Source organism: Podarcis filfolensis (assembly GCF_964270895.1).
Source record: "Podarcis filfolensis genome assembly, chromosome: 3".
In the NCBI taxonomy this organism is placed as follows: Eukaryota; Metazoa; Chordata; class Lepidosauria; order Squamata; family Lacertidae; genus Podarcis; species Podarcis filfolensis.
This window is the reverse complement of record NC_139606.1, coordinates 2704868-2949344: the sequence shown is the minus strand read 5'-3', so window position 1 is coordinate 2949344 and position 244477 is coordinate 2704868. Positions and strand designations below refer to the sequence as shown.

The following is a 244477-nucleotide window of genomic DNA, read 5'->3' as shown; positions in this document are numbered from 1 at the left end:
GCGAACCGATCGCTTTTTCCATGGAGGGAAGCTGCACAGCCATCGCTGGAGAGCGCTGACTTTTTCCTGATGACATTTGGACTCTAAATCAAGTACCCGTGAGTAAAAATGGAGAATTGGATCAAGAAATTTGCAAAATTTATGAATAAGGCACAAGTGGGAAGGTTTAAACAGGAAGTCCGCCTTCCGCTTTTTGTATATAGACTGAAGCAAAGACCTTGCAACCTAATAGCCTGGAAAACTGCTTTAAAGTTGGAAATTTCCTGCATCCACAACCAATAAAACCCCCTTGGAAGCAGGAGAAAAGGGGGGGGGGAATTTGACTGTTTAATCCTGCAGGAGGAGAGTAAAGGAATTTAAGTTTCCATCGTCCCAAACCTGGGGACGGGGTGTCGGGACAGAAATTCTTTGAGACGTCCATTGATTGAAAGTGGAGTACTTTGACAGATAGTTAAAAAAAAAGAAGAGAAACAAATTAACTTCAACGCTACCTTCTGCATTTCTGTATTTTAAAGAAACAAAGTATCTGAAAATTGAAAGGATTTGAAGTCGAAAGTAATCTTCTTTGTTGGATACATTTTAAAAATGGATACAAATAGAAATTGTGTCCCCTAGAGGGAGCCTGTCAGTTTGTTGTTGCAGCTTACTTGGACTCTACAGCTGCGAGATTTGGATCGTGGGACCAGCCGTTTGACCTTGAACAGAAATGTGTTGGAAGGAAGGTTTGGTATCTGCCCTTGGCATGACAAATGCCTTGCTGGAGCAGCTGCATGAGAAAATGAACTTGATGCATGAAAAATTGGACTTGATGAGTGCTGTGGCCAGTGAATATGATTTAACAGGGAATAAGGATAAAGAAGTTATACAGCGACCAATTCAGGAATCTGGTTTGACAAGGCAAGTCCAAGGGCAGATGAAGAAGGAAGAGGCAGTGATTACTCCTCAAACAACACAAATGGAGAGACCCAAAGTCCTGCAGGAACAAAAGCCACTGCGTTGGAAGATTGAACTTGGAGAGTGCTGGGAAGTGTTTGAAGTCAAGGAAGCTCTTAACTCTAGTGGGACTATGAAGCAGGTGAACAACTATCTTTTGGATAAATGCTTTTTGGATTACAAAGATGAAGACGGGGAGTGGGACTGGGGGGAAGGGGCCAGTCTGACGAAGGAAAATGGAAATTATTACCGGATGGAACCCTCCGGAGACCCACTCCCCAAGAAACCAACAATAGACAAAGAAGTGCGCAAGCACAAACAAGGACATGAAAATGTGCAGAAGGGGCCTAGAAGAGACTTAAGGGCCTCGGACATAAGAACACCAGATTGATGGACTGGATGTAATGGACAGAAAGGCCTGACATGACCCGAAACCAGGAAGAAGGGATGTTGGATAAAAATTAGAGATATCAAGAGAAATTCTTTTGTTAATTTTGGAATTAGTGCAACATTAATGAAATATCAGGGAATATGCTGGAAATGAACTAAATTGGCTTTAGCAGAAATGATTTAAGGAGATATGAATGAATATGATGTAAACTTTGAAATTTTAAGATTTTTAAGATAAGATAAGGTTAAAGAGATTAAGGTAAATTGAATAACAGATTATATTAAAAGATGGAAAGGTTATGTTGAATTAATAAATAAGATAGATTGTGAAGATTAATCATTTAAATTAAAATTGAGAAACATGGGAAGAATTTGCTGGAATAACGAATTAAACTAGAATACAAAAAGGGAGGTGTGAGGAGGTTCAAGAAATAAGCAAATGAAAAGTTGTAACCTGAGATTTGTATTTTTCTTCTTTCCTTTTTGGTTTTTTTTGTGTTTTTTTTTTGCTGTATTTTTTGTTTTTCTTGTTTTTGTTTATGTATTGATGAAATTTTGAATAAATATCATTAAAAAAAAATAAAAATAAAAAAAAATTCATGTTATTTCTCTTGAGTCCAGCAGTGACCAGGATGCCGAGTCAAAGGTGTTGCCAGCCCATGAGTCAGGTCGAATTTCTGGCTCTGAGCAGATGATGGTGATCGGGGGACCACTGAATGCAAAGCTAGCAGGCAGGAGCCCCTGAACCAGATCCTGCAGCATGAGGGCACAAAGAACCAGAGCAAGGACCCTCACAGGTGCCTTTCCTGGGCTCAGGGAACCAAGTGCCTCTCAACCTACCTCACCAGTACAGCAAGCAGGGAGTGTACCAGGCTATAGGTCATGCAGGAGTCCTCAGGCTAGAGGGTTGGCTCCTCAAGAGATTAGTTCTCCCAAAGGAGGCAGAGGCTCAAAACACCTCCATTCATTTCCATCCTTTGTTGGAACAAGTTGCTCACTGGAAGTGCTTTCTGTTCTGATAGCTGACCTGCACTGTGCTCCTCCACAGGACCAGAACATGGTGATTATTGGCCACCATAAGAGCCATGGGGCTGTCTCAGTTAATATCTCACCTCTTGACTTAAGTGGGGTTTTTTTGTCCTGGGCAGGTTGAGGGAGATCTGCAGTTGAGGAGATTTGGTGTAATTCCTTTGTCCTGGAAAGATGATAACCTATATTGGTTTAGACTTACAGGGACTCCTTAGTGCTGCAGAGGATTGACTATGTCAACCCACCACTGAACACTGAACGATCCAAAAGGTTTCCAGACACTTCTTGGGGGTGTTCCCCACTGATATTGTTGGTAGTTCTGATGATGGTCCTGTTGGTGGTCCTGTTGGTCTCTAGAATTCCAGTGAAGGAAGATGTGTGACAAATCCAATTAAATGCAAACTTAAACTTCTGATATGTTTACACAGTCCAGGAATGCTCAGTATGTGAAGTTCATAAGTGGAGGGGTCAGTGCATGTGGTGCTATACATTCTGTTGAATAGCTAAATAGTGCTTTGGTGACACTTGGAAACTGTACCCTTTAGGAAAGCAGGCTCAGTGGTCAAGGATAGGACTTTGCCTTGTATCTCCTGCATTTATAAGCAACCTAGTCTGTTTGAGATCCGTTATGTGTTATTCTGATCTGATTATTTATTCAGGTCAAAATCTAATCTGTTACATCAAAAGCTGCCCCCCCATTGTCTATAACAGGGAATAAAAAAGGATATAAGTTCCCTGCTTTTCATGTAAGTAGATGAAAATGACAAGCAAAGGGGCCCCTCCTGAGAGGATTAAGCCCATGACATTTCAGCCAGATCCATCCAGGGGACCCTCTTAAGGGTTTTTAAAATTTTTATTTAAAAAATTAAATAAAAGTCTCTAACTTTTTAATTTTTTGCCATGGGGGGCGGAGTCTGCCAAATTTCAGAATGATATATTAATAACACTAATAATACTAGCTGGAGCTGCCCACTTCAACGGAAGATCCCACCTCTCCACCCCACTTCTCCATACCCCTCCACCTCTAAAGCTCTACATGTTTTCCTCAATCTGCTTGGTTTAGTTTTTCAGAGAAGAAAGGGGAGTGGAGATGGTCTTGTGTTTAGCTTGATGCGACAACTGAGGTAGAGGATACTCAGAAGGTTGGACGCTCCCAGCTCACCTCACCATGCCTTGTTAATGGCACAATCCAGCTCTTTGCTTCTTTATTTGGGGTATACACAGAACCAACCTCTATTAAATAAGGCACTAAACGCAGCGCTTTTTCTGGGGGTACTCAAGGGGTACACAGTACTGGCACCTCCCCCCCAGTGACTATAAACAAATGTATGCCAAGATGCTTTGTTTGCTTCATGCTGCAGTTTGATCAGTCCATCTTTTCATGAAACAGAATTGGATTTATCCTGGTACAGAATTTCAGCATGCAGCATGCTGTCATGTTATTAGCACAACATTTTCTAAGCAACTTTCCCTTGGTTTTCAATGTCACTCAGCCAATATCAGAATGCACTTTCTGTTTCTCAAACTAGTATTCTTTCCTTATTGCATCTTCTGATGAAGTAAATAACAAATTGTGTCTTAAGATGCTCAGTGGTATATTGTAGAAAAGGTTGAACATATTGAATGAAAAATAATTTTAAAAGTGCAGTTGTCATCTACGTGCTTATAAGAAGTATTTAACAGGCATTTGTGGAGACTTCAACGCCAGGATTAAGATAATGGTGTACAGTAATTTGTATAATCAAAGGGTGTTTTTTCGTATAATATTCCAATTCTGTTCTGTGAGTTAAGAATTATTTTGATTCTGTTTGTTTTATCACCTGAATGGTACAGTAATCACCAACTGAGCTAACACAGTAGCAATACATTTAAAATTCACAGTAGCTTGGAATCTATTTTGATTTTGCCAACAAATACCCAGTTTAACTTGCTGGAAATGATCTGCAGTGTAAAAGATCCTTTCCTTTCATGCCTTGTATCTAGCACTGCCCCCCCCCCACACCCAGGAAAGAAACACATTTGCAGAACTGCAGTATAACTAAAAAATATGCCCATTTCCAGCTAAATCCCTATTCAGTACTTTGAAAGGAAGGAACTCCAAGAAATCTATAAAGGGATTTTATTAAAAACTGAGATATTTTGGAAACGGCATTCCTGATCTTCTGTACATTTCTAGCATCACTTCCTGTGTATTTTAAAACCAAAATCCTCTTAGCATGCAAAGTAAATAGATTATGATATACTGAAGGATTAAAGATCACTGTCTGGTGTCAGATTAATCCCTCATATAGACCTTCACTTGTACTGACAGAAATATGGCTGCAATTCAGCAAAATAACTCTATGGCTAAGTAACGCATTTCAGGATCCTTAGGCTGAACAAGCAAAAGGCTCCCTTGATCCGTTGTGGGACTGCGTAGACCTTTGCAGAAAGTGCCTTTGTATAAATATACCTTATGGGGCACATGCTCTCCTCATGTCACTGAAAGAAAACACACAGTAACAATTTTATTTTTATATGCAGTGATATATGGTGGACTACTGTCTCATAGGTCTTGTATTTCTCGGCCACTGGACCAGTGAGTGTTGAAAATATTACGCATTTTACTACTTTTTGTCTGCTGAGGACATAAGCATTTCAGCATGGATTTAATGTGTTCATCAGACTATTACTGATAAGTCTCTATGCTTTATTCCCCCAGTCTTGCTACTAAACCCATCATCCACAAGGTTAGATGCAGATTTGACAAGGACTCTTTGCAAAGTATAAAAATAATTTTATCTCTCTTTATTTGGCAATATTACAAATGAAGTCTACAACTAAACTCAACAAAACTTTAGTTTTAAATTGTGTGACCACAGTTAAGATCATTTTATATTATACATGTCTCCAGACAACACCAGAAAAAATGCATTGAACAATGTCAGGAGGAAACTACTCTTAAAATGAGAGTACAAATGTAGTTATGACAAAATGCAGCATAGGATTCCCCCCAGTCCATTTTCTGTTAATGCCTGAAAAAGCTGAATAATTCTATAGAAGGTTAGATTATTAGAGTCACCATGCCTTTTTAAGGGGAAAATAATGGTTATTCAACTAAACTGATATGGATGTACTGGAAAATGGAGAGCATTTTTCTTCAAAGAATTGTACTGGCTGTTAAAGGATGATTTTTTGCAGAGGTATCCTGAGTGAAGATGCTATCTGTTAGAATGTTATGGAATATCTATTGCAAAGCCTTAAGTGGAAATTCAAAGCTGTAGTCGTAAAGGAGGGAGGAGTAAATTCTGAGATTTCTTTTAACTGCTCCTCCTGCCACTACGGATTATGCTTATGCTTATGTGAGGGAAGGAGGCAGAGATAGGGAAAGGGGGTCTGTCCGTATTCTCGAATTACCTTCTCCTTCATAACATTTTAATGCTGCATGAAGTTCCTTTCAGGGCTCCACCACCTTGACTGACCTTCCAGCCCTGTGGCCCAGAAGCTGGGGGAAAAGTGGGCTTGGTCCATCTCCATGTGGCTTTGAAGATGAGAAGCTGAAGCCCACTTTCCCGTTCCGAATGAATCTTTTTACCCACGCCCTCATGAAGGTTTATTTATGCTGTCAGTTTATGGAACTGGGAAGAAAAGTTTCACGGGTCTCAAACAGGTCCCCAATTTATGCATGTGTTCATGGTCTTCATTACTGTACATGTGACAACTATACAGTGCTGTTGGCCTTGATGTATACAGGGTTTATTTTGCAATTTGTGGCATTATAAAATTTAGGGATTTGCACAGATGGGCAAAGAAGAACAAGTATTTGCAAACTTCAAGCGAATGGGCTGCCTTAAAAGATATTCAGGCTGTAATTGTATACCTGCTTATCTTGGAGCAAGCCCCATTTAGCTAGGTAGAATTTACTTCTGAGGAGACATGTCTAGGCCTTTGTGAACCTGGAACAAAGGTGCTATCAGATGGTAGAAAAGCCACCCACTTTAGGGCAGCAGTCCTGGATTCATTTCCAAATCTACCTCATATAACTGTCCCTCTATTATATCCAGTATTTGTACTGTGTAATTATTTGCAGCATTTTCTGGACTTCCTTGTAATAAAGTTGCAAAGCTGTTTTCTCTCTCTCTCTCTCTCTGTGTGTGTGTGTATGTGTAAGAGAGAGAGAGACAGACAGACAGAGGGTTTCTTTCTGACTGAATGTCTACATTCAGACATTATGTCTTCAGACATTATGTCTACTTGTGGAACTTTCTCCCATAGAAATAAATGGGACTAAAAGTGCTGAGCGTTTACTGCTACCATATTTACTTGAATCTAATACTTATCCGTTCTGACCAAATTACGTTGCGAAAATTAAGATTACTTAGATTCAATGGTACATTTACATTCACCGGCAAATACTTTTTTTTGGTTTCAAGGTTCTGAAAATTGAGGTGCGCATTAGATTTGATGGCGCATTAGACTCAAGTAAATACAGTATTTGAACTCTATTACAGAATTGATTGAAATAAGGAGGTTGAAAATTCTCAACAATTGGTGTGTAGGGTCCTCCTGACTTTCTTTCAAGATCTTAACTATTAAGATTTTGGCTTATACCAGGCCAAAATGCACCACTTCGATGGAGCCACTTCTGATTTCCTGTAAAAAAGAAAAGAAAAAAAGAACAATGACACTTGTCACAGTACAGGGTGGATATTAAGACTTGTATTTTTCTCTTTATAACCACATTTTCAATGAAACAAACAACTTTTCAATTTAAAAAGTCTTAATTATGTTAACTTAACTATTTATTGAATAGTTGAATAACACCATGTTTTTGGTCATGTATCAAGTGGTCCCGTATCTTTGCACTCTCAAGCAAAATTCTGAAAAGCTAAGCATTTGAAAAAAATGACAATTTCTGAAAATGTACACATTCAAATCTTGGGTATATTTTGGATAGCATGGATGCATGCCTATGCTTTTGGTGCAATAGAAGATACAATATGAATTTCCCTCTCCCACCCCAAACAAGGGACTTCTCCCTTTTCAAATTACAATACATACAAATGCTTCAGCCTTCATGATGTAAAGAGAACTAGGCGTGGAACTTGAAACGAAAGGAAACTTGCCTCACTGTAATATTCAACATATGCTCTAGTCATTTAAGTAAAAAAGTGTAAAAGTTGGCAGCAAAAGTGTGCAAGTTAAGGCTGCTTCAGGCTCACTGTGTGCTGGCAAGTTCAAGTGGAATTCATGAGGATCTTTGTTTTTTAAAAAACTTTCACGTCAGATTAGATCAGTCTTGAACAACATGCATTTACCAGACCAGCAGCTCCATCTCATGGTATATCTGTTCTAACAGTGAGCTGGAAACAACCCAGCAGAATACTGCATAAAACCTGCATTTCAACAGTGAATATCTTTGTAATTGTACTATATTTCCAGCACTGTTGCCTGCCCTTTCTCTATACAGTATTTAAACTGCTAGTAAGAGTAGTATGGACTTTGAAATGAGTTAGCATTTGGCAGCATATTCTAAACAGTTGCTTTACTTTGCACAACACAAAGTGTTTCATACAACTAAGCTCCTTCGTATTCTGAACCCCTACATAATTATAGATCAGAAACCAAGTAACACACCCTGGCACATTTCATGCACCAAAACACTCCTATGCTACTCTGGAAATAAAACCTGTTAGCCAGTATGATCTGTATTTTGTGAACAGTTGCCACTCCAACATTCCTGTTCAAAAACTACCGCAGCTATAGGTGTCAGATGCCTCTCAGTTTTTGTCTGGAGATGGACAAATAATAATCTTTAAATCTGGACTGGAAGGTTGGGAACTATATAAGGTAGGCAAGTGGGACCTGTTTTGTGTGTGTCTCGGGCCACATTCCCTCAGGAGCAGTCTGTCAGGAATCAAAGACAGTAGTGGGTGGGTGGCCGCCTCACCCGTTTCCCCCCACTCTGCTCCTGCTGCCAGGAGAGAGACAGACAGATCACTTTTGCTAGAGGGCTAAACTGATCATTTGCAGAGGCTCCCTCACCCCACTTGTTCTTCCAGCATCCCCCCCATTCCCCCCTTCTGCTCTCGTTAAATTAAGAAGCATGCTGCTTGCACTTGGGCCAAGGATTGTGTGTGACCCTGAGGCCACATTTCCCTTCCCTCTGCTATATGGCATGTCTACTTTTCTTTTGCTGCCCCCGTCCCCAGTTAATTACATCTTTATCTTTTATAAATGACCATCTCTTTCTAGCAAGGTAGCTCTGAAGCTAGTGACTTTTTAGTGTATGATCACATGATCTTATTTATTAGTATATTTTGTCATGTAGAAACTTGTATAGCATTATTAACAGGAGAGCTTTTTGGCTCCATGGACCAGATCCTTGTCAGCAAATTTTATATGAAGGCCATAATTCTCATCCTTCTTGGTTAGGGCTACTGTGTTAAAACCTGTCAAAAAGAAAAGGTGGTGGTGTGCCTGGAGAGGTGTTTGCCATTCACACCTTACTTGTTCGTTGTGGGAAACAGTTACGAAATTCTAGTTCACCTGCCATGTAATGCACACGGAGCCACTTTTAGATGCAGACGTTTGTGAAAGTGCACAGAAGTGATGTCTTAATTTAAGGACTAGGTCCTCAGGAGCGGCTTTCTGATAGAGGGGGAAGGATCACTTACAAGTTCTGCACTGGCTCATTACTTTTAAAAAGGTGTCAGCTGAGAATATGGAAGCCAGCAGAATGTTAATTTTTATTTTATGCTACGTTCATGTCAATCAAGTAGGCTGCTTACAAAGTATTCTGAATGGCTTTTGGCAGGACCCATACGCTGTGTGCCGTATGGGGGGAGAAATGCAAATTAATTCTTGGGTTGAACATAAGAAGGATAAAATTTAAACTAGTTGAAGACACAAACAGCTGGAATAAGCACTTTTTCTTAAATTAATGCATAGTTTATCACATGGCTATAGCCAGTGTGTAACTTAGCATGGAGCAAAACTCTTGGGCTAAGACTCATTGCATGAATGGCTTTGAATATTCAGTGGAGAAGGAACATGTCTGTTCTGACCTCATATATTCTTGGAATGTAAACTAGGTTACAGGACTGAGACTGTTTGCTGTAGACTTTAATTACAATTGCACAAGCCGAGCCTCAACCCACCAGATGTTTTGGACAACAATTCCCATCATTCCTGGCTATTGGCCATTGCTGGGGGTGATGGGATTTGAAATCCAACAACTGAGGGGCAACTCCTGTCCTCTCTAAAATCCTGTTTTCTACTCCAACTAAGGCAAAACCCAAACCTTCCCCTCTACCCAGCTAGTGGGGGTTTACAGAGTGGTGGGGCCACAGCACTGCCACCCAGGCTGGCAAGGTGAAAGATGGGGGGTAGGAAGGCAGCTCATTATGCTACCAGGCTCAAATTGGACCACATACTGTTGTGTGACAGCAGTGCAACTGGCTGGGGAGTCAACAAATGCCAAGCTGACTCAGCTCCGCCGCTTCCCCACCCCCAGAATGTCTCATTTCAAGCCTTGTGATGGATACTGTTTAGTGAGCAGAAGGGGGAACATTGCACTGAACAGTGATGCTTGTGTCACTCTGTCATCAGCCAGCAGCACTCCAGTGCAGCAATATGTGTTGGGCAGAGGAAAACTTTCACCTTAACAACAACAACAACAACAACAACAACAATTTGAATACTGCCCTATACCTGTAGATCTCAGAGTGGTTCACAACATAAAATCACAATATAAAAAACAGCAAAACATAATAAAAACAGCCCAATAATCTCCCCTTCCAACACATTTTAAAAGGGCATTGGATGTCAATTAGCCAAAGGCCTGGTTAAAAAGGAACGTTTTCGCCTGGTGCCTAAATATGTATAATGAATGTGCCAGCCGAACCTCCCTGGCAGAGCATTCCACAAAAGGGGAGCCACTGCAGAGAAGGCCCCGTTCTCGTGTTGCCACCCTCTGGACCTCTTGTGGAGGAGGCACACCAAGAAGGGCCTCACAAGATGATCTCAGGTTCATATGGAGAGAGAACGTAGGTTCATATGGAGAGAGGCAGTCCCTTGAGGTATTGCTGTGCTGGTGGACTACTCTGTAAGCAAACTAAGCATGTGAAACTAAATTAATTGTATACTATTTTCCTGCTTCCCCACCCACTGTTGAATTTTAAACTTTTAAGCTCCTTGGATCAAATACCTGTACTCTTTAAAAACCATGCACACTGATGACACTATGTAAACAAATAAAATGTGAAAATGTGACAGAAATGTGAAAATGTGACAGAAGGAGTTGCAAACATGTATTTTCTGTTGAGCAACATGGAAAACTATTTACCTGTCCATCACGTGTTTCCTCGGGAGTTTCTAAAAAACAAGGTAAGTAATTTGAGTGAGCTAGGTAGCAAAACAATCAAGACAGAAATACTATTTCAATTCAATCCAGTTTCTTTTTAAGATGCACATAGTAAATGATACACACACACAGATACATACAGGCCAACTTCACACTTTTTCTTATGGCAGACCTGCCATGTGGATAGTGCTTTCTTATTCATGTAAACGTGGGCTATTCATGTGCTCCAATATAGTGGGTCTGTTTCTCATTTATCCCTATGTTTAGTGATATTCTTGAGTTTTCTGGTGTAAGCTAAAAAAAAAGAAATCCCCATCTCCTAGTGTAGTGTACAAAAGTAAATGTAGGTGCCAGTAGAACAGACCTGCAACATGCCTTGGGCACAGCATAGGGAAGACTAAGATGCTGGTCAAGAATATGGCTATGCAGTCAAAAAAGCACTTGGAGGAGCTGAGCGGCATGAAAATTGAGAAAAAGATTAAGTATTTAGGTGTCTGACTGACAGTAAAGAATCCCAACATATTCGAGACAATTATGTTAAGGTATGGAAAGATGTTAAAAAAGATTTGGAAACATGGGGGAGAATGAAACATTCATTTTTAGGAAGGATTCCAGCCATAAAGATGAATATTTTACCTAAGATGTTATTCTTATTGCAAATGATACCAATAATAAATAACACAAGCTACTAGTATAGCGTATTCCAGTTTCCTGTTTATTCTTACTGTCTCACTTCTTTTCTATGCTCATTTCTTGCCATAAAGTGTCTTCTCCGGGGTCACACCTTCACTGTCTTAGCCAGACTCACTGTTGTCAGTCTGTTACTAACCAAAACATGTGCACACATGATCTGTGGCACGCAATATAGATTGATTTAGATTTGTTGCTACCCTAATACTTTCCCTAAATGAACTCCCTTTAACTACATGTATTTTTGATTGGGAACCTTTATGAGACTAATCTGTCTAGCCTTTGACTTCAACATTGTGATTGTTTGCAGGTGTAAAAGAATTGCTAGAATTGAAACACCAGAATTTTAATATATCGTCATACACAATACGTTCCAATGGGTTTTGTACAAAGATTCAAGCGTTGAGCAATTAAGTGATGACAGAACAAGTGAGATACATGATTATGTGGACCACCTCTTTGTTTTATGTTTCTGATTGAACTATCTAATTTGGGCCCTCAATCCCTTTAAATGGAGCAGCCTATGTTCACCCAATCATAGCCATTCTATTTTTACCTAACCTTGCTAGAGTATAACAAAAACGTTCTTTGAATGAGACAATATGGGAATATGGGGGAATAAAAGAGCTCATTACATAGGAAGATAATCAAGCAGTGCATGGTAAAAACTCTGCAACTGTACTATGACTGTGAAATGTCTTTCATTTGCTTTAAATATTTACCATAATGCTAGAGAGACACCAGTTCATTCATGGGACTGAGGAATTAAGGCACAAAAGATGATTGGTTCCTCCAATTGCTTAGGCCAAGGGTTGTCAACCTGGTCCCTACCGCCCACTAGTGGGCGTTTCAGGATTCTAGGTGGGCGGGAGGGGGTTCTACGGCACAAGCTGAATCCTCCTTCCATTGAGCACTGGGGAGCAGTAAGGAAATGTTACCATCAAGTAAGATGCATTAGTGGGCGGTAGGTATAAAAAGGTTGACTACCCCTGGCTTAGACCATGCTGTCTCACTGCTACAGATGAGCATTCTGCAGGTCAACTAGGAAACCTCACAAGTGATGGTTCCCCCCACTATAAAATTCTTCCAGACCTGTCAGCTGATCAGTTTCCAAAACCACTCCCTGTTATACACATTTGACATTATCCTTACCAGTCCGACACCAAGATGCAGGTTTGTCCACCTGTGGAGCCGTGCAATTGCCTGTTACAAATTCACAGTCCCTTTTGTCTGTCTCCTCAGAAAAAGTAGATCTTAAAAGAAACAGGCAAAGTATAATTGTAAAAATGCTTTGTAGACCTCACACTGCAAGCCTCTGCATGTCTTCTCAAACGTAGGTCTCACTGATTAAACTGGGCTTACTCCTAACATACAGGCTTCCAGCCTTACTGTTTTGAGCTCCCTGAGGCTCAAAAATCTCAATTACAAAAACTTTATGTGCACAGAATGGATTGGATCCAGATTTAGTCCTGCTGGGAATAGATTCACATCAGTTTGTTCATGATGTGCTAAAGTAGAAGTGGGTGTGGCCACAGCACACTCACACACACACATGCTCATATCTATTTATTTATTTCATGAAATTTATATATATACAATCAAGGATTGTAAAAAAAGAAAAGAAAACCTCAGTGTGAACAACCCACCTCCATTGCTGATGCGTGCAGACAGGGGCGTAGGAAGGGGTGGGGGCGGTCCACCCCAGGTGGCATACCTGGGGGGAAGCAAAATCCCCCCTGGGCAGATCGCTGCCGTGCCAATCAGCCCCCTGGGTTGATCGCCCCCCCCTGGGTGCACGGCATGTGCCCTGCTCCGGGTGCCAAGCGGCTCGCTCCGTGGCTGCGTGCAGATCAGCTGGGTTGGGGGTGGGGTCAGTATTTGCATGCTCATCAGGCCGCAGGGCTAGTTGGAAAGATTTAAGCCCAGTATTGTGTCTACTTTTTTGTCCTGTAGATCAGATGTATTGAATTAATCTATATATAGAGTTACCATTAACAACATTTCTTACCACAGTGAAATCTCAGGGCATGTTACAACAATGTAGAAATACTAATATTGTATTAAAACAATTTACAGTCTCAGGCATGAGCATATCCAGCGGGGTGCAGCTGCCCCCCCATCAAGTAAATAAATAAAAGTACTTAACTAACTGACCAAATGTTTTGCAGATAACTTGGTTCTGCCCCCTCCAACATAAAGCCTGCCCTCCAAAATAAATCCTGGCTATGCCCATGGTTTCAGGATCACTAATAGTAAGGAACTAAGAGACCATTTTATTTAATCTCTCTGTGTGCATGTGTGTTTGGAAATTCAAGTGAGGATGCATCAAAAACCAATAAAATGTTGAAGAGGACATGCAGAGCCCAACAAAATGAAGATGATGATCTAAAACTAGGCACCCTGGAATGTTTAGCTAACCATGTTTGCATAAATTTCTGAAGGGCACTGAGAGACCTCAGCAGAATGTCCATTGCTTTATTCCTTTTTCAGGTAAATGGATATTAAAATAAACTTGTGTGCTCTTCTTTAGACTAATGAGCCTTCCGTTTGAATACTAGCTGCATATCCTTGGCAACAATAATAAAGGAAATGGCCTATTACTGAGAATTGTGTATAGCTTCTACGTATATAAACGCTTTGTGGATGCCCAGGAATGTATTTGCTGAATAAGTCACTAATTTTTCAACATTTCTGAGGATTTTAATATAATCATAAAAAGTACGTTGGTTTATACAGTAAAGTTTAATTGTTGGTCATCTTAATTTTTTTATGTAGGCAGTTTCCTTATTAGGGAAACAAAATCAGCATTTTGCTTTGCAACTTGTTAGTTAAAAATCTAGGTGAGTATTGCCGTCACTGAATAGAAAATCAGTTTTGATTTGTGAATCTTTTTGTGTACTTATTTGCATTGTAATGATTGTGAGCAGAAGAAGGGGTGGAGGAAGCAACATTCTTTCACAGCAACTTTGGTTTCTTCATCAATAGGGAAATATCAATTAATTTGCAGAACTGTTACACCATGTGTCATTGTCATAGTCTAACTTAATGATCAAATGCCTCTTTTTTCAGTTGCAGCATGTAAATTGTTATCCTGAGAATGTGAATGCTCTGATGTAATTGCACATTAACTTGCTTGATGGTGTAGTTAGTATTAAGTAGAATTAGCCTTTGATGATACACATGATTCAGTCTGAATGTAAAATCCCTTTTTTCTGCTGAGAAGATAAGCTTTGGATATGTAGTAGCGTTTTGGTCGCAAAACAGTGAAGACTGTTATAGTGGCTGACTGGTTTTTTATTTTTTTAATTGGTTAATAGTCTATTGTCATGTGATGATATGGCCAAAGGCTGAAACAACAAAAAACTGCACTGAATGGAGGTTCTGCAAGCAGCTATGAATGTATAGTAACATTTCAGCTTTCTCTGAGCCATGCTAAAGCCACAATAATGCAACCACCTCTCCCACTAAGCTTTATTGGCTCAAGAAAAGAAACTAAGGAACTTCATTGGAGACCAGATTAGGTGAGTTTCAAAATGGAAAGATCCTTTTGGCTTCCAGCTCCATTATCTTTTCTGTAGTCTCTTGATCAGCTTTCCTACACATAGCTGCGGATTCCATGGTGACCTGTAAATTGCTTTTTTGGCTGCCAAATTGCTGTAACCCTTCTATTTTTATGTTTTTAAGAGAGCTTAAAACTGTCCATCCTCTTTAGACATTTATTTCTTTAAAATTGACCAGTGCTTGGGAGGATTTCAACTATATCCAAAAGGCTTAGAAGAAGATGTTGCTTCTAGTTTTCATTAAAGTCAACAAACATGAAAAGCCCAGAAGGGGATAAAAGCAACTTAGTGACTTTTACCTAATACATATAAATCTACCTAAGAGCTGTATGCAATAGAAGTACCCAAAGTACTACATTTATTTCTATCTAAGATGCAGAAATAGGCTTGGTGTCACATGATCCTTCACAATGCCAAGTTTAATAAGGCTCAAAAGACTGTGAGATGAGTAAAATAAGGTCAGTCTGGGTTGGGCCAGTTTGGCTTAATGTGAAAATAATTGTGATGTTTTTCTATCATGGTGACAGTTTGCTTTGGCGCAGGACACTTGGAATACCATACTAGAAAATGTTTTAGTAGAGCATTTGCCAGATGCTTTGTTTACCCTTTCTTAAAAATGAATGCTGAAAACTCCCCCATGTTACACACATGGTTTGTGACAAAGACCACTAGTTCAAGTGGAAGGGGAGGAGAAAGATAATAAAATACAAACTTTATTTTAATATACAGGGTGATGTGAAAATAAATATTCAAATTAAAGTCTAATAATAAGTTCAACCCATTTAAGTCCATGGCCTTAAATCACATTTAATTGTGAATGTGATTCTGACACTCAGTTTAGCAGTTCTTCTTGAAACAATTTGGGACATCATATGTCAAAATTGCACAATACAGTTGCATGCTCGCAGTTATACCATATAAGGACTGTGCTTGGTATCTTGTTGATAAAAGTCCTCCTTTCCCCCTTGGAGGGCCTATCTAGGAAAGTCACATATGGTAGCAACAAGAGACACTGTTCAAGACAGATGTTATGTGATCCTGAGATGATATTTCTTGCCTTTTTGACATTGCATCTTTGATGCATTCCTGTTTTGAATCTTTTGAAAAGTGCTGCTATCTTTCACTTCCAAACTAAAGAGAGACTCATTTTTTAAAATTATATAAGGACGTACTCTAACACCAGCAATTTAATACTATGCAGGTAAACAGGTTTGTTCAACCTTCTGTGAATCAAAGGCAGGTTGATTAGAATGTTTTTACATTTATTATTTTTACAGTACACCCTTTCTGACACACGTTTAATATTATGTGCATGCTGGCATTGCTTCCTGGCTCATCAGTTTTAAGAAAAAAAGAGATAACTGGCAGTTCAGGGCAAGGGGAATGGAAACAAACAATGCATTATTCATGTTATATGTACCAAAGTTGTTGTTCTATTAATATAGCACAGAAAAGGATGCCTAAATACTTTTACATGTTCAAAAACATGTAGAACCTTGCTCTTACAAGTAGAACACATCCATATGACAATAACTAATGGAAGGTTTGTAACTGTATACTTAAAACTTACAATGAATGGTCCAAAATGGCACTAATGATGCTGAAGGAAATGTGTTTGGCAAAGGAAATATAAACATAGTAGAGATTTGATAGGCTTGAAAAATGGAATGAAGTACAACACTAAAAATGGAATCTATCCAGTTTTTGCAGCAGCAAAGCAAATTATAATTGCCTATTTGTAAAATGTGATATTGTAATGTCAGCAAAGATAATGTATAAGTTTTGCTATTCTTATGTCTAGGAAGGCAAAACCAAAGTCCAACTGGAAAATGATACAGGGAGACTGGATATTAAAATTCTGATTCAAATCACAACAAAATAGTGAAAAATGAATTGGTTATCTGTAGTCGTGTAAATGCTAATGGTATTCGCAATAATGCTAATGGTGGAAAAATATGACTGTAAGAGTTGTAACTACAGAGATGATGAATTATTTACAAAGTTTTTAGCTTTTTTCTTTTTTCAAGGAAAACTTATTGAATAAAGTGTAGAAAGGCTTATTTTAGCTCTTCAGCATACTATGTGCCCAGCATAGCAGGGAGGGAGGGCTGTCACCCCAGGCACAGTGTTTTGGGTGGAGCATCAAAGCACAATGAGCTGTTGTGTCCTTGAGGCAGCAGGTGTGTGTCCTGGCCCCTGTGAGCCCAGCGCTGCTTTTGTGAGCTGCGCTGCTTGCAGGGAGGACGCCCTGTGATCCTGGGAGCTGCGCCATAGCTCCCTGGGCTCTCAGGGGCCAGGGCACAAGCCTGTTGCCTCCTTCTCAGCCACCCTCCAACTGGAGGGCGCCATGAGAAGGACGCAACAGCTCAAGGCTGTGAGCCAAGTGCCACTCACAAAGGCAGCGCTGGGCTCGCACTCCAGATGGGTGGCTGAGAAGGATGCAACGGCTCCCAAAGCTGTGATCGTCCACAGCTCTGGGCAGCCCTCTCCTACACTACGATCGGCTGCAGCTTGCTCCAGGGGCAGAAATGCGAGTGATCGTAGCATCACAGAGGGGCACCACGCCTCTCCGAAGCTTCTGCCCCGAGGGGGCGCTGCCACTGCTTCTCCAACACTTCCACTCTGGAGCCGGCCGCAGTATTTAGCCCCACTGTACATGTGGATAAAAATACAGTGGTACCTCAGGTTACATACGCTTCAGGTTACAGACTCCGCTAACCCAGAAATAGTACCTCGGGTTAAGAACTTTGCTTCAGGGTGAGAACAGAAATTGGGCTCCAGCGGCAGCAGCGGGAGGCCCCATTAGCTAAAGTGGTGCTTCAGGTTGAGAACAGTTTCAGGTTAAGAACGGACCTCCGGAATGAATTAAGTACTTAACCTGAGGTACCACTGTGTAGTATCAATAGAATATAATTCAAATGTTGGCTTTTCTGACTATATTTTTTGCAGTATATTTTCTCATCAGATCCTCTGTAGGACAAGAAATGAAGATGTATTAATGCAGTCTTGTCAACCTAGCGTGAGGTAGGAACTTGGCAATGTGCAAATATATGCAAGTTGCTCCATAAAAAATTGCACATTATGTTCAGCTGCAGTGTTTTATAACAGTGAGGAGAAAGTTTATCAGGTTTCTGGTCTCTAGCAGAAGTCAATTATTTCTGTGCCAATCTGAATTTATTACAGGGAGTTCCTTTCATCTCACATTAGAGTTCATGTGACTTCTAAGGTTCCAAACAATTACTAGTAAGGGATGAAGACTTGCTTTTGTATTTGGGAGCTCAAGAGGAGGGAAAATGCAGGAATAGTGGATCTGCCTTATTTTAGGCTTGGCAGAATTCACTTGGATTTTAGTGGCCTGAAGAAGCTGTTAGTGAGGGTTGAAGCTCTCTTTATGTTCTTCAGCTCAGCAAGAAGTAATCTCAGCCTTTGGGAGGGGAAAGCACTTTATGAAGCTTCAATGAGTGCAAATAAGTTTAGCTGAGAGGATCAACAACCAGTGATGACCCTTCTTAGTTGATCCATTTTAGAATTCAAAACAGCAAGGCAAGAAGTAAAACTAAAGTTGAAAAACCAAAATAATTGTTAGCATTCCAGTGCTCAGCTTACTAAGGGGAACAATATACTTTGCAAGAATAGGAAGTAAATATTCTAAAATAAGTCTGCTGGAGTTTGGATTATTGTGTAAATCCTTTGCATGGAATATTATTAAATTCTTCCCAAAGCTCAAGGGAACTGGAACCTATGTCCTTGGAATTAATTCCCACTACATTCAAAGGAACTTGCTTCCCAAGATGGACATTGAGACAGCAGGCTTAAGCTGATGTTTCAACCTATGTAGGGTTTGTTAAAAAAAAGTTTAGGTAGCAGTTCAGCTAGCACATTCCTGGAAATATAAGCACATTTACCTGGAAATACCTTTGACTGAAACCAACAAGGTTTGATATAACTATTATGGTCCAATAAGCTGCGGTTTTGTGGCCTGGGAATGAGCCATGTGTTGTGTGTTTTGCACGTTCAGCTTACTTTCTTAAACCAAAAGTCTTATATCATCTAAATCATGTAACGGGGGTTTAAGGGATCCATCTAAACCAGGATATGAAACCAGAATTGTGGACCACTTGAAGATTCTTGAGTGCCTTGGTGGAGCACTTACTGAGCAATCCTATGCATGTTTATTCAGAAGTTAATTCTACTGTGCTCTTGAACAACAAATCCCTAATTTCCTGACAGTTGGCCATGCTGGCTGGGGCTTATGGGAGTTTTAGACCATCAACGTTTGGAGGGCAATGTCTTGGCAACCTGCCCTAGTGTGTTTAGGACTGCAGCCTTCATAAATTGTTATTGTTCTACAAATTTATTTTAATAGCATTTTCTTTCTACCTGCCGCTTCAGAATCAGCACCAGCATCAAAATCAGTGCCATATTACGAAAAGCACAGGCCCCTGACAAGGCTGTTTAGAAGAGCACCATTAACTGCTAAATGTTTAAGAAGATATGAGAAGACTGCACCACTATTAAGAAAATCACAAGTCCTAAGATAGAGCTTTGTTATTCCAGCCCTGGTCAAAACAGCCTTGATCTCTATTTTCAGGGGAAAAACAAGTAAGTTGCAGGGCCATGGACAGATCTTTTTCAATTGTTTTGCAACCTTTTCCCAGGCCACCTGATTGCACCTCATGCCAGGGTTGCCATGTATCTGGGAATTCCCAGACATGTCGTCTTTTGGGGATCCTACATGCCCATCGAGGGGGAATCAATTTTTAAAAAATGGTGCACAGGCAGCTCTGGTTCAGGTTCTGGCTTGGTGGTGGCCTAAAAAAGCTCAACAACTTTTTGTGTCCGGATTTTCACCTCTTGAAATATGGCAACCCTACCTCATGCACCAAAGTTTGAGACCCTGAATGAATGAATGAATGAACATAAGAAAAACATATGAATAAAAGAGGAATTAGAATTTAAAACAGGTAATTGTTAAAGCAAATAGGAACAAAAAAACAAGCATAGGATAAAACATGTGAATAGAATACGAGTTTAAACACAGATAATGGATGGATAAGAACTGATAATAAAAAACAGATAAGAACTAAGAGACATGCAGTTAAAACAACTATAAGAGACCCTCTGACCTACAAAATTGAAGGAGTTTGTTTTCAAGGAACTACATATGTGTTATAGTATACATTTTGAAGCCAATGTATGCTTAATTGCCAAGTTAAAATATCTGCTTTAGAGTAAATTATGCTAGATGACAGTAACTAATAACATGTTACATTCTTCTCCAAATGCAACACCCCTGCATGCACTGAGTATCTTTACCTTGTAGAGCTGTTGTATGTCACATGTGTGAAACATCGAGCGCTGGCACTGGAGGTTGGGAGACTGTCCTGAACTTTCTGGTCCTCCTGTGGCTGTACAGCCAGGTTTACAAAAGCGTCACTCAAAGCATCTTCTCTGTCCATATGGCCTGGAATCTCTAGGTGTTTTTAAAATTAAAAACAGAAATTAAGAATAAAGTTTACTATTGCTACATGTTTTACTGGATACAGTGGTACCTCGGGTTAAGAACTCGGGTTAAGGTCTGTTCTTAACCTGAAACTGTTCTTAACCTGAAGCACCACTTTAGCTAATGGGGCCTCCCGCTGCCGCCGCCACACAATTTCTGTTCTTATCCTGAAGCAAAGTTCTTAACCCGAGGTAATATTTCTGGGTTAGCGGAGTCTGTAACCTGAAGCATCTGTAACCCGAGGTACCACTGTATAGGAATTGGCTTTTCAAAGCAATTACTACAGAAGACTAGCTATGAAGTATTTATACAATCTCAATGGTGATAGTAACTGACTTTCACCATAATTATTACTAGCTGGGACTAGAACCTGTCAAAGTGGTTTTCTATTAAAAGAAGTCTCCTATTATATATTTATTCACACCCTGCCTTTGCCCCTGATGGAACCAAAGGCAACTTCTTATTCATATATTGGTGACCTGAGCTACCTGCATGTTGATCAAAACGGGAACATATTTATTAAGGTATTTGTATCTCACATTTGTAGGCAATTGGCCTTTGAATAGTGGCTTACAATGCAATAATGAAAACATTATTCTATTTAATTTAAATAGAATTTCATAAACAGTGAAAATAGAGCAATAAGTTTAAAACTTTAGAACAACATCATCAATGAAAAACAGATTGGGATAAAGACTTCCTTAAAGCCTACTTAAAAGCAGCTAAAAGAAGATCCTAAATGTACATTCATTGGGTTCAAACCCAACATAGCAGGCTCTGGAGGAAGACCAGGAAGAATAGGAGGGCCAAGCTGGAACAGAGAGACCCTTCTCTCCCTCCAAATACACCTGGCTCCAATGCTCAGACAGGAGTCCCAGCTCCCTCCCTTCTTGCGGGGGACAGGGTGCTGCTGGACCTGTGGAGGGATCCACGCCACTTCCTGGGGTGGCAGAGCAGACTTCAGAGGGGCAAATGTGCCTGATGCTCTCATTTTGTATAGATTTTGAGACAAATATGACAATGAAAACTCAAAACTGGCTACTTTTTTTGACATGACATGAACTGGCAAAAGCCAGCTGACACCACTTTGCCTGTTGCTCAGGATCATCTCTGGTGAGCATCCAGCATCCAACAGTAATCAGCCAACAGGGAAGTGGACCACTTTTCACTTTTCATTATTGTAATTTCCTGATAAAACATTCACTGTGCTCATCACTAATGATACTGCAGTTGTCAGGGAAGAAATCCAAGTGGGAATGGAGAAAATGGATCTTTAAGGACATATTGCAGCCACGTTTGTGATACAGAGACATGTTCTCAATCAGTTCCTTGTAGTTTTCTACCCTGATATTTCCGAGAAAGTTAGTTGACACCATATGAAATGCACCCCAAGCTTTTTTCTCATCACCCTGAAGCAGGTTGTCTAACATTTTGTCTTTGATGAGCTCGCAGATCTGAAGACCCACAAAAACTCCCTCTTTAATTCTTACTTCGCTGAATCGAGGAAATTTTTCAGACAGGCACTTGAAAGCTGATCTATGGCTTTTACAAAGTTTTTCATCAGACCGAGTTTGATGTGTAGGGGCAGTAGTGAGATTTTGTTTATTTCTGCCAGTGCTGGGAGTTGCACAGTCTTCTCTCTGACATTCAGAGATCTCCTCTGATGCCAGTCTCTCTTCACAAAGTGCAAAGTCTTTGCTCGGCTGTCCCATTCACATAAAAAACAGCAGTACTTTGTATATCCCAACTGCAGACCCATCAACACAGACCCTACCTTCAAGTCACAAGAGAGATGCTAGCCATACTTGCTGCGTTGAAGACAGTCTGTTTTAGGTTGTTGTAGGTTTCTTTCATGTAGACAGCATGTCTGACTGGAACAGATGGAATTCTATTTCCATTATGCAGCAACACCATCTTGAGACTCAATTTTGAGGAGCCTATGAATAGTCACTATTCTTGCCTGGTCCTGTGTGATTCTGAGGACATCCATTACATCATCTACATTGTAGCAGAACACAAGGTCATCTTCCTTTCTGAGGAACACAGGGTCATCTTCCTTTCTGAAGTAAGGTGCAACCTGCTGCTGATGACTGTGAAATGAAATCATTAGGACATTTTCCTTGATACAATTCCATTGTTAAAGTCCTGATCCCAGTAACTCCACTTTGGCCTTGGGTGGCTCCAGATCACGAACAAAATCATTCAGTTCTTCTTGTGCAAGATGGTATGGTGCAGATGGCGGACCATGGCAAACATCTGGATCATCATTAGACACTGAAGGCTGAGGAGAACCCAACATCACTTCACCTCCCTTCTCACTGTCTCAATCGATGGAAAATTATCTTGAAGGTTCAGGAATGGGAAGTTTTGCCATGTGGAACTGGTCAGAAAGAAGACGGCATGTTTGGGTATGCTACTGTCCACTTCTTTTTCCTTGTGAATGATGGAGATGAACTGAGGATTAAATCTGTAAATTAAAATTTAAACCCTTTGTCCCACATGTGTGGGAGAATTATGAGAGTAAACAGGTTGTGAAGCCCTTTTAGCAGAGTGAAAACACTTATTAACTGTTGCAGCTTACTGGAAGCTATGAATTAGGAAATTACACCTTTTTATCCCTGGTTATTTGTCTGACCTTCCCTTCTCTGTCCCTGTAGCTAAGAATTTTAAGACAAAAAAAATGTTTACTTACATTTCAATGCAGGTAGCAAATACATCAAAGTAGTATGCAGGTAAAAATACTTCTTAGTTACAAAATACAAATGAGTTCCAATATGGAGCCTGGGCTCTCAGCAGAGCCCAGGCATGTATATCTGCTCATATTGCTGGCTTGAAAGAAGAGAGACTGAGGCAAGGAGGAAAGAGAAAATATTAAGATCCTTTGTCCTATTTCCCACCACTGGAAGTAGGGGATATGACATCACACAGACCCCTCTTCTCAAGGAATACAGGAACTCTGTGAGCCTTAACCCCTTCATATGCTTATTTAGCAAATGAAACTGTCATTTTGACTGAAGATGTTCCCACAGGGATGCCTTCAGAAACAGGTGGTACCATTCAGAAGTAGCAGTCATTTGCTTGATTGCTTGGTTCCCTCCAAACCATAGGAACAGCAAATGGCTGTTTGCCCTTTTTCCATGTATTTTTTTTTTTTTTGCACACGTATTGAATCATATGTGTGGGGCCCAGGCCTTGTCCTGGTCCTCAATCTTACATCCAAAATTGAGCTGATACGCCTTTTTACTATCAGACTGCTGACACTTTTCTGGCTTGCAAATGTCACTTCCCCACAAATGTAACAAAAGTTTTATCTGCACTATTAACACATTTACAAGGCATCACTACTGTTGGATTTACACTGCAGGGACCACTTTTGTAGTACTTATGACACAGGGGTAAATGGGAGAGTAGCGCACAAATGACTTGCTCACCCTGCAAGACTTTGTTTTATACTAACGATTGCATCAATTTATGTCAGCAATTGACTCAACTACATTACTCAACAGCATGTCATTGGTCCTGGGAGTGGTGTGTATGATGAGTTGATGCAATATGATGCCATATGTCTCAATCAGGAGTTTGAAATAGAGCGTTGCCAAATGAAATTGTGTAGTCAACATGGACTGGGTTGTTTATGCATGGCTATCTTTGGATCTCCTAAACAGGAGCCAATCAACAATTTCAATTGTCATTTTCAGATTAGTAAAGATTGGCTATTTTAATTTCAGAGGCATTTTGTGTGTTGTGCAGTGCAGCTTATATTCCACACTAAACTGCTTCGTATTCTAAGCGTGTTTTTAACTGGGGTCTCTCTTCTGCTGGGGTTTTTAACTGGGGTCTCTCTTCTGCAAAGCCCCATGTCTAGGGACCCAGTTGATTCTTTTGTCAGTTACACACACGTGGGGCAGATCTATTTTCCACCTCCAAATAAATTGTATAGATGAAAGGACCATGACTGGAGCCAGGATGTGCTTCATGCTGTAGCTGATAGCCCTGGTAGATATGTGTGAGTCTGACACCTTCCGCTTCATGTCATGTGGTACCACAAGACATTCCACATCATGAATCATTCTACGTTAAAATATAGTTGAATAAATTGTGAGATAGCAGATGACATCTAAGAGCTTACAGTCCCCACAAGACTGCAAGGCACACAGACCATGGCAGAGTGCTCCCCACCAGTGCCTGGGGTGGGTGCATGTGTGCCAGGGCCCACAAAGGATGCCATGGGGACAGAGCACACCGATGGAGCGAGCCCCTGCCCTCTGGCAGGAGGGGTACATTCATGGTGCTGCACAAGCCCAGCGACACTTTGTGAGACTTGCAAAAATGGTGCTGGGCTCACAGGGTGCCATGAGCTGTTGCATCCTATTCTGGAGGGCAGCTGAGAAGGAGGCAACAGCTCAAGTGCCCTGCAAGCCCAGCTCTGTGTTGCTTTTGCAAGTAACACTTGGCTCACAGGGCACCTGAGCTGCTGTGCCCTTCTCAGGTGCCCTCTAGCTGGAGGGTGGCTGAGAAGGACGCAGCAGCTCATGATGCCCTGTGCCCCCCCCAAACTGCGTCCAGGGTGACGGACCCTGTCAGAACAAAGGAAAAACATGACTGCTTGCATCCGTGTCGGGGAAAAAGCCAGAACAAAAGCTATATACAAAACAGAAGCTCCTAGTGAGCAGGAAGTAAACAGGCATGTGACACACAACAGCCTGTTCCCTTTTTTAAGGTGGAATGGAAATATCCTAACACTTTTTCATTCCACTAATTTTTAATAAACGAGTAAAGTATTGGTCTCAGGGCTTATCTGGACTTACCTTTTGCCCTGCTCTTTTCCAGACACAGGCTTAAAAGATCTGTATCCGAGCACCCCCACCCCCATGAATTTTGTAATCTGTGTTTTCCACAGATGGCCGTTTGCTCCAATTGAGCTTTAAAGAGCAAGTTTAAGGGCACTTGGACACAAGAGCTTTAAAACCTGGACTGTGCCTGTAAAGAGCGGCAGAAAGTGTGGATAAGCCCTAAATCTCTCTTAATTAAATCAATGGGAGCAAAAAACATTTAAATCTGAGTGAATTATTCCCAGTGTGCATTTTGCTGCCTCACTTCAACTAAACTTTAGATTTGCATTAATGTTAATTTCCCTCTTTTTGCTGTTTGTGCTTTAGAATAGTGACAGTGAAGAGATCAAGAAAATAATGGAGTAGCATATTTATAACAAGCTTTTGTAATCCCCCCAAAATATAATTTAAAGTGAATGTTTAAAGCAAAAAACCCCAAAACATTGTATATAGTACTGCTAGAAATAATTAAATCCCAGGCTTGCAGACTATGGATTAAGAAATAAAAATCCTGTTACAGATAGAGACTTTAAAAGGCCCCCCCCAAAAAAAATCATAAGAACATTTCCCTTCCCACCCCGCTTTAAATCCTGTTTTATACCTTCCTTGTTCTCTAGGCTCTCTGTACCCTGGATAACCTAATCTGCACACAGCTCAGGTTAATGTCATGGGCTGCGGAAAGAATGTAAGCTAAGGATGCTATGTGCCATGTCTGTTAATTTATTTGAGCCAGAGCTCCAGAAATGTTTACCAGCTTACGAGGGCAAAGATGCTTCTAAGTACCTATGATTCCTTGCTGTGTAAAGGCTTGGTTTTGGCTTGGGAAACAAACATTACTGATTACTGAAATGATGTATTTTCATTCCATATAAAAAAAGAGCTACTTTACTAAAGTAGTTTCATCAAGTAAAACCTGTATAGTGCAAGGCTATATGTTTCTCCCCAAAAATAATCCTATTGAGTTTGATGGGACTAACTCTCAGATTGATGAGTATAGGTTTGCAGCCTAAATCTTTCTGCTACTGTTTTCAGAGATCTACGGATTTGGAACCACTGAGGCACATAACTTTTCAAGTAGACTCCACGAGCCTTAACCCATGTGCATGCCAACTCATAGCCTCACCGTTGATCCTATTCTAAGCTTTTGAGTGTCTGCAAGCATGTAAACTAGATTTTCAAAAAGCAGTTTTGAAATCCATATATCTTTTTATCTGTACATTTTTATCTGTTGGTAGCAAGGGAAAACAAAGAGATACTTGAATGAAAGCAGAATAATTTATGTTTACACCTTGATTTGTATTTTCCACAAGATGATGCCTTTGCCCTAGGCTTCCAGTTTTCCAAAACATCTTCTTCTTCTTTGGCTTGTAGCTGAGTCTTCCATAAACACAGTCTTAACAGTGAGTCTGTAAGTGACTTTGAAGGCCAATTCTGGATCCACACGTCCTTCCACAGTGGAGACATAGGTTTCTGGGCAGGAGTTGATCACTGTGAGGATTTGCCAAATGTGCCTTCCTCTTAGTACGTTTCTCGTTTTCATCCTGAGTTTGTGCTTCTTCAAGGTTTGGCTGTTCTCCAATTGGAGCTCTTGCAAGCCAGTGTTTCCCAGTTGTTGGTGTTTATGATACATTTTAAAAGATTTGCCTTGAGAGAGTCTTTAAACCTCTTTTGTTGACCACCAGCATTACGCTTTCCATTCTTAAGTTTGGAATAGTTGCTTTGGAAGACGATAAGCCGGCATCTAAACAACATGACCAGTCCAATGAAGTTGATGTTGAAGAATCATTGCTTCGACCCTGGTGATATTTGCTTCTTCCAGTATACTGGCATTAGTTTGCCTGTCTTCCCAAGTGATGTGTAAAATTTTTCAGAGACACCATTGAGGGAATCTTTCAAGGAGTTGGAGATGGCATTTATAAGTGGTCCGTGTTTCACAAGCATACAGTAAGGTTGGTAGTACAATAGCTTTGTAAACAAGCATTTTGGTTTCCCTGCAGATGTCCCAGTCCTCAAACACTCTGCACTTCAATCGGGAGAAAGCTGCCCTCACAGAGCTCAGGCGATGCTGGATTTCGGCATCAGTGTCGGCCCTTGTGGAAAGATAACTGCCCAGGTAGGAGAAGTGATCAACACTTTTGAATGTTACACCATTGAGTTGGATTTGTGGTGCTCCAGAGGGGTTGTTTTGTGTTTGTTGGTGCAGCACTTTGGTTTTTTGGATGTTGAGCAATAGGCCAAGCTTTCTGTAAGCTTCTGAGATATTTATGATGGTTTGGAGGTCATCCTCTGAGTGTGCACACACTACGTTGTCATCAGCTCTATGACGGAAGTTATGGCAACCTTACTCTTTGCTTTCAGCCTACTCAGATTAAAGAGCTTTCCATCTGTTCGATATATGATTTCTACTCCAGTGGGGAGTTTCTCTTCGACAATGTGTAGGTTCATGGAGATGAAAATAATGAATTGAATTGGGGCAATAACACAACCCTGTTTAACACCTGATCCCACTGTGAATGGTTCATTTTGAGAATCACTGTTATCTGCGATTGTTGCTGTCATATTATCATGGAGGAGCCGAATGATGTTCACAAATTTATCTGGGGAGCCAATTTTCAGAAGGACAGTCCACAGGGCATTACGATTTACAGTGTCGAAGTCCTTAGTCAGGTCAGTAAACGCTATATACAGGGGTTGGTTTTGCTCTCAGCATTTTCCTTCAAGCTGTTGAGCGGTGAAAATCATGTCCACTTTCCTTTGTAACATTTCACTTATTATCTTCCACCTGTTCTGCCATTGAGGACTTCTTGGATCACTCTTTGTCTAGCTCCTCCCCTTTGACCTTACCATCTTGGATGACCCTGCTGGCCTATCGATACCCCAGACAGCTTCGCTCAGAAGGGTCATAGGAATATGCAAGCCCACTCACCATGATCGGGTGATGATCCAGCAAGTGAGTCAAAAACACTACTACTACTACTACTACTACGACTGTTGTTGTTATTGTTAAAATTTGAATACCATCCTATACCTGCAGATCTCAGGGTCCAGCCTGGCTGGAAGAACCAGCCACCTATTTCCAGAAGAAGCTCTTTACAAATGGTCATGTGATTTTACCTGCAGGCCCTTCTGAGAAGACAAGAGACTTCCCTTCCCTGTTCGGTTTAGTATGTAGTGATGCAAGTACACCTTCTTTGTGCTGGCACCATGCCCACAAACCAGGAACACTTTCGGTACTCAAATCTTCATAGCATTTTCTAGGATGAAATGCAATTCAAAGACATGCAGTGGCATGGAAGAATGAAGGAGCACTGACAGCTCTACTTAACAGGAGCCATTAAAATATTTACAAAGTAGCAGCTGCTCTTGCATTTAAACAGTTTCTTTGGCATGAAAAATAAACTTGTTGATAATTGGCAGATAAGCCATGTTACTATGTTTTACGTGTGTTTGCACTCTGCGTGGTATGCACAGCCAGTTTTGCACAATCTGATGTTTACAAAGTAATTGTAACGTATGACCTCCTTAGGCAACAGGGACAGAAGCTGCCTTTAAAATGCTGAGCAAGCATTTAATCACAACTCTTCCTGCTGATCTTTGAAAAATTCAATACATTCAACAAATGTAACTCCTCCTAAAGATAAACTATAAGATGAGAAGTGAGGGTTTCTTGGTGTGTACTTTAGGAATCACAGATGTATCCCAATGCACTACTAGTAAGCCAGACAGATGCAATTCTCTGTTTGTTAAAAAAAATACAGCAAAATGTACCTGACAACTAGGGTAAGCAGAGAAACACTGCCAGACTGTAAGAGGTACAAACCACAGCTGTGAGGTTTTCCTGAATCAGAAATTTGTGTGTGTGTTTTTTGGACAGAACTCTAATAATGCTGTCTATTGCAGGGAGTAAGGGAACTGGAGAACTGAGGGAGATGGCCAGGATGTAAATATACATTAGGGTTAATTTATTCTGGGCAATGACTTTAGGATAAACTACCTACTATGACAGATGCCTTTTTGTAGGGGTACTTTCAGAAGGTTCAATCAAAACTTTTAAGAGACAGTAATAAGTTCTTGAAGTAAACTTTCAGTTAATACATGTTTATCAAGGCTAAAATACGCAAAGGGATATTTTTTGAATGGGCAAATGCCTGGATTATAAAGTGCTGCCTTTTTCCACCTTCCACAGAGGAGCTCCTAGGGATCTGTACTTTGAAACTATAGTGACGATAGGAGGCAAAAGGGGAAATTGCAACCCTAGGGATGTAGCCTTCTACTGCAAAACTACATGGTGCAGTTAGGCAATGGGATTATGCATTGCCACATCTTGCATGGTAGCTATCTTTAAATATCTAAAGAGCTGCCTTATGGAAGATGGAACAAGCTTATTTTCTTCTGCTCCAGAGGGTGGAACTCAAACCAATGGCTTCAAGTTACAAGAAAGGAGATTCCATCTAAACATCAGGAAGAACTTTTGAAAACAATTGTGAATATTTTGATAGTCAGCTGCTAAAGTTGTAAAAAAACACACAGTGTTCCCCATAAAATAAAAGTAGGCCAGAATAAAAAGACTTCAGTAAGCAGTGAAATCAGTGAGGGAGGGAACAAATTATAGCTCCTGGGACAAGGCCCTGTCTTTTGTCCCACCCAGCTGTGCTTCTACCTTAGGCGGAAACAAAGAACAGTTTCTCCTTCTGAATTTAGGGAGTAGTTTGGATGCTATTGGAAGAGGTAATCACTAAAGTATCCTAGACCTTCACAGGTAATCACCAACACTTTGAATTGCGCCTGGAAGCAAACTGGCACCCCTGGATATAGCTAACATCTGCAAAATGCTGAACCCAAGAGAACCCCAAGAATGCACATCTGACTCTTCAGGAGGAATACTGCCCCATCCAGAACAGTCTGATTCCCTATTTCCAAGTCCTTCCTGACCAAAAGCACCTCTGCCTTGTCTGGACCAAGTTCAAATTTTAGTTTTCAGTCAGCCCATTTCTGTCTTCAAGCACTAGTCTAAACATCAATAGCTTCTTTGTACTATATGAAAAGGAAAAGTACAGTTGTGTACCATCTGCATATTAGTTCATTTAATTTAATTAAAGCTTTTTTGATACAAACAAGATAAAAAAGGAAACAAGGAAGTGAAAAAATATAGAAAGAGAAAGAAAGAGAAAAGAAAAAGGACTTCCGATTCTGTTTGTCAGTTACATAAAAAGAATTATTCAAATCATTCGCTCCACAACAACATCCAACTATTCCGCTTTTCTTAAACCAGTATTTTTCCAATCTTCAAACCCAAATATTGCATGCTTATCTTCCTTTTCAAACAAAAACTCCAAAAGGGGTTTCCAGTGAATAATACTGAAATTTTTCTCTAATTGTTGGAGTCTAATTGCTGAAATTGTTGGAGTCAAAGTTGATATGTTTAACTTTGACTCCAACAATTTCAGCAACAATGTATCCATATTAAATAATGAAAAATCTTTCCCTCTCTGTGCGTATAAGAGTCTCTCTGCTGTGAACATACATTGAGACAATATTCCATAGCCATTAGTCCGCACTGAGTGCTATACCTCCAATTTCCACTTCCTGTTGTATTTACCATGCTTTTTCCTATCTCTTTAAGTTTCCATTTATGTTTCTTCCATTCTTTTTCCAAAAAGAATGTCATGGATTTAATAGATTGGGATCACTCCAACTCTTTCTCTCAATTCCATCAATGTCAGTTTATTCAGGTATCTCTCCATTTATAACTTCATTTTTGTTTCCCAAAATCTCAGCTTTATCATTTAGTTGCTTCATTTCTCCATATACTTGTATAGTGAGTTCTTCAGTTTCATCACATGTTCCTTCTAGTTCTGCCATAGTATCATCTTTCAGTCCTGCCAATTCTGTCATCTAGATCCTCTGTGTCATTTCTGATCCCATTTTCCATTTCAGTCCTCTCTGGTTTAGTTTCATTCTTAATTTCATTTACTGTTCCTTCTAATTTTGTCAATTTTTTAATCTATTTTTTCCTCTAAAGCCTCTGTTTTCCCATTAAAAGACTGTTTTGTCTGTCATCATCTGCTTAAGAATATCCACAGTAAGCAATGACTCTGAAGATCTTCTTTCTTCCCTCTTTTTCTTTATGCCTGTGTTTTTCTTTTTCCTTGTAAGCAGCATTCTGAGGTTTTTCCTGCTTCACTTTTTATATTATTAGAAGTTTTGACTCTTAACAGCTTCCGTCACTTCAGCTATTTCACAGCTTGCAGCTGTCTCGTCTTGAAAACAGCACGAGATAAGCAAGGTCTATTCCCAGGAATACAGTGTCAGCTGGCAAAGTGGCTTGCAATTTCTTAAACACACTTTTGTCAAAGGAAGAATAAAAAAAAAGTATTCCACTTGAAGCTTCACAGAGATTCCCCTTGCCCATCTAAAACTTTCTCATTTCAAACCATAAATCCAGTTTTGTGTCGCTTTTACTTGACACCATAAACAGTAGCTTTTTCCTTCTCCTTTATTACTGAAAGTAGGTGCCAGTTTTCTCTGACAGATGCAAAAACTCTTTTAAGTTGTTGATTGCTTAAAGTTGCTTTTTCCATCAGTGAAGAGCCAATGAGAGACCTTTAGTCCACCATGATACCTCCCCCGGAAGTCCCATGTATAACCTGCACATTGATGATGATGTAAAAAAAAAAAAGAAATAAATTTCAAAGATGCCAAAAAAGGGGCTCTTTATTTATACTATGATCCCCCACAAATGGTTTAACTTTTGTTTCTTACAGACCAATCTCAAAAGTTTCTGTTGTCAAAAGACTCTATATGCGTCTTTGGCCAAAACACGTTGAGCAACACACACACCCTTTGATGTCTGTGATTTTTATTTTTTATTGCACAGCACCCTTAGATGCTTCCTGGATTTTTTTAAAGTTTATTTTACTGCATATTGATGTACTTGAAACAATGTACCTGAAATATCTGGACAATCTCTCCTATATAGATGTTAAATAACACGGAGAACAAGACTGACTGCTATTCCACATCAAAATGTCCCCTTGAACTGTGCTTCTTGCTTCCCTGGATGTAGAATGGAGATTTGTGTATACCCAGATCTTGATAGCAGCAGGATATGAGAGAGCCAGAAGTCAAGTGCTTCAACGCATTAGGGACATAGAGCTGCAATGTCATATGGGCAAAATGGATAAACATGCCACAATTAGAGACTTTGGGAGAGGGTTCTCACCCGCAAATTATCTGGCTGATTTACAAATACCTAAGTACAGACACTCCTTTACCCTGGCCAGATTTAACGTTCTGCCCTCTGCCCTGCTGCTAGGCAGATACGAGGGCAAACCATATGAGTCACGTGTTTGCCCATGTGGCTCATCGGAAGTGGAAACAAGTCTGCATGTATTGCTGCACTGTAGTTACTACAAGGATCTACGCCTGACCTTTATTGCCCCAGTTCTACAAAAGCTTAAAAATGAATCAGAACTCCAACGTATGAGAGCCTTGGTAGAAGATAAGGTTCCTGAAATTACGATCAATGTTGCCAAATTCTGTGTAGCCGCTATTAGGCGCAGGAAACAAGAGCTTTCCAATGCCAATATGCAGGCGAAGGTAAATACTTAATTTTATTTATGCTGTCTAATTTTAAATTGCTGTTATGGCCTAATCTGTATTGAAATTGTCCTTTGTTTTTTCCGGTGTTATGCTTTGCTGACTAGCTGTACGAGTTAATCTGGTCTGTGACCGTTTAATAAAATTTGATTTGATTTGATTTGATTTGTATACCCAAAAACCTCAAACTTTTGCATGGCTGGAATGTAGGCTACTGTACAAAAGTAAGAGTCACATCTCCACTCACTTTTGTCTCTAGCCCTGCCACCACTGACATGCAGTCCTCAAAATGGAAAAGGTCCCCCACCTCTACTTTAATGTGTTGAACCGGAGTCCCTAAACACTATCTTCTGCAACTGACCCCCAAGAAAACGAACTAACTTAAGAAAGCTTCTCAAAAGCAAATCCCTGCTGGACAATCTGGAAGGAAACCAAAGACAATGGTATCAAACACTGCTGAGAGATCCAGCAGAACTAACAGGGACATAACCGCCCTGCCCCCCGGTCCAGTTCCTAGTGTATATTGTCTACCAAGGTGACTAAAGTTGTCTCAACCTCAAACCCAGGCTTGAAACTGGATTGAACTGGATCTGGATAATCCATTTCATCTAGGAACTCCTAAAGATGAGATGCTTTGGCCAAAAACCTTGCCCCAAAATTTGAATTTTGAGAATGGTTGAAAATCACTCAACATTGTGTGATTTGGAGAGGGCTTCTCAGTGATGGTCTCACAACAGCTATTTTAAGGCTGGATGAAACTACAACTTCTAAAAAGGAATTCACTACTCTCTTACCCACTGACCAAACCTTTTCTGGCTCTTTTAATCAGCCAGGATGGGCAAACATCAAGCTTTCATGTGGTTGCCTTCATGCCATCAAGGATCTTGGCCATATTCTCAAGCTCCACAAACTGAAACATATCCTTCACAACCAGATAAGCAGGTGCCAAAGGTACATTTCTAGAATTGGCAATAACCATAGCATCTACATCAGAGAGGACAGCAAAATGATCACAGTCCCAGTGTTGACACAGAGGCCAAAAAGTCTGAGACGCTTCCAACTGGGTTGTTTTTGTGTGAATGTTGAAGGCCCCTAGCATCACCAATGTAGAAGAGTCCCGTGCCACACCTGAGATCACCCCAGCTAGCTCAAGTAGGACTGTGGGGCTAGCATAATCCTTTTTCTAAAACATAAAGACTTAGAAGACTGCTGAACAGAGTACCTGGTCTGGAGGATGTAACTTACGATTGCATTTTACATCTATTATATAAAATAAAAAAGTTGACATGCATTTTATATTCATTTATGTATTTATACATAGGGCTTGATCCTGTTGCCCTTTCATGAATGGATGGAAAAGCTCCCATTTATTGTATAAAATATGTTGACTGCCCAATCAGCAAAGTCCTCTGGACAGTTCACAGAAAGTTTAAATTCAGAAAACTAAAATATTACACATTATAGCAGGGTTCTTCTAACAAATACCTGGGAGCAGCAGCAGGAGCAGCAGCTGACCTCTTTCAAGAAGTGCTTATTGGTGCTTTTGAAATTCTGCAGCCAGGTTGCTGAAGTATGACAACAGCAGCTCTTCACAATTATTTGCCCAGAAGTGAGCATCTGCAGCGTGCAGGTTTATCCAGTCCTGTCTTTCCCATGCATCGCCTCTCACACTGTTCTGGAAAGTTGCTTAACCCTCTGGAGCAGCTTTTTAAGGAGCAAATGAGGTGGCAGGAGGAATAAGGGAAAATTAACTCCCACCCCCCCTGCCCCGCACATGGGATTGCCTTGTGAGCATGGGAAAACATGGGAAATCTGGATTCAACTGATAGCTTTTCTATTCCACCTTATGCCAGATAGCCTCAAGGCAGCTTAATATGTAAAATAATACATTAAGCATTGTGCGGCAACAATAATAAGTTGCTGCTTACATCTTGTGAAAACTTCTTTTTGCCCAGGCTTTCCTTAACCCTATTTGTGAGTCCTCCGAATTTCTGTTTTATTTACTGTTATAAGTTTTTATACATCTGCTTTATTGATTTTAGATTTGGTTTGGTTTTAATAATATATTTTTGTTTGTTTTAGACTACACCACTTAAGAGATTTTGAAATGTTGAGTGGTTTATACACACTTTCAGATAAAACATAAAATACAAGAAAAACCAACAGTGAAAAACCACAATAAAAAATAACAGATAAAACAGCCAGCAATTAAAAACCAGTCTAAAAAGGCAATTGAAAGGGTCTCCAATGCCTTTAAAAAGGTAAAGGTAAAGGTACCCCTGCCCGTACGGGCCAGTCGTGTCCGACTCTAGGGTTGTGCGCTCATCTCACTCTAGAGGCTGGGAGCCAGCGCTGTCCGCAGACACTTCCGGGTCATGTGGCCAGCGTGACGAAGCTACTCTGGCGAACCGGCACCAGCGCAGCACACGGAAACGGTGTTTACCTTCCCGCTATAAAGCGGTACCTATTTATCTACTTGCACTTAAGGGTGCTTTCGAACTGCTAGATGGGCAGGAGCTGGGACCGAAAGACGGGAGCTCACCCCGCCGCGGGGATTCGAACCGCCGACCATGCGATCGGCAAGCCCTAGGCGCTGAGGTTTTACCCACAGTGCCACCCGTGTCCAATGCCTTTAGAAATCATCAAAAGAGAAAGAGAATGGGAAAGACTTTGCCTGACACCTGAAGAATAGCAAGAAAGTCTGGGGAGGGAGTTCTGTAATTTGGTCAAGAAGACTGTTTCTGTGCCTAATGCTGAAGAAGTCCTTCATTGTTGGAATGATTTATGTGAGAGCCAAATTCCCTACATTAACACTAGGTATAAAGTAGTGCTGAGGTTATTCATATCTATCCCTTTTCAAAGTGCTTCTTCACTAGCAGTGGGATTTTCTGGAAATCTTTATGTCAACCTTATCCACATGGATATTTTTTTCCCCTGATCCCCATCTCTCTTTTTGATCTTACGGAAAAGTGAATTTTTAAAAACCAATTCCATGAAACAAATATTTTATACTATGTGCATTATTATACACTACACACACACTCTCTATTTCTCTCTCTAGGTTTTCTATAATAACCAGGGGGATAATGTTTAAGTTTACTAAAGTAACCAGATACATGATAAACCAATGCACATAACTGTAAAATAATACTTTATATACCATTAACAAAATTATTCTGCAGAGTGCAAAAGGGGGACACACAATGCAAGAGGCAGTCGGATTGTGGCTAAAGTTCAATTGGACTGGAACTATCAAATTCCATATGTAAACCTGTTTAAAATGGATGCCTCCTGCATCCCTGCTCACCTAATTTTCTTGCATCAGCCTCGCAAAAATCCTAAGATTTCTATTATTTGCATTTTATGTTGGGACAACTGAGGCTGAGGCATGTCTAGGAATTAAGTAAGTCCATCGCTCTTGGACAAGATTTCCAAGCTTAGCTCCCCACTGTATACTATAGAATTAGTGGGCATCTTAAAAAGTTGCGTTGGAAGAACAAATACTGTTACTGGAAAGGGATTTTCCTTCAACTGTACTAAGGTTTTTTTTCCAAAGGAGGGGAAAAAACACCCCAAAGGAATGTTAACACCTTCAGAGCTTATAATTATATATGTCTAATTTAAGCAAGGTGAAACAAAGATAAAATTTAAGACTGACATACTGTTCCTTTTAAATCTGCATTCCACAGCCAAGCAGGTAAGTTATTCTCTTGTTTTAAAGTTTGTTACTTCTGTAATTTGAACTTTTTGAATGAAAACAGGCAGTAGATACAACTGGCAGCTGAGACACTTTCTTGTGTTAACCTCAAAAATATAATATAAAGTTCATAATTTTCCTTAATGAAGTGGCTTTCAACTTAAATATTTTCAAGTTATGGCTGTTTTCTAAGAGCAAAATGAAAGACTGAACTGTCAAGATATGCCTGGCCAAATTTTTAATGGCCCAGTGCACACATTTCACTGACAAGTAACTGAAATCTGACCCAGATGCTCACCCTTTCTTGTTACTTAAAAAATGAATTGGGCTTTAACATCTAACTCCTACAGGTGTTCACATTCTCCAGCTTGTCAGTGACACAGGCCTCATTAGAGATGGTCTTAGAATGTGGTCAGGCTGAAAGATACCTAAAGACCCCACAGGTGACTTCAGTGGAACCAATTTGCCCACCTGTGCCCCTCCAGGCTTTTTGTTGGATCTGTCCTTCACAAACTCAGATTTGGAGGAGCAGTTAGTAAAATACCAGATTGTTAAAGCAATTATGGTGAATGCACTGCAGCTAGGAAGTTAAGCAATGCACAGGAAATTAATTTGATAATTCATGGTCATAAGACTGAAACTTAACATTTTAGTATAACAGTATAACCACTGCATAGAAAGCATGGTTTCTCTCAATAATATATTGTCTTTTTATTACACAGCACATTCTGAGATGTATACAGATAAAAAAGCCTGCAGAAAATGCCTTTGCCTGGTCGTTATGGAACTCCCTTCCTTTTCAGCCCCCATGATACTGGTATTCAACAGGGGTCCTCCAATCCCCCAAATAGGCAGGGTGCAAAAGGGGCAGGAAAGTCAGCTTGCACCAGTCCCTTTCTTTGGCACCAACACAACAATTTGGTCAAATGTGGCACTGGAATAAGCAGCCTAAACTGAACCTTTAAATGTATCTCTTTTGCACAGTACCGCCTTGCCAAGAAGTGTACCAAGAGGTACCATTATATACAATTTGTGACAGAATGCAAACACTTCTGCCCCCACTAAGGCCATAAAAACAATTTTTAAAGTGAGAGAAAGTGATGGTGGTGAAAGGTGTGCAAGTGTAGATTGCCTAAAAGCACCCAAAAAAGGTAAAATGTGTTTATGTGCATTCTGGAGGAAAAGAAAGTGAAATTAGGGACCAAGCTCCACACTAACAGACTTAATGCAGTAAAAGCATTATTAAAGTGCAATAGCAGGATTTTCATATCAGGAGAAGATTCCAGGCAAACTTTTAAAATATAAGCAGAATGTGAAAAGCAGGCTCTGGCTCTGTGTAAGAAACATAGGATGAAAATATGATCTTGAATGCCTGGAACAATAAACAACTTGAGTTGTTTTGTTTTTGCTGCTCCCTCCAGCAACTGAGCATTATTTCTCAACTAAACTAAGAGGTGGGGCCAGCTCAGAACCATTAGCACACAACCAGTCTGCCAGCCAGCCCAGGGTGAAACTGAAAGACACTGTCTATTTGAGGCCTGATGAATGGCGTGTTATGGCATCTAACTCTCCAACTACTTCATTTGCTTTTTTGATTTCCAGCCTATCCATTCTCTTTGTCTATTTATCTCTTATATCATTTATCTCTTATATCATTGACTTTGCTTCCTCTCCATTTTCATATCAGATCCTGCCTCATTTTCTTCTCTGCTTTGCTTCTTGGTGATTTCAACATTCATATTGATAATCCCTCTGACCCAGCTGGTTCCCATCTCTTCTCTTTAACCTTCTCAATCTATCTTCACTTTCGGACTGACTCCTTCACGCACAGGTTTGAGCACTCTCTTGATCTTGTCTGCTCTGTGACCTCTGCTATGGAATTTCCTCTGACCATCACCTAATTTCTTTTAACATTGCACAGTCCACTTTCTCTACTTCTAACTCCTCCTGTAATTTGCAGCCGGTTGATTAAATGGCTTTCTTGGAAGTACTGTCCCCTCTCCAACTTAAAATCATCACTGTCTTCACAATAATTCATCTGTCCCAATCTTCCAACAAAATATCCACTCATCTAATTCCCAGTCCCAGTATATTTCTGCAATTAAATTTTATTTTTTTAAAACCAATACAAAAACACTTAAACACTTATCCAACATTCAACCATATTACTTAATACAACCCCTCCACTGAGAATATTGAGCAGTTGGTACAATATATTGATTTTGGTCATTAATAGTTAAAGAAAGGGGTCCACATTGCTTGGAAGGTGTCTCTATTTGTTATGCCTTTAATTGCCCTCCTAAGTCTGGTGAGACACTCAGACATTGCTGTATTTCCCCATATGTTCAGGGGTATTTCAGCCTGGTTCTTCCATTGCTGAGCTCTTGCTAATCATCCGTAAGAAGCCTGCTAGTTTGCTGTGGTGCAGGGTGTCCAAAGATAGTCGGACTAAGGCAGGAGGTGGAGAAAGGAGTTGGCCTGTAATTGTGGATATAATGGAGAATACTCTCTTCCAAAAGTTTTGAACATAAGTGTATTCCCACCAATCATGAATAAATGAACCAAGCTTTCTGCAGCCCTTCCAACGTAAAGGGGAAAGGGAGGGATTACTTTTTGCCAGCCTGACTGGCATCCGGTGCCATCGGAGGATGACCTTCAGTGAGGCCTCTTGTGGGTGAGCAGAGATGGTTTTGAGCAGGGGAGTGGTCCAGATACCCTCCCATTTGTGATCTTCAATTGGGTGGCGTAAATCTGATTTCCATATAATTTGAAAGCCTCTAGCACTCCCCGCTTCTTGATCTAATAAATTGCTGTATATTTGGGAAGCAGACCTTTCAATCATATGCTGGTCTACTGCATAAGGATCTAAAGGTAAGTGTTTGTAGGCCCTCTCCCCTGTGCTCCAAATGACGTGCAAAAGAATGAGCCTGAGGTAGTATGAGTGCCTTTTAATTTACCTTGCAGTTTCTCTGGGAAGCAGGTCACGGATTGTGTAAATGCCTACATCCTCCCACTCCTTGAACGGTCGATATTTATCTGTGTGTTTGAAAGCTGGATGATCCAGGAATGGGACAAGTGGTGAAGGGCGTTTTGCTCCATGTTCTCCACACCATCAGTAATGACCTAGTAAATGGAATGTCTAGAGCTTCCGGAGGCGGCGCCAACGGCAATGGCGGTCTCCTTCTAATCTGGAGGGAGAAGCTCCGTGGAAAGTGGGTCTGTCCGCTACGGCAAAGCGGAGACCCTTTTGAAAATCACAGGCAGGAGAAGCCTGTGAACGTGTGACTCGGCGGGCACCCTTAGCGCCCCCCGAATTAGCGAAGGAACCCTGCAAGGGGCTCCGGAGCGTAACGGGAGCTTGGCGCGGTGCTGAGAGTCAATTGCTCCTTCCGTGGGGTGAAGCCACACAGCTGTTGCCGGAGAGCGCTGACCTTTTTCCTGTGACAATTCGGCTGCTAAACAACTACCCGTGAGTAGGTGAAGCTTAAGAAATTGGGACTAAAGGAAGAAAAAAGGGATTAATTTGGCACTGAAGCGGGAAGGCATAAACAGGAAGTCCGCCTTCCGTTTCTGTACACAGATCAAAGCAAAGACGCTTCTAAGCTAAGACCTGGAGAGCGGTGCTTTTAAAGCTCTAAATCCGAACGTCAAAGTGAAAGAACTCCCCCCCCCAGGTTAGTGGAGGGGGGGGAGAGGGAAAAGTGACTTTATTTCTTCTGGGAAAAATAGAGACAATTATTTAACTCCTGGGAACGGACTGCCAGGTTCACTAGAACTGTTGCATTGAGAGTCGCACTATTTATAGACATTGTAACTTTTTAATGGTTAACTCTGCAAAGGAGATACTTGTTGAAGGTCTTCTCTGGACTTGAAACTGTTGCTTGTTTTTTTTTTTTTTTTTGAGGGGACTTAGGAAAGTTGGAAAAGATTCTTTATTGTAACTTTAATGACTGCTACAGTGTCCCCCTAGAGGAACATTGAAGCTGTACACCCAGCTGGGGGATTTTTCCACTCTGGACTTTGGGGATTTTCCACGGCAAGACTTGACCGTGGGACCGACCTTGATTCATAGACAAAAGTGTGATGACTGATAGGACAACAAGATTGGGCAAGGCCAGAGTGCAGCAGCCCAGTATAGTTTCCCAGCAACGTAGATCATCTGTTCCCGGCCCTCCTGTGACACAGGGGGAAGATTTTGCACAAGCTGAGTCAAAAGGAATGGCTTCAGAAGGGGATTTTACTTCTGTGTTAAATAAAATTTATGAAAAATTGGGAGGCCTAAGCAAACAAGTTACGGAACAATCAACTAAAATAGACAGGAATACTGCCAGCATTAATAATCTGGGACAGAAGGTGAACTCCAATACAGAATCTATTGAAAAATTGCTGGAAGAATCTGCGTCTAATCGAAAAATAGCTGAGGAAGCAAAAGAAAAAGCAGTGGCTGTAGAGGAAGAAATAAAACCTATGCGCAAACAGATTGGGGATCATCAGTCACTTCTGTCTATGATTGAACTGAGGGAGAAACAGACCAATCTGAGGATCAGGGCAGTACCGGAACTTGAAAAAGATAACCTAAGTGACTACCTTACGCAGGAATTTGGAAAATTTTGGAATTTGGAGCTGGAGAAAGACTTTAAGATAGTAAGTGCGTTCAGACTTGGAAGAGGAGGGAGAAAAAACAGGGTGAGAGACTGTTTGGTTACCCTCCGAACGAAAGAAGAGAGAGAGAAAATACTGAGTGCGCACTTCCAGAAGACTTTGGAGATCAACGACTCGAGAGTGGAGATTTTTAAGCATATACTGAAACATCTATTGGATCTTAGAACCAACTACGGAGATCTGGTGGCCCTACTGAGAAGAAACAAAATTGTTTTTAGGTGGGAATTCCCCCAGGGACTATCTTTTACCTTTAAAGGGAAAAAGTTCAAAATAAGATCAGTGGAAGATAAGGAAAATTTTTTGAGAGACCACGAAGAAGACCTGCAAAAAGAAGTATTAGAAGAGCTAAGAGCTTTAAGATCAGGCGTACTATACATAGCACCACCACCTTTGGGACTGGACAAACAAAAAAAAAGTGATACCACCGTCAGAACAAGAAGAACTTTTGGGAGCAGTTGGAGGAAAATAGAATAACCACACCATGTCATTGCAATTATTAAGTTGGAATATTCATGGATTTAATTCCCCGGAGAAGAGGAAGAAAGTCTTTCATTTATTGAAAAAGGAACAATTGGACTTAATTTGTTTACAGGAAACTCATGTGATAAGGCTTCACAGGAAAGTACTGATTAATAAAAGATTGGGTCAAGAGTTTATTTCACCGGACAAGGTTAAAAAGAGAGGAGTTGTTATTTATGCCAAAGAGAGCCTATCACCGAAATTTGTTTTTAAAGATGAACAAGGAAGATTTGTGGCAATTGAGATTCAATTACAAGGAGAAAAATTTCTGATTGTAGGAGTTTATGCACCAAATGAGGGGAAATCTGAATTCTTCAGGAAATTGCATGAGACATTGCTTGACTACATGGACTACAACATTATTATGATGGGAGATATGAATGGAGTGGTATCTACAAATATGGATAAGTCGCAGAGACAGGTTGTAACTAAAGATGGCAGACTACCAAAAACATTTTTTGAACTGACTGACAACATGGACTTGATTGACATTTGGAGAACCAAGAACCCCCTTGGAAGAGAGGGAACATACTTCTCTGAAGCCAAAATGACATGGACAAGAATTGACCAAATATGGATAACTAGAGGACTGGCACCTAAGACTCGAAAAGTGGAAATTTGCCCAAAAACTTGCTCCAACCATAATGCGGTGAAGATGGAGATGAAACTAACACCAATCGGTTCCTTCAGATGGAGGATGAATGACACCTTATTTAGAGATCAAGAGGTTACCAAGAAGGCCCAAAAAATCTTGAGAGATTATTTTGAGATAAATTTGAATACCACGGTTGAAAAAAGAGTAATCTGGGACGCAAGCAAAGCGGTCATGAGAGGGTTTCTGATTCAACAGAACGCAATAAAGAAGAGAATCCAAAATGAGAAAAAAGATAAAATCTTGGAAAAAATAAAAGAAGGAGAGAAGAAATTAAGAGCGAAACCAAAGTCGCAAGAGATTCTGAGAGAAATAAAGCTATATCAAGTACAATACATGAAAATGATAAATCAGGAAGTAGAATGGAAAATTAAGCAGATGAGACAAAAGACACTTGAATCAGCTAATAAATGCGGGAAACTGCTAGCCTGGCACATGAAAAAAAGACAAAAATTAAATACCATCACAAATTTGGATGTGGAAGGAAAGAACATACAGAATCCATTGGACATTAGAAAGTGCTTCCAGAGATATTTTAAACAACTATACACACAAGGGCCACAGAAAGAGACTGATTTAGACCAATTTTTAAGAACAAATGGATTACAAAAAATCTCTCAAGAAAATAAGATAATGTTGAATCACAAAATTACAGAACAGGAGGTTGAAGGTGCCATCCAGAACATGCAGTTGGGTAAATCTCCAGGGCCGGATGGTCTAACCTCCAAATACTATAGATCTCTGAAAGACTGGTTAATTCAGCCACTAAAGGAGGTCTGCAATGAAATTTTGGAGGGGAAAAAGGCGCCAGAGTCGTGGAAGGAAGCTTACATTACACTTATACCGAAAACTGAGTCTGAAAAGACACAACTTAAGAACTACCGCCCCATATCCCTGCTTAATGTGGATTACAAAATTTTTGCTGATATCTTGGCTAATAGATTAAAAAAGGTATTAGTTGAAGAGATACATAAAGATCAAGCCGGCTTTCTCCCAGGTAGACATTTGTCTGACAATACGAGGAATATAATTAACATTTTGGAGAAGCTGCAAGTGAACATCAATACCAAAGCAGTTTTAATTTTTATAGATGCGGAAAAAGCTTTTGATAATATTTCTTGGAATTTTATGAAGAAAAATCTTCAGGGAATGGGGGTGGGCCAAGGGTTTGAAAATGGTATAAGTGCAATTTACTCAGAACAAAAGGCTAAGTTAATAGTTAATAATGTGATGACAGAGGAATTTAAGATAGAGAAAGGGACACGACAAGGCTGCCCAATTTCCCCATTGCTTTTTATTTCGGTTCTGGAGGTTTTGCTGAATATGATTAGAAGGGACCGTCTGATTAAAGGTATTCAGGTCGGAGCCAAACAATATAAATTGAAAGCTTTTGCAGATGACCTAGTTTTGACGTTACAGGAGCCAGAATCTAGTACGAAAAGAGTATTAGAATTGATTCAAGAATTTGGTCATGTGGCAGGATTTAAGATGAACAAGTCAAAAACTAAAGTGCTTGAGAAAAACTTAACACCGATTGAGAAAGAGAGGTTTCAGAAGGAGAATGGTTTAACATTAGTTAAGAAAGTAAAATATTTGGGGGTTAATATGACTGCTAAGAACTTAAACTTATTTAAAGATAACTATGAGAAATGTTGGATAGAAGTGAAAAAAGACTTGGAAATATGGTCAAATTTGAAGCTTTCCTTGTTGGGTCGAATTGCAGCTATAAAGATGAATGTATTGCCAAAAATGTTATTTCTGTTTCAATCATTGCAAATATTGGACAAGATGGACTGTTTCAAGAAGTGGCAGAGAGACATTTCCAGATTTGTCTGGCAGGGCAAGAAGCCTAGAATAAAATTTAAAATATTAACTGACGCAAAGGAAAGAGGTGGATTTGCCCTGCCAGACCTTAAACTTTACTATGAATCAGCAGCATTCTGCTGGTTGAAAGACTGGCTGCTTCTTGAAAACACAGACATTTTGGACCTAGAAGGATTTAACAACGTTTTTGGTTGGCATGCATATTTGTGGTACTGTCAGAGCTACCCTAGGTCCCAGCTCACAAAGGACCAACGCTGCTTCGTTGTTAAGTATAAAAGTCTTTATTGAGGTTCAGTTTCACTTCCAGAGCCGCAGCGCGCAGCCCCACGTCTAAAGTCTCAGACCACTGATGCTCCGTCTGAGTCTCCTCCCCCTTGACACCAATTTAAGATTCTAGCCTTGCTCCACCTTCTCTGCTGCTCCTTCCTCCTCTGGGTCCGCCTGCCCGCCGGGGTTCCGCCCTTTCTAGCCTCTTCTCCCGCTGATTCCCCTGAGCCTTCTCCCTCCCTCCGGCGGGCTTTAGGAGCTGGTTCCCCATCCGGGTCTCCTGCTGTTCCGCGCGCCTGCACATTTGAACTTGGCGCGCGCGCCCAGCCAGCAGCTTTCCTCCTGACCGTTCCACTGCTGCTGTCACTGCTTCCCCCATCGGGGGGGCTAGCTGCAACTGACCTCCCCTCCGTTGGAGGCGTGGTCAGCCCTGACTCCCTCTCTGGAGGAGACACTGCCCCTGACACATGCGACTCCTCCCCCCCACTACGCTCTGGTGGGGAAACTGGTCCCGATCCTCCACTCCTGCTTTGGGGTTCCCCTCTGGCTCCTTGTTTCTGGTGCGTCCCCCCTGGGACCCCCCTTGCCCTGACCATCGGCGCCCCCTTCTGGGAATCTTCTGATTCGCTGGAGAAGCTCATGGAATCTCTCGGGCCACTGTCATACTCCCCTACGCTGCCCTCGGATTCTTCCCCTTCGCTCTCCCAATTCTCTCTCCCCAGTGCTCCTGCTCCTGATTCCCTGACATCCATCCCCCCCTCGAAGCCCCCCCTTCCCCCCTCCCCCTCTTCGGGTGTGGGTTCCAGGTGCTCCAGTCCAGTGGGTGTGAGTGCGGGATACCATTCTTCCCCCCTGGTGTGTAGCCGGTCCACTGGATCCGGCCCAACCGCAACGGGCTCGTCGACGACGATTTCCTCTGCTTCCATCTCTCTGCTGATGTGCTCGAATCCAGGATCCTCCCCCAACACGTCCATGTCCTCCCCTCCCCCGGGTACCTCTGGTGAGACTGCTTGCAAAGGTCCCCGCAGCAACTCCCTGCGCCACCCCACCTCCGGTTGAGTGTCCCACCAATAGGAGCGGTCTGTGGCAAACCCCGAGAGAGACCCCTCCGAGGAGCTAGTTTCCGGCGTCGTCTCGTCAGCTGATGAAAAACCCTGGAACGTACTGGCTGACAGAGTGGGTGTGAAGAGCCAGTCGTCGAAATACTCTGCCGGCATAGGTCTGTGTGGGAAGAGTGCATGGAACTCGTCTTTAAGATAGTGCTCCTCCACGGCATAGCACGGTACCCACCTGTTAGCGCTGGCTGGGGTACCTTCCCTGGCGAGGAGGTATTCCACCCCCTCTTCCCCCCACCTCGAGTCCAAAATCTCCGTGACCTCGTTGAGTGGCCTCGCCCTCCGTGACCCCTCCCTCTTCGGAGATTCGTTAAGTGGGTCTGGCGCGTTCCCTGTCGCCTGAAACCTGTGGGGTTCCCTGTAGGGTGTGAGCACTGACCTATGAAAGACTGGGTGCATTCTGGAGCCCTCCGGGAGTGTCAACCGGAAGGCCACTGGATTGATTTGGGTAAGGTCCCAGCTGCTTGTGCTTGAGCTTCCTCTTAGCTAGCGTCCTGGCCGGCACTGCCTGGGCTGCTAACCAGACCCAGTCCCCCACCCGGATGTCCTCCCCGACCCTCCTGTGCTTGTCTGCCTGCATTTTGTAGGCGTGTTTCGCCAGTTCCAATTGCCTGCGGAGTTGCTCGTGGACCTCCTGTAACTCTGCTGCTAAGTGCTCTGCTCCCCTTGGCTCCCCCTCCCCCTTCGTCTCTAACCCCGGGAAAGTTCTGGGATGCCGCCCATTATTGGCGAAGAACGGTGTCACTCCTGTAGACCCGTGCTTCGTGTTGTTGTAGGCAAACTCGGCCAGCGGTAGGTAGTCCACCCAGGTCGAGGGTTGTTGATTGGCGTAGCATCGCAGGTACTGCTGCATGATGGCGTTGACCCTCTCCGCTAGTCCGTTGGTCTGCGGGTGTCGTGCCGACGCTAAGTTGATCTTGACGTTCAGGATGCCCAGCAGCTTCTGCCAGAAGCTCGAGATGAATTGGCGACCCCGGTCGGACAGGATGGACCGCGGCAGGCCGTGAGCTTTGAACACGTGGTCTATGAACAGCTTGGCGGTCTGTTCCGCTGTGGCCACCTTCGCGCACGGAATAAAGTGCGCCATCTTGGTGAACATGTCTACGACCACGAGCACCGCTGTTTTGCCTCGCGAGCTGGGCAGATCTGTGACAAAGTCCAGGGCCACTTTCTCCCACGGTTCGAGCGGCGTCTGTAGGGGTTCTAGTAGACCCGCCGGCTTCCTGTGTACTGGCTTGGCCCTTTGGCAGGTGTCACACCTGGAGACGTAATCCGTGACTTCTCCCCTCACCTTGGGCCACCAAAAGTCTCTGGTTACTAATTCCGCCGTCTTGTCCTTGCCGAAGTGCCCAGCGCTGGGCGCGTCGTGTAGCTGCTGCAAGACTTTCGCGCGGAGGTCGTCTCCGGGCACGTAGAGAGCCCCTCTGCGGATGAGCAGTCCGTCTCGTATCTGGAACTCGTCGTCCTTCGCTGTGCCTTTTCGCACCTCCTCCATCTTGGATTGTGCGAACGAATCCGTCTGCAGCGCTCGACGCACCGTGTCCAGGTCCACAGCAGCTGAAGCGCACGCCCACGCTTTCGGTGCGAAAATGTGCTTGGCCGCCACCGGCGCCGCTTCCTCGAGATACTGCGGCTTCCTGGATAGTGCATCCGCCATGACGTTGTTGTCTCCCGGGATGTATTCTATCCGGAAATCGAAATCCGCAAAGAACTCCGCCCAGCGAATGTGTCTCTGGTTCAGGAACCGCGCCGTGCGCCAGTACTCCAGGTTCTTATGGTCCGTGCAGACTTGCACTGTGTGTCTGGCTCCGACGAGGAAGTGCCGCCACGCCTTGAAAGCTGCATGAATGGCCAGCAACTCCCTGTCCCAGATGGTGTAGTTCTGTTCCGCCTTGCTGAGTTTCCTGGAGTAGAATGCGCACGGCCTCCATTCCCCTTGCGGATCTTGCTGCAACAGGACGGCCCCCACCGCTCTGTCCGAGGCGTCCGTCTCAACCCTCATTGGTCTGCTGGGGTTTACATGTAGCAGCTGTTCTTCGGACGCGAAGAGACGCTTGAGTCTCCGAAAGGACTGCTCCGCCTGGTCCGTCCAGGTGAACTTCTTCTTCTTGGAGCTGAGGGTGTCCGTGATGGCCGCCGTCTCCTTCGCGAACCCTTTGATGAACTTGCGATAAAAGTTGGCAAAGCCGACGAACTTCTGGACCTCCTTCCGATTGCGCGGGCTCTTCCAGTCCAACACCGCGCGGACCTTGGTGCTGTCCATGGCGAGTCCCTTGTCGGACAGCTTGTAGCCCAGGAAATCCACCTCCGTCATGTCGAACTGGCACTTCTCTAATTTGGCGTAAAGTCTGTGCTCCCGTAGCCTCTGCAGGACCTCCTTGACGTCCCTCTCGTGAGCCTCCTGCGATTCCGAGAAGACCAGGATGTCGTCCAGGAAGCAAACGCACTTCTTGTAGAGGAGTCCCGCTAACACGTGATGCATGAAAGCTTGGAAGGTATGGGAGCCATTTTGCAGACCAAAAGGCATTACGCGATATTCATAGGTGCCTAAAGGTGTAAACATGGCTGTCTTCCACTCATCGCCCTCCCGCATGCGTATAAGGTTGTACGCCCCTCGTAGATCCAACTTGGTGAAGATCCGTCCCTTCCTCACCGTCGCGAGCAGGTCGTCGATCTTGGGCATGGGGAATGCTGCGGGCTTTGTTTTGGAATTTATGAGCCTATAATCAACTATGAGCCTGCGTTGGGGCGTGTCCTTCTTCTTCACGAAAAACACGGGACTGCCCCCCACTGCTTTAGATTCTTGGATGAACCCCCGCTTCAAGTTGTGATCTATGAACTCCCTGAGTTCTTGCAGTTCGTCTTCAGACATGGAATACAGTTTCCCAGTCGGCAGCGTCGCTCCCGGCAGGAGGTCAATCTTGCAGTCGTAAGGCCTGTGGGGAGGCAGGTTATCCGCTTCCCTCTCGCAGAAGACCTCCAAAAACTCCTTGTACTTGTTGGGTACCGCTTGCACCATGCCTAGGTGTAACTGCGGTTCATCCTCTTGCCCCTCCTCCTCCTGGCGGGTCTGGATGCAGTGTTCTGCGCAGTAGGAGGAGCAGAAGGTCAATTGCCGCTGGTACCATGCTAATGCCGGGCTGTGCCTATCCAGCCAACTCATACCCAACACTATGGGCGTGTCTGACAGGTGGGTGACGTTGAAGCTGATGACTTCGCGGTGGTTTCCAATATGCATCACCATCGGTGGTGTTTGCTGTACCACCTCTCCTCCAAGTAGCTTCCTGCCATCGACCGTGACAACGTTTAGGGGCATCGTGGCTGGCATGAGTGCTATGCGATGTTGCTTGATAAAGTCCACTCCTATAAAGTCTGCGTTGCTCCCAGAGTCAATGGTTATTGGTACTTGCATGGTGTGCCCAGTGGGCAACTGGAGCGATGCGGTGAGTTGCACCACTGGTTTGGGTGGGAGGGGGTCTGTGGGCTGTAAAATCTCTGGGGACTGCTTCACTGACTTGCCTGGTTGGGCCCCAGTGGCTCTGTGTCCAACCAGGCGTCTTCTTCCCCCTGCGGCTGCTTCGGCTGCTGACTTGTTCCCTTTACTGTTGCTGAGGCTGCAGTGTGCTTCTGCAGCCTCTGGGGACACTCTTTGGCCATGTGCTGAGCACTGTCGCAGATGTAGCACTTCCTGGTCCCTCTAGGAGCCTTCGCCTTGACTGCTCCCGGTGTTTGGGCTCTGCTGGCAGTCTGAGCCCTGGCACCACCAATCTCCATCGGCTCTTCTCCCCTTCCCAAAGGAGGCATGGACAGCGCCCGCCCCGCCTCTCTGGGAAAGAAAGGGGTTGTCCTGGCTGGGCTGCTTGCCTTACGTCCTTCCTCCCTGCTCCAAGGGCGTCCTTCCAGGCGCACACCAATCGCCAACACTCTTTGGGCAACTTCTTGGGTACTTTGCGGTCGTTCCCCTCTTGCCAGCTCATCTTTCACCTCTCCACTTAGCCCCTCCCAGAACAGGTCTCTGACAGCAATAGAGTCCTTCTCCCAGCCCAGCACGTTCAATAAGGCAAAAAAGCGTGAGTGATACTGCCTCACCGTCGCTTTCCCTTGCTGTAGTCCATGCATTTCCCTCCGAGCAACATCTACATCTACCGTAGATTTAAAGCAAGCGTCCATAGCTTTGATAAATGCATCGGAATCTTTGAGGGCGGGGTCATTTTCGCGCCACAAATTCCGCAGCCACGCTTTTGCTTCCCCATGCAAATGAGTGATTATGAAGCCCACTTTCTCTTCCTCATCTCTAAAGTCCTTCCGAAGCAAATTGAGCGCGTAAACCACGTCAGCTCTGAAGTTAGGGTATTGCTGCAGGTTCCCATCGAAGTGGGCTACTAGGCTGCCCCCCCTCTTCCCGAGGCCAACTCCCTCCGGTTTGGGTCCTGGCAGCCCCTCTTTCCCCCAACGGTCCCACCTTGCCTGCAGATCCCGGCAGAGCGCTACTGCTTCTTCTTCTCTTTTCCTGGATGCTGCTACTTCTGCGTAAAGCGTCGTCACTGCTTCTTGCAGTTCTTTCACCTGGCTCTCTGTAGCCATCTTTGTCTATCTTCGTGAGCTTGCAAAACACCAAGTCTTGCCCCTCGCTGCACCAACTCACGCTGCGAGGTTTTTATAGGGGACGGAGCATACTGTCAGAGCTACCCTAGGTCCCAGCTCACAAAGGACCAACGCTGCTTCGTTGTTAAGTATAAAAGTCTTTATTGAAGTTCAGTTTCACTTCCAGAGCCGCAGCGCGCAGCCCCACGTCTAAAGTCTCAGACCACTGATGCTCCGTCTGAGTCTCCTCCCCCTTGACACCAATTTAAGATTCTAGCCTTGCTCCACCTTCTCTGCTGCTCCTTCCTCCTCTGGGTCCGCCTGCCCGCCGGGGTTCCGCCCTTTCTAGCCTCTTCTCCCGCTGATTCCCCTGAGCCTTCTCCCTCCCTCCGGCGGGCTTTAGGAGCTGGTTCCCCATCCGGGTCTCCTGCTGTTCCGCGCGCCTGCACATTTGAACTTGGCGCGCGCGCCCAGCCAGCAGCTTTCCTCCTGACCGTTCCACTGCTGCTGTCACTGCTTCCCCCATCGGGGGGGCTAGCTGCAACTGACCTCCCCTCCGTTGGAGGCGTGGTCAGCCCTGACTCCCTCTCTGGAGGAGACACTGCCCCTGACACATGCGACTCCTCCCCCCCACTACGCTCTGGTGGGGAAACTGGTCCCGATCCTCCACTCCTGCTTTGGGGTTCCCCTCTGGCTCCTTGTTTCTGGTGCGTCCCCCCTGGGACCCCCCTTGCCCTGACCATCGGCGCCCCCTTCTGGGAATCTTCTGATTCGCTGGAGAAGCTCATGGAATCTCTCGGGCCACTGTCATACTCCCCTACGCTGCCCTCGGATTCTTCCCCTTCGCTCTCCCAATTCTCTCTCCCCAGTGCTCCTGCTCCTGATTCCCTGACAGGTACGACAAGGTTAAAGCACATAAAGCATTTAAAAACAATATTGTCAGGAAAGCATTGTTCAATGTCTGGATAAGATACAAAGATCTACTGGAAAATAAAACCCCAAGGTGGTTGTCACCAATGGAAGCGAAGGCTCAGAAAAAGCTCAATATGGAGGTCAAATGGCCGAAATATTGGGAAATATTGGAACAAGAAGGAGACAAACTGAAATTACAGAGTTTTGAGAAATTAAAAGATAAAGTGCGAGACTGGCTTCATTATTATCAAATAAGAGAGGCCTATAATTTGGATAAAAAAATTGGCTTCCAGGTGGAAAAATCAAAATTGGAAACAGAACTGTTAGATCCCAAAACTAAGATACTTTCAAGAATGTATAGCTTGCTGTTAAAATGGAATACGCAGGATGAAACGGTTAAATCTGCTATGATCAAATGGGCACAAGATATTGGTCATAACATTATGTTTGCTGACTGGGAACAGTTGTGGTCCACAGGTATGAAATTTACAGCATGTAATGCCTTAAGAGAGAATATTATGAAAATGATGTACAGGTGGTACATGGCACCAGTCAAGCTTGCAAAAATTCATCATTTGCCCGATAATAAATGTTGGAAATGCAAAGAAAATGAAGGTACATTCTTTCACCTTTGGTGGACGTGCCCAAAGATTAAGGCTTTCTGGGAGATGATCTATAATGAAATGAAAAAGGTATTTAAAAATACCTTTCTGAAGAAACCAGAGGCCTTTCTCTTGGGCATAGTCGGCCAATTGGTGCCAAAGAAGGATAGAACTTTCTTTATGTATGCAACAACAGCAGCAAAAATACTTATTGCAAAGTATTGGAAGACACAAGAGTTACCCACCCTGGAAGAGTGGCAGATGAAGGTGACGGATTATATGGAATTGGCGGAAATGACTGGCAGAATCCGAGACCTGGGAGAAGAGTTGGTGGAAGAAGACTGGAAGAAATTTAAAGACTATCTTCAGAAATACTGTAAAATTAATGAATGTTAAAATGATGTTGGATTGAAAATAAGTGGCATTAGCAACAAAGTTAATAAGAATATGCAAAAATGAATTGATAATGGATGAAAATATAGAGTTATAATATGTTAAGATACAGAGTTAAGATAAACGAAAGAGGGTAAGGATTTGTTGATTTGATTATTTAAATGGGAATACAAAAAGGGGAGGTGTGAGGAGGCCAAGGAAATAAGCTAATGAGTTCAAAGTTACAAAAAACGGATTTGTTTTTAATTCTTTTTTAGCTATTTGTCTTTTGTATTTTGTATTTTTATTCTTCTTTTTTCTTTTTCATGTATTTTTCTATGTTCTCTTTTTTGTATCTTTTTCTTTTTATATGACCTTTTTTATTTTGTAAACTTATGTTTTTGTAAAACTTCAATAAATATCTCAAAAAAAAAAGTAAATGGAATGTCTATGTCCCTTACCTCTTTCAAGGGCAAAGGTAAGAAAGGGTGGCCTTTTGAGGGACTGTCTTGAGTTGGACCCAAGAATCCTCTGTTCTTCCCCTGAGCAATGGGATCAAATATTTGATTTGAAAAGCATAGTATAACATTAAGTTAGGCATTCCCATCCCTCCTTTTGTTCTATTTCCATAGAGAGTTTTGTTGCATATCCTAGATTTTTTTGCTCCCTGACACAAATACACACTGATTTTGTTCTGCCATCTCTTTATCTGAAGAGGAGGGATGGGAATAGGCAACACCTGAAAAAACAGAAGAACCATGGTTATTCGCCCGAGCCAGCTAAAACTGATATGTTTCCATTTCCTAAGTTCTTTTTGAATGTCTTTATTTAGTCCTCTATAGCTTCTACGTCCCAGTTGCAGTGATGTTAATACCTAAGTACAGTGGTACCTCGGATTAAGTACTTAATTCGTTCCGGAGGTCTGTTCTTAACCTGAAACTGTTCTTAACCTGAAGCACCACTTTAGCTAATGGAGCCTCCTGCTGCTGCCGCGCCACCGGAGCATGATTTCTGTTCTCATCCTGAAGCAAAGTTCTTAACCCGAGGTAATATTTCTGGGTTAGCGGAGTCCATGCACTATAGCAAATGGAGAGTTAACTAGTAACCAGTCCCTTGTAGTGTCGTCTAAATAATGAGCATGGATTTAGAAGAGTTGATTTGCACTCCTGCTACCCTGTGGTACCTTTCTAACTGCTGCTTAAGTGGCTCGAGGGCTGTTACTGAATTTCCCCAAAATAAGAGGGTGTCATCTGCAAACATATTCACTTTGTGTATCTCATCCCGCATGTTAACCCCTCTATAGAAGTGTCGTTGCGCAGTTGGATGGCTAATAGCTCTATGACCAATGCAAACAAGAAGGGCAACAGAGGGCAGCCCTGTCGGGTGCCCCTTGACACACCCATAGCCTGAGCATCAAAGCTATTGACTGAAACAATTGCCTTTGATTTGGAGTATAGTTGCTTAATGAGGTGCAAGAACTTAGATCCAAATTTCAATTTGTTTAGCAGGCGTGTCATAAACAAGGAATCAATTCTATCAAAAGAATTTTGGCATCAAGAGAGAGTAATGTGCTATTTCCGCCATTTGATTTTCTGTATATACTCTCACGTAGCTCTGGAGGCAAGAGACCAAAGAGTTGGGTGATTTTATCCATTATAAAGTCACTCTTTCCACTTTACCTTCTGCCATCTACCTCGCTAAGTAAATCCCATTTCCACTGATCTATTCCAAGAATGTCTATCGCATCATTCCTGCCTTTGATGCCCTCCAAGGTCTGCCCCACTACTTCTGTTCTCACTGTACACTCATGACTTTCCCTTTTGCTTCAGTGATAAAACAGAATCCATACTTTCTGATTTCTTGAAATCCCTCCCCTACTTCTCCCTCCAGCTTCTCCAGCCTCCTCTGCCAATGCTTTCCTCTTTCCCTCATTTCACTTGATAGTGAGTTATCCCAAACCCTATGCCTCTTGATCCTGTCCCCTCCCAGCTCCTGGTTGCCATTTCCTGCATTCTTCCTTTTAGTCACACAATCACTCTGCTCTGGCTCCTTTCCCCCATTCTAAAAACATAAAAATAAAAAAAATTTTGACTGATCCTCTGTCCCCAATTATTGCTCAATTTCCCATCTACTTGTTTCTTCCAAATTCCTATAACATGTCAATTTTTCCACTCTCAACAGTCTCTCCTACAACTTCTTTCTTAATCCCTGTACTCTGGTCCTCTGCACACCACTGAACCTCACTAACGTAATTGAGAATCTCATTGCTGAATCCAAGACCTCTGCTTCCTCATCCTTGATGTCTCCGCCATCTGTGATATTTAGCCTTCTAAAGTAATTTTAGCATGCAAACAAAGATGGCAATTGTACATTTCCCAATTCCTCTGTCACCCTATTAAAACACTGGTATGTGCCTGACCATGGGACACGGGTGGCACTGTGGTCTAAACCACAGAGCCTACAGTTTGCTGATCAGAAGGCTGGCAGTTCGAATCCCCGTGACGGGGTGAGCTCCCATTGCTTGTTCCCAGCTCCTGCCAACCTAGCAGTTCAAAAGCACATCAAGTGCAAGTAGATAAATAGTTACTGCTCCAGCGGGAAAGTAAACGGCGTTTCCATGTGCTGCTCTGGTTCGCCAGAAGCGGCTTAGTCATGCTGGCCACATGACTCGGAAGTTGTCTACGGATAAACGCCGGCTCCCTCGGCCTATAGAGCGAGATGAGCGCGCAATCCCAAAGTTGTTCGCAACTGGACTTAACGGTCCAGTTTGCAACTGGACCTAACGGTCCTATGTGCCTGACCATGTCAACTATGGATGGTGGGCCAGTTTTTAGTAAGTACAGAGAAAAAGGTGTTGAAAGGAGAGGACACAGGTGTAATAACATGATTCCTGAAAATCTTGGTTTTCAAATCAGGAGACAATCTCAGAGATGCAGGCTCCTTCCCTAGAAAATGTTTGCCTTGCCTGTCCACATTGGCATTAACTGTGATTCAGAGTTGCATATTTATTGATGCTGGTTATGGTTAATGATTCCATGATTCCTTTGGAAAGCAGACAACATGGTCTGAAGTGATAACAAGGGAAGATGATTAGCATCAGTACCTAGATTACTCTTAAGGCACGAATACCTACCAACAAGGGAGGCGCTATGTTTTCTGATCCTGGCTCCTGACTTACAATCCATGGTTTTAAGGAAGCCAGCTTTATGCGTGCACCCAATGTATAAAATGGTAAATTTTAAGAAGTGGATAATGTGATTTTAAATAAGTATTCATACACATTTTGCCCACCCCCATGGTGTCTACTGTTTTTACTGGATAATGTACACATTAAACAAGACAGGACTTGCACTTCAGTGTTACCCAGAAAAATGCTACATTAGGGAAGACAAGACAGATGCCCTTTCAAAATATACCTTTAAGGCATTGGACATAAAAGAGTTTGGAGTATGAGAACGTGACTTGCTTTAAACACCTCTCAATAACCGTGACTGACAGTTTATAATTTACAAGGAGGGTGTGGCTATTAAACACACTGAAACAGGTTTTCTGATATGCACTTACGGCCCATCTCTTGTCTAAATGCTTTGTTGCACTGACAAGTCAATACCTAACATCACTTTCTATAGGCCTAGTGCCAAAGGCCTTTAAAATGAATATGGAAATGTTTACACTTTTACTGAGCTTTACTGCTTCCTGATGACAATTTTTTTAAAAAAATACAAATTTAATCAGAGAATGAATTTTTAATAAAGCAATCAGGTTTCATTATCAAAAAGGAGGATCAGTTAGACATAAAACATAAAATTAAATCCTAATTTCTTGTTGTTATCATCATATAATGTGAAAATAGTTTCAGATGCACAAGCAGAATAATTTCCAAAGCATATTTTCAGTGCAATCCTATGCATCTCTAAAGATTGTCCCAGTGAATTAAATAGCAACTTACTCCCAGAAAATTTAAGATTAGAAATTTAGGCATTAAGGGAGGTAACAAATCAGTATCACTCAACTCAGTGCTTAAATCTACAATTTAAGTTTCTAAATATATCCATATAAGAAAAATATTTGAGGAACTTAAGACAACAGCTATAAATATAAAAACAGTATAGCAGAGAAAATATATGGAGAAAAATTGAAATAAAACATTAAACCAAAGCAAACGCTGAAGTGGGAAATAGGTACAAGTATTTGAAGAAATGACAAAAAAGGGAGATTATTTTCTTCCTATGTAGTGAAATAACAAAAAGAAGAAGAAGAATACAGAAAAATGGGAAAAAATGAGGTGAGCAACAAGAGCTAAGATGAACAGGCTTTCTCATAAGTATGTTGCAATGTATTCTTTGGGGCTTATCCACAGGCAAGTGTTCACAGAATACAGGCCTTATAGCCCAGCCCTCTACTCAGGAGTAAGTCCCTTTGAGTTCAGTGGTGCTTGGTCCATGTAAGGGGGCATAGAACAGTGGCCTTAGAGTATCTTTCACTACATAGGAAAAGTGAACAAATCTTTGCTACTACATGAAGAGTGTGTGACTGAACACATTTCTGCTAACTTGATATTCACTGGCAGTTCCTCAAATACACTCGTTGTATCTCCTCTAGTCAGAGAATTTCACTGAATGTATTTCCCCAAATTAAGCAGACTAGTGCATTTCCTACAATCTACAGCAGTGCTTGAATTATGAGGGGAAAGGTAGGGGGAGCCTTAATGAAACATACTAGCTTCTCTTCTGAATTGTCTTCCCCCATTTTTGCCTACAGCAGCTAAGCCAAGGCATGGCACAAAGTATAAGGAGATCATGCTTCCTCCAGACTGCTTGTAATTTGAGCACTTTGCTCCACAAGAGCCAGAAACAGGCATTTAAGAGACAACATGTATGCACTGGCAATTTTCAGTGCAGCGTTTTCAAATGAATATTATAAAAAACCAAAACACTCCAAGTACAGGCAGCTGCCCATTTATGTGTGTTCAATATGTACGTGACCATGTATACATGCATCACACTGAACCCAGAAGGGACATGGAAACGTTATAAAGATGTCACTGAAACGTCACTAAAACGGCAGAACGGGATGTTTGCAAGCTTTTTCAATGTGTTTCTAATATATGTGGTGTCTCGGAATGTAACCCCGATGTGAATGTGGTGTGTGTGCCTGTATTTAAAAAATGGTCTGATGGTCCAGGACTGGAAGATATTACAGGTATAAAGGAGACATATCTAAAAAGGTGGTATGCACACATGATTCTGATGCACATGCAATTAGGATGGACAAAAGATCCATCAGTATATATTGAAAGATTGGAAAATGCTTCCATACAGTGACTGCAGTCCTATCCCATGTATGGTATTTTTAAAACTAGTGCATTGTTTTTATTTGTACTGCAAACTTAATTAATATTTGGTCACAGAAATCATTACTGAAATGAAAAATATACAAGCCATGAAGAGGTTGAATTATGGAGAAATACATATCACAATTGGTGCATTTGTTTGCACTGGAAAAAAGATACATTTATAAAGCATTGAAGTGTTGCATTTTAATGGCTGGGTTGCTTCAGTTGCTTCTAGAATGCTTTTTCTGCAAACTGTCATATCTCTTTGTGAGCGAAATTTACACTATGTATTGCTTGACTCTACTATCAGTATGAAGAAATGTGACCTTGGGTAATGTGAGCACGGACAGAGGAGACAGAGAACTGTGATAAATCAACTAATCAGGGAAAGAACTTTGATTTGAACATGTGAGAAGTTTCAAGTAGGGAAAACAACCCCAAAATCTGGAAATAAGAACTTATTGAAAGATCACACATGCTGTAATTAAATATATACACTGAGGTTTATTTCATCTATTTGCTGTTTGCAGGGTTGTAAAGGGGCAGTTTATGGAAAATATTATTGGAATGATGGAGTGATGTCAACTAGAGATTCATTGAGATCTATTTGGTAACAATTTGTAATAATTAGAAAAATCAATAAAAATAATTGACAAAAGAAGAAAAATATACAAACTTCAAGCTGATAACAATCATATTGAAAGTTTAGGCAAACAATAAGACACTAACTTCAAAAGTGTAAAGGGTCTGTTTTCATACTTTTAAATGCTGTGTCTCTCTTGTTGAACATTTATTTAGACAGTGGTGAAAGATACGCTAGAATTGTGTTGAGTGACATTTGTACCATGCAGTTACAATGTCCACAGAACAATTGATAGAACCAATGTCGAAGACATTTAACCTTTATTATGACTGGAGAACTAGACAGATACCCATGCATCACAGAACAACTTAAATTTATCTTCCTGACACTCTGGTGTATCCATTCTTTTAAGTTCTTCATATAAGAGAGAATGTGAGAGCCCAAACCTTCCTTTGTTTCCTGATGTGTACTTTCTCAGTGATGAGGGAAATAAAACCCTTTATTTGCTCAGAAGCATGCTCCTCTTACTACTACAGTGGTGCCTCGAAAGACGAAATTAATCCATTCCGCGAGTCTCTTCGTCTTGCGGTTTTTTCGTCTTGCGAAGCACGGCTATTAGCGGCTTAGCGGCTATTAGCGGCTATTAATGGCTTAGCGGCTTTAAGAAAAAGGAAACAAACTCGCAAGAACTCGCAAGACGTTTCGTCTTGCGAAGCAAGTCCATAGGGAAAATCGTCTTGCGAAGCGACGCAAAAACCGAAAAACCCTTTCGTCTTGCGCGTTTTTCGTTTTGCGAGGCATTCGTCTTGCGGGGCACCACTGTATGGCTATCACAGTAAATTGATTAATCAGTTAATTTATTGAAAGCATTTTGATCAATTAAAATTGTTACCTATTAATGGGACTGAAGACACACACACACACACACACATTACATGACAAGTGCTTTGAAAACCGTGGGTGACACACAACCTTCTTAAAAAAGGCATGTCCCCTTCTCTGTCACACAGCACAGAATGACTTCATAAAATGTATGCTGCTGAGGCTGCAATCCTGTTATACCAGATGTGGGAAACATGTGGCCCTTCTGATGTTGCTGAACTATAACTCCCATCACATCTGTCCACTGGCCATGCTGGCTGGGGCTGATGGGAGTTGTAGTTCAACATCAGAAGAGTGAGAGGTTCCCTACATCTGCTAAAAACATTTACCTGGAGTAGGTCCCATTAAGCTTAATATGACTTACGGTACTTCTGAGTAGCTATTTATAGGAGTTTGCTGTGAGAACCATTTAATTAAACAGAGAGCAATAGATAAGTCAGGATACAATTATTTTCATAAAATTGAAGACTAAGGAAAATTAGGCAGCATACAAATAAAAATGTTGTAATCACATTTTCTTTTCTAAATTGAATGGTCCATTAGCTTGTTTCATGAGCATAGCCAATCACAGCTCATGACAGCATGGCTGTAAAGATAATCTGCTGGATACAGGAATGAGGTTGCCAAGGTTGCAAAAGGCAGCCATCAGTAGCTTTTGTCTTATGGTTAGAAATGGACACAGAACCTTAACAGCATTGATCTAGAAGATAACAGCCCAATTCAACCCGAGAAAATGTATACAGCTTGTTTTCAGCTTAGTTAATCAAGGAAGAGAACTTGGCCACCACCTGCTGTCAGTACCACTTTCTTCAAGGCCAAGATAAGGGGAAGCACCTTAACCTTTTTGGGTCCCACCCTTGCCAAAAATGCCATGAGATTCTTTAGGTTCTGAAACTTTTCCATGATAGAGTGTGTTCAAAGTTGGGCCAATACTTTGCCAAGGAAAAGGCCTGACTTTGCTTTCTTATTTTTCCAAAATTACTTATGGATCTTGGAAGCTCTTGTTTGTGAAGGGATGAAGCAAAAAAGCAAGGGAGATAGTCCACCAAGTGGTGGAAGCAAGACATGCAGAGTCTCCAAACCCAGCATGCCACAGTCATTTGCATGTTGGAGAGAGTGGCACTCTACGTTTTATTATATAACTATTGGAATAAATTAACAAGCATAAGGGTGCCTGGGACACTTGTGCTTCGTTGTCAGCTAAGCTCCTTGTCATTCAGCAAGAGTGCTGGTTTGCCCTGACCATTAGTGGTCTCTGGAGAGCAGCAGTCACAGAACAGTTAAGGAAATGGGTGGCTCTTTGTGGAGGAAAGAAGATGGAAGAGCTGAACTGATTCCTGTAGAATGTTTCAATTAGGAGATTGCTAAACTTCATGGGCAGAGACACTAGTGGCTGAAATCCACCTAGGAGAGGAAGCTAAGAGCTACTGACTTGTTTTAGTAATTCCTATTGGCTTGAAGCTTTAGAGCCGCAGATACCATCCTCTACTGCCATCTCTTGCAACATGCTCCCATTGCTGGTTGGAGTTCCTTATTGTGCCATTCTCAATTTCTGGATCTAGAAGAACCATTGCATTCTCAAACTGACTGTGTGGCCTAAGGGCACAGACTTCATTTGGCATAGCTGGACCTTGGGAGAAGGTGGAACATCTTAGACTAAAGTTTATTCGCATACTGCTCCTTATATTGTTATTCTCTTCTTGATCCACTGTTGTTAGTTGAATAAATATAATTGCTTGCACATACCTTAGGAGTGCATGCGTATTATAAGAAGGCTGCTACTTAAACATCTAAATTGGAGTCCCAAGTTCCCTGGGTGTGGGGCTTGAGCTTCAATTTAATATAAGAATCTCCCCTAGAGTGCTTACCCAAGAGTTACATTTTGAGTCCTTGCACTTCTCTAGCATCTGTGTACAGAATATTAAGAGAATTTTCTCTTTCCTCTTCTTTCTTTTCTGTCTGTGTTCATACAAAGGGTCTGAAACACTCTTGTTTCTGCCTAGTTCCTACAAGTCTAACATTCTTCAAATTCACCTGTCCTCTGGGGTTAGTTCTTGATCTGCTGCTGGAATCTGAAAGGTGATCCCCCCCCCATGAGTTCAGTAGAATCAGAGAAGTAGTGCCAACTACTGGAGGTGCTCTGGGTGCACTTCTTCCATCTGACCTCCCTGGGAGAAGTTGAACTCCAGGTTACTACCCTCATCAAAGTATAGGGACAAGAACTTAGGCCTGCGAACCCCTGTGCACAAGTAGATTGACAGCCCAGCATCTTCACTAGAGGCCATTTCTACAAATGCTTAACCCCCCCCCCCATTTTCTTAGGCTGCAATCCTGTACACACTTACCTGGAAGTAAATCCTATTGAACTCAACAGAACTTAATAGAAGTTCATATTTTTATTGATATTGCAAGAGGTTAGGGGTTCCCAAGCTTGGTTGGTTGTGTTCAATTGATTGTGGCGTGGCTTATTTGTGTGAGGGACGTGGGCTAGTTTGTTGGGTCAGGTTAGCCATAGGCATACAACAAAAGAACAATACCCCCATCTCTCTTCTACCCTCCCCTTTCCCCCAACTGTAAGATGTCAATGGCAAAAGTGTCTCTCACCAAACGTAAATGAACTGTGAAGAAGACTATGAATTGAAAGTGGAGACAATAGGTGTACTGTTCCCTATTTATCTGTTTGCTTTGTAACACAAAAATACCCAATAAAAACTAATTAAAAAACAGATGTCCATAGAAGTCTATGGACAGTTAACCTGTTTGCTATGGAAAGTTAACCTGTTTGCACAGTTAACCTGTTTGCTAAGCTGTTGTTGTTAAGTCTAGATATCAACCTCAGGACATTTATAATGTTTATAAGCAGTTGATGAATATTATGCCTGAAACATTTGGTGGGGATATAACAATTAATATTCTGGAAGAGCATTCTGTTTAAGACTTCACCTATTCTCAAACCTAGAAAAACAGCTCCTTTTGAAATTCCTCAGCTGACACACCACGTCTCTGATGTGTTACACCCTGTCACATCGCATTACATCTCACAGAGTAAACAGAAGAAAGGTTATAAACTTAATGTGCATACCAGCTGCTAACAAGTACATGTTTTTGCCAAATTCTATCTAAATGAATGCACTCAAGAGTGACAATACAGAGGATCAGATAACCTATGGCTGAAATTTTCCACACGCTTGTGAGCAAGCCCCATTTCTCTCACAAGTGAAACATAATAGTAATAAATATTTACATACTATCCTTAATGTAAGAGACTTTAAAAATCATGTTGTTCTTGCTGTAAAATGTACACTAAGGAAACATTATGTTGCCAATAATGACAAAACATTTTTTGTTTTTGTCCTGACTCTGGCTTTATCACAAATAGCCAAAAAATCACTCTGTGGGCAACGCTTTAAAAGGATACAGCAGAAGGCGAAGGACTGTTTGAGGAAGCATTTTGTTATTGGCTTGAGCCAGCACTGGTAATGACACATCTACCTGCGGAGATGATTCATGTTCCTAGTGGGATTATGCTGTTGCAGGTGTCTGTTGCTAATCAGAACATTGTTTTACAGGTTTTTTTCTATTGGTAGTATTTATGCCTTATTGGGGTCTGCACTGATCAGTACCTGGATGTTTATTTTGGCAGATATATAGCCAAGAGAATACAAATTAAGACACAGTGGTTGTGGACACCCAAACATTAAAATATGGATGTGTGTGGCTGCCACCACAATGTCTCCTGTTATATGACCCATCTCTTGCTCCCTGAATATTGCAAGTGTAGTCAGCCTGATGGGTGTGTGCCTGCTTCCAGACCGAGGATTCTTAGGACTGGACATTTGTCATTCTCCTGCTGTAAGCTACATAACTTTAATACCGCCCTTCATCCGAAGATATCAGGGTAGTTCACAAGATAAAAATACAAGATAAAAGCACAAAATAAACAGTGAAAACACATTTAAAAGGTCATAGAATATTAATCAGCCAAAGGCCTTGTGGAAGAGTCACATTTTTGCCTGTCACCTGAAGATGTATAATGAAGGCACCAGTCGAGTGTTCGACAAATGGGGTGCCACTGCAGAAAGGCCCTTTCTTGTGTTGCCCCTCTCTGGGCCTCTTGTGGAAAAGGCACACAAAGAAGGGCCTCAGATGATGATTGCAGTCTAGATTGGTTTATATGGGAGAGGCGGTCCTTGAGGTATTGCTGTCTTGCGCCATTTAAGGTTTCATAGGTCAAAACTGGGACTTTGAATTGGGCCTGGAAGCTGATTGGTAGACAGTGCAGTCAGGCCAGGATTGGTGTAATGTGCCAAATATTCTATTCACAGAAGCTAGAGAAGCGCAAGGACTCAAATGTAACCCTTGGAGAAAAAGTAAAAGGGTGACACACACATATACAAAATAACTTTACAAGAAAGAATGTCTGGAAGTCATACGTATGGTTTAAACAAGCTCTATAAAGGACCTACAATCTCAGAAACATCAAATAACAGAAAAATAAAAACCATTCTGATTAGTTAAAACTGCCTCTGCATCTTTTGTGAGACTGAAGTGAAATTTTTACCATAAGACTGTGCTGTGACATGACAAATATTTTTATTGTTGCAATATTTTTTCTAATACCTCTGAAAAATTAGTCAAAGCGCACTGAGATATTTAACCACAAACAAAATTTCTATCTCCTAGAACATGTGGCGAATGTCCATGTGTTTATTTGCCATGCAGGGTACTTATGAATGAGTGAAGGAAGCATATGTAATTTGCCTTACTTTAAACCCAAACCAGATGACTTAGTACTAACTTTACAAGAGCCAGACACTAGTACAAAAAGAGTTTTAGAGCTAATACAAGTATTTGGTCAAGTAGCAGGTTTTAAGCTGAATAAACAGAAAATGAAAGTATTGGAGAAAAATCTAACAGTTGCTGAAAGAGAGAGGTTTCACAGTGAAACCGGATTAATGGTAGCAAAGAAAGTGAAATACCTGGGGATTAATTTAACATCTAAGAACGTGAACTTATTTAAAGACAATTATGAGAAATGTTGGACAGAAGTTAAGAAAGATCTAGAAATATGGTCAAATTTGAGACTTTCCTTGTTAGGCCGAATTGCTGTTATTAAGATGAATGTTTTGCCGAGAATGTTGTTTTTGTTTCAAACACTGCAGATTGTGGACAAGATGGACTGTTTCAAGAGGTGGCAGAAAGACATATCTAGATTTGGCTGGCAGGGCAAAAAGCCCAGAATAAAATTTAAGATATTAACTGATGCAAAAGAAAGAGGGGGGTTTGCCCTGCCAGACTTAAAACTGTATTATGAATCAGCGGCTTTTTGCTGGCTGAAAAACTGGCTACTTCTTGAGAACACAGACATTTTGGATCTGGAAGGGTTTAACAATAGGTTTGGTTGGCATGCATATATATGGTATGACAAGGTAAAAATTCACAAAGGTTGCAAAAACCATATTGTTAGGAAAGCACTATATAATGTTTGGATTCGGTATAAAGATCTGTTGGAAAACAAAACCCCTAGGTGGCTGTCACCAATGGAAGCTAAGGAAGTGAAAAAACTTAATATGGAATCTAAATGGCCAAAATACTGGGAAATTATAGAACAAGAGGAGGGAAAAGTGAAATTACAGAGTTATGAGAAATTGAAGTCTAAAGTAAGAGACTGGCTTCATTATTACCAGATAAATGAAGTATTCAAACAGGACAGGAAAATTGGCTTTCAGGTGGAGAGATCAAAATTAGAAACAGAATTGTTGGAACCCAATACTAAGAATTTGTCAAGAATGTACAACTTGCTGTTGAAATGGAATACACAGGATGAGACGGTTAAATCAGCTATGATTAAATGGGCACAAGACATTGGTCATGACATTATGTTTGCTGACTGGGAACAGTTATGGACCACCGGTATAAAGTTTACGGCATGTAATGCCTTAAGAGAGAATATTATGAAAATGATTTATAGGTGGTACATGACCCCAGTCAAGCTTGCAAAAATCTATCATTTGCCCAATAATAAATGCTGGAAATGTAATGAAACTGAAGGTACTTTCTACCACCTTTGGTGGACGTGCCCAAGGATCAAGGTCTTCTGGGAAATGATCTATAATGAAATTAAGAAGGTACTTAAGTGTACCTTTCATAAGAAACCAGAGGCCTTTCTCCTGGGCATGGTAGGCCAATTGGTGTCAAGGAAAGACAGGACGTTCTTTATGTATGCTACAACAGCAGCAAGAGTTCTTTTAGCAAAGTATTGGAAGACACAAGAACTACCCACGCTGGAAGAGTGGCAGACGAAGGTGATAGACTATATGGGACTGGCCGAGATGACTGGCAGAATCCGTGACCAAGGAAAAGAGACGGTGGAAGAAGATTGGAAGAAATTTAAAGTTTATCTTAAGAACTGTTGTAAAATTAATGAGTGCTAAAATGTCATGGGTAATGTAAAACAGAATTGCAGTGACAAATAATTGGGTAAGAGAAAAAGGATTAAAGAAAGTGAACTATAAGTAATTGAAATTAGGGGTTGCTGGAAAAGTTTAAAACAGGGATGCAGAAAAGGGAGGTATGGGGAAGTCGTTGAAATAAGGTTTAAGAAAAAGAGGTTATGAAATTATACGTGTTTATATGTTTGTTTGTTTATGTATTGTCAGTTGTATTGTGTTTTAATATATGTTGGAAAATTAATAAAAAAATTATTTAAAAAATAATAATACTTTAAACCCAAACCACTTTAGGGACCAGCCCAGAAAGAAATTATACCCATGTGTCATTATTTATCCTGGCCCTAGTACATTTGAGGCTTGAATGAAGGTGGTAATCGGTACCGGTACAAGTCACAGAGAAAATGGATGAAATCACACCCATAATGAACCATAAATTATGGAGGGAAGTTCAGACTTTATCTCAAGTCTGAACTTCCCTCCATAACTAAGTCAGTGGAGTTAGTTGAGAACAATTTAATAAGCTGTCTTCATGTATGTAAGAAGACACTACTGGCAAACTTATGTGGTAGTCTCACAGAAGTCTAGAGACTATTTTCTCAATATTCTGGAATTTTGTGCCCTGTTCATCAAGTTTCTGTGAGAAACCAACTCATAGTTTTGTTTTAAAAGCCTTTATGCTTGGACAGTCAAAAATAGATTTAATGAACTTTGGCTATATGTCAATAAGTGACACATGAAATAGTTTTAAGATTTCAAGCTTTACTCATATACTTGGTGGTTCCATATGCTTAACTATAATTTACAACGCACGCCCCCCCACTAGGAAAATTAGCTTAAATATTGTTCATGTTAACTAATGGGCCATTGAGCAAACCAGCCATGTAGGGTTTTTCTGAACTATAAAATTGCCGTGTCACTTAAAAAAAAGCTCAAAACCACCAAAATTTATACGTAAATTTCTTTTTAAAGGGATGGGGCTTCATAGTTTCCCTTTGAACCATATAGCATTTATCGGGCTGTCTTGTCACAACATGAATCCCTTGGGGGTGAAAGCAATTGTTTTGAAGGTTAAAATAAATTCATCTTGCTGTGACCTAATGCAATTTGTTGAAAGCTGGCCCTGGGAAACTTTCTGACATTTATTAGATAGGTTTTTCACTGGGTCTTCATAATGCAGTAATGTCTTAATGGGTGAGTTGCTCACTGCCACAAACCTTTATTAATTAAGGCAATTCTTATGGCTAGTTTCCATTTGCAGCAGTTCCTTTGGTAGCTTGATTTATTATCTTGAAGTGGAAATAGCTACATGTTCTACTATTTGTGCTGCAGTGTGGTTGTGTGATAGGAATAGGACATGTAGCATCCTAGTTCAGGATGTTTCCTGAATAAGTCCCAGTCATGGGAAAAAGATTTGCTGGAGCAGACAACGTTTCCTCTTTGCTGCCATTTGAGATTTGGTCTGCGTAGCACAGCTCTAGTAATCTGCTTTTATTTTTTGCTTTGAATTTCTATAAATAACAATTCTGTTGTTAAGTTTTTCTTTTAAATAGTACCCCTCCTTTGATATATAGAGGAGGAAGAGAAGCCACAATTGAATAATTTGTGAAGCAGCAGCAGCACCTGCTCATGTCAGTGCAACCTTTATCTTTCCAAGAGCATCTGCTGCCAGACTGAGGAACAGACTGCTGCTTCTATACAGCTGCTCCAAGGATGACTTGATGTGTGATATCCTCTCTGGAATTAGGAGAAAGCAGAGAATAAACTGGTGCCTCTCCATTCTCCTTCAATCTCCATGATCTGGCGGATGGTGGGAGGGAATCTGCTCCTTTGGGAATCTAATCATGTATGTAAAAGGAGGATTTAAATAGATGCATTTCTTCACCAGCAGAGTGAAGAACTTACTCAGACTACAGTGCATACCTAACTGACAGTAAGTTCCTTGAAAGTCAGTGGGAAATCCTTCTGAATCAACATGCATAGAATTGGGTTGTAAGAGGTGATGTGGAAGACTGCCTTTGGCAATCAGCTTTTCCTTTGATTGTGGGAAAGTGATGTTCCAGTGCATTTGGTAAAAACAGAGATTTGCAGTTTTACACACCATCAAGACTGAGATGATTTTGGGTAGTACACGAAACTGAAGCCTCTGCTCATGTCCTTGTTAATTCTCCTCAACTTCTTAACAGTTTTTGATACCATCAACCATGGTATCTTTCTGGAGCACCTGTGAGTTAGGGTTGGGTGGCACCACTTTGCAGTGGTTCCAGTCCTAATTGGATGGTCATTTTCCATTGTTTTGCCTCAGTAATGGACTGGATGAGAGCCAACAAACTGTAGCTCAATCCATAGAAGATGGAGGCACTGTTAGTGGGTGGTTCCCTAGACCAAATGGATGGGAGACTGCCTGCTCTTGATGGGGTTACACTCCCTCTGAAGGAGGAGGTACACACTTTGTGGGTACCTCTGGATCCACTGCTGTTGCTTGAGGCTCAAATGACCCCATGGCACTGAGTGCCTTCTATCACCTTTGACTGGTGGCCCAGCTGCGCCCCTATCTGGACAGGGATAGCTTAACTTCTGTTGTCTAAGCTCTGCTAACCTCTAGGTGAGATTACTGCAATGTATTCATTTGGGAGATATGGTACTGAATTCTTTCACAACCAAATAATAAAAACAGAGCATTAATTCTCCATATATGAAACTGAAGTAACATTTTGTGGCACAGGATTGTTGTGAGGATGGAGGGTTATCAGCTGCAATGCACACAAAATGCCATGAAAAACTTTTTACTTATGGTAATACTCAATGACCATCTGTCTTCAATTTGTTCAGGAACTGGCATGGATGAGGAACAGGACATTATACTTTCCCAGCATTAAAAGTGTTATTTTGATTTCATAATGCCACAAGATGCACTCGCATGGGATTTCAAATATAGAAAGCCCTTAGAGACCATAGCCTCTTAAAAAGCTTTTATCGAATTAATCTCAACAATATTGGTTTGTATTGAGACACTAGCAGGAAAATCAGATGAACCTTTCTCTCTCTTTCTAAGCTCACAGGTAAAAGTAACATTGCACTCATTTCCTGAAATTAAGAGAAACTACAGGACTCCCAAATAATTTCACTTCTATTTTTTACTGGGAATAAAATAATTAATTTATTTATTCAGATACATGGGAAATTATATTTTTATAAGTAGCTTAAACTAGAAATCTTGAGTTAATAAATATTTTTAACTGCAACCTTATCACTGAAATTTGTTCATCCTCTGCTAACTATTAATAGGTTGCAGTAATAACAGAATAACAGGGAGCTTTCTGTGTAGGCGCTGGGAGAGAGGTGAGTCAGTTGGACTCTGGTTGCCAGCGAACCAGGTACAAGAGAAATGTTTTGAGTGAGGTAGCATTTATCAGTTCACTTTATGAGGCAGATGATGAAAGAGACAAATTAAGGTTATCATGTAATTTTCAGTATATTGAGCATTAGCATGCACACAAAGAGCTAAACAATGACACATTGCCTTGACAACACATATATGCTAAATTAGCATTAAATAAATATGGCAATATAGCCATAATGTGCCATCGAGTTTAATGTGCCATCCAATCTAATGCGCACCTCAATTTTCAGAACCTTGAAACCAAAAAAAGGATTTGCTGGCAAATGTGAATGTGCAATCGAATCTAATGCACACCTTAATTTTTGCAATGTAATTTGGCCAAAAACGGTGAGCATTAGATTCAGGTAAATACAGTATTAAAATTGGTATGTGCTTCATTTACCATTTCCCCCCTAAATTGTCACAATCAAAATAATTCTGACTCATCCAGATATACACTTTTGTTTTAACCTCACATACACCCTTCTTCTTCTGTCCTATAAAAGGATAAAAGCAATGTTCATCTAACTTTTTGAGGAAATTCCTTACATTTACTGCAGAAAAAAAAAGAATAAATTTAAAGCCAAGCTATTATTTTCCTCTGTTCTTCGGTTGGCTAAGCTCTGTCTGGAATCTTTTACGATTTCCCTCCAACCTAGCCTTCTGTTCTATTTAACCAACATAGCATTCACAGTATCACACAGCAGACAGCAAAGACCAGGGGTGTCAAACTCAAATTCATCGGGGGGCCGCATCAGCAGTTTGGTCACCCTCAAAGGGCCGGTTGTTCAGGCAGCCGTTGGATCTGTCACATCACAGGATGGCATGCGCTCAATATAAAAACAAGTGGAGGTTTCCTGAATGCATGTAAAGTGGAGGTTTCCTGTGTAGAACGGCCGGCGCCGCTAGAGGGCAGACGTTCTCTGGCTTGTAGGCTGCTGCGCATGCGCTGAAGAGGCGGCTTTCTTGTGTAAAAAAAAAAAGCGAGAATAAAAGGTGAAAGCTGGCGGCCGGCGGCTACACGGGCCACATGACGAGGTCTGGCGGGCCGGATTCGGCCCGCGGGCCTTGTGTTTGACACCCGTGGCAAAGACGGAAGATAAAAATAACTGTTACCGAGAATACAAAATATATACTAGCTTGCATATGTCTCTAAAATAAGTACTCAGAGGTGTGTTTTAGGCAAAATACAGAACAAAAATAGAAAGTTGGGCTTGAGTCGCAGTACAATATAGGTCCAATCTTGTGTGCCTGGGCTATATGCTATATTCTGCTTATAGGTGGATGTCCCATTGACCAACACAAGGGCTTTAGAACCAGATAATTTGCAAATTAGATCTCAGTTAATCTAATTGGTTCAATGAAGTGCACTTTCTGTGTCCAGATCTTAAATAAATATGAATTTCACAATCTAGCACTTTGTGTAACCTTTTTGCAATATGCAAATAGTGCCTTCTTGCTTTGTACAGAGCTCTAACTTATTTTGGCGCTTCTACAATGTCATCATTCTTACTTTTATATCTAAAAGCTGTTTCTGAATGATTACCTTTCTCTGTTCAGTGAAGATGCCATCATTGTTCTCTCACCCCAAAAACAATTCCAATTAACCAATAACCCTGCTACAAGCATAACATGACAGTGATACAAGAACAAGTATTGATTAAAACAAAAAAGCCATTTTTAAAAACAGCATTAATTCTTACCAACTCCAGTGGTTATTGATTCTGTGTCAATGTCGTTAGCTTTCTTCTTTGCCACTTCTGCTAGTGCCAATTCACCCTTATCTAGTGCAAAGTAATGGATGTCCTTTAGAAATAAAGCAAAATAAAAGATTAATCTAAAATGAATCTTGGACAAGTAACAAAGGAGAATTTGAAAGGAAAAAAAGGCTTCTTTATTGCTTAGATCAGAAATGCAGATGGAAGTGATGAGACTATATTTATAATTTTCTCTGTGTTACTCTTTTGAAATGCAGGTTTATTATCCTATTCATGCTCTATCTTCACAGTTAATAATGAATAAGGTGTTAACCATTAACCAGAAAGAATAGAGCTCTCAACCCTGCAGTATAAGCAAACCTGTCTTCCACTGCCTCCTGCAGTTGCGTCAAACTCATGTTGGTAGCTTCGAGAACACTATCCAACCTTTCTTCATAAAGCACTAGAACTGATCACTCTGGCATCTTTACCATCCTTCTTTGGTATTCCTGCACCCAACAACTCCCAGAAGCCCTCTGCTGGGACTGTGGTTCAGAGCAAATGATCTTTTCCCTAGTAGCTTCAGTACAAGGGGCTAGCAGGAGTAGTTCTGGAACCTGCCCTGTTTAGGGGAACACAGTTTGTTCATCATTGCACAACTTCACTGCCCTGTTCCTTTTGCTAATCTGTCCTTGTTTAAGGCAGGGGTAGCCAGTGTGATGCCCCATGAAGGCTGGGGCTGATGTGTGTTGCAATCCACAACATCTGGAGGGTGCCACATTAGCTATTCCTCAAATATGGCAACTGCTAATTCCCTTCTTGGTCTGGGAATAAAGTAAAGAGAAACAGCAGGTATTTACTTCTCAATGAAAAGCACACATTGCTGAAGGGAGTGTGGTGCTTGGAGCCTGTTTAAAGAACCTTTTAACAGATGCAAATATACCCAAATTCTAAATGATGTTAAGAACATACTGCATGGAAATATGTGTTTTTTCCTAGTGGTCTTTGACCTGAAAGAGGAGTCCTTATGCTTTTGAATACCTAGTGCCTTGCTCCTTGGCTTCCCATTATTTTATGTGTGATAGGCAAACAAATGAAGCCAGTGGGGGGGGGGGGGAGACACACAGAGAGAAAAATCCTGTCAGAATATATTACTAAGTCAAGTTATCTGAATTATATTTTATGTCATGGCTGTGTGTATTGTTAAAAAAAGAGAGGAAATATTCCTTTGCTTCCAATGTGTTATCTGCGAAGCCTCAATCAGTGGATTTGTTCCAGGTGGCAGGTAGTCTGGTTAATCCAGACTGTCTTCACTTGGCTGCTGATGCAAGTCCCTCCTGCTGTGAGAAAATTTCTGGTTTCTTTGCAGATAAAATCTATGAGATTTTGATTAAAATGTGTGTCTAGGCAAGGAAAGCAATGTCTAAAGGGAGAAATATTAGGGACTCATCTCTCAGATTGCCAGTCAGTATCCATTAAGTTGTGTTGCAGTGTGTGCTTTTGGACCTCCGTCTTGCCTTGCTTGAAATTATTTTGGGAGCAACATAGGCTTTTTTTATCTATAAACTTTTCTGTTGCAGAAAGAGAAGGGTTCTTCTTTCTTTAGAAGGAAGCATGTGCTTCATTATAGTGCAAAGAGTCAGGTCCTTTTCGTTGGAAATGTAAAGAAACTGAAGGTACATTTTTTCATCTTTGGTGGACTTGCCCGAAGATTAAGGCATTCTGGGAAATGATCTATAATGAACTTAAAAAGGTATTTAAATATACTTTCCCCAAGAAACCAGAGGCCTTTCTCTTGGGTATTGTCGGCCAAGGGGTGTTAAAGACGGATATAACTTTCTTTATGTATGCTACAACAGCAGCTAGAATACTCATTGCGAAGTACTGGAAGACGCAAGAACTACCCACACTGGAAGAATGGCAGATGAAGGTGATAGACTATATGGGCTTGGCAGAAATGACGAGCAGAATCCGAAACCAGGGAAGAGAAGCAGCGCAAGAAGAATGGAAAAAATTCAAGGACTACTTAAAGAAATATTACAAAGTTAATGAAAGTTAGAATGATGTTGGACTGGAAAGTAAATGGTTACTATTAGTAATGGTTAAGACAAGGAGAATAAGGAAGAATAATCTAAATCTAAATTAAAATAAGGGAAGATTTGCTGAATAATCAATAAGAATTTGGAATACAGAAAGGGGAAGCATGAGGAAGTCGGGGAAGATGGGATATGAAATTAGGATATGAAATGATACATGTTTTTTGTTTTGTTTTGTGTTTTTTTTTTGTATGTTTATGTTCGTTGTATTGTGTTTAAATGGAAAATAAAAATATTATATATATAAAAAAAAAAAAGAGTCAGGTCCTTTTCTTGATGCTTAACAGTGCAATCATAACCATGTCTACTCAAAAGGAAGTTCTGTTGAAGTCAGTGGTGCTTACTCCTAGGTAAATGGGGGTTAGGATTGCAGCCTAAGTTTAGCAAACTACAGCTTAATAAATAATTGACAATTTGAAAAAGCTAACCAATTATACATGTTATTATATAATTTGCATTGAGACAATACAATTCTCTATGTGCCTCTACAACATTGTTTTTTCCATAATTCGTAAAAACTATTTTCAAATTAATGCCCCTAGTCTTGGTTTTATGTTTACTTGCAAAAAAACCCCACAAAAAAACCCACAGTCAAAAAGGAATAGAAACGTATTCTCTCTCTGCAAAGAACCCAACTATTCAAGAGAGAGACCTGCTACAGTCTATATAATACTATATCATGATTTCAACTAAATGGGAAGGAGTATTACCTAAGTCTTGCATATTTATTCTTTAAATGGCAAGAGTAAGAATGATATTTGGAATGGAAGCACTGGAACAAGAGATGCTCACCTGAAAAATGGGAAAGCAAAGCAAAAGGAGGATAGATCCAAATCATTCTCTGGGTGCAGCTGTAAATCTGCAGCACAGTATACACAGAGTATAGTTCTGATCTTCTTCATGCTTTCTGTATCCTCTAGTCTGAAAAGACTGCATGGTGACTGCATGCTTACTGACACTGGGATTAGGGAAGAATGGTGTATTAGGAGGGTGTTCCAAAGCAAGATTCAGTTGGAATTCTACTTTGGAAAGTAGATCAAATCAGTTTGAGGCACTTCAAGAACACCTGTTTTAGGCACAGGTCTGAATCAGAACCTCTTTTTGGAAAGTCTGAAACTTCCAACTTTTACAATTGACTATAGTCAATTGTAAACCTATAGCCAAAGGTTGCAGGCAGCTTTACCTGCAGCAATTGCATGTTGATTGCCCTCTTAGAAGACAAAGTCCAGAGGCTTGACAACCATATGTCAGGAGTGCTCTGATGGTGTTTCCTGCTTGGCAGGGGGTTGGACTCGATGGCCCTTGTGGTCTCTTCCAACTCTATGATTCTATGATTCTATGATTCTAACTGGAGGAACGTGTAGCTACGCTCCAAAGAATTAAAGAGCTGGAGCATTTCTTGGAAGCAACAGAGCACACCGTCTCCACCAAGGAGGAGACAGGGGACTCCCCTGAGAAGGAGGCTAGTTCACCATCACAGGAGCCAGATATATGGAGAAACGTGACTTAAAGAAGTAGGAGGCCCAGGGTTCGCTCTGATTGTTTAGAAATACACAATCGCTTTGAGGTCCTCTCCCCTAGCATGGAAGACGAAGAGCAGACTCCATTTGAGGATCTCTCCCTCATTACAGTCTATCAGGTATATGAAGAAGAGCAGCAAAGTCAGTCCTCAGGGAATGTGCAGGCGACCTTGGAATGTACAGCTCACGGAAGAACCCCGACCAAACCTAAGAGGAGGCGTGTAGTGGTGATAAGGGATTCCCTACTGAGGGGAACAGAAGCAGTGATCTGTGGGCCTGACAAGATGTCTCGGGAAGTGTGCTGTCTCCCCGGGGCTAAGATCCAAGATGTAACTGAACGACTGCAAGGAATCATAAAACCCACTGACAAATACCCCTTCCTCTTGGTTCATGTGGGAACCAATGACACTGCAAGCAATAGCCTCCAGAAGATCAAAAGAGACTACGAGGCTCTGGGCAGGAAATTGAAGCAATTAAATGCACAAATTGTCATCTCATCTGTCCTCCCAGTTGAACGACGTGGCCCAGGGAGAGAGGGAAAAATAGTGGAAGTGAACAGCTGGCTTCGCAAATGGTGTAAACAGGAACGGTTTGGATTCTTAGATCACGGACTGTAGTTTCTTGAAGATGGACTTCTGGCAAGCGATGGGCTGCACCTCACAACGGTTGGGAGGAATGTTTTTGCCAAAAATCTCAGAAACCTCATCAGGAGGGCTTTAAACTGACTAATGTGGGGGAGGGAGACAGTCTATCAATTGATGAAGATGATCATCCAAATGTCATAGACCAAATGGAGGAAACAGCACGCAGACCTAGTGGTGGGAGAAAAAAATCCTTAAATAAGAGACACGGGGAAATGATTAATGGACTTCAATGTCTGTACACTAATGCACAAAGCATGGGAAATAAGACGAGCTTGAGCTCTTGGTACACCAAACTAAATATGACATAATAGGCATCACTGAAACCTGGTGGGACAAGTCGCACGATTGGAATGTAATAATGGAGGGATACAATCTATTTCAGAGAAACAGACCAGACAAGAAAGGAGGAGGAGTGGCGTTATATGTCAGGGATGTGTATACCTGTGAAGAGATCCAAGATTTAGAACCTCAAAGCCAAAGTGAGAGCATTTGGGTCAAAATTAAGGGAGAGAAGAATAACAGGGACCTCATTGTGGGAGTTTACTATAGATCCCCAAGCCAAACCGAGGGCATAGATGATGCCTTCCTGGAACAGATGGCCAAGCATGCAAAAGGAAGGGAGCTAGTAGTAATGGGGGACTTCAATTACCCGAATATTTGCTGGATGTCAAACTCAGCCAAGAGCATAAGGTCAAACAGATTCCTCACTGGCCTTGCAGACAACTTCATTGTCCAGAAAGTAGGAGAAGCAACAAGAGGAACAGCCATTTTAGATCTGGTCCTAACCAATGTTGATGACCTGGTTAGTGGGGTAGAAGTGGAAGGATCATTAGGCGCGAGTGATCATGCTCTTCTGAAGTTTACTATACAGCGGAAAGGAGCAGCCAGGCATACTAGGACTCAATTTCTTGACTTTAAGAAAGCCGACTTCATAAAACTTAGGGAAGTGCTGGGTGAGATCCCATGGACAGTAATACTAAAAGGAAAGGGAGTTCATGACGGCTGGGAGTTTGTTAAGAGGGAGATAGTAAAAGCACAACTTCAGGCAATACCAATGAGACGGAAACATGGAAGGTGCCTAAAGAAGCCAGGGTGGCTATCTAAAGAACTTTTAACTGAGTTAAGATTAAAAAAGGATGTGTACAAAAAATGGAAAAGGGGGGAAACCACCAAAGAGGAATTCAAAGACATAGCCAGCACATGTAGACACAAAGTCAGAAAAGCTAAAGCACAGAATGAACTCAGGCTTGCTAGAGAGGTTAAAAGCAACAAAAAAGGCTTTTATGGGTATGTTCGTAGCAAAAGGAAGAACAAAGAAACAGTGGGGTCACTCAGAGGAGAAGATGGTGAAATGCAAACAGGGGACACAGAAAGGGCTGAACTTCTCAATGCCTTCTTTGCCTCAGTCTTCTCCGATAAGGAAAACAATGCCCGACCTGAAGAATTTGGAGCAAATTATTCAGCAGAGGAAACACAGCCCAGAATAACTAAGGAGATAGTACAAGAATACTTGGCTAGTCTGGATGTATTCAAGTCTCCAGGGCCAGATGAACTGCATCCAAGAGTATTAAAAGAACTGGCAGATGTGATCTCAGAACCACTGGCAGTCATCTTTGAGAATTCCTGGAGAACAGGCGAAGTCCCGGCAGACTGGAGGAGAGCAAATGTTGTCCCTATTTTCAAAAAGGGGAAAAGAGAGGACCCAAATAATTACCGCCCAGTCAGTCTGACATCAATACCAGGGAAGATTCTGGAGCAGATCATTAAGCAAACAGTCTGTGAGCACCTAGAAAGGAATGCTGTGATACCAATAGTCAGCATGGATTTCTGAAAAATAAGTCATGTCAGACTAACCTGATCTCGTTTTTTGACAGAATTACAAGCCTGGTAGATGAAGGGAACGCAGTGGATGTAGCCTACCTTGATTTCAGCAAGGCATTTGACAAGGTGCCCCATGATATTCTTGTAAAGAAGCTGGTAAAATGCGGTCTTGACTATGCTACCACTCAGTGGATTTGTAACTGGCTGACTGACCGAACCCAAAGGGTGTTCATCAATGGTTCCTCTTCATCCTGGAGAAGAGTGACTAGTGGGGTGCCACAGGGTTCTGCCTTGGGCCCGGTCTTATTCAACATCTTTATCAACGACTTGGATGATGGACTCAAGGCCATCCTGATCAAATTTGCAGATGACACCAAACTGGGAGGGGTGGCTAACACCCCAGAGGACAGGATCACACTTCAAAACGACCTTGACAGATTAGAGAACTGGGCCAAAACAAACAAGATGAATTTTAACAGGGAGAAATGTAAAGTATTGCACTTGGGCAAAAAAAATGAGAGGCACAAATACAAGATGGGTGACACCTGGCTTGAGAGCAGTACATGTGAAAAGGATCTAGGAGTCTTGGTTGACCACAAACTTGACATGAGCCAACAGTGTGACGCGGCAGCTAAAAAAGCCAATGCAATTCTGGGCTGCATCAATAGGAGTATAGCATCTAGGTCAAGGGAAGTCATAGTGCCACTGTATTCTGCTCTGGTCAGACCTCACCTGGAGTACTGTGTCCAGTTCTGGGCACCACAGTTCAAGAAGGACACTGACCAACTGGAACGTGTCCGGAGGAGGGCAACCAAAATGGTCAAAGGCCTGGAAAAGATGCCTTATGAGGAACGGCTAAGGGAGCTGGGCATGTTTAGCCTGGAGAAGAGGAGGTTAGGGGGTGATATGATAGCCATGTTCAAATATATAAAAGGATGTCACATAGAGGAGGGAGAAGCGGACACGGAGCAATGGATCCAAACTACAAGAAAGAAGATTCCACCTAAACATTAGGAAGAACTTCCTGACAGTAAGAGCTGTTCGACAGTGGAATTTGCTGCCAAGGAGTGTGGTGGAGTCTCCTTCTTTGGAGGTCTTTAAGCAGAGGCTTGACAACCATATGTCAGGAGTGCTCTGATGGTGTTTCCTGCTTGGCAGGGGGTTGGACTCGATGGCCCTTGTGGTCTCTTCCAACTCTATGATTCTATGATTCTATGATAGTGGGGAAATCAACAAACATGTAACTTTTTAATCTTTTGATATAATTGAATGAAACATGCAGGAATATCAAACCTTGCTGAATGGATGCAGCCTACAAAATTTCAGCATATGGGTTTTGTTCAAGTTGTCTTTAAATTTTGAGGGGTGGGGAATTTTGGGCAGAAATGAACTTTCTAGAATGTTTTTTGTTTGGGGGCAGAACTGGATGACCTTATTAGTTGCCTCTTGTTAGGGAATGAAGACTACTGTATTTCAGATAGGTAGATAGATGTGTGGGTGGAGTTGTTGGGAGTCTAATGTTTGGGAAATAGGATTGCTTGTCCCACCCACCCTCCCCTCTTATTTTTTTTGGGGGGGGGACTTGTTAGAAAATTGCACTTATCACAGATTAAAAAATGCACAAACTGAACATTATAAAGCAGCTTTCTTTTCAAGTTTTCCTCCATTTGAGTTACTAGCAAGTTGTAACTGAAGCAGTCTGAACAATTTTTAATAATTTCAACAAGCAAGACTTTACAGTGCACAGGAAATGTTCATAAAAATTTATAGGTATCTGTGTAGTATTTTTGCTGCTAATTATAGCAGCTAATCTCTACTCAAGCATACACAGTCATAATTGGAATAAACTTGTAAAACTTGTTTTTATCCACCTAGGAAGTTACAAATCTGTAACAACGGAAAAATAAAGGGATAGTGCCCTCCCTGAGTAATTGCTATGTGAATGTTACCTATGCATAGGAAGAAATGCAAACACATACAGGATTAGGGCATACAAAAATACTTAAGGGCTAAGGAACGTGGGCTGAACATGTAGGCATGCAACTTCACAGCACTTTAGTAGTCTGAATATGCATAGTTCTCCTGAAATGAAAAGCAGGTGTGGTTTTAGAAGAATGTATGTCTTGGGGCAAAGAAATAAAGAGTTTGCTATGAATATTGTAGTTCCTCTGTCCATAGACCCAATATGATTGTCAGCAAGGAGCCCTGAGCAAGTTCTTAAAAGGGTAAAGGTTTATACTGTCAATTTAGTTAACACAATAGCTGTGAACTAGCCAATCTCGGTTGTCATTTGTTTTTTCACTGTATAATAGGCAACTTTGTACACTGACATTTTATGGCACTGTTTTAAGGATTTACAGGTTAAACACAATATACTAATTTTTCAGAGTTGGAGGTGCATGGTAAAATATTATACTGCACTGCAACTTAAAACTTACATTATAATCACACTGACCCTGTTGGCATGTCACTTTAGCCCACAGGTTAAATTAAATATTAAATTAAATTAAAATATGCTTTTATGTGAACAAGCGGTTTGCAGACCACACTTAGTTCCTCCTGCACTCCTTCCTTCAGTGCGCAGTGGTGGGGCAGGGTGGGTTAGCAAGGACAAACCAGTGACTGACTTGCCCTTATATGCAAGCCAATCATTGCAGTTGTTTGATCCTAATAAACTACAATGGTAAGCCAATTTATTTTTAATTATGGTTCACTTGCAAGCCAGGCTTTCTTCAGCAATGCATCAGATGAGTGGCAATGATAAAACTTTCCACTCTGTGGCAGCTGCATCACAAAGAATTAGATTATCGTGAAAGCTGGAACTACTGGTCAACTATACCCTTTTCCCAGGTATCACACCACATACTGATTCTAAAATAAATCAGGGCATGATAGGAAACTTGGTCCTCCTCATCCACTAATTGATAAATGACTTTCATACAGATGACGCTTGGTGTCCCTTGGTGTAGAGTTCTATGATTCTATTATGTAAGCTATGATATAAAACACGCAATAAACAAGAAAATTGGCTAAGAATATGTTGTAACTAAAAACAACTTGAGTTAAGCATTGGCAGTGATCACTCATTAATTTCAATACATCTTGTATGCCTTCCTTTATAGGATATTTCTGGGCAAAATTCCAAGTACTGTTCAGAATTTTCTTGTTCTTTACCAATCAGGCCATGACTAAAAATGTGACACTTTTATTAAAGTGTCTATTCCTTGAGTCTATCCTACCTGTAACACTACAGTGGATGTCCTTTTGAATTGTCAGCAGCTGAAAGCTGGAACACAGCACAAAAGGATTTAAAACTAACAACTTTAATATTGCTTGATCCTTGCTGTCACATGTAGGATTAGCCTTTACCCAATAAAAGTAGGTGGTATCCATCATGTAATGCCCTTTTCTATTGTATTTGAACTTTGTAGAAATTGATAGCCATTGTTTCATTTATATTTGATGTGGTGCTTTTCAGTGAAATAAATGATTTTATTATTAGAGCATTATGTCGGAGGACACCAGGGTTGAGCCAAAGAAGCTTTTAAAGAAGGTTGCACAACACTTCCTACACTAATAAATATATGACAGGAGAAAGTGAATTGCACAGCTAATATGCATAACAACAAGCCACAGGGCAGATTCACCACGTCTCACGGAAAATATGCACATAATCAGTCCCAAGATGAAATTGTGTGTATTTCCTGGTCAAAATAATACTTCCCAATGCATTATAGTCCCAACTCTATTTATTATTTTCATCACCATGAACCTACACATTGTCGAAGGAAAACTCCTCACTGGAGTAGAAATCATATATTGAACAGATGGTAAGCTCTTCAATTTGAGTAGGCTGAAAGCAAAGAATAAGGTTACCATAACCTTTGTCATAGAGCTTCAATATGCTGATGACAACATAGTATGTGCACACTCAGAAGATGACCTCCAAATCATCCTAACTATCTTTGCAGAACCTTATGGAAAGCTTGGTCTATCACTCAATATCCAAAATAACAAAACCAACCCCTCTGCAGCACTACAAATTCAACTTAATGGTGTAACACTGAAAAACGTCAATCATTTTTCCTACATAGGCAGTTATCTTTCCACAAAGGTCGACACTGATGCCGAAATCCAGCATTGCCTGAATTCAGTGAGTGCAGCTTTCTCCCGACTGAAGTGCAGAGTGTTTGAGGACTAGGACATTTGAAGGGAAACCAAAATGCTTGTTTACAAAGCTATTGTACTAACAACTTTACCATACAATTGTGAAACATGGACCACTTATAAATGCCATCTCCACCTCCTCGAAAGATTCCATCAACAGTGTCTCCGAAAATTTTTATGTATCACTTGGGAAGACAGGTGAACTAATGCCAGTGTATTGGAAGAAGCAAAGATCACCAGGGTCGAAGCAATGATTCTTCAACATCAACTTTGTTGGACTGGTCATGTTGTTCAGATGCCTGATTATCATCTTCCAAAGCAACTACTCTATTCCCAACTGAATAATGGAAAGCATAATGCTGGTGGACAACAAAAGAGGTTTATAAATGCTCTAAAGGCAAATCTTTAAAAATGTAGTATAAACACCAACAACTGGGAAACACTGGCCTGTGAGTGCTCCAGTTGGACAACAGCCAAAGGTGCCATGGGCTTTGAAGACACTCGAACTCAGGACGCAAGGAGCTAAGAGGAAGGCATGTTTGGCAAATCCACACCGTGATCAACTCCCGCCCGGAAACCTATGTCTCCACTGTGGAAGGACATGTGGATCCAGAATTGGCCTCCACAGCCACTTACAGACACACTGTTAAGACCATATTCATGGAAGACAATCTTACTCAGCTATGAATGATCGCCAAAGAAGAAATAAATACTCCCTACTGTCCTTGGGGAATGCACCCACCATCCAAGACGTGCTGTCAAGTGGAGCTTATGTCTGACCTAGTAAAATTTCATCTATCTATGATCAATGAGAACTTCAGCTTCATAATCATTTAGATTAATGTCTAGAAAAAAAACAACAAAATAGTGAATGAAATGTCTCCTTGCTTCAAAAGGAAGCACAAGTTACATTGTGGTATATGCAAAAAGCAATGGCATATTTTGTGGAAGAGTATAGAAGGCAAAGTAACGGCTTAGAAGAAGGAGGATGCTAAAGCTCTAAGTTTATCATCAAAAGTAGAAGAGAAGCAAATAAGCAATGGACTTATTTATTTATGAGATTTATCTACCGCCCTTCATCATAATTTTAGGGCAGTTCCCAGAGGATTGACTTCCAGTGCACATTTTCTACCTATTAGCTAAAGTCAAAACCTGTTCTGCCATGGGCGTAGCTACGATTTATGTTGGGGGGGACAGGGTTCATGTTAGGGGGGGGCAGAACCTCAGTTAGTTAAGTATTTTTTATTGATTTATTTGATCGGGGCGGGGGGAGCAGATGCCCCCTGACACGCCCCATGGCTATGCCCATGATATAGGATTGCAGTCTAAGCTGCTTCTAGTGGAAGTTGCTGGGTGTTGAGAACTTTTAGAAAACATGGATGTAAGAATACATGTCAGATATATGTGGTATATCAACTTTGAGCAACTGGCACAGCTCTTGGAATGCCTCATCCTATGTTTTTGTGCTAGGGCAACAACTCTTAAGATTTGACCACACACTTTGTGTCTATTACTGTTCTAACTTATTAAAACTGACAGCCTATTGGGAGTTTTATAGAACCCCAGAAATGATGTACCTAAATAGAAGACTTGTAATTTACATCAGATGGATAAAATGGGTCTAAAAGGAGAGGCATATAGATGTTTATAGCACAGCAGCAGCTAGGCCATATTGTAATACACACTAGAGGATGAGATGCCACAGAATGAATAAAAAGATGGGGATGTGGTGGTGGAGAACCTGATGAGATAACGAAGGTGGATCTGCTACTTCAGGGTAAAGAAAGGGGCCTTGAGGAGGAACTTAAAGCTGGAGAACTAACTGACTCATTGAACAAATAGGGAAAGACTTCAGGTATAGACAGCAGCATGACAAGAGGTTTAGAGAAGGGGGCCTAAAGGGGACAGGTTGTGAAAGTTAGAAGTTAGAACTTGAAAATGAGGGGCGGGGAGTCAGCAGCAAGAGTAAGGTGAGTTAACTTTTTGTGGAGGATGGGGAGATGCTGCAAAAATAAAGGACAGAGAGAGGATATAACTGTAGTCAACACAACAGGTGGAAAGAACACAGTTCTCAAAGCTGAAATGTCTGTATTTTCATAGTGGAGGGGTCACCAACCCAGTGCCTGTGAGTGCCCCATGGTGCCCCCAAAAAACTTTCATTGAGGAATCCTGTGCTTTCATTAAAAAAGAAAGAAAGTAAGTAAGTTAGAGGGCAGGTGCCTTCTAAGCAATTAGAAGTGAGTGGCCACTTTTGTACATTTTTCCTGGTACTGCTCCCTGTTGCTATAAGACAGTAACTGTGTGTGTGTGTGTGTGTGTGTGTGTAGAATCAATATTGTGTTTTCACCACAATCAGGATCAGCAGGTATAGCTGACTTCCCATGGCAAGCATAAGGTTGTCTGACTGTCTCTGTAATTTTGTGAAATGTTATGCATTCTGAAAATTCAAAATAAGCCCAGTAGCCTAAAAAGGTTGGCAACCACTGCCTTAGTGAAGAGACTTACATGGCAACAGTGAAGGGGGGGAATGAAATTTAAGAAGTATAAAGAGGAAAGCAAGGGAATTTAAATATAAATAAATACAACATATATAATTACTTTGTCAGAAGTACGTTTTGAATATATTCTTTTGAAGCATGCTTAGTTAGGAAAGTTTATCACAGTACACACATCTTTCTAATTAGATGGAATAAGCTAGATGATTAGAGCTGTACATTAGAAAGCATTAAAAGGTTCATGCAATTTCTTTTCGTATAATTAGAAAGGAATTTTCATAACCCATAAAAGAAGAATGTAATTGTACAATTTAACATAGAATTTAAATATTAAGATCAAACTAGCAGGGCAAGTAGCTTAATAGGATAAATGATATTAACAGCTAGTGTCAAAGCTTAATTTAAACAGAATGTCTTCATTATTCAAAGAGTTGAGCAAATGCAACTCTCAAAAGGTTTTCCCCCTATTGTTTTTCTTCAAAAACAAAGAAATATGCTGGAGCATGCTGGGAGACTGAGAAAGCACGGCTGCCTTTGTCCATTGGACCTCACTGTCATACTGTGGTGCAAGATCTTACAAGAAAAGAGTTTCCCACAGAACTTGCACACAGATCCTTTTAAGAACTGGTTAATTTTGCTCTTGCTGGAAGGATAAGAGTGCTGAAATATAACTCTCATTTTCAGCTTTGACTTCTCAAATTTCAAGAGAAGCAAGCATTCGAAGCCACTTTCTACAGAGACCTAAAATGTGAACATAAAAGCAGAAGAAGAGCCCTCTCATCCCTCTCATCCAGGGGGACTGGCTGGACTTTTGGCACTGCTGAACTGGTGGATACCTTGCAACTTTGCTGGAAGATAGTTGTGTTGCAGAAGGGGTGTGTGTGTGTGTGTGTGTGTGTGTGTGTTCAAAAGAACAACAGACAGAGCTCAAAGATCAAATCAACCATAAGTGAAGGTGCTGGTGGTTGTCTGGCAATTAGGGGAGTTGCAAGTTTAGACAGCAAGAGCCCATTCACACCATCATCGCACAATGTGATAGTGTGATGTTGTGAAAGGCTCCTTATTGCTGGAGCCTAGAACCTATCAATAGCATGTGATAACCTTGATACTTACCCAGCTCCGAGCCAATTCACAGAATTAGCTAAGATAGTTAATTACTTGGGAGCCTTTATATTGTGCACCTAAACTGGCATAAATCATCCCATGACCAAAGAATAATAGTTCATAATAATACTTCAGGAATCTCACCATAAATAAGTCCCGGGCACCAATATCAACAGCAAGCAGAAAGGCCTTTTCAAATCTTTGGTGCCTACAGCACAAGGAGAAAACAAAAAGGACAAATTGAAGTTCATGGCTAACATGCCTACACAAATGTAAAGCAACCTGGCAGCTCATCTTAATTCTTCAAGCACCATTTCTCTGTGTAACCTCTTTAAGAATAGGCCTGATATGATAAGCATATTTGTTATACATTAAAATTTACGTTTTAATAAATAAATAGTGAGGTCAAGATGTTGGTGTTTAGCCCATTGAGCTCTTTGTGGCCCAGCCATTATTTCCTTCATACTCTATAAGTAGTCAGCATCCATATCTACATGTTTGTTGGACTATGTTGTTAAACCCAATATTTGTTTTTCCTAGGTGGTTGTGATAGTGAAACAAGCCTGAATGCCCCTCTATAATTTACAAATACAATTCAAAGTACCTCAAACAATCATGAACCCATATGTCTCTTCGAAAAGAGAGATAAGGAAATCTGCCTGCAAACCAAGAAGTTCTGATACTTCTTTTGGTAAAAGTGAAAGCCAACAGATATATGACCTTCAAGATTAGAGCTCTCGTCTGTCTGAAAGTGCACTGAGTAATAACACTGAAGAAAGTATCACTTTCTGTCTGTATATTTTGTAGCATATGGCTGTCAACATGACAATTTATAGGTAGAGAAATTTTAAATTTGAAGTAAACAGGACTCAATTCAAGAAATACTTATTTATGAACGCCATTGAAATCAATAAAGTTGCATGCATATACATGGTCTCATAAGATATGTAGTGGGCAGAAGCAGAGCTTGTTCCAAGTTTTGGTGCTCCCCTGAACAATAAATTTTAGCCACCCCAGGCAAGAAACCTACCTGTTCCGTACTGTGAGTGTTTTGCTTGTTCACTTCTACAATCTTTAATCTAACCTCTCTGTCAATTTTTCAAATGCTGGGAGATCTAGAGATGGGTGGTTTGAAATCATGCCTAAACATGAATCATATGAGTGGCACACTCGCACTGAACTATAGCACGTGTGGGAAAATTCTGTCTCTCCAGATGTTGCTGAACTAGTATTCCCATTATCCCTAATGCATTCTGGGGCTGATGGGAGTTGCATTTCAGCAACATCTGGAGCACCAAAGGCATTATGTCCAACTATCAGGCAGAGAGAGACCCACCAGTGAATGATGAGAATGAGACTGGTGCTCAGTTCAGAGGGCTCCTCATAGATCTATGGGTGCCATAGATGCTAGAGCCAGCCATGATGCACAGGGACACGCAAGATATTAGGAATAAATATGGGGAAATGTGCATGCACAAAACTGCATACATGTGTTGGAGGACAAAATGTGCTTGAATCCTGCCATTGTGGACATTCACTGGTCATCAAGGAGAACATGCAGAAATAAACAGCACAAACGGGCTTATACAGTATCCAGGTGATACTGGAAGGCTTACAATGCCAATGAAGGAGCATGTACAATCACTTGTTTATACTGTAAATTTGTGCATATTCTCCAACCTGGCCTCTAAATGTGTACAATGGTCAGTGATTGTGCATATTCTGTATTCAACACACACTAACATTGCCATCAACAAAACAAAAAATTTTTTTTCCTTCCAGTAGAAAAAAAAAATAAAAAATTTTGTTTTGACTATGGCAGACCAACACGGCTACCTATCTGTAACATTGCCATCAACAGTGGACTTTATTGACCATGCCATAACCTGGTGCTGCACAGCATTTAAGCATTTGAGTCAGGAAACCCCACCCCCACCCCACCCCAGGACAAATCTAACCTTTACCATGAACTCACTACATGGCCTTAAAGTAGCCATTCTCCCCGCAACCACTCTTCCCAATCTGCAATTTGGAGCTAAATACAGGTTGTAACTATCTGTTTTGTTCTTTCATTTGTTTGTTTTATAATTCAATAAAATGCTACTAAATTAATAACTCAGGTTGTAATGATTACTGAGTGCATGCAGGGGTGGACTTTGGTAATATGGTACCCTGAACAAAGACAATGTTTGGTGCCCCCCCCCCCAAATATTTCTTATTTTCATGCCCTCCTACCTCTTGTCTGCTGTTCTGCATATGGTCTCAAGTGGGCAACATCACAGCTGCAGCAAATCAATTGCCAGTCTGACCAGGGCCTAACTCTGAGTATGTACCAGTATAAATAATAGGTTTTATTATTATGTTTATTTTGTGGCCCCTCGTCTTGACAGCCTGTGCAGGGAACCACCCACACTGCCCTAAATCTGGTGCTGGTGTATGTAAAGTTCATTGAAGATTCAGTAGATTCTGATAGTCATCAAAATCAGCAAAGAACGATCTATGAGCAAAAGCTATAGTTTAACACTGCCCACAAATCTGAATTTATCATACTGATGTTGGCACACCAAGGAAGGAACAAAGGGTCCACCTTAACAGTATATTTAGATCTAAAAGTATTCGCATCCATGTTCTCTTATACATATGCATATTCAGATAAACTAAATAGAGATTAAAATTGCTTGAAAAAAGATTGATAATCTTGTGAAATCTCCTGTTATTGAGGTTATATTCCTCGTTAATAAATATTGTGGCATGGTTCTAAAGAGGACGTGAAATGCTACAGAACACTCCAAGCTCTGAGGCCTGGGAAGGCTAAGGTAGGAAAAGAGACCAAAAAGCCTCTGCAGCTGCTGCTGGTGGCGGTAGTTGTAAGTAATAGTAGGGGTAGTAGTAAGATTTCTAACTCGCCCTTCATCTAAGGTCCCAGGGCAGGTGATGATTTAAAAATACAATATACTGAATACAGTTTAAACATGCTGAACATTTCAGAACCATGTCCTATGAAGAAGCAAAGATGCACAGAACAAAGACACTCTAATACTTATTGGCTGGCCCTGGTGGTGGGTCTCACTACCCGTCTTATATGTACTTCTTTTTTTGTGGGGAGGGAGAATATGCTGGCAATAGAAAATATTTTTAGTTATTTATAACCAACAAGCAGTCTTAGACATGCTCATTGACCATGTAAGCGTATTCCTGGTGCTGAACTGATAAAAGGAATACTGCTACATCCCCCCTCCTTTTCAGTAAGAATGCACAATGTTTAGAAAATCATCTGTGCCTCAATTTTAATTTATAAACCTTTCCTTGTAAATGAAGAAGTCTTAGAACCTGCCTCACCAAGAAGTCCAGTGAAGGATGATGTGTGATATGTAAATGAGCATTTAAAATCCTTCCAAAGGAAGACAATGAGAGTAATGAATATTGGAAACAATTTGCATGTAATTGAATCCAACAGAAATTAAGTTTTAATTTGTTCAAATTCAGAAATGCATATGCAAATTTTTAAGTATTTGGAATATCGTTGGAGCATTTACTTAACATCAAGCAATTGTATTTAAGCATAAGAATGGTTGATGAAAATAGGTTAAATCAACTACAGTTACCAAACATTTGCTTTAGGGCTTACATGATCACTTTTAATTCAGTTATTTCATTTAATATTTCAATTTAATAGTTTACTCTTTCATTCATTTTCTAGGCAACCTGCCCATTTCTTAAGGACTAATTATTCATAAGAAACAATTTCCTCATAAATTCTCCTATCAGCAATTTTTGGAACAGAAACAATAGTCTGGTTTTACAAAATGAAAAACAATGCTACTCACACTGTGTAATATTTACTTTTAAACTCAAGATAACTAAAAAGGGAGAATGGTTCAGTAACAGAGAATATATTATGATGGAATATCAATTCCATTTAGAAGAAATGCAAGAGATCAAAAAGTATTTGAAAACAGACTGCTTAATCTGATAAAAGGAATGACAAAAAAGACAACAAATTTGAAAAAGTATTCCAAGAGATTTAGAGCCCTATTTTTTTAAAAAATAGTGGTGCGTTTTGTAGTTACTTACAGTACATTCCTATACAAATAGAGCAAAATCAGCTCCAAGTAGAATGTCACTGCATATTTCACTGATTGAGCAATAGCAGAACACAATTCAATTCTATTGAATTCTATTGAATTCTATTGAACACAATTCTATTGAACACAATTCAATTCACTTTGCAGGGTTTAATATTTACCATAGACCAAGCCATGGTACTGTCATCAGATAGTATGCAAAGATATACACCCTAAATTTCAATTAAATTAACATTAAATTAACATTTGAATATTTCTGAAGTGTGCATCATCAGCTATTAGCACTTAAGGTACAGTCCACCCCCTCCTGTACAACCACAATATTACCAACAGTGAGCTTCATTGGCACTGTTCAATTGACACAGGCTACTTGTGCCCAGAGGATGAGTGGTCTAGATCATAGCTGGCAACCTTCCCTTTTTTGCTGTAAATTCCCTTATTCCAGCACCGTTTCCCGCTGCTTCCCGCTGCTATCCTGGATTGTTAGATATCCCGTAGACTGTCCCTGGGACAGGTGAGGCTGCTGATCCCTTATTTTCAAATCTGAAAGTTGACAGCTATGGTCTAGATATGTGAAATGCGCCTGTGAAGTCTTCTTTCTGATCAGAAATTATTTCTCATACAAGCTTTGTTTTGGAATGATTATTTATGTGGTGTGGAAACTAAATGTCAGCCCTTACACAAATAAACATACACTTCAAGGTTAGAAGGATGAGCACCCACCATCTACTACTCAGTGCTCTGAAAATCTCACTGCCCTTTATGTGGTCAGGTGTATAGTTTATAATCCTCAATCTCATAGAATCACAGAATTGTAGTCGAACTCGGTGCATTGCAGGAAATCTCAACTAACACATCCATAACAAATGGACACCCAACTTCTCCTTAAAAACCTCCCAAGGCAGTCCGATCCACTGTCAAACAGCTCAAACAGTCACTGTCAGAAATATCTTCTTGATGTTTAGTCAGAACTCCTTTCTTGTACCTTGGTGTAATTGGTTTGGGTCCTGCCCTCCACAACAGGAGGAAACAAGCTTCCTCCATCTTCCCTGTGACAGGCCTTGAGATACATGAAGATGGCTATCGTATCTCCTCTCATTCTCCTCTATACCTATCTGGACATAAGGACTGCCCAATACTAACTGAAGTCAGCATCTGTGGAATTTGTTGTTATTGCTGTTAATGCCAGATAATGAAATATATTTCTTTTCTATGTTATATTTGCAAAGATTGAAGAAGTGTGTACTGGATTACCGTCACACTGCTTTCTGAGATTCTAAAGGCGCAAAATAAGGCTTTCACTCTTGGTCTGAATTAGTGGAGTGTGTACACACCCTTTAGGGTGGAAAGCAACCACTACAATACAATGTATGTGTATATCCTGCCTTTAGAACACTGGTAAACAGTGTGACAATGGCATAGTGCAAATAAATAAATGAACTGACGGGAATGTATCTCAGAAAGCACACTGAAAAGAAATCTAAGAGTATCAGTACAATAGAAGTACTGTACAATTAAAAGCAAGTGAGAAATGGTTATTTGAATGAAGTAGAAAAAGTGCAAAATGTGGAAGGCTTTGCCAATCATCCCAAGGTCCCTTGTGGTTTTTTGGCCAGAAAACTGCAAGCAGCAGCAGTTTTAATTCTTGCTAAGCAATTGAGTAGAATACTGCCTGCTTGTCATCTTTGCGTATGTAAGACCGGCATTCATTTTTCCTTTAACAGAAGCGAGACACTCGTAGGGTGGGGGGACATGCAATGTTTCAAAAGTGGGAAGGGAAGAAGGCGTCCTCTGCAGAGCCCCCTTCTTCTAGGATATTAGGCTTTGAAAGGAATTAAAGCTGGTTTATTGTTGAAAAGATTTATTGTTGTTGCAACGTCCAAATTCTGTTTCTGCATTTCTCACATGAACAGACTGAGGAGCACAACATGGTTTTGAACTAGTTCCTGTGACAGTAGTCCGTATGGAATGAGCTGTTAAAATGGTGTTCCTATGGATTAAGGAATTTTCTGTATGGCACCATGCACTTTACTATATATATTGCAATGGTATAGAGAAAAACGTATAAAAATCCCCCCATCAGTGTGACTGGAAATTAATAGATTACAATGTGACAATAGTTGATGCTGGGAACAATTTAAAGGCAACTTCATAGGATGTCCATTTCACATGCACTAAATCACATATAATTGAGTAGCCTCAGTTTCCTTTTATGTTGTTGTAAGAATGAACGCATTTCCTTTTCACAGTTTGGCTCTTTTAATTTTGGCAAAGTTCTGAGACGTTTAATGAAAGAGACTGAAGAGGTACATAGAATTATTCAATTAAAATTATAATTCAAACAGTAAAGCTGTAGCTGCTTTCAAAATGTATCTCATACGTTCTTTTTATTAGAATCTCCTTTCCCTTTGAATTTCCCACACTCCTTATCATTTTTATTTTCCTCTAAGAGAAAATATTTTGTTGCCATAGCAATCTCTTGTAGGGATGTTGCTAAAATGGCTTTCCTTCAGGCTTGTAAATGCTGCAACTAACATCCCCACTGCACACAACTCCTCCCTATCTCTTAGGGTCCTCAACCTCTTACTGTTTAGGAACTCCTCAATAGTCTACCTTTATCTTAAAATACAGGCACACTCCAGCATTCTCTTCCAAAGTACTCTGGGCTGAAAACAGATGTTAATTAAAAATGCTGATAAGAACCGATGACACCTGTTGTTTCACACTTATTTTGCTCAACCCTGTCTGTTAAATCCCAGCTTTTATTACATTAATTCTCTTCAGCTTTTCTTCTGTTCCAGCTTTAGCCCTCTCACTCTGGTGATCATGTAAACTTAACAGTGTGTCTTGAAAGCTACATTTATTGAGCAAACATATCAGCATGTCTACACACCAAAGGCAGCACTAAAGCAGAGGGAACTAAGGTTAGGGATGAGTAGCTGCTTCTACTAAAAATCCCTATTGTGTTAAGTGTGATATCTCATCAGTTTTTAAAATGTAGATCAACATTTGGTAGTAAAAATTAAGAACTCAATGCACTTTTTCATGGTTGTAGCACCAGCTTTTCCTGAGACCTGTGGACAATAGTGGCTACAGATGCTTTCAAACTATTGAGCACATTACATCAAAAGTTTCACTCGTTTACAGTGAACCTATACAGACAGCATCAGGGCCTGCTCCAGACAGACCCCTCCTGTGTGCCTTGACCAAAAGGTGCTATATAAAGGCAACAAATGAAAATAATAAAAATACAGTGAAATAAAGTCCGTGTCTTTTTTTCTCATACTTTTGCTAACTTATGTTATGTAATCCTTCTCCACACTTGTGTTGATGTCATGAAATCTCCCTAGCTTTGATCATTTTTTTACATGGGTAGCTTATGGGTAACCTGAACCGGGAGGATGTTTCAAAAGACGTGGAAGATAATAGGAGAAGCTGCCACCATTGCCAGGTTGAGGACATTCTAAGAAATGCTGTCTACATGACACAAGGCCATCATTTCTTTGGTATACGCATTATCCCCAAACTCAACCTCTGACTTTCCAGAATATCACTTGCTAAACTGCAAGAGCATACCCTTGGACGCCTGCCACGAAGGGGGCAGCAGCTATTGCCTTCAGCTGCGTGCCAGTTTTTACCTTCTGGGAAGCTAGCAAAAGTCTGGATCATCAGTTTACTACCAAGTTAGCACTACTTAAAGTATTTGTTATATCCATTTTGATTCCAGTGAGCCACCAAGACAAGATCATAGCCTTTGCTTTACTTTAATAATGGAGCTTGATCATAAAAATGGATGCTTTGTGCCCCAGATGACAGCAATCTTTTAAACTCTTGCCCCCTTTTTGTTGCCAAAGAGGTACTGAATGGTCATGATCTCAAGTTATACAGACAAACAAGGAGAGGTACTTTAAGCCTGCCTTACGAAGTCCATTAACTACCTGCACCCCTTTCTTCCCTCACTGGTCTCCCAATTTCTCCAAGGAACCCCCCTGCCCACTCCCTCCTTTTAGTGCTGCAGACAATCTCCCCCCCCCTTTCCTCTTCCTTGCTCATTCCCACTTCTCTCTGTTCACTCTTATTCATTCAATCCCCTTTCTTTCTATGTTCTCTACAACTTTTTAGAAGACATTTCCCTTTGCCTGTCTTCCCACTGGTTCTTTCCTCCACCTTTTCTGCTTTTTACCATTCTATTTTGTGCCAAAGATTCACCTTAAGGACCACTACTCATATCCACCTGATACCACCCATTTGCAAGATCCCTGCCCCAGAATATTCCTAATTGGATTTGAATCTTTTCCATCTATCTGTTGCCACCTCTCCGTTCCCTTTCGTAAAATAAGCCTCAACCCTCCCACCCCTTCTCCTCTACAAACTTCCTAGACAACCTATCAGTGCCCCCAAACTCGCAATCTCCCTCCTTGGAAAATGGCTTCTAAGCGCCTCCATACCACACAGAAACACTACCAAGACATTCTCCTGGTGTTTGCAACCTCTGGCGAGTTACTGAATCCACCCTGTGGAGGAAGGGGTGTGTGATGGATGCGGTCCGCCCTGGGTGTCATCCCTGAGGGGGGTTTGACATTGCCGCCCCGCCCCCCGGGACGCTTGCCGTGGGCAGCACCCTCCTGGGACGCTTGCCATTCACCACGGGTGGCACGCCCCCTGGGCTGCTTGTTGCTCGTGGCACCCCCCCCCCGGACACTCGCCGCTCACTGTGCCCCGTGGGCACAGCATGTGCGCCGCTCCAGGTGCCAGAGCAGCTAGCTCCGCCTTTACTCTGTGTTCATCACTCTTCAGTTCAGCCTTCTCTTTCGGTCAGAATTCTTTCCCCACTATCCCTCCCTTCCACACCTTCCCTATATGTTCCTATGTACTCTTTAGACCAGTTAACTTGAATGACTGGCTTAAACTCTATAAATGCCTGTTGCTAGGGTTGCTTAAAAAAAACTGTTCCAATTAACATCTCTTCAAGATTAATATATTAAAAGGGAAAATTAGAATATTTAAGTTTCTTAAATTATTTCTCTCTGTTGTTCCTTCCCTCTGTTAACCCTTTATGGGAATGCTCTGTGGTCTCTATTAAAAGATCTTAAAGACATGTCAAGGTTGAATACACATTTTGCACCTGCTTGCGTCTAAATGGTACATTTGGTACATTAACCATAAAATTAAGAAAGTGGCCTAATATAAGGGGTCAGTTTTGAAAACTGATTTTAATGTTGGGGTTGAGACCTGAAATGTAGATAATATAATCATTAAATTTAAAGAGTGAGGAATAAAATTGACCAATTTTAGAAGTTCAGTGTGAAAAATTGTATTAGGCCACACAACGCTAATTTACATTTTTAGTATCCATTAAACTCAGCTCCTGCTAACAGTTATATCTTTTAGTCTAAATACAGAGCATATCCACAGAATCACTCACTTCTCTATAAAATTGAGGAAAGATTCACTTTTAAAATGTGATTATAGCAAAACAAATGAAAACAGCGCCTTATCTACAATCAGTGCTTTTTTCTGTGGGTACTCTGGGACACTTTTTTCTAGAATAAAAGCACTGTCTACAATGCATATCTTGATAAGAAGGAAAGTCTAGCTAAACAAACAAAACTGATAATAAATGCTTTTTTTCCCAGGGCAATCTTTTAAGAAAATGTGCTAACCACATTAAAAGGACAAGGTTACTGAAATGGGTAATTAATTTGAAGTTAATAAAAAATTAAAGCTGTCATTCACCTGAGCAGATGGTGGAAGAATCTTCTTGCATATCTGCTGATCTGGTCCCTGTATTCCAACACAGTTGTCTCAGAGAGAGGCCTTGTTGGTGCATAGAAGGTTCCGAGGCTTGCCTCCAGCTGAGCTGTGGAGTTCAAACACAGCAGCAGTGAAACAGTGAAACCCCTTCACCTGTAAGAAACTGCTCTGGTTTGTAGTCAGTCAGGTTTTTCAAAGACAGACACAATGAATATTGCCAGGAAGGTGAAGTAAAAAATGTGACAGGTGGTACAAAAGTAAACCTATGTACAACAACTGAGGCAGGATCGATGATGATCTGGAACAACAACAAAGCAGCTGTCAAAAGAACAGAGGCTGTTCTCTAATTATTTCTATGTGGCAATAATGACTCATCAGCATGATAAAATATGAACCAAGTTCTTCCTTGTAAATATCAAGTTCCAGTTTACTTATTTGTCCTTCATAGCAACATAGCTCTGGCTTTTCTTAAGCTTCTCGATTGTGCCACAGGTCAACAGGTGAAGAACTTTTTCTGTGATGGCCCCTGGGGAATGGAATTTACCTCAACGCACATTTCACCACCTCTGCAAGGAGCATTGACAACAGCAGGACTGCTTTTCTGCCTTCAGAATTATTCAGGGTGACTTAACATAGCTACCAGAAGAAGGCTATCTTAATGAGAGTATATAATTGCTACATTCCAAAGTACTTCCTTCCCAAATCAGCAGCAATTTCTCCTTTGTAGCATTTTTTAAAAAGTATTGAATGTTTCTCTTGTCCATAAATATTTCAAGTTTTTACACCACAACCGTTCTCTTTTAGTTTGCACACAGCTGCCGGCCATGGAAGAAATAACTGCTTTGCGGGAGGCACCCATAGTAAGGTGCTTACAAAGACTTAAAAACGCATTCGTTTGCTCAGGCTCACTGGTCCATTTTAGATATTGTGTATAATCACTGACAATGCTCATTGATGGTACCTGGTTTAATTTTATGTATATATTAATACTTATTTGATAGGTTTGAAAGTTTTTAACATTTAAGGATTGAAATTTTAGTCTGTAAAATACTTCAGGATGCTTGGATGGGAAGTGGTCTATAACTCATTTCAATAAATAAAACCTATTATGCTGGTCATTGACAGTAACAATGAATAGCTTATTTGAATAAATAAAACTGAGAGAACACTATTTATTTATTGACCATCTTTTTGGGTATAACACAAAAAAGAAAGCTTATAGTACACTAATAAAATATGTTAAGAAATTAAGCAATCAGTAAAAATAATAAAATAATAAAATAAAATGTGGCATGAAAACTGCAACATTAATAAAAGCAGGGGCTTTCACCCCATCTGGAGGAAGGTGGAAGTTCCTACAGTACACTTAGGGCTATCCTGCAAGTAGTTTAAATAACTAGGCAAAAATATATTTAGGTTACATAAGGAAGTGTTGGGATTAATGACAGGCCATAAACCAGGCATAGGCAAACTCCGGTCCTCCAGATGTTTGGGACTACAATTCCCATCATCCCTAGTTAATAGGACCAATGGTCAGGGATGATGGGAATTGTAGTTCTAAACATCTGGAGGGCCAGAGTTTGCCTATGCCTGCCGTAAACCCTTGATTATAAACACTTGCATGCATAATGCCATTTGGGGACCCTTCCTTCTACACTAGACTTTCCTTCAGTAACAACACTATTTGCTCATTCACTTGCCTGAGATTATTATTTCCAAAATACAGCATTCTTACAATTTCCTCATTGTCACATTTCATGGGGTTGGTGGGGCAGTGATATTTAGAGCTTCTGTCGCTGGGAATAACAGCATAAAGCTTTCAGAAGTGAACTGATAAATAGGGCTATTGTCTCACCAGGTACGAAGTGGTGGTTGGTTAGGCATGTAGCCCTGCCTTTCTACCTGCCTGCCCATCACTCATTTGTTTTACTGCCCTTCCCTTGCCCTGCAGTGAAACTGTCAATTGGTGTTGGCAAAGTCCTGTCAGTTTCACCAATGTCAGTTTGTTTGCTTTTTAAATTAACACATTGCTAAGTGCACCAGTGCTAGTGTGCTCAGATATCCTTTTCATGGAAAAAAGGAACATCTTAAGAAGACACACCCAAATCATCTCCACCCCTTCAAAGAACAGGACGAATGGTGGGTGCAGGGGGAACAGGGTAGACAGATGGTGCAAAGGTTCAGTGCATCTGGCAGTTAACCAGAAGGTTGGTGGTTTGAGCCCACCCAGGGACAGCTGTGGGCAGCCTGGGGCAGCACACGTGCCCTGCACCCAGGGGCGGGGCCAGCTGGCCACAGGGGCACCACGGGCGCTCTGAGGAGTCTGCCTGCCTCCTCCCACTCAGCCGCCCTACAGCTGAGGGGGAGGCAACGGGTGGACTGTTTGGGGCAGGGCAGAGCCTGCGGGCACTCACGCCATCGCGTCACTCCCAGGAGAGATGCGTGGCTCGGGCGTGCTGCAGACCCCACACTGAGTGCCACCCGCCATTTTATCACACCCCCCTCAGTGGGGACAGCCGGGGCAGACTGCACCTACCGCAGCCCCCTTGCTATGCCCCTGGCTGTGAGCAGGATTCCTGCATTGCAGAGGGCTGGACTAGATGACTCTCGGGGTTCTTTCCAACTCTACAATTCTATGATTCTATGAAGTTTCCCTAGCTTCCATTGCAAGAGAAAGCTTTAGGATTTGCTTCCCCCTTAAGGGGCATTGGAACAGCTTGGGGATTCCCCCCTCCCCAGTTTTGTCCTAGCTGTCAAACATTTACCCTTCTTGGGCTTTGATTGCCTCCCCTGCAACTAGAATCATAGAGTTGGAAGAGACCACAAGGGCCATCGAGTCCAACCCCCGGACAAGCAGGAAACACCATCAGAGCACTCCTGACATATGGTTGTCAAGCCTCTGCTTAAAGACCTCCAAAGAAGGAGACTCCACCACACTCCTTGGCAGCAAATCCCACTGTTGAACAGCTCTTACTGTCAGGAAGCTCTTCCTAATGTTTAGGTGGAATCTTCTTTCTTGTAGTTTGGATCCATTGCTCCGTGTCCGCTTCTCTGGAGCAGCAGAAAACAACCTTTCTCCCTCCTCTATGTGACATCCTTTTATATATTTGAACATGGCTATCATATCACCCCTTAACCTCCTCTTCTCCAGGCTAAACATGCCCAGCTCCCTTAGCCGTTCCTCATAAGGCATCGTTTCCAGGCCTTTGACCATTTTGGTTGCACTCCTCTGGACATGTACCAGTTTGTCAGTGTCCTTCTTGAACTGTGGTGCCCAGAACTGGTCACAGTACTCCAGGTGAGGTCTGACCAGAGCAGAATACAGTGGCACTATTACTTCCCTTGATCTAGATGCTATACTCCTATTGATGCAGCCCAGAATTGCATTGGCTTTTTTAGCTGCCGCGTCACACTGTTGGCTCATGTCAAGTTTGTGGTCAACCAAGACTCCTAGATCCTTTTCACATGTACTGCTCTCAAGCCAGGTGTCACCCATCTTGTATTTGTGCCTCTCATTTTTTTTGAGTGGTTTCATGTAGATCGGAGCTTTCCAAACTTTTCATATTGGTGGCACACTTTTTAGACTTGCATCATTTCACAACACAGTAATTCCGTTTTACTAGCAAACCAGAGGTTAAACTAACCCCTTTCCAGCCCTGGGAGGAGAGCAGGGAGCATTTGCACGACACACCTACACACTGCAGCTTACACGCTAACACGTCAGGACACACAGTTTGGAAAGCTCTGATGTAGATGTTAAACAACATAGATGACTACTGGGTGAGCGCAAAAAAGGAATAAAATTCTGTTGTCATCTAGAAGCAAAGTATAATTGATAGAAATCCCTCTCTTCCTTTAGCTGCAGATACAATTTGATTTGAGATACAGAGGGTCCTTTCAAGGCAGATGGGCAAACTGAATTTTAGTTAATCAAAGTTTTCAAGTGCTTTAAAGGTGTTTGACCTGTAGGGAAATTTCTCTCTCTGATATGCTGCCATAAATGTCTGTTTGAACTAACCAATTCGGTATTCAGTGATAATTATCGTTTAGTTCTAAGCATAGGTACATTTTATTTTATAAGATTTGATAGCACTGAAGGCTCTAATAGTCCAGTGTTATGAGCATTGGCAACCTGTTAGGAAATGAGGTTTTGCAGTATCTTGAATCTAGACAGTGAGATAAGCTGAACTTTGAAGGTGTTTCCCTTCAAAAGCATCAATCAATTTTGATTAAAATTTAATACAGTAGGTTATTGGGGGGGGGGGGGAGGCATGCTCTCTTGCTGTTGCTGTTTTCCTTACAGCATGTTTTGCACTTCTGAAATGCTACAGCCCACATGGAATACGAGTAAGTATTAGCACAGTTACAGATTCATTAGATAGCACAGCTTGATGTTGACGGCAGAAATGAAGATCTCAAAGATAACCGTCAAATCATTACAAATGAAAGGGCTGTCTGGGTTCCTCTAATAAAAAGAAAACAAATTACCATGACAGGTTTTGTTAGGCTTGTATAGGATAAATCCTGGATGGCATAAAACTCTACTGTAAAGCAGAATTAGCAGGGTTGCATTTAGGGAAGAACTCAACAAGACAGCTATATATAATACAAATATTTTAAAACAAAATTTCATGAAAAGCCTCTCCCTCCCACCCATCCCCGCCATCTTCCACTTTCCCACTGTGTACTTTCAGAAGTTTTCCAAGAGGAGATTTTGACCTTGTCTGCTGGAATATTAAACATAGGTAATCAGTCCTGCATCTCACACTGCAGTGTAGGGATTGCCTGCCTCAGCCTGATGGCCTGGGGGCAGGTTTGGGCAGCAAGCAAATTTTCTAATATCTGCTGCTCCCCATATCCTACACCCCCTTCTTACCACAAAGGCAAGCCTGGTGCCCAGCTGCACCTCCATGCTGAGTCATGGCATGAAGTTTTCCTGCTTAATTTTCCTCCTATCTAAATCCTGGGAATAGCACAGTTCTAACACACACACAGCTATTCATTGGAGAACCATCCCACCAGGATCAAGCAGAGATGAGCCTGAGCCTTGAATTGATCTGTCAATGTAGGGAGGTTTCAGACATCACTGTAGGCAACAGGGGAGATACAGCAAGAGGAGGAAAGAAGTATGAGGGTATACAACAGGTAACATGTAAAGCTGATTGATGTATTTCTTTAACCAATCAGCACTGAATAAATTCAAATTATTAACAGTTATCTTAAGAAAAAGTCTCCCCAAATGAGGTTTTTGATTCACGAAGAGGAAAGTAATGTCCATGCATACACACCACTGATAACAGTACGAAACAGAATGGAACATTTCAACTACTATTTCAGTTGAAATGATAAGTTTGGTGCCCGTCTTTCTTAAACAAGAGTAAATTGATATATGATACTGAACATCTTCTGTTTGCACACAACTTGATTTTAACACAAGTACAAATATAACTCTGACCATAACAAGTTAAGACTAAAGTCATCTGTTCAATGTCTGCTATTATTTTCATGATTCAGCTACTCATATTTATGATATGCAGAAAAATGTACCTTCTCTTGTAAGATTCAGCTTTTGTCTGAGAAGATAGTTTAGTATGGCACTTAGGCTTATATAGCATTGATGGCCCATTATGTTCCAGTTCATGCTGCTCAGGATATTAATTGCCTCATGTATCTCATTCTGATGAATATACTCCTGGATGATTTCTACAAGGCCAAGCTGGCCTCTTGGGATGACACCTGTCAGAGGAAACAAGACAATTGTGGACAAAGTTAGTGCTTTCCAACAGTGGCAGACATTAAGGATTGTATCTGTTGGTGGCTTTGTGCTAGAATCAAGCACTTCTGCTCAGCTAATGCAGGACTCTTGATGTTCACCTATCCCTCTGTGACAAAGAGGCATTTTCTCCCATTCTACTTCACAGTTAGGCTACAGCAGAAGAAACTACACCAGAAGACATTTCATAGCTATGAAAATGCCTGATAATAGGGACAGAGTCTCTATTAGGGAACCTGCAATGCTTCAAGGCCTATAAGGTTACGTACCTTAACAGAAAAGCACTTGTGACACCAGCTCCTGGGGAAACCATCAAGGCCTGAGAAAACAGTTAAGGCAGCTTCACTCCCAGCTTCCCAGGGGCCTACTTGAAGACCTCGATGCCCCAAGGGAAGGCATCCAGGTCAGGGAGAGTATTGTCATCAGTTCCCGGATAGACTTTTGCTATTCCATTTTTAACTTTCTTTTTTTAAAGTATTCTAAAATTGTAAACTGCCTTGGGTACAAGAGACAGTATATAAATGCATCTCCCTCAGCTCCGTTTCATTGGCCTCAGCTCCATTGAAAACCATGGGGCTGTCCAGGCTCCATGCAATCGGAGAGGGCGCTTCGGAGCCAGACAGTCAATAGCCCTGTTTAACTCTGCATTCCAGTGGGCCACCAGGGAATCAGCTGAAAGGCCATCAACATGGGATAAAACATCCCTTACCACTCTCTGGAAACCATTTGGATCCATTAAGTGGCGGGGGCGGACCATCCAAATCGTCCCACCTCCCTGCAGAGGGGAAGGGTCGCGGAGAAGTCCAGTTGCACCAGGAAGTGATCTGTTCATGGGTCATCTGTTTTGTTTCACTTTTACTTAGTGTCAGATCACCCACATCCGTAGATGTGAACACCAGGTCTAAGGCATGTCCATGACCATGAGTTGGGCTAAACTTATTCAGGGACAGCCCCACGGAGGCCATGCTTTCCCGAGCGGTCCCTTGTAAGGTCGTGTTGGCATGGATGTCAAAATCCCTTAGGACAACCAAACTAGGTGTCTCCAGGAGAGCATCTGCCATGACCTGAAGCAACTTGGGCAGGGAATCCTTGGTGCAGCGGGGAGGTCAGTACACCAAAAGGAATCGTGTACTGGCCTTATTATCTAACTTCCAGAACATGCACTCAGAAAACTGGGTCTTCCCAACAGGACGCCTGGTGCACGCTAATGACTTCCTAAAAATCACTACAACCCCCTCTCCCTGCCCATATTACCTGGGTTGCTGTGCATAAGAGAAACCTGGTGGACAAGCAGTGGCAAGAACAGGCCCATCTGTTTCATCCAACCAAGTCTCTGTTACACATGCTTCTTAAATTAAATAAGCATTATATTTAATTAGATCTAGAGTTATATTAGTTTTAGCTACCAAAGCTATTAAACTATGCATAAAAAGGTCAAGAGAAAAAACATCCAAATGCTATCCTAGATATATTTTGGAGGATATTTTAATATTGTATTTTATCTAATGAACAAGATGAGTCGGGGCAACAATATCTCAAGCACAGTATTGATTTGATGGAAACCCACACAACAAATTTTAATGTGTGATAACTTTTAACCATGGAGGTAAGCATCTTCCCATTTGGGTTCTTGACTTCTCTTGGGTGGTACATTTCCAAGTGACCTACTTTGGTAAAAAAAAGGTGACAGCCAACTCACTGCCTAATTGATTTAGGAACAGTACCCAGGGAGACAGTCCAATTAAGTTTACAAGCTGGCAATTAGCAGAAAGGCCTCTAAATCCCTGTGCTGAGAGCCTGTTTGTCTCAGAAAAAACACAAATGTGCGAGAGATAGGAAAAGGAAAGCTGTGCTTTCTGGAAAGCTGTTGTGCGTCGGAGCCACAGGGGAGAACTGTGGAGAACAAGGTACATGTAGGCAGAGTGCCTTCTGTTTTGACAGGTAACTGGGTAATTTAGAGGCATTTAAAAATAGACAACATGTATGAATACATCAAATAATTGTTTTAATTATATAATTCCATGTAGATGTCTGCAACTATTAAACACACTACTGGACAAAATGTCTCAGGATATCTAGAAGGGTTCCCCCCCCCATTTAATAGATTTATTGGGTAACAAGGACAATTTACAAATAATATATATATGACTAAATCTGCACCTATGTTTGATTGTAAACTGTCGATAGTTAATTTGAAATTGGAATGTGTCTATGCGTCTAATTGCAGTGGCAATGTGAACAGACTTCAATTATTTCCTATGCTGATGTGCATGACTGTTTCCTCTAATATCTCACTCTTTCATCTTTTGAAAAGCATAAATGTTAGATTTAGTTTTAAAAAATGGATTTGGACAAATAATATAACAGAAAATGGGTATGGTCTAGAGGCACATTAGACCACCTATTTGCAGAAACTAAGCAGGTTTGGGTCTGGTTAGTGAACAGTCTGGGTCGGATGGTAACAATGGTAGCAGTTCAATGGGGGACGGAAACTCGATGAGGCTGGAATGCAGAAACAGAAACTGGTAAAGGAGAAGAAACTGGAGCAAGGCCAGAATCACTGAAGCTGGATCAGGAACCGAAGCAGGATCAGAAGCAAAAGCAGGAACTGGCAACAGCAGGGTATAAACCATGTTGCTGTGGCCAAGAACCAGGGGGAAATGCTGGCCTTATATACTCCTCTTGGGTTTGCCTCCAGGTGCTGCACATCTCCTGACCTGGCCACACCAGCCAGGCCACCCTCGACTCCAAGACAAACACAGCAAGGGCCTGGTTCTGCAACTCCTCACTGCACTCAGGGTCTGGCCCCTGCAAATACTCATGGTACTCCTTACACACGGATGGGTGCTACATGCACACTGTCTTGGGTTTTATGACGGAATGAATAGAGTATATAAATATAATAAAATAACAAAATATCATTATTTACACTATTTGCAATTTGAACTGCTTGAAAAATGTAGAAATCCCTTTCCTGTGGATTCACTATGAAACAGCACCAGTTAATTATAGAACATAATCCCTTCTGCCACAAACAGTGCATCAACTTACCAACTTTAAAATGCAGCACTCCAATAGGTCCTTTGTCAAACTTAAGTAAGAGAAGATCATGGATATCTACATCATCCATACTTGGACATGAAACTTTAGGAGCAGCCCACTGGATCTGGATGAGGCTGCTGGATACATCAAAATGTTCACTGAACTGCAAAGTTGATTTGGTTGAGAAGTCTTCAGCTAAAACCTGCATTTTAATTGGAGACAGTGCCATGTCAAACAGCTGAAGCTCCCCTTGTGAACTACCAACCAGGACTATGGCTTCACTGGGGTGGCAACACATTAAGACAGGCAATAGTTCTGCCTGTGCTGATAAAGTTACTTGACGGTAGGCTTCATATAGGACTATTGAAGAATCTTCACACCCCAGAACAAGTTTGTCTTCTGCAATGTTCCGGCAGCAGCTGATGGCCTTTGATAGCAGTGGTATTTTGGTGACTGCCACACACTGAACTTTATTCTTAACGTACTCATAGACGCAGCTGTCAGCCATGGGCTCGTGGTCTGCATTGAAAGCGTGTTCTACAGTATGAATCTGATAAGGATTACATGAGCTAAAGCCGGCATCAAGTGGATCCCCATCGGTACGTATGTAACTCAGAATCTGTAAAACAACACACACACCCAATTTCAAAACAATTTAGTTTAGCTCTGAATGGATTTAAACAATCTAATGCTAATAAATTCTAAAAATGGAAATCTATTATTTGCTTTACCATAGGACCCATTCACATGGCAGATGATAAAATTATTGTAAGTAATAAAATCTATTGTTGCCTTTCAGTCCTTTCCAGTATTTGTTCATTATTAGTCTTGTGGAACATTGTTGTCACAGAAGCTTTGATCTAATGAAAATATGGACAACTCAGACTGTATTTGCTACCAAATCAAAAATATCCATCAGTTATGTAACCTAATCCTTGAATTCTCAGGCCATATCATATCTATTCTTGATTTTGGAGAGAATCGTGCAGCCAACTATAAAATTATGTAGATGGACTTTAATATTCTTAGAAAATGGTATTTTATTTGGTTTTGACATTCTGACCTTTGTGTAAGCATATAAAAGACTGAAGTTATTGAGTGATATCTGACTAAGTCATTGTCAGAGTCTGCTCACTTAAATTAATGAGGTTAGGTTACTTGATTTCAATGGGTCTATTCTGAGATTGATTAAGATTAGGTATCACCCACGATTATTATTATCATTCATAAAATACCTAAAATTTAGGAAGCAGAAGCACTGTGTTCACCAATGGTCACCAACCTATTTAGGTCTAAGGGTACATTTGGAATTTTGAGAAGGTGCCAAGGCACCAATCAGGGAATGGCTGCTGCCCGGGGTGTGGCCTAACACAAAATGGCTGCCACCTCCAAAAGAACAGAATAAGAAAAGGGACTGGAACATAAAATGGTTCAAATATGAAAACATCAATTCATTTTTGTTATTGTTCGATAACAAGAATGTTTGAAAAACTTTATTCTCCCCCAGACAATGCTAAGTCTTGGTTATCTGCCACTGCTATGCTGCTGTGGATTAGAGCTAGAAAACAGAAGAAAGCTGAATCCAAGAATAATTTTGAATTACTACAGACAGCCATATACATGCATAGTCACAAATATAAAAACATACTTAATGCTGGATGGCAAGTATTTTTTTTAAAAAAACTATCTTTGTGGAATATGAAATAATAGAAATACAAGGAAAATATAAATCAAATACATTAAAAACTCACCAGAGTACTAGTTGAACAATACAAGTCCCAACTGGTGTAATGTTTGAGTCTGAATGTCATCTACAAGCGTCTCAAAATTAGGGGTGTATGAGGAAATGATCATAATAATGATTGCCTTTGCACTGTGCTCCCCCCCTGACAAAAAAACTTGGGAACAATCCCTGCTGTGAGCCAGAAAGGAAAAGGTGATGGCAATAATGATGACTCTGCAATGCCTCTCTCCACCAAAAATCAACTTGGGACCCATCAGGAAAAAGAAACAACTTGGAAACAAGCAGGAAAAGGTTATCTTTGTTATGAAGATCATCTTCATGTTTCTGCATTGGGCTCTGCCCCCAAAACAGCTTTGGAACAGTCCCTGCTGTAGGATATGCAGGAGAAACAAAAAAGGCTTGCCATGGGCTCATTCACAGTTCTACTTTTCCCATGCTTTCTAGACATGGGTCTGCAGAAAACCAGATTGATGTTTGTTCTCCTTTAGAAGTAAACAGCTGGTTTCCGCAGGAGAAAGTGGTGGGAGAAGCAGAAGTGAGGACAAGCCCCATATCTTCTCTCCTTCTCTCTGTCACACACATAGATTTAGCTGTCAGGCAGCTGTAAGCAACTCCCACAGCCGGTTGCCAGGATCGTACAAAGACAAAAAAAAATCTTACCATTTGCTTTTGATTCAATATTTACAGAAAGAGGCTTGGAACACAGCCTCTTGGATAATGGTGAATCTTCACCCCCCTCCCGCTTCCTCATTCGTCATCATCATCTCTACGGGGGCCGCTTAGTGCCCTCTGTCTTCGAGCTCTTTGCTCTCCTACTTTTAAGGCTTGCCGGGTTCTGGGAGATGGTGGGTCTGGTGAGGCAGTCTCCATCATTCCTCCTCTGCCCAGTTCTGACATGAACTGTGGGGTCTCCCGAGCAGCTGGCTGTTCCATGTGCCAGCATGCAGCAAAATAACACACAGCTGTAAAGGGAGGATTTCTGCGTTTCTTACCATAACCCCACATTTTCAAAAAGTTTCTCAAGCAGCAGTTTGTGGCTTTTACATATGGCTGGCAGGCAGCAAATTTGTGACAGCTGATTCCCATGCTTCTTCCCCTACCCAACACACAGATTTCTTTATTTTTATTATTAACTGTATGTCTGCCAGCTGCTCCATGCTGTTGGCAGCAGCAAAATAAAATAAACAGAGAAGCAAACTGGTGGATCTAAGGGCTAGAAAGTAAGACAGAAGCAGGAAAAGTGCACTAAAGGGGAAAACAGCCACTCCTTAGGACCCCAGAGATTCCTATTGCCTGGTATCCAAACAGTTCTTATCAACCACAGCTCTGACTTCACTCAAGGGCTAAAAACACTGACAGGCAGGAGCCACCAGGCTGCTTCATTTCAAAGAAGTTGCTTAGAAGTGTACCTGCACATTTTGCTTTCTAACTTTTTTCTAGATGGGCTAAAGAAAGGTCAGAGCCTGGGTCCTCTGTTTCTGGGTGCCAATGAAGGACGTTGTGGATGCCATGGTGCCCACAGGTGCCAGGCTGGCAAACCCCAGTGTACACGGATTAAAGACAAGATAATCCCTGCCCACATCATTATAATCTAAAATACATGACACAAAAGGAAAAAGAGATGTGTAGAGCAGGCAAGAGAAAAACAAACAAACAGCTACCAATTCTTAATTCTTCTAATGACCAGGTTGAATGGAAAATTCAGTTGGGGTGGCACTCCAAGGCAGCAGTTTCTCAATCAAGTAGATAAAGTTGAAATGAAGCAAATGAGCCTTTTATAGCAGCTCTTAACTCAGCTCTGACCTATGTTATAAAAAGTGACTATGTAAACAACAGTATCCTATTGGTTAATAAGAATGAATTCTGTAAAAATTAAGAGCACAACATTCTGAAACTGGGCCCCTGTTTGTCCATTCTGATTTTCTTTTTATTATTTTGATTTACTGTATTACCAGTTTTATTTCATGTTTTCGTATACCACACTGGTATCTGTATAGTAGGCTAAAAATTAGTAGGCCAAAAAATTTAATGAACAACAAAAACACTGGGATTTCCAACTCATGTCAGTAGATTCAGAACAAACAACTACAGAATAATAGATGAAGAAATGTAGGTTCAGTGACCCATAAGGCTAACAAAGTTAGACTGAAACAACCATGGGAAAGTTATAATAACTGAATTGTGCAAAAGATATCAAAAAGTATAGTTTGGGAAAGGGAAAACAATCATGTTACTGAAAGCAGTCATGCTTTCTGACTATTTGTCAAAGAACACTACTGCAAATTAGTCCCGGGGGGGGGGGGGAGAGGCTCTGGAGACACACTGGTAGTAGACAAATAGGTAACAGAGCAGTTAGAGCTTTCTTCAAAAAGAAGACTAAAAATAAATAAAATCAATCATAAAAAGTGGGCATACAGCTGTTCATATTTGTGTATGGAGAGAAAGACTTTGAGAAAAACATTTTCCCGCAGTTATACTTGATGAGTTTGAGACAGTGTAATAATGGAAGGAGAATGGCGACATCCATTCTTTGAAAACTGCAATAAGGGCACAACACACCTTTTCCGCAGAATATTGCAAGATGATGGTAATGAGAGAAAAAAGTTAAACTTCATCTGCTTTTCTACACAGCATCATTTTTCATAAAAAGGTCACCAGATCAACATTTCAAGAATAAGAAATACCTCAAAACTATTTATTTATTAAAAAATATTTGCACCCTAGCGTTTTCCTCAAAAATAGCATCCAGGGCTGATAACAAACTTAAAGAGCAAAACATAAACAATTAAAATATGCTTTAAGAAGCTGGATGTTCTGAAGTAAGAGCTGGAACAAGTGGCACAACTGCATATAAGAAAGCAGTATTTTCTGATCTGGATTAGTGTTTCCATTCCAAATGGTGATGCCTCTTCTAGATTTGTTGAGTGAGTGGAATAGTTCTCTTTGCCTGTTCTCTTCTGCTCCCTATAACTAAGAGTATAAGAGATGGGGAGGCTTGAGGAATTTGATTTCTATGAATGGCAGTGCACTTCCCAGAAAAAATGTGCAGAAGAGAATGTCCTTATTCTTCAGATTTGACAGTTCTCTAAAATTTGTGATAATAGTTGTCCTCTCAAAAAGTACCAAAGCACAGTACAAAATATGTATTTCAGGATAAAACTTAGAATTATGAATACTGGGATAATATATGTATCTGAATATGTATCTTATGATAAAATACATTACTGTATTTAAAAACAAATTCTCATGCAGATTAAAAAATATTAAGAAAACTCAACAGACTAATGAATGAACACATGCAAAACTGATACTGATTGAAAATAGATTGACCTGCCCATTTCTAGTAGGAGATTGCCTGAATTGTCTGAGTTGGGAGACATTCATTGTCTGCTCCCCAAATCCATATTCTTATTTAGTTTGTACACAGCAGTAAATGGACATCACAGAAAGGTACCTTGCAGACAGAACTCTAACTTTTAAGAAATGTGAGCAGGGACTTCTCTGCCTTACCCATCATGTAGTGTATAAGCTGCACTAAGCAGACATGATGCAATTTTTTTTTAGTGTATTAACAGTAATGGTAGCAGAAAGTAATATTAAAATATAATTCAATATAATTAGATTGGTTTTCTACTTTAAAAATTGCTACGTACAATTGTTGCACATTTCCATTTTAGCAGCCTGATCTAGCTAATCAAGAAAAGAGCACTATCTATATAACCTTAGTCCAGACAAAAAGAAAAGATGAACCATTAAAAGCTTAACTAATCTTTGCAATTAGAGCATTTGCTATCTTATGTATAGTCCTTGTAACCTTATGTTTGGGATGCAAAATAATAATCCTGATTCTTATTTCAATAGGTACTTGCTCTTTTCTGCACACTTTGAAGCACATAAATAATTGCATCATTTTGCATAGAAGTAGAGAAGAAGGGATAAAGCCCCCATACTGAAGGAAATAATAGTTTTAAACATTAGATTTTAAGCAGAAAATTGGCTTACCAGGAAGATAAAAAGGAAAATAAAGGAAACATAAAAATTAGCCCTCTGTGACTGAATTGTCTGTCTTTAAGATGAGAAAACTGTTTGATTTACTTTACAGATGTTAGCAAACTGCTAGTTTAATTTCACACTATGAAACTGTGTAAAAAAAACTAATTAGAAATGCTGAGTGAAAATTTCAATACATGGAGACTCCTACATACACTCCTGAAGAAATGTGTATTTGTTTTTTTCTTCAATTGCTTAAACATTTAAGGCTCTACCTACAAATTTATTGCTTATGCACTGTATTCCCATCTCTGTGAACAGTCTAATTTGTTGATATTGTGGGTGCTATTCATTTTACTTTATTTGAAATCTGTTGTTTTTATTCATTTAAATCTGGCATCATTTTACAGGGTTTGGATACCAACTATCTTGAGTGAAACTTAGTAGGGAACCAGAAGCAACTAAGCTGGTTCCTGTCATCTTTCATTCCTAAGGACTTGTGATCTTCTCAGAATCATTATCTCAGTAGAAATATGGCTGACAGTTGCACTGTTCCCAACATAAATCTTAAAAGGTTTTGGTGTGCTGTATGCAGCTGATAGGCCCAAAGACTCTGCCTGCTCTCCCCCCTGCCAAAATTTCTTGAGACTCTGCCCTCCATCCTGAATTGGGTAGAAGACATGTTGGGACATTTTTGCTGACAATCCATATGAAGAACAAGAGGAAGAACAAACAAGAACAAGCTACTTTGTTTTCACCTGAAAACAGTGTCCAACCTGGAGATAACAGAATAAACAATGTAAGGAGGGAGCTGTAGCCCAAGATAGGAAACAAGGTGCTAAGGGAACATCTAGCTACTTTAAATAAATTTGAATCTCTAGGGCCTGAGGTACCCAAGGATACTAAAGGGGCTTGTGGATGTAATCTCAGAGCCTCTGTCTATAAAGTTTGAGAGTTCTTAGAGAACAGTGGAGGTCCCTGCAGACTGGAGGCATGCAAATGTTGTCCCCATCTTCAGAAGGGGGGGGGAGACCCACTACTGATCTGTGAGCTTGACGTCAATATCAGGAAAGGTTCTAGAACAGATAATTCAACAGTCAGTCTGTGAGCACTTAGAAAAGAATACTGTGATTACTAAGACCCAGAATGAGTTTATCAAAAATAAGTCATGCCAGAAGAATCTCATTTCTTTTTTTGATGGAGTTACAAACTTGGAATGCTGTGGACATAGTGTATCTTGATTTCAGTAAGGCTTTTGACAAAGTCCCCCATTCTTGTGAGGAAGCTCGTAAAATGTGGGTTGAACGAGGGAACTGTTAGGTGGATTTGTAGCTGGTTGACTGACCGAACCCAAAGAGTACTCATTACTGGCTCCCCATCATCCTGGGGAAAAGTGACAAGTGGGGTGCCGCAGAGTTCTGTCATGGGCCTGTTGTTGTTCAACATCTTCATAAATGACTTGGATGAAGGAATTGAGGGGATGTTCATCAAATTTGCAGGTGACACCAAACTGGGAGGGGTAGCTAATGCCGCAAAAGACAGAATCAAAATTAAAAATGACCGTAACAGATTGGAGAACTGGGTGCAAGGTAACAAAATGAATTTAAACGGGGACAAATGTCAGGTTCTGCACTTAGGCAGGAAGAACCAGATGCACAAATATAGGGTGGGGGACACCTGGCTTACTAGCAATACATGTGAAAAGGATCTAGGGATCCTGGTGGACCACAAGCTTAACATGAGTCAATAATATGATGATGATGATGATGATGATGCAGCAGCAGCAGCAAAAAAGCGAATGCTATACTAGGCTGCATCAACAGAAGTATAGCATCCAGATCAAGGGAATTAATAGTACCACTCTATTCTGCCTTGGTTAGACCACACCTGGAATACTGTGTCCAATTCTGGGCACCACAATTTAGGAAGGATGTTGAGAAGTTGAAATGTGGGCAGAGAAGGGCAACCAAGATGATTAAGGGTCTGGAAACCAAGCTCCATGAGGAACGACTGAAGGAGCTGAGTATGTTTAGCATGCATAAGGGGATTGCCGCAGAGTATTTTTTTGGGGGGGCACAGACCCCTTATTGAAAATATTGGGGCTGGCTGCCCCCTCACCAGATGGCACCCCTTTCCAGACAAAAATTATTGGACCTGAATACTTCAGCCTAACATCAATTCAAACTGGTCATTTAAGACTTTTTCAACTTTTTCCATTTCATTTCTTCTGCTGTTTTAAAGAATGACACTGTTGTTGTAAATTGATTGTTGTGTTTATTTAAAATGACCACACACACACACACACACACACACACACACACACAACACCTGAGTTTGCTTGTGTTTTTCCACCCTTCTCATCCTTTTTCCTTTATGCATTGTTTTTTAGACTGTAAGCCTGAGGTGGCTGCCTCATGTGTTACTGATCTTCTGTAGGCCACTCTGGAAGTGCTTTGGGATGAAATGTTGGGTAAAACCATTTTCAAATAAATAAATAAGTAAATAACCAACACACAGTAACAGTGTTAAACATGAAGATTACCAGGATTTAATTTAAATGTCTACCTGCAAGCTGCCATGCTCATAGGTCAAGAGCAGCAAGTTGGCTCTCTCCCTTTCACTGGAACCAGGAGACCAAGGCCACACTTCATCCTTTGCCGTCAACCACCAGCATATAACTCTATCTTCTTTGCTATTTATTGCCAGATGATGCTTTGTTCTTCTATTGCCTAGCTCGGGTGTATCAATATAAGATATCTGAGGGGGAAAAATGCAGGACACATCTGAAATTAGAAAAGCAACACTTTTGTTACTTAGGCTGTCTACACCTAGGTTCTCACAAAATCATTCTGCATGTAAAACTATGATTTGTCCAATGAAGACACTACTTCCTTTTCCAGTTGAATCCCATCTATTCTTTGATTTCACTTGCAGCGATAGCCCAGAATAGTAGTGAAGAAACTCTCCAGAATTAATGTAACACAGCAGACAATATGGTCTTGTCTTGAATTGAACTTGAACCTGGAGAAGATTGGTGAAAGTCATCACTAGATTTCAGTCTCAGTTCCCTATCTATGAAATAGAAACAGCACTGCTGGTTTCTCAGTGCTATTGTGAGGATGGATCAGAGAAAGAAATACCACTGTCTACCTCAAGCTATGGGGATTAGGAGCGTTACAGAACAGAAACCAATCCATTGGCTTTAGAGGAAAGAAGCAATATATGGATGAATACTGAACTGGTAATAATAACCTGTGTAACAGGAACAAATATATACTTACCACTATAACAATATATTTTGAGTTCACAGCAAAATTCATTTGCATGCATGATTATTTCTATAAATCACATGTGAATTATGGAAGCATTGATTGCAATTCTTTATTGATGGGCATCAGAATTTTTTAAAAAGTTTGTGTCTCCAAGTTTATCTGGTTTACTGCAGAGCAAGCTGCCTGACAAACTTTTAAAAGTTGCTCTGTTTTTAAAATTAATTGTTGGAAACATATCTTTAAGAGGTTTTGCTTGTATGAGACTATGCCTTAGGTAATTTTATGGAAACAATGCAAATCAATTCATATAATTATGAACATCAATCCAGTTTCAGGTAGTTATGAAACAGAGATAGCTTTGATCACCTTGGTGGATGATCTGTGTGGGGCACACAGTGCCTATGGAGGCTATCCCTGGTGCCCACAGAGTGCCTTCCTCACTCCTACCCCAACCCAAATCAGGCTTGAAAGAAGTTTCTGTTGTAATAATGTAATAGCTTGTGCTGTGGACTTAGTGTCCATGTGTTTCTCTGGTTTGAAAAGGTGCCCAAGGGTCAGAAAAACATGGAAGCTCCAGATCTAGCCAACCGTAGGCGTTTAAGTTCAACTGACGGCAGTGGGAGAAATAATTGAAAACAATCATGAATTTGACATAAACACCCATTCTTCTCCCATGCCTCCATTTTCTCTTTGACTATTTTAGATGGAAAGCTTCACTGGGTAGCAACCTATCATACCCGGACTTTATAAAGCGCATTGTTCACAGATGGTGCTATGTAAGTACACAACAACAATATATTTAAACTTGTGCTTAACTCTCCTGTTGAAAATCTAAAACCTAAAAGAAGTAGCTGGGTTTTGTCCATAAATGTATTCTATTTGAGGAGCATGAATCTTAATTAAGTTTGCAGATGCTTTGCACAACATGTAGTGCTGAACTTAAAATTAAGGGCAAAACTAGACATGTTATAGGATGTCAGTGAGTGGAACTTCTGTTTTTTTTACACTTAAGCAGTTACAAGGCCCACCCGTCAATTACATTTGGATTGTGACACTGAGGTTGTATACACCACTTGAATGTAAAAAAATCTTAAAAGCAGTTTAAAAGAAGAATAAAACAAATTATCAACAAAGCAGTTAAAACAATTATTTAAAACATTAAAAATATGTAAAATTAATGATAAGCTAAAAACCAGATTAAAACACATGTCAACATTCTATGTATCTGGACAGGCTAGCCTAAGGAGAAATGTTATTTTTAATGTTATTTATTAATATATATATATGGTTTTAGCACCCTTAACTGGTGCGGGGCACCAGGTGTCATTCACTGGGCTATGTAGTGATTCTGTAGCTCTTTTTGGACTACACGTATTTGGAATATGCAGAAGAATTGACATTAACATCTTCAAGCTGTGGTAGTTTTTAAAAAAATTGCTTTATCGTGTAGCTGTTTCTTTACTTTTAATTTATTTAACTTTCACTCTTAGATTCTGTGGTCAGTGCTTAATCTTAGTAGCTATTTCTATCTGCTTTTTAGGAAAGGAATCACAGTGAGGGTGACTGCAATTTTTTTCAGAACTCTTATATCTGCTGTCTTACTGTACCAAAATAAAAATTGTGAACAACAATCTCTTCTCCAAATGAGCCAGTAAACAATGTGTTTCAAAATATTTTTTGTGAGATGAGAAAAATGGATCAAAAAGGGTATTAAGCTGTATCCTGTACGTATACTGATATATGGAAAAGCACACTGCTCATTTTTAATAATTACTATGCGTTACTACTGCACATAGTAAAAATGGTATGTGCATTACATATAGTGATGGGATGGGTCAAATTTGAGAGTTTTTCAGTTCTTTTTTTCAATGTTACATTTTAAGGATTTTGCTTAATTTTTCCATAGAAATCAATGGGATTAACAGTGCTTGATTATATATAGATTACATCTAAATTTGTATTTAAATGTAACCCTAATACTGAAAACATCTAGGAACTAGCTTCACTATTACGACATGTACTCATGTATGAGTTCCATCCCGTCATTTGTACATGTAAACAAAAGAATCCTGTAAGCAGAGATACTTATGTCCCTAGTTTTATAGGTGGATAAGGAAGCACATGAGTTAAGGAGGAATTTACTGCTGTGACTCCAATCAATACCAAAACACACAGTCATGGTTGCTTGACAGCATCGACCTGCATGTAAGGATTTAATGCTACTCATATTAAGTTCTGCAATACTGACCAAAAGGCTAAGGCTACTTTTTTCAGACACAGCTTCAAACATTAAAAGGTCATTTACAATGTTTGGATGTACCATTTATTTTTCTCCTGGATTAAGAATGCCAAGTGCTGTAAGGGAAGATGTACTTTTCACCAAGTAATATGGATGAGCCATAGCATCTTGCGTAAAGTTTATGTGGCTCTTGAGAATTGTGTGCCTCTATTCCTCCAAAAGGATTTGTGGCATTTATTATTCAAACTATGTTATTTTGGAGCATGGTTATTTGAAAACATGAGCAGTACACCATCTGGGTGACACATGCCAAGGAAATATAGATTGCACCACATTTCTGCTTAAGGAATTAATGGAAGGTTGATAGCTAGGGGGGTGGAAAAAACCTATCTTGCTATTGCTGGTCAGCAATAATCGAACCACTTTCTGGGGATTAAGCGCATGGCTAAGCCTACTGGACCAGACACTAGCAAAGGGCAGGGGGTCTTCTTATCAGAGAAATGCTTCTGGAGCCAGTCTCACTACATGACAGATTGCTTTCATATTCCTGTCTGCAAGGCAACAAAGGATGGCAGTAATGCGATAATGCCAGAGTGCAATGGGTGTTAAGAACCCGTTGCATTTATGTATTGTATTTAGTAAATAATCAGGCTCATCCAAATTGTGATCTCACCACTCAACCAAGGCCATTAAAAATCAAGGTTAATGCTTTAATAATCCTTTGCTATTTTTTATGGCCAAAAGAACTTCTTTCTATTTGCATGGTCATAATATTATTGACCTCTTCATCCCCTGAATACACATCAAAAGGAACTGAAATCAAAGTAATTACCACTGTTGTTCTCTCACAGTAAACATTAACTCCTTGTACTCTCCCTTCTGACTCCTCAGTAAATTGAAATGGATTAAAAAGCTATAGGAATGAAAAACTTGTAAAAGGTCAATGGTTTAACTTTCCAAGATGCTGGGAATTTAGAAGATTAAAGGGGAAATGGAATGGTAGTATTTTTAAGATGTGTGCTGACAGAGCTCACAATCAAATAAATTATTAGATATTAAAGTTAGTAATTTTCATTTTTTCCCCTCTAAGGCTAATTGCTTTATCTGTAATTGCCCCTCCAAAACTAACTTATTGTGTACTAATCTAGTTTCAATACAATGTTTTTAAGCTAATTATATTCTATGTCTTTGCTGATATTTTTATGTAAACTATCCTGGAATTATTTTATATGAATTTTTTTCTATAATTTTGGGGGGGGATTTAATGTATAAATTTCCTAAATGAATAATAATGTGTGAATGACTGAGGGGGAAAGGTCAGAGAAGAAGGCCTTCCAAACGTACTCCCACTGCTCCCCACCTCCTTTACTCTATTTTGCCATCAAGTTGATGGTGCCTAGCAGTAGACACCTTTCCCATGGACCAATTCAGTAACTCAGACTCACACAATTACTAGTGGTGAAAGTTGTCTGAACAAGACGGCATCGGTCAGATCCCATCAGTTAAGAGCAAGATGAACAATGGAGAATAAATAGAGTTATAATATTCCACCCTTCCTGTGCTTGCTGGTTTCCCTCCTCTACATGTAAGCAGTGTACTGTGCCCCACCCCCCAAATGCAGAGGTGCTGGATTGAGTAATTAAGAAAAAATGAAATTAAGGGGGGAAATTAGTTCGTCTTTTTCAACTCTTGAGTTTTTTGACTGTTTAATTTATGATACATTTAAAAAAAAGAAAATTACAATTCAATAACACTAAAGTGATATATAACATAATGCCACTTCCTATGCTGTATTCAGTTTTATAGGTAGTAGTTGTAAAAACATAATCCCTTTGAACGTTTAATACATGCATGCATCAGTCGAAGGAAAGTAAAGATTAGAACTTCCAAACTCTTGCCAAGTCTATCAGAACTAAACCACTACAATACCCACAAAATAAAAATAGATATATAATAGGAGTCAAGTAGATATATAGATATTTCTAGATATTTCTAACACTTTATTCTACAGTTTGTTACAGAAGCAGCAGGTTTTTCATTGAAAATACCTATAAAGAAGAAAATGTAAATTCAAGGGTTAACTTTGCTTCTGGAGAAGATGACCTGGAAGGAGATCTTAAAAAAAAGATTGACTCTATGAAATAAAAGAAAAAAGAAAGAATGGCAACCCAACATGGGATGCTGTCACTCCAAAGGGAAGGGGGCATGGTCAGTGTCCGGACTCAGTGGCCTGGTTCACAAAACATGCTAAACCAGAGCTTTCCAAACTTTTCATGTTGGTGACACACTTTTTAGACATGCATCATTTCGCGACACAGTAATTAAGCTTTACTACCAAATCGGAGGCTAAAGTAACCCCTTTCCAGTCCTGGGAGGAGCACGGAGAGTGTCTGTGTGACACACTGCAGCCGACACTCTAATGTGTTGTGACACAGTTTGGAAAGCTCTGTGCTAAACCAAACCTTGGCTAAATGAGCCCCTGCAAATCTGTAGGCTCGCAGAAAAGAGCATGCAGTCACTCCGCTCCTCTCCAGTCTTTTTTTTACTGCCACACTAAACTAAGGCAAACTAAGCCAGGCTTCTGGTTAAATTTCCTCCTCACTAATTATGAGTTGTAGCCAACTTTTGTTCTTGAATCAAGACCCTTTTGTGAGGAATTTTATCAAAAGCTTTCTTAAAGTCTATTAATTACAATGCCTACTAGATCACCCCTATCTAGACGCATATTGACACTCAAAGAACTCTAAAGGGTCAGTGAGACAAGACTTACATTTCAGTGCTGCCGCAAAGAAGAGGAGGTGGAGGCAGCAGCGTTCTCTGGGCAGTACTGTGTTCTTTGGCATGGGGATGTGGCAAGGCAGTAGTAGTAAGATGGGAGGAGCACTGGGGCAACAGCCCCACAAAAGTACATGTACGAACCTGGAGCTCCCCAGACCTCATTGCTGCTACCTTACCCTGCCCAGACAAGCACATTGCTGCCACCAGAACAGCACCATTGTCTGCACCTCATACACAAGCTGCTCTTGCTGCCTATGTAGAAGCTATGTTGATTTTTATTCAACAAGTGTTGCTCTATCAGACATTGTTGAACGCAGGCAAGCCAGCATAACCAATGGTCAAGGATGATGGGAGTGACAAAGGTTCCACTTCTTTATACCACTTTGGTCTAGGAAGACTGTTCAGTGGCACATGGGTGCAGGAGTTGAACTGAGCAATGGTCTCCAGCCATCTGGCCCCAGTTTGCCATTCTCTTGGGTAATGGATACTACATACTATTAATTGGGGAACCTTACAAATTTAATGGTGTAAGCCTAGGAGGTGGGTACAGGTGTCACTGGAGCAGCAGTGCCTTGCGCCTTCTTTAGTCTCATCTGTATCAATCTGGCAATATTACCTGTATCAATCTGGATGAGTTCGCTGATTTTGTTGGGAACATGGTCTATGAATTCTCAGTTTTCCGTAAGTTTTCTGATACGGCTGAAAACTGGAGCCTACTAAAAATATCAAAAAATAATCACCATATCTCATCTTTTGCCGCCCTGCAGCTAGGGCAATTAATGTGGCAAACACCTGGCTGCTACCATCCTCCTGCCCAGCTCAATTCCTGGGGAAACATAACAGACTGAAGACATTGTGAGCTTGGGCATCTCATAAGTAAGTTGCCACAAAGATGGGCTCAATGTGCTGCATAAATTTTCCAAAACGAAGTTCAGAGTGTATGAGTGGGAACAGCTTACAGAGTGACACATGTAATGGGAGAAAGACAGCAGCATGGAAGCCACACAGCCCTCCTCCCCTCCTGTTTATAAGGTAAGTCTGGTTCTTTTGATACTTTTGTAGAAAAATTGAGAATAAATAACATGGTGAACTAACTGTGAAAAGTGAGGGCTTGTCCTTCCAAAGTGCTTCTCTGAATTTTATTTTTCTGCCAGGCTTGGAGGTGTACTGGGCCAGGGGGAGGGAGTCCTTTAAGAAACCTCCTTTAAGTGCCAGATGCAGATATAACTATCTATTCATAATTTCAAAATAAGAGTGCCATTACTTATTTTTCTATAAATACCTTGGTACAGCCTGTGACCATATGTACAGGTCACAGTCTAACCTAATAAATCTGCAAAGAGTCTCCTGCATTATCATTTTAAAACTGTTAACATATTCCAGACTGAATTTCCACTGTGCCCTCAACTAGCAACTTTGTTTTTTAAACATCAAATCTGAGGAAGAGTTCTGTTAAACTCAAAAGGCAGCTTACTGATTTGTGATTTTAGATGGTCCTAATAAGTATTGTGTTATTGATACTGCTTTGACCTCCCCCACCCCCGCAATGGATCAAAGCTGCCTGTGGTTTTTCCTTCTTTTCTTAAATAGATATAATGTTTCTGGCATAATATGTACTGGGCTATGCATATGGGTCCAGAAACAAGGTTAGTGGTAAACATGGTTAGAAAATAAATTATCAAAGCAGATGCCCTCCCAATATAGCTTTGCAGTTAGGCTAAATGTCCACAGATCATGATCATGGGTACTAAAAGCCCACGCTTAACAAATACTCAGCCAGGCACAAGTGTGCATCATTTTGAAGTAAACAACATATCAGCTCAGTTCCTTGTGAACAGTGAACTGTCTCAAATCCATGTTACAGAGGTTGGATCAATCTTGCAAACACAAGTCAGTGCTGAAAGGAGGCCTTGAACTGAAACAGCCTGGAAAATGTATTTGATGTCCATTCTAGCAGAGAGCATTCCCAACAAACAAGTTATAATTTAATGTGGTAAAAAGTGTAACATAATCCAAGAAAAGCCAGCCTTACTGCTATAAACCCGATTAAGCAAAAATAAAATAAAAGAAGAAAAAAGTGGCAGGATTAAAAAATATTGGGGAGCAAAACATTTTCCTGCATTCTGCATTCTAGCACCACTTAGGGGTGAGGGGAGGAGGGATTCTTTCGATGCACTAGAGACCAGCCTCTTTACTAATCTCCACTCTGTATTTTGAAAAGAGACAATATGAAATAAAAAAGTTTACTTATTTGCTTTGAAGAATCTCCAGCCTCATATTTTGTGCATTTTCCAGTTACGTTAAGAAGGGAAAAATTCATTCCAAAACCCCTGTATCAAAGCTAAATAGTACATATCATCTAAGTTGCCTCACATTCTGGATCTCTGTCGCATACAGTAATCTCCTCTACAGCATTCATGCAGAAAGGTGGGTGGGCAGCCATATCCAGCCAGATTTGCAGAAGACGTGGCCCCTTCACACTTGCCTTAGACCCTCCCAATTATTATCATTTGTAAAGATCATCATCATTTGTACCATTATTTTATTTTAAATTACTATACTGTTGTGAATATCTGTGGCTCTCCAGTTCCATGGTGAGCAAATTATCTCTGTTTTAGAAACAAATATAGGAGATCCTAGATTACTAACTCAAGACAGAAACCCATTTTATTTAGAATCCTATACTATAGATGCTTAGCATAATAAATATGATACAATATGTCCAATACAGAACAACAAAATTGAAAAAATCTACATCAGATATTCAAAAACCAACAAGCCTGCTATCCCAGCTATCCTAACCTGGTTAGCCCCTAAGAACTCTGATACCCCATAATTACGGTAAATACAATATACTCCCATAGAGACTCCTTAAAAGGTAAAGGGACCCCGACCATTAGGTCCAGTCGTGACTGACTCTGGGGTTGCGCTCTCATCTCGCTCTATAGACCAAGGGAGCCGGCGTTTGTCCGCAAACAGCTTCCGGGTCATGTGGCCAGCATGATTAAGCCGCTTCTGGTGAACCAGAGCAGTGCACGGAAATGCTGTTTACCTTCCCGCCAGAGCCGTTCCTATTTATCTACTTGCACTGTGATGTGCTTGCAAACTGCTAGGTTGGCAGGAGCAGGGACCGAGCAACGGGAGCTCACCCCGTCACGGGGATTTGAACCGCTGACCTTCTGATCAGCAAGTCCTAGGCTCTGTGGTTTAACCCACAGTGCCACCCGCGTCCCTTCCAGAGACTCCTTACACTGCGTTTAAAACGAAAATCGCATTTGGATAGAAACTGTTTCTCAGGTGGCTAGTCCTAGTCTTTATAACCCTGTACCTTCTTTCCAGAAGGCAAAAGCTGAAAGAGATCATTTCCGGGGTGCGCACTATCCTGCGCTATCTCTGCAGCTTTCTTATGGCACCCGGAAGCATAGATTTGATCCAAGGTGGGAAGAGTGCACCCAATTATTCTCTCTGCAGTCTTTACAACTGGACAGCATTGGTTTTTTCCCTAACTGTGACACCCAAACCACACACAGAGACCATAAGTTAATACACTCTCAACAGTACAATGGTAAAATGCCATCCAGTTAATCCAGGAGTAGTCTGCCTAAAGTTACTTTATCTTTGGGAGTCATTTAAAAGAGTTATCTATAATACTTGGCTGTTTCAAGCTTCAGTTTTTTTAAAAAAACTAAAACCTTTCAAATTGCTACAATTTCAAAATTAGTTTTGGATATTTTAGTAAGTGACACTTATTACCTATCCACTCTTAGTATACGTTTGCCCATAATTATAATGATCAAACTTGCAAACATCACAGGTGGTTGTACCTTAAAATCCAAGGAGGAGAGTTTCTCAAGCTTTATGTTTGCATCAGGAGAATTTGCCTTCTTTGTGAACTGAATAAAGCAGAGTTTGCTTTGCTCCCAAAATGACAAGATCATGAAACTGTCTGTAAGAACAGCTGAAAAACAAAGAAAAACTGTCAACACTGTAATACCTGACTGTCACCACCAATAAAACAAATTACTGAAGTCTCCACTGAGACACTGGGGAAAGAAAAGCAAATTTTCAATGCTACACCTTAAAATATTACATTCAGCCTTCTGTGATCTCCTAAAGGACATCAGTGTTTCATCTTCTCAGGATCTTGCTGGAAATGAGAAATAAAGCTTAGGGGGTACTCAGATTAAGTACAGCTAAATAAATTATCATATTCCAAATCCCTTCTGTAATATAATAATGCTTTCTCATCCTATATTCATTTCTTCTTCAGTTATTTTAGAATTTGAAATCTAACTCTCTTTTATGATAGCTTTCACTGATTGAGTGAAAATACTGTTAGTCAGCTGCAATCAAGCATACATGGGGGGGAAAGTACCAGAGAGGTGGCAGATTCGACTACAGCAGTTGAGTTTCTTGCAGCTGTTGAGTCAAAGGACAGACAAATCTGGGAAGTTTTCACATACAACATACCAGAAGCGAACTGTCCCAACTGTCTGCCTTCTAAAGTTTAGAAAACTGCCAATATGCAGAAAGTACTACTACAGATAAAGCGTGAAAGTATTCAGCATTTGTTGTCAAGAACTGACCTCCTTGCTAACCATCGCATCAGGCCTATGCTACTCATTTTAATTTCTACACAGATGCTACAATGAATTTAGAATATCTCTGCCTAAAACTTTCTGTATGTTATCATATAAATCTATTGGAAGTAGCCTCAGGATGAATGGAGGATGTAGGAAATCTCTTTTAAGAATGAAATTATCCCTATGGGGTAGAATTTCAGTAATCAAAATTAATGTACTACCCAAGATGTTGTTTCTTTTTCAGTCAATCTCGATTTTACATGGTGTGCGTGATTTTAAAGAGGGGCAAAAAGTAATTACAAGATTTATCTGGCAAGGGAAGAAACCAAGAATAAAATTTAAATTACTTACAGATGTTAAAGAAAGACGAGGTTTCTCTCTACCAGATCTGAAATTGTATTATGAAGCTTCTTGCCTTTGTTGGTTAAGAGATTGGATATTGTTAAAAAACACAGATCTATTATATGTGGAAGGATTTGATAACAGATTTGGGTGGCACACATTTATGGTATGAGAAGGTAAAAGTTCACAAAGGTTTTTTGAACCACATAATTTGAAAATCAATATACGAGGTGTGGAATAGATATAAGAGTTTATTAGAGTGTAAAACGCCGTGATAGTTGTCGCTGTTGGAGGCAACAACTATAAAAAAAATTGGACCACCTGTGGAGATTTGGTGATGGAAATAGATAATCAGTGGAAATTAAAACCTTATGAGGAAATTAAAAATCTGGTATATGATTGGTTGCATTATTGTCAAATAAATGAAGTGTTTAAAGATAAAAAGAAAAATGGATTTGAATATAAAAGATCCAGGTTTGAATTGGATTTATTAAGCAATAAAGTAAAAGTATTGTCAAAAATGTATAAGTTACTCTTGGAATGGCATACAAAAGATGAAGAAGTTAAATCTGCAATGATACATTGGGCAAAAGATATTGGTCATAATATACAGTTAGAAGATTGGGAAAGGATGTGGAAAGATGGAATAAATTTTACTGCATGCAGTTTGCTTGAAGAAAATATAATGAAAATGATGTATAGATGGTACTTAACACCAGTGAAATTAGCAAAAATGTATAGAACAAATAATCAATGTTGGAAATGTAAAGAAAAAGAAGGTACCTTTTATCATATGTGGTGGGTTTGTAAGGAGGTGAAGGCTTTTTGGGAAATGATATACATTTATAAAAAAACCCCAGAAGCCTTCTTGATAGGTATTGTAAGTAGAGAAATACACGAGCAAGATAAAACATTGTTTTTATATGCAACAACTGCAGCAAGAATATTATTAGCCCAAAGATGCAAACAAGAAGAGATACCAATGAAAGAAGAGTGGCAGATGAAACTATTGGACTATGCAGAATGGGCGAAATTGACGGGGAAAATTCGGACCCAGCAGGACCAGACTTTTCTGAAAGACTGGAATAAATTTATGTTATATCTGAAAGACAATTGTAAACGACTGACATCGTGTGATGGCTTCTGAACGCTCTCCGTAAGAAATGCCTCTGCTCACTCAGAGATACATATATACAGTCTTTATTTTACATATGTACAAGCAGCACGTTACAATCATGCATCCGAATCCTCCTGCTCAGATTCTGGGAGTGCCTTATGCCCGCCCCTTCTCCAACAGAAAAGACGTGGAATTTTCATGTGATGTCTCTGTCCCCTCCTCTTTAACACTCTCCTTTCCTGGGCAGACGGAAGAGGCATTGCTTCTTTGTCTGTGCCAGAACTTCCTGTGCAGTGTTGAGGCTCTGTTCCAACATCTGTGAGCTGTCCCTCCTCCTGGCTTTCCCTTCTTTCCTCCACCGCCACTTCCTGCCCCCTTCCTCTGCCTGTCTCTCCTCCTCCCCTTCATTCTCCGTCAATACCATGACACATTGCTAGTAGGGTTACAAGAAGTTTTGTAAGGTTAAATGATTATTAATTATTATTAAGTATAATATATAAATGATTGATAAAGACTAAGGTTTAATAATAAAAAAAAACTTACGAAAATGCAATATTAGAGAGTAGGTGGGAAAACCAACAGTCAGGGATGAGGGAAGTCTTAGGCTTATATAGCCAAATATAGTTTTGATGATTATACATAGAGTTTAGATCGTTTTTAGTTGCCACTGCCCTTATGGTTTGTTTAAAAATATTTTTCTGTGAATATAAGGGGAGTTCTTTAATCTCAGTCACTGAGAAGTTAAATTTGCCCATCAGTTGGGCAGCATGATGTACCCAGTTTTTAAGGGGTAATCCATTTGAGAGCTCAATCAGGCATTTTTTTGATAGCCTAGTGTTGTCCATCTGTTGAACTCTAAACCAGTAACAGAGAATTCTTTTATCTATTTGGCTCTCTATGCTCAACATGCGAGTTTCCAACCTGACCATGGCAGATTGCGTGTCTTTGGGTAAACCTAAAAGAACTCTTAAAAAATAATTTTGTGGGGGTTCCAAACCAGAGACCTTTGAGGAACCCCAAACCTCTGCACCATATAAAATCTGGGCCATTGTTTTTGCTTTATACACAGATAGAGCTGGGTTGACCAGATTTCCACCTTTACAGGCAGCAAATTTCAGAATGGCTTTTGCTGATTTAAAGGCTTGCAATTTAATATTGGATAGCTGTGTATTCCAAGATGCCGTTTCTGAATAAATCAATCCCAGATATTTAAACATATTACTTGGTTTATGATGTGTTCATCCAGGTGCCAAACATGCTTTTTAGAATGCTTCCCAAATACAATGACCTACGTCTTATCGTAGTTTATAGATAAAGCATTCCTCGTGCAATATGAACTTAATTTTGCAAGCAGCCGTCTCAGGCTGGGTGCTCTCCTGACTTGTTATTCCTCCCTCTCTGAGCGGCACAGGATCAACTTGCCCCATTGCTGGGTCCAGTTCCACGTTCTCACCTTGAATACTCTCCCCACACTCACAATCATCTTCAAGAGGAGAAAACCATTTTTTTTGTTGGAACTATAAAAGTAGATTTGTTTAAAAAGTCCTCTATTTTAGATTGTTTGGGAACCGGTGAGAGAGCTACATCCTCTGGGTCCCTGTAGTGTTTACTAGCAGGCATAGCGTAGCCGTGGGGAGTAAACAAGGAGAGGAAAAAATATCACTTCTTCCAGTGTCTTTCAAATACAGGGGGAAAAAACATATTTCCCATTTTGCAATTCATCATATGTTTTCTGGACAACTGTACATACTATTTGATTGCTGTAACAGTTAATGCATACTAGTTTACAACAAAGTATAGCTTTGTTTCAGCTAGAAGCATAATCTGGAACCTTCTATCCAGCAGTCCTTTTATAAGACAGAATTAGATCTACTTAGAAGGGCAATTGTGAAATTAATGTATTTCTGTACAGTGCTTTCCACATACATGCAAAAACGTGATGTAAGATTATTTAAAGACTAGGGCTGCAATTTTTATCCATCATGTCCCTCAGACAGTATTTAGTTTTCAAAGTCTTTTTTTTTTAAAGGAATTGTTTCCCACAGATAAGGATGCTCACAAGAAAAGCCTTGAAGCAAGAGCTCAACAAGTGCTATTTGATGGTACATTGCACTTGGCACATGAAGGTTCCATTAGTTATCCTGACTAATAACAATTGATAGATATCCTCTAAGATTTTGCCTAATACCATTTTAAAAGCCACATGCTTTGTGTTCATTTTTTTCAATGGGTAAGGAATAGGAACCTATGCTCTTGAAGTTCCCCTAACATATTTAGGATCTCAAGTGAGGACGACTGGAAGAAGCCCTCTTTCTGAGATCTTGGGACACTGCTTTCAGTCACAGCTGACAGTACTGGGAAGAACATATTAAAAATGACCAAGTCAATTTATACTGTAACCTAACATTATTACTGAACTTTTAGATACAGGCCACACAGAAAGCTTTACTGTTGTATTACTGTTTATTTCAAGTCATTGTACTAATATAGAACAAAGCTCTCAGATGGGAGGAAATTACATGTGCTAAACTTGAATACCTTTGGGGAAAATTATACAAGGAACTGAGATTTAGAAACAAATGTAACAGTTGATAAGAATAGAAACTTTGATGTTAAATATTTTTCCTAAAGTGGTTTTGGTCCTGAGGGTGGCAACTGTGGCATTAAATGCAATTACTTGTTGTGTTGCCAAGTCCCCAGTGGTAATAACTGCTCTATTGACATACTATAATTGACATACTATTCCTCCTGTTCCACTGCAAATGTAGGGAACTGAATTGCACATGGGTATAATTACCATCGCTGATAGTGTCGGAGATGAGCTTCCCCATCAGGGTTCTGTCAATCACCACTCGCTCCAGCTGTGGCCCTGAAAGGCCTAGGGATACCAGTACACCTGAATGAAAGAGGAGCTGAACCAAATAGTGGGGGGGGGGGGGAGATGCAACTTGTCAGTAGAGAATGATACGTTCCACAATACCTTTTATCATCTATATTTTTATAGATTTCATATACTACAGCTTGGCTGGCAAAACAGATTAGGTGCACCACAAGAAATGAATAGAGAGAGAGAGAGAGAGAGAGAGAGAGAAGGGGAAAAGCAAAAACATACCGAGCTTTGACTACATCTGTTCCAACTATGCATGAAATGCTTCACTATAGGATATAATTCCCCATAATTTGCATGGAAAATAGTAACTGCAGATGCTGCTATTCATGGCTGTAATCCTTCCACAAGCTATAGCCCAGTAAAAATTTGGATAAGCAAAGAAGACACCATAGATTTGAACCTGTGAGGTGGAGTTACTTGATAACTCATATTCATGTGCTCTGCACAATCAGTTAGCCACTCATAGGGCCAATGAAAACAATAATCCAAAGGTATATTAAAAACCCAGAAAATAGGAACAGAGAAGTGAGGAGAGAAAGAGAACAGGTGCACAAAATAGGACATCCATGCTTAATTTGTACACTTTGCATACAAAAAATGTTGTTGCTTTTGTTAACATAGCACTACTGCAATCAAGGAGCATTTTAAAGATGACTTCTGTGGCTCTGCAATGTGGGCATAGGCAGTAGGGGTTTTTCTTTAAAAAGGGATTGGTGCACATTACAAATATGTTGTTTTTGTGTTCTACAAAAACAACATATTTGTAATGTCGATGAATCAAATCCAGCCTGGCATGGATCCCAATTTTGCTTGCGAGACCATTTTCCCCAGCCACATCCATGTGCCCCACCGCTGATGTTAGATGTGACATCAGAACTGGACAGGTAGAGACGCATCTGGATTGGTGGGGAGCTCACTTGCACAGCTGATCTCTGCAGAGAACCACGTGGGATTCAGCCTGTCATAATACCGAGTGATTGACAAGTGGGGCTGGGGGAAGAAAGGTTCCCCACTCCTGTTGAGCAAGGAGTGTCATTTTACTCCACACTATATAGCAGGGGCGGGGAATTATTGCCCCTGCTCCTTGCAGGCCATGACTGACAAATGGTTAGAGCCACCCACCTGTCAATCACCTGATGAGTCTGAGAGAGAGAGTGAGCGCGTGCACATTTTACAAGAGACCTGGCAAGACACAATGATCAACTTGGAGAGCCTCTTTTAAAGCACTCGTTGTGTGTGGAACACCTTGGAGGGGCCTGCAGATGTTCAGCTAACCCAGGTTTCTACCTGTCCCATGTTGGCAATCCAGATGTTGGACTACAACTCCCATCATCCCTGAGCATTGGCCATAAGCACATAAGAATAGTCCTGCTATCCTATTACAGTCCTGCTATCCTATTATGAACAGATTGCTATGCAGACAATTAACACAGAGGCCTCATTTATCTCAACCAATTTAAGTGTGTGCTCAGAACAAGCTTCTTGTGGAGGAACCTTGGCAGGGGGTTGGACTCGATGGCCCTTGTGGTCTCTTCCAACTCTATGATTCTATGAAATTCTATGAAATTCTAACCTTTAACAGCTGAAGTCAAAACCCCCAATGCAAGGTGAAGATCTTCATGTACTTCTCTGGATCAGGATTAACTATGTTAGATAATCAATTGGTATCAAAAGATAACAGAATGAACTTTATGAGAAAAACAACTAATGTGAGCATTTGAGTGGTATGTAGGAAAGAAAGGTGCAACCACCTCAGCCATGGACATACATAAACACTCTTCATCCTCAGTTTTCAGTCTATAAAGTGAACTGACAGTAATATGCTTCGTTGGACTTTTGTGAGGATGAATAAGATAAAACTTATAAAGCTGTTTCAGCTATATAAATCAAATGTATTCCAGTATTTATTTGTTTAGTCCCATCAAAGTACATGCATTTAACACAATATAAAAAGTTTGTACAAAGGATTGCTTCTGAACTGGTTCACAAGTTCAAACAAAAACATAATCCTGCTATTCAGATCTTTCTAAACGCATATCCAGATCAAGCAGTTCTGATTTAGTTTGTGGTTTTAGAAACAGAACAACCTCTTTTTCTGTTAATCTAGTGAGTATCTTTTTGTATAATCATCAGCTTCCCCAGTTATGGCAGATGTCCTTTAAGGTTTTGTCCTAGTAAAAATGTTAGACACAGTCACACTTTACCAGCACTTATGGCAACCTTTCAAAACTTCAATTTATCCTTATGTTGCAGTTGGATTAGATAAAATCACAATTTATTCTCAAGTTGATAATGTGATCTTACAGCTCAGGGGTGTTCGGCTAGTTCTTATAATTGCCCCCAAAATATAAATGATAAAGTTTCTGAAGAACAACAAAACTCTCTAGAAGTTGAGTAGGCTAGTTTGTAGGCCAGGTGGAAAAATGATTGACCTCTGTACTCCATACTGAGGCATGCTCAAGAAAGCAACGTATCATTAATCCAGAAAAATAGATTCCACTATGCCAAAGAACCCTGGGAAGTACCACATACCACCAAGTCTTCTTGACAAGTTTCACATATTAGTATGTGAGAGAATAAATATACCACCTGATTGCAGCAACAAGAGATTGCCACAAAATCTATCTTGGGTGTGTGGAGGAGGAACAGAAAAGCCAAGGCCCAAATGCTAAGGACCCAAAAATTTCTACAAAAAAGTATTTCAAACACAATAGAATATTTTTCCAATGTGACGTAACTTCCTTATGCCAACAACCACTATGCGCAGCAGTGCCAGGGCCAGATCTGCATAGTGTAGTCATAATTCTAAGCGTTCCCAGGTGCAATGTAGAAAGCAAAGCAATACTAGCAGAAACATGACATAATATAGTAATACTGACAAGCTACAGTGTATTGGGCAATTCTGTTATCATTCATTCCAACGTGAAGCATCAATACCCCATATTATCCATGCTTGGTAGGTAACAAACATGCAGTGACAGCAGATATGCCATGATGATGTCATGGAACCCTGTCCATAATTCCTATAACAAATAAATCATGAGGGTAATTTCATGATAACGTCAACCTACAGACTCATTTTTCATTTCTTCTTTGAGGTTCTTAGCAAGCATTAAGAAACCGTGATTACATATTAACTGAAAAGTTTTTCACACGCAATATTTATTGTGACCAACATAACACCACAATGATGCAACATAAATGTACTGTCAAGTCTGTCATTTAAACCTCTTTTTAGGGCTGTCATATTTTCTTCCCTGAGAATTTTATAATTATTTGAGGAGTAATCCTATGCACAAGAAACTTGAGTAAGCAAGTTAAGCTAGAGTAAAGTTATAACAGATCCAAACTCCATTCATCAGCAGGGCTGCTGCTGCTGCTGCTGAAGCCTGGCAGAGGGAAAACAAGTCTTTCAGCACTGTATCCTAGGTTGCCAGATCATGCAACTTAGTTGAACAAGCTTAAGATTCATCCCAAGCCCCACAGTCTGGTTTTGCTTCTGCTACATCCTCAGAGCCTCCCTTTTGGCTGAGTCCCAGCTGTGCTGTGATGAGCAAGTTACACCATTGAATCTTCAGCTGAGTCAGGGTTGGGGAATTAAAGCTAACAGAGCTCCATTGCATCTAAGTTGCTGATCCCAGTGGATCCTGTCATAGGGTTATCTATAATCCCCAGAAGAGCCCCCCCAATTCTTGTTAGAGGCTCCCATTGTCCACTAAATGATGCTTACAACCACAAGCTCCAGAGCTTCACTCCGACTGCACTTCAATCCGCCTGCAAACCAAACATATCCTGCAACAATCTTCAAATAACATTTTTAAACCAACAACAGAAGAATAGTGCCATTCCCATGACAGTGAGCCTGTTGGATATGAAGCTTGAACCCAGAGGCAACTGAGAAGGTTCATGTACACAATGCGAATAATTCCATACACATGTGGCAGCAGGATGTCACATCAGAAACCTCTGTCAGGCCACTCACTTGCATGCATGCAATTTCTTGTTGCCTAAAGGTTACCAGAAGAGTGCTTAAATATAAAGCTGCACTGTACACCATCAAAGCTTCACTCCGACTGCACATCAAACCAGTCAAAGGCAACTATGGGGTGTGGTGCTCATCTCGCTTCAGACCAAGGGAGCAGGTGTTTGTCCGCAGACAGCTTTCCAGGTCATGTGGCCAGCAGCACTAAACTGCTTCTGGCACAATGGGACATCGTGACGGAAACCAGAGCGCACGGAAACACCTTTTACTTTCCCGCTGCAGCGGTACCTATTTATCTACTTGCACTGGCATGCTTTCCAACTGCTAGGTTGGCAGAACTTGGGACAGAGCAACGGGAGCTCACCCCACCGTACAGATTTGAACTGATGACTTTCTGATCAGCAAGCCCTAGGCTCGGTGGTTTATACCACAGTGCCACCCACATGCACAAATAGTAATAGAACAACTGTAGGCAATTCAAGCAGGTTTGTGAGGTTTTCATTCACTCCCTTCCACTCATATTCCTTTATGGTAACATTAGCCTTCTATATTGGTTTTATGTGTTACTGTTTCAGAAATTGGATGCAGATGTATTTGATCCGACCATCTAATTGTAATTAACTGTCTGTTGCCTCCTGAACAACTAAGACCTCCTCAAAATGCAATGAAGGGGAATGGGTCATGGGAACACTTGATAGGTAGTATTAAAAACTACTTTGATGGTAAGCTAAAACGCAAGGGCAGCATAAGCATTATGCAAGCATTGGACACTTCTTAAATATAATATCTGCAGAATTGTCTTAATTTTAGCATTGTTCTTGTATGCTGCTAAATAGATTTCAAAACCAAAATATCACCTGTTCATACTTATCATAATACTCATCTTTCAAGCTATGCACAAGTAAATGTGCATAGCAGCAAATCAGAGTTCAGTTCTACTAACAGAAACTTGTAAAATAAATAAAAAATGTGTTGCATTCTTTATAGACACATGCAAGTCAAAATCACTGTTAGTGTAATGGTTTTATCTCATTACACTCATCTCCCTCTCACAAGGAACATACATACTTAAAACAACACACAATAAATATTTCTGTGGGTAAGTAGATCCAACTATTTGCAATCTTAAAGAAGGAAAGGGTGTGATCCATGCTTGGCTTTTGGGCCCAGGAAGGTGTGGAAGGCTTAAAATATTGGGAGAGGAAACACACATCTCCCTCTCAGGTGCAAAACAGCTTCAACCCACCCTTATATCAAAATGTGGACAGGCTGTTCCCTGTACCTCCACTGTTCCCTGTACTTCCCCCTAACTCCCTCTGAAGCTTTTTATATCCTCCTTGTCTCCCCACCCTTCACTCTGCCTAAGACACAGCAGCCAGCCTTCTTCCATGCCTTCAGGATAGCGCCTCACCCTTTTTCCTTCCCAGGTGGAGTTTGTGGGCAATATCCAATCAGGGCCACCTCAGGATGTTTTGCTGCTGGAGGCAAAACAGAAAATGGCACAAACACACACCTGCTGCCAGGTCCTCCTGCCTTATCCTCTGATGCCCCCCCCCACCGGCTCTTCCAATGCCCTTCCACCTTCTTCTCATCGGGGGCATCGGAAGAGCAGGCGGTGGGGGGAATCAGATAATAAGGCCGGCAACAAGTGCAGAAGGAAGTGGGCAGCGCACATCTCGGGGCCTGGCTATGCTGCCCCTCCCAACTGCCATCCTGAGATGACTGCATCCTCCAGTCTCATGGGAGGGCAGGTCCTAGTCCAAATGTCACCAGCTTGTTGGTGCCTGGTAGTGTGGATCAGGGCCTACTTAAAGGGCTAGATGCCAGCAAAGGATCAGCAAGTCCTGACCTTTGCTGTCACAGACTACCAGGTTGCTTCTATCTGCATGACACTCTCAAACAGTTCTAAAAGGCTAGCAAGGCAGGCTTTCCCTTTGCCAGAAGTCATGCTAAATCAATCCTCAGTAAGGCTTGCTCCCCTATATGTTTAATGATTGTGGTTAAATAATAGTTTTTACCAATTCTCCTGGTACAGAAGTCCAATGTACTGTAATTTACTGATCTCGTGAATCATTTCTTATTATTTAAAAAGGACTACGTTCCAGTCCTCTTGTAAGGAGGCCAAGTAGAGGTGAAATTAATTTTTCAGATTTGAATTTAAGAGGGATATATTACCTGGATTCAGTGTCACCTCTGATTTGTCATCCTACACATGTACCACTGATTACCCTCAAGTAAGTGGACATAGGATTACAACATTGGTTTTGTATATGCTTATTCAGAAGTATGCCTCATTGTGTTCAATGGTACTCAGGTACCTGGGATTGTAGCTTAAACAGTATTATTATTAACCATCACCATCTTACTTTTGACTCTGAATTTTTCAGTAAAAGTAATTGGGTTACAAGGGAATGCTAAATATATTATTAGAGTTGAACAGATTTTAACTTTGGAAAGTACAGTTACAATTACAAGAGAATTCAATTCATTTTAATGGGGCTTGGATAAATGACACTGGTTGAGGGCTAGACTGTATATTAGTAATACTGTTCAAAATTCAACACTCTCTGTTAAGCAGTGGTAAGCTTAAGGAGATATCTGTTAAAGATCAGGGATAAAAAGCTAGGAATAGCTTTTAATGAGTTAAATACATTAAACATATTTCAAGGAAAAGCTGTTGATTAGAATGCTGAATCACACACTCTAGGTTTTCAACCTGTTCCCACTTCCCATGTTGCTAACAAGGATGTGAGCAGATGCTTTCTTTATATATTGTATGGATATTTATGTAGATAGGAATAGACACATGCCACTACGGCCTCTGAGCAGATTACGTCATTTGGTATCTAATCTAAACTAGTTGGTTATTGTACAGCTCCTGTCACTGTGCTGTACATCTTGAATTAAGTACTTTTACAGACAAATGTGTCATGCACAACATTTAATGAATTTCTCTTTAACTACACTCCTGACTCAGCATAGGTCCAGTTAAAAGTTGCTTAATATATTGAACAATTAATTTTAAATGAGAACACAGCACATCATACATTTTACCTGACTGCATCCCTTTTTGAATATAGCCATTTTCATCAAGAAGAATTTTAGCTGGGTCTTAAACTGTTTTTTTAAGCAAACAGAACCAGTTAACTTTGTACCTCTACATAATCACTTAACAATTGTTCAATTCTGTTGACAGAACATTGCAAGAGCATGTCAAAATATTTTACCTGACAGACGTATTTGCTCTTCCATTTGCTCAGTACACACCGACTGTTTTGCATCAGTTCCTGGAGGACAACCAAAAATAGACAGTGTATAGATGGCTGTACGCATTTCACTTGTAGATAAAGTGCTTCTGATTTTCAAGGAGGAGAGATTGCCTGACATGCTAAACAAAGATGCAACTGTTTTGGATAACCCACCAGACAAAAGAGCACTTATCTCCAGAAGGGATGATCTTTTATGAAAATTAAAGCTGTTGAAAGAGATCTGAAAAACTGGATTAATTGTTATTATGCTTGAAACTTTCTGAAAGGTACCTCTAGCTCCTTAAGTGTGTCTCGCAGCTTTTCCGGACGTTTGTTCTTAAGTGTCCAAGGATAATCTCGAGCTAGCAAATAAAAAGTATGTATAAGATATTATCTACATATCCAAATATGTAAAATGCTGGATTTTACGTCATATTTTATTATTAAATACTGAATATTTTCTACCTTACAATAAATGTGTTTATAATTCTGACACAGGTTCCACAGACAAAATTTTATTAAATCAATCTGAATCACTCTGGTAGAGGTTCTGTCTTTTCCCAAAGGGAACACACATTTAAATAGCTATAAGCAGGTTCAATATCAAGTTAAGTGATATTATCAATAACTCCTTTCAAAATAGAGCAACCAAAATATTTTAAGATCATATGGTACCAAATGCCCTGTCGTATCATCGATCAAACTGTTATCTCCTCCTGTATAATGAAACCAGCATGCTTAGATTGGCACTTCTGACAAATGCCTTCAGTAAAATTATGCAACTTAATCTGGAGGGAGTAAGAGACCACCAAAATTGTATTTAATGCCAACATTCAGATCAGCTGAAGTCAGACCCCAAAATACAATAGTCCAGACTTCATTCAACTTAAATGTCTTGTATTTAGCAACTCAGCTGGTGGCCATAAACAACCAGAAATTGGGGAGGAGTCATTGGTTTCAGCGCACTTTGGCACCAATGACATAGTAAAATATAGTCCTGCAGAACTGGAAGCCAAATTTGTATTGTAAGATAAGAGGTTGAAAGCCAGTATCTTGAACATAGATAGAATTTCAAAGAAAGCTGTTCTACATGCAGGGCCAGCTAGCTGTGGGGTCTCAATGCAAGAGCAAGGCAGTGGTGTCGTGAGGAGGGTTTGCATTTGTTTGGCATGGGGGAATGTTTTGGGACAAGGCGGACTTGCATTGGCCTTAACGTGAAAAGGGTGCAGAGAAAGCTGCAGCAGCTCAGGAACATCTGGTTCAAGATTAATCAGCCTTAAAGGATGGCAGTCATACTTTTCACCTTTTTTATGTGCAGAGACTGTCCAAATGGGGATGGAACAGGACTTAGGCAATGAAAGTAGTGGAACATAAGAGTCAAAGAGGCCAAAGAGCCATAAAGGAAAATGCACGTGTCAGAGGCATTTGGAGAGAGACCCATGTTTTCTGATTCAGACTCATTCTGAATCAGACCTGACACGGGCTAAAGCTCAATGTTGAACCTACCAAGTGGCAAAGGCGACGGCGAAGAGGGCCTTCTTCACCGCCTCTATTGCATCTGCAGAAAACAGCAGCAGGAGACTCTTTCAGGTGGTTCGCAATCTATAGGAACCACCTGCACCACCGGGGCCTGGTAGGGACCCCAAGATCTCCTGCAATGCTTTTGCAAAGTTTTTTGCAGATAAAGTCGCTCAGATTCAGAAGGAGGTAGACTCCACCGTGGGAGCAGGGCCAGGGCGGGAAATTGCTAGAGTCCTGTCTAGTCTTGTTACATGGGATCAATTCCAATCTGTTACCTCCGAGGATGTGGACAGGCTACTTGGACGAGTGAAATCGACCGCCTGTCTCCTTGATCCTTGCCCATCCTGGCTGATAAAAGCGAGCCGGGAAGGGCTGGGCGATGGGCTCTGCGGGGTGGTGAATGCTTCCCTCTGTGAGGGAGCCTTCCCTGACCCGCTGAAAGAGGTGGTCATTAAACTGCTTCTTAAAAAAAAAAACATCTTTAGACCTGGCCAATATGGCCAACTATCTCCCAGTCTCAAATCTACCATTCTTGGGCAAGGTGATTGAGCGGGTGGTTGCTGAACAACTCCAAGCATGCCTGGAGGATGTGGACCATTTGGATCCCTTCCAATCAGGATTCAGGCCTCACCATGGGACTGAAACTGCCTTGATTGCGCTGGTCAATTACCTCTGGCGGGCTAGGGACAAAGGTGAGAAAGTGAAGGTCCTGTGTGAATGCCTAGAGGCGGTTGGAGGATGGATGGCGGCTAACAGATTGGGGTTGAATCCTGACAAGACAGAAGTACTGTTTTTGGGGGACAGAGGGCAGGCGGATGTGGGGGATTCCCAGGTCCTCAATGGGGTAACTGTGCCCCTGAAGTACCAGGTGCGCAGTCTGGGAGTCATTTTGGACTCACAGCTGTCCATGGAGGCGCAGGTTAATTCTGTGTCCAGGGCGGCTGTCTACCAGCTCTACCTGGTACGCAGGCTGAGACCCTACCTGTCCACAGACTGTCTTGCCAGAGTGGTGCATGCTCTAGTTATCTCCCGCTTGGACTACTGCAATGCGCTCTGTGTGGGGCTACCTTTGAAGGTGACCCGGAAACTGCAATTAATCCAGAATGTGGCAGCTAGACTGGTGACTGGGAGTGGCCGCCGGGACCACATAACACCGGTCCTGAGAGATCTGCATTGGCTCCCAGTACGTTTCCAAGCACAATTCAAAGCATTGGTGCTGACCTTTAAAGCCCTAAACGGCCTCAGTCCTGTTTACCTGAAGGAGCGTCTCCACCCCCATCGTTCAGCCCGGACACTGAGATCTAGCACCGAGGGCCTTCTGGCGGTTCCCTCATTGTGAGAAGTTAGGTTACAGGGAACCAGACAGAGGGCCTTCCCACCCTGTGGAACACCCTCCCTTCAGACGTGAAGGAAATCAGCAGCTATCCTATCTTTAAAATACATCTGAAGGCAGCCCTGTTTAGGGAAGTTTTTAATATTTAATGCTGTATTGTTTTTAACACTTGATTGGGAGTCGCCCAGAGTGGCTGGGGAAACTCTGCCAGATGGGCGGGGTATAAATAATAAATTATTATTATTATTATTATTACATGTTAATGATAGAAGCCTTTGAGCCAAGATGGGCGAGCTGCATGGCTAAGATTTTAAAAGAAACATACAGACAATGTATTGAAAAGTGTTCAATTAGCAATAAGCACACCTTGGATTAATCTGATTGGCTACAATACTGCCTACAATGGAACCAGGGGGACATGGTTATTACTGGCTACGAACTCTATAATAGGGGTAGTAAGTGTGACGTTAACATATATGAGAGAGTGCTGGAGGGGAAATAGTTAAATAGGTTGCACAGACAGGACCCAGGGGCAGTGGCGTAGCGTGGGTTGTCAGCACCCGGGGCAAGGCAAGTAATTTGCGCCCCCTAACCCATGGATTTGCGCCCCCTAACCCGTGGATTTGCGCCCCCTAACCCATGGATTTGCCCTAACCCCAGATGTTGCGCCCGGTGCGGCCCGCCCCCCCTGCACCCCCCACGCTATGCCACTGCCCAGGGGGGTGGAGTCAGTGGGTCTATAAAACTAGTTCTGGGAGGAGTTCTGGGAGGAGTTCGTTGGGAGTTGTGGGTGGGTAGTTGGTTGGATTTCGTGGGTTGGCTGGTTGGGAAAGGCAGTTGGTAATAGACAGTTAGGGCAGTGGGTTCTTGAGTGTGGGGAGGTAGAAGAGATAGGGAGAGGAAAATAAGACTAAGAAAGTAAAGAGCAACAACGTTTGGAATGCTGTAAAAGTTTTGTTTGTGTCTGAAATAAAATACACTCTTCTTTATTAATTGAAAAGCTGACTGAGACTGACGTGATTTTACCAGGGAGGACCTGGTTGGTGGAAGTGGATTAGTGGTGTATGGGTCAATAGTCCGTGAGACGACCGGGGGCTCCGTACGAACGCCACAGTAAGGCACTGTGCAAACAAGTATATTTTCTTGGCCCTCCAGCAATCTACTGAATGCAGTAGTGTTGGTGGAATTGGCAGCAGAGACCTCTACAAGCAGAGGGCAGCAAACCACACAGTTTCATCCCTAGTGGGGAACCACAGCACAACCTCTAAAGTCCACAGAAAATCAGTAAGACCAGCAGAGTCCACCACTTCTGTCTTTGGGGGGAGTGCTGTGGAGGTGCTCAAATGAAGATTCCAGACCACTCACAGTCAGAAAGTAAGCTGATGACCCAGGAAAAGATTGCCAGAAAGAAGCAAGGACAGAAAAAGAGAAGGGACGAAAGTGTATGTATTGTGTGTTATGTTGAGTGCCTAGAGTATGTGTATTAAGTCTGCTGATAGTGTTCAACTGTGTGTGACTGTATGCACTTCTGACTGTGTTAAGGGTATAGTACTTTGCACTGCTGGTGTGTGCCTGCATAAGTGCTGCGCATGTCTGTGTGCCAGAGTAATAGATGACCACACCCACTTTTGATTTGGCCACACCCACTAGTGGCTGGCCATGAGACAATACTTTCCTTGGGCCAAAAAAATGCTTATCACCCCTGCTCTATAGCAATGGCTACCAAACTTCCCCCCCTATGGACCACTTGAAAATTGCTGAGGGTCTTGGTGGACCACTTAACGTAAGGAATTTAGCATCATACTAAGGTGGTCATTTCATCAGGACAAGCATTTTAGCTTGCTAGATGAAACAATTCACCCTCTCCTCCACTCTCTGCTTGCTGTTCCAGGGGTTATTCCAACTCCCTAGGGCCAATTTTGGGGGGCACACAGAAGGAATGGTGAACTGAAAGCAGTATTGCACTATAATGTGAAGTAAAACCATGGCTAAAAGTTAGTTAGTTGATTTATATACCGCCTTTCATAGCGGTACTTGGAGCAAAACTGCAGCCACTTCACTCCTCCACTGGTCCTGCTGCTGCAGTGCTACCAAGAGTTAGGCCATGGTTTGCCTTAGGGTTACGTGTGGATCCAGGATCAGGATTTATTTTCTCTAAACTATGAGCATCAAGTCAGGAGCAAGCATTGGCTACAGCTTGTGGTTTGTCTGGAGTGAGACAAACCACAAGCCCAGTTTCTGCTGTCTCCTCATTCTGCCCTGCTTGCATCCACTTTTACTAGAAGGAGATGAAGAGTAGAATAGATCAACACTGTATATAATTAACAACAAGAATAATTTGTGTGTGTTCCACCTTTGTTTCAAGATTTTGTTTTATGACAAAGTGAGTTTCCCAGACACATATTGGTAAAAACAGCAAAAAGGGCTGCTGCCATGGGCTACGTTTAGACATCAAAGCATATAAACTGAAAAGTAATTAACACAGTCTAAACTATGAGAGTTTCACAGTTGTGCATTTTGTACTCACACATTTTTTGTGATTGTATTTTGTACAATTTTAACTTTTTAAACTGTTTTCAGTTTTGTATTGGGCAGGTTATAAATTCAAATAAATTAAAACATAATATTTTAACTCTTTTTTTTTTTACAGTAATAAGGAAACTGAAAATAGGTCTTACATTCTGCTAACTGTTGTTTCTCATATAAGCAGCCAAAGTTCACTTGTGGTTCTAAAAGAAGGAGAAAAAGAACAAAGTTCCAACAACCTTATCATTTATTGTCAGCAAAATGCTAATTATTACACATTTAGGAAAAGTACAGAGATCTGAAAGGTGGGGGAGTTCTAAAGTTCTCATTTCCTCGACAGATGTCTTAAGTTTGAAGTGAAATAGACTTGAGCAATCCCAGCAGGTGGGTCAATATTATAAAGGATTGAATGTAATCAGATAGTGAAGTGAACTACAACTGAATCCAAATGAGAAGCTGAGTCAGGCTGCCACCAGAACTCTAGAAGGAGCATGTGATGCCCCTACAAGCCACCACTTTAACCTGGACTCAAACATGAAGTAACTGCACCTTTTGGCCCATCATGAATCTTCTGGGATTAAAAGGATTAATCAGATAAAGAAAATTGATCATTCACTCTGAAATGTCTATTTCAAAATATCAGGTGAGGAGGATCCAGGAGGCCAAGACCAATGCACTCCTATGAATTTACAATGCCCTCTGCTGGAACTCCAATAAATAAAAACTAACTAGCATGCCCAGCATCAAATATTGCATTATATTTAAAACCTGATTTTATAAAATGAGGTTATGACTTTTGACATATATGTTGTCTTTGTTGATTCATTGCTTTAAACTAATTGCTTTAAAATAATTTGAACCAATGGTTTAACTAATTTAACTGCAGAGAATTTCAGGTTCCACAACATAATTCATAAAAAATTCCTATACAGTACTTTCAAAATTCAGAAAGGTTAAATATATATTTGTGTGTTTGTGTTTCAGTTTTGAGAGCTTGAAAAAAAAATCAAGTGAGGAGTGTATACAATTTTTTCATGAGGTTTACACCTTACCTGCTTCCTTTTTGTCATAGTAATGATAGATTCCAATGTCTTGGTCTACATAAATAAGGACATAAAAAACGGAATTATAATTCTGGCACTTGAAATTAGACATGTTTCTTAGGAGGGTGGGCACTATCTTATAAACAGATCTGAGAACCCATGCATGCAGTCGTACAAATACTTCCAGAAACACCCACTGAAAATACTTCAAAATGATTTCGGGCCAGCACCACTTAAAGACCTTAATGGGAAACTGTCTAAAATAGATGGGTTTTGAGACTCCATCTGAAAGCCTTCCTATTGATTTACATATGGTTCTACAATTAGAAGGGAGTTCTAAAACCCAGGGAGTGGGGGAATAACTGAAAATAACTTTGATGCACTAGAAGGTACAGGAAGCAGGACCGTTCCATTGACACTCCTTGAGGACCAGCTCTATTGGCCCTTCCATCACTCAACTGTCACCTGGCAGCAGACATTCCATCAGGCTGCAGCAGAGAGGAAGAGAGGAAGGCAGCTGGGCCATTCCATCAGCTCTGCTGAGAAGCCAGCTACATCTGGTGCCTCTTCTCCTTGAGCTGCTTCTAGCCCAGCTGGTTGTTACACGCGATTTTTTTAACTTTCAGAATCAGTGGCTGAATTTGCTTTTTCTCTGTTTACTTACCAATAGCTTTTTTCTTTTTCTCTTTTATATTTTAGATTGGCAGTCTTTGGGCAATGGCTGTCCTTGTTCTTATTGATTTTATGTAAGCCACTATAGGAGACCTTCCAGGTGGAAAGGAATACAGAATGCTTTACATAAATAGACAGATAGAGCCCACTAGGCTAGTTGATCTTACAAGCAAGCCTACAAATAGGGCCTACAAAGATGAACTTAAAGCTTGGGCAATTCATACTGGTGCCTAGGAAATTTTTCAGATGAACTAGCCCCAAACCGGGGCAGGTAAAAGGAACTTCTGATTCTTGAGCTGGATGCAATCCACCGGGCTTCAGTCCATGGCCACTCTATTTCCCCCACCCACATAGCTTCACCTCCCAAGTGGGGTGTTGGAAGAGTGGAAGAATGGATTGTTTCCTTTCTCCCCTGGCATTTCTGTGTTGCACACTAAGAAATACAGTCTTTCTCAGCATCCAGCATAAAAGGCACGTGAACTGCCAATGAATGAATAGACCACTCTGATTCTCCACCAGAAGCTTGCTATAGTTATGTCCTGAGAGCTGAGAAAGAGAAGCCTCTCTCTAGCTCCAAACTGGAACCACAGGCAGAAAGAGACTGCACTGAGCAGTGGGGAAGAAGAGACACGGCTGATAAGCAGAACTATTAAAAAAACCCTATTCTTCCCCACTGCTCAGCTTTCAGTCAGCAAGCAGTGAGTAATAGGCGGGGCGGGGTGAGGTGGGGGGGGTCACACAAAATAGGTTTAAAAACTTTTATAAAATTCAGTTTTATGTGGACTTTGATGACATACAGATTGGTATGCCAGAGGCAACCTAAGATGGTAAAGGTACTCCTGGATACCAACACTACCTGCGCCTTCTGAATTTAAGGAAAGCAAGATGCAAACTTGGTCTTTTGGGGGAGTCCTCCATCCAAGATCAGTTGCACACTTCCATCCAATTCAGCAGGTTTTGCTACCCACAGTACCTCTGTTGTATATGGATTTAACTTCAGCTTCACTCTCATGTACCTCAAAACAACCTCCAGTTTAGGAGGTTCCTTAGCCTTCTTGAGATTTTAAGATGGAAAGGACACATACAAACTGCTTGTCACCCTTACAATGGTGGCACTGTAGTCCAAAACCCCCAAATGATTTCACATCAGCTGTTTCATTTAAGGTAACCTAGAAGGATAGCATAGTTTGATGATACTGAAAACTGCTGAGACATCCAGAAGAATCCATAGGATTGGCACCTTTGCAAGGCTCTTTCACCAGTTACTAGATGGGTGACAACTTCACATGTTGTAAAACACAGAGAGGTTCTCTATTTTGAAACAATAAGGAAATTATTTTACAGAGACAGGTATAGAAATTATTATACAGAGACATTGTTCTTTCGAATTATCTTTTTTATCCTGAAAGTTGCTCTGAAATCAGTACAGTTAGTGGTTTTTGTTTATACATGAGAGGAGTTGTGACAGTGGATGGAGAGCAAAGGGCAGGCTTCTGTATTATGTATGTTCTGAAAAACATGAACAAAATACTACATGTTAATTTCTGAATATTGCTAAAGCTGGCAAAACGGTAACATCTGCTTTACCTTGAACATGCAAGGTGCTCTTCAAAGACCATAGGTGCATTTCAGAGAGAAAGACAGTCATCTGAAGCAGCTGACAGTTAATTCTAGAAGAAGAAGAAGAAGAAGAAATTGAATTTGATTGTCCATTAAGCTGAAAAAAGAACACTTATAAAAACTAAGAGCAGCAAGTATCCCAATTTTTAATTCACAACCAAAAGCAACTAGTAGGGAATTCATAGACTATGTTTATGCCTACTTTCCAAATGTTATTCCTCCGATAGCAAGGTCTGTTAGCCCCAAATGCTTGCACACAACGTGAGTATACCAGCATGTTCAGATACTACCAAAAGAGGAGCAAAAAATGTATCTGCATAAAAGCTTAGCAGTTTACTTTTCAAGGAGGTAATCAGTTTTGATGGTAAGAGGAAAAAAGAGCAAAGGAATAGCAAATTGCTGTTTTTAAAAGACACCAGAAGAGTAATGAAGGGAGCCTAGACAGAAAGAACAGGTAAGTAGATGCAAGGGAAGGAAGACGTATTATATTTAAACTTGAAGTTAAGTAAAATACAGGGGGGTGAGAAAGGGAGCCAGTGTAGAGAGCAGAAAAGGGAAGGAACACAGGCATAGGAACAAATGGAACAGAACAGTGAAATAATTCAAACAAGAACAAAGAGGTTTGGGGAAAAAGGGAAAAAGGCAAGTAATGTTTTAGTTGCCTCAAAAGAGAAAACAGGCAAATTGGTTGTTGTTACTTCCTGCCCTTCACCCAAAGGGTTCCAGGGCAGGTGCCGACAATTTAAAACATGTATTTTAAACAGCTGATATTACCAACGTGGACACAAGATTGCAAGCTTGTGCAGTAAATAAGTTAAATAGAAAGAAAAAGTGAGAGAAAGAAGAGAAGGAGAACAGAAACTTGGGTTTATTGGAATTCATTTAACAAATTAGAGGTAGAAAGAAAGAAAGAAAGAAAGAAAGAAAGAAAGAAAGAAAGAAAGAAAGAAAGAAAGACATCAAAAATCTTCTGTGTTCACACAGAGCTGAAGGGCAGCAGCATCCTAACTTCATATCCATATTTATGATCCTGCTCTGCTCTTCCTGTCTTCACTATACATTTATGCTTTCTCAAACATGCTAAATAGTGTCCTATTCATCAGTGAAGATGCAGTCCTCACGTCCTAAGTGGTTTTCTCTCTAAATGGGGCTCTGGAAGCAGCCCTGCCAGGAGAAGGTGGTTTGGGGAAGAACTGAACTTACTTTTGAACCACTGTGCTCAGTTAATGCTTTCCCTCTTAAATTCAAGTTGCTAGAATGACTCATTAAAAGGTAGGGAGTTGTTTGTTGCTCTGAAAATTCCTCAACTCAAAAGACAAGAATATATTCAAATTCTTTTTGTTTAAAACTATAGCATGCAAGCCAAAGATAACAATGTGGTGGCAAAGTGAGGGCTTTGTGAAGATTTTTAATGTGCGTCAGTATTATCCTTATAAATGTGCCTTTTGAACAGCAACACACTGATGGATATAAAACTAAAAATATTCTATATTGATTTGAAAGTCACACCGAAGTGCATATTGTCAAAAAGGCCTAACTATGGCTTGTATAATAATCGCTGAAAAGAAATACATTATCTGATAACCAAAGAATAGTGGCATGAAAATCACACACTGTAAACTTATTTCCATTTGCTGAGAAGTTGTTTCATGCTCCACTGAATTAATTCTTCACATTTTTAAGAAGTCTGGAAATAAGTCCTATCTTTTGCAATTATAAGTGGTCATGTTATAGCTACAGAGCTTTCAATTTTAAGACATTTACATGTGTAACAGTACCAAAATTATATCAGGTGGTTAGTCCTTTCTTCTGGGCAAACATGAGAAATAGAAAATGCTTTATTTAACTAAGGCTTCAATTTTCATGTACTGAATAGATTCCATGTCCTTAGGTCTTTAAGTAAAATATCAAATATCATGAGCTCTGCAATGAAATTGTTGGGAGACACCGTAGTCCAGCTTTTATAGACATCCACTCATGCAGTCACAACTTTTAAAAGCATTAATTTACCTCAACAATATTCAACCACTATTTTTATTAGACACTTATTAGACTACCTATCCAGGCCTTAAGGTTAAGTTGTTGAAAACAAGGGACAAGATATTTTTGATGTTGGCTTTCTTTGGGAGCTTGGTCAAATCCCCGCTTTGCCAGCCTCTAGACATGGAATCAAGACTTTTTTTATTCTACAGTGTTTCAAGACTGATACCTTGGGGGGTGTATGGTGTGTGTTAATGTAGAAAATCCCAGAGCAGTTCACAAATCTTACTCTCAAATACGTAACCAACTGAAACCATAAAAACATCTTCGACCTAAAAACTGAAGCAATTTAAAACAAACCCACAGACTTTTACAGTTACACAAAATCAGTCTAATTATACACACACTCAGGCAACTAAAATAACCCAATGAAAGGAAAGACATCCTCAATATCATAGAGTCATAGAGTTGGAAGGGACCCCAGGGTCATCTAGTCCAACCCCCTGAAATGTAGGAATCTCAGCTAAAGCATCCATGACAGATGGCCATCCAACTTCTGCTTAAAAACCTCCAAGGAAGGAGTGTCCACAACCTCCCAGGGCAGTCTGGTCCACTGTCGAACAGTTTTTACTGTCAGAAAGTTTTTCCTGATGTTAGTCAAAATCTCCTTTCTTGTACCTTGAAGCTATTAAGTCCTGTCCTCCAGGCCAGGAGAAAACAAGCTTGCTCTGTCTTCCACGTGACAGCCCTTGATATCTGAAGATGGCTATCATTTCTCCTCTCAGTCTCCTCTTTTCCAAACAATTCCCTCAACTGACCCTCATAAGGCTTGGTTTCCAGAACCTTGATCATCTTGGTTGCCCTCCTCTGTACACGTTCTAGCTTGCCAACATCTTTCTTCAGTTATGGTGTGCAGAACTGGACACAGTATTCCAGGGACTCAGCTATGCAAATAAAACGTTTTAAGTATGTTTTAAGTGTGATATACAATGTGATACTAAATGGCGATGGTGAGCCTTATGAAAAATTCAATGTAGTTTTAAAAACACTTCTTAAAAAAGCATTTTCAGAACTTTTTTTATATGTGTGTAGATTTTACCAAGATGTAGTCTGACCAAGGCAGAACAGAGTGGTACTATTACTTCCCTTGATTGGGACACTATACTTCTGCTGGTGCAGCCTAGAATAGCATCGGCTTTTTTTTTTGCTGTTGCATCAGATTGTTGACGCATGTTAAGCTTGGAGTCCATCCCTAGATCCTTTTCCCATGGGGGAGGGGTTATTGGGTTGTTCTTGATTTTATTTTGATTATGTATTTTGTGTTTTTATATTGTGAACCACCCTGAGACCTGCGGTCTCAAATAGTAAAAAGAATAGTAATAATACTATTAATGTACTGCTAGTAAGGCAGGTGTTCCCGTTCTTATATTTATGCATCTGGTCCTTCCCGCCTAAGTGTAGAACTTGACATTTGTCTATATTTAAATTCATTTTATTAGCTTGGACTCAGTTCTCTAATTTATTAAGGTCATTTTTAATTCTGATTCTGTCTTCTGTGGCATTAGCTACCCCTCCCAGTTTGGTATCATCTGCACACTTCATGAGCATCCCCTCAATTCCGTCATCCAAGTCAGACATTGAACAACAAGGGGCCCAAGACAGAACCCTGCGGCGCCCCACTTGTCACTTTTCCCCAGGATGTTGAGGAATCATTAATGAGTACTCTTTGAGTTCAGTCAGTCAACCAGCTACAAATCCATCCAACAGTTCCCTCGTTCAACCCACATTTTACGAGCTTCCTCATGAGAATATCATGGGGGACTTGGTGAAAATCAAGATACACTATGTCTACTGCATTCCCCTAATCCACTGAACTTGTATCTCCATCAAAAAAAGAAATCAGATTGGTCTGGTATGACTTATTTTTGAGAAACCCATGCTGGGTCTTAGGAATCACAGCGTCCTTTTCTAAGTAATCACAGACCAACTGTTGAATTATCTGTTCAATATCAAAGTATTGCCATTATGCAGATACTAAATCCACTACCTCCCAGCCCCACACAGAATAAAAGTAAAACACACATGCAGCACTCAAAGAAATCATAGGAACAACAATGTTGTGATGCTATTCCCCTTTCTTTCCACACACCCAGCCTGCAACTCACCCAGGCTCATAATTTCCTCATAGTAAGTGCTTCATAGCCAGAAACATTACCTAAATTCCAGCTACTAGAAATCCAGAACTATCACCCTGACAACAGTTCCTTCCAGCTCTCAACTGAGAGGCTTCTTCTTGAAATAAAAGGTGGCATATAAATTATTTTTAAAAATAATAGTATTACTTCTGCACATACACACATGGCTAATTGATGTTTCAGCAGCTGCCCTTTTGCTCTACTGGTCCTCTCACTCGACAGGTACTTTCTGAAAGAGCTGAGGTGGCCAGCAACCTCTGGCGGCAGAGGAGCTAGATGTTCTCAAGTTATCCTTTCTGCTCTGGTAATCTTTGTGCCCCTCACACTGCTGCCACCAAAGTCCTCAAGGTGAGCTTGTGGCAGAGACTCCATCCCTAAAAACAGCACCTGGTACAGGTGAGAACCAGAGAGAGATATCCTGCCCCAAAGGGATGCAAATTACTGGATGTGAAAGAAAGATGTATTTGTGACAAAGGAACAGCCATGCTGATTGCAATCTTTCTATTAAAAAAATTATACACACAAACTATATATATATCTTAGCAAAAACTATACAAAACCATGATGTATTGCTATAAATAGCTTTGCCATTGTGCATCACTATTTTGATGGTGGGGGGCAGCAGGATAAATAAATTTTCCCTGGATCTCAACAATGTAAATTATTTTAAATAGAATGATAATAAAGTGGATACTGTGGATCTACATGGAAGAGTCCAGTTCCATGAGAGCTAGCGGCTCATGGTGAAACCAGAAATGTCATGAAGCAGGGAGCAAACAGGAACAGGACCTTAGACAGCTCCAAGAAGCCCTGCGAAGGAAGGTACATGAGATGATAATGGAGCCAACTGAAGCCTCGCGCAGGCTGATCTGAAGTGTGGTAGGCTCTGCTTCTCTAAAGAAACTGGGTGGCTAGTTAAAGGTATCTCATGTTATTTTGTAGCCTTTGAATTCTGTGAGGCACAGCAGAGGACTCGTCCTCTGTCAGAGGATGGTGGCGGTGTTTATTTGTTATTTGTTTTTATATTTATATCCTGCTGAAGCGGAGCAACCACTTAATACCACCAATTAATAATGTGGCAGATCCACTCCCACTATCTGCCCTCTATTAAATATAGAGCACCCACCTCACTGTGCACCAATTACACGAATTTCTACCATTTACCACAGGCTATTGTTGGGGGGCTTGTGTGAGGGAAAACTTAGTGATTAGAGCAGGCATGGGCAAACTCAGCCCTCCAGATGTTTTTGGCCTACAACTCCCATGATCCCTAGCTAACAGGACCAGTGGTCGGGGATGATGGAAACTGTCGTCTCAAAACATCTGGAGGGCTAAGTTTGAGGAAGCCTGGATTAGAGTCTCAGGCAGGAGTTGATTAAACAAACAAGAAAAGTTTTATTAAACTAAAGAAGTTTATGAAACAAAATGGGTCAGGAAATGCATTCGTTCAGGTAGAAGTTAACTTGTTTACTTTAACTAACTCTAAGATGTCTCAGGCTTAAACATACCACTATAGGCAAAGCTCTTCTTAAACTTCAGTTACTAAAAATCACTTGTTACACTTCAGGTGATAGATGTTCAGGTTTCTAGAACAGATAGGAAAATGCTCAACTCAGTTTCTATTACTTAGATATTACAGTTAAACACTTTCAACACCATACAGTTTCCTTCACAGCTTAATAGTTTGGTTCATGAGCGAGGGGCACATCTCCTCAGTTGCCCACTCTTAACCATCCCAACCCTGAGCTCTTCTAGATGGTATAACAGACCCAGGGGGTCACCTCACTCCTTGTTGTTGGGTTGGGAGTCTTCTGTACCTAGAAAAACTCTCCCCTCCTGGCTATACCAAGACCCAGGTAGCCTGAATTCCCACAGGATCTACCTCCCAGAATACTCCTGTCTGTTTACCTTTCCCAGACCCTCAACACGGTCTTAATGCCTAAGCTATGAGGCTCCTTCCTCTAGCTATGGATAGTCTAATCAGTGTGTATGTTTAACTTAACTCAGAACCAGTTCTCCCTAGCTCACTCCCTATCTCCCAACCTGAAACCTGTCTAACATCTCAAATCAAATATTATCCCTCTGCTCAAATCCAGCCCTACCTAACTCTCTCCCTCAGAAACTGCTCCTTTTATTCTTCAGCACTCTGGTGGAGTTTCAGAGGAACTGCATCACGAGACTCTATTCTGGCTCTGCTGTCCATCACACCTGCCCTCCCTCCCAAAGGAGCACAGTGCAGCTGGAGGCTTGTATCTTCCAGCCAGTTGTCCTGTGAATAAGGTACTGGTAGTTCTCCCCCAAGGATGTAGATTGAACCTCATCATCAACAAGAGTTCTCCTTCGTGCACTGCAAGATCCCTAAGTTGTGGGTTGTGATAGGAAGGATCTAACTCTCCCTTTCCCACATTCCAAAGATCACTTTCAATTGACACAATAGTTGGAGATCCATGCTGTTCCAGTGATGACATCGATATTTTTCCCAGGTGTAGTTTTGCCCAGAATATGCTTCCATAAGCAGAAGGGGAAAGACAATAGTTTGCTTATTTCTCCTCCCCCAGCAGTCTCTTGTATCCCCAAAAATCTGTCTGGCAGGGCTGGGGAACCCCCTGTAACAGGGGCAGTGTTGGGAGCTAGAGGAAGTTTCAGTGAAAACCGCATCTTCTTTGCTTCCAGCAGAACTCCCCACTACAGTGGAACCCATTCTGCAATAGAAGAAAACCTTCCATTGCTGGAAGGATCCAAAAAATTGCATTTTAAATGTTGGGAAATGCAATACATCCAGAAGAGATGTTCTAAATATTACCTTGAAACACTTTCATCCTGATAATAAAATTAATTGTGGTGCAGCAATAAAACTGCTAGCACATTTGCAAAAACCAAGCAGGCTCCAGTATGGTTTCAAACTGGATGGAGGATCACATGTTGAGATTCCTGCACTGTAGTGGGTTGGACTAGATGACCCTTGGTGTCCCTTTCAACTCTATGATTCTAACTGTATGTTCATTCTGCTAGAAGTCCATAGTGTAGAAAATCTCCAAGTAAGGTAAAGGTAAAGGACTCCTGGATAGTTAAGTCCAGTCAAAGGTGACTAAGGGGTAGGGCACTCATCTCGCTTCAGGCCGAGGGAGTTGGTGTTTGCCCACAGACAGTTTTCCAGGTCTTGTGGCCAGCATGACTAAACCGCTTCTGGAACAATGGGACACCATGATGAGTGCCAGAGCTCACTGAAACGCCAATTAACCTTCCCGCCATAGCAGTACCTATTTATCTACTTGCGCTGGTATGCTTTTGAACTGCTAGGCTAGCAGAAGCTGGGACTCAAAGTACCATTAATTGTGTTAGCTCTCAAAGTCTAATACCAGTCTTCTGAAAAAGAAAAAGAATTCCCCTCCCCACCCAAATTACTCACTGCTGCTAGTGAACTTTATCAATCATTTTCAAACCACCCAAAAAAGCTACAAGCTAGTAAAGTTCCATTACTCAGACGTTACAATGTGTGAACATATATACTGTACAAGATGTCACAAGCAATCTGTGACAGACAGTATGAGAATCAGCCCAAATTCTGTCTATCAAACCCAAGAAGTGTTCAGGTGATTTGACAGAAGAACCGGCAATGCAAGTGGGATTTTGCTTCCCGCTTTCCAGGCTTCAGCGTAATCCTGCAAACACTTGCTTCAGACGTTACACATCTTTCTCAAAAAACTTGCTTAAGCAACCTAGCACCAAGTCACTTAACGTGGGATCAAGGACAAGTGGAGTAGCCTCACTACTGAGCAGCCATGCCAAGATCACAGCTGGCTGCAGTGACAGAGTCTTCACTTTTATACAGATGGCTGCACTATTCATGCACACCCTAGAGCGGGGTCCCGAATCTCTAGCCAGTGGGCCTCATTAAGCCTGATAGGTCTTCCCCTGGGTTCCATCAGGCCATTTTGACCAAGCTCACCTCCTGCTACACCTGACTTCAGGTACAACATCTAGTATTGGGCAGCTAAAGGGGGGGCTTGGACGAAAGGGGCTTTGGGGACACCAATGATCCTGTCTGCAACTCTTCCCAAAAACCGCATGGGCAAAAAATGATGGCCCTGGCCCTCAGAGATGTATGGAAATAAGATTCTGGCCTGCCAACTGGCTCTCACCCTCCACTTGGGGCATGGCTACTTGGTGGATCCCCATTCCTGCATTGAATAACATGAAGCGGGCTTATATCTCCCTGATTTGTCTACTACAGTGGTACCTCAGGTTAAGAACTTAATTCGTTCTGGAGGTCTGTTCTTAACCTGAAGTTGTTCTTAACCTGAAGCACCACTTTAGCCAATGGGGCCTTCCGCTGCTGCTGTGCCGCCAAAGCACGATTTCTGTTCTCATCCTGAGGTAAAGTCCTTAACCCGAGGTAATATTTCTGGGTTAGCGGAGTTTGTAACCTGAAGCGTCTGTAACCTGAAGCATCTGTAACCCAAGGTACCACTGGATTGAACAAGGTATTGTTTCCTATCTCTATCACTGATAAAAGCTATGACTTTCAAAACAGCTTAACTGAAGTAAGTGGTAATAAGATTAAACAGAGCAACAGAATAACTTAAGGCAATGCTATTTGTTAAAGAGGATACATATAGTTTATATATCAATTTTACCTGCGACAACCCTGATGAAGGGCTGGCACTCAGTGTTCAACTGATGCTGGAAGTTAGCTTACAAACCTTAGAAATATTTATCAAAAAGGATATGCAAAGTGATCAAAGTACAAATTGTTAGATTCTGAAGAGGATTAAAAGTTTTACATTCATATTTTACTAGAGAATTATTTATTATTTATTTAACTTATTAGTCATTTAGTCTAAGCAACTTACAAAAGATTAAAGCCAAATGCAAAGTATAAAAATAAACAGAAAACATTACAATAAAAACATCACAAAAACCGTAAGGCCTGTGTCGCTTATTTGATAGCAGATGAGTGATCCAAACTAAAGATATCTCTTGACACTTGACACAGGATAACTATAGGAATCTGAACTGCCAACTCTTTTAAGAACACTATTTCAATAAGTTATAAATTGAAGTGTTGAGAATCATACAGTTTTAAGACGTTATTTACTACAGAAAAGATAAAACTATTTTAAATATGAATGAGAATTAATTAAAGAGAAACCATTTCTAAAAATTCACAAAAATTGTAAGAATAATCCACTTAAATTAAACACTACGTTTCTATTTCTGCCTTTCTGTTCTTTTCTGATCTTCAAACAGAACTGCATTAGGAAAAACACTTTATTTTCAGATATGCCCACCTCCATTGAAGGAAAGAAAAGAACCATCAGCGTTTACATTCTAATAATTCAAGATTGCTCCACTACTTGTTTAGGTTTATTGTGTGTCCTTGTACAGATAGGGAGGACAAAATGACTTTGAAGAAACATATGCACTTGTTCAAACATTTCAGTAATCACATTTAAAATAATTAAGTACCAAAAATAAAGCATTTGCATAAGTGTAAATGTTGTAATTTTAATACATTAATTTTAATATGCACCTTTTCTTAGCAGCTCAAGACAGACTCCTTCCATCTGAACATGAAAACATGAATATGAAAACATTCCTAGTCTACACAAATATTTGGCTCTGATCATTGCTCACTAAGCACATATATGATTGCAGGGATTTGTGTGTTTACAGCCCACATGTGAAGGCTCATTTCGAAGTGATGGAGTCCACATGTGCCGGCCTGACCATGTGGAAAGTCTCCAGGAGTTTGGAATACTTCCGAGGCAAGAGACTTATAACATGATGCAACTTATAACACGTGAAATGGGTTAAACGGCCTAGCTTTTTCTATACAGAGAGATGTAGAAGCCAGCTCCTCCATATTAGTGATACTTTGGTATGAAGAAAGAGCATAATTTTATAATGCCACTCATCAATATATTAACCTTTGGGGAGGGCTGTTCCTACAATCAAGTGGTATATATTTTAATGAATGAATATAATAGCAAACCTATAATGGCTACTTACACACAATCCCCATAAAGTTGTCAGGCTATAAAGAACATGGCAACTTAATTTATCACTCCTGGACGAGGTAAATGAGTGATGCTTAAAGATCTCTTAAAGTTGTTAGAAATTAAAGTTCAATACCAGTGGCGTAGCATGGGGGGTGCAGGGGGGGCCGGCCGCACCGGGCGCAACATCTGGGGGTTAGGGTTAGGGGGCGCAAATTACTTGCCTTGCCCCGGGTGCTGACAACCCACGCTACGCCACTGTTCAATACCCTCTAAGGGTATTCAATACCCAATAAGGGGAACATAAGTTTCCCTCATATAGGCTGGGTTTGGAAAGTAACGTCTAGCTATGTCATTTGCTCTTGGCGCTTGTTTCAGCACTTCCTCCTTTTATACTTTTCTATTTTAACTAGAAAATGACAGAATAATCTGGGTTTCACTTTTTCTTTGTCTTGTTTTCCAAATTGGTATTATAGTTACAGCAGTCACAAAAATCTTGATCAGACACCTGAGTTTTCAAATAAATAGAACACCTGTAATCTTACCACCCCAGGCATCTATTACCACATTTATTATATTATACCTTTACCATTTGTTTGTATGACTGAAATAATTAGTTCAATTTCTATCATTAGGTCTCTTGATGGACTGATAGCGGTCACTCTTAGGAAGTTTGGCTTTCTGCCACCTTGTAAGACCAGTCCTCTAACAATGAATTTGTGTCTATAAAGAATATCTTAGAATATTTATTATCCAATTAACACTTTTCCAATTAAGTAAGAGTCAGGAATAGCTTCCTAAGCTAACCTGTTCTTCCTGTTGTCTGCATATTCTAACATTTTAATTTGCAGCTCAGGAGGGAGTCATACACCTTACCACCAGTTGTCTGTGTAAAAACATTACAGTATTTAGTAGAAAAATATATTGTAGAATTTACTAGCTTAATTAAGCATTATCTGCATTTGTGAACCACATTATTCTGAGGTACCATTTGGGCTAGAGCCCCATTCTGCATGGGAATATTAAAATTTAAGTCGGGGTTCTACAGCAAATCTTTCATGGTTTAATACTAAAGTCAAAAGAAATAGAAAAGCAATCACAGTCTCTGTTTCTTTCAGACAGTCTGGAGGCAGAAACACAAAAAAATGCACTTAGCTTATGTCATTATCTAGCCCTTTAGCATCATTTTAAAAGCTTATAATTAAGAACCATCTTCAGTAGAAGGCAATTCTTTCCAAAAGAACATGTTTTAACTGTATTTTTTTAAACTCAAAGATACCAAACATATTTCTGTCCTTTACGATGTAAAGTACTTGCCAGGCATTTAGACCTCTCATACCAAATAGAATTAAACTTGAAGTACTACACTGAACTACAACAAACTGAGTTTTCCTGTATGCATTTCTAGGTAAGATTCTACCACTTTTATTCGTAATGGGGGAGTGCAACATAAGAGAAAAAACTCTCTATATTACTAGATCTGTTGCTAGATCAAGCAAAACAACTGAATAAAGCACCACTATATTTACTAGTAAAACTGCAGAAATATGCTAGGGGTGCCATATTTTGAAGAGCAAAAAAGAGGACGCTATGACAACTCTCGTTTTAAATACCCCTGCTATATGTAGGCTATAGAAGCTGTGATATATTGCTGGGGGGGGGGGCAGATGAGAGGACGAAAGCAAGACTTCAGGCACCAGTTATGTCTATGTCTCCTCCAGAAAGTATAGCCAGAGACATGTTGGCAAATTTAAAAAATCCACCCGGACAGAAATCGTAACCCTGAAAAAGAGGACATGTGCTGGAAAAAGAAGACACATGGCTAGCCTAAAATATGCCAACTGCTGGGAGGAGGGCAACAGAACTCTCTCCAAAGCAGAAAGCACTACTGGTGGGTCAAATTATTAACTTTCAAAATGCATTTATTTCTCCTAACCCTATTATGTACAAAATACATATATCTGGTTAGCTACCTTGCTTGCAAATTTGCAGTATATCAAACTGTGCAGTAATGTTTAATTTCTACATATTCATATAATTTTGACCATTTATGTAAATGGTATTCACAGAAAAAAGGATTAAATGTATTTCCGGAGTGCTGCTACAAAGCACAATTCATCTATGTTGTAACAGGTACAAAAGACTTAAGACTGGAGTCCAAGAAGCAAGATAGGTCATTGATACAGAAGCACCCTCTAATGGATGCAAAGTGGCCTACATGCTAGAACAACCTACAAAGCTTTATGATCCTGAAGAAAGCTGAAAAGAACGTAAGGAAAAGCTGATCTGCCAGCATGCACCCACTTGAACATGCACAGAATTACTGCTGGAGTGTTCAGTACAAAAAGGGAGAAATAAAGCTAGTGTGTGTTGCACAAAACTAAGCAGTTATTTATAGCCTGTGCCCTTTTCACTTCACGAGAAGCAGAAATCTAATAGGTGAACTTTCCCACATCTCCAGGCTAAAAAGAGCTAGAAAAAGCTCAAACAACTGAAATTCTGCTTCTTACGCAATCATTACAAATACAGGTACCATGTATCTCACTAAGGCACACAACAAGTTATATAATAATATCCCAATATTCTTCCACCACACACAGTCAAGCCCAAACTTTAATGCTTTGGGGAAAGACCATAGCTCAGTGGTAGAAAACATACTTTCCATGTAAAAAGTCCCAGGTTCAACCCCAGCATCTCCAGAGAGGACTGAGAGATACCTACTAGAGAGCCACTACAGGTTGTTATTTTATATTTCTTATTTTTTTTAGTAGCTCCCCTTCCACAAAAATATTAAACTCAAAGTGACTTACAAATATCATCCAAAACAGGTCCATATTGTTATATTGTTATACATCCATATCGTTATATTGGTTTCATAATTTCTGACCTGGAAATATATCGCAAATCAGGATGTGTGTGTGTGCTTGGCAAAAATCACAATGTGGTAAAAACCATGAAGCCAGCCAATGCCTCTTTTTAGCTCCATTCTTATTTCGGACATTGTGAAACTGGCCACAAAAGTCATCTCAATTCTATTATATGCAGATGATGCGGTTCTTCTGTCCCAAACAAAAGTAAGACTGATCAGAGCATTTTCAGGTTATTTTCAGAGAGAACAGCTGGCCGTGAATTACAAGAAAACCAAAGTCATGCTTTTCTTAAGAAACTATAGGGCCCATAGATGGCGCATGGACAACCAGCCAATTGAACAGGTCAAAGTTTTCAAATATCTTGGCCTTATTTTTCCAGTCTACAGGGTCATGGGGAGCACACCAGACATGTGTAAAAGAAAAAGCGTCCCAAAGCACCAAAATTCTGGCATGCTTCTTCTACACAAAAGGTGGTACCATCAGTCCTGGAAGTGTCCCAAGCTAAACCCCTAGCAGAGTTATTATATGGGGCTCAGATTTGGACAGGCGCTCACCTTGGATCTCCGGAAGCTGTCCAATCAAAGTTCTTAAGGCAATTTTTTTCTGTACCACCATGTGTCCCAAATGCATCATTACGCCTAATCTTCCCTTGGTAGAATTATGGATCTGGCGTAAGACACTTAACTTTTGGCTTCACCTAAACTCAAATCCCCCCAGTCTAATATCCCTAGTGATGCAAGATTGTCACAAGATAGATAGATAGATAGATAATACTTTATTCGGCTATAAGCCCACAAGGTAAAACAACAGTGCCTGGTCTAAAATTGTCTATCAAAAACTTCACTCTTGTGGTTTATCACCACAACAGCTACTCATTTTGGGTTTTAGTAAAGCAAACAGTCTAATTTGTGAGTCGAGGACCCGCCACCCGCTTGGGGATAAATAAGACACAAGGACACATGTATTTTAGGTTAATGGGCTAAATGAGGCCACAACTTTATTGGTTGCAGCATGTGAGTGGTATTGGCTTAGGCATTGGATCAGACAATCTATACATGACTCAACCCCATCCAGCAGGAAGTCATTTTAAGGGTTAACGACCAATGGGAAGAGCCTGTTGATGCAAATACAACTGAAAGCTTCCCCCTGACGTCATCAGGGGTCGTGCCATGGCCCTAGCCACCAGCAGGGCATCGGACAGGATCCACGACCGCCGGATTCCTTTAACGGAATACCCAAAATGTGAGGGGTAGGTGATGGCCACGACCTGCCCGCCAACACAGCACACATATTCCAGTGCCTAACCGCCAATACCCAAAATGTTGTGACGGTTTGCTACAAGGTAGGCGAAAAGCCAATTAGCCAAATGGATAAAAATTCCTACCAGGCTCCTTGGACAACCAAGGCAAGCAACCAAGGTCTATAGCAATGTCAACCATAACGATATGACCTAAAGGGAGGGTTGGGCGGGTGACCCGATGAAAATCCGGAGCAAAGTGAGGGCGCCGCGCTGCCGCGGCCACTTAGGGGCGGCTAAACCCAGCCCCCGAGCCAGGCCGATTGGCTGGCGGTGGGGGCGCAGCACGGCAGCCGGAATGGCTGCTGCAGGGGGCTGGGAATGCCCCCCTGCTAACGGGAACCAGCTCCCGCTCACAACCCCTCCCCTGTGGGAGGAGGAGAGGTCTTGTCAGCGGCTAAATGATATCGAGCATCAGAACAACTTGGCTACAAGAAGGAAATTTTGCCCATGATATGACTATTTTCCACCTTCCCATTTCGACTCTCTGGCACCCTATCTGCATAACCTAGCAATCCCAAAATGTAGACACACTTTTACCTTCGCAAAACTTCATGTATTGCCCTCGGCTGCACTTGAGGGATGATTCCTACAGATTCCACATGAAAAATGCTTATGTCCCTGTGGAGATGGCAGTACCGAATCAGTGGCACATGCCCTTCTGGCTTGCACTCTTTATAAAGACTTGAGTAATAAGATTATCACCCCTCTCTTATTGTCCATTCCGGGACGCCCAACCTCTGCCACAGTGTCCTTTCTCCTGGCAGATCAAGAGGAGCAGATGACAGCAAAGGTTGCAAGGTTTTTAGCTGGGGCAATCAGAATAAGGTCCACTATTTGACTGCTGATTCAGGACCCTCAAGTGTGTTCTAATAATCGACTTTTTTTCTGTTCTTTGTATATTGCATTGCTGTTTTGTTGCTATGGCCGATGGCTGATGCAAATAAAGATTCATTCATTCATTCGGACACTGTGATATATCAGTACAATGTTTAGTTTTAACGATGTTGAAAACCAGATATTGCCCAGCCTTACTTACAAAAGTGAACACTGAAGGCAAGTATATAAAAAAGTATAAGACAATTAAAAATGTACAAGTGGTGGATGGAATTCAAAGTAGTGCTAATATGATTGTTCTGTAAGTGCAAGGATTTCGGCTTGCCTTACAGAACAATCTCCCCCCCCCCTTCCCCCTCAATGCACTGTTCTGGAGGTTCTCCTGATCCCCTTCCCCAGAACCAATCGTGTGGGGGGGACAGGAAGTGTGTGAGGGGAGGAAAGGGGGCAAACCCTGTTGTGCTAGCGGGAACTAGCTCCTACTAGCTCAACTATTTAGTTGAATCCAGCCATACACACACACACACACACACACACACACACACACACACACACACCACTCTACCACAAAAGATAAGCAGAAAATTAAGATCCATAGGTCTGGGTAAATAAGCATGTTTTTGCTTGGAAAGTAAAAACAGTGATGGTGCCCGGCATTTCTTCATTGGAAGAGAACCACCACTGAGAAGGCCCGTTCTTTTGTCACCACCCTCTGCACCTGCCTAGGAGGTGCCACACAGAGAAAAGCCTCAGATGAAGAACACAGGGTCTGAGCTGGTTCTTGTGAAGAGAGGTGGTCCTCGAGTTATTGGGCATCTGAGTTACACAAGGCTTTAGAGGTGAAAGCTTTGAAAACTTTACAGGCTCACTTTGAATTGGGCCTGCAGCTAATTGGCAGCCATTGCAGTTGGTCCAGGACTGGTGGTATGTGTTCAGATCATCTTGCCCCAGTGATCAATCTGGCAGCTGTATTCTGTATCAGCAGTTTGCAAACTGTTTTCAAGCACCATGTACCGTATAAAAACATTGCAGTAATCTAACCTAGAGTTTACCAGAGCATAAACATCAGACTGTCCAGATAGGGCTGTAGCTGGTCCACCAGCTAAAGCTACTAGAAGGAACTTGGCACCAATGAATCCTCAAGCCACAATACTTGATCCAGAACTGCCCCAAACTATCCACTTGCTCTTTCAGAAGGAGTATAATAACCCTGTTAAAAACTGGACATATCCCACCCATCCAACCTAGGGAACCACTCTAGATTAAGCTTTAGTTTGTAACTTTAAACAACAGCCTTGCTACATATGCCAAAGGGGATCATGCCCAAGATAAACAGCCTGAGATCCCTTTTTTTTTTTTTTTGGCAAGGGAATGCAAGGATGTATCAGTAAACAACCACAGTCTCAGGTCTTTCGTTTGCAAGGCAGTATATGGACAAATACTGGTAACTAGACCAAAAAGGAAATTCCAAGTTACCCTTGAAAAAAGGAAAACAGAAATTGGAGAGAAGGGGTTCAACTGCTGCTTAGAAAGAGCTGTATTTTAAGAGACATGTGATGGAGATTGCGAAAGTGACAAAATCCATTGCCAAAAATTCAGCTTTGTCTCAACATTGTTCTCTTCACCTGCATGGGAACATCCATTACGTAAACGCAGAGTTTCCACATGTTAAAGCAGCCAAGTCCAGATTGCTTGCATCACAGTTCAAGCTTGATCTCCACACCTCCCATGTGCAAGCCCCACCCTGTTTCTTTGTTCTTTGGCTCTGTAAGCAAATAACATTCAAACAAATGCAGACAAATGTATCCTTTCTGGTATGTGGTCGCTAACCAGTTGCTAAGGACATTTTGGCTTAGTATCAAGATTACTAACAGAACAACTGCAAAGCTTAAGTTTTCAGTTCATCTGGGTAACAAGACACTGAACTTTAAAATGAAAGGACAGGACAGAATTAAGAGAATTGATATATGGTTAAAAGCATAATGAGGGCCGGGGTGTGTGTGAATGAAAGAATAAAATATAGATTCAAGAATCCTTACAAGAGGAGGGGAAATTATAAGATAATAAAATATTTTGCTTTTTTACCACATGACCAAAACCAGATAGATTACCTATTGTCACAGACTGAGCAAATGAGGAAGATGGGTAGTGATGGCCACCCCAGGAGCCTTTCAGAGAGGAGGTGGGGGCGGACAAATTGTAGTTTCAGACAGGTCATACAGAAGAAGAAGAAGAAGAAGGGAGTTGGGAAATATTGAGTGGTGAGGGATAGGAGCGAAGTAACATTGACCCAAGACAGGAGTCAGATATGTTGGAATCTGCAGCAGTCAAGTGACTTGATGTCTTGGGGGGGGTTGCCAGAACTCCCACCCTCTCCAAGACGCAGGCGTTCGATGAGAATCTCTGACCAAAGAGCCCAGAAGGTATCTGCCCTTCACACTCGCAGTAGGCAGCAGGAATCTGATTGACAGGAAGTAAAGGTGAGGGGGTGGAGCTTTACTCTGGGCAACATCAGACTGAGAATAAGCTGGGTTTGCTTGCATTTCATGAGTCCTTAATTGAAATAAAAGAACAGGAAAGCACTCTCTTTCTCTGCGTCCTTGATTTCCTCAGTGGGAGCCAAGAGCCATTGGCAGTACCCTGACATCTATATATGTTAGTTGTACAAGCAACTAGATCTTCCCCAGCATCAAACTAGCCAGCCATAACAAGGAAGAGCTTGAGAGGAACAGACAGAGGGAAGTGCCTCATGAAAGCTCCCACAGAAGCAGTTATTTGCTGGCAGCTCAAGATGGTTTTTTTTGTCTCTGCCAGGTATACTCTGACAGCCCAGAAGTGTAGGGAAGAGGGAAATTACTCAGGCCCAGGTGACTGGGTGAGCAGGCGGGCCGGCCCCCTTCAAATCTCTGTGATAAGTCTTCTTCTTCTGTGTAAAATGAAGCAACCCCTCCCCTGCACCTTGGTTGAGATGGCTTGGGCTCTACATTCCTGGCTTTGCTCTAACCTTTTGTTACTTATATTCCTTAAAATTCCTTTCAGATCCTAACACTGTCTCAGCTGCTAGGTAATCCTAATCATCTGTCTGCAAAGTCCAGTGGGAGGCAGAATTCTTCACCGTGAAAGACAACAACAGCAACAAGCTGGTGGACACCTTGCACAAAGCTAATGCCAATGTGGAATGCGGAAGAAGCAGCTGGCTGCCTATCAAGAGAAGACGGAGGCCCTGCAGCAAGGGATGAGGGCGTGGCGTGCGGCCTTTGGGAGGGGAAGCCTGACTGGGTCGCCAACCAATATGACCGCCATCTTGACGGCACATTTCTCTGAGGTCCCAATATCAGGGTGCCATTTCATTCTGCTCCAAGTGATGGTCTCAGTGGTTCAGGGCTTCCAGTCCAAGCAAAGGAATTCCAAGGCAAGAGTTCAGGATTCGGCTAGTACAATGTTGCTGCTGCACCAGACTGAACCCAGGCCGAGCCTTAAATGGAGCTGCAGCTCTTTCTGGGTTGCTTGCTCTGTTTCAGGGGTCTGGCCTGCTTTAACACGATAGCCGTCTTCAACATGCTTGCACGTGGAAGAGGGAGCAAGCTTGTTTTCTGCTGTTCTAGAGGGTAGAAACCAAACCAACAGATTCAAATGACAAGAAGAAAGACTGTGACTAAACATTAGGAAGAACTTTCTGAGGGTAAGAGCTGCTTGACAGTGCAATGGACTCCCTCAGAAAGTAATAGATTCTCCTTCACTGAAGATTTTAAAGCAGATGTTAAATGACCACCTATCCTGGATGCTTTAGTTGAGATTCTTGCATTGTAGGGAGCTGGAAGTTGGGGTCCCTTCCAACTCTACAATTCTCTTATTCTAACGCTTCCCCATTCCAAAATGCTGTTCCAATGAAGGATTTAGGCTGCTTGGTGGCTGAGTATGCCCCGGGCACACCCTCAAGTCTCAATGGCTTCACTAGGATTTCGAGATAACGCTCAGTTGGCTTTGATGAATGAAACTCTAACAGCCCCAAGAAAAGTAGCAGCTGTGCTTTCTAGGAGAAGGAATTGTGTTCCATTGATCCAACAATGCATTTAACACCGGACTACATGATCCTTTCAGAAGGGCCTACTACCCAAAATCAGCTTCACTATAATAAAAAAGCAAGCCTAAAATACTGAACATTTTAAACTTTAAAACCGGCCCAAGGCTGGCTCTTGCAAAAAGTACAACTCCTCTAGCTTAGACTGAGGGTATCCAAAGTGTAATTTTTCAGCAGCTGTTTGGTGACACGACAGAATGGTGTTCAGGAAGCATGCAGTTTCTTCTTCGAGGAAGCAGTATTAGGCTAAAGAGCTCCTACCATCAAAGTGAAAGCACAATTTACTCAGCACCAAAAGCTGAACTCTTATTTCCCCTGTGCACAATAGAGGCAAAGGGCAGTGCTTTGGAGCTGCTGCACCAATATGCTTTTCTACTGCTGACTGTGTAATTTCAAAGAATGCTTCTTCCTACTAAGGGAGCCATTCAGAAATGCTTCTTCAATTGCTCATGCAGGAGAGTCATGCTCCTTTAATGGATTGTTTTGTTCTTCACAAAACACCATGCTGAAGGTCTACCCAGTGTAGACTGAGAGAAGGGGAGAAACAGAAGGTTAACTTGGTCCACATCACAGTCCACAGCAAAATCCTAAATTTCTCCCTCAGTTGACTTAGGAAGGACAAAGGCGAATATTATTCATCACCTGGAGTTTTCTTCTGTGTCGTAGAAGATACAGGACTATACACACACACACACAGGGATCTAGCTTTTCTTGGTGTGGCTGCATCTCCTAAGAGAATGGAAGCAAGTTTAAATGGAACTGACTTGCTAATCCCTTAGCCGTCAGTACATATTTCACTGAGGACACCACCAACCCACACTTCAGTGCTTGTTGTAACAGTTGGATGGAGGCAACTTTGTGTGATGAAAATTATTAGATGTATGACCCTGGTTTCTTCTCGGTTGTTGTTTCACTTGCAAGATATGCTGTTTAGTAACAACATCCTCCTGACTTGTCATCTTTTTCAAGATTGCAAAACACACCTCTAACATGTGATCTTCTGCTTGATTATGGTAATATGAGACATATTAATTAAAATGTGTTTATGTAATTAAATGGGAGAGGTGCGTTCTACTCAATGTGCATGCAATGTATATAATAAGCAGGCTTGTGTGACAGATTACTCTTTCAGTGTGAAAGTTTGATCCTTATAGGGCACCAGTGGCATCAACGCCTTTTAAGGGAATGCTATGGATGCAAGTAAAGAGCCACAACACCAACACCAACTCTTCTGCAATTTGAAGGTCATCTAAGTCCTTATTGATTATTGTTTGTGAAGCACAAGACTTAGCTTGGGCCCGATTGTTGTTCAACATATTTATAAACAACTTGAATTAAGATACTGAGAGATTGCTGATCAAATTTGCACATGACAACACACTAGAATCAGGATTCAAGCTGACCTTAACAGATTGGAGAACTAGGCCCAAAGTAATGAAATGAATTTCAATAGTGACAAATATCAGGTTCTAAAATTAGGCAGGAAGAAGCAGCTGCAAAAATATAAGATGGGGGACACCTGGATTGCCAGTAGTATATGTGAAAAGTATCTACTGTAGGAGTCTGAGTAGTCCACAAGCTTAATATGAGTCAACAGTGTGATGCAGCAGCTTAAAAAAGCTAATGCTATTCTAGTATAGTGTCCAGATCAAGGGAAGTCTTAATGCCTCTCTATTCTGCTTTGGTTAGACCACATCTGGAATACTGTGTCCAATTCTGGGCACCACAATTTAAGAAGGATGTTGACAAGTTGGTATGTTTAGCCGGGTAAAGAGGAAACTGAGAGGAGATATGATAGCCATCTTCAAATATCACAAGGGCTGTCACATAGGAGATGGAGCAAGCTTGTTTTCTCCTGCTTCAGAGGCAAGGATCAGAACCAACGGATTCAAGTCGTAAGAAAGGAGATTCTGATTAAATATCAGGAAGAACTTTCTGGCAGTAAGAGCTGTTCTACAGTGGAATGAACTCCAGCGAGAGGTGATGGGCTCTGCTTCTTTGGTGGTTTTTAAAGCAGAGGTTGAATGGTCATCTTGTCATATACAGTATAATCTAGTTGAGATTCCTGCACTGATGACTCTTGGGGCACCTTCAACACTACAATTCTATGATTCTAGGAACTTGTGCCAAAATTAAGTTTCACAGGTTGCTCCAGGAAAGTAAGAATCATTAATCACGCAAGTAAGTGAACAACTTAAAATATAAAGTTTGCAATATGGTTCAGCCCACATGGGCATAGCTGCGGGGGGGGGGGGGGCAAGGGGGCAGTTGCCCCCCTAGAGCCAGCCACAAAAAATATTGAAAAGCATTGAAGCACTCAATTAACTGAGGTTCTGCCCCCCACCCCAGCAGAAGCCTGCTCCCCCTAACAAAAATCCTGGCTACGCTTAAGAGGCTTGTTCAAGATTAAACATGTATTCTACAAGGCACACAAACTTTAAGAGAGAGACCCATCCACTGATTAGTGACTTTAATCTTTTACTGCAGCAAGACGCCCATTAACCCAAAAAGTTCAAGAAAATATTGTGCACTCTCAGGAAAATTGTTTCCTTCTGCTCTTTTTAATTTTAATATCAAAGTGTTAAAAACACCAATTATGGCTCATTATTAAAATTGTGAATATACAATTTAATTTTTTTAATATCCTTGGATCACATGAAGAATGGAAAATTTTGGTAGACAAGGGGAAGAGAAACCACATTGACTATTCAAAGAAGGAGGAAAAGCTGAATTTCATGTTTTCACCCAATCCATGGACAGCTTCAAATCTAGACAATATTGTATTACACATAATTGCGTTAATCCTAAGGCATTTTAAGGAGTATTTGAAGTAATACAAGGGAAGTCTGTTTTACTATATTCACAACGAATCTGAAATTACCTGCTCCCTGTTTTGCAGAGTGTTGGCTGAATGACCTCTCTTCCCCCCACCCCCGGGATCTAGAAGGTAAATAATTTTCATACAAATATCTTAATAACATCATGTGACTTTGGTGATACCAGTACTTTCCAAAGATGCACTTAATTATGCTTTGAAAAATGATTAGATGGGCATACTATGGAGTCTTGCAAATAAACAGAATTAAATAACTTCTAAATAAACATTCACAGTTCAAAAGGTAGGAAAGGTTCATAAAAAAATAATAATACACAGCTTTACACAATAGTGCCATCTAGTGTTGAAACATAATATTTTATTCCATTTATTGGATGACCTATTGTCCTTTCATCCTTCCATGTGAGAAATGTATAGATTAAAAAAAAAAAAAAAAATCACCAGGTTTGTTGTATATATGTATCTCTATCCACTTAACTTCTACATACTCCAAGAAAAACCTTTCACTTTTTCCAGGCCTAATTTAGGACTGTCAGTCACAGACAATACTCTTCCTCATTTCTACATGAAATAAAACTGAACGCATTAAAGAATTGAAATAAAACACTAGCGCAGGTTGGGAATATTAGTACAAGGAATAGATCAGACTGCAAATAATTTTTTTAAAAGGTACTCCAAGGCAGCCCATTTGGTTTCCTCTTTTGAGTCTTACGATAACTAAATAACTAAACAGTTTTGTTTCATTTATGTCTCTGCCTTTCCCAACAAAAATCAAGGTGGAACACAAAAGGTTCACAGTTGATTTTCCAGACACATACTTGTTGTGCTTCAGCCAAAGTTGTTGTATCATGTGTTTTCAAAATAAATTCAGATTCTGGACTCAGGCACCCTAGATTTATTTCCTTATACCAGGGACCAGGAACCCCCACTCTAGAGTGGGGTTAAAACTATTTAGCAGTATTTTGTATGCTCTGCTATGAACATGTTCCTCTGTCTCTTTCAAATGTGTGGCCCTAGTTAAGTATGCTGTATTCAGTGGGGGAAATTTATTTTGAAATAGAAGTCCATAACAAAGTTTTTACAGGGCAGAGGTGATAGGTGCAGCCTTATTTACCATCTGCACACCATTTATGTTGAACCTTTTGCTCAGAATTATAATGGCCTAGCTATTGCATTTGATGTTGATATTTTCAGACTATAAACTATTACAAAGTGCATGATGAAAGCTCCAGGATGGTGCCTTATAATATGTGACTACTAGTGTTGTTTGTTCAGCAATAGATAGCTTCTTTGGAGACTAGCGAAGTGGAACAAACCCGTATAATTTATCTAGAGGACATTAAGGGATAGGGGACAGTTTCCAAATGAGACGTTGATGTGGATCCTTCCAGAATAACTAAACTACTAAAAGCTTTGATATCATTACAGAAAAAATAAAATTTACTGTTTTAGGTAGTTGTTGTTGTGCTACATATCTCCCAGTGCACCAACCACTTTATGTTAACCTGATTGCATGCATTCATCTGCTTTTCTTTGCAATAAATATTATATGCTGTGGAAACGGCAGTACAGCGCAATTGTGGAGACCTGGGAGAGGCCACTCCTTTGCACTCTAGCTGGTTTGGAAGAATGTTTGGGAGATGAAAAGCAGCAGGGATGGCTTCCCCCCCCTCAGATGTTTGCCCATCCTGTTTGCTGCCCACATGGAGCTGGCAGTGGCGCTTGCTTCCCCTCTCCTGCCCCCAAGATATTACAGAGAGAGGAAGGAGGGACAGGGATTGCCCCATTCGGCCAGCCAGTTGTTGCCAGCAGTCTCCTGGCAGCAGACACTTTTGTCACCCATTTTGTCGCCTTTTCTGAACATGTGGTGCTGCTAAAGTATGCTCTGTGCGTGTAAGAGAGAGAGACAGCACTTCGGTGGAGACAGATCTGTGCATGCATGTATGCGAGTGAGCTGCTCAGAGAGAAAGAGGGGTGAGCGTGAGAAAACGGAGTGGCCACCTGGTATATTTTTCATGATACTATGTTATTAAGACAGCAACAACATCATATTGTCCTGGTGGGTGTGTGTGTCAATTTTATGCTGTCTCTACAATCAGGATCAGGTAGGACAGGGTTCACTTTCCACAATTATCATGAGGTTTTCAGCGGTGAGGGGACCCCAAAATGTATGCACTAATCATGCCCCACAGAACTCAAAATTCAAAACGTGCCTACTGGTACAAAAAAGTTAGTGAGCCTGTCTTAGACAAGTAGCCTACAAACAATGTACAAATACGGTAACTGTTCCAAAGCACAATCTCTTCATTTTTCTTTTCAACAATTAAAACTAATGCAGAACTTTTCTATATAATATGCACCTACACAATTCTTGTATTATCATATTTGTATTATTGATGCCAGGATATTTATAATCAACACTGCCTGGCAATTGCTCATCAGAACAATTTTCAATACATGTAAAACTGAATACAACTGCCACTGTAATTTCTGCATTTTATTTTCCCCTGACTTCATTATTTGCAGTCTACTCCAACCACCAACCACCCTGCCAGCTTAAAATAAAAAAATTATGTGTGCATCAGGTGAACTGAACTGAACTCCAGACCATGAAATACAATGAAATAACATCTAAGGGACCACAAGACTCTGTTGCTTTTGCTGCAACATAAGCATTTAACTGAAGGTGCCAAGGATTTAACTTGGGACTTCCTGAAGTAACTACCAAAAATCTATACAGGTTAATACAGGTAGCATTATATCTCAAACTGCTGCATCATAATTTGTTTGTGTCAATAGTTATATAATACTCTTCACCTATGGTCACCTATGGTCAGGGGGGGAAAGTACAAGCTTTAAAAAAATTAAACTGAATCAAAAATTTAAAAGAGCATCATGGCACAATACAAAGGGGGAAACTCATCAAATCCATCCTGTAGAAAAACTTGGTGGAAGAGTTAAGTCTTTTATCGTCATCAAAAAGAATGGAGTGAAGTGGTAAGACACATCAGTGGGAAAGAAGTTCTACATACACAAAGCCATCACTGAAAAGGCCCTTCCTTGAACCTTCACATCTCTTACCTCATCTGACCGAAGTACGGACCATCATGAAGGTATCATGGAGTTTAAAGGGGTTGATGCATGGACGTAGCCAGGGTTTTTGTTAAGGGGGGAGCAAGCCTTTCGTTAGTAGGGGCGGAACCTCAGTTACCTATGTACAGTGGTACCTCGGGTTAAGTACTTAATTCGTTCTTAACCTGAAACTGTTCTTAACCTGAAGCACCACTTTAGCTAATGGGGCCTCCTGCTGCTGCCGTAGCACGATTTCTGTTCTCATCCTGAAGCAACGTTCTTAACCCAAGGTACTATTTCTGGGTTAGCAGAGTCTGTAACCTGAAGCGTATGCAACCCGAGGTACCACTGTATTTTTATTACAGTTAGCTATGTATTTTTATCCCTGCCCACCCCCTTGGCTATGCCCATGGGTGGATGTGAAAGTAAGCTTCCCTTATGATCCCTTATGGACTTCTAGTTTAGATTGTAACTCTTCTTCAAATCACTTTCATTTCAGTCTCCGCATTATGCATACGAGCACATCAAGTCTGTGGAGACATGTCTTATTTTGTCAATCTGTGAATCCAGACAGTACTGAATGACCGAATACAAGAGTTTTCAGTGCAAAAGCTTGGTCTCTCGCCCTCTGCTCTTAGGCCAAAACTACGGCCCTCTGGCCAAGGCCTGCCCCACCAGGAGTCCCAAAGACTCTCAGGAAAGATACAGAAGGGGGGAGTTATTGGAATAAGGCTAACAAACATACTTTTGTCAAATAAGGAATGCCCCAGAGGAATATTAATGGAAAGAAAAAGTATGTTTTGTAAGCATACAAAATTGGATTTGGCTTCTTGCCAGTAAAAGTCCCCCCCCTTTCTTTTTGGTCTACAAGTATATAAAAAAATCTGCACAACACCATCTTTGAACAACAGAGCCAGATGTTAAAGACAAATGCATAGGAATTAATTTTTAGTTAGTAAAAATGTACTTAAGACGTTTTTGCTTAACAATTTTTTACCTAGAAGGCAATTTTCACATTGCTTAGCCATAATGCAAAGTTTAGAGTTACGCCAGTTTAGAGTCAAGAAGTATGCACACACTGCTGCTGCATGTTTTAAAAGAGTAGCATCTAGTTAAGTAATATGCTTATTAAATACTACTGCTCTACTACCTGTTATAATGTGTGTAAAAGTGTACTTAATGCAAAGCTGATTGCCAGATATTTATATTAGAACATGTCATCCATAATGAAATGCAAATATAAATTAAAAATTTCATAAATTACCTATTTTTTAATACTTTAGCCACTATATTAGAAGAAAAATTATGCAGTAACAATTGTGGGTATCCCTCCCACCCAAAAAACTTTTTTGAAATCTTGGTATGATTTCCCTCACCTCCCCCCCCCCCCAACATATGCAATTTAGTAATCGGGTATAATTTTACATCAAATACAATAAATGAAGAATTTCCTACTAAAACATATGAAGACTCAGACACTTTTGTAACATACTAATGTTTCAAAAAAGTATATCTCATATCAAATGCTTTTCCTTTCTGTGTTACTAATCAATTGTTATATTATGATGTACTTCTGAAAGAGTGGCAAAATAAAACATTTAACGAAGTAGGTGGCTTATGAGTAGTATCCATCACTTTTCTAAAACCTGGGTATCTCAGAACTGTGAAAATTAGGTTTCTATTAGCATCTAGATTCTTTGTGGATATCACTGGCAGTTATATTTGCAGCTTTGAAGTTTCCTCTAGGTCTGTCATTTGGTGAGGCTGCTGATGGGCGCCTGGGGTGCTTTGTCCTCTGGGATGCTATTTGGCTTTAATTCATCTTTGATTATAACCAATTTATGCATTTTATCTGTTTTATATAAACATCAAAGGGAGCAGAGATACCTACTCTGCAATCCCCATTACAGACAAAGGAGGTGAGTAAGTGATCTTAGGTACTTTTAGTGTGAATCTCTAGGCTCACCTTTACTGTCCTCAAAAGTAGACTTGCTTACAGAATTATCATTGTATTATATGCATGGCAATGTTTCAGACTTTACAAATATTTTCAAAGCAGACATATTAACTTTGTACATAATTTTACTTGTAACAACTAATCACTACCCATCCAAACTGTTCTTCTACAAATTAGATTCCAGTAAGCTTAAAAACTGAAGATTTAATTGACTAGAAATGAGCAGGAAGTTTTTTGTATGAATCTGGGGTGACTAAAAAAACTAATTTGGGGGTATAAATGTCATGACTTGCATTTTTGAAGTACAGAAAGTATTGGTTTAAAGTGTAGATATATTTTCTATTCTGTTTGATTGAAGAAGGTTCTGGAAACTTCTCTCTGTGTTACAATCTAGAACAAGGGTCAGCAACCTTTTTTCAGCCATGGGCCTGTCCACCGTCCCTCAGACCATGTGGTGGGCCAACTATATTTTTTTGGGAGGGGAAAATGAACAAATTTGTATGCCCCACAAATACCCCAGAGATGCATTTTAAATAAAAGCATACATTCTACTCATGTAAAAACACGCTGATTCCTGGACCATCCGGGGGCCGGATTGAGAAGGCGATTGGGCCACATCCGGCCCCTGGGCCTTCGGTTGCCTAACCCTGAGCTAGCACTTTCTAGCTGGTGCAAGCTGAAACCTTTTTTTGCTGACAAGTTTCCTCTATGCTGAGAGCAAGTGTTCTTTTGGTTTAAGCTGGTTCAAACTGGTCCTGTTAGGACTTCTGGTGCTTGCCGCCATGGTGAACAGCAGCTCCCACGATAGTGGAAGACAGTTAAGTGCAGCCAATTAAGGATAATTTGAGAGTAATTATCCTTGCAGCAACGCCCCCCTCCCCCCCCAGGGTCGGGGGTGAATTTACACTCGTAGATCGTCCAATGCCTGCCTCCCATTCCCACAGAATGCGGGGGACAGGAAATGCTGAGTGCACAGCACTGCACATATCGGAAACTCTCCAACGCAGCCACCACGAGCAGAGGTTCTTCTGTTTTTTAAGATGGATCTGACTTTGGACTTAAAAAACAGGCATGTTCTGGATGAAGGAGACAAGATGCCACTTAGTGCCAAGGTCTCAATCTGGAGAGTGGTACCTCAGATTACAGACGCTTCAGGTTACGCAATTTCAGGTTGCGCACTGTGCTGAACCTGGAAGTACCGGAACAGGTTACTTCCAGGTTTCAGCGCTTGCGCATGCGCAGAAGCGCTGAATTGCAACCCGTGTGTGCGCAGACGCGGTGCTGCGGGTTGCAAACGGTGCGGGTTGCAAATGTGCCTCCCGCACGGATCATGTTCGCAACCCAAGGTTCCAATGTATACCGTATTTTTCCGTCTATAAGATGCCCCCATTTATAAAACACCCCCTATTTTGGGGGCTCAGATTTTAAAAAATGGGGCGAGATGTACCCATGTATAAGATGCCCCCTAATTTTTGACATTATTTTTTAGGGGGGAAACCTACTTATACACGGAAAAATACGGTAAACTCCTCTTGCAAATTAGTGGATATGGAATAGATAAATACGAACAAAAGTCATCACATCAGTGGCTGTTAAAGTACAGGATCAAGACTGGAACTGTATTATTTGGATTAAATAAGAGGATTGGAGCAGGACGAAGGAACATTATCTCCTAAATTAGAACATGGCAAGTCACTCAAATATGTTTAATTTGGAACGGGATAATTGGCTCTTTTAATTGTATTATGATATGGTATTGTATTAATGTGGCTCATATTTGATTGTTATTAATGAAAAATTAATAAAAATTATTTATAAAAAACAACTGGTCCTGTTAGTTCGTTCTCCCAAGGTAATGCTGCCTATAATAACGGGCCAGAAGGAGCCTGGCTTTCACTTTATTTTTCTTTCTTGGTTCTGTCTACTTCGTTCCTGTGTGGTGATCTGTACATACTATGTTTAAGTGCTAAGTTTTAGTCTTATTTTAAGTTTAAGGTTTTGCTGCAACTGGATTCTTAAGGACTGTGCCAATCCGGAAGAGTTGGATTCGTGACTGTTGCTCATTTGCCTTCAGTAAATAATACTGGGTGAAGCTGATTGCGTCTGAATGTTTTTGGAACCCTGCATAGTGTTTAAGCTTTGTTTACTCTGCTACCTATGAGCTGTGACTTGCTCTGGATTGATGTGGAGCAAAATCACAACAGTGAAGGCTATTATTAAGGGAGCAATTATTTACTATACTATATAGAACAGTGGTATACTGTGAGTGAAAATTGGAGGAGTGAATGGCATTATATGTGAAATATGTGTGTGGGGGGGAATTTGCTACCCCTTAGAGACATCTCTTGTATGAATAAGTACACAGAAACACTATGAAGTATTTTTTCCCTTGACCTAAACTACTACTATACATTTACAACTAAACAGAACAACAAATATTTCAATATACCATATTTTTCTGTGCACTGGAAGAGGTTTTGTGACACAAAAATCATGTCAAAAAACTGGGGTCATCCAATACATGGATAGTGGCATTGGGGGGAAGAAGCCGCTGCGCGCAGGGAGCTATTTGGGAGCGCTGGCTGGCGGCGTGCGGCTTCCCCCAATGCCGCTGTGCGCGGGAAGCACTCCCTGGATCGTTTCCTGCATGCAGCGGCATCAGGGGAAGTTGCCAACCAGCTGGATGGAGCACAACTTCCCTTGATGCTGCTGCACGAGGGAAACACTCCCTCTACCTGCGTGCGGGAAATGATCTAGGGAGTGTTTCCTGCCCGCAGCTGGGGGGGGAGAGGCTCAACAACTTTGGGCAATCTCCCCTCATTTTATTAAAATTGAGTCCCCCAAAATAGGGGGCAGGTCTTAAACATGGGGGCGTCTAATGGACGGGTAAGTACGGGACTTCTAGAAAACAGTAGTTTCACACCCCTCTGCAAGGCATGCCAGTAGACTAGGCTTTTCTTGATTTATCTGAAAGATGTATAATCCCACCTTTAATTCCATCAATCCAATTTATAGCAGATTTTAACTTTTCAAATACAAAGCTGTTAAACTCTGTCTGTAGCGTAGCCAAGAGAGATGCCTGGGCAATGTGATGTTAAAGCATCTCTCCAGTTGTCTGGTAGAACTACTACCGCCCTTGTAATAGCCCAGGGGTAGAGTTGCCATACGTCCAGGAAATCCCAGACATGTCCTCTTTTGGGCGGCCATCATGCCCATCCGGGGGGAATTTTATATTTTAAAAGAAATGTCCAGGGGGTGGGTTTGGTTGTTTATTGGGGGGGGATTTGGCTTGGGCTTGGGCTCCTCAGGCACAGGCTGCTCTGCGTGCCGCGGCCCCTGCCAGCCCAAGCTGGGGAATGAGGCCCCGCGTACCTTCACATCTCTTTCCCCAGCTCGGGCTGGCAGTGGCTTCTTTTTTGCTCTTCAAGATATGGCAACTCTAATACTGCCCTCAAAACTGTGAAACAGAGGTTATGGGATGTTGCCCTCAGTGATTTACAATATCACTCATATGTGACCTGTGGCTCATCTGCATTAGGAATTCAGTATCTGCAGGGTTTTCTGTCACCTCCCTACCTTAAGAATCTGACCGTGCCAAACTATCACTGTCCGTTTTTAAAGGTCAGATTAAATGTTTTTCCATCTGAAATGTTGAGTGGAAGAGTGGCTGGCCTCCCATACCAAGATAGGCTGTGCCCATGTTCCCAGGATGTTGAATGTATGAAACACATTTTATTATAATCTAGTCTGTATAAACAGGTTAGACAGCATTTGTCAAACCAATATTAACAGAACAACCTGGAATTGCTGACTCCTTTTATGATAAGATTCTCCTTGAGGATAAGGCTGTAGCAAACTTTCTCTCGGAGGCAGCAAGAATCAGAAATCAGTATATACAGTGGTACCTCCGGTTACATACGCTTCAGGTTACAGACTCCGCTAACCCAGAAATAGTACCTCAGGTTAAGAACTTTGCTTCAGGATGAGAAAAGAAATCGTGCTCCTGCGGCACAGCAGCAGCAGGAGGCCCCATTAGCTAAAGTGGTGCTTCAGGTTAAGAACAGTTTCAGGTTAAGAACGGACCTCTGGAACGAATTAAGTACTTAACCTGAGGTACCACTGTACAGGCCAAAGCTCCTCTATTGGCTAGCAAGGCGGCTCTTACGCCTTAACAGTGATATATACCATTGTTTGTACTGTGTATTTTGAGTCTATGGACCACTATAAAGCTGTGTGTGCCACAATTCTTCTTTTTAAAAAGCATGCAGCAGTTGTTTGCTGCGTTCTGGCAGGTGAGTGATTTTCAGCATCCCTCCCCCCCTCCAAACAATCAAGTGGCCAATCGCCGCTTACAATCTCGGGCTCACGCCAAAAAAACATTTGCCCGTCCCCCCTCAGCACTACCTGTGTATAAGACAACCCCTAAATTTTGAACCTCATTTTTCTGTCAAAGAAGCTCGTCTTATACAGGGAAAAATACGGTAAGTATAAATCTAACCAGTAAAAGGTGGCATTGTGGAATCTTCTTGTCCATTTTCACAGTGGAGAATTGGCACTTAGAAGAGGCCTAATTGGTAACAACTCTTTTCAAACATGTAATTGAAAACAATTAGCCACTTATGATCAAGTGAAGATGCTTGCCAGGATAGCACCTGATATCTCCATCTGGAGCTGCATGCCTGGGGATCCTTGGATCTTGACTGTTTTCACACACTAGCAACACATCCTGTAAAATTCTATCCTTTATAGGATGAAAGTGTTTCAAGGTAATATTTAGAACATCTCTTCTGGATATATTGCATTTTCCAACATTTAAAATGCAATTTTTTGGATTCTTCCAGCAATGGAAGGTTTTCTTCTATTACAGAATGGGTTCCAGTGTAGTGGGGAGTTCTGCTGGAAGCAAAGAGGATGTGGTTTTCAATGAAACCAACACCAAACAATGGCCCTGTTCCAGGGGGTTCCCCTGCCCTGCCAAACAGAATTACGGGGATAAAAGAGAGTGCTGGGGGAGGAGAAATAAGCAAACTATTGTCTTTCCCCTTCTGAATCAGAATTTTAGGAACCAAAAAGTTTTATTGAAAAACAAGACTTTCGAGCCATCTGTCCCCAAAACGGCTACTAGGCATTCCATTTTGGCGATTATAAACCCTGGCTGAAGAAGCCATTTGGCACCTAGCTTGTATATTTGAGTTTTTAATACTGATTATATCCCTTCCCCCACCCCCATCCCAGGTTTTGAAAAAGAGAGATCCTCCCTACCCATCTCAGTAAGCATTGACATTATAAATGAACAGTCCAGTTCTCTTTTTTTTTTTTATAATATTTTTATTTTTCCATATAAACACAATACAACAAACATAAACATACAAAAACAAAAACAAAACAAAAAACATGTATCATTTCATATCCTAATTTCATATCCTATCTTCCCCGACTTCCTCATGCCTCCCCTTTCTGTATTCCAGATTCTTATCGATTGTTCAGCAAATCTTCCCTTATTTTAATTTAAATTTAGACTATTTTTCCTTATTTTCCTTGTCTTAACCATTGCTAATAGTAACCATTTACTTTCCAGTCCAACATCATTCTAACTTTCATTAACTTTGTGATATTTCTTTAAATAGTCCTTGAATTTTTTCCATTCTTCTTGCGCTGCTTCTCTTCCCTGGTTTCGGATTCTGCTCGTCATTTCTGCCAAGCCCATGTAGTCTATCACCTTCATCTGCCATTCTTCCAGTGTGGGTAGCTCTTGCGTCTTCCAGTACTTCGCAATGAGTATTCTAGCTGCTGTTGTAGCATACATAAAGAAAGTTATATCCGTCTTTAACACCCCTTGGCCGACAATACCCAAGAGAAAGGCCTCTGGTTTCTTGGGGAAAGTATATTTAAATACCTTTTTAAGTTCATTATAGATCATTTCCCAGAATGCCTTAATCTTCGGGCAAGTCCACCAAAGATGAAAAAATGTACCTTCAGTTTCTTTACATTTCCAACATTTATTGTCAGGCACATGGTAAATCTTTGCAAGCTTGACTGGGGTTATGTACCACCTATATATCATTTTCATAATGTTTTCTCTTAAGGCATTACATGCCGTAAATTTCATCCCGGTGGTCCACAACTTTTCCCAATCAGCAAACAAAATATTATGACCAATGTCCTGAGCCCATTTAATCATGACCGATTTAACCGTTTCATCTTGTGTATTCCATTTCAGCAGCAAATTGTACATTTTGGACAAATTCTTAGTACTGGGTTCTAACAGTTCTGTCTCCAATTTTGATTTTTCCACCTGGAAGCCAATTTTACTGTCCAGTTTAAACGCTTCATTTATTTGATGATAGTGCAACCAGTCTCTCACCTTCCCTTTTAATTTCTCAAAACTCTGCAATCTCAATTTGTCCCCTTCCTTTTCCAAAATTTCCCCGTATCTTGGCCACTTGGACTCCATATTTAACTTTTTAACTGCCTTAGCTTCCATTGGCGACAGCCACCTTGGAGTTTTATTTTCCAGCAAGTCTTTATATCTGACCCAGACATTTAATAGTGCTTTTCTGACAATATGATTTTTGAAACTTTTATGTGCTTTAACCTTGTCATACCACAAATATGCATGCCACCCAAAAATGTTATTAAAACCTTCCAAATCCAAAATGTCTGTGTTTTCAAGAAGTAGCCATTCTTTCAGCCAGCAGAAAGCTGCCGCTTCATAGTAAAGTTTAAAGTCTGGCAGGGCAAACCCCCCTCTTTCCTTTGAATCCGTTAATATCTTAAATTTAATTCTGGGCTTTTTGCCCTGCCAGACAAATTTAGATATGTCTTTTTGCCACCTCTTGAAACAATCCATTTTATCAATTATTTGCAATGCTTGGAACAAAAACAACATTCTTGGCAATACATTCATTTTTATAGCTGCAATACGGCCTAACAAGGAAAGCTTTAAGTTGGACCAAATCTCCAAATCTTTTTTCACTTCTCTCCAAGTTTTTTCATAATTATCTTTAAACAAATTCACATTTTTAGCTGTCATATTTATACCCAAATATTTCACTTTTTTAACCACAGTTAACCCTGTCTCGTTCTGAAACCTTTCCTTTTCTATCTGTGTCAAATTTTTCTCCAAAACCTTTGTCTTAGACTTATTCAATTTAAATCCTGCCATTTGACCAAACTCTTGAATTATTTCCAAAACTCTTTTCGTGCTAGCTTCTGGCTCTTGTAATGTAAGTACTAAATCATCTGCAAATGCTCTCAGTTTATATTGTTTAGCTCCGACCTGAATCCCTTTAACCAACTGGTCCCTCCTAATCATATTAAGCAAAACCTCCAGGACCGATATAAAAAGTAATGGGGAGATAGGGCACCCCTGACGTGTCCCTTTTTCAATCTTGAACTCTTCTGTAACCACATTATTTACAATTAGTTTGGCTTTCTGTTCAGAGTATATTGCACCTATACCATTCTCAAACCCTTGGCCTACCCCCATCCCCCGGAGGTTCTTCAACATAAAACTCCAAGAAATGTTGTCAAAGGCTTTCTCGGCATCCACAAATATCAAAACAGCTTTAGTGTTTATGTTCACTTCCAGCTTTTCCAAAATGTCAATTATATTCCTTACATTGTTCGACAAATGCCTTTTGGGGAGAAAGCCCGCTTGGTCCCCGTGAATCTCCTCCATCCAAACTCTTTTCAGTCTCTTTGCTAAAATGTCAGCAAAGATTTTGTAATCCACATTCAATAACGAGATGGGTCGGTAGTTTTTAAGTTGGGTCTTTTCAGTCTCTGTCTTTGGTATAAGTGTAATGTAGGCCTCTCTCCACGTATCGGGTGCCCTTTTCCCCTCCATAATCTCATTGCAGACTTCCTTCAGAGGTTGTGTCAACCCTTCCTTCAAAACTTTGTAATATTTGGAAGTCAGTCCATCCGGTCCGGGGGATTTGCCCAGCGTCATGCCTTGAATGGCATCTTCTATTTCTTGTGCTGATATCTCCTGGTTCAATATTGTCTTACTTTCTTGCGAAACCTTTTTCAGCCCATTTTCCTCGAGGAACTGTTGTATGTCCCTTTCTTTCTGCGGCCCTTGTGTGTAAAGTTGTCTAAAGTAGTTCTGAAAACAATTCCTAATTTCCGCTGGGTTGCTTATGTTTTTTCCTTCCACTTCTATATTTGTTACCGTGTTGAGTTTTTGTCTCTTCTTTATTTGCCAAGCCAGTAACTTGCCACATTTATCAGCAGATTCAAAGGTCTTTTGTCTCATTTGTTTAATTTTCCACTCTAATTCTTGATTCATCAGTTCCATATATTGTGTTTGATGAAATTTGATTTCTCTTAAAATCTCTTGGGATTTTGGCTTCGATCTTAATTGTTTTTCCCCTTCTTTTATCTTTTCCAAAATTCTCTCCTTTTTCTCATTTTGCTTTCTCTTCTTTAAAGTATTTTGCTGAATCAAAAACCCTCTCATCACGGCTTTGCTTGCGTCCCATACTATTCTTTTTTCTACTTCAGACCTTAAGTTGATTTCAAAATAGTCTTTCAAGGTTTTTTGGGCCTTCTTGCAGATCTCCTCATCTCTGAATAAGGTGTCATTCATTCTCCATCTGAAGGAACCAGTTGTTGTTTGCCTCATCACCATCTTTACAGCATTATGGTCGGAGAAAGTTTTTGGGCAGATTTCTACTTTTTTTATGTTCGGAGCCATACTGCTAGTCACCCAGATTTGGTCAATCCTTGTCCATGTCATTTTGGCTTCAGAGAAGAAGGTTCCCTCTCTTTCTAATGGGTGTTTTGTTCTCCAAATATCAATCAAGTCCATATTGTCAGTCATTTCAAAAAAAAGTCTTTGGTAGTCTTCCATCTTTTGTTATTACCTGTCTTTGTGCCTTGTCCATATTTGTTGAAACTACTCCATTCATATCTCCCATCAAAATTAAGTTGTAATCCATATGGTCCATCAAGATTTCATGCAACTTCTTAAAAAATTCAGCTTTCCCTTCGTTTGGTGCATAGATTCCCACTATCAAATACTTCTCTCCTTGAGATTGAATTTCAATTGCCAAATATCTTCCTTGATCATCTTTAAAGATTTGTTTCGGTTGCAATTTTTCTTTTGCATAGATCACCACTCCTCTCTTTTTTACTCTGTCTGAAGATATAAATTCCTGTCCCAGTCTTTTATTTATTAGTAATTTTCTGTGTGCTCTTGTCACGTGGGTCTCTTGTAGGCAAATCAAGTCCAATTGGTCTTTCTTTAAGGCATGAAATATACTTTTTCTCTTCCTGGGAATGTTTAAGCCGTTACAATTCCAGGTTAGAAGTTGCAGAGCCATGATGGGATTATTTACTCCTTCCTCCTACAGCTCCCTGTTTTTGTTCCTCGTCCGTCGGTGGTGCCGTGTTCGTGTCCAATGATGGATGCCCCTGTCCTGGAAATGTCTCTTTCTGTAGGTCTTCTTCGTGCTCTCCCAAGAACTTGTCTTTATCACTTACAGTCTTTATTCTTCTCTTCTTTCCCTTATATTTAAAAGACAAGCCTTGGGGAAATTCCCACCTGAATGGTATGTAGTTCTTCTTCAGCAGTGTCACCAGGTCCTTATAATGTCCTCTTGCGTCCAAGATACTCTTAGGGATGTCTTTAAAAATCTCAATAAAAAAGTCTTCAATTCGAAGGGCTGTTTGGTAGTGCAGGTTCAGTATTTTATCTCGCTCCTCCTTTGATCTTAAAGTAATAAGACAATCTCTGGGTCGATTCTTCTTCTGTCTTATTCCCAATCTAAATGCACTTTCTATCTTAAAGTCCTCTTTCTTCAACTCCTGCTTCCAAAAATCAGAGAATTCTTTTGTCAAATAATCCACCAAGTTGTCTCCTTCCTTTTCCGGCACAAGTCTGATCCTTAGGTTCCTCTCCTTGCGTTGCATATCCTGCATAGAGAGTGCCAGTTCATATTCGTCAAATTTCTTGTAAACTGGTGGAAATTTTTCCTCCGCAGCAGTTGCAATTTCCTTAGCTTCCTCAGCTATCTTTCGTGTTATAGATGAATCTTCCAATAATTTCCCAATTGCTTCTGCATTTGAGTTCACTTTGTTCCCTAGGTCAGTTATACTTTTAGTATTTAGGTCAATTTTCCCAGAGATTTCTTCAATTTTTTTATTTGTTTCAGCAACTTGTACTTTAGTTTCAGCAACTTGCAATTTAGTCTCCGCACCTTGCTTTTTTAGTTCCTCCAAAGAGTCATTTATCTTCTCCAATACCTTAGCAAATGATTCTTCTGTAGACATTGCTTTCACTTTTGGCTTTGCAGCCACTATAGTTCCAGAGGCTCCTGTTACAGAAGCCCTTCTTTGCATGAAAGGGTCAATTTTGTATTGTCTGCCAGATCTCAAGGTTGTTTCTTGTAAATCCCCTTTCTCTTTACCATCTGCCATAACAAAGTCTTTTAGTCAAGGTCATTCCCAGACTTTGGAGCTCACAAACAAAAGTTCTCAAATTTTAAGCTCCACTTGTTGCTGAAACAATTTGTAGGTCCTCTAGAGGGCGTAAAGTCAGTTCTATGCTTCTCAAAATAATCCCACACTCTTCAAAAAAGAAGGAATAAAAGTTTCCTAGTCCCTTTCAATTTTTCTTTTCTCTTTCAAGGGGATCCCAATCAATAGTGTCCTGTAAGTAACTTTGTAATACCACAGAAACAGTGTTTCAAATTGGAAGTAACCAAAGTCAATTTAAGATACTTTTTAGCTTCTTATAGCAACAGTCCTTAGCCGGTTCCTTTTCTCCGGCAGTCCGATCCCAGGTTAAAGAGCAGCGGTACTTAATCCAATTCTTTTAAATTGGCAGGGAAACACTTTTAAAATCTTCTTCCCCCCCCTCCTGCCTTCGGGGGGGGAGTTCTTTGCTTTGGTGGTGGATTTCTTAAATCCCGCAAGTTTCCTCTCAAGCAGTTACAGCTAGAGTGCGAACAGTCCAGTTCTCAAGCATGTACAGTGGTACCTCAGGTTACAGACACTTCAGGTTACAGACTCCACTAACCCAGAATTAGTACCTCAGGTTAAGAACTTTGCTTCAGGATGAGAACAGAAATCATGCGGCGGTGGTGCAGCAGCAGGGGACCCCACTAGCTAAAGTCGTGCTTCAGGTTAAGAACAGTTTAAGGTTAAGAATGGACCTCCAGAAGGAATTAAGTTCTTAACCAGAGGTACCACTGTATAAATATCTACTTAAGTTAAAGGATTACTTAATTCCAAGTAACTTCCATCTTGCCCAGGAAGAGAAGAACAACTTTTCTTCATATATTTCTAAATTGTTAATGTAACAGAGAACCTGAGGCTTTCACTCCCATTCACAACACAGAAAATTAGCTCTCCAGGAAAATCCAAAGCATATCATAAGAAACTGGAGGCCATAGGAACAGAACTACCACAGGCACAGAATATGCAATTAGAAGATCCCTTTACATTTAAAATAGCAAGAAAACTGATATGATGGTATATGTGATGGAATGATCATTCCAGCACAAATGGAAAAACTACACAAAGATTTGTTATGCCTCTTAAGAGACATTAAAATATAGTGAAAAGTGAGTGTTCAAATCGAGCAAGAAAGATACTGCCAACAGCCATCTTTCAGGTGTTACCCTGTGTATTATAAAATGTTGAATGACATCAGATTACACATAATTAAATTTATATGGTGATGCAGCAAGAGAAGCTTCCCAGGACAAAAAGACCACCATTCCTCAATTGTGAGAGAAGTGTAAATGCCTCCCACCAAATAAATATTATTAAGTCAATAATGCCATCCAATGCACACTGAAATTACTGGAAACGTTCCCACATTTTGAGGATAAAATATAAATTTAATATTAACAACTGGATCTCGAGAGCACTCATCTGAGGGTTCTTACAGAACACAAACATGAAAAAGCTAATCCAACAAATATGCAACCTGTTACTGATTTTAGAAAATGGGTCACTAACCTTTGACCCTCTGGATTCTGCTGGAGTACAGCTCCCACTACCCATTACTACTGCCTGGGGCAGATGGAATCCGGTGTACAACAATATCTGGAGGACCACAGGTTAGTCACCCCAGATGTATTCAGAAGGAGAAAAGTGTATGAAGTACACATTCTGGATTTCAACAGGTATATATTAAATTATATTATGCTGTTCTTCAGGAAAGTAGGTTCATTCATTACAGAAATGAAGAAAAAAAGGTTGGAGAGACTTTGAATAAATTGTAGACAGGGAAATATAAACATGAATTGGTATTGCCTGCAGCACAAAGAAATAACCCTTTAACACGAATGAACAAGCAAATCTTCTCCATGTAACTGATCATAAACAATAAGTTTGATTCTAAAAAAATTCTGAAATGTTACCACAAACTCTGACACCTGTGCACATACCACTAAATAATCAGAGGCAGAACCCATGGCAGATCATGTAAATATAAAACAGCACTTTTCATACTGCATAGGAAGGAGACCTGTACAACACACCACTCTCATTTCTCAGTTGATTCCTGTTAAGTTGTGGGTGAACATATCAGACGACACAGCGATTCTTCAAACAGCTCTTATTTATTCATAGAACTGAACTGAACTGAAGGGTTCAGCCAGCCTGCTTATATAGAGCTCCACTAGAACGCAACAGTAACCATTTTCTGTAACTATCCAATCACTGAACGTCACTTTCGATCCCTTATTTGCATATGTGGACCTGAACTATCTACAGTATCCCCCTGCTGGCCCAGGGTGAGAACTTCAGTACATAACAATTCCCACAGTTGTTTTCATGCCAACAAGGACCATAAGAAGGTCCAATACAGACATGCCTAAAACCCAAACATGGATCATGCTTCTAACAAGGTTTTGCAAACAAATGATTAAATGAAGCCTAATTTGATATGAGCTTTATTTTGCTTTAGTTCAGGCTTCCTCAACCTTGGCCGTCCAGATGTTTTTGGCCTACAACTCCCATGATCCCTAGCTAACAGGACCAGTGGTCAGGGATGATGGGAATTGTAGTCTCAAAACATCTGGGGGGGCCGAGTTTCGGGAAGCATGCTTTAGTTGGTTTAGCCCATCATCCTCTGAAGACTTTGTGGTAACTGTGGCCATGATCTTCAAGTATTTCTTCTAGGATTCAGGTGCCAATCAATTGACCAGTTGTGGTTGTTTATTATCTGACCAATCAAAAATCATCTAGAATTCTACTTTGTGAAGATGGCAGCCTAGTTTTCTTTTTTTCTTATTGCAACATGGAATAATCAATGCTTTAAATTAGGAATCAACAACTGGAGCAATCACTATAGCAAGGAGCCTGCCAGAAGTCTACCCTGGAGCATGGGAAAGGCCTGGTTCTTTACTATCTTCCTCTCCTCTAGCAAAACTAATTGCTGCCTAGGGCTTTAAAAATTAAACACCTGGTTAAGTCTTAATCATTTGTTCTAGTATTTTTGACAGGTCAAATGTCCAACCCTAATTATTTCAAAGGCTTCTTCTGCTACATATAATATGTGAACATTCAATTAGCAAATAAACCCCCCACCTTCCAGTTAGCATGTTGTGCTAAGTTCAATGTTTACTCAGATTTCAAACTGCCAAGAAAATGCAGCTGTTAAGAGCCATGCGCTTAACCCGTGTGTTGTTTGGGCAATATGGGATGGTGTGGCTAATTCAAGCTTCCCTACTGCCTTGGCGCTGGAAGTCTGTCAGCGGCAGAGAGATAGGCCCAAATTCCATATCTGTCTGATCCCTAGAAAAGACACATTATGCTCACAGGTGGCCTTTTGCGCCAGCAAATGCCTCAGCTAATGGAAGAGAGCAGAAGGTGATTGTTCCCAATTCCTCCTTCCTTGTATAGTCCCATCCATCTCTAACATGGAAGAGTGGCAACATGGAAGAGTGACATGAGGGGAATTACTGCTGGAGTAAGGGACAGAAATCGTCTCCACTTCTCTTCTCTTCTCTTTGCTTAGCTTAGCAGAGGCCTCAGCATGATTGAAGACTCTCCCATGAGCAGAAGGCCTCCTTCTGTTTGCAGAAAACAGGGCCGGCCCACCCATGAGACACCAGCCTCAGGCAGCAGGATCCACTGGGAACCCAATGTCAAACTTCCTTTCCCCCTTTGTTCCTGTTGTAGATCGACCCTCACCCCTTCTACCCTGGTGAAGCAGGGTGCCATTTTAGGGTCTGCTTCAAGTGCCAAAATGTCTTAGGCTGGCCCTGAATGGATACAACCCTGTCTATTTTCTTAGATGACCCACTACTGGGCCTACTTCAAGTATTCATAAAAGACCAAACACATTGTGAGGAAAAAGGCACCTACACATTCGAGTTATTACTAACATATCTCAATCACTGTCAGCAAGAAAATGTAATTCAGTGTAATGACTTCTGACTAACTCTTTTAATCCTTCACTTTACAAATGAAGCAGTCAATCTTCATGCTGTCAGGTAAAATATCTTTCAACATAGTAGAAGGTTCTCAAAACAATCCCTCAGAACTTGTCCCAAGATCACTCGTTCTATGGTTAAAAAAAATAAGATTCCTTGAAGCACATCTCGTAAAGACTACTGAAGATGCCAATATGTTTAAAATATAAACTCACTTTGCCCACTTTTTGAAGTGAAAGCAACTGCATATCACTTGCAAATTTTGGTGTTTGTCAGCCTAAAAACAAAAAAAGTTTGATCTTTCTCCCAAAGGCACACTTGACATCTGGTTTGAAGATCTCATTGAACTTTAGTATAGTTTAAACTATAGTTTAATGTGACGTGCTAACTACACCACTGAATGCCTTCTCAGAGACAAAACATTGCTTCAGAGAATCAGCATCAGTAAAATGCCAAGAGAATGTCCTTCTCCCCCCTTTCAAGATAATGGGACCCCTTTGATCACAGCAGGAAGAAAGAGAAGAAAGAGAACTAGAGGGGGGAAATTGAAGGTGAAAATCAAGTTCCATTGGGTCAGTAGGTCAATACCTAAAATGGAAAATGATTTCACTGCAAAGAAAGAGAAACAACTACACTAAAAACATACGTTATACAATTAACTACATACAATTGCATGATAATTGCAAGGTTTCAGTTTAGTCAAGAACAGAACCAATAGAACGTATTTTACATATTTCTTTTCAGCACTGGGGTAACATTCAATTTTTATTGCTACAATTTTAATGCTGGGAAAATATTAAAGAACACTTTGAAGCAGCCTGAGCAATTATTAGAATATTGATAGATTTCAGTTTCTAACCCACCTGTCAGTTTAATCTACACCCTGGGGGTGGAATCCTATAGAAAATCTTGAAGAACTTGTTAAGCAGCACAATTCAGACAGTTCCAGAGACACAACTCACAGTTCCAGATACACATCACCTGTGATTCTCTACAAAGCAATCTTTGACAGATGGATGCAGGCCACACGTCTGTCAATGACCTATAGAGTCATATAATTTCAAAGAATCAAAAGCGCACTAAATTCACTCTCAATTCTTCATTTGCAGTCTTGACTTGAATTCAAGTCAGCACTGAACTTAAAAGGCAGCCCTGCTTATAGAGCAGGCTTCCTCAAACTCAGCCCTCCAGATGTTTTGAGACTACAATTCCCATCATCCCTGACCACTGGTCCTGCTAGCTAGGGATCATGGGAGTTGTAGGCCAAAAACATCTGGAAGGCCGAGTTTGAGGAAGTCCGTTATAGAGGAACAATCAAGAGTACATTCTAAGCCTCTCAGTTTTTCCTTTGAAACCTACAGCTTTACCAACTCCACAGCTGGGATTGACAAAATCTTTTTTCTTGGATACCCACTCCTTTTCCCTTTTAATTTTTTAAACATTTTTTGCAAAGTGTGTAAAGCTGAATGCGCACAAGTTAAATGCACGTAAGCTGTGAGTTACCTGTATAGTGGCCGGGGTAACAGTGTAATCAGGCAAGGTAAGAGATGGGTGGAGCAGCAAGCAGATGGCACCACCTGGGACCCATGAAGATCTCATGGAACTGCTGAGCTTAAAAAGTCCAGAGGCAGCAGTCAGGAAGGAGAGTTTTGTGGAGAGCAGAGATATAGACTGTAGTTCCCTGCTAGCTGGGAGGTAAGGCATCCCAGACCCCCTCAGCCCTCAGCTGGGGAAGTGCACACTGTGCCACACTTCTCCATTGAGAGGCGTGCAGTTGCACTCCCCTCAAGGGAGAAGTTTAAAGGAGCCCCCACCTTGCCTCCAGCACAAGCCAGCAATAGGGTAAGGTCTCCGTTAGACGACTCCCCCCCCCTTTACCACGCCTGGTCCATCTTTGTGGGGGGGGGGGGAGCACACATCGTGGTACATCAGGATGTCATGATACTTAGCTCCTGATATACCATGATGTTGAAAACCAGCTATCACCCAGCCCTAGTCTGCTTTTTAGTGCACCTAAAATCCATTGCTTATTAGGAGCTACCCCACATTTTGTTCAAAAAATTGCTTTGCAGAGGTAACTACCATAGAGTTATCAAAAATTTCAAAAGTAGGGTGTCCGTGGCTTGGCTTGTGAAAAATAAGGGGTCCTCAGTAATTACCGTAGCTAATTGAGAACCACTGTAGTAGAGGAACAGAGGAACTGTATGGTGCCCACAAGGAACCACAATTAATCAGGTAGCCTTTTTGGGCCTCATTGTTATTGATCCCCGACATCACACAGCTCCCAGCAAAAGGAATCTTGGAACTACTGGATCTTGCTCAACCAGTCCATGATGGAGAAAAAGTTAGTTTGATGGTGTACTACATCACCTATTAAAACCCCAATAACATTTGAATGTTCATCTTAAAAGAATGATTTAAAGCTTAATCCTATCCATGTATACTCAAGCATAAGCCACAGTAAAGTTACATCCACAGCATGCATTTAGATCACCCCTATACCACTTTAACAGTCATTGGTTCCTGCAAGGAATCCTGAGAACTGCAGTTTGTTATGGTTGTTGAGAGGAGACCACTCACAAAGCTACCCTCAGCATTCTTAACAACTACATTTCCTAGGAATCTCTGGGAGACACCATGACTGCTAAAGTGGTATAAAGGTAAAGGTAAAGGGACCCCTGACCATTAGGTCCAGTCGTGGCCGACTCTGGGGTTGCAGCGCTCATCTCGCTTTACTGGCCGAGGGAGCCGGCGTAGAGCTTCCGGGTCATGTGGCCAGCATGACTAATCCACTTCTGGTGAACCAGAGCAGCTCACGGAAACGCCGTTTACCTTCCCGCCGGAGCGGTACCTATTTATCTACGTGCACTTTGATGTGCTTTTGAACTGCTAGGTTGGCAGGAGCAGGGACCGAGCAACGGGAGCTCACCCCGTGGTGGGGATTCGAACCGCCGACCTTCTGATCGGCAAGCCCAAGAGGCTCAGTGGTTTAACCCACAGCGCCACCCGTGTCCCCTAAAATGGTATAGGGGTGATTTAAATGTATGCTATGGGTGTGAGCCAAGTCTGATGAGATTTTAATTCCAAGTTTAAGTGTATAGGATTACAGTCTTAGAAACAAGCTTCTCTCCATCTATTGCCTGACTAACTTAACTGTTGGAAGTAGAAAGCATATATGGCCAAATAAGCAACTTGGCATGTGGCTGGTTGAGAGAAGAGTGTCAAAGTCCGGGGCAGGGGGAAACCTGACCCAATGCCTGCAGCCACTATATCTCTGAAGTTGAGAGGACACAGAGCTAGTCTTTTGCTGGACACTTATTGTGGGCAAGGGACGCGGGTGGCGCTGTGGGTAAAACCTCAGCACCTAGGACTTGCCGATCGCATGGTCGGCAGTTTGAATCCCCGCGGCGGGGTGCACTCCCGTCGTTCGGTCCCAGCGCCTGCCAACCTAGCAGTTCGAAAGCACCCCCGGGTGCAAGTAGATAAATAGGGACCGCTTACCAGCGGGAAGGTAAACGGCGTTCCGTGTGCTGCACTGGCTCGCCAGATGCAGCTTGTCACGCTGGCCACGTGACCCGGAAGTGTCTGCGGACAGCGCTGGCTCCCGGCCTATAGAGTGAGATGAGCGCACAACCCTAGAGTCTGGCAAGACTGGCCCGTACGGGCAGGGGTACCTTTACCTTTACCTTCACCTTTACAGAATAAAACATTCATGCATGATTAGGATCATAAAAAAATGACACAATATTGCTATTGGAAATGCTAGTTCTTTATAACTTTTAGAATTACAAATTCAATGACTCATAAGTCAATACATATGTGTAAAAACATCTGGGACATTTAATGAAAGTTAATAGGAATGGAAACACAACTGGAACTGGCCAGAATAAAATTGCTGACTGATTTTCCTTGAAAGTTCACTTCTGCAATCAGGACAATGGAAGTGAAACAGACTTTCTCCTTTGCCTATGCAACTGCTGTTCCTGCACCTGAAAGACAACAGGATTCCCCCATCGAGTGCAGACACAGTCTTGGCTCCAAGCCTAGTTCTGTAGTTCAAGTAACTGGCACGCATTTTCTGGCTTGCTTCTCTTCCGTAGGTAAAAGACAGCGGTCACATTTCACTCTCAAATCTCCTTACCAGTGTGTACGTGGAGGTTTTAGGATTGACAAATCACAGTATTATTGAAACACAACATGATTGGGCCTGGGCTTTTTAAAAATTTATTTTTTACTGCGTTTGGCAGTATGAAAAAGGCATAACATTAATTCTCACCTCTGCAAGCAGAGACCCATTCTTGGGAACTATTTTTAATACAGCACCAAGCGTGACCAGTGGCACTTTATTGTTTTCATGTCCTCTTTGCAGAAATTTCCTTTGAAGGGAAGAAAGTTAATGTATTTGGGTGTGTTCACATTACTGCCTTAGAGCACAGGGAGGTTCTTTCCCCCTGGAGCGCTTTCTCCCCCAAGCAGTTCAAATCAGCACAGCTTTAATTCACTACTGTTTGTGTTCACACCTTGGCTGGAGACAAATTAGGAATGGCTTCAAGTTGGCTTGAGAAACTATGCATCAAACAGTAGCAGTTTACAACTAAGTACAGGCTGCATATGCATTTTGGGTAACGTCATTATTATTAGTTACAGGTAGGTAGCCGTGTTGGTCTGCCGAGTGAGATGAGCGCACAACCCTAGAGTCTGGCAAGACTGGCCCGTACGGGCAGGGGTACCCTTACCCTATTGTGGGCAGGTTCATACAGGAAGATGTAATTTAAGGGTTTAAAGAATGGAAGAACTTTCTTTTATGTATAGGTAACATCTATCTTTTAGTAACATTTTACTTTCTATACAACATATTTTTGTTAACCGATGGGTGGTGTATTTTCTTTTTAATTTTGTGATGTAACATTTAAATTCGATAAAAAATATATATAAGCAAAATATACCGTATTTTTCGCTCTATAAGACGCACTTTTCCCCTCCAAAAAAGTAATGGGAAATGTGTGTGCATCTTATGGAGCGAATGCAGCTGCGCAGCTATCGCTGAAGCCAGAAGAGCAAGAGGGATCGGTGCAAAAAATACGGTATATATCAGCCCAAACAAGGTGAACTGAGCCTGAGCAATCGACATAAAGCTAGTATTCTGTTTTTCCTTTGGGCTGTTTACAACTCTATAGCACTGCATTTCAGAGGTGGTTCTACTATGCAGAGTATGATGATCTTATCAGAATGTTACCAGTGTATGAATGACTGTGATCAAACTTATTCTCACCAGGATCTGATAAAGAGGTCCCTTTGTATGTAAGAGGTCACTTTCATGTATGTTAGTAGGTAAAGCAAAGGTTTCACCAAAATTAGCATACTATCACATCAACCTGTTTTATTCCACTTGGTGTATGTGAAACTATTCCATCCAATGCAGTGGAGGCTGGTTCACATGGTCTACATGGTTTCACCAAACTCTCAAAGCCACCCTCTTTCTTGTCCTACAGACACCCCTATCGTTCCACATTAATTTAGAGGGACTCCTGGGGATATTTCTATCAGCTTGTCACACAGTCTCAAAGCACGTTCCTGGTAACTGGTCAGACAGGAGGCTTTCCTACTCTGAGCAGCACAGAGAGAATGAGAGCATCCAGCCAACCAACCAACCACTCCTTGGAGGTTTTTAAGCAGAGGCTGAATGGCCATCTGTCATGTATGATCTAGCTGAGATTCTTGCATTGCAGGGGGTGGGACTAGATGGCCCTCAGGTTCTCTTCCAACTCTATAATTCTATAGAGAAGCTGAAGACAAGATTCCTGTTGTTAAAAAAATTATATCGTATTGGTGTTACTGGGGGTTTAGCCTGGTTTATAAAAGAAATGCACATTTTTTGCAATAAAAATATTATTTAAAAATCTTTTGTTTTGTTAAAATTTATTCATTCTATTTTTTCTATTTTGGCCTGGTGTAGAAAAGAAAATTAACAAACAATCAAATAACTGGTGTTGATATCTATGCTACTGATTACTTCTACAGCTTTATTTTTAGACAAAATGTGCTAATTTAAACATTACTGGTACAGTAGTACTATAACACAACAGTTGTAACAATACGTTAAAAGTAAGTAAAAATTTGTCAGTTTAAGAGTTAGACCCATATATCGTGATATATTAAAATATTGTGATGTTTAGCTGGTGATATGTTGAAAATTAGATATCGCCCAGCTTTACTGGGGATACTAAAGTTTAGACAATCTTTAATGAAATACAATATTCATTTCCCCCTGCAGTAAATTTCTGGTGACAAAATTAAAACTATGCCTCATTTGGGAAATGGTAAAAAGAAACTAGATTATACTAGTTCTTATAAGCTGCAACTGCTTATGATGCTTGAAGAGCATTTTGCTTCAGGTATTTGAAACTTAATACTACTTAAATATTCTCTGCTGGATATTGTTACAGTGGAATTCCAAGTATTTCCTGCAGTTTGAGTTCAAGATTACTTGACTGGTGCTGAGAAGTACAAAAAAAAGGTATCTAAATGGGCACAGTTGTTTTGTGTCCCATTTCCTACTTTAACAGAATGAACTGCTAGTTTGGATCAATGAATTTAGACACCAAGTAGATTTGCTGTAGTTTTAACTGTTTCACGTGTCTTATGTTCCTTACCTATAAGATGTTTACTGTACAGGTCAACCCTCATTCCCTTCTAGGTAGACTGAAAATTGCAGCAATCATTTTAATAACATTACTAAGTGCAATCCTATGCAACTTTACTAAAAAGTAAACACAAAAGTTTATAGAGCTTACACCCAAGAACAGTGTTTCTCAACCTTTTTCCAACTGTGGCCTCCTTCCGACCTGGTTTCCTGCCTGTGGCCTCTCCTGTCCTACAGGTAGAAAGGTAGCTATTTAAATGTTTCATTTGTAAATAGAACATTTTTTTAATTAAAACTCATTTGTCACAGATACGGCCCCTGGGGACCCCCAGGATATTTCAAGGTGGCCTCAGGTGAAAATTGTGTAAATGGGGGGCCGCGGCACAAGACTGTGTAAACTGTCTCTGGAACTATGTAAAACTTGCTAAATCCTCAGAAATATCACACCTGTGGCCTGAGCCACAGTAAAAAAAAACAACCCCAACCTTATGTGTGATATAATTTCTGACTGTTGTAGAGGGGATGTCCTTCTCCACACCAAAATGAAAACCCTTAAAAGAGATGTTTCTTCTTGGTTCTGGGTCTCTCTTGCCTCCTTGCTGGGGGGTGGGGGGGGGATTCTGCTGCAACAGAGAAATAAAGATCTGCCTTGCTTTCGCTGCATCCTGCCTCCATCCATTCATCTCTGACCGATCATGGACTTCGGGGACTCAGTCCCTTGGGGGTGGGGCAGCAAAAGCAAACCACCCCTATTTTTCTTTATCAAAACAAAACATTTAAATAGCTACCTTTCTACCGGTAGGACAGGAGGGGCCACAGGAAGGCAACAAGGTTGGAAGGGGGACACGGTCAGAAAAGGTTGAGAAACACTGTGCTAGAGTGGCAATTATGTAAATTTCCACAGAAAAGTCATCCTGCTAAAACAACTCATTTCATTGTTTCCATTCTTGCAGTTGCCTCCCTCCAATCTCACTTCACTGCATATTGGGCCTCTCAATTTAGCCTGGTCTGTGTCACTGGAATGCTTTTTGCAGCTGATGAAAGTTCACTATGCAAATCCCAGGAAATTATGCCGGATAAAGGTATTTAACATGCACCACAGCATCATGGAATTATCCAGTCTTCTACTATTCTTTCATTTCTCAAAACACAGTAGGAAGGCCATTTTAAAAGGAACTTCATAATAAAGTAGAATAATTTGCCTACAAAGCTTACTGATTTCAAGGACAAAACTTCACAAATTTTCATCAGAAATACAGTGAAAGCAAAGCAGGCTTCCTAGTAAGGGGGGAAACAATTGCAAAACTTTCAAAGAATACACACACACACACAAAAAAAAAACCTCCATTGTCATACGACAACATTTGCATTTCTTCAGCTTTCCAGTCATTATGCAAACTGTACCCCACAACTCAATAGGCAGTTTATTTGTGCATAGGAATTGTGTATACTTGGCAAATAGGAAGGACTTTCCCTTTATAACCTGACCTGTGTATGTCTAACTGAAAATACGTACTCACAAGACTGACTTGTCATATACACATCCACTTCCAAGAGCCTTGTACTTCTTTCCCTGCCCTCGTTATCAGCAACAGCCATCATCAGACTGAGTTGGGTCCTAGCTGTTTTGACCCTTTGCCTGAATATGCAATTGAAGCAAGTTACCAGGTTTCTTAATGCCCAAGCAAATTCATCCATCCCAGGATGGACCCAGCTAGTACATGCCGGCCCAGTGCTGGCCAAAAAAAGCCTGCCTCCTGCACTGCTTTTTTGGACAGCATTGGGCCCTTTGGAGCTGACTCACCCACATGGCCAAGCAGTCGATCTGCAGTGGTAGCTTCTCTAGGATTGGCAGGGGCTCGACGACATCATGCACGATGGCGGCGGCTACATGGGGCCTGGCCACTCCCTCGCTGACGGGGTGCAAGTGTCATGGCCCAGTGAGAGGACGGAGCTCCTTAAGAGTCTGCTCCAGGGCAGCAGACGCCCCAGGCACCTCCTTCCAGGCCCAGGCCAGGTCCAGCGCAACATTTCTGGCTCCCGCTTCACTTCCACAGCCACTCCACTCTGGGAAACCCCCAGGAACCCAGTCGGAGCTCCTTCCCGGCTTCTGCCCTGAGGGGTTTCCCTCTTGTTAGTAAAGCCTCCTGCAGGCGTTACAGCCTCAGCCTTTCTGTTTATTATCTGGCAACAGAAAAGGATTCTTCTTTTCAACAATAAGAGGGAGTCTGTTGTGTAAAGCAAACCACTATTGGGAATCTGTTTGTAGGGCTGTTACCTACAGGCCAAATCAGGGTATTCTGCAAGTCTGGAGGGCGCCTGGAAGGGGGGCCAGGAGAGACTAGGAGGCAGTGACTGGGGCACCCTGCAGCCCCAGTGCTACTCGGGGCACCCCACACTACTGCTTAAGAGATCCTTTCGTGATTACTGTAATGTGTGTAGGTATCTTTCAGATACCAAGGTCCCAAATCATGTAGGCTTTAAATCACCATCTTGTATTGAGAGTGCCAACACTGGAAGCCAACACAGCCAAGTGTCATTCTTGCATAATAAGGCTCCCATCAGACCCTCGCCACTGCTTTGCACCAACTGGAGTTTCCAGATGGCTTTCAAGGGCAGCTCATTGCAGTAATCTAATCTAGAAATGACCAAAACATACTTCGAGAGAAGCAGTGCCCACGCAAAACAAATCTGTTCTAAGTAGGCATAGTTAGTGGGATCAGGTTGTCAAGCCTTGTAATTAAAGTCTATAAACTCCTTTTGGAACAACATTTTAAGATACTAAAGTGCCATCTGATCCTCATTTAAGTATTGTAACTGTCAGAACCATTCAGATTAGAAGATACTTTAAAAAGTAAACGAGTTGCCTCATCTGACACTTGTGTCCTCGTCTTAAACAATGAACAAATTCTGTGGAAATTGGTAAGGATAGTATACAGCAGTGTTTCCCAACTGGGGGGCATATGGCCCCCCAGAATATTCGAAGGGGAGCACAGCTATAAACTGCATAAATGAGGGGCCACAGCACAAGGCAAGGAGACCACAGAAGGAAGTGAGAAGTGAAGAAAAAATTCTTTTTTTAAAAAAAATTGTGGGTCTAGCGCTCCTTTTTGCCACATGCATTTTTCTTGGAGAAGTCCTGGTTTGTTTCCAGCGGGAGAGGGCAATCGCTGAGGCTCCCGATCCTGAACACCCAGGTCAGGTAAGTGCAGTGGCGGAGTGGCAATGGGTAGGGCTGGGCGAGCAAGAGCTGTTTGTTGCTGCTGCTAGTGCTGGGTCCAATGGCAGTCTGGGCCTAACTCTGCAAGGAGCATAGTGCAATCCACCCCACCGCCTAGCTAAGCGGGGTCGCCTGGTGCTGCTGACTTGCATCTAGTAAATAACTAAGTGTCTACTCAGAAGAAAGCCACAGGTAAGGGTGTGTAAAGCTATAGCACCCTGGGGCTGGGGCACCCTGGAGTACCTTCAGTGATGGTCAGGGGTGCCGCAGGCAACACTGGCCTCAGTCCCTCTTTCCTTCCCCTTTGATGTCCTATTGCGTCTCTGCCTCCCAAAGGCTTGTTTGTTTCAGCAGCCCTGCCTACAAACTCCACAAGTGGTACCTCTGGGGCTGACCAGGAGGTGCTGGTTGCAAGCAAATGGGTGAGGGAGCCCAGCCAGCCAGTCTACCTGCCCTTGCTGGTGGGAATGGACAGACTAGTGGGAGGCTGGGCAGGCAGGCAGGCAGGCAGGCATTGCGCTGGCCTTTCTTGTGCTTGCTGTGTGTAATGCCTGCCTGGGAGCCGAGTGCCTGGTGCTGAAGGGAAGCCTTTCTGCCATACCCAAGGTAAGGTGCTGGCCTCACGTTTGGCCAGTCTCTGTTGGGCTACTAAGGCTGGGGACATCCTCTTCCAGGCCCCTGTGGAGCAGTGTGAGGAGGCACCTCTCTTTGGGGCAGCTCAGAGATCAAGGGCAGTGGCAGCTGCTGCCTGGAGGACTCCCCAGGAGAGGAAGAAAAGAGAGGAGGCTGAGGGAACACTCCACAAGGGAGGGTCTTCAAAAAGGGGCGAGAAGCTTCCAGCTCTGCAGGCAAGGGGGGACATAACTGGGCTCCTGACACCCACAGGGGTGCTGCAAAAAGAATGTAGTTGGCCAAGGGAGCTATAGACTCAAAAAGGTTGAAAACCTGTGGACTATAGAGTTTTATCTAGGCAGCCAGGGCTCCTCCGAATAAGATCTTTTTGAACCAAGTCAGTGAGGACCATTTGCTTTTTAAAATTCTCCCAAATATACAGAACTTTCTGTGTGCCTTTTGGACTGTATCTGTAGGTTTCTCCCTCTTGGGACAAATAAGTGTTGTTTACTTTTTATAATACGTGGAAGATGGATCCCCCTTAGGAGGTTGTGGACTCTCCTTCCTTGAAAGCTTCTAAGCAGAGCTTGGATGGCCATCTGTCATGGATGCTTTAGCTGTGTTTCCTACATTGCAGGGGCTGCACTAGAAAGACGACCCTTGGGGTTCCTTCCAGCTCTGTGATTCTACATTTTCCTGCTTCAACAATATTTCATTATGTTCCTATTCATTTTATGTAATTGTATTTTGTATAAATTATAAATAAAATATATTCTATTTACAAAGAAACATTTAAATAGCTACTTTTTTACTGGTGGGATGGGGGAGTATGGGGGTAGCCAGGATTTTTGTTAGGGGGCATGCTTTTGTTGGGGGGCAGAACCTCAGATTTGTATTGATTTTTATTTTTACTTATTGGCCCCCGCCCCCCGCCCCATTGTCTATGCCTGCGGGTGGGGTCCACAGGAAGGAAACAAGGTTGGAATGGAGCCACAGTCGGGAAAAGGTTGGGAAATACAGGATTGGGTGTGAGAAGGAGACTGAAACTTTGTCACATCTGTAAATTCTAGTGAAGATTTCAAAACATAGTAATTTATATTAAATCATATGAATCACCATAAACTATTATTGCCTTTGAGACTACAAAGCCAAGCTTGGTCACCTTCATACCAATTTCCAGAGAGGCAGCTGTGTTAGTTTGAAGTCCTGCAGCAGTTTAAACACCAAAACGTGACCTAAGCTTTCATCCAACGCATCTTACAATGTGGCCACTAGTCTGTAAAAGCTTATGCCATGATAAAATGTGCTGCAGGACTTTTTGCTGCTTTTGCTTCATTCCTTCAATAAAAATGCATGTAACCCCAAAGACCTGTTCCCTAGGGTGTGAGTGCATTTATTTCCACGAAACACAGCTCTGGGTGCCTATAGTGAGGAGAGGAGTCACAAGCGACGCGCAGTAAATAAACTGAAAGGCAGCAGGCAGGAGTATCAGAAAACTACCGCTGTAATCAGGGTAATAGGATAAAAAAGGGTAAAGGAAAACAAAATCCGGCTACGCGAGGAGCTTGGGACTAGCCCCGGCCCGCCGCCTCTTCTTGCCCTCGCAGGTCCTTAGATGGGGGCTTCTCTCCCCGCCCGCCCCCTAAAAACAGAACAAGCGAGGAAAAAAGAGCAGAGCAAAGAAGGCGAGTTTCGGGTGCTCCGAAATGCACAATGTCTCTCGCAGCGCTCACCATTCGAGGAGGAGGAGGAGGAGGAGGAAGGCAAAGGCAAGGCGGCGGCGGCGACCCCTTCTTTTCCACCCGGCGCGCGCTTTCTCGGCGTCACTTGGCAACCGGCGAAGCAGAGGCTCCCCAGCCAGGAAGCCAAATGGACCCGCCCGCGGCTGCCTGGGATTCATTGGCGCGCGCGCAGAGACAGGAAACGCCGCAAGTCCTCGCAGGCTCCGTCTTCTTCATAGAATCATAGAGTTGGAAGAGACCACAAGGGCCATCGAGTCCAACCCCCTGCCAAGCAGGAAACACCATCAGAGCACTCCTGACATATGGTTGTCAAGCCTCTGCTTAAAGACCTCCAAAGAAGGAGACCCCACCACACTCCTTGGCAGCAAATTCCACTGTCGAACAGCTCTTACTGTCAGGAAGTTCTTCCTAATGTTTAGGTGGAATCTTCTTTCTTGTAGTTTGGATCCATTGCTCCGTGTCCGCTTCTCTGGAGCAGCAGAAAACAACCTTTCTCCCTCCTCTATGTGACATCCTTTTATATATTTGAACATGGCTATCATATCACCCCTTAACCTCCTCTTCTCCAGGCTAAACATGCCCAGCTCCCTTAGCCGTTCCTCATAAGGCATCGTTTCCAGGCCTTTGACCATTTTGGTTGCCCTCCTCTGGATACGTTCCAGTTTGTCAGTGTCCTTCTTGAACTGTGGTGCCCAGAACTGGACACAGTACTCCAGGTGAGGTCTGACCAGAGCAGAATACAGTGGCACTTTTTCAGGTGGCACCATGGGCGGAGCCAGAGGGGCATCCGCCCCCCAGTCAAGAAAATAAATGAAAACAACTAACTGACCAACTGGGTCACAGATAACTCGGTCCCCCCCCCTAAATTCTGGCTACACCCATGGCTGGCACTGCGGTCTAAGTTGGTCCTGATTTGTATCACTCTAATTCGTAGACTTCGAGTGTACAGGGCATCTGTATTTAACAGCTTGTTTTCCTCTCCAAAGAGAGAAATGGGAAAAATCAGGATAGTAGCATAGTTATGTTCGGACACCAGCACGTCCTCCCACCCCCAGGCCCCCAAAAGGAGAAGCAGACAGGAATTTCATGCTAAGTTTTATTTCGTGAGAAACAATATTTTCAAAAGTGCAACTTGCCTGCCTGCAAACCAGTTCAATGTTATTTCACATTAAAGGAAATGAGTAAGATCTCCTTAGAAGTATCTTAAACTTATTTGAGAAAGGGCTGTAATGTCAGCGACTTACATATCATACATTTAAATCACATGGCTTCCTCCAAAAAATCCTGGGAACTATTCGTTTATCTCCCAAAGCTACAATTCTCAGCACCCTCAACAAACTTCAATTCTGAGGATTATTTTGGGGGAATCATGTGCTTTAAATGTAGGTGAGTATGCAGACTCAGCCGTACAGCATCTGCATTGCTTGCAGAAGGTTCTAAATTCAGTTCCTGGCATCTCTAGCCAGTGTTGGGAAAGACACTGGATAGTTGCGGTCAGCCAGCATAGACAAGGACAATACTGAGCAAAATGAACCAAGAGACCACGTAACACCGGTCTTGAAAGACCTACATTGGCTCCCAGGACGTTTCCGAGCACAATTCAAAGTGTTGGTGTTGACCTTTAAAGCCCTAAAAGGCCTCGGCCCCGTATACCTGAAGGAGCGTCTCCACCCCCATCGTTCAGCCCGGACACTGAGGTCCAGCGCCAAGGGCCTTATGGCGGTTCCCTCATTGCGAGAAGCAAGCTACAGGGAACCAGGCAGAGGGCCTTCTTGGTGGTGGCACCTGCCCTGCGGAACGCCCTCCCATCAGATGTCAAAGAGATAAACAACTACCTGACATTCAGAAGACATCTACAGGCAGCCCTGTTCAGGGAAGTTTCTAATGCATGGCACTTTAGTGTATTTTTGGTTTTTGTTGGAAGCCGCCCAGAGTGGCTGGGGAATCCCAGCCAGATGGATGGGGTACAAATAATAAATTATTATTATTATTATTTTATTATTATAGGTCTGACAAAATCCCCATCAAAGGCTCCTGAGCAAACTTAGATGTCTGCTATCAGGGGGTGGATCATCTTAACAGTTGGAAGCATGGAGGAGAAATAAATGGACAGTTCTCGCAGTGAATGAATGGAAGTTGTCTCCCTCACCCCTGTGCACACAGGATCTGTTTTGGGTCTTCATGGATGATCTGAAATTAAGGGTGAGTAGTTAGGTGGCCAAGTGTCTGCATAATTAATTATTAAGGGTAGCAAAAACAAAAAAGGAATTGGGAAAAACTCCAAACTGGGCTATTAATGTGGCAGAATGTAAGATTGAAAGAGTTCCTGGAAATTTCAGTCTCATTCAAGAGTCACAGGAGCTGCACAGCAGAAGCTTTTATGAGAAGGTCAAGCTGTCTGTTTCCAATGCTTTTTCACTCCAAAATCACAGTCCTAGCCAGCCATAGTCATGAGAAAGTTCAAGACCAAAAATTCTCTTTCTTTTTTCCTTCTGCTTCATTTTGACAAGTGCAGGAAGTGGACGGGCACAATGTCAATAAATTTCAATTTGTTGTGTTTTTATATCTGTTTGTATATGTCATTATTACTTGCAATTCTTTCTGAAATATACTTTTTCTGCATCTCATTGAGGGTTGATCTGTGTAGCATTTCCATGTTTGTTTGTTTTTTAGATTTGCCTCATTGGCCCTGTTCAAGCTGAGGATATCAGTTATCAACATTATCTATTTTTGTACATTTATATCCCAAATGTCTTCCATCAGGTAAGCAGCATGAAAAGTTGTTTTAAAAGAACTGTATGAAAAACAAAGGAACTTCACAAAGGAGACCACAGTGCAAAGCTGCTGGCTTACAATTCTTCATGAGATTCAGTGCCATCAATTGTGGACTGAATTGGAACAAAGTATCTTTTTATACATATATAATAATCTTTATTAAGTTTTCCAATTTAACAATCCAATAAAAGCCACATTAAAAACATTCCAAATTATAAAATAATCAAACAGTTCATGTATTATTCCAAATTATAAATCTTTGTTTGACTTCCCATGCTCTGAGGTCGGGGGATAGCAATCATCTCACATTTGTGCTGCGTCTCTAAGTTAGTCCAGGTGATTCCCATAAATCAATCCGATGTTGATCCTTTGTTCATTTTTCTCAGCCTCTGAGTTCATCTTGCAAGCGAGTTAAATCAAACAATATGTTTCTGTGTGGGTGTTTATTTTCTTCCATGTCTTTCACTTTCACTTCTTTGTGCCTGTAATTATCAACTGCGACACATCCCAAATGGAGGAAATCTGACTTTCTGCCATTTGTATCAGGCGTATTTCCAAACCTCTTTGTTTTATCTCTGTCCAGATCAGTTAAGCCCATACTTTGGCTAGAAGCCTCAATTCCCATCTTCCATTCTTAACGATCAATTAGAATTAATTGCAGCTTCCTAAATCTTTTCCACAAAGTTAATAATAAGGTCAAAATGAGTCTTAAATATTAGAATATTCTCCAATCCCACTTGCATGCATAATTAATCGGTAGTCAGTCCCTTCCAGGGAGATTTGCCAAGTAAAATAGCAAATACGAAGAATATCAAAAAGAAGCAAAAAAGACTCACCCCCCTTTTGTTCCAACATACCAGTTCCATTGTGATGATAACCCCTCTTCCACTCGAATCCTTTAGCTCCTCAGTGGCTGAATCAATTAGCAGAGTAGTTTATCTGCCCTCACTCAGAGCATGCCCGTTAATTAAGTCCGAATTTTAATCTTAAAAAACAGGAGTTCACTCATGGCAACTTTGGAGAGTTGCGAAAGAGACGCACGATGCTTTCCACCCAGCGTCCTCAGCCCCCTCATGCCTTCCGGGTTGGGGGCAGGTGTTGGGCGATCTGTGGGTGAAGCTCCCTCCCCTTTGGTCCTGGCAGGGTTGGGAGGAGGATTACTCCCATTTCATCCTCAAAATATTCCGTGCTAAACGACTCTGATGAAATGAGCAGCCTCTGCCATGGCAAGCCAAACCGGAACGAAGTATCTTTATAATAGAATCATAGAATTGTAGAGCTGGAAGGGACCCCGAGGGCCATCTAGTCCTGTAATGCAGGAATCTCAGCTAGATCACACATGACAGATTGCAACCCAACCTCTGCTTAAAACCTCCAAGAAAGGAGAGTCTGCCACCTCACCAAAGGTAGATTTTTTGTGCTGTTAATAACTGATTTTTTTTTGCAGCCCCCACTGTTAACTGTTCTGTCTGTCCTTTTTGGCATTTAATTTGCTATGGACGTCACTGTTTATTATTTCCTCTCTCCCCACCTGGAATTCAGAGTAACACTTCATTAATAATAATAATAATAATAATAATAATAATAATTTTTATTTATACCCCGCCCTCCCCAGCCAAGACCGGGCTCGTATATCTGATGGGAATGTACTGTCGTCCATAAAACTTCATCCTGGTTTTTGAGTTTCTCCCTCTTCGTTTTTTTCAGTTTTCCGTCTGAAAATTGTTTGAAAGCTGTTACTTAAAATCCGCGCTGCCAGCTAAAATCCATGAACTTCGAGCAAAACTCCCGGACGCCTCAAATCCCGAGCCTTGAGGGCCCTTCAGGCCCCTTCTGCGCATGCGCCACAACCGCCAAGCTCCTTTCCTCGGGCGAGAAGCGCGTGACTTCGACGTCAAGGCAAAAGCCTTTCCTCTCGAGCCGAGTCTTCCCTCCTCCCGCTCTCCGCCCACCTCTTCCCTCAGCGGACGTACGACGGAGGGCAAAAGCCGGCTCCGGTGCGTCCTGGGCCTTGTAGTTCTCCTGGGCCGCAACCTTGATTCCGCACCACATTCCGTCCCGGGGCTACGGACTACAACTTCCAGGTGGCAAAGCGAGAGGCGGGGACGAGAGTGGGGCGTGGCTCTTTCGGAGCTCCGCCTTCTCTGCTGTATCCGCCGGCTGCTCCTCGGGAGAAGGTGACCTGCCAGGAGAGAGAGAGCGCGCGCTTCTTCCGCCGCCGCCGCCATGGTCAGTGAAGCTGAGCTCGGGATCAGATTATGCAGCGCGGCGTCCTCGGTCGGGTGGGAGGCAGAAGGTTCTGACGAGATCCTGGACCGGCGGCGAAGGAGCCGCCTTCACCCGCCGTAAAATGGAAGGGCAGCAAAGGCAGCGGCCTCGCTTGCCCTTCCGCACAGCTGCCAAGCGCCCGGGAGCCGGGGAGAGCGGGCCGAGGGTCGAAACCAGCGCAAGGTCCCTTGCCAGGAGGAGGAGGGGAGGGAGGAAGCGTCCCGCCTGCGGGCGCCTGAGGGCTCTGTTCTCCAATGCAGGGTCGGGGGGCAGAGACCCAGGACGGGGTGGGTCCCTCCGTTTCAAAAGGCTGACCAGGGACTGGGGTTGACTAATCGGGCTGGGCCATATGGGTTTAATGGGGGAAAACCAGGCCCACGAACCCCCTTCTTCGAGCAGTGCTGACGCAATTTGTCACCAGAATTTGAGTACCGGCTCAGGTAACTGCTTGGGGGTTGAACGTGGTGAAGGATGAGACATAGCTGTCCCCTTGGCTGAGTTATATGCTCAATAGATTAGTCTGTTACACATGAGACTCTTAAATCTCTTGGTCGTGGGTTCAAGCCCCACTTACTTTATTTATTTAATTTCTATACCACTTGATATAGTGGTTCCTTCCAGCTCTACAATCCTATGGTTCTGCGAATACACGTGGCAAGGACAAAGGAGAGTTGGAGTGATAGAGCTTCAACCATGCATGAAAGTCCTGGTAAATCAGAGCAAGCCCATAGCTGCTGTTCTCTCATATTGCAACTGCAGTGCATGCAATGAAAACATTTTCTGGGCTTCAGTACCTCGGGTTACATACACTTCAGGTTACATACGCTTCAGGTTACAGACTCCGCTAACCCAGAAATAGTACCTCAGGTTAAGAACTTTGCTTCAGGATGAGAACAGAAATCGTGCTCCAGCGGCATGGTGGCAGCAGGAGGCTCCATTAGCAAAAGTGGTACCTCAGGTTAAGAACGGACCTCCGGAACAAATTATGGTAAGTTCTTAACCCGAGGTACCACTGTACTTGGGTTTTGTGATGCACGCTGCCTTGGCTCTCTGTTTTTACAGAGTATGTGAGAAGAAGCTCTACCCAGTTACATTCTTTTTGCTACCATAAGCCTTTGTGGTGCCAGTGTGGTATAGTGATTAAGAGCGGTGGACTCGTAATCTGGGGAACCGGATTCGCGTCTCCGCTCCTCCACCTGCAGCTGCTGGGTGACCTTGGGCAGTCACACTTCTCTGAAGTCCCTCAGCCCCACTCACCTCACAGAGTGTTTGTTGGGGGGGAGGAAGGGAAAGGAGAATGTTAGCTGCTTTGAGACTCCTTCGGGTAGTGATAAAGCGGGATACCAAATCCAAACTCCTCTTGTAAATTGGAAAAGTATCTGCTTGGCTTGGAAGGTAACCTACAAGCGGTGATGGGGCAGGAAGGGAAAATATTTTTCTCAAATTTTGTCACTGTTGTTCATTAGTAACCAGGGTATATAGCACTTGAGGGGACAGGTGCAGAGAGCACTGCCAGCCTTGCTCAATAACAATGCCCCATTTATCGTCTTCAATTTCAGCAGTGTGTGACTTGCTGGTATTGCTGGAATGTCTCCTTGTATGACTTTCAAGGTGCTCTTCAAGTAGGCAAACTTCCAAATTCTGGTTGGGGCCATAGCCATAGTCTGATGCTTTCTGATGAAAGGACTGACTTAAGGTGCAACTTTATATTCACTGTGTTATGATGGTGCAAATCAATTGCAAAATTTTATCTGGTTTATGCTATGTGACCACTGAGTATCTCATCCACTGAGAGGATGGTATCTCATCCACTGAGAGGAGGCAATGGGTGTCCCATAAGACACACCCTTTTCCTTATGGTCTGCAGCTCATAACACTTTATTAGGTAACAAGTAAGAGTGTTATCTGTAAAGATTTAAATGCTTTTGGCGCTAGGGATGCGGGTGGCGCAGTGGGTTAAACCACAGAGCCTAGGACTTGCCAATCAGAAGGTCGGCGATTCGAATCCCCGCAGCGGGGTGAGCTCCCGTCGCTCGGTCCTTGCTCCTGCCAACCTAGCAGCTCGAAAGCACATCAAAGTGCAAGTAGATAAATAGGTACTGCTCTGGCAGCAAGGTAAACAGCGTTTCCGTGCGCTGCTCTGGTTTGCCAGAAGTGGCTTAGTCATTCTGGCCACATGACCCAGAAGCTGTACGCCAGCTCCCTCGGCTAATTAAGCGAGATGAGCGCCGCAACCCCAGAGTCAGCCACGACTGGACCTAACGATCAGGGGTCCCTTTACCTTTTAAGAAGCTTTTAAAAATATTTTGTCTTAAGGGGTAAAGGTATAAAAGCTCACAGGATCAGGCTGTTAAATTAGTGCAGTCTGTGATGGAAGCAATTAGGCACCAAAATTGTATAAAGAGACGGTGCTGTATAGCTAAGCCACAGAAGCATCTGGAATAAAGAAACTGTCAGTGTTGACTTGTAGCACAACCCTGGAGGGAAAATATTGATTTACTTTAACTACTAGAGACTAAATGAATGGCATCATTAATAAAACGCCCGTGAAAGCAGGAATGTTGATTGCAGCAATCTCCCCCATAATCCCCAACACACCATTTAATCCTGATGATGTCAGAGCACAGGACATATTCTGCAGTAAAACCAGAGATGGTATAAAGAATTAACTCTTAGTAACTCTTAGTAAGAAATTATACAAGTTACCTTTTTTAAAAAAAGCATTTAAATCTTTACAGATAACACTGTGAGCTTTTATAGTAATACAGCAGCGCTGTTGAAATATGGAAGAACTGTAGGTGGATCAACATGCTTGTGCATCTACTAGGTTTGTGGAAGCCCGCATGAGCATTCCAGTTGTTTTGGACTTCCAACAGCCCTGGCCTACATACCCACTGGTTGGAGGTGAAAGGAGTCCACAGTTCACTCCCAGCCTAAACTGAAGGGATCTGGAAACTTGTGTGGTGCCACATCACCTCCCTCACACTCCCAGCTGCAGGCTCTGGCACTCAGTGAAGAATCCAATTTTATATGCAGAATTATGAGAATTATTAATTGCAAGCAATTTTAAGTTGAGCTTATAGTCATGACTTCACGTGGGGAAGGGTGCTCCATTCTTAACCTGAAACTGTTCTTAACCTGAAGCACCACTTTAGCCAATGGGGCCTCCTGCTGCTGCCACTGCGCCACCGCTGCGCGATTTCCGTTCTCATCCTGAAGCAAAGTTCTTAACCCGAGGTTACGGTCTGTAACCTGAACCGTTTGTAACCTGAAGCATCTGTAACCCGAGGTACCACTGTACTAATAAGTCTATTTAACTTTCTCCTTCCCTTTACAGGTATGATGCATTGTCTTTCATGATTGCTTTCACTAGTATAGGTTCTTTACTCATAATTAATCATCACATTTAAATGGATTTGTATTTCTCTAGTTTAAACCAGTTCTTTTTGTTGATAACCATGATTATTTTATCCAGTTACTGTAAACTGGCCAACACCAGTAACTTAGGAAGAGGATCTTGGGGATTGTAATTAATACAGACTTCAAACAGCTGGCATCCAACATTACATAAGTTGCAAATCCTACTAAACCTGAAAAACATTGTCTTGCTAAGTCAAAGTAGTGCATCAGATATAAAATAGCAGACTTTTTTTCCCCTTGTTGAAACTTGCATTTTGTTTTTCTTGAGGCCACATCATTTCTTTTGTTCAAACTTTTTAATCTAAGAGCTGTTGCTTGAGTGAGCTGAAATTTCTCTGCTTTGAAACAGCAGCCTGCATCATTTTGCTAGCAATGAATAGACTCAAATACCTTCCTTAAATGAGCACAACACTTAGCTTACCCCACGAGTTTGATGTGAGAGCAGATCTGGCCAGTGCCTAAATGGAAACCACATATGGCCACATTGGGTTCCATGATGAAAGAAAGGCAGGGTACAAGCATAAGGAGAACTGCTCAAGCATAAGGAGAACTGCTCCCCATAAGATCTATTAACTATGTGCATGCATGTTCTCTATAGCAGTGTGTCAGTTTCCTATGTCATTGCCTAAAGTCAGATGTTTAATTGTAGATACTAAAAGTTGCAAGGCACTTTATATTCTCATATATATCTGACAGTATAAGGTTACCTAGTATATTTTTCACCCTTGTCTTGTTATATGGTGGTCTTAAATAAAAATTGTCTTTCAGCTTTTCATTTTCTACATGTAACTGCCATGTTTCCAAAAGACTGTAGTTTTTGAGAAATCTCTTTAAAATAGCTCATGTTTAGGCTGGTACAGAATATTGATGTTTCTGTATTCTGCATGGGAGATTTGTCCTTTTAACTTTTCTGTTCTGTTTATAAGTTTAAAACGTGTCTTGGCTATCCCAAGACTGAATAATTATAATGAATTCCTGGCAGTCTGGTTCGTTCACAGTTGGAAGGTTAGCTGAATCATAGACCTCCTAACAGCCTTCCTGACAAATTATTTGCCAAACGCTAACTTTTATGAAAGTTCATTCTACAGTAACGAGAGAAAACGTGTTTATGGAAATCTACAAATATTCTTTCTCTTTCAGTCCAAACCAATCAAAGTCCTCGTGACTGGTGCTGCTGGACAGATTGCCTACTCTCTGCTCTACGGCATTGCTAAGGGTGATGTCTTCGGAGCAGATCAGGTAATGGATAAAATGATAGCATACCCATAAGCAGTCCATATGAGCACAAAGGTCAACTCTGCAGTTGTTAACAGACATCCAGTGCAAGAAAAGGGCCTCATTGATTTTTTTGTCAATTGTTATTAAAATGACTGTCTTGTGGAAGGAAAGTGAGATTCCATTATGCAGAAATGAGTTTTTTAATATATATTCATTGTATAGAATGGTAACAAAGATTCTGACAAATTATAAATTACTCTTAAATATATTTTGTACTGCATTAATATGGTGGTACAAACAGGACAAGGAATCTAATTTAATTTGATCTTACATGTAATCTGATCAATATTAAATAAACTAAGTAACTGACACAACTGTTGTTGCTTTACAGCCTCTTATTCTTGTGCTATTGGATATCACTCCCATGATGACTGTATTGGACGGCGTACTTATGGAATTGCAAGACTGTGCTCTTCCTCTGTTAAGAGGTGACAAGAAAATTCAGTTTGTGCTCTGTCTGCAGATGCTTAGGTTTGAAATATATAGGCAAATGAGAGACACATTACTGCCAAATTTAACAGCATTGTTCAGTGTAGTGGCCATATATGTCAGGGCAAAAGAGGACCATTTTGCCATTCTGTAAATTGAAGAGATGTTGGCTTGCATGAGGAATTAAATGTAAGATTTATAAGCCGAACACATTAAGCAGACTATGGGAGGTATAGTCTGTGGTGGAAGAAAATAATTTTCAAAGCACTGGGGAAGCTTGTCCGGTAGTATACTTGCACATTTTACTCTACTGACCACTAGTGTCAATTAAAAGAAAGTCAAATTTAATAGAAACCTACTTCACATTGATTCAGTGATTGTACATTAGTGTGATGTAGTTAATTTCAGTGATGAAAGCTTTTGCCTTTGGTTATGCTTACCTAATAAAGTGGCCACTGAATCATTATTTCAATAACCTTGGAAAAAATGGGGAAAAATGGGAGAAAAAGGAGACTTGTGTTTTCTTTTGGCTTGCATCTAAACCAGTGCTTTCAAACTTGGCTTTCCAGCGGCTGTTGGACTACAACTCCCATCATACCTAGCTAGCATGACCAGTGGTTATGAATGATGGGTTGTAGTCCAGCAACAGCTGGAGAGCCAAGTTTGAGAAACACTAATCTAAACAAAGTTTAGACCAGTTTGGATCATGGATGTCACGAAGCAAATTCACTTCACAATTTATTAATAGGTTGAGGCATTAGAGAAAAGGCATTAGGTTGAGGCATTAGAAAAAGAGAGAATTGACACTTGAGCAGAAGCAGTAGCAGACTTTTTGATATGCTTTGGGATTTTGGCCACAGCCTTGTTATGATTAGTTCTGAAGGCACTGGTTTCCCCTCATAGTTTTACCATAAACTCATCTTTCAGCCCTCTTCCTCTCTACTTACAGAGGTAATTGCAACTGACAAAGAAGATGTTGCATTTAAAGACCTTGATATAGCCATCCTAGTTGGCTCCATGCCAAGGAAAGAGGGCATGGAACGCAAAGATCTGCTCAAGGCAAATGTGAAAATTTTTAAGTCACAAGGAGCTGCATTGGACAAGTATGCAAAGAAGACTGTTAAGGTGAATACAGCTGGTGTGACGTGGTTGCTAAGAGAATGAGCTGTGCCGCAAGAGATTGCTGATTTACATATCATCTCATCGTCACTCTCTTACTTCTGTCCATAATATAAGGCTACTAAGTCTGGTCTACCCTTTAAGCTGTTAAAAGGATTGCTATCATAACATGTGAAGTACTTTGAACACAGAAATGAAGTTGGCACTTCTTTAATTACAGTCGAGCATCCAAGTTTTAAGCTACCTGAGTCTTTAAAAGGGGGGAAGACATTTTTGTAGCATTTGTCTTGTTAACCAGTTTACAAAATGTTTCTAGTTTAGTAATTTGCCTTTTATCAGATTTCAATTTCCACATGATGAGTGAAATGTTGGTTTACACAATTTATATACTGCCTTAGCATTAAAAAAAAATCTCTAAACTATAAATCACATCTGAAATCTCAGCAATTGTGGTTTAGTTGGCTGGTCACTTGACAGACTTGCAGTAAATAGTCCACTTTCTTCCTTGCCCCCCAATCAGGTTATTGTGGTAGGCAATCCAGCAAATACTAACTGCCTGATTGCCTCAAAGTCTGCTCCATCTATACCAAAGGAGAATTTCAGTTGTTTAACCCGTCTGGATCACAACAGAGCTAAATCCCAGGTAGGAACTCTCTTCTAAGTTATAGAAAACACCTTTTTGTTCTTTATGTACACCAGTTTTTTGAAATAATTTGTTTAAAAGGGGTAGGGAATCTAAATGCTTCAAATTACCATCTGATCTTGGCATTTTCTGCTTCCTACCCTCAATAAAACTAGATTGCTATCAAAGTTGGTGTGACTGCCAGGGATGTAAAGAACTGCATCATCTGGGGGAATCACTCCTCTACTCAATATCCAGATGTTAATCATGCCAAGGTGAAAGTGCAAGGAAAAGACATTGGAGTTTATGAAGCTGTGAAGAATGATAACTGGCTCAAGGGTGACTTCATTACTGTAAGTTAATAATGTGGGTGATTTCGTTTTTTCTTGTCTTGTCTATTGCAGCAACGTAACATGAGTAGCAGATGTTCCAGAGTCAGGATTTCAGAATATCAGCTTCTACATTAGCGGTTTTGTACAGTGGCCATGCTCTGCCATTTGAATGTAGATAAACTCTATGCATGTATAGTCGTGGGAAAAAGAAAGTACACCCTCTTTGAATTCTGTGGTTTTACATATGAGGACATAATAACAACCATCTGTTCCTTAGCAGGTCTTAAAATTAGGTAAATAGAACCCCAGATGAGCAACAAAACATGTCATATTACAGAGTGTCTGAATTCAGAATTCAAAGAGGTTTTCTTTTTCCCAGGACTGTATGCCCTACACCAGTGGGACCACTGCATGGATACACAATTCCCCCATGTGCTTTATTTCAATGCTATTGTAGCTAAGGAAGCAATCTCCCAGAAGAATTTGAACATGGAAAAGAAGTAGTCAATATAGAGAGACTTGCGGCATTTTACCGAAAAAGATGTAAAATGAAAAAGTTTGAGGATATTAGAAATCAGGTAATGAGTTGGTTGCATTACTACCAACTGAATGATGTCATAAAAAGTGTGGCTTCAATGTCCAAAGTTCTCAGTCTGAAAGGGAACCAATAGAGAAAACTGATTTCGAGGATGTATAAGATATTGTTAGCATAGGAAACCCAAGACGAAATTGTTAAATCTGGGCTAGGGGTGTGGGCTAGGGGTGTGGGGCATCATAGAATTAGAATCATGGGAAATCTGGGTTGAAATTCACAGCATGTTATACCTGGAGGGAGAATTTTATGAAAATGATATGTAGATGGTACCTAACACCAAGTAAATAAGCCAAAATTTATAAATCAACATCTAATCTTTGTTGGGAATGTGGTGGCCGTGCAAAGTAGCTAAGGACTTTTGGGAAATGATTTACCGTATTTTTCGCTCTATAGGACGCACCTAGTTTGGGGGGGAGGAAACAAACAAACAAACAAAAATCTGAATCCCAAAAGCCAGAACAGCAAGAGGGATCTGGCTTCTGGGATAGCCTCTTGTTGTTCTGGCTTCTGGGATAGCCACTGGGATAGCTGGTCTAGCTTTTCGCGAAGCCTCCACAGGGCACGGGGAGCCTTCATCCCCGTGTCCTGCAGAGGCTTCTGGGACAGCCCGCGAAGCCTCCGGAGGGCAGCGGGATGAAGGCTTCCGCTGCCCTGCAGAGGCTTTGCACCGCTAACCCTGAAGCTAGAACAGCGAGATGGAGCGCTGCACAGCACTCCATCTCGCTGTTCTGGCTTCGGGGACAGCCTTTGAAGCCTCCGCAGGGCAGCAGGGTGAAGGCACCCCACTGCCCTGCAGAGGCTTTGCGCAGCTAACCCCAAAGCCTTTGGAGCACAGCTTGATTTCCTGCTGCGCTCCAAAGGCTTCAGGGATAGCTGCCTGAAGCCTTTGGAGCACAGCGGAACCTCGTGCTGCGCTCCAAAGGCTTCGGGTTCCTTTCACTGAAGCCAGGAGTGCGCACTAACCCCTCTCGCTCTCCAGGCTTCAGCGAAAGCAACACGTAGCCTCCGGATCACGGGCACCAATGATAAGGAGCGTAGCCTCTGCGCTTTGGAGGCTTCGCGTTGCTTTCGCTGAAGCCAAGGAGCCTGCATTCACTCCATAGGACGCACAAACATTTCCCCTTAATGTTTGGAGGGAAAAAAGTGCGTCCTATAGAGTGAAAAATACAGTATAATGAGTTGAAAAGGATATTCAAGGTAATCCCCCCCCCCAAAAAAAAACACCCAGAAGCTTTTTTTTAACTAGGGATACCTGGAGCAGATATCCAAAAAACTTGTATAAATCTATTTCTTTACGCAACCACGGTAGCACGAATATTGTATGCACAAAAATGGTGCGATGAGGTGATACCTACCAAAGAAGAATGGCAGCTGAAATAGATAGAATATGTAGAATTGGTAAGTAAGATTTGAGGATTTGAGTGGGAACAGCAGTGGGGGTGAACTTTTTGTTTTTACTGTGAGATAAGGTGAAGGTATAGGGTAACTATAATATGCAGCACAAATTGAAATTTTGAGTGAACCATGGAGGAAGGGAGAGAATTTTGTAGGTGGAATGATTGATTGCTAAATTTGAAATGTCGAATTGTTTAAAATTTGTTTATCTTCTTTTTTAAAAGAAAAAATAAGAGACGCTGCCAGGCACTTTTGAGGGAGCCCCCTGCCTCCAGCTCACGTGAGCCAGAGGGCGGGGACTGCCCACGCCTCAGATGTTCAAGCCCCCATACTGCTCTTGCAGCAGTCAGAGTGGTATGAGGCTGAGCAGTGTATCTTGGCTGCGTCTTCCTCCCCTAAGGTGGGGAGGAGAAGCAGCCGAGATACATTTCAGGCATTGTGATATATCAGCGTATACTGGTATTTAGCTGCTGATAGATCATAATGTTGAAAACCAAATCTTACCCAGCAACAATATCAAGATAAAAGGTTAATGTCCATGGATCTGATTAAATTCCTAAATCTGATTAAATTCAGCCTGGGTTTTGTAAAGCTCTATTGCAGCCATAGGCAAACTTGGCCCTCCAGATGTTTTAGGACTACAACTCCCGTGATCCCTAGCTAACAAGACCAGTGGTCAGGAATGATGGGAATTGTAGTCCCAAAACATCTGGAGGACTGAGTGTGCCTATGCCTGTTCTGTAGACTTCATGTGAAGTTGGTATATTCCCTGTTCTTTTGTGTTCTAGATTGTAATCTTTGAAGGCAAGGAATGTCTTGTGTTTTATTTATCTGAAAGCTACTCTGGGAGTTTTTGGGGTGAGGAACTGGGTAAAAATGCTTTAAATGTTTTTCATTGTCCTTATGTAGACAATATTGGTAGCCTCTCTGTCTTGGACTCATTATAATAAAGAATAATTATGGTAGTAGCTGCAAATAGTCCAGTAATTTTCCTCTGTCAATACTACAGACTGTTCAGCAGCGAGGTGCAGCTGTTATTAAAGCCAGGAAGCTATCAAGTGCAATGTCGGCAGCCAAAGCTATCTGTGATCATGTGAGAGACCTTTGGTTTGGCACTCCAGAGGTAAGTGTTGCAGCAGCCCATAGAGAAGCTAGCTTTGATAATAGCTGTTTAAAGTTTAGTATATACTTCCTTTATATTAGGCATACAGCTGATCACCTGATAATCTTATATATGCTTTCATGAATCTCTTGGTAAAATCACAAATGTGATAAAATATCACAAATGTGATAAAACTGATCATAAGTGTAAAGAGAAAAATGGCAAGTTGATATTCTGGAATGCAAAGAATTGTAACAGGATGCAGACCCTTCCTTCAGAACGATATATGCTTATGCCAAATGTGAAGTAAATAATTGGGAAAGTACTACACTATTTATTTGTATTCTTATTTAAAGGGTGAATTTGTTTCCATGGGTGTTATTTCTGATGGAAATTCATATGGTGTCCCTGAAGATCTGATCTATTCATTTCCTGTTGTAATAAAGGTATGTAAAAAATATGCAGTTTCTGAAATACTTGTTAAGTAAATGTGATACTGTGCAAAGTTCAAGAAGCACAAGTGCAATGTGGACATCACTACTGTGCGCATTAAAGAATCTATAAAACAGCAACAGCAGTTTAGATACTACCCCTAAAGCACATAGTGCAGGATTTAACTAATGAGTCCTGCAAGTGGAGCCACTGTGAAGGATTTCTGTTTGTGCAGTGGGGCTCCCCTTCTCTCCTCGTCATTCCCCCTCAAAACTGGCTTTGGGGAGCGGGTCAGGAGAACCCTCAGAACAGCACGCAAGGGGCATTTTAGGAAAGCTAAAATGCTTGGCCTGACAGAACAATCACCTTTGTGTAACGATGAACTCCCTCCCACACCTCTTTTTTTTGTTGTTGAAATAATTTTTATTGAGTTTTACAAATATTTTTTAGGCAAAACATACATCTTACATATAATATATAAAAACCACTTGGCCATCTCAGCTTGAGACTTCCCTCCTCCTCGACTAATGGTTTTCCTATTTATACTCTAATATTGCATTTTATTATTGTGGTTATTACCCTTAAATCCTAATCTTAAATAAACTATTTAAGAATCATACTACAGTTGGACCTCTGGTTGTGGAAGGGATCCGTTCCTTGCGCGCATCCCAAAGTTTACGTAAACAGAGGTTCAACTGTAGTAATAAATGATACATCTAACCGTATAAAACTTCTTGTAACTCTACTAACAATGTCAGTTGTTTACAGTTGTCTTTCAAATACAGCATAAATTTATTCCAGTCTTTCAGAAAGGTCTGGTCTTGCTGGTTCCAAAATTTCCCTGTCAATTTCGCCAAATCTGCATAGTCCAATCGTTTCATCTGCCACTCTTCTTTCGTCGGAATCTCTTCCCGTTTCAATTTTTGGGCCAATAATATTCTTGCTGCAGTTGTTGCATATAAAAAGAGTGTTTTATCTTGCTTATGTATTTCTCTGCCTACAATACCCAGTAAAAAGGCTTCTGGTTTTTTTACAAATGTATATTTCAACATTTTTTAAAGTTCATTATACAGGTATATCATTTCCCAGAAAGCCTTCACTTTCTTAAAAACCCACCACATATGAAAGAAGGTACCATCTTTTTCTTTACATTTCCAACATTGATTATCTGATCAGTACATTTTTGCTAACTTCACTGGTGTTATATACCATCTGTACATCATTTTCATTACATTTTCTTTAAGCGAACTGCGAGCTGTAAAATTTATTCCGTCTTTCCAAAGTTTTTCCCAATCTTCTAATTGTATATTATAACCAATATCTTTTGCCCAATGTACCATAACAGATTTAACTTCTTCATCTTTCACATGCCATTCTAAAAGTAATTTATACATTTTTGACAGTATTTTAATTTTAGAGCTTAACAAATCTAATTCAAACCTGGATTTTATATACTCAAATCCATTATTTTTTTAATCTTCTTTAAATATTTCATTTATTTGACAATAATGCAACCAATCTTTTACTAAACTTTTAATTTCTTCATAAGATTTTAATTCCCACTGATTATCTATTTCCATCACCAAATCTTCATAGGTGGCCCAATTTCTTTCCATATTTAGCTTTTTTACACTTATAGCCTCTATAAATAATAACACTGCTTGCTTATCATTCCTGGTCGTCAAATATTCAATTATATCAACTATGTTTCTTATGTTATCTTTCATCTGACTACCAGGAAGAAAGCCAGCTTGGTCTTCATGTATTATATCTTTTAATACTCTTTTCAATCTGTTTGCTAAAATACTTGAAAACAGTTTATAGTCATTATTTAACAATGAGATTTGCTTATAATTTTTAATTTGTAAGAAATCTGCATCCTGTTTTGGAATCAAAGTAATAAATACTTCTTTCCATGTTGCTGGATATCTCCTGTTTTTAAAATATTGTTCATCACATCTTTCAAAGGTATCATCAAGGTTTGCCCCCCCCCCCAAACTCAGTAATATATTGAATACAGTATCTTAGTAACTGTAGACATAGGGTGGTCATTCAAATCATATGCAACACTTACATTGTTTTCATAACAGTTTAACGTAGCTTTCTCCAAAAAATACTTGGAGTTCTAATTTGGCAAAGTGTGAAGAATACATTCTTAAAGTTCCCTAAAACACCTCCGCTGGTTGGGAATGACCAACTTGTTTATTACAAGTCTGTGGCTCTATGATTCCCTATATCTATGTCTAGTTTGTTTTAAGCTCCTGTGCGGAGTCTAGTGAATACCTAATCCAACCTTCTCCAAGCTGGTGCCCTCCTGCTGTTTTGGAGGACACCTCCCATTATCCCCAGTCAGCCGGAAAGGCTGACCTAATCAATAGCCCTGTCACACCTTTATCCTGTAACACTGTGGAGTTGAAATTTGTTATGGTTTAAAGGCTTTAGAAGTCACCAATTCATTTTTCACAGGATAAAACATGGAAGTTGGTCGAAGGCCTTCCTGTTAATGACTTCTCCCGTGAGAAGATGGATTTGACTGCCAAAGAGCTCACTGATGAAAAGGAGACTGCTGTGGAGTTTCTGTCCAGTGCATGACTAGGTACTGCTCAGGATGCTTCGGGAGATGGCTTAAACACAGAGGAGTCTAAAAGTCGTCTCTAAATTCAGCATCAAATGTGATTACTGTATCCGTCAGTTGTCTTCCCCGCCCTGCTGCAGCAGTCAGTACCTGCTTTGTTGGTACATCTGTGCCTGTTATTGAGTGCTCTTAGTAATGAAGTTATCACACAACATGTTTCGAAAGTAGTTTGCACACTTGACCAAATCTTCTTGATTTATTACTGTTTGCTTCTTGTTATTGCATTGTGCATTAGAAGGATAGTAGCCTTTCAGCTTTAATTACACTAAAACCAGCTACATAGTGCTAAAAGCTGATTTTATGAAATGGGCTTTAGCACTTTATTCATCAAGTACAATTAGAGCCACCATTGGTCTTTATCAAAGTGCACAAGAGCCTATATTTCTACCATTAAAATCTCTTAAGTAGGAAATGCATTTTGCATACAATGAATGTACCATATGTTGACCATCATTGATGCACAAATTTTACTGGAAATTACATTAAATGTTGCTGAGTAAGCAGCTTTTGTGGTTTTTTGTTTACCTTGCTTTCATGAAAGTATGTAAAACACAACCTTCACCATAAAGCAGATTGTGTGCATTTTTTAAAATAAAGCAAATCTGGAACTAGAGTGGTTTGAAGGTACAACCATGCACAGAATATACAATACCTCTATGGCAAACTCAAACAGATAATAGAATTTCTCTGTACTCTGCACACAGAGGACCTACTACTTGCTGCTTCTTCCTCTTGCTTCAAATATAGCCAAAGAAACCTTTTTTATTATTTTTAACCTCTCGCAACCCTGAGCTCATTTGGAGCTTTGGCCTGCCTGACCCTTTCCCTGCAACTGTTGGCTACTCTTTCTTCATTTCTTATACATGCCTTCTTAAATCTCAGCTCATCTGCAAGCTCCTAATGCTGTCACACTGGTTTCTTTCGATGCCTACCACTTTTCTTATTGGAATTGTCTGCATTTGTACCTTCAGTAGTTCACTTGGACTCCCTTCTCTTTGAGTATTTCTGGCCATAGTACTACACCCAGTAGTTCTTACAGCTTTTGGAATCAGCTTTTTTAAAGTCTAAAGTGCATGTCTGACTACACTCAGCTTTCCCTTGCCTGTGTATAATGAAACCCAAGAGGACGCGATCACTTCTTCCCAAGGTTCCCAGTACTTCCACTTTGTCAAATACAGTAGTTTCTCCCTCTTGGTGAGGACCAGGTCCAGTATAGATGACTCCCTCATTGCTTCTTCCACCATCTGTGAAATGAAATTGTCAGTGAGGCAGTTGAGGAATATGTTGGACCTTACACTCTTGGGAAGGAGAGAAATGGAGCAAGGCAGAATGATGGAAGAGACACACCAGTACAAGTCTACTTTTTCTCCTGTCTGAGTGGCAGCATTTTGCAGCTCTGCCCTGGATAGAATGTAAAACAAAGGAGGGTTGTTCTTCCTAATAACCCTTTCAATTCTCTAAACAGTCCACCTGTATGAACACAGCTTAAGTAAAATATTAGGGACATAAGGCTGTTCTGTAATGTCACCCAGTGTAGTGGCAATATTTATTCAGTTACAAAAAGTTGAGTCAGAAAATTAGTGATTGCTTAATTGAACTATTTCCTTGTTTAAGTGGAATCAGTTCCCTGCAATGGGTCTTGGGAAATGAAAATTTCCAGTTGAGCCTGTAGATGGAGCTATAAGAGTAGATACTCATGAAAATCAATAGAGAGTTGGAAATCTGAAGTAAAAAAAATATATACTTTCCTGTAGAGTCTGTCTGTTCCAGGAACCCAACAGACAGGATAAGAAATTATAATGTTGCAAATGCATCTCTATAGCAGCTATTTTTTAAATCTTCAGGAGACTTCCATGAGGATCCCCTTTATATTGCTGATGATACTATGACATGTTCTAGGGCACCAGTTCAGTTTGTTACCATTCTCCCAATCAGTTAATAAGAAACTGCATTTGAAAATTATTGGTGGGGTGCCATGTTTTTGTCACGCATCCCTTGCTGGTTATGGTGGGTGAGTGATATTTGTCAGTGCACTTTATTTCATTCTATGAATAGTATTACCAGTGTTTTGCACTCTGGCAGTCTTCATAAATGCCAGTGCTAGCCACGTCAATGGTTCTAAGTGCTTAACTGAAGAGAGTGTGCAACAGGATCAGGATATTAATGCACCCAACCAGGAGCACACCCCCGTTTTCAATTAGATAGAACCACATAGAAGCCTAATTTGTATGAACTGTGGATAAGCATGTAAACCTATATGTAGATATATCTGTCAGCAGGATCTTGTCATTTTTATTTAATTAATGAGAATATTTCTAAAGCACTCACTCATAAAAAGCATCAAGGCAGTGTACAATAAATTCATTAAAACTAAAAATTTATTTTTTAATACAGAACAATTGACCAACACGGAATTAAGTTATTTATATATTTAAAACACAACTCATTATTTAATGAGATATAGTGTTTACTCAAAATCTCTTAAGTGCTTTACATAAAACAATATAAAATATTCGTAAGACACTACTGATATTATTTTGAAAAGTAGATCAAAAATATACCAATATATAGATAATATTATATGTCTAGGTAGCTGTGCCCAAACAAAAGTTTTTATTACACAGGTGCCATAAACAATACAATGAAAGTGTGTTCCTAGTATAATAGGGAGGTGTTTCAGAGAGTAGATTCTGCCACACTTAACGGAATGACGCTTTGCAATGTGGAATGGACTTCACGTGGCACTTGTAAAAGTGCCAGTTCTGCCGTCTGAAATTATCAAATGGGTGCCTTATGGGTAAGGCTCTTACATAAATAAGGGCTTTATTTACCTAGAGTAACACCTTGAACTTGGCCCAGTAGCAAATTGGCAGCCAGTGAGATTTTCGAACACAGGTGTATTGTGCAAATAGGACTTACTCCTGTCAAAAATCAGGTTGGAGCCTTCTCTATTAACTGGCAGTTTCCAGGTCAGCCACAAAAGAAGCCCCACGTAGAATGCACTGACGTAATCCAGTCTTGAAGTTTACGATGCCTGGACTGTTGTAGCCAAACTATCCTTGTCCAGGAATGGCTGCACATGTCGTACCAGCCAAAGCTGATAAAAGCAGCATCTAGCCACCAAGGCCAGCTGAGCCTTCAATGACAATACTGGATTCAGAAGCCCATCCCAGTCTGCGCATCTGCTCTTTCAGAAGAAATGCAAATCTGTCCACAGCAGGCAGTTGTACAATTTCTTGGACATAAGAATCACCTACAGTGCCTCAGTTGCGGGGGATTAATAAACAAACTAACATAGAACTGAGTGTCATAATAATAATTTATTAATTATACCCTGCCCACCTGGCTGGTTTTCCCCAGCTACTCTGGGCAGCTTCCAACAAAATATTAAAAATATCAGCCAGCCCTTCCCAGCTCGCTTTTATGAGCCAGGATGGGCAAGGAGACAAGTGGTCGGTTTCACTTGTCCAAGCAGCCTGTCCACATCCTCGGAGGCAACAGATTGGAATTGATCCCATGTAACAAGACTAGACAGAACTCTAGCACTCCCCCACCCTGGCCCTGCTCCCACGGTGGAGTCTACCTCCTTCTGAATCTGAGCGACTTTATCTGCAAAAAACTTTGCAAAAGCATTGCAGGAGATCTTGGGGTCCCTACCAGGCCCCAATGGCAAAGGTGGTTCCGTTAGATTGCGAACCACCTGAAAGAGTCTCCTGCTGCTATTCTCTGCAGATGCAATAGAGGCAGTAAAGAAAGTCCTCTCCGTCATCGTCATCGCCACTTGGTAAGCTCAACATTGAGCTCTAACCTGTGTCTGGTCCAATTCATAATGAGTTTTCCGTCACCAGCGCTCTAGTTGTCTCAGCAATTGTTTTATTGCCCTCAACTCTTGGGGAACCACGGGGCTGTCCAGGCTCCATGCAATTGGAGAGGGCACTTCGGAGCTAGACAGTCAATGGCCCTGGATAACTCTGCATTCCAGCGGGCCATCAGGGAATCAGCTGAAAGGCCATCAACATAGGATAAAACATCCCCTACCACTCTCTGGAAACCATTTAGATGCATTAAGTGGTGGGGGGCGAACGATCCGAATCAGTCCTACCTCCCTGTAGAGGGGAAGGGTCACAGACAAATCCAGTTGCACCAGGAAGTGATCTGACCATGGCACTTCTTTTGTTTCGCTTTTACTTAGTGTTAGATCACCCATGCCAATAGAGGTGAACACCAGGTCTAAGGCATGTCCGTGGCTATGAGTTGGGCCAAACTTACTCAGGGACAGCCCCATGGAGGCTGTGCTTTCCACGAAGTCCCGAGCAACCCCTTGTAAGTTCATGTTGGCATGGATGTTAAAATCCCGTAGGTATCTCTAGGAGAACATCCACCATGACCTGAAGCAGCTTGGGCAGGGAATCCTTGGTGCAGCAGGGAGGTCGGTACACCAAAAGGAATCTTGTACTGCCCTTATGGCCCAACTTCCAGAACATGCACTCAGAGAACTGGGTCTTCCCAATAGGACGCCTGGTATAAACTAGGGACATCCTAAAAAATCACTGCAACACCCCCCCCCCCCCGCCAATATGACCTGGGTTGCTGTGCATACGAGAAACCTGGTGGACAAGCAGCGGCAAGGACAGGCCCATCTGCTTCATCCAACCAAGTCTCTGTCATGCATGCCAGGTCAAGTCCTCTATCCACAATCAATTCATGGATGGCAGTGGTCTTATGAATCATTGACCTGACATTGCACAGCAGCACCTACAGGTCATGTGGGTCTCTCTTGTTGATTCCAGTATCCATCCGGTCAAGACCAAACCCGGAGGCAGGGATAGTCTTCAAACAATGACTAAACCTGCCTCCTTAGTAATGACATGGTCTGGTCTTAGCATAACTCCTTCTCACTGAGATTAGCTGTCCCAGTGCATCCCCCCTCCCCTCCGTGGAACCTGCCCCAGCCATTTTCCCTGACCCTCTCCCCTTAAGAACCAAATACAAACCATATAAAACAATGGAAACTAATTAAGAAACAAAAAAAATCACAGATATTAAACATTAAACTAATCCCCAGCCCCAACTAAGTGCTAATCCCACCTCCAACAGAACAAAAACCAAACCATAAACCAAAATTTAAAACCACCATTTATGTAAAAACATTTAAAAGCATTTTTGACATTTGCCCCAACCCCAGAGTTGTTCCAGTGAGTGTGGGCTCTTCAGCCCCCACAGCTGGTAAGTGTCCCTCTGGTCTCCCAGGAGTCGCTGAGGTAGGGCAGGGTGAGCCTGCCCCCAGGTGGAAAGGGCCTTGCAGGGAGCATATTGTCACCAGCATATTGATGGCACCTTGCCCCAGTCGCCTAATGACTAGTCTCAGGGTCTCCCTATTGATATTAAATAGCATTGGGAATTAAATAGTTCTCTGTGGTACTAACTGCCAAGAGGCTGAAAATTCTTCTCCCGATACTACTGTCTGAACTCAGCCATGTAACACAGTGCCCTCATCCAGGAGGATAACATGGTTGGTGGTATCTAACGACAGAGATCAAGGGCAAAATCAGTACAAACAAGGGTCATTGTCATGTAATGAATTAAATTTAATTATTTAAGCTCTCTGAAAGAAAGGTTATATAAACATTTTATACTCTCCCTTTTGTCTATATCACTGTGTGAGAATTAACCAGGTTTGTCTAGCTACCTTAATCAAATTGGGAGAATCCCTTTCTCTCTTTGGGTGGATTTCTCAGATTATATAAAAATAGGTTGCATTTTGAAGACTGTAGTGCCTAGGACTCCATAGTAAAATACAATTTGTGCTCAAAACTCTCTATTTTATGCAAAGCGAGCTCTAAAAATATCCAGAGCGTTTTATGCTTCAATGCATATATGGGCTGAGTTTGTCATTACATAGGAGCAGGCATAGCCAGACCAAAGCATACAGCAGATTGGCCTCGTTGAGCAGGCTGCTTTTACATAATGCACAATTCCAGATTATTCATTGCTTATCACAAGGCTTCAGTGGGGCATGAATGGTCCACGTGGTGATAGGCAAGAACTCTGAACAGCTGACATTCAAAGCCAATTTTTCTGACTTTTTGAACTCTGTCCCCTGCCTTCTAAAGCTACTCTACCTTCCAGGGCCTCCAGCCCAATGCAAATAATTTGTTCCATAGGTGATCATGCTGAGATCCTCATACATTGCATGCAGCCTGCTACTGTGTGCTAAGAGTTGTTCTCTGTTTAGGTCAATGAACCTTTCAAAAGCAGAGGGGAGACAGTACAATGTCAAGCCTCACCTGTAAAGAGGTATGGAGATGGCTCTGCAATGCCCTCCACCTTCTCTCATGGCAGCTCTCTTGCCTATTCCTTGCAAGTAGTGATGGCTAAAATGCTAAACTTTGGTGTGATACTTTTGTGAAGGGGGTTCCACACTTTGAGGGGGCTCAGCTACTGGCCCTACCTATGTGATGCACATTGAGTAGCCTCATCAGTAATGTCCATCCATTGAGCAGGGGTATATGCAGCAGGGCAGCTGTGCAACCCTTTGTACACACAGACTTCCCAGTGATTGCAGAGTTCCAGAATGCACAGAAGCCTAGATAAATGGAGGTCTACAGGTGTAGGCTTTCCACTTCCACATTTGGGGCAGGTTTATTTGGCAGACCCATAGCACCTTTAGCGTATGGAGGACCCTTCATGATAGGAAAGGGCTCTACATACTTGTTTTAGCAGATCAGCCCCAAAGGCTGTATCACTACCTCTCTTGCCTCAGTGGGATAGATGCCAAGAGGCCTTTGTGTTTGTGAAAGACGTTTCCTTGCCAAAAGCCTATTTTACACCATGCTACATCACTACACAAACAGCCCCAAAGCACCTTTTAAAACTTGTTCATGTAACACCTCTCATTCCAAAAGTACTAGAGAAATTTTAGATTTTCAGAATTTAAAGCTTTAATTTTCAACTACGTACCAGCATTGTGCAGTTCAATCCCTGCACAAAACATGGGTCTTTGTCTCCATAATTTAGGAACAAATTTGTGGACATGCCTCCAGTACATAGAATCATAGAATAATAGAGTTGGAAGAGACCACAAAGGCCATCGAGTCCAACCCCCTGCCAAGCAGGAAACACCATCAGAGCACTCCTGACATATGGTTGTTAAGCCTCTGCTTAAAGACCTCCAAAGAAGGAGACTCCACCACACTCCTTGGCAGCAAATTCCACTGTCGAACAGCTCTTACTGTCAGGAAGTTCTTCCTAATGTTTAGGTGGAATCTTCTTTCTTGTAGTTTGGATCCATTGCTCCGTGTCCGCTTCTCTGGAGCAGCAGAAAACAACAACCTTTCTCCCTCCTCTATGTGACATCCTTTTATATATTTGAACATGGCTATCATATCACCCCTTAACCTCCTCTTCTCCAGGCTAAACATGCCCAGCTCCCTTAGCCGTTCCTCATAAGGCATCGTTTCCAGGCCTTTGACCATTTTGGTTGCCCTCCTCTGGACACGTTCCAGTTGGTCAGTGTCCTTCTTGAACTGTGGTGCCCCGAACTGGACACAGTACTGCAGGTGAGGTCTGACCAGAGCAGAATACAGTGGCACTATTACTTCCCTTGATCTAGATGCTATACTCCTATTGATGCAGCCCAGAATTGCATTGGCTTTTTTAGCTGCCGCGTCACACTGTTGGCTCATGTCAAGTTTGTGGTCAACCAAGACTCCTAGATCCTTTTCACATGTACTGCTCTCAAGCCAGGTGTCACCCATCTTGCATTTGTGCCTCTCATTTTTTTTGCCCAAGTGTAATACTTTACATTTCTCCCTGTTAAAATTCATCTTGTTTGTTTTGGCCCAGTTCTCTAATCTGTCAAGGTCGTTTTGAAGTGTGATCCTGTCCTCTGGGGTGTTAGCCACCCCTCCCACTTTGGTGTCATCTGCAAATTTGATCAGGATGCCCTTGAGTCCATCATCCAAGTTGTTGATAAAGATGTTGAATAAGACCGGGCCCAAGACAGAACCCTGTGGCACCCCACTAGTCACTCTTCTCCAGGATGAAGAGGAACCATTGATGAGCACCCTTTGGGTTCGGTCAGTCAGCCAGTTACAAATCCACTGAGTGGTAGCATAGTCAAGACCGCATTTTACCAGCTTCTTTACAAGAATATCATGGGGCACCTTGTCAAATGCCTTGCTGAAATCAAGGTAGGCTACATCCACTGCGTTCCCTTCATCTACCAGGCTTGTAATTCTGTCAAAAAACGAGATCAGGTTAGTCTGACATGACTTATTTTTCAGAAATCCATGCTGACTATTGGTGATCACAGCATTCCTTTCTAGGTGCTCACAGACTGTTTGCTTAATGATCTGCTCCAGAATCTTCCCTGGTATTGATGTCAGACTGACTGGGCGGTAATTATTTGGGTCCTCTCTTTCCCCCTTTTTGAAAATAGGGACAACATTTGTCCTCCTCCAGTCTGCCGGGACTTTGCCTGTTCTCCAGGAATTCTCAAAGATGACTGCCAGTGGTTCTGAGATCACATCTGCCAGTTCTTTTGGATGCAGTTCATCTGGCCCTGGAGACTTGAATACATCTAGACCAGCCAAGTATTCTTGTACTATCTCCTTAGTTATTCTGGGCTGTGTTTCCTCTGCTGAATCATTTGCTCCAAATTCTTCAGGTCGGGCATTGTTTTCTTTATCGGAGAAGACTGAGGCAAAGAAGGCATTGAGGAGTTCAGCCCTTTCTGTGTCCCCTGTTTGCATTTCACCATCTTCTCCTCTGAGTGACCCCACTGTTTCTTTGTTCTTCCTTTTGCTACGAACATACCCATAAAAGCCTTTTTTGTTGCTTTTAACCTCTCTAGCAAGCCTGAGTTCATTCTGTGCTTTAGCTTTTCTGACTTTGTGTCTACACGTACTGGCTATTTGTCTGAATTCCTCTTTGGTGGTTTCCCCCTTTTCCATTTTTTGTACACATCCTTTTTTAATCTTAACTCAGTTAAAAGTTCTTTAGATAGCCACCCTGGCTTCTTTAGGCACCTTCCATGTTTCCGTCTCATTGGTATTGCCTGAAGTTGTGCTTTTACTATCTCCCTCTTAACAAACTCCCAGCCATCATGAACTCCTTTTCCTTTTAGTATTACTGTCCATGGGATCTCACCCAGCACTTCCCTAAGTTTTATGAAGTCGGTTTTCTTAAAGTCAAGAAATTGAGTCCTAGTATGCTTGGCTGCTCCTTTCCGCTGTATAGTAAACTTCAGAAGAGCATGATCACTCACGCCTAATGATCCTTCCACTTCTACCCCACTAACCAGGTCATCAACATTGGTTAGGACCAGATCTAAAATGGCTGTTCCTCTTGTTGCTTCTCCCACTTTCTGGACAATGAAGTTGTCTGCAAGGCCAGTGAGGAATCTGTTTGACCTTATGCTCTTGGCTGAGTTTGACATCCAACAAATATCCGGGTAATTGAAGCCCCCCATTACTACTATCTCCCTTCCTTTTGCATGCTTGGCCATCTGTTCCAGGAAGGCATCATCTATGTCCTCCGTTTGGCTTGGGGATCTATAGTAAACTCCCACAATGAGGTCACTGTTATTCTTCTCTCCCTTAATTTTGACCCAAATGCTCTCACTTTGGCTTTGAGGTTCTAAATCTTGGATCTCTTCACAGGTATACACATCCCTGACATATAACGCCACTCCTCTTCCTTTCTTGTCTGGTCTGTTTCTCTGAAGTAGATTGTATCCCTCCATTATTACATTCCAATCGTGGGACTTATCCCACCAGGTTTCAGTGATGCCTATTATGTCATATTTAGTTTGCTGTACCAAGAGCTCAAGCTCATCTTGTTTATTTCCCATGCTTTGCGCATTAGTGTACAGACATTGAAGTCATTTCCTTTCCACCTTTTGTCTCCCTTTTTTGTTCTCTAATTATTCTCTTGACACTTATTTAAATTAATTAATTTACCTGTAATTTACCTTTACCTTTTACCTGATTTTAATTTATTCTTAAATATTCAAAAATACTAATGTAGAAATCCTGATATAGAAGTAGATGGTGGTCATTTTCATCAACATATAATAAAACAGACTCATTTATAATAAATATACATGTTGATAGCTTCTTTTGCTCTCCTCTGATAACAACGCTGCCAATCATTTGCTTAAAGCTGAAAGGATAAATATATATTTGAATAATTCATAATCTTGGTGGTGGTTTCAAACACAAATGTGTTTCTGGAATGTGAGGACTCAACTAGGAGAAAATGAAATAAATAATAGGGAAGTGGGTGGTTTTAAAATACAGTACATCGCAAATTAAAAGCTCAGAAGCTTGCTCCATTGTCAGTTTAGGCCACTATAATTTTTTAATGCATTTATATAAAAGGCAATAGAAATCATGGCACCCTTCCTTTCCTAGCTCTATAATCTTAGATCTTGAAAATGTATGGTACAAATGTATGGTATGCTAATATTGGAAACTGATTCTATTTGAACAAAAGAAAACAAAGGTATAAAAAGAGGCCTGAAGGTGGATCCACAAAGTTTAACGTAGTCAGTGAAAGGTACAAATGGAAGAATGCAAAGTGGAGGAAGAATGGCAGATGCAACTGATGGACTATATGCAACTAGCCGAGATGACCGGCAGAATTCGAGACCAGGGAGAAGAAAGGATGGAAGAAGACTGGAGGAAATTTAAGACTTATTTACAAAAATATTGTAATCTGGCTGAGTGCTGAATAGGATGCCAGTGCAGACAATTGTCTACCATTAAAATAGATTTAAAGTCGAATTATATGTCAAACCAAATTAAGATTATTAATTAAGATGAGTTAAATGATAATTTGCTTGAAAATAATTTAATAATGATGTAAGTGTATGCGGGAGGTGTGGGGGAGTCCCATGTAACAATTGAAAGATGTTAAATGGACAACGATAAGTGCTTATTTGATATATGTTTTATTTGAAAACTTTAATAAATATATTATAAAAAAAAAAAAAGGAAGAATGCAAAGTGGAAACAATTCTTATGAGGCTTTCTGGGCCTTGCTTTCTGTGGAAGAGATTTTTACATTATGTTGCTAATAATTTCAGAGACTAACCCTTTTATTATCTTGGTTTTAATTAATTAATGGGATTTTGAACAAATCTGTGATTGTTACTGTTTGTGTTTTACTGTGTTATTATCTTCCTTAGTGGGTCATGCAAACCACTGTTCTTAATAGTGCTTTGTGTAAGGGGGGGCAGGGGGAGGCTTATGGAATCAAAAAGGCAGAGGCCGGGGGGAAATGAGAACCACTAGCTCAAAGGATGAACTTAATCCAGGAATATTGAGACCCCCAGTGCTTTTTTTCTGGGGGGATGCAGGGGTACACATACTCCTAAACATTTTGAGAATCTTTGTACTTTTGTCCATTTACTGTATTTATTATTCCTGATTTGAACTATAAAATGGTGGTTTTCTTGAGTCAAAATGAGAGTACCCCTAAACATTTTTTAAGGGGAAAAAAAAGCACTGGAGATCACTAATATACTTTATTGTTTGTTTAAAATTTGCTAAGTTTGAGATCATATGGGCAAACTGTCACAGGGACAAAATTTGATTAACTGGAAAAAGACATAACGCCTCTGAAAAAAAGACAAACATTTCTTTCATTGGTACAAAGGCAAAAGGATGGATTGCAAATATAGGCCACACAGATAGTAAACAAGAAGATGTCCAAGAGAGCAAAAGCCACAGTCTGAGGATCAAAGTGTGAAGATAAGCAGCCTTAGCTCAAACATTAACAATGAGTCAATATTTTACCTTGGTCTCATTAAGATTAAATGGGTGAAGTGCAACATCTAATTTGAAGGATGTTCAAATTTGAAAAGAGGGCAGGACGTTGGAGGGGGAAAGAATGAGTTGCTCCATTCATCAAATGCTCACAATTTCTCTCTCTTGAAACACAAATTCACATTTTTTAAATTCAACTATAATTCATCTGTAATTAAGTTGCCACTTTGGCAGTCTACTCAAATGCAAGTCCCACCGCGCTCAATGCCACTTGCCCCAAGTAAATGTGTCCTGGGTCGCACTGCAAGATGTTTTTTGTTTATAAATGGCAGTGAAAATGTAGGATTAAATGTAAACCAGTAGCTTCTTAAGAGTAATAGAGATGATAGATTATATTTCCTTCCAGGTTTCTTTAAGGTATCAGGGATGCATTAGCTAGGACATCATGATTTAGAACAGGGCTAAGGAACCCCTTGGGGACGCGGATGGCGCTGTGGGTAAAACCTCAGTGCCTAGGGCTTGCCGATCGCATGGTCGGCGGTTTGAATCCCCGTGGCGGGGTGAGCTCCCGTCTTTCGGTCCCAGCTCCTGCACACCTAGCAGTTCGAAAGCACCCCTAAGTGCAAGTAGATAAATAGGTACCGCTTTATAGCGGGAAGGTAAACGGCGTTTCCGTGTGCTGCGCTGGTGCTGGCTCGCCAGAGCAGCTTCGTCACGCTGGCCACATGACCCGGAAGTGTCTCCGGACTGCACTGGCTCCCGGCCTCTTAAGTGAGATGAGCGCACAACCCTAGAGTCGGACACGACTGGCCCGTACGGGCAGGGGTACCTTTACCTTTACCTTTAAGGAACCCCTTTCCAGCTTGGGGGCCACATTTGCTTTTGTTGTCTAGCCATTTGATTTGTATCCTTGGTCTCAAAGAAGCTCATGGCAGTGAACAGCAAAACATTTAAACAATACAATTTAAAATAAAATACAAACACTATGGAGGGGTGTATTTCTATTAAAATTGTTTCTATATTTGCATCTATCCATACCAATTAGCATATGTGCAAATACAAGTCCTCTTTTGGCCTCTTCCCCTCCACCTCTTTTTTGGAGATGCACAAGTAGCCTTCCTAGTGGACCATGAACAACAGAAGTAGGCAATGTTTTGATCAGTCATGATGGGGTCATGGCTTTGCTCTCAATCACTCCACCAAGAAGAGGCTGCAAAATTAGTCTAACTAGAAATCAATAAAGGACACAATCAACTTTCATCTCTTTTTGCTGTGTGCTGCTGAAACACTATAGTTTATTTAGATAAATTTTCCAAATAAGGGCCAAACTAGATGAAATTGAAGTTATGCTTTATTTCACTAAAATGCAGCTACAGAAGGCTATGAATCTGATCAGAGCAATGGTTAATAATCCCTTCCTGCAGGTCATATTTCCATTAACTTCCTTCCTCATATGCTTTTCCCGCCCACCATCAAATAGAAAGGTAGCTGTGGGAAATTGGAAAAAATAGTCTGCAGGGATGCAGTCATGGTAGTAGCAACTTTCCACAGCCGTATTTCAATTTTGTAGTAAAGGTTTAGAAATTGGCTGCACATCTCATTTAATTTAGCACAAGCTGCTTTTTAATAAACCTTTGTTTGACATGGCAAACACAGCGTTTATCTTGGCAATGAATACCTTCTTGCAACAGAGGTTATTTTTTCTCATCTTTAGATGACTCAGCATACCTTGCATAAGAGGATGCTTGCACTTTGAGTAGGTTAAGGAAATTATTCAGTGTACAACACTACATCATGCTCTCCTGCTGATTTGTTGGTAAGACCCACAACTTACTAAAGATGTCAAAGTTATTTTGCATGGGGGAAAGGCCATGGACAAATTGTGGCTAAATTGGAAGTAAATTCTAGCTCCCTAATTGGTTTAAGTACGTTTGAGTGCTTGTTGCTAAGTAGAGAAAAATGGCCAAACCCAGTGAAATACTATACACATAGTCAATGCTGCCAGAAATTGGGCAGCAGCCAGAGGTGATCAGGATTCACAAGGCTCAATGCAAGAGAAAGTTGAGATCTAGCGGAAAGGCCTCAGCTAGCGGAAACTGTTGGCTGTATACTCCGATGACAGAGCAGGTGAGGCTACATTAGCTGCAGAATCAGGTGGGTGAGCTGTTGCCCAGTGGGTTTCCTGAAGGAACAAGGACAAAGTCCTTGGAAAGGTACAATCAGGTGTTGTGGAGACAAAGTATTGAACCTGGGATATTCTAGACATAAAGCATGCAGTCAGGGCCATTCTATCCATGAGGCCACCACTTCAGGAGGCAGAATCTAAGAGGCGCCTCTGTGGGCACCCTCCAGCCCCACTGGAGAAGTGGGCAGAACCTGCTGTAGCAGCACTGGGGTTCTGGTGAGATCTCATGAGAGCCCTGTAAAATGACATGGAGGCCTCTGGTGGCCTCACGAACTCTCACAGGGCTGTTGTAAGATCTTGCTGGAAAGCAGAAGCCACAGCCATTTAGGCCACCCAATTGAAGATCACAAATGGGAAGCCTCACTCAAGGTCATCCTCCGATGGCACTGGACACCAGTCAGGCTAGCAAAAATGAATTCCTCCCTTTCCCCTTTATGTTGGAAGGGCTGTGGAAATCTTGGTGGGAATGCCCCCATGTTAAAAACTTTTGGAACAGAGCATTCTCCATTATATTTGCAATTACAGGCCAACACCTTTCTCTAAATCTTGCCTTAGCTCTGCTATTTTTGGACATACTTAGGCTCCACCCTGCACCACAGAGAACTAGTAGGCCTTATTACTGACTGCAGCACAATTAGCAAAAGCTTAACAATGGAAGAACCAGACCAAAATACCCCTGAACATATGGGAGAATAATATCTGGGATACAGCAAAGTCCGAGTGTCTTACCAAACACTGGAGGGCAATTAAAGGCATAATGAATAGAGACACCTTCCAAGAAACGTGGACTCCTTTCTTTAACTATGCTAATGGCCAAAGTCAAGTGTTTATTATACCAACCACACAATATTCTCAGTGGAGAGGTTATGTTAAGTAATATGTTTGAATGCTGAATGTGTACGTTTACGCCCAGAGTCAATGGATAAAACAAACAGCATTATATGTACTGCAGGATAAATGTTCAATGGTTGTTGTATTTGTATTTGTTTAAAAACAAACAAATTTTAAAAATACAAATTAATAATTGTTTAAAAAGAAGCTGCAGACACGTTACCCTGGTAAGCAAGGCTTCAGCAGGGGCGGCAAGGGTGGGTGGGCAGCGCACACACTGGGCAGCACCTTCCTACTTCTCCTCAAGTGGCAAAAGGGCCAGGCTGCCCCTCCACGCAGTGTACCAGTAGATATGGCACATAAGCGGTTTCATAAGGGTTGCAAGGATAAAATATGTGGAAGAGGCTGCATATCAGAATCTTTCTGATTCATGTGGGTACAAGTAATACCGCCACACATAGCCTGCAACATGTAGCAAGGGACTATGAGACACTGGGCAGGGAGCTGAGGTAGGACTTCTGGTGAGAGATGGGCTGCACCTCACAGCAGTTGGTAATAATGTATTTGCCAAGAGTTTTGAGAATCTGATCAGGAGAGCTTTAAACTATATCTTGAGGAGGAGGGAGAAGACAATGTGAATTATAAAAGAGCACCTTTCACTGGGGATAAGAGCATCATTGATGCACAGGAAACTGAGGTGGTGCTCCAGAAACCTGCTAAAGGACAAGAAACTACAGGAAGGAAGCAGCTGCAGGGAACAACTCATGATTTCAGTTGTCTCTACACAAATGCACAGAGTATGGGAAACAAACAAGACGAACTGGAGCTTTTAATACAAGATGGCAAATATGACCTGGTAGGCATTACTGAAACCTGGTGGGATGAGACTCATGACTGGAATTGAGGGATATATTCCTGTTCAAAAGGAATAGACCAAACAGGAAGAGAGGAGGAGTAGCATTATATATAAAGGATGTGTAAACTTGTTAATAAATCCATGACTTGGAGCATGAAAAGCAGATTGAGAGTATATAGGTAAAAATTGTAGGAGAGAGAAACAAGAGTGACCTTATTGTGAGTGTTTGCTATCGACTGCCAAACCAGACTAAAGGGGAGAAATAATAATAATGGGAGACTTAAACTACCCTGATATCTGTTGGGACTCAAACTCTGCCAAGAGTGAAAGGTCTGACAAATTCCTCCATTGCCTTGCTGACAGTTTCATTGCCCAGAAGGTGGAAGAACCAACAAGGGATCATCTATCTTGGACCTGGTCCTCACCAGTAGGGAGGAACTGACTGATGAAGTAGAAGTGGTCAGAAACTTGGGTTTTAGGATACAAAGGCAAGGGAAAACTAAATGTAACTGGACACGCACTCTGGACTTTAAGAAGGCCGATTTCAAAAAGCTGAAGGAGCTACAGGGTGTGATCCTGTGGTCGGAAATACTCAGTGAGAAGGGAGTCCAAGAAGGATGGGAGCAGGGCCGTGGTGCAAAGATCCCTCCGGTGGCGGCCCCCCCTCCGTTTCCCAGAGTTGTTGACCTTTTCCCAAGCTTCTGCAGGGATCGCTCTTCTCCTGCGGAGGCTTGGGAAGGAAGCTGCACGCCCACCAGCCACATGGTTGAGGGGGCACAGCTGGCAGGCATGCAGGGAAAGGGGAGGCCACCGGCAAAGCCACACAGCTCCCCCACTCGCTGGGGCACCCCTGAGAAGACGGCGCCCTGGCACAAGGCGCCAATAAACTCAATAGGAAAGCCGGCTCTGGGTGGGAGTTTCTAAAAGGAGAAATATTGAAGACCCAAATCCAGACTATACCAACAAGAAAGAAAAGTGGGAGGCATCTAAGGCAACAGGTGTGGCTGCATAAGGAGCTGAGAGTTAAGAAGAGCATGTATAAGAAATGGAAGACAGGAGAAATCACAAAGGTGGTGTATACATGAGTAGCCAACAGTTGCAGGGGGAACGTCAGGCCAGCTAAAGTAGAACAGACTCCCATGAGAGGTGGTAGACTCACCTTCCTCTGAGGTTTTTAAACAGAGCTTGGAAGGCCATCTGTCATGGATGCTTTAGCTGTGATTCCTGAACTGAAGGGTTGGACTAGATGACCCTTGGGGTCCCTTCCAACACTATGATTCTATTATTCTATGTTACCCTTGGGACTAGGAAGAAGTGTGGAATAAAAATGTAAATAAATACAAAATATAAAATGCAGTCAAACCTCGGCTCCTGAACGGCTGAAAAACGTTTTAGCTCCCGAATGCTGAAAACCCAGAAGTAAATGCTCTGGTTTTTGAACATTTTTCAGAAACCGAACATCTGACGCGGCTTCCGCTTGAGTGCAGAAAGCTCTTGCAACCAACTGGAAGCCGCGCCTCAGTTGTTGAACGTTTTGGAAGCTGAACGGGCTTCCAGAACAGATTACGTTCAACAACTGAGGTTTGACTGTATATCTATCATGTCCATCCTGGAGGTTCAGAGTAACAACACTTTCTCAACTCCATTAGATTCACAATTCTGTGAGAGAGGTTACAATTATTGCCCAAGATTGCCCTCAGATACCTGAGGGTAACTATATATGGTGGCAATTACACAAGGGCAATTTTTATTGGGGCTACAGAATGTAGGAAGGGGAGTTAAGGCCAGAATTCACCGGATGATAATAGAACACTCCACAAGGAGTTATATACCCTGTAGTAGTTCAGCAGGCTTTACAAACCTGTAGACTTACTGGGTTTCTTTACAACAGCACTCAAACAGCACAACACTGTCTAAAAATAAAACAGCACATGAAAGATCTACTCATAATGAGTGAGTGACGAATATAAAGCCAAAACGTATTCTGTCAAGTGAGTACTCTTTCACATTTCACTCACATGCTTCTCTTTCCACTTCTAAATCCAATCTCCGAAGGTTCACGTAGTCCTCTCTTTGTAGAATCAGCTGCCAATGACATTCAGAAGCCAACCTTGTAGGAGGCACGCAGAAATCAAGCTATCAGGTTAACTAAAGAATGTTTGCAATAACCCTCTAGCTGCCAGAATTCATATCACTTAGTTTTCACGTGTGGATACATGCTCTGAAAATATATAATCTACTGTTTTTCAAAATTAAGACAGCATGATCAGTCACAGTTGGTGAAAGTAGTGCCACCACGCTATCTATTGGCTCTCCCCCCCAGTGAAACTTTTGATGCTTACATTTGTTGGTTTACTGGTTCTTTAAATCTTAAAAGCTTTCACATGATTGACAGACATGCTCTTTGGAGGTCACTTGAGGGGATGAAGATCATCTGAGATCATATGATGAAGTCAGAGTTTTAAGATTCCAGTATTAAGCTCCAGCTTGACTCATATTTTGAGCTGGAGTTAACCCAGGTCTTATCAGCTTTCATCTTCAAAGAGAAACACAAACCAAATCAGGCGTCTTGATGAATAGAATGCCAAAGCTTATAAAATGCTCGGCTAGCAATTTTGAGAGTTGCTGAAAGAGATGTGCAAAATTCCACTGTTAGAAATGAAATTGAAACAATGGGTGAAAATTGTCGAAAGAAGGCCATGTCGTGCTAAATGGAGAATGGTTAAATCAAAAGAGACAAAAAAAGAAAGACGTAGACAGTAAGAAAACACTTGTCTAATGATAGGGATGTGATAAGGGATATAGAAAGCAGGAAACATAACTGGATTCAGTGTCCAAACCGATGATGACATTCTGTCAGGGTTATGAGATGAACTTTGTATTTTTTTTTTTTTTAAATAATATTTATTGAGTTTTTTCATAATTTCTCCAATCATACAATTTTAAGCATCACTTATTTTAACTTATTCGACCTCCCTCAACTCCTCTGATAATCATCCATACTTAATTTCTTATCAACACATTCCTAAATTATAGTATTACCATTTTAATACATCTTCCCATCCTCTTTTGCCTTTTTTGCAATATTCCTTATTTTTTTCACAAAGCTTCTTTGAAACACACTAGCGTTGTATTTTCCTCACATACAGTTTTCAAATAATCTCTAAATTTCCCCCAGAACTTTGTATTTATTTATTGTTAAATCATATATATATAACCCACTTCCACACATTAAAAGGAAGAGCAAAATATGACAGGGAAAACTACGACAGGGAAAACAAAAGGGAGAGTTTTTTAATACAGCTTTGGAATTCTGTGCAAAACATATAAGGAGGCCACCCAGTTTTAAGTTTGACAGAATCACATGTATTCTGTTATATTCTTCTCTCCGCAGGAAAAAAAACCCCTCATTACTTTAAATAAGGGATGCCTTTGTTACATGGCTGTTTTCCCGTCCTCATGTTTTGAGAGCTATGATAGGCAAGTGATACAGCACTTTAGTTATCAAAACAGGTGTTATAGATTAAAGGGGGGAGACCCCCCAAAATCCTATAAATTAATGAATGCTAGGATTTTGATTATTTGGGATATAAAAGGAGAATGCAAAATGCAGAGGAAGTCCTGGGCTAGCTTCTGCAAAACAACCTGGCTGACCTAGGGCCACCAAAGAACAATAGAGGGTCATTCGCAATACAAGAGAACCCCCTCCCTCCCCTGAGGTGTTTGAAAGGTGGCCAGAGGAACTATGTGCTTGAGTTGACCGGGAAAGGGAGCTTGGGAGCAAGGGTTGCTGGGAGGAGGGAGGAGGGAGGAGGTCTTAGATCCATCTTGAGCAGGTTGCCCGAAGGCTGGCTGTGGGGGTACAAGCCCCTCTTGAAAGGACCATGCTGTAAGATTGGACCCCCTCCATGCAGACTGAATGAATTCACCTGCTCATTATAGGTGTATAAACCACATTTCTTAAAGCCACAGCAGTCTCCATGGTGTCTCCATTCTCCAAAGGACCGCAGACTCTGTGTACCCCAGGGGCTCTTGCTGCCACTTGGCAGAGAGAGGGGAAGGCACCCAACTTTTGTAACAATAAGTATAAAATGTGGGAATACATAGTGCCCCACAATTTCTCTGCTTTACAATTTGCCAGAGTTAGACTTTTTTAAAAGGACTAAAAAGTATAAATATTTGTAGAACCTCAAATCTTAGAACAATAATAATCTGCATTCCTCAAAAAGGAATGAAGAACGATATTTGGAAACTTACAAATGTAACATTATATTGAACACTTAATGTTATAATTATTTAGTGTGTTAAACATTGTGGCTTAGAAACTAATCTTTGAAAGGAGCTTTCCTATCTTCCCCTTTTCTTTGCAGCCCTCCAGTCTCACCCCTAATTCAGCCCAAATTAAACATGTGCTTAGCACACTCCTATGAAATAAATTGGTGTGCTTAATATCAGTGGGACATACCACATACTCAATAAAGTATGTTTCTCAGTTAATATAATGTTATGAGTAGGGTAGGTATGAAAGGAATGAATGAATGAGTGATGAATGAATTAGTCCTTATTGCTTATTGCTTGTTTATCAATAAAGGGTTGTAATCTGAAGGGAATAGTGTCATTTTGTCTTTCTTGAAAATGCTCTGATAAAGGTAAAAAAGGACTTAACTGTTTTTCATGACATGCGCAGACCCTCCAAGTGTCCCTATTTTCCAAGGACAGTCCAGATTTACAGAAGCTGTTCCAGATTTGATTCCAGAATTTCCCGCTTTTCCTTAGGATATCCCTATTTTCATCAAATTAATGTTGGGATGTCGCTATTTTCACTGGATGTCCCTATTTTCACAGATGTCCCTATTTTCACTGGAGAAATGTTGGAGGGTATGGAGTTATGCCCCCCCCAAAAAAAAACCCCAAGAAGATAAGTAACTATACAACCTTTAGAAGACAGTTTAGGGGAAGGCAGTTTAGCGAAGTTTTTTTAAAAATGTTTAATGTTCTGTTATGTTTTTATATATGTTGGAACCCACCCAGAGTGGCTGGGGTAACCCAGTCAGATGGATGGGGGTATAAATAATAAAGTTGTTGTTGTAGAATAGGACGTTTCTATTTTCATCTGAGTAATGTTGGAGGCTGTGTGTGTGTGAGAGAGAGAGGGGGGGAGAAACATGGGAATGTAATATTTTTAATGGCATTTGTATGTTACACAAGAGTAGAGGTGCTATATATTTTACAGTATAATATCCCCATTAATAGTACAACACAATTATCTGAAAATACACTTTTAAAAGAAAATGCATTGTGCCTAGGACTCTTCTTTCTTGAAATGAAGCAAATCTATTCATTTCACTTAGGTAACTTCAAGTTATGGGATGAAAGAATAGAGTCAATAAGGCTTCTCTATTTCTAATTTGTTCATTAGTCTTATCAATGCAGGTATTGTACCAGACTACCTTCATTTCCTGAAAAGCCTTTCAGCCTTTTCCTGTGCACTCTTGACTTTTCAACAGTAACCACTATGCTGGTGCTTTAAATATAGCTGGAAAATGCCGTAACGAAAACAAAAAGAAAACAGAATATACATATATATATATATGATGAACACTAGAGAAAGACTAAAATGTTAATTAATATAGTTTTGAATGTATGTGTCATTGAATGAACATGAAGTATTATGGGCTGTAACCAAGGAGGATCCCTGAATTATAATCAATGAAAGGCATACTTATATTTTTAGGAAACCAGACCTAAAATCACTTGGAATGGTCTTCCTATGAGTTAACAAATTAAAAACAAGGGGCATTTAGCAGTGGACTGATGTGTGTCTGCCTGGTGTTGCGTAATGCTACACTCAGGCAGTTTAACTTGATAGTACCTGCTCTCAGAACAAATGATTGATACTGTCTTCCAGCAGCACACATCCTCTGTTGTTGAATGCTATCAGTATGAATTTGTGAAAGTACTTTTCATCCTGCAGGTATGTAGTAGTGGAAGTCTGCTTCTGTGAACCCATCAGCATGGGTGCATCAGAATAAATAAATCTGTGGTCCCATTCAAATCAGTCGCAGAATTACAATTGACTGCAATTATATTAGAACTTCAGTGAGTTTTGCTTTTCCTACAATTGCATTTCACTGTTGTTATTTTATGTATAATGTGGCAAACACAATGATTAAGATTGCAGGATGCAGTCACATATTAAGCTCAGTATTAGTTCTAACATGCTTTAGGTTGCATATACACTATACATTTAAAGCACACACACCCTAAGGATCCTGAAAACTAGTTTCTTAAGGTGCTGGGAACTGTAGCTCTGGAGAGGGTAAATTACAGTTCACAATTTTTTTGGGGGGGGTGCTTTAAAAGTTTGGTGCATGTGCAGTTTTAGGTGTATAACTCTTTGTCATGAGAGCTGTATGAGAATCAATGTTACTTTACAGAATTCACATTATAGTTCCCACAGTAAAATAGTAAAATATCTGCCAAAAGATATGTAAAAACACATCTGTACCATCAAATATTAAAATACTAGCTTATAAGTTGAGCAAACTAGGCAAAAGTATACCAAAGTTTGTAGTTCCACAAATGCCACAGATATTTGTATATTTTAATATATTACTTAAAAATCAATAAACACATTCTACCTCCCCATACAGATGCATTATGTTTGGCTACAGTTCTATACGAACCCATTGTCTATATATACCTCAAGTTTTTCCAATACCATTTTTTCACCATTAGTGTGAAGTTCAGAATAATTATCCTGTAATGCACCTGATAGTATGCGGCTTTTCTGAAAATCATGTGTGTGCCTCTCTCAACCATCACATCTTTAGATATTGGCATCGCTTACATTGTATCTTATGGTACCATTAAAAACCAGTAGTGACATTTAAAGGAATGAGAAAAATATTGAAAAGTGATTTTAAAAAAACATTTAAGTGGCGACAAGTAAAGTCTTCCTTTCTTCTTCCCCCTCCCCACAACCTCTCCGTTTCCTGGCCACAGGAAGAGATCCAATGGAGGGGCTGGGAATCCTCCATTCAGGAGAGCACTAAAAATAGTTACAAGCAGTGATTTTTTTCTAGAAAAATACTCAAGGTACTCACCATGAAGTTGTTACAGCAAGTATCACACTTTTTAACAACAACAAAAAGAGATGCCAGTACTGCGAACTCTTGATTACCCCCTGGGAAAAAAGCACGGGACCAGCACAGGAAAAAAAAGTAAGTGCTGAGCAAATTGCAGGCATGGAAAGGTGAGTAGCAGAAAGTGGCAATTGATCCACCCACCCAAAAACACCAAAATAAATACGTAATCATAAACCCTCAATAGAGCAGTTTGAGCCCAATTTCCCCAAATTTAGTAGATTACTCTCATATTGGGCAACCAAAAAAATACAGTGGTACCTCGGGTTACATACGCTTCGGGTTACAGACTCCGCTAACCCAGAAATAGTACCTCAGGTTAAGAACTTTGCTTCAGGATGAGAACAGAAATCATGCGGCGGTGGCGATATGGCGGCAGCAGGAGGCTCCATTAGCTAAAGGGGTACCTCAGGTTAAGAACAGTTTCAGGTTAAGAACAGACCTCTGAAACGAATTAAGTACTTAACCCGAGGTACCACTGTATCGAGACTGGTAGTGTTGAAGGATTAATGCTATGCAGACTATACAAATTAAATGGGATTGCAAACAGCTGCAAACACACAGTAAACTCTGCTGTATAGAAGTCCTAAGTGGCTAGCTAAAATTAAATGCCTGCCTAAATAAAGACATCTTATCCTGGCCATGAAAGCAAAACACAATGAAAGCTAGACAGATCTTCCAGGGCATGGAATTCCTAAAGCTGGTCACTAACCTTGCCCTCTCCCATGCTTCTACCAAATATGCCAGTCTTCAGATAAAGGTGGGACATACAGGTGACCTGACTTGGCAAGCACATAGGCAGTCCTTTAGGTATTCTGTTTCCAAGCCATTTAAGGCTGTAAAAGGCAAGACTGCTCCTTCCCCATATTACCAGAGCCAGGCCATGCAGGTGAAGCAGTCAAGGTACAAGAGGCACTCAAGGTACAAGAGGCAGTACCCCGCTGGCCCCCAAAGCAGAAGTGGCAAGTGGTGGGGCGTGGCAGCAGCAGCAGCAGGGTAAGTAGTGGCACATTCCCAATTCACTTCAGGTGGCAAAATGGGCCAGGCTGCCCCTGCTCAGAACATTATATACACAGTGAAGATGCAAAATATAACCAAGCAATCAGAAACACCACAAGAGACTGCCAGGAGCCCACTAACTGACATACTCCAGACCTCTGCACAGAGTCCCTAGCAGTGCAAACACACACAGCCTTCAAGCACCTTCTTTGCTGTTCACACAAACGTTGGGAGGCAAGGCTAGAAGCCATACTTTCCCCTTAAGACAGAGCAACTCCAACCACACAGCACTAGACAGGCAAAATACACTTGAGAGGACTTTTGTAATCCCCCAGCACCTTGGCCTACGGACCCGGTTGTATAGACCAGGAGAGGGCTATAGGTAGAGCCACAGCCACATAAAATAGAGCAGGTGTAGTGCACATGGGGGTACCAGTTCAAACCACGGATGCAGTCCTCTCCTCACCCCCATAAAAGGTTGAGGGCACTCCACATAGACCTGAAACTTTGTGGTGCCACAGCCAGAGAAGATGAAGCAATAGTACTAGTCAAGTAAATGCCTTGCTCTTAGATGCCTTTCACAGCAGTCACGGAAGAAACAATGAAGGGGGTGGTTCACTTTTCAACACTGTCAACTTGTCTTTCTTTCTTTTTGCACAAATATCCTTCCTTTGATTCCTCCAAATAATAAGACCAGACCTAAAAATAAGTGATAATGCTCAGCTGTCATCACCATGACATCAAGTGACACAACTTCGCAGGAAAGAATCCAGAATGCACTCTTGCAGCTGATCAGCACCAATTGCAAATCCTGCTTTTGTTGGGACTCAGCTGCACTTGTGTATTCACAATCAGAAACTCCCAAGTGCAGCCGAGCCCAATGGTGTTTGTAGTCAACATTGATCAGCTGATCAGAGCTGTCTGCAAGCTCTACTGGGATTGGTTGCCCTGACTGGTTCTATTTTTCTAGAAAGATGCACCGTTGGGAAATGATGTAAGCAACACCCGGAGGGACTGGCTCCATTCAGGGTGCTGAAAACAAGCCCTCTTTGCCAAGGCACACTTGGGAGCACAATTGTTCCCCAATAGTTCCTCTTAGCTGCACTTCACCTGGCATTATACTTACTTACTTACTTTGCCAAACCTTTATTAGGCATTACAAATAGGTCATCATAAAACATCCATATATAAAATTTTAAAATATATACAAAAACAGCCATGTAAAATATGTAATAATGAGGATTTCCATTAGCATTTCTTCCTGCTAAAGAGACACTGTTGACAAAAACTCAGCCCCCGGGCATCTTGTATAACGTGGGGAAATGGCCTTGGGCCAAATTAGGACCTCTTCGTCCTTCTCATCCCTATTTTATATTAATGCTTTCTTAGTTTTCTTGCCAAGAGGCAAACATACTTAAACTTGATAAGGGAAATTAGTTAATATGTTTACATTTTCCAGACTCATTTTTCTTGTTTAACAAGAAAATGACTGGTATATGTAAGTATTATATGGCAATTGCTTTGTACTTCCCTGTAATTTGAGTGTCAAGGTTTAACCTACCCAAAAGAAATTAAGTGCAAAGAGAAATTCTATCTACTTCATATGTTGCATAGTCAGGTTTCCATGTGTCATGAACTCACTTTTTACTTGTTGCCATGCATCTGTTTGGAGAGACAATGGAAGAGTGTGCCATCAGGGGTAAAGTCAAACTGTTGGAGAGTTACAGCATTGCTGTGGCTGTAGAGACTGATACGGGAGAGACATGTTTTGTTGCAGCCGAGTAGATGAAGGCATCTAGCATCACTGTAAAAGATGCACCATGGTGTTTATTCTCTATGGGATCCTCCCAGTGGTCATGTTGCTCTCACTAAGACACCATTTATGGGCTATATTTGCACTGTGGTTTCTACTGGAAAACTATGCCCACACATTGGGCATACAAACCTATGCTCACACCTTGTATTGTTGGTTCAGTACTGACACAGGAAGTATCCCTGACATGTAGATTACCATTAAGTCATGTGGATAGTTTGTGTTGTGACGTGGGGTTTGTGATTTCAGCTCTCTTGACATAATATGCTGGAGACAGTTCTGTAGTAACACTTCTTTATTAAAGCAAACAAGACTGAGAACTGAGGAAGGGAGAGCTACATTTATAGGGACAGGGAACTAGCTAGAAAGGATACATTTTGGAGGGAACAATATCAGGCAATCACAGTCCTGCCTTTTGGAGGAAACCAATAAGACAGAGGATCCAAATACAGCAGCTTAAATGAACCAATAGTAGCTGTACCCTCTGGAACCAAAAGGCAGTTACTTTACCCTAATGCAAATACAGACAACAATAATACAGATATAAAATCCTTTGACTCAATACACAACACCCCTTCCCCCCTAGTGAGTACCGCAGACGTAATCTCTCAGGTACTGTGGGGTCCTACAACTTCTACTTGATCTCCTGACAACAGGTGTTGCCGGTTCTGGATTGGATGTTACCTGTGGTAGGGGGGGTGCTATAGGGGTTTCGTCAGGAACAGATGGAGTCCCAGACATCGCAGGGTCCCCTACCTGTACCTCGTCCTCCTGAGGACTAGCAGACCCTGGTTCATTTGCTGAAGCCCCTGGTGACTGCACCTCTGGGCCATTTTCACTCTGGTCTTGCAGCTCTGCGTCGTTAGCCAGGGATGAATTATCTGACCCCTCCCTGCTGAGCGCCCGGCGCCTCAGCTGATCTATATGTCTCTTCCAAACTTGCCCATTTTCCAAGGTCACATAGTAGGACACTGGTCCACTAGTCCGGGTGACCACACCAGCCACCCACCGCGGACCTCGTGAATAGTTCCTCACCCAGACCAGATCTTCAGGGGCGAGATACCTTGTTGTGTCAGCCTCAGCCTGGGGGGTTTCTCTTGAATTACGGTTTGGCATTTTATCGGGGTGGACATAATCCAGCACCGTTACCAGTCTTCTACCCAAGAGCAGCTCAGCTGGCGACTTGCCCGTCGCAGTACACGGCGTCGCATGCTGCAAAAATAACATTTGCGCGATGCGAGCTGACCAGTTACCCTCCATTAAGCGCGCAATGGATTCTTTGGCTGTTCTTACCATGCGCTCAGCCTGCCCATTGGAGGATGGGTGAAAGGGCGCGGATGTGACCCCTCTTATGAAGTTATCAGCCAAGAATGCCCTGAATTCTTGGGACACAAAAGCTGCCCCATTATCTGATACAATGGTCTCAGGTAACCCGTGGGTTGCAAACAGCTGCCTCAACACCTTGATTACGGCAGCTGATGCCATGCTAGGGACCATCGCCACTTCTAACCATTTGGAATATGCATCGACAATAACCAAAAAGACCTTCCCCTGGAATGGCCCAGCAAAATCTAAGTGCAGCCGGCTCCAGGGAGATCTGGACTGCTCCCACCAGTGAACTGGTGCTCTGGCCACTTCTGGCCGCACCTCTTGGCATGCCTTGCATGTTCGTACCCATTGTTCTATGTTCTGGTCCATTCCAGGCCACCACACATAACATCGGGCTAGCGACTTCATCCTGACCATTCCCGGGTGTCCCATGTGAAGCGTCTCAAGAACCCTGTTTCTCAGTGGTGCAGGGATGATCACCCTATCTCCCCACAGGAGACAACCCTTATGCATGGACAACTCATGCTGCCTTGTCGCATAAGGCCTGAATTTGTCTTCATGCGGACCACCTGGCCACCCCCTCCCCACCCAAGTGAGCACACGGGAGAGAACAGCATCTTTCCTCGTTTTCTCAGCTATATCAGTAGCCGTTACAGGAGCCCCCGGAAGTGTTTCCAGCATCATTATGTGCTCCGCTGGGGCAGGATCCACATTGCTCCCGCCAGGAAGAGGCAATCGACTCAGCGCATCAGCGTGGCACAACCGTTTCCCCGGCACATGGGTCAAGGTGTACTGGAACCCGTTCAGGAATATAGACCAACGCAACATTCTGGGGGAGAGAATTTGTGGCGTTTGTTTGTTCGGGTTGAACAACCCTAACAGTGGTTTGTGGTCCGTTTCAATGGAGAAATGGCGACCATACACATAATCATGGAACTTTTTGACTCCTGCCACAATTGCAAGCGCCTCTTTGTCAATTTGAGCATAGTTGCGCTCCGTGGGCGGCAACGTACGGGAATAGAAAGAGATGGGCTTTTCCGACCCATCCGGTTCCCTATGACTCAGCACCGCCCCCAGGCCGTATTGAGAGGCATCACATGCCAGGACCAGCGGCTTCGACTCATCGTAATGAGCAAGGACGCTCCTGCTACTCAGCATTCCTCGCAAGGAGTCAAAAGCCTTCTGCTGCCCCTGCCCCCATCGCCACACATTCTTTTTCTGCAACAGTCGATGTAATGGTTCAGCTACCGAAGCTTTGTGGGGTAAGAACGAATGATAAAAGTTAATAAGTCCCAGGAATGACTGCAACTGCGTCTTGTTCTGTGGTCGTGGTGCCTCGATGATGGCCTTAATCTTAGCATCTGTGGGGTGGATGCCTGATGCATCAATTTTAAACCCCAAGAAATCCACGGTTGGCACCCCAAAACTGCATTTTTCCTTTTTCAGTTGCAACCCCACCTCCTTGAACTTGAGCAACACTGCACGGACACACGCAACCAGTTCCTGTGGGTCTTTTCCAGCAATCAAAACGTCATCAAAAAATGGCAAGACCCCCGGCAGACCTCTTAACAGGCGTTCCATGAGCCCTTGAAAAATCCCTGGGGCCACACAAACTCCAAATTGTAATCTGTTAACTCTGAACGCCCCTTTATGTGTGACAATAGTCTGTGCTTCCGCTGATTGTGGGGTTACTGGCAGCTGTTGGTAAGCTTGTGCCAGGTCAATTTTGGCGAACACCTTGCCCCCAGCCAGTTTAGCCAACAGATGTGATACGACTGGAATGGGGTATGAGTTTCCCCTGAGTGCCTTATTGATAGTACATTTGTAATCTGCACAGATCCTGACTTCCCCATTTGCTTTAAGGGGCGTGACAATTGGAGTCTCCCACTTAGCAGAGTCCACGGGTGAGAGAACTCCCTGCTTGACCAATTTATCCAGCTCTGCTTCGATCTTGGGTTGCAGTGCAAATGGCACTCGCCTTGGTTTGAGTCGGATTGGGGCCACCCCAGGGTCCAATTCGAAGTCAACTGGGGGCCCTTTATAACAACCCAGTTTTCCATTAAAGAGACCGGCAAATTCTTTGCATAATGCCTCGCTCATCTCAGGGCAGGTTTGGATTGAATTAAGCCCTGATATACTCAGTCCCAGGGCGGGGAACCAGTCAGTGCCCAGGAGACTGGGGCGACTGCCCTTCGCAATCACCAGTTTGAGTACCGCCTGTTTGTCCCGGAACTGTACTCTCACAGCACACATTCCCATGACATGGATGTGGCCCGCTGAGTATGACTGCAAGGTTGCCGGGAAGGGCTCCAGAGGGGGCAACTTACCCCTGGGGAAGAATGTCCTCGCGGTCTGGTCCGACACGATAGTGAATCCAGATCCGGAGTCCACCTCCATGTCACACAGCTGACCCTCAATCTTCACCTTGACGTGTGCCTTGCCTTGCGCTGGAAACTGCACGACCCTCCCGTTGATCTCCGTTACGTAGTGGCAGTCCTTTAGAACATGGTTTGCCGTGGACGGTCTGCGATGCTCCAGTCTAGTTGCTCCTGTCGCTCCCAGCGCCGCCGATCTACAGACCCTGGCGATGTGACCTGTCTTCCCGCACGTCCGGCACATAGCATCCCGGAAACGACAACTCTTCCGCTCATGGTTTCCGCCACAACCAGGGCACCTGCCTCGGTGATCTTTGTGCACTGTGCAGGCCTGACGCACTGACTCAACCCCACGGACTGGGCTTTGGCTCGGAGTAGCCTCTAGCTCGTCCATGGCATGCGCAACTTCTATCTTAGGGGCCTTGCGACTGGCATCAAGCTCCTCTCTTTCATAATTCTCCGTGGCAGCGGCCTCCTTCAAGGCTGAAGCAAGGGTAACCTCTTCTTTAGCCACGATGCGTCTTCTGGCTTTCTTGCTGCTCAGACCACCGATAAACCGATCCAGGAGAGTCTCTTCCAGACATTGGAAGTCGCAGTGCTGAGCGAGCTTCCGCAGTTCAGCTAGGAATGCAGATACAGACTCCCCAGCACGCTGCTGCCTCTTATGAAACTCCAACCGCCGGGCCATCTTGGTCTCAGTAGGCGCCAAATGGCTTGTCAGGCAGGCAAGAATATCTTTGAGAGGTGTCTCACTTAGCTTCGCTGGAGCAAGCAATGCCTTGGCCAGCTTGAAGGTCTCAGGCCCACAGTAGCTCAGGAATGTGGCCCTTATTTTGCTGGCATCGGTGATCCCTTGAGCCACTGCGAAGAACTCAAAGCGTTCGACGTAGTCTTCCCACGTGTGGGGCTCTGATGGCTGGAAGGGCTCCAATACCCTTGGACTCTCCATTGTCCTGTGGGCAGGGTCGTCTTCTCAGCCGGCCAGTGAGTCTTGTTCTTAGCTACAATCCGGACTCTGAGGCAGGGCTGCGTTTAACCGCTCCTCAGCATTCCGGATCCCATCCTCGTCGCCAGTTGTTGTGACGTGGGGTTTGTGATTTCAGCTCTCTTGACATAATATGCTGGAGACAGTTCTGTAGTAACGCTTCTTTATTACAGCAACAAGACTGAGAACTGAGGAGGGGAGAGCTACATTTATAGGGACAGGGAACTAGCTAGA

At 41.5% G+C, this 244477-nt stretch overlaps 2 protein-coding genes across 14 annotated transcripts; one reads left to right on the top strand and one right to left on the bottom strand.

Moving 5' to 3' along the window:
• Positions 1-5124: 5124 nt before the first annotated feature.
• On the bottom strand, positions 5125-200396 carry WDPCP (WD repeat containing planar cell polarity effector). Of its 13 annotated transcripts, none has more exons than XM_083606502.1 (18): positions 200280-200396; positions 141783-141865; positions 139533-139577; positions 138633-138683; positions 133392-133462; positions 133080-133139; positions 125778-125892; positions 120763-120896; positions 111215-111406; positions 102925-103534; positions 99648-99836; positions 94083-94206; positions 84406-84469; positions 70421-70523; positions 20263-20419; positions 12539-12639; positions 10679-10707; positions 5125-6984 (listed from the first exon to the last, which is right to left on the bottom strand). In XM_083606502.1, exons 2-18 carry the CDS (start codon positions 141841-141843, stop codon positions 6937-6939), a joined length of 2154 nt encoding a protein of 717 aa, XP_083462628.1. In that variant the 5' UTR covers positions 141844-141865; positions 200280-200396; the 3' UTR covers positions 5125-6936. The 13 variants fall into 13 exon arrangements, with proteins under 13 accessions (XP_083462628.1, XP_083462624.1, XP_083462625.1 ...); XM_083606498.1 differs by lacking the exon at positions 200280-200396 and adding an exon at positions 199164-200040; XM_083606499.1 differs by lacking the exon at positions 200280-200396 and adding an exon at positions 199185-200040.
• Positions 200397-200427: 31 nt separating this feature from the next.
• On the top strand, positions 200428-214457 carry MDH1 (malate dehydrogenase 1). The gene is made up of 9 exons (XM_083606716.1): positions 200428-200556; positions 205156-205254; positions 205625-205721; positions 206672-206847; positions 207362-207484; positions 207640-207816; positions 210795-210908; positions 211244-211333; positions 213786-214457. The coding sequence occupies exons 1-9, from the start codon at positions 200554-200556 to the stop codon at positions 213909-213911; spliced, it is 1005 nt and encodes a 334-aa protein (XP_083462842.1). The 5' UTR covers positions 200428-200553; the 3' UTR covers positions 213912-214457.
• The last annotated feature ends 30020 nt before the right edge of the window (positions 214458-244477 follow it).

What these genes read in the sequence shown, in the direction of transcription:
- MDH1 (XM_083606716.1), top strand. An exon ending in TCAAGGGTGACTTCATTACT is followed by an intron (nt 207,817 to 210,794) that starts GTAAGTTAATAA and finishes TCAATACTACAG; the next exon opens with ACTGTTCAGCAGCGAGGTGC. An exon ending in CATTTCCTGTTGTAATAAAG is followed by an intron (nt 211,334 to 213,785) that starts GTATGTAAAAAA and finishes CATTTTTCACAG; the next exon opens with GATAAAACATGGAAGTTGGT.
- WDPCP (XM_083606491.1), bottom strand. An exon ending in GAGCACCTTGCATGTTCAAG is followed by an intron (nt 139,578 to 141,782) that starts GTAAAGCAGATG and finishes TTATTTATGTAG; the next exon opens with ACCAAGACATTGGAATCTAT. An exon ending in ACATACAACAGCTCTACAAG is followed by an intron (nt 12,640 to 20,262) that starts GTAAAGATACTC and finishes GTTTCTTTTAAG; the next exon opens with ATCTACTTTTTCTGAGGAGA.